This window comes from Ambystoma mexicanum, chromosome 12 (genome assembly GCF_040938575.1).
Source record: "Ambystoma mexicanum isolate Mex_15411 chromosome 12, UKY_AmexF1_1, whole genome shotgun sequence".
Classification (NCBI taxonomy): Eukaryota; Metazoa; Chordata; class Amphibia; order Caudata; family Ambystomatidae; genus Ambystoma; species Ambystoma mexicanum.
In genome coordinates, this window is record NC_090936.1 from 951,359,094 (window position 1) to 951,647,451 (window position 288,358).

At 47.1% G+C, this 288,358-nt stretch overlaps 1 protein-coding gene across 3 annotated transcripts; it reads left to right on the forward strand.

Moving 5' to 3' along the window:
* The first annotated feature begins 10,821 nt into the window (after positions 1 to 10,821).
* On the forward strand, positions 10,822 to 191,605 carry TMPO (thymopoietin). 3 transcript variants are annotated; one of them, XM_069629426.1, is made up of 10 exons: positions 10,824 to 11,218; positions 58,711 to 58,837; positions 97,915 to 98,061; positions 122,903 to 123,000; positions 128,726 to 128,830; positions 129,183 to 129,302; positions 129,402 to 129,494; positions 137,687 to 137,833; positions 141,893 to 141,987; positions 190,260 to 191,605. In XM_069629426.1, exons 1-10 carry the CDS (start codon positions 11,000 to 11,002, stop codon positions 190,522 to 190,524), a joined length of 1,416 nt encoding a protein of 471 aa, XP_069485527.1. In that variant the 5' UTR covers positions 10,824 to 10,999; the 3' UTR covers positions 190,525 to 191,605. The 3 variants fall into 3 exon arrangements, with proteins under 3 accessions (XP_069485529.1, XP_069485527.1, XP_069485528.1); XM_069629427.1 differs by lacking the exon at positions 128,726 to 128,830; XM_069629428.1 differs by lacking the exons at positions 128,726 to 128,830; positions 129,183 to 129,302; positions 129,402 to 129,494 and having other exon boundaries at positions 10,822 to 11,218.
* The last annotated feature ends 96,753 nt before the right edge of the window (positions 191,606 to 288,358 follow it).

Sequence of the window (288,358 nt, forward strand, 5' to 3'; positions counted from 1 at the left end):
TTGTTTACATTTCTTGTCACAAATGTCTCTGATATTTTATTGTTGAATGTGATATTTTCTCTTACTCCGTTCTTCATGCTTTGAGAAATGCATCTTTTCCTGTGTTTTCTATTTTAACAATTTATTTTTCAAGCTTTGTTTAATTCACTGTCCCTGTGTTTTGAATAATCTATTTACAAGCCTTATTGAATTCACTTCAATTGTTTTTGAAGTCTTTGTATACCTTGTATATTTCCTTTTTCAATTAAAAAATGGTCAATACTTGTCCAGTTGTATTTTTGGTATTTTCCTACATGTGAATCTATATATGAGCACATAGACATTGTTTGGTATAAATAAGTAAAATTAGGACATTCCTTTCTATGTCAATACTACAGTGTGGTTTACTCTTTTTTCGTTTATTGTTGCCTGACCCTAGTACGATGTGAGAGTTAGTCTGGTTACTCTCAGTCACCCACTTGCTCGGCCCAGTGTTTGTGTATAAAGGGGGTTAGGGGTTGGGACTTCGGAAAATCCTAAAAAAAATAAGATGGGGTAGATGACCAAAAAAGGGGCGGAATACTGCATCTCACCATCGGCTATCTCACCCCCACTCCCAGAAGACCACTCGCCTGGTGATACTCCTGCACTGGTCCACCCCCAGGGTCTGGATCCAAAGGCGATGGCTGTGCTCTGGCCAGCTGAGACAGCGATCCCCGAGGACTAGCGGGTGAGATACCGTCTGGTTTCTCACAACACACAGGGATTATCTGGGTGTATCCTGTCAGTTTCTTACACTGAAGATCTATGTATCAAGGTAGGTACACAAAATGTATCTGCACATTTGTTGTATTGTACAGATATCCCGGCAAATCTTCTTGGTAGAGACCTCTTGAGTAAGTTGTGAATGTCAATTGCTTTCATGGAGGAAGATATACTATTCTCAACTACAGGTTTGTATCCGGTAAGAGAGGCAGTGCATTTGCATGCATACTATTGCCACAGCACCTCTACATTAAACATGGTGTGATATTACCACAGGTTAAGCAGTACCCCATTTCTAGGTAGGCAGAGGAGGGGATTTACGAAACCATTATGGCCTTGTTAAAGCTAGTCATAATATAACCTTTTGTGTCCCCATGTAACACGGCCATCTACCCTGTGAAGAAAGTGAAGAGGTCCAGTTCGAGGATTGTCTAGGATTTGCTCCCTCTCAATAACATTGATGAGGTAGAATTTCTGGTGGTACTGGATCCTGCCACCATTCTCTGTAATATCCCTACTGGGTCAACCCACTTCACAGTGATGATTTAAAAAATCAATTTTTCTTGCCTCCCTTACACCCCGATTCTCAGTACCTCAAGGCATTTACATATCGTGGTCAGAGATTCGAGCATACAAGTTTGCCCCAAGGGTACTGTGAATCTCTGAGTATCTTTAACAGGGTGGTTCAAATGGATTTGGAGAATTATCATGTGTCCAGTGTAGTAATTCAGTACATGGATGATTTTCTAGTTTGTAGGAATTCAGAGGAGCAGTGTCGAGAAGATTCAATAACGCACCTTACACTACTTGCAGAGAAGGGATACAAAGTGGACGAACAAAAATGTCAGTACTGCCAGACAGAGGTAGTATGTTTGGGGCAACCGATATCGCCTGCAGGAAAGAAGGTAATGGTAGACAGAGCCACAGCAGTTCAGAGAAGAGGGTTTAGGAGATCTGAGGGGACCCCTGTCCAGCATGCTGTGTTGCTATCTAGACTAATCAAAGTATCAACCCTGTCCCCAGAGGCAGGCATAGTTAAATGCGCTGAATACACTAAGCGCACTAAAACACTAGCCCTCGGGAATGATGCTGCAGACAAGCCAGTGAAGGAAGCAGCATACTTATCAATTACAGATCCCCAGAAAATGTAAACCATTTCCCCACAGGTACAATTGCCAACCCCATACACTGCAGTCCTGGTGCTTCAAATAATAGAGCTGCAAGGAAAAGCCCCTAGAGAAGATCAGGAGATCTGGAAGAAGAGAGGATGTTTTCTCTTGCCCACCGATTTGCAGGAGTTGACAGGGAAGGTAGTAATGCCCGTAGAGCTGCTCTTTGTGGCACTAGAGCAGCTACATTACCCATTGAACACTTCTTGATGACAAATTGCAGCAGAGCTCCAAGAGCAATGGTTTATATCGAACCTCCATGAACGGGTAGGTAGATTCATAGGAAATTGGGTTGTTTGTAAAGAATTAAATCCTGGAAATACCATGAGGTCAGTAAGGGGGTCTTGCAATATTTTTTGGTCTAATGTATCACACTGTAATAACCAGATGCTTAATAATTCGCGATTACTTCTGTCCCTGTTAAACTCATAGACTTGATCAGCTACTATGACAGACTTATATGTACTCTTAAGCATTGGCTCTAATTGTATATATATATATATATACATACTTGTCATGATGTAACTTTGTTCAATGTTGCTCAAACAAGCATTCTGTACATTATTAAAATTGAGATCTTTATTTTTCAGCACTTAAGTATCTTATTTTTATTTTTAATTTTAATTTCTCATTTTTGAATTTTAATTTTTAATTTTGCATGTTTCATTTTTTTCACTTTAAGAATCGGTTTCACATATAACATTGGGTTATACCCCTCACAAGCTGCAGTACCGGGTGATTAGGAGTACCATTGAAGACTTAGGGCCTCATTACACAGTAGGCGGTAACCATGGCGCTATTAGCACCATGGTTGCCGCCGGTATTTTACCGTGTCCGCCTTGGTGGATGGCGGTATTACCGCCCTACTGCAAGGTGAGCGGGGGAGGTAATTCCCCATTCACCAAGGTCCTTCCCCATTCCCATTTTTGACCTCATAGGGCATAATAGGAATGGGGAAGGCGCTAATTAGGGTACCGCAAATTGCGGTACCGTAATTAGCACCAAGGTCCCTTTGCGGCACCCTACTTTAATGGCTGGTAAAACTAGCCGTTAAAGTCGGGTCCCGCAAAGGGAACTCGTAGTAAGGCGGTAAGGGTTAACGTTCGCCGGTAGCATTACCGGTGACCGTCAACCCTTACCGCCTTACGTGTAATGAGGCCCTTAGTTACCGCAGTTGATTAGCAGCCTACAGTGGATTGGTTCATATATACATTTAATGATAGTTTCATTCCTTGCACACATATATGTCCCATATTATGACACATCTAATATCCTTACATATACTAGGAGTTGTCCCTATCAACCTGCAATCACGCCCCAGTAACCAGGGGCGTGTCTATAATCAGGGGCGGGCCTTGGAAGCATTGGAAAAACAATAAATAAAACTCTCTAGCTTACATTGGAAAACCTAAGAAGCTTGGTTCTTTCGATATAAGAATTTCTGGCTACATACTACAAAGTTAACCATGAATTGTTGAGAGAAACAGTATTATACAATATACGAATATAGTGGAACCAGTATATAATTACTTATTATCTTTGACTAACCCATATTAACCTAAAACTCTGGTGAGAAGTATGGTGAGCGGCCGCTTGGTTGGGTGTGTTACACCTACCTTTTTCTTGACAGTATATTTGAAGCTCAGATGTCTCTGAGCTCTACACAGCCTGCTCCTTCTAAACTGTTAGCAATTAAAACCTTTTTGAAACTGAACTGATCTTTAACAAGAGTTGATAACAAAAGGTGGTGCCCACCTTTCCACATGTTTTTATTTGAGAAATCAGCCAGGAAAAGAGCACCACCTCAGCCCTCACTAGATCATGACGGGCGTAGGCTACATACACCTCTCCCACCTGCACGCACTGCATTCGACACACAGAGGTCCTAGGAGAGGAGTTTAGGGAGTACCTTAGGATTTAACTAAAAGTGTCAAGATTATATCTTCACAGGTTGTCTCTTCTCACCAACAGTTTACAGGAGAAAGTGTCAAGGAAACTGACAATCAGCACAAGCAACAACTGCTCCCGGGAGACCAGATTTACGCCTGGACCTTTGTACTCTGTTGGACCGAGCAGCGTTTTCATTGGCCGAACCGTGTTATTTATGCGACTCTGAGTGCTGCAAAGGTGTAGGTCAACAAGAGTGGGATTCATGTCAGTGATACAAGAAGGGATACCAGTACCCCTCCACTGGCATAGGAACAGGCTCAAAGTTAATAATGCCCTAACAATCCTCAGTTCATTCCGGTGGAAAAGGGGGGTGCGAATAGAAATCTGGGACTTGAATGTTAGGATGAGTGTTCATATGTTCTTTGCGTTTATTTTGTCATCATGTTCGAAGATCGCAATAAGTGTATATGTAAAAGGTTTAAATGTATCTCGTTTTACAGTACCTGAGGATGTATTGTTAAGATTAAGAAGAAATGTGGATGTTGATTTTTTGAACAATGGGGATGATGAAATAGATCAAACAATAGATGCACATGGTTTTGCAGCAGACAAAGGTACAGCCATATGAGGAAGGTTGGGAGAGAGAGATCAGTAGGATAATTTCTACATTTGCTGTCTCATCCCACATGCTTCTGGCGTCCCTAGGGTGTTTATCCCAAGTGAAGTAGAGGTAGCAGATGCACTATGTCTAGTGCACCTAGCATTGTGCAGGGTCTGAGAGTAGTTCAAAGTCAATCAGTTACAGCATCGGTTTTGCCTATCGATAAAGAATGTTCAGTTACAGATCGTAAGGAGCAGAAGACTGTTCGCTGTACACAAAGAGCCCAATTGAGTTTGGAAGGGCTGTCCCAAAGAGTCCAATTGAGTTTAGAAGGGCTGTTTTCCCAAAAAACAATGGGAGCAAGGGATGAAGAGTTGCAGAGCAGGAGGAATGAGGGGGTTCTCAGAAGAAGGGGTGGCACGGGTAAATCAAGAATGCGGAAATGTGTGGCAAAGTTACCTGAAGTATTTGACGTCGCTCAAGGAGCCAGAAAAACCTGTTAAGATACAGACACATAAATATTTTTCTCTGTGTTTTAAGGGCGACAGTACAGTGCTCGATTGCACAAATGGGAACTGCAGTCGCCTGCTTCCCATCACCGATCTGGTTGGAGTTACAACTGCCCTTTTGGACTTTTTTGGACATTTGGATCAAATGCCTATAGGCAGTTGGCTCAAGCCTGGCGAGGTGTGTGCAGTTTCAACACACTCCATGTGGCAATCCTCGCTATCCCGGAGGAACATTTGCTACTGGCCCGCCCAATGCCCAAAGTCACATCTCTGCCCCCTTTGTCCCCTGTGCCCCTTGCGTCCCCTTTATCATCCCATATGGACCAATCAATTACTTTAATCAACCACAGGAAGAAAGGACTATTGCGACAGACCAAGCATTTCAACTACCTTTTGGTGGCATCAGCAAATGCCTTAATGGATATCCCTGAGCAGTACCGACTGTTTAGTCACACAAAGACGTTCTTCTCCTCTCTCCTGGCACCTGGCGTCGAAACAGCAGCAAATGCCAAATGGCTCCAGGTGACCAGGTATGAACTTACTGTTTGCCAATTCATTTGAATCAGTGTTCAATGCCATCAAAGGAGAGCTGTGGGCCCTGAGGCTCATGACTCTACAAAATTGGTACAACCTCGACCTCCAAACAGCTATGGAGGGAGTGGTCTGTCAAAAGATAGGGAGCATGCGTTGTATGTTTTTCCTACCAATGATTCAGAGAATGGGACCCTGATGCAAACTATCACTTTCTTACACAAGCTCAGAGTAACCATGAAAGGTAGGCAGGAAGTACAAATGATTTGTGGTTACATTTGCTTTTCTCTTGGGTGCTGTCTTGGATGAGCCTTGGTGGCAAACATTATTCTAGCCATGTGTTGTCTTTTTTCTTATTATCTTTTGTTCCTGTCAAATCTTCCTATGTTTTTTTTCTGCCCAGGCAGGTACCGAAAGTAGCTGCCATGATGACTGTGACCCTGTCCAAAGCTAGAATCATTACCTTTTCATCTCATATGGGTACTCAGACTGAAGCAGTTCTGTCTCCTCCACCAACCTGGAATGATGGAGTGGAGCAACGGGTAGATTGTGGAAATGGTAGGGGAATGAGCTGTGTTTGTTCAGCGGAGGAAAATGCCCATATTGGAGTATGAAAGATGATTGTAGGGTTGTTTCAAAGAAGGTGATGATAATTTGTTAGTTAAAATAATAACTAAAGGGGGAAATGTTGGGGTGGTCAGGAAAGGGTGCCATGATGAAGAGGGGTTCATGTTGTGCATGCCATATTTGTGACTGGGGGCGCAGCAGACTCAGCCCGATTTTGCTATTTCATGTGTATCCAGTGTAGTTAAATATGGATGGGATATGTTACTTTTTGTTTAAGTTGATACATATTAGATTTGCATGTGTGTAGAAAGATACAATGCTAAAACGGCCAAATTAAATATAAACACGATTCCAACATGGTGTGCTATGGAGTGCCTAGAAGCAGGCAAGAAGGGGTTTCATAATGCACATTTGAGGAAGGTGCGCCAGTCCTGAAAAAACCACTGTAAAGGAAAGAATATTTATTAAACATGTATGCACACTGAGGAACATTCAAAGGGAGTTTATAAATCTGTATGTGGGCTTTTATGAAAGTATTTAGACTTTTCAGCCAGCAGTTCACACAGTGAATTACACGTGGCTGGGAACATCTAGTTCTACAGGATTGAGGACTGGGTGAGGAACAACGATTAACCAAGCAGATGGTCAGCCGTTGAACAGGACACAATGTTTATGGCTTGGTAGTTCCACAGGAGGCCAATGTAAACTCTTTATGTAAATTGAAGTTTTGCAGAGGTACCCGGCCATTTGTTTTGACCAGCAATAAACATGGGGTGAAGTAGCGCTCGAGGCTAAAGTGATCGATACAGAGGAGTTTCAATTGTATTTTCAGATGTGCTCTGCATGTTTAAATGGTAGTAATTTAGATTAGAATGTTTCAATGACGCCAGAAAGCCGGGCCGGATGAGATAGTTATCGCCAGTTCAAAGAGAACCTGTTAATTTAACCTTCCTCATGTTGCTTAAGTATCCATGTGAACCATGTGTAATTATCTTTAAGGTTAAATGGCTCAGGCCAGTTGTGACTTGTAATAAATTATGTCTGTATGTGAATGTGTAATTATGTCATGATCTCGTGACCTACCTCGGACGAATCCCAAGAAGGGTGCGCTATGAATACGATCTGTAGATTATAGTTTAGATAACAAGGGGCCAATGACAATGGAAGAGTTGGAGAGGGATGTGATTTCTTTGTATATGTTTTGTCCAATCGTATGTGGGGGTGGATTGTAATGAAATACATGGGAGTGTTTTAACTGTTGCAAAAGTTTATATAATGTGTCAATGTATGGGGTTCGGCGAGACTTGGGTTAGTTTGACTCTGCTGCATCATCTAGCTCCTCCCTGGACAATTGTACAATAAACCTGCTTTACGTACAAACATGCACTCGTTCCTTAAGTGGTGGGCCTGCATTGGGTTAAGGTGATTAGGGACCCACCCATACACGTCTCCCCCAGCATGAGGTGTTTGTGGTCACGCCACCAATAGCTTCCAGACAGTTTTCTCCTCTCGTGCAGCAGTTTCCCCATTGCCGTTCTTGCCAGCCCACAGTCGTCTCACTGTAGCGTTCCTCGCTGACTCTAAAGTTATGGGCTACGCGGCTTGTCTTTGCTCCCCCCTACAAGCCGCAATCCCATATGATAACGTTCCATACTCTCTCCTTCTCCTTCCTCCACTCATTTCAGTTAATACATGTCTATGTCTCTTCGTAAAGAGACATCCTCTTTCTAATAGATCCACTTCAACATTGCCTGCATTCACATATAAAGATGTTACATTCTTGTTCCCAGCAGGCAGTCCTACATATGCTGATATGTGGGACAATCTAATAATAATATTTATTGTGATATAGTTTACATTGAAACTTTACACATTAATACAACTTTTACATAAAAAGAGCAAAAAGAAGAACATATATGGAGTAAAAATTATCGTAAAAAAAAAGAATACATACCAATTTATCATCAAATTCCCTAAACAATCAAGCCATCATATCTTCATCTCATAGCTTTAGGAGAACAATAGTTTAAGCAAAAAAAAAGCATATAATGCCTCATAGTAGCAGCTAATCTTCAGTGCGAGCTTCCAGCATATAGTTAACATGGCAATAGTAGTTTTCCGTTATAATAGTTTTTGCTTAGATGCACGCCCGTGATAAATGTCAAAGCCAAAATAGGTTTAAACAGTAAATGTTCAGTAGATTATCTGTATGTCCTCCTGTATGGTTATATTAAGACTTTTTTCCACCTTTAGCCAAATATTATATAATGCCATCAGAAGGCTCATGCTGTTAGAATTAATGCAATGATGCCAGAATAATTCCTCTTTGATGTATTCATGATTATGTACAAAATTGCCCAAGCCGAGGTTTATGGCACTTAGCATCTGGTGGCATTCAGTCAACAAATGTCTGGCCGTCTCACACTGATTCATCTCCTTGCATAAACGGCAAAGTCGTAGTTCAGGAGCAATCCTATCTCTTCTCCCGGTGATCATTAATGTGGGTAGTTGTTCGAGCCTTAGAAGTAAGATGAAGCGTCTAAGTCTCACATCAGGGTACATATTGAGGTAGATCTGAGGTTTTTTAAAGTTGTAAAGTCTATACTGGACAAACTGATAGCTTTTCAGTTTCAGGGAGCACCGGAGACCCAAAGTGAAAGCCACAGCAGGCAGAAACACAACGCGGTTATGTTTACATGCCACGTAGTGTTTCTACCTACAGCTGATTTCCCATTTGGGGCTCTCGGGCTCCCCGTGGGGAGCCCGAGAGACCCAAATGGGAAATGCTAAATGCTGCGTTGTGTCTGCCTAAATCTGCTTTCCCATTTGGGGCTCTCGGGCTCCCCTTGGGGAGCCGAGCCCGAGAGCCCCAAATGGGAAAGCAGATTCAGGCAGAAACAACGCGGTTGTTTTCCGCAATGCCGCGTTGTTTCTGCCTGAGTCTGCTGTCCCATTTGGGGCTCTCGGGCTCCCCGTGGGGAGCCCGAGAACCCCAAATGGGAAAGCAGATTCAGGCAGAAACAACGCGGTTGTGTTGGAAAACGCTGCGCTTTTTCTTTCCGAGTTTCTCAGGCTTGTCCGAGCCGGAGGAGCCTGAGAAACTTGGAAAGAAAAACCGCAGCGTTTTCCAACACAATAACGTTGTATTTATGTTTGCGATTCAAAAGCGACCGCAAACATAAATACGTTTTTAAAGCTGCGTTTTTATTTCTAAGTTTTCCGGGCTCCTCCAGCCCGGAAAACTTAGAAAAAAAAACGCAGCTAGTGCTTATTTTTTAAAAAAAAATAAATAGCACTTACCGAGATTCAGCTGCAGCTTTCCTACTCTGGTCTCCGGTCCCGTCCTCCGCCTACAGCACTAATGAAGGGAAAGACACCCAGCGGTAGCTTTTGTTTACTACAGCTGGCTGGCTTTTCCTTCATTAGTGCCACAAAAGCAAAAGCCAGCACAGGAGGGCCTCCATTTCACAAAATGGATGCGCCCATGTGCTTGCTTTTGCGAATTTTGAGCTTGAATAGCTCAAAATTTTACATAGGAAGTTTTAAAAAAGAGAATGCTAGTATTTTTTTTTATGTTGCCTATTTATTTTTTAAATAAAATTTTTTACTAGACCATCCCTTTAATAAAACCATATAGGAGGACATAGAGATAATCTACTGAACATTTACTGTTTAAACCTATTTTGGCTTTGACATTTATCACAGGCGTGCATCTAAGCAAAAACTATTATAACGGAAAACTATTATTGCCATGTTAACTATATGCTGGAAACTCGCCCTGAAGATTAGCTGCTACTATGAGGCATTATTTTCTTTTTTTTCCCTTAAACTGTAACTATTGTTCTCCTAAAGCTATGAGATGAAGATATGATGGCTTGATCGTTTAGGGAATTTGATGATAAATTGGTATGTATTCTTTTTTTACGATAATTTTTACTCTATATATGTTCTTCTTTTTGCTCTTTTTATATAAAAGTTGTATTAATGTGTAAAGTTTCAACGTAAACTATATCACAATAAATATTATTATTAGAACAATCTACATAGTTCCTAATAGGAACAGAAGCCCTTGTCCCATAAGGGAAAGTCACTCCCAAAGAGGTCCGACTTGCCCATACACCTAGGGAGGGTATGCCAAGCCGGCTCACCTCCTTAGCCTCAAAGGGGTGGCTTCCTCTCTGGTAGAAGGAACGAATACCCTGAACTCATCACAATATTCAAATATTTCCAGAACAGACTGGTTTCGTAGCTTAGGTGGTTGAGTACTGCAAAAGGAGGAACTTTAAGTGATCAGATTGTTATTATTATTATTATCTAATTAAGTTTGGCCTATTTCTCTAACATTCAAAAACTATAATTGTCTCCAAGTCACATTCATCAAATACTTAATTGTTTGCATTCACAAAAGCAGAAAAAAAAGGTGCAACATTTTAATACCAGGCTTTCTTGAGGTGAGTTTCTAGGCCACGGCTGTATTATTGAACTTAGATACATGTTCCGAAATTACTTCATGGTTTCCTCCTTTGAACACTGTAAACTGCGTATTTAATGGTTAAAAAGATGTAGAGGCGGACTTCCAGTACAATAATAAACAGACTACGCGCTGGTAGTCAGTAGGCTGGAGTCAGACCGCTCCACCCACGCCGTCCCGCTCGATTCAAACAGGGCATTTGGAGCACTTTTGCTAGTGCGACTGATGGCTTCTGTTACAGAGCTACTATCCCAGGCCATGCTGTCTTCAAGGAGACAGCCAATGATAGTAACGCTTCGGACTCATGCCGGCCAATGGCAGCACGTATTGTTGCGAGGTGGGCTTTACTCTCTTCAGCGGTGTGTGAGCGGGCTCCATTTGTCTGCTGTGGGTAGCCCTCTGCCGCCTCCGCCCCACCCCCTGCGCTAGCTGCCGTTCCGACTCCGAGCCCTAGTACTACCACTACAGCGAGTACGCCCGGAGCTGAGGCGGGGAGGCTGAACTGCAGCGGTGCAAGATGCCCGACTTCCTGGAAAACCCCTCTGCGCTCACTAAAGACAAGCTGAAGAGCGAGCTTCTAGCGCACAACGTGCCTTTGCCTACAGGGGAGCAGCGCAAGGACGTGTATGTGCAGTTGTACCTGCAGCACTTAACAGCGCGCAACCGGGGCAAGAGCCGCGACTTCTCCAGCGACGAGGAACGCGAGGCGACGCCTGCCAGGGGACGGACTCCTAGGGTGCGTATGGGACCGCTACCGTTTTCTAGTGTGTGCTGTCGCCGCCAGTAGGTTTGGGGGACAGGGGCTGTCTTTATGAGTGCAACGTGGGCTAAGAAGTGTGTGTTGCTTCCGATCCAGCAAAGCTTATCACTTTAGCAGACCTGAAAGATGGTTGGCAGATAACGGGACTAGCTCTTTCTAGCCCAGCAGGGGCGGCTGTCTGTACTACATGTATTTCAGCAAAGGGTGGGTGTTATCCCAGCTTTAAGACGTGCCTGGGCTCGTTGTTTCACATCTGCTTTGCTGCAATACCATTTGTCTATGTTTTCGTCTCAACCTCCGTGTTAGAACCGATCTAATTTGGTGCCATTTCTTTGTTCTCTCAAAATTGAATGCACTTCCGTCCTTTGCAATAGCTCCCGTTTCCTGTGAATAATGGCCCGAGTCGCAGATTTTGTTCTTGACCATCATTTCAGATGTGAGCGAGCAAGTTTTCTCACCTCTACTGCAGTTCCCTTTATCGCCCGCTTCTATGCCCCCGTTACGCAATTTGTGTTTACTGTGTTTTTTTAAAAGGGTTGTTGGTAGCTGTGCATTTCTGCCTAGGGCCCACCGCCTTTCTTCTCATATCTTCCATCATGGTAAAATAAACGCGATCCTAAAAAATAGACTATACGCGGCTTTTAACCAGTTACAATTTGAGTATTTGTATCCAGTAAGAAACGCTTGGGTGCCTGTGATGGCCATGTTTTACATTGTATCTCTTAAAGACCTTGTGGTTTTCCCGCTCTAATTGAGCCGCTGGCTTCCGCGCCCCCTGTGGGCCGTTTCTATCCATTGCCACTCAATAGTGAGAAGAAGCCTACCTTTTCTCCACGTTCAATCGTCACACAATTTGTAATCTGGCCCTTCCCATGTTTTCGTCTTCATTTTACAGTGCTCACATACAGCACGTTTTACTTCGCTTTTATGTTTATACACGAGACAGTCATACACTGTTATGCGTATACAAGACTTTCCTGCGTTTGGAGAGAGTTATTCCCTAATTCTTACAGCACGTGTACGCGTACCCAAACCGCTTCCTCTCGTCGTACGCAAGTTTCCCCTTCTGGTCACAAAACGGCACCGCGCTCAGCAAATATATGCGTACGTTGGAGCGATTCATTTATTGGCTGTTGAGGAGCCGTATGCTACGGAGTTTATTTGGTGTAGCGCTCTGCTTTTATTTACACAAGGGCCGACAGCTGAATGAAACCCGGCTTGGAGGATCGGGGCTGTAGATGTCCTGCACCTACTGTGAGCAGGTAGTTCGGCCCCTCCCTCTGCACGTGTATGTGCAGGTTGCCTTGACTGGATCGTGGATCTGTAAAGTACTTACCACAAGAAGAACGCAGAATTCCCGTTCACTCCCCCGCCCATTTCGCCATTGAGCGAGAGGTGTTCGTTCATATAGTAACAGTTGCATCCTGTATTTCAAACCATATATCTAGCGTGTTAGTATTTTGGTTTCTAAAGCAAGAAGTCACGGAGCAGGTGACTTTACAAGAAACGAAAAGTTACAAATGGGCAGTTTTTCACATTGTCGGTTGTCCATGCATGAAAAGGGGTGTAGGTTATTGCTTTCTTGAGCATTGTAGCGTGGTACTATGTTGGTGCCACTTTAATGTGGAACTGCCATGGTAACGTTAAGTACAATTTTGAAGCTTACGTTGAGTCCGTAAGATCATGATAGCCGACGTGATTTCACCATGCATTTAATGCAGCCGGTGGAGTCCATGGTTATAGACCAGATGTTTGCAGAACACAAATATGCTGAGGGGGGTATGTGTGTATATATATATATATATATATATATATATATATATATATATATATATATATATATATATATATATATATATATATATATATATATATATTTTGCATTCCCGATTCTTTCAAAGCCTAGGCAGTCTGTTATGTGGGAGGAAACTGGCTTTCCATTACGGGGGCGTAGTAGATCTCCAGAACAGAAATACAACACAACAGATGTAGATCCCTGTAAAACTGTGAATGCATCTATATTAAAAAAACATCCAGGTATAGTGAAAGCCACATGTACATGCTTCTAGAGCTGTAACCACATATTTCAAGAAGGCTGTATACAAGTAGCTTTGCTTTAAGAATATTGTCTGTGAATTAAAATGTACAGGATCCAATGCACATAGTTATTGTTTGCATGTACATGGTTTAGAAGATAGTACCATGAAAGCCAGTCATTGGGCCTCATAAGTTTGGTGGTAGCCTTGCCGGTGGCACCAAAACTTCCCAAAAATTCCGGCGCCCGCAAATGGGCAATTACTAGGTCATTCCTGCCCTGCCGGACCCGGTAATTGCCCATTCGCAGGCGCCAGCATAACATGCTCCCCATTCACATTTGAGCCCCATAGGGCTCAATGGGGAGGTCGGATGCACCGGCACCATTCAGAATGGTGCCGGTGCATCTGACATGCTCTGCTCGCGGGTGCCAACGCGGCTGCCAGGACAGACCTGGTGGATGTAATGGCACCCTTGGGCAGAACTCATAGTTTGCCAGTCTGGGAACTACAGTACTGGCAAGCTTACCAGCACCCTAGTTCCCGGACCTGCAAACTTGTAATGACCCCCATTGTCTGTTAAGTGGCCTCTATATGGCCAATTCACTATCCCACGCATGCACATGGTAGGCTGTGCGTTATTTATATATTCGGTGAAGAAAACTTTCGTTAAGGGGCAGTTAAGCGGACTACAGTAAACCCCTTGAAATTCATTGAACGATCTTGTTGACGTGCCGATTTTAATGCAACAAACCCCCGAGATTCACAGGTGCTGGAAGCTATGCCACATTCACTGAGGCACGCATTACGTAGCACGTAAGCTCTCTGTCATCACAAGCCACATCACTGGTACAGAAGGTTACACGCGCATGAAAGAGATGCGACATTTTAGAATGCGTATTTCTGCACATAAGGTTAGACTCATTTAACTCTCTTATTAACAGGATTTGGAACTCTCTTATTAACAGGATTTGGAACTAACTGGTTACACACAATCTCTAGCGCAGGGTCATTGACCCACCGAGCTGCCTTTCAGCTGTTGACAGTGAAAGCCACATAGGGTAAGGGCACTGGCAGTTCCATGTGAGGCTTGCCTGACGTAAATGGCTTGTCGAAAGCTCTAAGCCTGTTTGGACTATCCTACACTTGTCAGGTGATTCATAATGAGACTTTGAAATGTGCTATATTTTTGGCAGTGGGACTCGTAATAGGACATGGGAGAAGCAGAAGTTTAGAAAAGCGCAAGACCGAATAGAAGGGATTGAGGTATGACAGCAATACTACCTTATCAGACTGTAGGAGGTTGGTGGGAAGAGCTCACACATTGTTCTTGCTCTGCACTTTAGCTTACTACGGAAAACTCAACACATGTTCGTGCTTTCTTAACAGCGAGGAATTCAGGTACTGTCCCGAAATATAGCAAACCTGCTAAGGAACATGGGCATGATGCTTTTTTGGCATTGTGCGATGACGTGCGTACGGTATAGAAGCTTTGTTGATACTTTGCCTGAATATGTATTAGTCCAGTTGAGGGGTACGGGTACAATCTGTGCCACTGCACTGTATCTACCTGTATCCATTATACCCGCTTGCAGTGGGTGGTCAGAAAGGGAAGAAAACAGAATGCGAGCCCTGGTATGGTATGTGTAATTTTCAAGTCCTCATTATAAAGCAGAATATTGTTAACGCCAGGCATGTGGGGGGGTGGTGAGGAGGGGAAATGAGGGCAAGTATGTCATGGGTATTTGCTCACGGTGTGGTACGAGAGTTTGCAATCCTGGACACATGCAGTTATTTTCCACTGATTGTGGCTGCTTTTCAGGGCACAAGTAAAGGACAAATTTGGATGGCAGAGGCAACCTCCTTTTTTTGGGGGGGGGGCGGGGAGGTTGGCAGACTCTGTTTTACTCTGTTGTCATGTTCCCCGTGCAGACACTTACCCACAAGACCACAGGCACTTTTTTCGTATTGGGATTTTGTTTCCAGGGAATATTTCACAAGACATTGCTGGGTTTAAAAGGTGAGCACCTTTATATTTTGCCAGCATATTTATTGGGACATTTCCTCTGTTATTTTTCTGGTGTTCATAGCTACTTTGTCTTGCACACTTTTTTCTAGGGAAGGTAATTTAAAGGGAAATATACAAATGTAGTTAAAGATAACTGTGCATATATTCATGTGCGCCAGCTTTTGGTTTTCGCTATGGGGCAAATGTACCTGGGCATGTAGTAGGTCACCCCCACCCCTGTTTTCTGTGCTGCTTCAATGTGGTAAGTTGGGGTCATGCGATGTATCGCAACTGTCTCCAAGAGGACGGCCATAAAATGAAGTGCTTGTAGCACGCTGCTTAACCAAAATGTGTGATCTGTGGCAAACTTAATCTTGTTGTGCATTGCCTTAAAACATTGTGTTCTGAAAGCCTGAAACCTTTTATACATAATACGTCTGTCAAAACCGCTCAAAGTTTGCGATTGAATGTCTTTGAGCGATCAGTGGCAAGTGTTTTAAAGTAGTGTTTTGTGCCTACCTGTCATTACCAAAGGCCATTGCTATTGGTCTGGTAATGTCAAATATACAGTGGGGACGACCGTATGCTGTGGTCACTGGGCATGTGTGAAAAAAAAATCTATGCAACAGACCCCTGAAATTCAAGGGAAAAACCTTAGTTGCAGGGACGTTAAGGTGAGAACTTAATGCAACAAAACTTTTTTTAAAAATCTGCTAAATCCACCTTAACTGTGGACCCCCTGTTGTGCAGCCTATGACCCCAATGATGGCATTACTGTTGGCATATGACCCCAATGGTTGACTAATGACATCAGACATAAGATCATTCTAGTTATTTGCCCATATTTCTACCACTCTTGCGTTTCTATATATGTGATGTTAGCCTTTTAAGAATAGTTTATAACAAAGAGTGCATTGTTTGTAACAGTAAATAGCCATTCATGCATCACATCACTACTTGTGAAGCTTTGCTATGTAGTACTTTTGTAAAAGATATCTGAATTACAATAGTACACTGCTTAGAATGTTCCTGTTTTGTGCCAAATATATCGGTATGTTAACTATAATCGATCAAAATTTGTAATTATTTTTTTTTTTTTACCGTAAGAAAAATGTGCGCACGTATCATATTTTCTAAATGACATGAAGTGACCTTGATGGAAGGACCACAGAATTTTGCAGAGTTAGTCTTATTGCACAAGCTGAGTTTGTAGCCCAAACTTAGAGCTGGTCACCAACTGGGGAGGTCCGGGACTACTTCCAAAGGCTCTTCTTGTAGGACTCCGCGCTGGCATCGAGAATGGGTGTTGCCTCCACCCCAAGGGTTGCAGCTCCTTTCGCAGGACTGCTGAAGATCGCCTACAAGACAGGGCTCTACTGGGACAGCAGCTGAAGCTGGTTGCCAGGCCACCTTCAACTGGTTTCCGGTCTCCTCGCAGGTCTTGCAGCTGGACAGGATTCTTGGCTCCTTCAGTTTCTCCCAGGATCTCTCTGGAGTGGGTGCAGGGTTTCTCTTCTTACCCTAAAAGCCAAACTCCCACTAGACGATGACTGTTCTGGCCCCCCGCCCCCACTGGCGGCAAAACTCATTCATCCCACTCAGGCACTCTGGTACAAATTGGGACAGTCGCGGCCCACTTCCTGGCAGCCTTGCAGCAAAAAAACATAGCCCTCCAGTAGCCTGCCAAAAGCCTCTGTCTTCCCCGGCAGCCTCGGTCTTCCCCGGCAATGAACGTCCTTATAAGAAGTTTCCTAACCAACAGTCCAGTAAGAAGGTTAAAACACAAGATTGGCAAAAGACAACAGTGTGTGGCATGCTGGTTATGTTTGACCACTACAGGTGGGCCCTGCTACTTTAAATTCTTCTCTTTTAAACCTAATATCTTAAAATAGAACATCCTGATATTTCAAGTCTTTGAAGCTTTGTGGTGAGAAAAAGGCCCAGATTATACCCAAGAAAAGCTCACAGGAACCCCTGTGCAGTTTATAGAGCACTATAGACAGTTACAAGATTGTGTATCGGGTGTCAAGGTGTTTGAGAACTCAGTTGAACCCTTGGGCAAAGTGTGAGCCTGCAAGTTTATACAGGTTCCGCTTGATCTTCAGTACAAAGTCTGGTCACTCACTAGTGGTCCTCTTTCCACACAATAAACAGGCCATCTATGTAGCAGATCCACAGGAAAATATATATTTTTTGTTTTTCTGTTCTTCAAAACTTTCCTCATGTAGCATTTCTTGCTTCCCTATCGGATTTGCATATCATGGGGCAATGTGGTGTTCAGCGTTCTCTGTACAAAAATGCATTGTCAAACAGGAAAGCATTAACGCTCTAGACAGGACAGAAATGTCAATGAGCAATTTTGAGTGTGTTGTACAGAGTTAGACTGGTCATGACTAACATCTGCTGGATTTTAACTTTTTTGTTATACCGCTTAGTATAAGGCTGTACCTCCTGGTAACATCGACAGAGCAGCCAGGCTTATTTTAGGCTGGAGAGCGGGCTGTAGGATGGTACAAAGAACATGTAGCATGCAAATGGCTAAACACTTGCAACCAGAGGTATTATAAATAATAAAGATGTAGTACTAATGGACCATGGTAAATCTTGGTGGGTAAACACTTTGTCATAGAATCAAACACATTAAAATATGCAACACAATGCTTGGGTACACAGACCAAGGCATAGACCTTGTTCAGAATAATTAACTGTATTCCTAGGCAGGTCAGACCTAATCGTACACATTCTGAATAGCATACACCTATTCGGGGGAGGGGGGGGGAGAGTAAAACCACACACTACTTTTAGATTACTTTACAGTAAGTCAAGGTAGTATTCTCAATAGTGAAACACAAATGTCCGGTCTTAGCATCAAGGGGACCGGAGACTGGAGGGAATGTTTTACTGCGGCAATTGAGCCCTTTTGCATCACCGTGCTGTGATGAGCACCCTCTGAAATCTCTCACCTGACCAGAGTGCAGTCCTGAGAGGGGTCTTGCATTTAGTTTTGCTGCATTTTTCATTTGAGAGTCCTTGCACCAGCGAAGACGCCAACCAGTAATCAGCTAGAATCTGTAACCCCTGCGACTCGAGGTTCCTTTGGCCTGCCAAGTCTGGGTCAGAATCGGAGTACGTGAGGGGAAGTTCGTGATTCTTACCTACCCCTAAACTCAATTATAAGTTTATGGGCTTATATTAAACTTTATTCTGACAAGACTTCTGAAAGTTGGGGATACTTCTGTTAGCTAGTTCTATTTTATCTAGTGTTGTGTGATAACTCTACCTGCCAGGAGTCATGTTTCTAGTGTTTGCATTGTATTTTTGTACATCCTGTCTAAGTGTAATCTTTGATTCCCATTGTGTGAACCCTTTACAAGCACACCACCTCTGAAAAACTTAGCCTAGACAGCCTGTCACTGCTACCTGAACTGGTTTGGCTACAGCTCCCCAGAGTTGTCAATATAGGTTGGCCTTCTACACATCTGTTCACCAGGCCAGAGTATAGAAAATTCATCTAAACAGTAAGTAATACCCCAGCCAACACAGTACCTCAGCACAGAAGAGTTTGCAGCAGGACGTCTTCGGGACCTGCAGCCAAAAAAAATGGTCTATTAATTCCATTTCATGTAGGCAGAAGAGTGGACGCTGGAAGGGATTTTGCAACCGGGAAGAACTGGGAGGGCTCAAAGCAAAAGTTTTTGTGGCTGGATGCGGTTCTGTGGTTTTGGCTCCCTAGTCAGGAGTAGACTGAATATTGCCGGTCTGATTATTGTTGATAATCTGGTCCGGCACTATGGTGAAGGGAATTCAAGGATTCGATTAATTCTCTGGAGGTCCAGTAGGATGCCCCAAGATTCAGAAGACCATGCAATGGCTTGAGGTCCCAGGGTATTGGGGTAAATACCCCAACAAGACGTGGGATAGATCAAAATGCAGGTCTTGAATCTAGTGGATCTCACCAGGATCTGTATCGAGTTCCTTTTCGGGATCCCCAGGTCGCTTGGAAGGAAGGGTAACGTCAGGCTCCAGTTACACAGCCTGGTCTTTGATCGCTTGAAATGGTGTCAGCCGGCTTTTTGTCATTTTGCTCTTCAATCTTGGTTCCAGTGGTCGACTACTTTAGTTTCTAGGATCGGAACTTTGAACAGGAACCCACGCAATCGGACAGGCATGCAACATTGAAACCTGAGGGGGTGCCAGTCCTTTTAGGACAGCCAACCTCCCATTTGGACCTGGATTCCAGCAGGCAGGCTGAAAGACGAAGGTCTCCCCCCAAAGACAAAACCTGCACAAAGGAATGTCCCTCCCTTAAGAGTAGGGGATGGACCAAGAAAGGACAAACTGGAAAATGGCAAAAAAGGCAGGCGCCCATTTTGGTAAAATGGGCCCCCCATGGGTTTCTTGAGGTGTACCGAATTAGTAAAAAGGTTCACAAAAAGGGGAGTCACTGTATCTGCCCAGCACTCCACATAAGGTGGGGTGTGCCGGTCTCACCAAAATAAAGTTCAGAGACGATAAAATGTAATTTCTATCCTTAACAGTAGTTACAAGGTTAGCTAGAAAATTTTAAGGAGGAGCCCAGAGGGCAACCCAGCAACAATAAGATATATGCCAAAAAGTTTCGAGGTGTCCATTACCAGGCAACTAGCCGTGGCCTTTGGCCGTGGCCACTGTATATTTTGCAACACTGCCAGCCTTCGCCCGTGCCCACTTCATTTAAAACGCTACCTGATTATTATTTTTTATTTATTTTTTAGCCACCTCACAGTAGCTGTAAAAAAATATTAACGGCAGCTTTAATAATTATATACTACAGATAGTCACGCTTATCTGTAGTTGGGTACCCATGAGGAGGGGGTGTGAATATTCTTCTGTGCTTTCCCCAGCACTTGCCTCACCTGTGCCTGCTTTCCCCCCACTCTCCTCAAGGCCACCTCACCTCTCCCGCGTGACGTAATTTCATTCCCACTCGCATTTCATTCCTGTAGCTACGGTTATCGGGCCAAATAACTGACGACAGAAAATAGTTTGTTCTATGAACTTGGTCCCTAGGCGTTTCCACCCCCGCCTCCCAAACTATAAATGTCCCCCCCCTCCCCCAGCCCAATGCCATCTGTTCTTGCTCCAAATGCCTTTATTCTGTTTGTTTCGGGTATAGCTGCAGTTTTCTCTGAGGAAAAAAGTTGGCAGATTTTTAATTTCTGAAAAGCCTCTAACCTACTTTTTATTTCTTAAAAGGATGAGGCGGGGGGATTCAGTTCAAAATTGTCTAATCCTCTGCTCCTGCCTCGCGGCTAGGTTTGGCGTCCATAAGTCCCATGACTGCAAAGGTGGGAGGGCTTTTCACACTCTTAATGTAAATTGCCCATTTAGTTGAATTACAATCCATCTGAATGCGAGATTAATAAAATTGGTATCAAATTCGGTAGATCAGTATGCACAAACGCACAAGATGCCTATTCCTATACAATGCAGATTGCCTTCGATAATCAATTTTTTTTCTATTTATATTTTCTATTTTTAATCTAAGATTATCAACTTTCATCTGCGTCCCTCAGATGTTTCTAAATGATTGTAGAAATACAAAAATGGGGATGATAAGTTGAAGTGCGCTCAATTTCCCATCAGTAGTCCAGTGCGGCAGAAACTATACAGGAAGTTCCCCCTTGTACTTCAACAGTCAATGAATGACATAAAATAAAGTTTGTGCAGCTGTACTGCGCACTCTGTATTCAAACGGATATATCCTTAGTAGTAACTACAGAGTTCTAGTATCCTTTAGTAAGCAAAGTCCAATTCAATGGCAAGTGTTTTATTGTGCTCAATGCCGACGCGTGTTTCGACCAATAAGGTCGTCTTCAAGGCAATAAACGTAACTGGGTAAATCCTTTGAAGTTTCTTGAATAATATGTAGATCATGGTTTGAGCTGGATTCAGTGCAATACCCTATTCACATGAAGAAAATAAACGCTGGAAAAGTTAAGGTGAAGGGCTTGGAAGTTATGGCACAATGTTTTCAAATTTCCGTTTAATGGTCTCAATACCTGAAAGAACAGTGAAGGGGATGAATCCCGTGGGCAGCGTGCGTGCAGCAGCCGTTCTTTGAAGAAACGCATGACGGCTGGGACCACAATAAAACAAACTTTTTTTTGTCAAAATGATTGTAGTTTGGCGTTTAAACAGGAACTTGTTACTTTGCTGTTTCGTTTGTAAAACGAGAAAAGCGGACATCAGCATGCAGCTAATACTTTTGGTACATTCTCCTTTCTGATATGAATGTGAAGGCAAGGTTTGTGGGCTTTTTGCATGGAGATCAGAAAATAATTGCATGACATCATCTAATGGATTTTGAGAAGCCTGTAATGATGAATGTGACTGGCCCCTTTTGAAGTTCACGAAAGCAGGGCCACCCGGCAGTGCTTTATTTGGCCAGTTGTCAGAACCATTTTCAATATAGATCTAATAGTGCTGCATGGCCTCATGTCTTGTGATGTGAATTCTTGAACTGGAATTGGGCTTTTAAAAAAGGTGAATATTCTGTCATTGCAAGTCAACAAGCTACACCCAGATAGGTTTGCGCATGTTTATTTTTTTGTGCAATATTCTTGTTGCTCAAAGTGAAGTGCATGCATGATGGAATAAAATGGAACCTTAAACGCACTTCCTGTTTCTACATTATATTTCACAAGTGCACCTGATCATTTATAATTGCATTTTTCCATGCGATAAGCATTAAAAGGAAGAAAATATTAGATATTTTATCTACACAACTCCACATTAGAGGAATATGCAGAGGTCTTTCTTTTTAAGCTTTAAGCCTGCAAAAATGAGTATTCTAGGACCCAAACTTTGTTCCTTGTGCTTGGGCCTTTGTATTTGTTTTTTTTCTTTTACATGTCTTTACCGATGAATGAGGCTTGCTATTGTGTAGCAAGTTTCAACCTGAATACAGTTCTCTGCATGTCTTCAGCACCAATAAGCCAGTCTCTAAATTTAATTAAAAGGCCTTAGCAATTCACTTTTACTTTGTTAAACAATGTTCATGGGCATGCTACTATTTGTATTTCACATTTTAGAGGTATCTTTTCCATCATGACAGCTAGCATGATGTACAAACCAACAGGGGGCATCATTTTGTGAATGGCTCCTCTCTTGCTCTTTTAGAAAGGCTTTTCTGTTTGTATGATGTTTTAATCGGGCATAATGTAATTCGGGGTATATTCCCCCCCCCCCAGTCTGGCACGGCCAATTTGTATTCACTTTCTTTTTATGAACCTGGGATGCACAATTAACTGTATTCAACCCCTTTTAGGGACAAAAAATACACAGGGTTGCACAGACTGGGGTTACACAGACTATTCATTAAAATATACATAATCAAACCATTGAAATATAAGCCAATTTTACATCCTCGCCACTTTAGGGAATCTATCACTGGTTACTACAATGATCAATCGACTGGTCAATTACAGTGTACAAATTGCATTGAACTTGGATAATGACACATCACCCTTTGTGTGTTTGTTTTATCCTGAGCGCACATTCACGATGCATTAGTGAATGAGGATTCAGAGCGACGCTTCTATTTTTTATGAAACAAAATTAAATTGGAACATCTCAGCATATTCAAATATATCAATTTTAAAAATAGACGTATTCCCCTGCCCGCTTACTTAATGGGTACATCAGTATTTCCGTTTAAAGACATGCTTCTGGCATTCCCGCATGTGAATTGGTTGCCAACGTTAAATATTTTTCTTTTTTTCTGTGTTCCCTGCAATGGTGTTTTTTCTTTTACATTCAGGATTCGAACTGCTGACAGCTATTTAGCTCCTGCTTCTAGCATAGGTGAAAGCCTGGTTTGCTGAAAACCAACACTTAGCTCTTTGGCTCCCAAGGCCAACTGGTGAATTACAAACCTGCATTTGTGACGTTAACTTTAGTGTTTGAAATTGTAAATGAAGAAGAATTGGGACACACTTAAATAACGGATCTTACATAATGGACAACACAGTTGGTGTGCATCTCATATGGAAGTCAGATTTGCAGTGCACTTTGTACTCTCTCCTTGTGCCCCAGTGTTCCTCACTGCTAGTTGATGCTGGACTCCCAGGTGCTTGTTTAGCTCCTGCTCATAGAATCTCAATTTCGAGCCCTGGCGTTTAACTGTGTAAAGTGTAGTTTATTTTTTTTTTTCAGTCATCAATTTTAAGTGGGGAGGGAAGGGGTGGCAATGTATTTCCTAGGGTCGTCAGAGCTAGTTACCGACCCACACTCTGTGATCTAAGCAGGGAATAACTCAAGCCATATTATTTTTCTAGGCATGTGCAACTTTTATTGTATGGCTCCCATTCTGTTACAGTAAATCCAGGATCTCCCAATATACATAGCATTTGTTTCTAGTTTTTCAAATCCAAAGTTTCCAGAAGCGCTTGCACTTATGCAATATAAATTCCCGGGATGCACAGTAAATTTATATAGCCCGCTTCCAGTCCTCTCCTGTAGAAAGGTTGATCTATTCCCCTGAGTATACCTCCCCATAAAAATGTTCTGTTGTGCAATTTCTTTTGGCTGTCTGACTGGTGGGCTCCATCTTGAGGACTGCTTGAATTCTCCCCTCCTCTCTCTCTAGGAACAGGTGTGCATCAGTCAACAAGGAGGTCAGCTTCACTCCACAACCTGGTTTCTCTCCTTCTGCAATGTGCTGGTCTGGTCCCCCGTCCTCCTCACCTCTCACCCCTCCCAACACCCTTCTTATGGAAGGCCTGGGGTTTAACTCCATATAAGCCTCTTTCACAGTGTCTGCTAGTAATCCAAGATCAATCCCGAGGAAAGCAAGCAATTCTCTTCGTACTGTTGTCAATTCTTCTTTTGCCTTCTTCCGGTCAGTCTATCCCAGTTATGAGTGCGTCCCCTTCAATCTCTGGGTTTGGACTTCTATAGATTAGAAACCACGCTCTTTAGAAGTGTGTATCATTTCTCTCTTGTGAATGGTTTGGCTATGTGATCAGCGTTCCAAAAATCTCACAACCATTCTTTTTATACTCATTGGGCATATTAATGAAGAGGGCACTCTCTGAGTAACTTTGAAACCCCTAGACCCACTCCTATTTAATGTGATGTCATCTAGAAGATTTTTACATTAAACAATTTTCTAAAACTTTGTTCCTCGCATGTGATTGTTACTAATACATTTGTCAGAATACGCTCTCTCCGGTGATGTGACGATCGGTGTGTGAGCCTTTTTCGTTTTTGCATTCTGTTACCTTCACATACATATTCTATTACCATCTCAAAATATCGGCATAGCCGCACCTGCCTGTGTGTCTCATTACTGGCTTGCACATTTTCTTTGCCGTGGGATCTACATCTAATTTGCATAATGAAACCACTATAAAAAATACTATCAGCGGATACTTTAATTTTTTTGAATGGAAAAACTACATTTCTACAATCTTTTAAGATCTTCAAGAAAATCAGATTCCATATAAGGTTGTTTTCTATTAAAATACTAACTTGCTCACCTTTCCTGGCCTGGCAGTGAACATATGGCATCTGGCCATTTATGACCCAGAGAGACCTTGTCGTTATGGCACCAGTGTCGGGGGCCTATTTGAAATGAGGCTGCTCCGGGACATTTTTTGACCGTTCCCTGCCCCTTGAGTGATTCCACCATCTGGCGGTCACAGATGTCAGCCTCCAGGTCACTGCAAGTGTGAATGGCATCCTGCTTGAAAGACCTAGTTGATGGGCACTTCTGACAAGTTGTGGAACAACCAAAGTAAGCCCAATATCCCTGTATTTGGTGCCTTTTTTGGTTGGCCCAATGACACATGGCATTCGTTAATGTCTTGTTTCATTGTAACATTTTTGCAATCGAGTTCCTGTCAAAGATCTACTCTTCTAGTCTCCACATGTTTTCTTTGTCCAACACTGATTCTCAGTCCTGTAAGGAAGAAAACCGGCACAATGTACACCTCAATAATTTGCCTTTTCTATAGAATACTTGCTTTTAATCCCAGATTTGACTGTTATCCATTTTATCTAGCTGGGTGTGCTTTTTATCTTGCATCCATGTTGTGCACTGCATTGTGGTCCTTTTTTTATAATTAAATCCTGCACCCCACCTATTGCTCTGCATTGTGTCTGTGCCCTCTTTTTAGGTCGCCTCTGGAGTGAGGCCCAGGACTGTGCAGTGCACCACCCTCCTCTCGTCGATCCTCTACCACTGAGATGGCTACTCGCAATCTTTCTGATCTAACTCCTACACTATCACCTACCCTCCCTCTCTCACGAAGTCTGGATGTACAGACTTTCTGGGGGCAAAGCCGGGCCTTCCCATCGCAGACACCTATGTCAGCGCATCCTTCAGAGATTCACCAATCCTTTTCTCTGTCCCCTCTCCAAACCTATGGACTTCTCACCTCTCTCCCACGTCACGTCCTCTCCCATTTAATGATGGCACCAAGTGGGAAGTCCTCTTGGCAGGCTTCTTTTCACTATTCTGGTTCAGCGTCTTCAAGCCAACCTCCTACTCTTTGACCGGATCTTGTCGTCCCTCTAACTTTTTCCTTCTCCTGCTACACCCCTCCCACCCCCCATCTGACTGGAGTACCACACCCCTGTACTCCACTTCAGAAAAGCTTCAAAGGCTGCCTCCACTTGCCGACTGAACACCCGCTCAGATAATAAACACGCTGCCGACATCTGCCTTCTTCTTGAAGACTCTGACCTTGACATTTTTGCTCTCACCGAGACATGGTTAAATGCCATCTCAGCCACTGCTTTTGATTCTCTCCTGCCTGACTGCTTCAAGATAATTTCCAAGCCTCGACCTTGCTGTGCTGGCGGAAGGGTTGCCTTAGTCTTCCCCGAGTGGGTTCCTTCCTCCATCCAGCTCTGCTCTTCCTTTGAGAGCCTGGTATGCAAGTTGGTAATCTCTGCCTCCTCCACCCTGATAATTTTGACCATTTACCGACTCCAAGCACTACCTCCCTGTTTCGCTCTGGGCTGATTTCTGTTCTTTACTTTCTACCTCCTCCAATCTGCTCCTCCGGGGTGACTTCAACATCCAATTGGACTCCCCTGCCTCAGCATCCACTCTTTTCATTGGCCTCTGCATCTCTATCCCTCCCATCTCTGAACCAATCCACTCTGCTATCCACACTGTGGATGCCCTCATCTCCTCTGAATCTCTTGTCAGACAAACTTGACTACTGTAACATCCTTCTCATAGGCACTTCTGCCAATAACATTAACAGACTACAGATTGCACAAAACACTTTCAGAGCTGCCCTCAGCATCCCCAAGAGAGCACATCTCCCAGGCAAGAAAGGACGCCCATTGGCTTCCAATCAGAGAATGCATAACATTCAAAGCCCTCGCCATCATACACAAGTGCCTCGCCAAGACCGCCCCAGCCTACCTAGTAGACAGAATACACCAGACTACAGCCCACAGACCTAAACGTGACAAATACTCCCACCTACTATAGGTCCCAGCGTTCAACAGAGCTAAAGCTGGCGGCACCAGCTTTGAAGTATTAGCCCCAATAGCCTCGAACGTACTACCTCTCCACTTAAGAAGCAAAGAATCTGTGTTCAGAAAACTGCTAAAAACAAAGTTATTTAACTAACACCTTTTACAAATGTACTTTCTACACCCTGTTCCACTGTAACCCTTGGAACTCTTTCTCTACACTGTCACAGATGCCAACTTCTTCACTATATTACCTGTCGTACTGTACTAAGTAACTTGCTGTAACAGCGCCACAATGCCTCCGGGCCACTGGGCGCTTTATAAATTCAAATAATTTTAAAATAAACTCTTCTCTCCTCCCACATGGGTCCCTTTGGCCCTCTGACTTCACCCCCAAAAGTCCTGCCAACCTCGTTCGCGAACAACCGCCCGATGAAACTAGTTCAGCTGCTGCCTTCACTTCTGCCTTTAGCCCCCTTTCCCCCCCTTACTCAGACTCTACCACTGACATTGCCCTCAGCAACTTCCACTTGCCAACACTCTTGACATTGTTAGTCATGTAAGCATAACGCCTGGTACGACTCTGGACTTGCAGCCCTGAAGTGCAGAGCGGCGGAACGGAAGTGGCAAACCTCCGGCTTACCTGACAAACTGGCCTGCCACATGCTCCAAAGGCACTAGACTAGCCATCCGTGCCAAGAAAAGGGGCCACATTCACCCATACATTTCTGGTGCATCCAACAACACGGCTGAACTTTGCAAAACTAGCCAACCCTACCGCAGTCATCTCCTCTCTTCCCAGGGTCTCTGCAATGCACTGGCCACTTGCATTGCCTCAAACTCGGGACCTCCCGAACAGCCTTGTTACTTACTCACTCACCCACCCAACCCATCCCACACAGGTATTCAGTGACATTATCAAATTCTGAAACAGAATTCATTTTGAATGAACCCTAAACATCTAAAAACTACATATGTAGTTGGGAATGGGAATAGTAGCTTATGGGGTGGGGGGCGGGAGTATTAAAAACTGGTTTGTTCTCCCCTTCCCCCCAAAACATTGAAAAAAAATTGTGGTTCGTTCGAAATTCTGTTTCATAATTTGCTGTGTAACCTCCCTTCCCCTTGTCACACCTGAAGATGTCACCAGAGTTGTCAGATCCATTTCCAAACAAGTCACCCCTTGTTCATAGAGAACCATCAAGTACAACATTAGCTCTCTTGCCCCCTCACTGATCTCTGCAACCACTCATTTGCCACAGGATCTTTCCTCTCCTCCCTTGTGCGCCCCCAACCCCATAAAAATTCTTCACCAGACCCTTCTTGCCCAGCCAACTAGCACCCTATTAACATCGCCTCCAACCATCAATCTGGATTCCGAGCATCCAGAGGCACGGAAACTGCTCCTGAACATCCGTGAAGAACTGCTTGCATCTCTGGATTCTAACTCTCCAGCTGTCCTCATCCTACTTGATATCATGTCTTTAACACAGTCAACCACTCCATCCTCCAACAAAGGCTCTACGATATCCTTCGTATCTCGGAACAGGCACTGGACTGGTTTACCTCTTTACTACCTGACCACTCTCACCAATTCATCTTGAGCACCTTCTCCTCGCCGATTTCCTTCTCTGCCTTTGGTGTCACAGAGGGCTCTATCCTCTGCCCATGTCTCTTTAACATCTACCTCGCACAACTGGCACTCCTCATCTCCTCCTCAACGCCGATGACTCGCAACTGTTTTTCAAACTCCCTGCTGACCCTCTTGCATCTTCCATCATCCCTGATTACCTATCTGCCATCCAGGCTTGGTGCACTTCCGTTGATTCTGCTTCAATGCCAGCAGAATGGAGATCCTTCCTATTGGGACCCTCTGCTCCCGTCTTCTTCCCTTCACTTTGGCCTTCCTCCATGGGCTTTACCACCCTGCTTCTCCTCCAGAAACTTTGGAGTCCTCCTTCCTCCCTCACCGTCAGGATATTGCCAAGAAGTTCCACTTTCAGCTCTTCCTTCTCAAAGGAATTCTTCCTTTTCTGACTTCCCCCAGAAGCTCGAGGTTACCCGACCCCTGGTTCTCTCCAAACTTTACAATAGCCACATCCTGAATCTTTCTTCCTTCCACTCTGTGTCCCCTCCAGCTAATTCAGCATAGGGCAGCGAGACTTATCCTTGGCTTCAAGCCTAGGGACTGCATCTCTCCTGCCTTAAAGTCTTCACTGGCTCCCGGTTGCTGCACGGTTAAAATTCAAATCCCTCTTTGTCCACAAGGCTTTCTGGGACCTGCAACTCTTACTAAATGTTCCCCGTCCAGACCTCTGCGCTCCTCTGGCACCAACTCTTTGCATGTAAAGCGTTTTGCTAAACAGATGGCAGGAGGTTGATCGGTTTCTTCAGCTGGCTCCCTTCTATGGAACAGCCTGCCCTCTACCTCTGCATCTTGAGCAGGACTTCCTTAAATTCTGCAAACTCTTCAAGACTTTACTCTTTAAAACCACACCCCCTTCTCTCCTCTGCTAATCTCAGTTGCTTTGATTAGGTACCAGGGCCCTTATTAATCGGCCACAGGTTCCGTCTATCCTCGGCACACCCTCTGTCCTGGAGGCTCGCACTTATGTTCCATGAACTTCATCTGCTGCTCACCCATGAGCACCCCAGCACTTAACCCCACTGCCCTTCCCTTCTGCACTTGCACGTTCTGAATACTCACCAGGCATAGTAGGTTTGTCAGTTCCCCCTCCACTGTAATTCTTTGTCTATTATTGTGTCTCAATCCCATGTCCCCTGCCTGTTGCCCTGGGGGCACTAAATTTACTTGCTATATACACACCTAACAAGCGAACAATAAATAATAGTCTGTTTTCTTCCATGTAACTTAAATTGCTTATTTTCTTGTCTTGACTGAACAAATACTCGTGTGGATGGGCTGCTGACATCCCGACATTTCCTTACATACATTTCTTTCAAATGCTTTGCACTGGATGCTTTCATATCTTTTTGAGAAGTAGTTGTGTCCTTTTTTTTAAAATTGTTTTAGTTTTCCCTGCATGTCAATTCATTTTAGGCCAGTCTCCTGTACCAGGGGACCTCCAGTAACAGTAATCGCAGGAATAAAAACCAATTCTAAAAAGGAGCATACACCGATCAAGAAGTAACGCAAATTTATTTGGCCCAACTGCTGGGAAGCGCGGTTCAGGCAGTCCCGTGGAATTGAACTTAATTAAATGAGCTGTCAATGCCACCCACTTTGGTTGAACATTTTATATATAATTTGCAAAATTACCCTACAACATGTTAGGTACATTTTTAAAGCAGGTAACGGGAGTTTATCGGTGGCACTAGGTCAGTCACCTATATCAAAATATAGGTTAGATGACAATAATTGGACAATACTTTTGGCCGTGGCTGAAATTACATAACACCCCTCATGACATGAACCTTCCTACCCCAATTATGTAATTATGCTGATCAAATTAATTTGCCAATGGTTGGCACTGCTCAATATACAAAATGGTTTGAGATGGCAAGGGGCGACATTCACACCGAATCTAACCAATGATTTGCCCCACTAACCTCATCGGGACACTGTACATTGTTGTACCCTCGGGACACCAAAACCTCCCACTGATTGACTCTGTTGCACGCCCCATGACCCCTACCTCAGGGCTCTGCCCCAGCTCTCTTCTCAGGCATTGCTGCCAAGTGTAGTCTGAAACTGTACCGCAACGTGGCTGCAGTTTAACTGTATTTAATTTCTATTTCTTTTCCAGTTCTCCTCGTGCACCCAGATGCCTAGCTCATTGGCCTCAGAAGTATCTCTTAGAGTGAATTTGCTGGTGATGCGTTAGCCTGGGAAACTTCAGCCATGCAACATTTCTGCACATTGCTTCATGAGCTTTCCTAACATGGGCCTACAAGAAAAGGGCATCTCTACTGTTTATATATTGCCAAAAAGACTCCCACCCCCATCATATACTCCCCAACAACATCCTGCACCCTCACCCATGCCCACACTGTCCACCATGGGACTTCACTTGCGCTGCTTTTGTCTCCCCTTATGCATGCAGCGCCGCGTGTAATGATGTCCCCACCCCTGATGGCACCCACTAAATCTCTGGAGGTCGCTGCGTTACTTGCAGTTGGTATGCGAGCCCCCCTTGGCTGCGTTGAACCTGATATATAATATGGCATCTATACACAAGTGTTTCAAGGCGCGAGACCTGGACCTTTTCAAGCCCCTGCCCCCTTCCATTGATCGGCTCTGCTTTTTTCCTTAGTTGTCCATACCCTTATTAGCCTACGCAAACTCTGAGCCTCCTAATTCTCCGGCGAGCAACCCATTGTAACTTCTGCATCAGTTGAACAGTTTACTGGCCAGGCCTTCTAGTGGTCTGTATCCAGGGATGGCATTGTGAACATTCCTGGGGGACCATATTCAGTCATATCAGTTGTGTTGTACACTGGGTGTCCTTGTTCTCATCTCCTCTGACCTAACCCTCTCTTTTCTCCTGAAGCGATCACTTTCTCCTTTCCTCCCATCTCTCCCTCTCTACTCGGCAGGCCAATCCAGCTCCAGCACTGCCACCTACCTTCTCGATCATGTGGCCCATGAAGCATGTGTCAGTTGAGGCTTTGGCTGCCATTTTCTCCTCCCCTCCCCCCCCTTCAACTCTGGCTGACTCCCATCCGGATACTGCCCTTTGCTAGCTCCACTTTGCTGTCTCAGATACTCTCTATGTTCTTGCCCCTGTCCTGAGGAGCCGCTTGCCTGCTGCCTGCTCTAAAGACAATATCTGCTCTCTGAACACACTAAGAAGAGAGCCCACATCCAAGCCCATGTTTCTGCGGCATCTAACAACTTGGCCGAACTCTTCTGAAGTTCTTTCTCTCATTTCTAGACTAGTCCGATCTATGAAAGTCTCGTCAAAACAGGTTCTTCCCTGTTCATCCAAAACCATCAAGGACCATAGTGACGCCCTCGCTCCTGACCTGGCTGCCTTCTGCAATCACTGCTTTGCCGGTAGAGCCTGCCCCTTCCCCGCTGAAATACTCTGGTGCACCATCTTCTCGAGAAACCCACAGCCGACCCCTCCTGCCTGGCTAACTTTCGTCCGATCTCCATCACACCTTTCCTGGGCATACTCCTGGAAAAGTTGCCCATCTCCCAGCCTAACCTCCACAGTGATTCTGTTGGTTGACTCCATGACCATCAGTCTGGCTTCAGAGCAGCCAGAAGCACGTAAACTGCTCTTGAACATCCGTGAAGACCTGCTCTACAACCTTGATTCTAATCTCCCCTCTGTCCTCATCCTACTCTCTCTCTCTCCTCTGCCTTTGACACGGTCAACCATGCCATCCTGCTCAACCGCCTCTGTGATAACCTGGGTATCGCTGATCAGGCCCTGTCATGGCTCGCCTCCTTCCTCTACAACCGACCCTCCCAGGTTCAACCAGAGTCCTTCCTCTCCTGTATCTCACTCTCCACTTGTAGTGTTCCGCTGGGGTCTAACCTCTATGCCTGGCCTTTCAGCCAATACCTGGCACCCCCCGCCCACCGCATTGCTGCTGTATGCTCCAACTTTCAGTGCTATGCTGTTAGGCTTGTTTTCAGGCTCCCCTCTGCCACCTCTCCTGGCGGACTGTCATCTCCGTCTATTCAGCAATGAATACAGGCACAGTTCATATTATGCATCCTAAACAGAATGTGCTGTCGAGCATTTAGGTCAGACCCGCACGCGCGTGATGACGCCATGGCCTAACGCACAAATCACGTAACAACACACAAAATGGAGTCTAGCCATCCTGAGGGATCCTAACTTCTAGGGACAGTGTTAGATCCACACTTTGGTGGACTAGATATACGAGTCATTCTCAATAATCTAACCACAGCCCTATTTTTTTTGTATATTTTTTATATATTCCTTAGACCTGGGCTGCGCTCATAGAGACCGTAAACCGGACCCATTTGCGTTGTAAGCCGGTACCAACCGCTGCCCCCACTTAAGGAGTGAATATCTGTATTTCCATGTAAGCCCCCCCCTTTTTTTACGCACTATATAGAGATTATCCATCCCTGACTTTGATCAATAACCTGGTCATATTTTGGCCCCTTTCAACAGATTGAGAAGTGGAAGCCTGGATAGCTTCTTACCGTATCTAGCGTTTTAAGTTGGAAATCCCAATCCTGAAGACTGACCCACCAGGAAATCGGCCTGTTGACAGCGCTTGATAAAGATTAAAAACACAAGGTTAGAATCTTTGATGTGCCTTCCTTTTTAGTTTAGTCATCTACATATTAATATCTTTCCTTTAGCCACTTTACCGTCACATTTAGGAGCACTTATTCACCAGTTATAATTTTTTCCAATAGCATGATAAATATGATCTTTTCATAATTAATAACATCCAAATTTCTATCACCAGAGTATTTAAATGGTTATGACAAATGTTTAGAGATGATCACTACGAATACAAAGATGATGTAAAGACAGATTTATGATACTAATGTATTGAGTATATATTGTCAAAATTGTTTAAAAAAACTGTCCTATTATTAATGTAAGTACAATTGTAATTTCTCTCTAGAAATCACTTATTTCCCCTGATGAAGAGTGTGCTATACTCGAAACGCGTTGGGCCCCTCCTGACTTCGACATCATGAATAAAAAGAAGATGGTTTCTTGTGACCTAAAATTGTTTGATTGGGAAATTTTCTTTCAAGAATATTCTGTTTCTGAAAATATAGATAATTACATTTAAGGCATGTTTTGAACATTACTAATTATTGGTCTGGTTTTCCAGACAAAAGATAGTGTGCAGGGGACGTGAGTTCCCGACTAGGGAACTTATTTGTATTGTCTCCATATCACGCAACCTAGGTGTCAAGGTTGCATCCTTCTCCCCTGCACCTTAAAGTACATCTTCAGTTACATCTAGTTTCTTCTCCACATCTATTATTACTAATACATATTTGACTGAGGGTGTGCTTGTGGTGTCTATAATTCTTCCAAACTACAAGACAGACAGCTGTCATTCATTTCCTCACTACATTTTCTTCTAACCCTACCTTCATTCTGCCCTACATTGCATTTCCCCCCCCCATGCCACAACAGACCCCTCAATTCGCATCAATGGTCTTGTATGGCACCATGAAATACTATGCCATGTATTTTATAGCGCTCTTCCCCACTTGTGTGGCCTCAATGCGCTTTTTCCTTGGTTGAACGCCCTTGGTGACCGTAGTCAATGTGGTTAGAGATTCTAGGGGAATAGCTTAGATGCGTGTGTGCATGTTTGCCATTCTAAGACTTTAAGACTTGGGTGGCTGGCAAGGCTCGACTAAGCAGCCCAGTAGGTCAGATACATGTGTGGGTGCTCTTGTGGTTAGTGATGGATTGCTGTTGTCCGAGAGGCCAGCAGTACCGGGTGGTGGTCGCTGTATGCTAGTGGCAGAGGTTTTGGTACGTCTGGTGTTTCAGTCTGGGCGGCTATGTGTGAAACTAGGCCGGATGTGCTTAGCCATAGACTTGTTCTACCGTGCATGGATGTGGTGGTGTGATACTTTCATTTGCTATGGGTTGTGAAAAGTTGTTCCCGCTACCCTGTCCATCGTCCATTCAACTAACACTTCTTGAGGGAAAAAGAGCTTGGGCATCCCTATAACACAGTGAATCCAAGAGAACCCATGTCATTGGCCCTCTTGCCCCACCTGTCTCGTATCATACCAGATGTTGCCAGACGCAGTGCCATGGCTGCCCCAATGCCATCTTCGAATAAGTCGGAATGGAAAACCTCCCATTTGCTGCATACTCCTTCTTTATTACTCCTAGTGGGGGCTGTCCGATTTAAACTAAAAACCAAAAAACACTACAACATAGCTTAGACAATGTCCTTCCTCCCATCTCCCTCAGCCCGCTCACAGGTTTTCTATACCAGCGGAAGGAAGAGAAAAATGTTAGCGGCAGTTCCCATCTGTCAGCTCTCCTCCAGTAAGAGGCGCATGCTTTCTCCTGCCAGTTACCATTTCGTGCAGAGTCGATTGGTGATCTGCGCCAGGGGAGTTGGGTATTGCTAACAAACAGATGGGAGCCAATTCTTGCCTAGTGTCGCTGACAGCTTGCAATGCACTTTTTAAGCACTCTACTGAGGCACTCAAGAAGTCTGTACTTGATGCCAAGTAAGGACGTTACTTCCTTCAAAAAGATTGTTTGCAAGGTGTCGGACCTCACCATGTCACATACCCCCACCTTGGGAATCATTTTCACACCTTTTGGCAGCCTCAAGCCGTTGGGTCATGGTACAACGATCAAGAGCTACATCGATCCCTGCTGTACATTTCTGGCCTGATGCACAATTATTTACAACTCAGTTGCAAGTTAAAAATGAACCATTGTTCGTAGGTCTCTGCAGCTACATATTCTTTAGACACATGTGCTGGATGATGCAACTGATCCAGGTCTGTTTGGAGCACCCCCTGGGGCATCACTGTTTCCCTGTAATGTTCTGTCACCACACCATGTCTGTGGGTGACGGTGAACATCCCCTCTTTTTCCATAACTCCTGTTCTTGTTGGGGTGCACCCTCCTGTAACTCAATCACTTGGGCAATGTGTTAAATGGCCCCACAAGTGTTTGGTGCCGCCTTTGCGGCAATGCCATCAAAGGCGATTGATCGTTTCCTTGTGAAATTACAGCTCTGCTGTTCGTCCAATTTGTCCGGGGGGGGGGGTGGGGGGAGGAGTACGTCTATTAGTCGGGACAATAGCTCTTCATGTTGTACAGGGGAGCCATTGCTCCTCCAGAACACCACCTTCCGCAGTGGGCCAATCCCGAATACACTCTGGAAGTGATGTAGACTGAATCTGAAAAAATGGCATGCCCCTCTGGTATATTCACAGCCATTATCGAAGTTCAGCTGCCTGTGCTGGAATAGTCTAGTGGCAACATCCTCTGAGCCCATGCCCGAAGATTCTCCTTCATAACAGGCCACCGCTGCACCCATATGTCAACAACCCGGCAAATAGTTATTCATTTCAGATATCCATTTCATGAGAATGTGCTGCTTTTAATCCCTGAAGGAGGGTCTCTCTAAATGTGTAATATTTGAAGACTCAGGCCCTGCAATAACTGCATAGGGATAAGTACTGTTGCACCTGCTTTAACGTGCCTGGCTGTGGTGTGCTGTGTATTGCTTCTGACGATTGTGGAGTAATTTTCCTGCCATCTACTAATATCTGTCCTAGGTATACTACGTCTTTTTCGCAGTACTGCAACTTCTCCTTGTACCCCTTCTCTGCCTGCAATGTCAGAAGTTAATCAATCTTTCCTGGACTGGTCTTCTGTTGGGCTGCACACCAGGAGGTCATCCATGTACTGGATGACTGTGCTACGCTTGAACGTTGCTTAGGTCCATCTGGATCACCCTGTTGAACACACTAGGTGACTTGCAATAACCTTGTAACGAGTATGTTGGAACCTTGTCATGTGATGCATGCAAGCAGTAAGAGGCTGTGAATCTGGGTGGAAAAGAATGCATTCTTCAAATCGATGACTGTGAAGCATGTCGCTTCTGTAGTTATGCTGCAGAATATGGTGGCTGGTTTCAGTACAAGTGGAAACTTCCACTACATTTTTCAGGGGGAGAAGATCCTGAATGAATCTCCATTGTCAACCGTTTGATTTCTTATCTGAATAGATGGATGTGTTGCATGAGAGATTCTGATGTTTTAATTATGCCCGGTTGCCAGGGAGCGAGGTGTGTCATAGGTCTGCTTCACGTGATAGTTGGTATTGCTTAACCCAGGGCAACATTCCCCTTCCTTCACTTTTATGCGGACCGCCCACTACTCCCTTCAGCAACCCTACGTCATGCATCCCATTGGTCCATAGTACCTATGGTACTTTCAAATCCTCCCTTAAGCAAGTGCACACTGTCTGCGTCCTCTGGGGGACCTCTCTCTCCCCCCTCTGTTAACCTGACATGGGATGCATATCTGAAATACCATCACTCCCCCACCCCCTTAGCTTTGTCCTCTGAGACCACTGTTTTGCCAAGTCTGTTGATCTTAATGTCGGGCCAATGCAGAGGACTGTGCGCCATTCTGTACCTGCTTTGTCTTTCCCGTATACAATTACCATGCCCTTGTGAATGCTGCTTCTAGATTTATTAGTTGTGTTGTGTACTGCTGGTCTGAACAAAAATGTTGTGGCCACTCAGAACATATTGTCTTTCATCCTGGGTACCCACCCTAACAATACTTATACACCATAAAGGAATACCTCAGGGTTGTGTGGTGACCTGCATGCTGTGTGCCCAAAATGCTTGCAACCTGCACCTAAAATAGGGTGCCTTGCATACTATACCCTGCCGTGAAAATGAAATTGTCATATTCAATTTACTCAGTCTCTTCCTCATATTGATGGGAGCGTCTTTTGTACAGCACGTACGTAACATTTGCTGAAATCTGTGTCGATTACTTTGTCTCTCAGGGCCAAGACACCCTCCTTCATGTAGGATTTTGTGGCTCCGGCGTCGACCAAAAATAAAATGGTTTGTCCAAGTCTTCACTGCTACATCGGGTTTCTCGTCTGGGTCTTGAGTTGCTGAAGATTGGGCACATTTGTGTCTTCTGTGTGCTGGTCTATTGTTGGGCATTTGAGCCTTGCCTAGGGAATAGAACGGGTTGCCTCCAAGTGTGTAGTGGGGTACTGTGTTCTGAGCTTACTATGTGCTGTCCCCCTGCCTGTGTATGCGTGCTTACACCTGTAAGGCATTCTGTGGCACTGTCGCCTGCTGCTGTTTGTTACCTGTGGTGTCTGGGCAACTGTGAGCCCTACAGGTTACACTGTCTGTTAAGAGTACCTGCTGTGGTGGCATTTGTGCTTTAAGTGGCTAGATGTATGGTTATATGGGCTTTACCCATGGCTGCATTGGTTGGACATTACCTGCCCCCCGTGCAAATTTGATCCCAATACTGCATCAATTTATTACATAACTGGCCCAGGGGCGTGTCAATTCCAATAAACGCATCCTACACCCTCCAACTCACTTACCACAGTAGAGTTCCTCCTTCCTTGTATACAATTTTTAGCTTCCCTCCCAATTTATGTATGTGAATAAATGATGATCAAACAACCACCTATCCACCTCAATTTTGCAAAAGCTCTTTTGTAGAGATGGAAAATCGCACAAGTGAAGGGGCTGCGGAAGAGGTCAAAAGGTTTTGATTGGAAAACCCCATCCGGTAAGGTGTGGGAAACGCATCAAATCAAGCACTGACTGAGGACCACACGCTTTGGAGGAAAGAGCAGGAAATGGTTCCCTCGTCTATACAAATAAATGTATCCAGACATGTTCTGACTAAAAATCATACATTTTCTGTGATTGGGCTTAGTTTATTCAACCCAAACTAGGCTGAATGTCGACCAATTCATGAGAAAGTTAGAAAGTGTTCTTTGAATCCATCAGAAAAAGAGCCCTCCTTGGGAGGGTTAACTTAACCATTTCCGCTGTACCTACATTGCATGCATTGACAGATTTCTGCTCCAATTCCATGCGCAGATACCTTCAAGTTAATCTGATTATGGCATTGATACCGGATGCTCAAAGGGGACTAGGGTGCAATCTCGAAGTCCAGATTGAATCCTGAGGGAGCTTGGAGGCTTTTCAAGATCTGGTGGTAGCTGATCTGAAAAGGTTACGACATACCTAGGGTATACAATTTAACTGTTAAACAGGACCAGATTTTGGCTCAGCTGCAAGATCTATCCGAGGTGGTAACTAAGCCTGCCGACAAGGGCTGCAATATCGGTCTTCTGAACTGTATAAGTAGCTGAAGCCAATAGGCAATTGCGCGATCATTCCTGTTATATAAAATGGGCTACTGGCCCTTTCTCAGTGACCTAAATGGACATATATGGGCATTTTAGCTCTAGATCCCCTCCCCCCTGCACCGGTAATTTTACCAGACGTGTACAAGGCCAATTGTCTTGTGTGGCACCTTGTTGGCGAACATGGCTGAATTTGTTAAAAGACTATCAATCTGTTAGTGTCCACATTACCTCCTTTTGTGCACGACACTGCAGACATTTTGAACAAGTTAATGAGATCCCTTTGGAAATCGAGATCTTGTTAATCACTCTGTGGTGCCTTTATATACCTCTATAGACCATAAGTTTCATTTGGAAGCATGAAAATGATTCTTGGGCACTTCATATCTGGTTTTGTTCATACAATTGGTTTACAACTCTGTGCACCATGCACGTCAATGGTAAATGTGAATAACTGCTATAAGAGTAACCTCTAAAATAAATTTGTCGGATAAAAATGCGTTGCCAGTTCCATGCACTTTGATTATAGCATTTTTTGCACAGTTTGGCATGTTACCAGAGTGATTTGTAACCATAATTTGATTCTCGTCTAGCAGTACATAAATACGTTTTCCATCAGTAGCTGACCTTGTAGCCTGCTCTCTATTCTGGGATATTCAAGGAAGTATAAGCACATCACTATCTTCATCCGGGGATTTATGATTCTTATTTTTTACTTGAGTCGCACGTGAAGAGACACATTTTCCATTGCAGCCTCTTATTTACTGCTGTTGTTTTATTTAATTATACTGAGTGTCATTGCTCGGCTTCGCCTCTAGGACTTGCTCACTCTACCTGGTATAGACTTTTAATTGTCCAATACTTGGGTCTTACAGATGTTGTCTTCTTTAATCTAAGACCTACGTCATGGCTTATCCGTCTGCCTTCCTTCGTACTTTGCAGCTATTCCTTAAAAATGGCATCCTTGATCCCAAGCCAACATAGACTCCTTTGTTTTGCACACAAAGCTGTTCTTCCAACCTCTCCTGACTCTGCAGCCCTGGTCTGTTTCTGTGGTAGCTGAATTGAATCTTAAAAGAGCCGGTGTCAACTATGGCCATCCTTGCCACGTTATATATTCCTCCATAGCAAGTTTCTATGCATCTCCTCTACCTTGCATTGCTGCGTATTTGCACTTATTAGTCAGCAAGTTACTTTGTCTTCTGCATTCATGATCTCTTATCACTTCAGTTACATTGTCTCTCTTCGGTATTTACATATTGTTTCAGTACAGCTTTGTATAGCTTTTTTATTCTTTCTACCCTCATCAGGTTTCACTGAGCACTCCATAATGTCCAAAGGTGCGGACTGACATAGTCTGTGAAAAGCAGTTTTTGGATGGATTATAACTGGTGCCATCAATGCTGCAATATAATTTTAGACTTCACTTCGAATGCTTCTGCACGGTTTGGTGCTGTTGCACCAAAAGGGGGCAACATTATAGGGTGGAGGGGAAGGTCCTATGTTTGATCGGTTTTAAATTTGGTGCTGTTTGGAATCTAGTTTTCAAAAAGATTGACCCCCAACTTTAATAGTTTTGCAAAGGTTAGTGGGATTTTGTCAAGAAGGGGCAAGGGGCGGGGTCTCAACATTTTTAGATTATCTGCAAGTTTTCAAAAAGGTCATAGACCCAACCATGAATGTTTGTTTTTGAACGCATTTTATCATGTGGGGTTTAAGTTATCACTTCTCTTCTTTTGATGGTACATTTTAGCCATTTTCAAAAAATAAAAAAGATTTGCTTGTGCAAGGAGCATTGTGTGATGCTGGAAATGCATTAGAGGGACAGGGCATCCATGGTATTGTCCTGTGCTCCCTTATGTGTTTTCTGCACAGGAGTCCATGTGGGACTCCTGGCAGTGCAGCTCTTCCTCTTTTTGGTTGTGAGCAGAGACCCTTGGGATACCCTTATGGTACCCATGGGTGGGGGAACAACCCTGTGCACCTGTGTGTGGCCCACAGAGCACAGCATTGGCTGGTGGCAGCTCCATGCTGAATTTGACAGGTGCTCTCAGTATCCTCTATTTTGGGATGCCCTACCATAGGAATCAGTGGATTCCTGATAGGAGACAAGATGGCCCCTGTGGCCTCTTGGTTTCTATTACCTTGTTTTCCCAAAGTCCCGGGAAGCCCTGACTGTCCCTTTCCCTAACTGGCTGTTGGGTGGAAGAACCATATATGGTATTGTGGGGGAAGTCCAGACTGGCTGGAGCCTTCCCAGTGACTGTATGTTGTGGGTACACCCTTTGGGTGGGACCTGGGTGAATGGACTGTGAGACCAATAAATATTCCATGTTATGGGTGTCCGGTATCTGTGTGTGACACAAAGAATGAGACAGGCCTGTCTGAAACTGACATAAATTGTAGTGTGGTGTGCTGAAAAGCTGGGTGCTTGCCCCAATCCACATTCCTTGTTATGGGTGTCTGGGTGGAAGGGAATGTCCGAATGCACTGTGAGCCCGATTGGCTGCCTGCATGAATGCCCTTCTGACTGAGCTTGGCTCAGCAGTGTGAATGAGGGACAGGTCTGTATATTTGCAGACCTCTCACTTACCAGAATTGTTTGGAAACTGAAGGTGAAACTTGAAGCTGCTTATCCTTGAAGCCCAGCTGAAGGTTTGCTGCTGGTCGTTGTCGAAGGAACCCGAATGCTGCTGTCTGTCAATGACTGATCCAAGAGAGGACCTGTTTAGAGGACACTCTCCTCAAGCTACGAGGGATCATGCAGAAGCTGATCTTCATCAAGGCACCCTGGAAGTCAGTCCCCAAAGGCTTTCAACTGGAGACTGAATCTGCCGAGAAACATTGAAGTAAAGCACCAGGACATTGAGGCCGTCAATGTTTTGTCACCGGGGTTTGGAGGCTCTCCCTGTCTGCTGGAAGCCTGTCGAGTCGTGTTGCCCAGAAGCGGGGACAGCCTGACGCTGTGTTACTCGACGACTGCAGCCGGGAAACGGTAATGTCAACTCCCATTTTATTTTATTTTTTTATTTTTTTTTTTATTTTATTGGTTTGTTACAAACCTTTAAAAAAGAGAAAGTAAGGATAAAGAAGAAGTGAAAGAGAGAAAGAAAAGCAAGAGGAGCGTTAGTAGATTCGTTCTTAATAGGTCCATGAGAGGAGCTCCAATCTTATAGTAGAGCATAAATAGATAGTAAGATTTAAAAAAGGAGTTTAAGATAAAAGAGAAATATAAATCCACGACATATGTCTTCGCAGCCCGTGCCAAGTCTTCGATTACTATTAAATCAAGCTGAAATTAAGAGAGCTTTACTGTCTTTTTCGTATCTTTCCAGTTTTTCGTTCATTTTTTCCAGAAAGAAGGTTAGTTCGAACGTTAGGCTACGTTCCGAGTCTTGATGCATCAAGGCCCACCAATCCTCAATAGACATAGTTGGTCGTGTCATAATGTGTCGTCTGAAATGAGTAAATCGCTCCTGTCGCAGTTGAGGGCAAAACAATGTGAGATGCTTTAAAGTTTCAGATTCTTCCCCACATAGGCGGCAGGAGAGCGTTGAGTCACTATCAGTTTGGCGAATTGCTAGCATTTCCCTTGTTGGAAACTGATTTAAACGAAATTTCATGTACAGAAGTCTGCGTGTGGTGTCTGGAAATTTTAGCAAGTAGGGTTGAGTAGCATTCAGTTTTCTTGCTTCTGCTGGGCAAGATTTCATGATTCTGTGAGCTCCTCGAGTGTCAACTGTGTCGATCCAATCTTGTTGCCATAATAAGGATTTTACTTTGCCAGGATTCACATGAAGTAGCTCTCTGTTAGTACTTAAATCGCTTAAGATATTGTCGCAACGTTTTAACCATTGGGTCAGGATGCAATTTGTCGGACCTGGATCTGCTTTGGTCAGAATCTGATATTGGGGTACAGTTGGAACAATGGTTATTTTTCTGAATGAAGATGTATGGGAGATAGGCTTGCTACTGAGAGCCCTTTTCCGAGCGCCTCTAAAAGGACTGAAAAAGTTCAGGGCTCCGATATCTCTCCCAATACCTGACCTCAGCTCACCCCCAAGCTGGTTTTGGCTGCCGGGCAAAAATCAAACACACAAAGCTAAAAATGTACCATCACTTAGAAAGCAGGACTCTTTCAAACAGATCATATGGATCCAATTGGGACCATTTCTGCAAGTGGTGTGCCCAACAGCAGCCTGCCTGTCTCCAGAGCCCATCATGAGCTCCTACCATATTTGCTCAAGTTAGCCAAGATGGCCTGTCATATACATCCATGAAGGTGCACTTGCCGCCAATTTCAAGGTATAACCGAAAAGAATAAATTGCCCTTTTTCGGGACTCTCATTGTCAAATATTTCATACTTCTGGAATGTTGGTCAAGGTGACAGCAGCTTAAGCCTGTAGCTCCTGGCCTCCTCCTTGAAGCCATTTACTACTAATTATGAATTCAAAGAAAGATACAAGAACCAGAAAATCCTACTTCTAAAAAGCAGAAACGACTATTGGAGATGGATGAAGATGATCCTAGCTGTCAAGACATCTATAAACTTCTGAGACAAGTGGCCCTAGACATGGTTGAGGTCAAGACCACCCTGGCTGAGCTGAACTCAAAGGTATCCCATCTGGATGGCAGGGTGGAGGATTTGGAGGAGAAATCTGTCTGTGCAGAAATGGAAGGCAGCTTCAGGGCTTACAACATTTTGAGGTCAGATGTCCAATGTGAAAAAGACAGCGTGCAGAAATGGACCTGAAACTATGTGAAAGAAATATTAGATTAATTGGAATTGAAGAAAACCAAGAGCCCAGAAACGAGAACCTACAACCACTGATTTTATGTATATTTAAGGAATGCTATGGCGTGGACTCTTTTAAAGAAGATGACTTTGATCATGTCTACCGGATTGGCAAATCATCAGGCTCTAAACTGAGACACATTTTGGTGTCTCTTGTCCTCCCTAGAAAGAAAGAATGTTTATTACATGCTGCAAGGAGCAGAGGATCTGTTATTTTCAAAGGCAAGCCAATGTATGTTTATCCAGATTTTCCTAAAGAATGTATTGCAGCCAGAAAGAATTTCAAAGGGGTGAAGGAATTGGCTAAAAGTCTCCAGGTAAAGGCCTTTGAATAGATTTAATTTATTGACTGTGATATTGCCAGAGGGGGAAAAAACACTTCTGATCCTAAGGAGTCACTTTTGTGGCTTGAAAATCTCCATGACTCGAGGGCTATTTCTGACTGATTCTACAGTACTAATTTTCTTTCATTTATGAACATATTTGTTATTTAATAGTTTGTTTGTTTCTGAAAAACATGGCGTCGGTAAACTGAACTGTTAACGTTTTTCTTTTCGTTTGAATTTGCTCTGCATTTTGTGAATAAAACCCTCGAACAAAGGACCCACGGCCTGGGCTGATCAGCTGACCGGGACTGCCATCACGTTACATTGCGTGCGTCATCTTCACGGTTGCAGCTGCTAGTTCCCATTTGTTCCATGCCGCTTTGATGGATATGCTGGCCTAGCGCTGGGACGTTCTCTCTGGAGTCGTGCTTGCGGGTGTTTCGGCGATCATCTTCTGCTTGAAAATGCCACGGACGGAACTTGGCTGGGTTCCTTTTGCTTTGCTGGATAAGCCTACCTTGCCCTGCTGACATCTCTTTACTATCGTGCTTGCAAACTACTGAAATATGTGGTTCAGTAATTGTGTGCATAATATATGTACTGCAACAAGCCCGATGTTTCACCATTGTAATGCACATTGTAAACTTTTGCGGAAATGGAGAAACTGCTTGAGTTTACAATGTATTTTCATGCTCTTGAGTTATTACGTCTCCTCAACAGAGGAATCCTTGCCTTTCTATAGTTTTAAAAGAGCAAACCTATGCGCACCTCCAACCTGACACAAGCAACCACCATCGAGGTTACAAGACCGCAACAATGAATGACCGTGGCGAGCCAGTAGAAGAGGGTTCATGACACTCGGATGAATACCCAGCCGTGTGACTGGCAACGTGATTGCTTATAGATGTGTGTACGGTGGCATAGAAGGCAGCACACACCTGGGACTTTTCCATCCCACACATGACCACATGAATCTATAATTGCATGGGGCAATATAGCGTAGCACACTTGCATGCAGGGTTGCACTTCCACCAATCACCACGCAGCATTGCCATCCCATCCCAAGTGTCCCACCCATTGGGTAGCGATGTTTGCAGTAATACATTTCATGCACATTGGTTGCCACATAGAATGACAAAATGAATTAGAGTGGATATGCGCACAAGGTATGAGACCTTACCGCTTGTACTCGCAGGAGTGTCATCTATGAACACCTCATAACACATGGCTAGTCTCAATGTAATGTATCACACTTTGGTCGAGGGTTGATGTGCAGTGGGCACAGATATGGTGCGGACTTTTGCGCTTGCACCAATTATTCTCACCCGCCTTCTGCCTGGTCCCATCCTGTATTTTGGTGGTTTGTGTGTGGATTTTTGTAACTTATAGTGCCTTAAATCTTGGTGTGGTCTAAGCTATGCCTGAGACCTTTCCGGAGTGGTTGGGGGAGGGTGGAAGATATGGGATGGATTGGGATTCTGGTACCCTATTTAAAATGCATGTTCTCATGACTCAAGTAGTACTATGCTAGAAATATGGTATTGTCTGACCTATTGACAATTGTGCTTATGTGTAATTTCATTTTGTTTTGGTGTGGCTAGTTTTACATTTGTAGAGCGCGCACACAGCCCGAAGGCATTATGGCGCTGTTACTTGTGGCATACTTAGTTAGGCAATGGTCACATACATAAGGTTACATGTCAGCTGACGGTATATGCTGAGATTGTAGTACATTGAGTTTGTTTCACAGTGTTTGTTGCACAATCATTCAAATGTCTATCTACTTCATTCTTGCAAGCGACTGAATATGCCCCTCCATTCTAATATGCTTTGAGTTAGTAACAATTTGATTACATGTTGACTATTTACATTTTTTTTTTAGAAATAGGTTAATTATATACTAGTTCAGTTATAATATTTCTAGTTAGTATTTTATCTTTCATAGCGTGCATATTGATGTGTTCAGTTGATGCTATTTGTTACACATTCTTGATGGTGGTGGTTAATCTGACGCTTATTTATGGTCAGATATGCATGTAGGAAATGCATGATCCATTTAGTTAGTGCATCAATTTGTATCTTGGTTTGTACAGTGTTACGGGGGTGTTTTTATTTTTTTTCCCTTTTTGAGAATTTAATCAAAATCATGTGGGATGTACTTGGATTGCGGTATTCAGATTATATATAATTCACACTTCTTCATATGCCGATTCAGAGGGAGGTGGGTTTTGGCTTAATGGGTGGCGGATATGACTCCAAATAATACTCGTGGTGCTTTGTGGGTTCTGTTCTTTGACTCATTATATAGCCATTTTGGGCATATGTTTGTGTCAAAAGTTTTTTAGCAGTTTTCATAAATTGCACATGGATAGATCGTATTGTGATGTAAAACTCACAGGCTGGATATACAGTGGTCGTGCGGTCTACCTTATTGGGCTTATCTGAGGTCTAGATTTATATTTGATTTATTGGTTGGGATTGTTGCATGTAAATTCATATATTTGATTGGGGGGGGTCCGGGGGTAATGGGGTTTTTGGTTCTTGTTACATAGGAACCAATGTAAGTTAGGAACCAAACTTCTGTTTCAAGGGGGGGTGGGTGGGGATTTTCAATTGCATGCAGAAGTATTGAATTGGTACTTAACACTCAATTTATTATACAAGTTTTCACTATGTCTTTAGATAAAGGAGCTCTTTTGTCTGTTTCCTCTTGGAACGTCAATGGTATTAACCCGGTTAAATGGCAAAAAGTTTTCAATTGAATGATATGCATAATGAGGTGTTTTACTTGCAAGAAACGCACTTGGTGAAGGATGAGACGAATAAATTACGGAGGCGCTGGGTAGGTGACTTCTATGCCTCGTGCTTTACCACCAAAAAGCAGGGGGTTGCCGTTTTGGTGAAGAAAAATGCTCCTATTAAATTCGTTCGGATGAGGATAGGATTATTGCCCTTCAGGTGGACATTCAAGGGGTTAAGGCGATCCTTTGTAATATTTATGCTCCTTCAGTGGATGATGGCCTTTTATTTTTTTTTTTTATTTTTTTTTGGTAAAGTCGCTCAAATCTTGCAAGATTTAGATTCTCCTAATATTATTCTGGGGGGGGGGAAATTTCAATCCAATCTGGCTCTCGATCCAGTCTTGGATCGTACTGGGTCGAGAATGGGTCAAAGGAGGGACCCTACCTTTTGTTCACTCCAGTCACTTATTGCTGAGTTTGATTTGAAGTATTGTTGGAGGTTACAGAATCCAAATTTAAGTGAATACACATTTTTGTTTTTCTGGCTCTCACAACACAACTCTCGTATTGATATGTTCCTGACTGCAGGTTCGATGACAGTGAATCTGGCAAATTGTAGAATTGGCAGTATCGCAGTAACGGACCATGCACCAGTGTTTTTAGATTTGAAATTAGGGTTTGATACTCACAGATCCTTCTGTTGGAAAATGAGTACCTTCTTTTTTGCAGGATGAGAAATTGGTGGAAACAGATTAGAAGCAGATCATTTTGTGACAGTGAACAGAACTGATGGAATGAGTATTAAGACTATTTGGGAGTCCTTCAAATGTAGTGTGAGGTCTTTTACTGGGTTTATCTAGTAGTAATAGGAAGAATGGATATGGAGAAACGCATCAAAATCTTTACAAGTGATTTGTTACGTGATCCTAGTGATTCTGATAAGAGATTGAAACTTTAAAAACTAAAGAGTTGGATGATAGGTTTACGACGAAAGCTGAGCAAGACCTATACAGATTAAAATGTTCGTATTTTGAACGGGGGGGGGGGGGAGAAGTGCGACCGCTGGCTTGCCCATAGACTTTGGCAACAACAGAGAGCTATAACCTCTATTAAGGGGAGGGATGGTCTCATAACGTTCAACCCTAGTGAGATTAATAGGACTTTCAAAGAATACTATGTGGAGTTGTATCAGTGGTTTAGGTGACACTTATATGGAAGGTTTGGAAAATTCTAACATTTCGGAGTTAGAAAAATCTCATGTGACTACTGATGAGATTAGGTTTGCAATTGGTAAACTGAATTCAGGCAAAATTCCCGGACCAGACGGATTACCTGCTGAATTTTATAAGATTTTACCAGAGTCGGCTGTGGTGCTTTTGAGGGACATGTTTAATGAATCTAAAGAAGTGGGTTTATTGCCGACCTCTAACAATCATGCAACTATCAGTTTTCTTAAAGACAAAGACAGTAGTTTGACGTCTAGCTATCGCCCGATAAGCTTGATAAATACCGACAATAAAATATTGGCGAAACTATTGGCTGTTCTAATAGGAAAATTACTTGACAAACTTGTACACACTGATCAATCTAGCTTTGTTCATGATCGTAGGACTTCTAGTAATGTTAGAAATCTATTAATGTTAATGATTCAATGGAAGACGTCGCAGTGTTCTCACTAGACGCTGAAAAAGCATTTGACCGGGTTAACTGGCAGTATCTGTTTTCTGTCTTGCGTGCTATGAACTTAGGTGAGGAATACATTTCGTGGGTTACCATGTTATATGCGTGTCCAACAGCCAATGTCAAAACTAATGGACAATTGTCGACTTCTATTCGGTTACATAGAGGTACAAGGCAAGGGTGCCCACTGTCGCCACTGTTATTTGTTCTTGCCATTGAGCCGCTGGCAATTGCCTGGAGGTATGATGCTGGGATACGAGGACTGAGCTTCCAGGGTGCTGAACAAAAGGTATGGTTGTATGCGGCCGATTTGCTGGTGGTATTGAAGGACTTGGCTACGTCATTGCCTAATCTGATGAGTTTATTGGACAAATTTCATGGTGTTGCGGGACACCAAACCAACTGGTCTAAGTTTGTTTATAGGGCACCCAAAAACCCTTTGCTAGCTGGGCACACAGAATAACGAGAATGCTTAGAACTTGGTTACAGGTTGCATATTACAGGTTGTTGGTAACATAAATTGTATACAGTAATTACATTATGTACATTCTTTACATGTAAGGGTGGAAAGGTAACAAATGATCTACATTAAATACATTATGTACATTTTACATTTAAGAGTGGAGAGGTACGTGTGTCATCCATCACAATGCTCAGGGTTGCCAGTTTCAGAGGTCGTTGCGTCGAAGCCAGGTGCGGGTATGGTGCCTGAAGCTGTTGTAGGGCTGGTCCCTTCTTAGTTCAACTGGTAGGGCGTTCCAGCACTGGGCTGCTTGCACAGGGAAGCTATTACCTCCTGGTTTTTTTGTCGCAATCTAGGGGTTTGGAGGCAGAAAGAGTTGGCTGTTCTGGTTGGTCGTGCAGTGGTTTTTCTTATTATTCTATCCTTAGAGTATTCGGCGGGGGTGGGGGGGGCTGCATTGTTCAGACATTTGAATGGTATTGTGACAATTGTGAAGGTGATCCTATTGCTGATTTTTAGCCAGTTGTATTTTCTCCGTACATTCGAGATGTGCTTTTTAGCTGGGACGTTCAGGGCCATTCTAAGCGCGTTTTTGTAGGGTTTGAAGTTTATTGATGTATTTATTTGTGCCTGCATAAAGTGCATTGCATTAATCCAGTTTGAGAGGATTAGTGCATTGGCTAGGATGATGCAGCTAGCTGGTGAGAGGAAGGCTCTGCATGCTTTAATGAGTTTACTGGTATAGGCTGTGGATGAGGCCAGGGAGTTCACTTGTTTCCTTGGGGACAAGTGGAGTCCAAATAGAAACCAAGGGTTTTCACCTCTTTGGTGACTGGGATTATATTGCCATCGATATTGAAGGAGCTGTATTTGGAATGGAGTTTTTTTAGGTTGTTGGGTGAGCCTAGAATGAGGATCTGTTCTTTTGTCATCCATGCCTGAATGAGGATGTAAATTTTGTTGACTAAAGCTGTATCCGTAGTGAAATTGCCTGAAAGGGGGGGATGAGGATCTGGGTGTTGTCTGCATAATTTGTTTAGGTGACACCCAGTCTGTCCAATTTGTCGAATAGAGGTTTGGTAAAGATCTTATACATCGTTGGCGAGACACACGAGCCCTGTGGGACTCAACATGTTGTCTGGATAGGGTCTGCAGAGTCTAAGGTGGAGAAGACTCGCATGCTTCTGTTGTCGAGAGGGTTGGATCCAGGCTATTGCTTCACTTGAGAAGTGGGTGGCTGACGCAAGGTGTTAGCAGAGTGCTGCGTGGTCCACTTGGTCAAAAGCCGCCGACAGATCAAGGAGGAGTAGCATAGCTGTGTTTCCTTTATTGTTGAGCTCGTCAATTTGGGCTTTGAGATCTATAAGGGCAGTCTCAGTGCCATGTTGCGGTCTGAAGCCCGTTTGACGAGTGCCGGTTGGTCTCCAGGTATTTTTGGAGATGGGCCACTGTGTCAATTATCTTCAGGAGGAAAGGGACAGTAGTGATGGGCCTATAGTTGGTGGGGATGGAGGGGTCTAAGGTTTGATTTTTTAAGCAGAGGGAGAACCCAGGACTCTTTTAAGCTACTTGGGATGGTGCTAGATGAGAAGGAGGAATTGATGCGTTTTAGTGACGAAGGGGGCAAGGTCTCTAGCGGCATCCTTGATGATCTGGGCCTGGCAGTAATCGCCTTTGCAATTGGATGGTTTTAGTGAGGCAATGATTTTTTTCAGTTTCATGAGTGGAAGAATTTGAAGGGTGTTAGGCTAGGTTTGGGCGTGGGCATGCTGGGAATTTCACTAAGAGGGAGCAAGGCTTTTTTTATAGCAATTTTTGATTGTATTGCTTTTACTTTATTTGCGAGGGCATTTTGGATATTGGTACACCATTGCTTGTCTTTGGGTACGTTGTCAGGTGGTGATATGGGGGATTAGAGTTCTGGCAAGATTGCGAATAAATAGTTCATTTGTATTGGAGCATGCTTTGGAAATTCGCTCATTATAGACTTCTTTTTTAGCTTGGATGATTGATTTCTTATAATTCGTAGCGCACAGTTTGAGTTTACGTTTATTTTCAGCTGTAGGGGAGTGTTGCCATACAGTTTCAAGCCTCCTTTTTTCCAGTCTGTTCTTTTAGATGGGGGGTAAACCAAATATTTATGTGGGATTGTTTACTTTTACAGTTTTTCAGTGGGGCGTCCGAGGTCTTACCTATTAAACGACATTGTGATAAACGTTTGGTGTCTGACTGGGGTTTTCGGTGGTGTGACAAAAAATTGAGATATTTGGGTATTTGGCTAACCCCTGTGCTAGAAGTTATGGTGGGAGAGAACATGATGGATGTGTGTGGATCTAGAAATGAGTGTTCAGAGATAGTCTTTGTTTATCGCTTTGGGGCAAAGTGAACACTCTGAAGATGAATGCAGCTCCAAAAATTAATTATATATTGGGCATGCTTCCAATGAAAATAAGTCGGTTCTATTGGAAGAAAATTGATGGCTTGCTGCAATCATTTCATTGGGATAAGCCACCAAGACTACAGTTATGGAAGCTTCAATTGCCCATGGAAAAAGGAGGACTTGGTGTGCTGAATTTTAAGGCTTACTTTGCCTTTTCTAGACACTTTGTCCCCTTCTTGAAGAAATCGCCGGATGGGTGGGTTGTGGCGGAGGCAAATCTATTGGGTCCACTTCCCCCTAAAGCTATCCTCACAGCCACAAATGGCATTGTAAGAAAATTCAATTGATTGTGTTCTTGAGGGAAACTTCGAAAAGTATTCATGAAATGCTGGGCTCTGAGGCTTTGAAAACTTCCCATGCTTCTATTTGGTTGAATCCGGGAATAGTTGAGAGGGGTAAATCTTTGTTTTGGCTGGAATGGTCCCTCAGTGGAATAAATTGGATTGGTGATGTAAATAAGGAAGGTAAATGGATTGAGGAGGAGGAGGAGGAGGAGGAGGAGTTATGTGCCAAATTTACCATAGCGGCTATTCCAGTGGTGATTTAAAAAGATGTATAAAAGAGATGGATGAGCAAAGTGATACTATTGTGGACCTCTTTCTAAAGGAAGGTGAACCTGGCTGCGGTTCCATTGCCAGCCAAATATATAATCGGATTGTGTCCAATTAGAGAGAGATTACAGAACTAAGAATAGAATGGGGCAGGAGGTTGGACCGTGAGATTTCTGAGATGTGGATGGGGATGTGTGCTAACATTAAACTTTGTTCGATTAACTTACAAGGCAAATAAAAATTCTCAACAGAGTCCCGGAGAGGTTTGTTGGATTCGGATGACTGCTGGAGCTGTGGAACTGGAGTGGGAAGCTTGGAACATATGATTTGGGACTGTATATGTGTCCGTGGATTGTGGCGGGATGTGTGTAACATATGCCTACGGATTTTACATCAGGATATTGCTCTAGATTTCAAAACGATGGTCTTGAGTTGTGACGAGTTACTTGTGGATCTTTCAGTCTCTCAGAATGAAATTCTATTCAGGGGGGCTTGTATGTACAAAAAATGATATTGAGGAGTTGAAGTCTCGAACAGCACCAATGATTGTGGATTGGATCGAGGAGATGAATTGTCTTGCCGATATGCAAAGAATAATCTACAGGAAACTAACTTGTATGCTAAAATTTGGGATGAGTTTCTAAAAATGTACTAGTCCCCTGTTTGTAATTATGTGCTCTTATCTGCACGCCTTATATTGTTTTAATTGTCATTAATTGTTCTTTGCTCTTTTGTCAAAATTACAAATGTATAATTAATTGTAAAAAAATATTTCATATGGGGCCTTTTCTGCAATTACCCGCCGCAAAAGAAAGTGCTTTCACAGTGGAGCCTGAATACTGTCCTACCAGCACTAATGAAATCACTTTGAGTCAATGGCTACTACGGACATAAAATATGTATCGTGGAAGAAGGCCTTCCTGGTAGCAGTCACGTCCTTCAGACGCGTGTTTGAGATGCATGCATTATCAGTCAACCCACCTTATCTACGTTTCTACACAAACAAGGTTGTGTAGAAGCCTAATCCAAGCTTCATTCGTAAGTTAGTATTGGAATTGGTAACCCGTCAATAGAAAACCGGGTGAGATTAAAGCATTCTGCTGAGTTTAACAGCTTGTTTGTAGCCTTTGAGGCCCCCAGAAGGGAATTGACCCATTTCCAAGCAAGGCATTGCACAATGGGTCACCCCTGCTATCACAACGGCACATACACAGGCTAACGGGGCCCCTGCAAGGGTCTATTGGAGTGCATTCTACCTGAGCAGTGGGTTCGTCTGCAGCATTATGGGTAGCAATTACCCTGTCGGACATCTGCCATTCTGCTACATGGGCAGCACTACACACCTTTGTGAAGCATTACTGAATTGAGGGACAAGGGGAAGCAGAGGCAAGAGAGACATCCTGCCGCTCCTGTTTCAAGAAGGTATAGCGAAGAGGAGGATGCTGTTGCTGAACCCGGTTGAGACCCCTCAGGGTGCAAAAAGGGAGAGGGGGTGGCAATTGGGTCGCAGGCCAGCCACGGGCTGTACCCCCAAGACATGGATGTTTCGTCCTCTGACTAGGAGGACCCAGAATTGGTGCACACAATCCACGGAGACGTGGAGAACGACGGCGGAAACGCAGACAGCACAGGGCCTAGTATCCTGTTCAGCCAAGGGATGTATCCCTGGACATCATTTTTGACCCTACACATGTTGATGTTGGAAATCAAGAAAAGTATACTGCAGCCTGTCACAAACTAACCCCCCCCCCCCCCCCCTGCCGAGAGATCCGGCCGGACGGACGGACACAGTCATGGCAATGACAGACATAATCACGCCGGGCAGATTGCCGCAGCCGAGGGCATCTCCACAAGATGAGATGGGGTAGTTTCATGCCATGGTCACCAGAGGTTCTGAGCTCCTCCAGCCGACAACAGAGGAGACCAAAAAGGAAGGCTTCCTATACCAGAGGTGCGACGCCAAGAGGAAAACCATCCTGGCGGTGCCCCTCCTGGACGACGTTTGGGAAAAAGGCCTGGCCCTATTGAAGAATCCCACCCCACCCCGGCAGGATAGGCTTGTGAAAAAGTACAGGGTGATGGAGTCAGCACCCAAGTGCCTACAGTCACCGGACTCTGTCGGTGGCTGTGAGGAAGAGATAGTCTAACCCCTCGCCATTGTTCTGTCCTTCCCCTTGCTGTCTGGAGGAAGTTGGATTCCATGGGGAGAAGGGTCTGCAGCATGGACCATCAAGGCGGCCAAAGATCTGGTGATCTGGCCAGGTATATACTGTGGTACAAACTGGCCCTCATGCTGCAATTCCTGCCCTCCGGGGGGGTGGGAGGTGGCTTCGGACCATGCCATCACTGTGGCCTTGGACATCGCCAACACCGGTTTCTGACAGATTGGTGGGGGGGCGGTGTCTGCCTTGGTCGAGCCTGGCTGAAGACAACCAATTTCCACCAGGAGGTCCAGACGAGGGTACGGGGATGACCTTTTTCGGGAAGGCCGTCAATGAGTCCTTGCAGGCCATCAAGACAGATGCGGAGACGGCTCGTGCCCCAAGTACACTCCACAGCACCGCTCTTCCTTCTGCTCCTCCAGAGGAAAGTCTGGCAGATCGACAAAAGGTTTTGGTGGAGGCTCCTCGTAGTATCGTCAGCCCTCCCGTTATACAGCTTTCAATGGTGGTGGGCATCGCCCCAAGGCGGAACGCAGGTTCCAAAGCCGGACTGAACTGGCCAGGATGTCTGGCCCCTACCCATGCACCCCAGTGGGAGGCCGGCTGACTGGATTCGTCAGCGTGTTGAAAAACCTCCAACAGATTGGTGCTGGATGCTCTCGCCCACGGACATACCCTGGAGTTTCAGCAAAAATTGTCTGGTTCCCTCCGGGGGCTGGGCAGGAGCAGCACATCCCTTAGCTCCTCAGGAGGTACTGGCCATTCTAAGAAAGTGGGTGATGGAGCTAGTACTAAGGCAACTCCAGGGTCTAATCCAGATACTTCTTAGTCAGAAAGAAGACCGGGGGCTAGAGGTCCATTCTAGACCTGCGGCGTCTCAACAAATATGTTAATGTTAAAGGTCATTTGTACTGCGCACTATCGCCACCGGAGTGGTCCCCTGGCGGCTCTGAAAGAGGGAGGGTTAGTGGGTGGAGGCTGGAAAAGTGCAAGATTGCAGTGATGTGCTGTTGGCAGCCTGAGCCCGGTGGTTCCGTCGGCTGGGCCTGGGTGTATGCGTCCGGTAGTCGTCGTGTGCTGATGTGCGAGTCTGTGTTTTTGTTTTGTTGTTGCAGTGTAGTGAAGTTCGTGCTGTTTGCTGCGCTAGAGGTTTGTGGTTGTGGTTGTGTTTGGTTTGGAGTTTGAGAGGTGTATGCAGAGAAGGAAGTTGTTAGTGGTATTGGTTAGTTTTGTATCTCTATCCTGGACTGAACCGGTTGGGCTCGTGTAATCTTACACAACGGGATGCTTAGGTTACACCCTGAGCCTCAGGTGGTACGTGCCCGTTTTTGCATTCGAGGCCATTTGAGGATTTAGCTGTCCCCTCCGCCCGCTCCCATAATAACCTTGCATGCTCCTCACCCCCTCCACATGACTAGCGCAGCTGCTAGTGTCCATACTTCCGATTGTGTGGTGATTGGTGGTATCTTGTCCGTTCCACAGGCCCGTGGTACCTAGTTGTGGCTGTACGGGCGGTGGGGGATGGTAAGGGTTGGCTGGAGTAGTTGCCTCCATTTCTCTGGGTCTCGTGGGTGGACCTCTGTGTCCAGCGTCAGCCCTACTGGTGCTCAGGGTACTTCTGTCGGAATCTAGGGGTTTGTCAATGTCCTTTTTTGATGAGTCGTTTGTCTTATTGTTTCGGTTTTAGTCTCTGGTGTTGAAGAGGCAGGTATTTAGTAATTTTCTGGATTTAAGGTGATCTTTGGTGTTCCTCATTACTTTTGGGATGTTGTTCCAGGTTTTCGCGGCTAAGTGGTAGAAAGCGGTGCCTCCGAGTTTCTTCTTGATGTAAGGTTTTTGTTCCAGTCGGATTTCGTTGGTTGACCTGAGCGGTCTTGTTGGCTTGTAGATTATTTTTTTTTTGTAGGAATTCTGCTCCTTGCCCGCTGATTGCCCTGTGCGTTATGCACATTTTTTGAAGATGATACGCTGTTTTACTGGGAGCCAGTGTAGTGTTTTTAGGGCCAGGGTGATGTGGTCTCTTCTGGATAGTTTGAGGAGTAGTCTGGCTGCAGTGTTTTGGATCTGTTGTAGCTTCTTCAGTAGGTATTCCGGTATACCGAGGTAGAGGCTGTTTGCATAGTCGATACTTGACATGATGAGGCCGACTATGGTGAGTGTTTTGTGTGTGAGGGAGAGGAAAGGTAGTATTTTTCTTGCCATGTGGAGGAGGAAGAAGCATTACTTGACTGTTGCGTTTATTTGCGGTTCAAAGGTTAGGGTGTTGTCCTCATGTTCCAAAAAATGTGGATGTTGAAGTTGCAGCACATGGTCTGCTGACTGGAGGAAGGAGACTTCTTGATGTCACTGGATCTGGAGGACGCCTACTTCCACATCCCCATTCACTGGAAACCTCTCCAGTTCCTATGCTTCGTAGTGCAGGGGAGACGCTACCAATTCAAGGTCCTCCCTGTTGGCCTAAAGTCGTCGCGCATGGTGTTCACAAAGAGCCTGGTACCAGTGGCGGCCCATCTAAGTCTACGAGGGATACAAGTGTACCCGCACCTCGACCACTGGCTCGCCTGGGCCATGTCGAGGGAGGTAGCCGTCAAACACTGGGAGAGCACTGTCCAGCTTCTGACAGATCTGGGGTTCTCCTTATCCAAAGTCCTGATTGACACCACAAAACGTGCTGTTCCTTGGAGCCCGGCTCAGCATGGCCTCCTGCCTAGCGTCGCCCTCAGATGAGAGGGTAGCGCCCATGCGGGGGAGTGCAGCGGCTGTTGTCACTGAAGTCCGCCACAGTGCAGACCAAGTCGCTGCTTGGCATGATGTCGTCGTGCATCTACCTTATCCAGCTCTGCAGGCTGCAAATGTGACCCCTTCAGGAGTTCGTGGACGCTCGCTGGATACAAGTGTTCGGAAGCTTGACGGATAAGATCCCGCTCAACGCAGAGTTACGTCGGGCGATGAAGTGGAGGGGCGTACACTCCATCGCCCAGGGCACAGGGTTTCAAACACTTCAGACCCCCCATACCAGGCGACAGTCACCACAGACATTTCCCTGGAGTGCTGGGGAGCCCACATCGGATGGCTGCCGGACGAGAAGGAGCTCCACATCAATATCCTGGAACTGCGGGCAGTGTTCGGGGCCCTCAAGTTATTTCTTCTGTCCCCGACGAGCAAGGCGGTGAGGAATCTCACCAACACCACCATGATGTTCTACATCAGGAAGCCGATGGGGGCACTCGATTCCCAGCGCTCTCCAAAGAGGTGGCCAACTTGTGGCACTGGGCCGTCGGCCAAGAGATGTTCCTCCTCCCTACTCACCTGGCGGGAGTCGAGTACCACCGCCGACTCCCTGAGCAGGGAGTTGCGCTCCTGCCATGAGTGGGTATTTCGGTAGGACCAGGTGGACAGCATATTCATCAAGTGGGGCCGACCCAGGCTGATCTGTTTGCGATCGCAGCCTACTATAAATGCCAGAAATTTGCCAGCAGGTTCCACCAGCCGAGGAGCATTGGGAACACGTTCTCTTTCCCATGGGAATGCCTGTTTCTGTACGCGTTCCTGCCCGTGCCTCTCCTGCTGCGAGACAAATGTGCCGATGCAGGATGATACCATGGCGTGGCCTGGGTAGATTTGGTACCCGGACATTCTCCGCTTCCAGCGTCGCTTCTGGTCAAGCTGCCAGTGGTCGCAGATATGCTCACCAGAGAAGGAGGCGCAATCCTGCATCACAAACCAGGATCGCTGAACCGGAGGGCTTGGCTCCTGTAGCATTAGTTTGGAGGATATGAGTTGCTGGTGGACTGCAGGTCCTTGCCAAGGCCAGAGCCTCGTCAACTTAGTGCTACAGTCATTAGTGGAAGCATTTTGCTAGGTAGTGCCAGTTGCAGGAGATCAACTCTGAGGGGTTCACAGCCTTGCAGATTCTTCCATACTTGTTCTCCTTGGTCAAGGTGGGGCTGGCGCACTCTATCAAGGTGCATCTGGCGGCTATCTCCTGCTACGCCAGGTCTCCAGACAGATCTTCTCTTTGGTGCCACTGTCTCGTCAAGGAGTTCCTCAAAGGACTGTTTTGATCTTTCCCTCCGGTGAAGGCTCCTGCCCCAGCGTGGGAGCTCAAAGTGGTGCTGACGAGGTACATGGGAGCTCCCTTCGAGCCTATGCGTCGGGCCCCTCTAGTTCCTCTTGTGAAAAGAGGAGGACCAAGTTGGATACCTGTAACTATTGTTCGCCAGCATGGGTCTGGTATGGATTCACATGCGACCCCCCCCCCCCTCCCTACTCCTGTGCGGCGGCTGTTGGTCATACTGACCATTTATGTGCTTTCCAAATCTGAAGATGGCTGCCAGAGGGCTTGGTGAGAGGGCAGACATTAGCTGGGGGCAGTATGACTCATTGGTTTAGAGGAAAAATGCAGTTGCTTTTTCTTTTACCGAGGATTCCCAGCCTGACGACGGAATATTCATGAGCATGTGAATCCATGCCAGACCCATGCTGGAGAACAATAGTTAAAGGTAAGTAACTTTACCCATTCTTTGTGGCATTATCTTCCTTTCTATTGGAGAAAATAAGGCTATAGGTTTGGTTTCATCGCACCCTCTGTAATCAAAGTGCTGCCTTCAGAAGTACAAAATAGCAATGTGTATAGGGTCGGTGTTCTTCACTTTGGTGCTCTGACTCGAATATAGTACACAAGCAGTTTAAGAAGATAGTTATTTCATAGCCTTTTAGGAGTAACTAAAAACACACCTGTTCACGAGACATAACTGAACCTATAACAAGCTTGGATATTATATTGTGCTGCTGATACATGCCAAGAAAGTATGTTGTGTATGTTAGGTACTGCATAAATGCCACCTGTTGCCAGTGTAATTTGTAATAACCAAAGTGGGTTTCTGTAAAATTTCTGCTTCTGTGATGGGGAAAGGAACAATAAACTGAACATGCATGCAATTTTTGACCAACTGATTTCTATTTCAGAAAGCCACAAAGAAAACTGAGAAACTGAAACCCGAAGAGAGAGACGTTTCTGATGTAACTGGGCTTAGTAATGAAGATCTGAAAGAAGAGCTTATTAAATATGGATTGAATCCTGGACCTATAATGGGTACGTGTATTAAACTACACCAAGATGATGCTATTTCATGAAAACATTTTTCGACATTTGTTATGAGCTGTGCTTAGCAATGGCAGCATCTACGAGAAGTCGTGACAATTTGTCTTCAAAATAGCAGAAATCATTGTTCTGCATAAACTGTTTGAGCACGAGGTCCAACTATAGTGGACACATTTGGCACTTGACTTTTGAAAGATTTGCTTGGTTTGCATATAAACTACTTGCAGGTTACATCTTGTATTTTGACATTGGACATAGGGTATTTGGTATTGGCTTGCTTCCTATTCCATCGGGAAGCCCCAAGTGATGAGCTTTCAGTTTCATCATAACCTTTCTCTTAAATGTTACTGGGCTCGTTTGCCTCCCTCTTAAATCCTATAGCATCTCTGCACCTATCAGTTAACGGGAAGCAAGTGTGCAGGCTCTAGTCTTGGAATGGACTGGAGCATCAGGCTTCACAAAGACACTGTGCCGCTCTGCATGAAGCAAAAAGGGAATTGTGGGGGATGTTTGAAAATGTCCTTTGCCCATAGCTTGAAGCACAGCATGCCACTAGACCCACACCTTAATGCTATGCGTTTTGTAACAATGCTTTAGTCGGTCTTGTATTATCTGCCTTTTCCTCAGATTATTTTGAAAGACTAATCAACGGGTGCATGGCCGAATGAAGTAGCTAAGGCCCCTCCTGGGTGAAGTGCTCTGGGAACCAGGTTGCCATGGCTTGCCCCACAATCTGAGGCTAGTTTATGGAATTGTTTTCAGTAGAGCCTAAATCCTGATACCAGAGCAATTGGTCGCCACAGATACGTCACTTTTACTGGGGACACTTTGGTATACCACAACCTCCACCCCAAAGGTGGTCCAGATGCCAACCTGGGGCTGTGGCAGGTTTTGTGGCAGAGAATAGTTCTGAAGCATGGCTCTGTAGAAATGTGGGTCCGGGCACTTTAATGCAAGAGAAACTAGGGCTAAAAAAAATCACGTCCACTTGCATAGGCAAAGAGATTTTATGACGGGTGGGGACAATTTCTGTTGTCCACGCCCTTCATGACGAGTACAGATATGTAGAAACATTTAATTTACTAGTTGGTACAAAGCAACGTACTTTTCAGTAAATAGCACATACATTTTCACTTTGCGTGGTTGGCTACTGGGTATAGCATTGCGCCTTGTATATTTATGATCTGCACCGTTTAACAAAGTGGATTTTTTTTATTTTGCAACATTTTTGGAGGAGTGAGAATGTTTTGGGGTGAGTAGGGTTGAGTAAGTAACGCGCCCTGTAGTGCTTTTAATATATGTTTGCAATTTTTTTTTTCATGCTTCTAAATAGAAACACATTATGCTCTTTTATGTAGATTTATTTTCTTGTAAGGATACGAGAATGAAAAGAATAGTCAACATGTAGTTCCTAATAGTAGCACTAAGGTAGTTTACAGATGCTCAGCTTCCTAATTTTCTATTCACTTCTACGACTGTAGGAATATTTATGTATGGATTTATTAGTTTAGCTGGGCCAAAGCAAACTAATATTCCTGATGTAAAATCCCTACCCACAATTACGGGTAAGGGGGGGAGAGGGGAGGGTGACGGGAATTGCTCAAAACCCAAAATATATTTAAAGAAATGACTCAAATGTTTAAATAAGTGGTTTCCTGCTTTGCAACAAGGAAATTGCTACAATTTGCGTGAAGGTCTGGGAGCGCCCCCAACGAGGACAAACGTGGCCAAATGACCTCCTCTATGGAAGATGCCCATTTGGGAGGGTCACTGTATTTTTCACAGAGTTGAAATATCCATTTATGTATCGTTCTGGTCCCACCCACTTGCAGTCCATCACCGAAATACTAGGCAATTCTCCTCTGAACTAACAGCAACCCAGACACGTGTTCGGCCTTGTTGGGCCTCCTCAGTAAGGTGATGTTGTGCCTTTCTACACACAGTGAGCAAGTGGTCCACATCTGGATTACCCTAGGTAACTGCCGGTAAAAAACAAAGTCCCTGAACATTTGCAAAGGCCCGGAAGCCCAATGTAGCCTCGCTATAATTTTAGCTACAAGAAAAATTGGTCAAAACAAATGTTACTTGCCTACATTAATCTCAATACTGGTTCTCACATAAGCATCCATTTCCATAAGCAAATCTATATATATATATATATTCAGAATACAAATGGTCCACATGAAATAAATCTAATAGCAATTTCATAAAACACCAACATTTAGTAAGATAATACATTTACCAAATGTAATTGGCCAATAGGTAGAGATCCCACATTGTCATTGGTCCAGATCCCACTTCCAAGTTCACATAAGCAAATGGTTTCTATGAATATGTTCGAGACGTCTCATTCCATTAATAGATGTGTAGTTGTTTCCATTAGTACCACAAAGCTTGCGCAATTTCAAGGCTCTGCTTGACGTCTAGGGATTCTACTATATTAAATTTGATTTGCATAAAGCTGAAGAAGTGTTGCTAGGAAATTCCAGCAACTACTGTGGGACTATTTTACGTTCAAGTTATCAAATATAATCCCTGCTTACTGATTTAGCAAACTTGTTCATTATATTCATGGATCCCTCTTTTGATATTCATGAACTTGTGCTTGTGCAGTCAATCCAAAGGCATTGCCTGCCAAACACTTGACTCGTATTAGCAGGTCAATGGTGGTATCTAGAAGACTAGACATATTGGTTGGATGTCTGGCAATTTTAGCAATTAAGGGGTCGGGAGCAGAAATGGCACACTCCAATAAAGGTTAATATGGTGCATAGTTGAAATGGAACTCTCAATCCATATGCTTTTTTCTGCATGATAATATTAAGTAGGGAGACTACCAGGGAGTGGTCAGACATCAAAGATGGTGACTTTCCAATGCTTTGACTGTCTTAATACTTTTAGTCACCCAAACTTTGCTCCGAACGTCATGGAAGGAATAATTTGGCCTTATAGGCCTTAATGATTACATTAATGGAGTAGCCCATATGTTTTAATTCAAAGCTTCTAATGGCTCCCAGCTGCCTATTAACCATCATTTTTAGTTTTTGCCAGCTGAGCCTTGCAGTTTAATTTATGGTCGGTCATGCCTAAATAAAAATAGGTTACTATTTCTACAGGCGTCTGGGTCAGATTACAGATAAATGTGTTTTCTCCTAGTCTCCTGCTGCCTGGAAAAAAAACAATAAACTTTGTTTTAAGGGTTTTCATTTGTAAACTATGTAATTCACTGTTGTAAAATGTTTAAATTGGGACTGCAATCTAATATTAAATCATCCACGTTGGGTACGAATATTAGGGCAGAGGAAAGGCTGGCGCGATATAGGTTGAACATAGTAGGGCCTTAAATACAACCCTGTGTAAGTTCAATATAGGTAGGCTGAGTTTGGTTACTTTCCCAGTCTGATTAAGTGCTACTCCATCCATAGTTGGTGTGGAGTGCAACAGTCTTCTTTAGCAGACCAGCTGGAATATTCTAGCTGTCATTTTTGCCAGAGCTCTCTTCAGTATCAAATGCAGAGCTGAAATCGATGAAGGCCACAAGGTAGTTGGTAATTTTGCCATGATGATTCCACTAAGGTTGCAAGTGCCAGTATGTACTCGTGTTAACCCCCTTTCGGAATCCAGTTTAAGTGAACTGAATACTATGGGGGTTTTAGGCCCAGGTAGCAGTATTCCGGCAAATCTTAGCTGGTGCGTCCATCATGGCTAATATTCTGTAGCTATCAGGAGTACTATGCAATCTTCTATATACTGGCACAATGATGGTCTCCAACTCTTTCGGAGCATACCACTTTTGCTGATGGCATGCAATAATCTGATTGATTTGCTTCCCTCAATGGATTCATTTTGATGTTTTTAATGCTTTTAATTATACTTGCCAAGACTTCTTAACGACCCCCTCCCCCTAAGCATGACGCCTCGGTCACCTTTGGTAGATAGCCTTTCCAGCCAGATGACTGCGACTGAGCACGGGTCACTTCTTGGTGACCTTTATGGAATGGATGGTGGTGGTTTCCATTTTTATATTGGCCATTCCTTTGTGGGCCACCAGTTCAAAGCTGTTAGTAAATGTAGTAATTTTGGAGATCACATTTTCATATTCTGCTTAGTATACACACTGTGGTACATGGCAAGTTGCTTAATAGAGTGCCTAATTATCTGGTCATCCCTAATAATAGCTCATGGCTCGTCAAAGTCAGTTGCCATTTTCTCCCCAAAATGGGAGATTAACTAATTCCTCAGATTGGCTGCTGTACGATCAGCCTTGTCTTAATTGGGAGGCCTCCAATGTATTCCATTCACACCAGGATTTAAATTCACAATCCCAGTCTGGTAGAGGTGGGGTGGTTCTTCGAAATCAAGTGGCTGTCGAGGCAGCGTGATCACATTCGTCTGATTTTCATGTCCTCCACAGGGCAGATTTTAAAGTAAAGTTATTTAGGACCTAATGAAACTATCCCCTGGGCAATATAGAACTCCGGTTCTTGGTGTAGGCATGTATCACTCAAGGTACTGGTAGTGTGGCAGAGCAGCCAGGCTTATTTTAGGAGGGAGATGGGGTAGTAGGAAGGTACAAATAAATTGTAGCTTACACTTAAAAATGCTGGTAAATAGGCAACGAACAATCGTTCAATATCTGTGCACATGGGCAAAGGGCAATCTTCAGAAAGTTGAGTGCTATCAGTTGGCGCAAACAGTGTATAACTGATACAATACTTCTGGTAAGTAAACCAGTGTGGAAAGACTTATAAAATGGCAGTATACAATTCAAGGTAAGTAAAAACTGCTTTGTAGTAAACTTTGTAGTTACTTTTTTAGAGTAGTAGACGCAATTCAAAGGTAAGTAACAACTTGGCAATTACTTTTGAGTATGGTGGTATGCAATTCAAAGATAACAACTTTGTAATTCTTTGTTTCAGAACCTTATGAGAGAAACACCAACAAAAGGCTAATTATTTCACAATGAGTGTAGGTTTTAGGAGTTCTTCCCTATTTTGTTCCGAGTCTCTTTCAGGGTCCGATTGGAGGTCCGAAAGGTAGACACCAGCTGTAAAAAGGTAGACTTCCTGTGGAAGTCTTCTGTAGCAGGTAAATAACCGTTCTTGTGGGTAAAAGGATTCAAGGACTTTGGAGAAGGCTGCTGAATGCACACCAGCGTTGGGCCTGCACGAATGTGTTTGGGCGAACTCCAGAAATGTACAAATCCCCCCCCTAGCCACACAGGAGCAGCAGAATGACTCTGGATAAGTATTGCCTCAAGTCTCCTACAGCCTCCGCCATTAAGCAGGCGGACGCCCTCAACAATGTAGCGGCTACAGGACGCTGTCACCGAATTCTTTGTCTCAAATGAAACAAAAGGACACCAGGGATTTTGCAGCAGCAGTCGAGTGGAAAAGCTCCCAGCAAAGGATTCTTTGTTGCTTCTCATGGCTCTGATTTTTGGTGCCATTTTCAGGATACCAGATGAACGGGTGTCTGATCAACTTGCCTTGTTTTCTCGGCCCAGCAATCTGCTGAGGGGACTTAAGAGTGGAGTCTGACATCTGGAAGGAGTCCACCAAAGTTTCAGGAATATTTGTTCTTCAGACTATGCACATCACTCAGATTTGAGGTCCAGGAAGGCCCCCCAGTATGGCTGAAGGACCAGGAAAGGACAGGCACGTGATTTAAGAGCGAGTATACAGCCACCATTTTGAGTTAAAGGTGACTCTTCTGTGCATTACAAGGGCTGTGAGCACAGCCTGTGGGTAATTACACCGGCAGAACATGTCCACTGCTAAGCTAAATGTTACAGGAGCAGTGAGAAAGGGGCTAATGTAACCCCTCAGCACTCCACATAAGGTGGTGTGTGCTGAGCTTACAATATACAATGTTTAAATGGTATCCCTCTACCCTTGGGGAAAATGCCTTCTTATAAGGAGAATAAAATAAAAAGGAGGCCCAAGTCGCTCGCTGGCAACACTGCATAGAAAGTGCTGTGTGCTGCAAAAGTAAATTGCAAATCATAAAAAGTTGAAAAATGTATGTAGACACAAAAATGACTCCCCTAGTCAGAGTAAAATAGTGGGTGTAAAGGTTCCCACTGACCCAGTAACAGATGGAAAACCCCCACAAGTCCAGCAAAATGTGAGGGTCTCGCATGTGAAGGAGATTTGGCATAGGGCTGAGCAGGTGAGTCGTGGCCTTGGGAGACCCTCCTGGGCCCCATTTTCGCCATCTTTAGGGCCTCATTTGCCCGTTGGCCTCTGCTTCCTTCCCGCCTCCCCCAACCTGCCCATCACCCCTGATTGGTCCTTCCACCTTCCCATGCTTCCATCAGGCGCTGCACAGGTGAGAGGCCCTGCACAAGACCCTCCTGGGTTCTTTAAAAAAAAAAAAGATTGAGAGGCCCGGTGTACCTTCTGGTACCGGCGCCCACGTGGTTTTCTCCCCGTTCCCCTTTCACTTCACATTGCTCCCCTCCCGCCTCCCAGACCACCCCTCACCTCGATTGGCTCACTCTACACTATTAAAGCCATCTCCCCAGGGCAGCCCCTGCAGCAAAAGGCCCCAAGGGCGGCTCCAACAGAGGCGGCAGACACCAACAAAACTGTGTGGCATGGGTGGGGTTTAGAGAAATTACTCTACTCCAGAAAGCCCCTGTCACTCTACCTTACCTTCCATAGCGTATACTACCATAGACTTTAATACATACATACTTAGGAAGACTTGTGACCACTGTAAATGGATTGTAAATGTAGCCTTGTGATGTATATGCTAGTGCCACGCATGTAGGGAACGGAACTTAAGCTTGCGTCGCATCTAGATAGAAATGTGAATGTCAGCATGTACCGCACCTAGATGGAATCCCATAATTGCAATGGACAGCAGTGCGAACTAACAAACCAACTAACTATACCATCCCTCTGCATACACCTCTCAAACTCAAGCCTAAAACGCAGCAATCCGCACAAACTTCACAACAATGCAACAAAACACACCGCACATAGACACAACATAACCCGGCGACTACGGACCGTAAAACACCCCAAGCCCAGCCAACGGACCCTCTGGGTTGAGGCTGCCAACAGCACATCACTGCTCTCTTGCACTTTTCCAGCTTACTCCCATTAACCCACCCCCTCTCCACCCCTTTTTCAGAGCCGCCACAGCGCCAGGGGACCACTTGGGTGGTGATAGTACAGATGTCCTTTAACATTAACATAACATTGAAAAATCTACCTAACCAATAGAGGGAGTAAACTGAGATGAGCAAATATATAATCAATTGTTGACACAATATTTTTAGTGACTAATGTATTGGCCTGGAGTGTCACGAGAACATTGGCTATTTAACATTAGCATGCCGTCGAAATGATGCATTTGGCCCAATGGTGGCCCTTTGTTGTATCCTTTTGTAGTAAGGTGCGATTGGCTAAACTTATTCCACTGATGGGTGTATCATTAAATGTCCAATCTGTGGTGATCTTTGCATTAAGATCACGCATTCAGAGGAATGGAAATGCAATTTTGTTTTGTTTAATAAAATGGAGTGGTCTTTTTTTAACATGGGAGGATCGTACATACTGATTACGAGACTAGTCTGTCTATCCTATGGATGATTCCCACTTGAGGATACCTGCTAAGACCTATTCAGAGGAAGCCTCTGTTTTGATCAGTTGATAAAAGTAACACTCAATAGTCCCCCTGCATAACTTGATTCTGGCATTGAATTCAACTAACCAAGTTTCCTGTATAGCTACCAGACTGTTAGCACACAATCCATCCTCTTTCGTGTAATTGGAGAACCCACAAGTATTCCATGATCTATAGAAATGGGTTAGGGTATACTTCAGTTATGGGTCTAGAGGGCAGCCTTAGCCAATTGCCATGGTCAACCTGTCGACCCTTCAACCTGCTGCTCAAATTGCACCGTTCTTTCACCAGTTTGCTAGAAGAGCAATTTGTAAGCAGTTTCCCTCCAAAAGCCTCAACCCCAACTTTTACTACCATGAGATGAGGGTTTATTGTGCCATAAAGAACCACTTAGTATCTTTTGCTAGAGCTTCTGGTTAGGGGGACATTAAGGTACAACCATATCCAAGTCTCCCATGTTCAATATCGCACCATGTCATAAAGTTCAGCTCCGAATCAGAGGTAAGCTCTACATTTGAGGTAGAGTGAAGCATGTCTTCAAATTGTTTTAAAGTATCTGTAATGCTGCACAAAGTAGGAATCTGGTGTAATCATTTTATTAATGCAGCTCAATTAAGAAAATGATATTGCTGTAAAACACACTACACTTTTAAGGTATTTATTTTTTTAAAGTTCTGTTTTATCATGTTCTCCACCAATACCTCAGTTTCAGCTTGCTGCGAGTGTTTGACGAGGGGCGGACCAGCCAAGATATTATTCCTAATCGTCTGAGCCCCTGCACTGGTGTGCTATTTAGGGAAGGATATTCTCAAATGCGCCAACCAGTAATAGGTTGGCGTAAGATGGGGCAAACATTGACCCCAAAGCTGTGCCTTGGAGCTTTTTATCGAAAACAATGTTGTGAGAAGTGTAGCATTGAGAGAATCATCTTGTTTTGTAGACTGATCTTGATTTGAGGAAATATCTTGTGATTAGCATCCCTTTATCATGCTGGATACTTGTGTAAAGGGACACTACATCTAAGGTGACGGTGATAATTTTGTTCCCATGGTATTTGTCATGATGCCTACCCCCGGAGCACCAGGACAGGCCCAGCACCCCCGGGAGCAGGCATCATGCCCTCGGGTAAAAGCCCAGCGGCCCCTAATAGGGGCTCTTTGGACTTTGTCCTGGCGCCATAGGCGCCAGGCTCATAAAAGAGGGTGTTTGGTGCACTTACCTGACGCAGACCATGCTGCATGAAGCCTCAAGCCAAATGAGGCTTAGGAGGGACTATTTTATCAAAGGAACTATTTTACTTGGGTGGGGCCCGTGGAAGAATACTTACCTGGAACTTCTTCCAAGGCTATTTAAACCACGCCCGGACTGCCACACGTGCTTCGCGTTGCTCTGCATCTAGCAGCTGAACGCTCACCGTGCCTGCTCCTGCATCTTGCCTCCAGCCACGCCCGCCTCGATCTTGGGATACCTGGAAGGAAGGGAAGAGAAAAGGGTGAAAACCAAGAAATTAATCTAACTTCCTACATGTGTCCGGAACCATCAAGCCAGCGATCCTGAAGATAGACATTCTTTAAAAAGCATCGCGCTACTTGTTGCAGTGCTGCGCATCACTCACCTGCCTCGTGGGCTCTTACTATCCACCGCGACCTTCTGGGCATTCCGCCACATCTCTGCACCTACAGGGGAGAAGAAGAGACAAAAGGCGAGCAGGAGGAACAAATGAGGAAAGCCTGATTTTCCGTCACAAGACTTACCTGGCCATATTTGACGGAACCACTCCTCATTTCGGGTCGGCGCCACTTCTTGGCCTGGTACCGCACCCCGGCCCCTAAGGGGAAAAAGAAAGACATTACTAGAGGGATTCAAAGACATTTAAAGGGATCATTTTATCACAAACTCACCTGAGTTTATCTCCGGCAGTATCCCTCGAAGCATCACTTCCACTCTGCACCTGAAAATAAGGACAGATCGCAGGTTAAGAAAAGCAAACAAAGAGAAGACTCTACTCTGGAACTTCTTAAACTGCATACTTACGGCATTTCGCCTTCCGAAATCAGTGGTTTAACTGGTCAAATACGCGCCCCTGCACCAGAAGCGGGATGGAGAGCTCATCCATTCAAACATTAAGGTGAGCCTTGATTGGGGATTTTGGAGGTGGTCAGAGAAGAGCAAAGGGGAGGTGGGAAGCAATCACAATACTCTGCAGACAGTTAATCCCCTTTCTCCACCTACAGAAAGATTTTTCTGTGGGCCAGACAAGCCAGATTTGGGGGTCCAGTTCAGTCGGTGTTTCGAATCCTGCGCTTCACGCTTGAAGAGGTCACAGCAATCCAGACCAGATCAGCGCCACCGAGGGAGCCAGGTGAGCGTTACAGTATTTGAGCTGTCTTACAAACAATGCTAAACCAGATGTTAGGGGCTGTAGATGGATGTATCGTGATATTTTTTTTCTGTGATAGATCCTAATCCATTGATGATGGGTCGAAAAGGCGGAAGATCCTTGTATTGGTTATGTACTTTGGGTATGAAGTAGATGGTGGCCATTATAGAGTATTTCCTGTTCAAATATAGGAGGTCTTCTTCTGACAGAAGCCTTGTTAAAACTAGTTTTTGCTTTTGTGGTTCCACTCTTTTTCCAGGTTGGGCGAGGGATTGTCGGCCAGTTCAAGTATTTTTGCTTGCTGAGGTGGTGGAATTTAATAAGGGCAGTTCAGGTCTACAAACCTTTTTCCTCATATCTCACCACTGGTATGGTGGGAGGGGGGGGGGTGCAAAACCATGGAAGGATTAGTGAAGGTAGCACACTCAGGATTATTACTGTTGGTCGGAATAGCCTTGTAGGACAAGTGTTTATAGCATTGAAATTTGCCCTTTGTATGGGTCACGGTTTTGTTGGTTGGGCAGCAGCAAATTGGCTAACTGCATAGTACAAACGGCAAATGAGGCAGTATTCCTGGTGTGGATCGCATTCCGCTTTAGGCTGGAAAAGTTGCTTATTTTGTTAGTAGTAGTTCCAATATGGCATGTAGAAGAGGATTTGGGCATTTTCAAAGAGTTGGCTCTCAGCCACATTTTTATGTTCTGTAGAAGTAATAGGCAGCGGTGCAGCAGATTCCAGTCAACGTCGCTGCAAATTCTCCCAATGCAGATGCCATGTCAAAATACAGAGCAAAAATGCTTTTCATGTGGTGATTCTAAAGTGGAGGGCACAGCGGTTCAAAGGGCTGCAAGCCCAGTAGTAACTGCAGGGTGTGCACAGAAAACCCTCTCCGAACACAGCTGGTAAAAATCCCATTAGGCAGACAGAAAACGCACAAAAAATGTATTTAATTTTAAATATACTCCTATGATTGGTTCTTACAATAACATTGCCAGCCTGTGCATTTACTGCTACAATTTGAAACTCGTCAGAATATATATTTTTTTCTCCAGTAAGAAATTCAGTATGGTATCAAAGTGAAAATGTACCACTTTTTGTTTTTGAGAATTTTTATGTATCGTATATTGAACTTGGTTCCTGTATATATGTGGGTTGTGAATCCATTACTTTGCGAAGGTCATTTAAATGTCGACACTGGTTAGCTTCCATAGGACTCCTACAGGACTGGTTTCAGAATACACTTGCAGGGATTTTGTTTTTTGCTCTGAAAACGTGTGTATAGTGTACTCGGAATGTGTAGCTTTCAACCTGTATATGCATGCACAGGTTTCAGTATTTTTGTACAGCTTTCAAAATCCGTATGTTTTCGTGCTGGAAATGTACTATTCTCCAGTAACATGGAATGCTATTTTCGGTTGCTCCAACATCTAATTTATGTTTGGACTTGCACCATCTGCACATTTCTTTGTATGTAGATTTGGACAATAGTGTCATAACTACACTATGGCCTGTCATTGTGTCTGTATAAGCCAAGTATTCCATTTAGTGATGTTTGTTAGGTAAGATTTCTCTTGGTAACTTTTCCCTCCATAGATTCTATGTTTTACAGGCTCATCCTGGTCCCCCCGATAATAGTGTTCATCCAGCTCCGCCACACCACCTCGGGCATTCCAGGCACTCGGCACTTGGACACAAATAATACACAAGAGACCTGTGGGGTAAAAAGAGCTGTAATGCAAACGCACAGCAGTGCTTAGTAGGGCTGCATTTGGCTCTGCTTCTCCCAGCCTTGGCTCATCCTTAAGTACAATGGAGTAGCTAAATCTATTCTCCACCCATTAACTGCACGTATCCTAACGAACAGGTCATTTCGCCGAACATGAAGAAAGTACATTCTGCAACTGCAGGCTGTTTGTGCGAGGCAGGTTCTGGCAGTGTCGTCACATCAGGGCTGTTCATGCCCGCCTGACGCCTCGCAGCATTCCACAGCTCATGTGCTCTGCGACATCTCTTTGCATGGATGTTCAGCTGTTAGGCCAGTCTATTATTCCAGTCCATTTGTATCCGAAGAATCTAAAGGAAACCAAAGGAAAGTTTAGAATCAGAAATGTTAACACTATTGACCCAATGTTAAAACTATGGACACCCAATCTTTTTGCTTAGTTTTTCTGCCTGTTCTGACTTTTGAGGAAGGTAAAGCCTTCAGTGCCACTTAACTGTTTTTTTTGTTGATTTAATTATGGGGAAACGGATGTGTACTTCAGACTAATCTGTACTAGGAAACTTACCCTATGTCTTTTACTTTTAACATTAAACAAAGCTTCTCACCGTGCAGTGGAGATTAACCCTTGCCTCTTATACTAGGATTTATTGTTACTTGTGTGCCTAAATACAAACTGGTGACAACAGATGTGTACCGCTTTTGCCTCATTTCTAGTGTGCATGCTTGTGGGCGAAATTGAAATTCATAGAGCAGGAGCTAGAAATGGCTCCTGGGTGCCAGGGTTTTTCTTCCGAACAGGAGTTACTCCCACGACCCAGGAGCTATTCAACTCATAAATGTTGTCTTGCCCTGATGTAAGTTTAATGGACAAAATAAATATAAAAGCAAGAACCACAGATGGATAGTAAATTGCACTTGAAATTTGAGAACATGCACATATGTCAGAATATTCACCATAGAATGCTTGGTTCACAGAATATACTCTTTATGAAATGGGCAAAGACCCATGCACACCTCTTCCCTTCATTCTATTGATGCCTGTTTCTATTGGTTCCTCACAATATGCTGTGTTGCTTTACATTCTATTCCTTTTTACTGCCGCTGTCTTCGGACCGTGCCTCTCGCTGTTGCTGCCTCTCACTTGGTCATTACCCAATTGGTCTGCCGCCACATTCATCACTTAAATTGCTTCAGCAATAGAGATGCAGTTTCAGTTGCGATCTCTTAGCAGCCATGACATTGCTTCTGCTGCTGCCTTTTCTATATCCGCTTGTTCTCATGCTCTACTGTTGCAGAGGAGGCGGGGTAGCATTATAAATGTAACTCCCTGCTTTTACTTTTGCCCTCTTGGTGGCATTTAATTGGGCTGCTTGGCAGCAATGGGCGTTGGGTGATAATTGGGAGAAAGCAGGGCTTAACAGCTTTGGAATAAGCCTTATTTTTTTATGGGAATTTGATTATCCCGACGTGTAGCCAACGTGAGAGCCCCGTCAGCCACCTCACTGGCTCCCAATCCTGAATGCAACAATATCGCTGTAATTTTCTACCCGCTGCCATGCACATTTAGACACATTCACTATGTGCCATGAGATGAGCAGCATTACAAATAACAGATGTTAATATTCCGTAACTAAATTTTGACTGAGCTAGAAGACCCTGCTTGATTTCACACATGTGCATGCAGGTTGCGCAATTATCTGTTAACCCATTTAATTGTCAGAAGCCCCCCCCCCTGCTCCACATCCAGAGTAATCGACATCCAAAGTAAACCTTGAAAAACAAAAATTGTAAAAACCTGAAAACTGGACAAACTGCTGCACCCGTTTTATTTGGCAACACTTCTTCATCATTCAGTTTTAGTTCACACAAATATTACATTTTTAGTGCATATCATCTTATTCCTATACATAAGTGCAGCACTACAGCTACCATAATAGAAAATCTAGACCTCAAAGCAGTGTTTTTCATACACCACACGAGACCACTGCGATGTATAATGCAGAGCACACGTACGGCGTGTTAATTCAACACCATTTGAACTTCATCTAATAACTGATTTCCTCCTGAAACTGAGAAAATGTAATGCATCCTTTGTTCAAATAAATGGTACATGTCTTAATTCAGTGGGGGTCCCAGTAACACATTTATTTAATGTACAGTTTTTCCTAATTCACTGACCATCTCCGCTACTGTAATGTTCTGCTGCCCTCCAGTGGTGGTTGTAGGTAATTGCAACAAAAACCCTTCTTGCAAAGCTATCCGAGGCATTTACCAGGTGGTGAATCGCCTAAACCATAATTTAGCCCTCAGCAATTTTGAACCCTGCATACTTGCCATTACCACATATGGCTACTAAATGTGGCTATTGCCCTAACATGCCCACACCATGAGCATTTTGATTGTTTGGCCATATAGTTGTTGGCCACCTTCTTGCCTTGCGAGGTCAGGAAATAGAATGTAAGGTTATGCACTAGCTTTCCGTTGTGCTAGTAAGGGGTTCGGCATGAGTGAAACCAATAGTTGTCCCTTATTGGACAATGCCTGGTTGTTTGGTATAGATATTACCATTGGTGGGCTTGTACCTGCTCCCAGGCTTGATTTTGGATAAGAGGACTCCTGCAGCCATTTATTCAGATCGGCATTGCAGCCAAGAAGCCCTCATAGAACAGTTGAATGAAGAGTTCTAGTATCCCTTCCTCCGTCTGGCTTGGTGAAGCCCTTTTGGGCAACCTGCTCTGCGAAGGCCCTGTTCGGTGCTTCAACCCCTATGCTCGTGGGACCAGCCAGTCTCAACTTGTTCACAAGGATCCAGCCATCCTGAGCCTTCAGATGTTTGCCTGCATCACCCAGTGGACTGTCCAGATCTCCAGTGGGATACCTCGATGGAACAGTCACTGTTACACATTTTTGCAACTGGATTTTTTGTGGTTGTCTGTTGTATAAGCAGCCTTCCTGCCAAATTTCAGGCTCAATGGATCCTGCCCTGGAAGGGCTTCTACAGCCGCGACTGGAAGGATGCCTGCCATTGCTGGTGTGCGGTGGTGGTTGATGGAACTCTCCTACCACCCGTCCTGTGAAGTGTCCTAAAGAGAGGTGCATTCTGTAAATCTCCATCTCCAAAGGTTGCACTCTGTGCCTGGACCCAACTGGAAGCATCCCTGTACCAGCAGCTCCTGGACACCTCTCACCGGATCCAATGACTGGGATTACAACCTAAATTCTTTGTGTGCTTCACTATGTGGGCTCCTTGTGGACCCCTGACCGCCTTAACTCTCCTGAAAATGGCATCGATTGCTCTTCATTGCTACCTATATTGGGTTTTAGTGATTCTTGCAGTTCCCCTGCTCACTAAGACTAGGGTGGCCTCCTACAATTTGTCCTCCAGGCTAAATTGTAGAAATCCATTTTAAGACTCGGGTGTTTCTTGGCACCCCTCCTCCAAGATCTACATCCAGGAAATTATTGATGCACTGATGAGGGGGGTCCCAGGATTGCCCGAAGACGACGTAAGTATCCAGCACTTTTTACTCCAATGATGCTGTATTTTTGGCGGCAACTCCATCAGATCTGGAGAAGTCATTGTCTGTTTGCCAGTCCAGATGTAAATAATTGCATCTGGATTTGAATACAGGCAAATCCTGTTTTTTAAGCCCCAACACTAAAAACATAAGCCTATGATACTTAAGGTAAATGGTTCTATGTTATTTTGCCGAATTATTTTACATCCTGGGACTTTTCATCGCCACCCTTCATCGCCAAAAACTTTTTTTTATTTTTTATTTTTTTTATGGGGGGGGCTTTGCCCTCCAAGCCCCCTTACTTAAATAATCATACCCCCAAACCGCACCAAACACCCTCCCATAAAAAAGTTAAAAAAAAGTTTTTGGCGATGAAAGGGTTTGCGATGAAAAGTCCCACGATGTAAAATCATTCGCCGAAATGCGTGTATACCAAGGTAAACAAAGTACCACTGGAGCACGTCCGACTACTTGGGGGTCAGGTTTCACAAGGCTGGTCCGCTCAGATGGACCAGTCTAATTCCACAATGGAAACATACAATGGAGCCATACTTTCTTTTTTCATAAGACATGGTGGTAGTGCTGTTTTTCCTGCTCTGGACAAGTTCCAAAAAAGTCACTTCGGGCAGCAACTTATGATTCTGAGATATGGTATACCAATTTAGAGAAATTGAATAATTGTGAACATAAGTTCCTTTAAAATGGTTTTGTTACGCTAAAGTGCTCCATCGCTGATTCACATGGAGGTTGACGCAACGCCTGTGGGTTCCCAGGTGGCTTATAATCCCATCACGTATTGGCTAAGATTATGGAGGCAAGAAGGCTTAGAAATGTACCGTGATGCCTTACTACATTTTCAGGCGTTTGAATGGTGGTAGAATCTTCAAGTGGGTGAGCTGTGTAAAGCACAGCTTAATTGCTCTGAAAGAAATGTGTGGGACGACCCCACGGGACAGCCAAGTGCGGTGGTTAGAAGCATTAATATAGGCGCAAAACGGAGCACTGGAGCACCTTGTGGCACAAGCAATGATCCTGGAAATTGGGTCCTGAATGTTTGTCAAGATTACTTGATAACCCTAAACCATACCTGGATATTTTAAATCCTGCATGAGATTATACAGGCTTCAGATTGCTTACTTGACCGATTGTTACCCTTGTTCATTCTTGGAAGGTATTGGGACCGATGTGTCCAATGTGTGGGGTGGCAGGAGAAACTTTGATGCATTTTCTGTTGATCTGTTACACAACTAAGAATCTCAGATGCAGATGTGAGACCTGTCCTAAATGGAGCTGGGATCCGGCACATGCGTGCAGCGGTGCTGTATTTGGGCCAGCCACAAAGAGTCTGTTATGTATGTGACACAGAGGGCACTAAATCAGAACTAAGGCTGTTGGGTTTGTTCTCCAAGGCTGTGAGCAATGCTCTCCTTGTTTTAACTCCATAGTGGCCTACCTAGGACAGATTTGTTGGTTTGTAAATGTTCAATGTTCAACCATCCTACTAGGCCAGGTGTCATTCAGATCGCGCAAGTGCATGGGAAGGGGGGGGGGGGAGTGCGGGGGGAAGGGACGGTGCAGTAAATGAGTAAAGTACAGCTATCGGGTGGCCAGTGAAGGTTAAGTGCAGGTATCTGGTGTCAAGTGCTGGTAGTGGGACTGTAGGTGTTAGGCAGAGTTTGTATGCAGTACCCTTTGGGACCGCTACACAACTAAACTATGACAACAGGTGTAAGCAAAACCAACCTTTGGTAGAAGTCTGAACTACAGTTTTTGGTAGCGGAGCTGAGCAGCCAGGCTTATCTCAAGAGGGAATGTGAGCTGTAAGGCTGTTACAGAGGTCTACAATCACAAGTATTCGAAAACTCTTACACTCAAGGTTTCTTGGTTAAACACTTATGGAGGCAATCTATATCGCACAAAAATATACTTCAGTACTTTACACGGTACGGGTCAGAGGCATTTAAACTATTTTGGAGGAGCAAGAAGGCATAGGTTAACGAAAAGAAGATAGTTACTCTTTAGTCAGTGCAAACAGTTTGAGTTCATCAGAGGAGCTGATTCAATGCAATAGGTTAGGCCAAAGCCAGTGGGCTAAAGTCTTGTACAGGATAAAGCATTTCTGGTAGTTAAACGGAAAAGTCGTTGCCAAAGTTCTCAAGTAGTTCGTAAAAGAAAGATTCATATGTTGGGTCACAATCTGACTAGGCCTGCAAATTGCCAAAGTTCCAAATACTTCCAGTAAGAGGTAAGTTCTCTCGGTCGATTTTTCACAGTACCTTACAATGAAGAAAAAGATGCAGCTGAAGACTTCTGTTCCTGCAGATCTCGCTGTTCCTGAGCCTCAGTCGTGGGGACAAGGACGTCGGGTGACTCCTGCACTGAATCTGGTCAAAGCTGGCAGTTGGCTAATCCTCAATTCCGGTAGCTGTAGTCCAGCACACAAACTGGTGTCCCTATCCCTTGTGATTCGGTTTCCTGTAGCACTCTGAGGAAAATGCAACCAGATCCGAGAATGATATCCAGGTGGCTTACGAGTTGATTGGTCCCATCAACTCAAAGGGAGAAGTCCTTGCAGGGCTTCTCTGTCGAGATGAACTTAGCGATTCGTACCTGCAGCAGGGCTTCGCTGGGCAAACCAACGGTCCAGGAGTTGCAGCAGCCGTCCTCTTCACGCTCTTCGGTTGTTTCGTTACAGTGGTCGACTCTGCCTTCCAAGCCAAGAGACTTGCCTTTTATTCAGTTTCCTCCCATTCATTCCAGCTTAGCTGCCACTCACCCAGCAGGATGGCTGTCCTCGCCGGACAGCCAGCCAATCACGCCAGAGTGCATTCGGGTGTCCTAGGAAACTAAGCACAGGGAGCTTCGGGCACCTCATCACTTCCCGCCCACCCCAAACACTCTGGCGCCAGAGGCAGTCTTCAGTCCTTAAGCCCGCCAAAGGCGATGAAACAAAGGGACCAAATCTGGTTTGGCGCGCAGAGCAAAACTCTAGAAGGACCTTTCCACCAAGAAATGGTGAAAAAAGACCAGGACCTGTTTAAACAAAGGGGGCTCAGAAACCATCTTGAAAAACATGGCTTCCGTGATTTACCGCTACTGGTGTTCGCGGTCGGGAAAAATCATGGTAATTCGTTGTACCACTGCCACCAGCCATTTCGTTGTAAAACCACTGCCACCAGCCATTTCGATAGGAAAGGGTAGCATGTGACTGCTACATGAGTATCTAGACACATAGGATACTATGTAACCCCTCCATCACTCCATTGTAAAATAGGGTGTGCTGGGTCTGGGAATTTAAACAGACTGATAGTCACTTTCACTTTACTTACTCTGGGAAACAGTTTATCCCAGAGAAGGTATTTAAACCTTTGGAAAGCCTGAAAAGATTCCCTGTGCCACTGCACTGAGGGTGCTGTGTGATACATGAAAAGATGATGTTTTAAACTCCATAACCAAAAGGGAAACAGAAAACAGATTTCAAAGCCCTAAAATTTAGCAAAAGAGCTGGAGGGCTGTAAGTTAGGAGAAATTGGCACATTTATGAGAACTTTTCCTAACAGTAGGGATAAAGAAAGACAGTCCCCAAGTGTGGGGATTGCCAGGAAGGCAGTGCAGGTGTGACTGGCAGGGGAGGGGACCTGGGCCCGAGACCAGAAGGTGGCCAGGTAACCAGTGAAATAATTTTACATTTTATATTTTTATAATGTTCCTTTTTGTTTTCATACCAAGTAAAGCTTTATGGACTTACTGATATACAGTGATCTCTGGGTTCTATTTTTGAAATGCTGCTTTTAATTTCCGAAGAATCAGCAGGAACCCAGTCATTCTGCAAACCAATTTTCAACATGGGCTGGTCATCCCTCTCAATGGCTTGTCTGCATGATTATCAATCATCTAGAGCAGGCTTGTCCAACCTTTTTGAATGTGGGGTCGAAGCATTAACTTTTGTCACCCGGTGGGCCGGCGAGCCAAAAGTCAACACCTCACCCAAAGCAGTATATTCAAAATCGATGGTGTGACTTTTGACACAATAGCATCACAGGCAGTGATAGCCATGCAGTCCCAAAGATGGCTTTTGGTGTCGGGGCAGTGATCAAAGGTTAGTTTCTTGTGATTTCTTCCGGTGTGTATGTGTTGATATTTTTCTGGGAGGGGGTGGAGCGGGCCCCAAGATTTTGTTTTTTAAAAAAAAATCTGGGGCTGAAATGGTGCATTTTACAGCAAGTAAAGTGGCCAAAAAGCCATAAGTTTACAATCAGTTCAAAAGGGGAACATGTACATTCCATGTCACCAACAGCAGACAAGAACATTGTAGAACACAACACATTTTAATGATCAATGTGTCCACAGTGTAAGACAGCACTGTCACTGATGTAACACATTGGCATGCTGGTTGTGCCCAAAATATGCCTCTCTAGCAACATGTCTATGCTGGTTGTTCCCAATTTAGGCCAGCATTGTCCTGTACAAAGCATGATTGATACTGCCTGAGCATGTGCAGTGTGCCCAATACATATGCCAACTTATCTCTGTAATAGACCTTAATTACTACTTTGTTAATGATTGTTTGCTGCCTGTGCAGTGTGGCCAATACATATGGCATATTATCTCTGTAATACACATTCATTACGTCTGTCGTAATGAAAAGCATAATCCCATTCAAAAGATAAAAGTATTTCTGATATTTGTTAATCTGCTTAGAATCACATGCTGTGCATAGTCTGACATCCAGTGGTCACTGCGGAGTATTGCATCTTGTTTTTCGAGAAGTCAAAAAGGGGACGTCGACATAGGCGTGTCTGTAATACTATCCCTAAAGTGATGTGTAGTGTACCCAAAATCTCTTGCGTGTCGAGGTCCCTCAGATGTTTTTTTTCTGCCCAGTATACTGGTCTCCTTATGCAGAGCTCGTTCGAGACATTGCCATTACCAATTATTCGACCCCTGGTCGATTCGTCAGTTATTGTTTAATTCATCCGCCTTCAGCCCTCTTTCGATGGCCAATCACTTCCCCGCCGAGTCAAGATCTTCGGTGGTGGTTTCGATGGCAGCACCGAAAGGATCGCCTCCGAACATGTGGTCCGGCCTCGCCGGTCTACACAGTAGCGAGAGTGGGGGTTGTTTGGACATTTCTGTTTCTTCTAGAATGCCTTTCCCCCTCCCCCTCTCCCTCCTTTCCTTCGTCGGTCGTATCACTTATTACATCCTCTGCTATGGAGAGGACTCCTTTTAGATTTTTCCCCTCGTAACGGCAAATTCCTGTGGAAGGACAAGCATAAGCGGTGTAACCGCCGCTTACCCCTCGACCACGAGGCCGGCTGTGCGGCCTGTAAACTCCTTCGCCCAAAGACCTTGAAGGAACGCGGGGTCAAAAGGTGGCCAGCCTACGGCATGTCGAGGGGGGGATAGTGATAACCCTGTAACAGAGGTTGTTGACCTCTCTATGGGGTGCTCCCGCTCCAAGCTCGGCTCCGGCCCTACTTATGGGCATGTACACCACAGCGACGCTGACGCACACTAAAAAAATCACAAAGCACACAACCCAAGGCCTCACCGCCAATGATGGAGATGCCGAAGCAACTGGCAGCCTCCGCAGACCGGAAGGGTCGCCAGCCCTCCATGCAGCCACGCCTAGCGACTGGGCCTTCTACTAAGGGCGTTAACACCAAAACGTCCGTCGAAACGGCTCGTAAGAAGGCGCCTGTCGACGGTAAGGTTCCGGCTCCACCGAAAACTATTCACGACCAACCCTCAACAGACAAACTAGTCATGGAAAGCTTAGCTAGAATAGTCTCCAAGGATACGCAGAGACGGGGGGGGGGTGTGTGAAGGAGTCACCAAAACCCGCTCACAAGGTCAGAGATGTCAAAATCTACAGAGGGTACGCCGGAACCTCTCCCCCACGTCGAAGGGAAAAGCCAGAGATACGTCCCCATTGCCGGCCCCACGAGAAGGGTTCTCAGAGGGCGAAGGGGGTATATCCTCCACGCTATGGGAGAGATCTCGACATCTAGAGGCAGAAGAGCAGCCCTTTCCGCCACTAGACAGACTAGGGAAAGATTTAAAAAATGTATGGACAGACTAGATAGGTTTGTGTCCACCTCTGAACACATTACACCCACGAGGCCAAGGGAGGTGCTCCCTGAAGACCCTAGGGCCACATTTCCAAGACTTTTCGACCCACTTGAGGAAGAAATTGATACATATGACCTCACTGAAGAGAATCCACATTTTCAGGAAGATGAAGAATTCCTAAATACTGACGATCTACAAGACCCTGTAAGGGACTTCGAGGAAGACCCAGACACAACCACAGCCCTGACAGTCACCAGGGGCGTTTACAGACCCTGATGGATCTGCCCTCTCCTCAGACCACACCGTCAGGGACCCTTCACCTGTGGATGATCAACCCACCTTCAATGCAATGCTACACAAGGCGACAGCACATTTTGAAATTGACACTGGGGAAACTACCCCAGAAGTAGATTTTGTTGAGAAAATAATTAGAGAAGCCGCCTGCTATCCAAGCCATACCCCTTCTTACCTCAGTCAAGAGACACCTCGTTCCCTCTTTACCTAAACCTGCATTGGTTAGAGGGGTCAATCCAAGAATAGAGAAGCTTTTTAGCCCCTCACATTCTGATCCCTTATATATTAGGGGTCACTCCATACCCGATTCCCTGGAAGTAACCACCACGAGGAAAAGGGTGGGGGTTCTTCGATCTACTAGCGTAGCACCTCCAGACAGAGGGTAAGAAGCTTTATGCTTTAGGAAAGAGGATTACATCCTCTGCAGCTTTTGCCACGCGGATTGCCAACAACACAACTTTGTTGGCTAGCTATGCTGATGCCCAATGGGGATTGTTGGGCAGAGGCCTACAAGAAGCCTCTGAGCCCTCGCTTGTTAACCATTGTGACAGAGGGTACTCGGGTCAACCAAAACATCAAGAACACCTTAACGGCTGCCTAAACGGCTAGCCGTTCCCTAGTCCAGGGTGTACTTCTGCGTCACGCTTGGTTCAAACTCTGGTTTCAAGCCAGAAACACAGGCGTCCCTCATCAACAAACCCCTTGAAGACTCCAACTTGTTTGGCAAGGCGGTTGATGACGCACTGGAAACAGCTAAGACGGAACACGAAACTCTGAAGACTGGACCAAATCACAAAGACCTCCTAATAAGCGAGGTTATGGCAACAGGCGCTTTTTTCGTGGCCAACGACAAAATCATCAACAATACTCCTGAGCCGGCAACTGGTCCTCCCCTCAGGGAACCAGTGGACAGTATGCTCAGAGGACAACGTCGTGGCAAGGGAAGAGGTCGGGGCTCCACTCCCAGAGGCTCCCCGGCTGCCAACACCAAGACCCGAAAGGTTGGGTCCCCTCCCATGCATGTCCGGTCGGGGCTGGTTAACATTATTCCTACAAGCATGGGAGGGAATTGCCGCAGACCTTTGGGTACTGCCAACAATAGCCCACGGTTACTGCATAGAATTCAGTCGGTCCCCAACATTCAGACCCCTAAGGGGAAGACGCCTATCACCGGAACACCTCTCCATCCTTCAGGAAGTCAAACTGCTACTGGAAAAAGGAGCAATAGAGGTTGTGCCTCTCACAGGTAAAGGAGGGTATTTATTCAGTGTACTTCCTTGTACCCAAAAAGGATCTAACCATGCGCCCTGTACTAGATCTGCACCCAACAAACAAATTCGTAAAACCTCAAATTTCGTATGGTGACTTTGCAGAAAACCTTGTGTTGGGGGGGGGGGGGGGGGGAAACTTTCGCAACCCCAGCAGTGGAAGCCACTCTAACCAGATGCATCCCTCACAGGATGGGGGGCCTCACCTATCCCATCAGACTGCACACAGAGTTTGGACTCGGAGTGTGGCGTCCAAAAACACAAACTTGCTGGAACTACTGGTGGTCTTCAAAGCACTGAAGACTTTCCAGACACCTACAAGGGAAAACAGTGCTGATCCTCAGACGGCACCACAGCCATGTACTACCTGAACAAGCAAGGGGGCACTCCCTCTCCAGGACTGTCCAAGCTGTCCCAGAACATCTGGAAGTGGGCTCTCAAACACATGTTTCTGTTATCTCAACATTTACCAGGGGAACTCTATCTTCTGGCAGACTAAGGGAATTCCCTCTGCCCGCAGAGTATGAATGGCGACTACACGAAGACATCGTCTCCAACGTTTTTGCAGAATGGGGCTCCCAGAGATCGACCTGTTTGCAACTCTGGAGAACACCCAATGCCAAGATTACGCCTCCAGGTACCCCCAGAACCGCTCCAAAGGGAACGGTCTCTGGATAACATGGTCAGGGAAATTTGTCTATGCTTTTCCTCCCAACCTCCCGTCTCAACGAGAGAGTGCACGAGATGCGCCAGGAACCAGTTACCATGATACTGGTTGGCCCCATGTGGGCCCGCCAACCCTGGTTCGCTCCTCTGATGGAGATGTCACTGTCTCCTCCAGTGAAACTACACTGCCTGTACAACATGCTGTCACAGAACAGGGGCCAAACGCTGCACCCATACCCACAGACCCTGAACTTGGCAGCCTGGCTCCTGAGGTCATAGAATTTGGTAAATTGCAGCTCCCTCAGAGATGCATGGACATTCTCAGAGAAGCGAGGAAACCGAACACTCATTACTGCTACTCTAGCAAGTGGAAACGGTTCGTCTTCTGGTGTAAGTCAAAGAGCATCAACCCTGTTGACTGCTCTCCCACACAGATTGTTCTATACCCGACTCACTTGTTGGACTCGGGTTTAGTCTTTAATTCTATTAAAGTTCACCTAGCTGCACTCTCCGCCTACACTACGTCTCAACATAAGGTGTCATGGTGGAAAGTTCCAGTTCTTAAAGCCTTCATGGAGTGAGTGAAAAGGATTCGCCCTCCTATATCTAACCCAGCTTCCTGATGGGACCTGAATGTTGTACTCACCAGGCTAATTGGCACCCCCTTGAAGCCCATGCATAAGGCAACCCTTAAGTACCTCACTCTTAAGACTGCTTTCTTGATAGCTATTCCCTCAATTAGGAGAGTGAGTGTACTACAAGCGCTCTCTATACTAGATCCCTTTGTAACAGTTCACAAAGATAAGGTGGTTCTACGCACAAACCCTAGGTTTGCACCGAAGTTCATTTCAAAATTCTGTCAACCAGTCTATAGAACTCCCAACATTCTTTCAAAACCCATCAAACTTGGGAGAAAAGAGCCAACACACACTTGATGTGTGCAGAGAAGTCATGTTTTATATGGAAAGAACTAGACCACTAAGAAAGACTAATTGGTTCTTTGTCACGGTGGTCGCAGGAAGAGAAGGAGATGCAGTTTCCAAATCCACAATATCTAGATGGATTGTCCAATGTATCACTCTGTTACTCTTACTAAGAAAGAACTGCCCTTCAAGCCTAGGGCACATTCTACTCGAGGCACTCCGGCATCCGTAGTATTCATTGCAAATGTTCCCCTTGAGTCCATTTGCAGAAGCGGCAACCTGAATTTCTGTACACACCTTTACAAAACACTATTGCCTAGACGCCCATTCTGGATCTGATTCCCAGGTGGGACAAGCAGCAGGGGCGTTGCTAAGGGGGCTATAGCCCCTGATCTTTTGGTTGTAGCCCCGGGTAGAATCTCAGGAGCTACAGCCAAAAGTCTACCTAGCCCCCAGTCCCAACAGTTCCGACATCAGTGTAGCCCGGGTCTTTTCCAGACCTAGCAACTCCCCTGACAAGCAGTACTAAGACATCTTTTCTCTACTGTTCCTTCTTACAACCCACCTCCAACTCTGGGTACTGCTCGCTAGTCTATGCACAGCATGTGATTCTAAGCAGATTAACAAACATCAGAAGAGATGCATTACTTACCGTAAAAGCATTTCTGATGATTGTATCTGCTTAGATTCACATGCGCCCACCCTTCCTCCCCGCTCGGATGGAAGGAACATAGAAGTCTTACTACTCTTTTCTGTACTCGCGCACGTTAGTCATAAGGCTCCCTCATGGCAGAAAAAAATACAGAGGGACCTCGACGCATGAGGGATTTTGGGTACACTACACGTCACTATAGGGATAGTATTACAGATGCGCCTATGTCGATGTCTCCTATTCGACTGTCGAAAAAAAAACAGATGCAATACTCCACAGTGACCACTGGATGTCGACTATGCACAGCATGTGAATCTAGGCAGATAGATTGTTTCACACACCTTAGAGGTGGCTTGAACCCTGCATGTTGTTGCTGGTGGACCCATGCTGTACCTTCGAGCTATTGGGCTCCCCTTCAAACATGCAAGATTTTTCATTATGAAATGGCTAACAAAAGTGTCATGGATGAAGGTCCCCCCAAAATATCAATGGCAAAGTATCATTGTTTCTGCTGGATCCGATTAATTTATGATAAACGAGGCCTGTAACTGCCTCTGGTACCCCTTCCAGGGGGTACCAGAGGCAGGAACAGTGCTCCGCCATGTTCCGTTTATTTATTTGATCAATGTTTGTTCGGTCTGTGGACCCGATTAATTCATTTCTGCAATGCTAGACAGACCCAGCTTTGCAGAAAGAAATTAATCTGGTCCACAGACCCGACAAACATTGAACAAATAAACCGGGGCATGGCCAGGCCTCGGTCACTGTGATGCTGGGCTGGGCTGGGCGAGGCTGAGCTGCTGGATCACACGAAGCCGGCTGCAACAGAAGTGTGAAGGTGGTGCCGCTGGCATTGTATGCCTTCACTCCACCCATAAACATTACTATTGTGATATAGTCTGCTGCGACTACCATTAAAGCGGCCAACGCCCTCACGATTGTGGCCCGCTACGACGGTTTAAGATCGCTCACCTACTGGATTTCCTCCCGGACGACCAGAGGACGGAGGCCCTAGAGATCCTACAGGAGGGAGAGGTGGCGTCGGACCACACCATAACCGTGGCCACGGACATTGCCAACACCGGCTTCCACCAAATGGGCAACAGCGTTTGCCTTCGCCGGTGCGGTTGGCTTAAGGCAACCGATTTCCGTCAAGACGTGCAGACCAGGGTCCTGGACATGCCCTTAGACGGGAACAACCTGTTCGGCAAGGCAGTGGACGAGTCGCTGCAGGCCATCAAGGCCGACACGGAGACGGCTCGTGCCTTAGGCGTTCTTCAGCAACGACTGCCGCCCTTTTGGGGCTCCAGAGGCAAGCAAAGTGCCTCCAAGGGATTCGGCGGCAGCTCGACGTACCGCCAAGTGGACCGCTCACCATCGCAGGAGGCCTACAGGGGATGCGGCAAGCAAAGGAGGTTCTCGTCGCCAAGGAAGCAGGGGCGGCAAGGCCGCCGCCAAGCAGGATTGAACCGGCCATAGCGTCGGGCCCCCACCTGAGCACCCCGGTGGGAGGTCGCCTGGCGAACTTCGTCAGCGTGTGGGAGTCCATCTCCACCAACCGTTGGGTACTGGATGCCCTGGCCCTCAGGCACCCACTGGGGTTACTAAGGAAGTGTCCCCATATTCCACTTGTGGCCAGAAAGGAAAACCACATCCCGCAACTACTCGTGGAGGTATGAGTGATGTTAAAGAAGGGAGCCATCGAGGTCGTCCCAAAGAGGGTCTGGGGCTCCGAGTATACTCGCGGTACTTCCTCGTAAGGAAAAAGACCGGCGGTTGGTGACCCATCCTGGACCTTTGTCTAAACACGTACATCAAGTCCCAGAAGTTCTGGATGGTCACCCTCCAGCACGTGCTGGGACAACTGGAGGAAGGAGACTTCCTATCGTTGCTGGACTTGGAGGAAGCCTACTTTCACATCCCCATCTTGAAAAAACATCAAAAGTTTCTGCGATTCGTGGTCCAAGGACGGCACTACCAGTTCAAGGCCCTTCCCTTCGGACTGATGTCTGCGCCCAGGGTGTTCATCAAGTGCCTAGCACCGGTGGCGGTGCGGCTGCGCCTACAGGGAATCAAGGGAACTCGCAGTCGAACACACAAGGAAGACCGTCCAACTGATCACGGATTTGTGATTTTCGATAAACTTCACAAAATCCCACCTGGTACTGTCGCAAGTCGCCCTGTTTCTGGGAGCCAAGTTCGACACAGTGGGGCGACTAGCATCTCCGTCGGAGGAAAGGACTAGGGCCATCCTAGACAAGGTGCAACGGCGGTCGTCCATGGACGTGGCCAAGGGGAGGTCCGTCAAGTCCCAGCTCGGCATGGCCTCCTACGGATGCGACCACTGCAGGAGTTCCTCGACGCCTGTTGGATGCAAGTGACGGGCAACTTCGAAGACAGGATCTCACTCAATGAGACCTTTCGACAAGCGATCCTGTGGTGGGGCACCCGCGCGCATCTGACGGCGGGTATGGACTTCCAGACCTCCGCCCATCAGGAGATGGTGACGACGGACGCCTCCCTGGAGCGATGTGGGGGGTGGGGGCTCACTCCAGAGATCTCCATGCAAGAGTCCTTTGGCTACCAGAGGAGAGGTCTCTACGTATCAACGTCCTGGACTTCGAGCCGTGTTCTGGGCACTCGGCTTGTTCCTTCCATCCCTCAAGGGCAAGGTGGTGAGGATCTTCACCGACAACATCACGACGATGTTTTACATCCGGAAGCGGGGAGGCGCCAGATCACACCCCCGCCCCCCCCCCCCCCCCCCCCCCCCCCCCCAGCCCTGTCCAAGGAGGCCCAGGACTTGTGGCACTGGGCTGTCGCCCAAGGGATGTTTCTGGTACCCTTCAACCTGGCAGGAATAAAAAACACCATTGCCGATGCACTCGGCAGGGAGCTGCACTCGTGCGACGAGTGGGAACTGCGGCAGGATCAAGTGGACCTCCTCTTCCGACGATGGGGCAATCACCAGATCGACCTGTTCATGACAGCGGCGAACACCAAGTGCCAGAAGTTCGCCAGCAGGTTTCCCCTGCGGGGAGCTTGGGCGATGCCTTCCCGTTCTCTTGGAACGGCCTGTTCCTGTATGCGTTCCCTCCGTTGCTGCTGCGACTCATCAACCAACTCAAACGGTCATGGTGCAGGATGATCCTCGTCGCACCGGCGTGGCTGAGGCAGATCTGGTTCCCGGACCTTCTGGACATGTCCGCATCCCTCCACCCCAGTCAAACTGACGATGGACGCGGATCTCTTCATTGGAGAAGGAGGTGCCATTCTCCACCACGATCCGGCGTCTCTGAACTTGCAGGCTTGGCTCCTGCAGCGCTAGAGTTTGGAGGGTACGATATCCCAGTAGACTGCAAGGAGGTGCTTGCAAAGGCCAGGGTGCCCTCTACTCAAGTGTTATGGACCCAAATGGAAGAGGTTCTCTGTCTGGTGCCGTGCACAGCGGATTACGGCACCTCAGGTGCTGCCGTACCTACTGTCGCTGGCCAAGGTGGGGCTGGCGCACGCCTCCTTCAAGATCCATCTAGCGGTGATCTCCCGCTACTCCAGGACCCCGTGGCGATCATCTCTGATCCCATTGCCTGGTGAATGAGTTCATGAAGGGACTGTTCCGGTCATTCCTGCCAGTGAAGGCTCCGGCCCCGGCGTGGGAGCTCAACCAGGTGCTGTCCAGGCTCATGGGGCCACCATTCGAGCCTTGCATTTGGTACCGTTGAAATTCCTGTCGTGGAAGACAGCGTTTCTTGTGGCAATCTCCTCCGCACGACGAGTGGGAGAGATCCAGGCCCTCTCCTGTAAACCTCCATACTTGACTTTTCACGATATGAGGGTGGTGCTGAGGACGCACCCCTCCTTCATGCCCAAGGTGCCGTCGGACTTCCATCTCAACAAGCCCTTGGTGTCGCATGTTTTCTTCCGTCACCTTCGTCGCCGGCTGAGAGGACTTTGCACTCGCTGGATGTGGCTAGAGTGCTGAAGTTCTATATGGACCGAGTTTTCGGATGACATCGCAGCTGTTTGTGAACTTTGGACCTATGAACCAACAGAAGGCCCTCTCGAAGGCTTCCATATCAAGATGGCTCTCCGACTGCATCATGCACTGTCACCGGTTGGCAAACCGACCGTTGCCCGGCTGTCCGAGCCCATTAAACCAGAGCGATCGCTGCTACCATGGCGTTCCTGTCTGGTGTGCCCCTGCTCGACATCTGCAGGGCTGCCACCTGGAGGTAGACGCACACCTTCACAAGATTCTACTGCGTCGACCGTGATTCCAGGGAGGAGTCCAGAGTCAGCCAAGCAGTGCTGCGCAACCTGTTCGCTTAAGGTGAGCCTGGTGTGGAGGTAAGAGATGCTTAATGTTGAGCCTTGCCACCTCCCGTGGTTGTGCATGTGTACTGCTACGTATTCTTATATTCATGAGCATGTGAATCCATGCCAGACCCCATGCTGGAGAAGGAACAAGTTACTTACCTGTAACTGTTCTCCAGCATGGGTCTGGCATGGATTCACATGCGAACCCTATGTCTTACCCCTCTGCAGCTTGGTCCTACTGCCACTTTACGTGCTACCAAATCTGAAGATGGCTGCCAGAAAAGGGGCTTAGGTAGAGGGCTGTCACTGGCTGGGGGCAGTAGGACCCAGAAACCAGTGATTGGTTACTAGTAGAAAGACAGTTCAGAAACGAAACTGATTTTTTTTTTTTTCTTTACTGAGGATTCCCAGCCTGACTGGGATTATTCATGAGCATGTGAATCCATTCCAGACCCATGCAGGAGAACAGTTACCTGTAAGTAACTTCTTCGTTCCTCCTCAAGGAGAAAGTGGTTGAGGCGATGGAGATTCTCCAGGAGGGTGAGGTGGCATTGGACCACGCCATCACCGTGGCCCCGGACATTGCAGACACAGGGTTCCGCCAGTTGGGAAACAGAGTTTGACTTTGTCGTCGTGGCTGGCTGAAGGCCACAAACTTTAGGCAAGAGGTTCATACTCTCGTCCTGGACATGCTGTTCAGAGACCATCTCTTTGGAAAGGCTGTCGATGGCCTGAAGATATTAAGAGATTCATAAAGATGGCCCGTGCCCTGGGCACGCTGCAACAGCAACGTCCTTTCGTTCCTTAGGGGGGAAGTCGGCCAGATCTTCGAAGTGTTTCGGCAGAGGTATGTCCTGTTACTGCTAGCCCTCCTGTGCCACATCCCAGGAAGCCTACAAGTGATGCTCCAAGGCCTTTAGATGTGGCCGCTGTCAAGGCTACCAAGGTGGCACGCCAGCCTCCAAGCAGGACTGTTACAAAAGCGTTAGGCCCCCACTCATGCACCCCGGTGGGAGGCTGGCTGGCGTCAGTGTGTGGGGAAAACCTCTGGATGCTCTCGCCTATGGACACACTTTGCTTAAACTACAAAGTGTGGGTGAAGGCCACCGGTGGCCCAGTAGGAGCAACACATCCCTCTGCTGCTGCTGGACGATTGGGCCATGTTAAAATAAAAAGGGGGGGTGCTAGAGCTGGTTCTGAAGCGACTCCGAGGCTCCAGAGTTTACTCCAGATTCTTTTTAGTAGGAAAGACCGGGTGCTGGAGGCCCATTCATTCTCGATAAGACGATTCAAGTACATAAGTCCCAAAAATTCAGGATGGTATGTTGCAACATGTGCCCTGCTAACTGGAGGAGGGAGACTTCCGGTCATCATTGGATCTAGAGGACGCTTACTTCCATGTCCCATTCATGAAAAACATTGCAAGTTCCTGCGCTTTGTCATACAGGGGAAGCACTACCAGTTCAAGGCTCTCCCCTTCGGACTGAAGTCGGCACCCAGTCTTTATAAAGTGCCTGGCTCTACTGGCGGTCCATTTGTGTCTTCAAGGAATACATGTGTACCCATGCCTCGACGACACCAAGTCAAGGGGCATCGATGTCAATCACGCAGAGGACTGTCCGGCTGCTGACGGATCTGGGGAATCCCTGTGAACTATACAGTTCAGCTTGATGCGCCTTTCATGAGGGCCAGGCTCAACATGGTTTTCTACCTGGAGGCCCTCTCAGGAGAGAGGATAGCCGACATTTTGGGTAAACTGCAGCGGCTGCTAGCACTGAAGATTGCCACGGTAAGGACCATCAAGTTGCTGCTCATCATTGTCGTTGTGAATCTACCTGATCAGGCTCTTCAGGTTGCAGATGCGACCATTCCAGGAATCCCTGGACGCCTGTTGGAGCCAGGTGTCCGGAAGCTTCAAAGACAGGATTTGAGCGATAGGGTGGTGGGGTGTGCACTCCCAACATCGCCAGAGGCATGGTTTTCCAGAGCCCCCCCCCCCCCCCTTACCAGGAGACGGTCACGACTGATGCTTCCCTGGAGGGCTGGGGAAGCCCAAAACAGACTTTTCCACTCCAGAAGCCTGTGGCTCCAAGAGAAGGAGCTCCAGATAAATGTCCTGGAGCTGTGGGCAGTTTTTTGGGCTCTAATTTCTTCTGTCCAAGGTGGCGAGGGTCTTCACAAACCATACCACCAAAATGTTTTACATCAAGAAGCAGAGGGGCACAAAGTCCCCAGCGCTCTCCAGAGGCGCAGGAGCTGCTGTACTGGGCCGTCGCCCAGTGAGTGTTGCTTGTTCCTTTTCACCTCGTGGGAGTAAAGAAGACTGTTGCCAACTCTCTCAGCAGGGAGCTGCACTCTTGCCACGAGTGGGAGCTTTAGCAGGACCAAGTGGACAGCCTCTTCCTCGGGTGGGGCAGTACCGAAATAGATCTCTTTGCGACATCGACTAACACCAAGTGCCGGAGCTTTGCCAGCAGGATCCCCCAGCCAGGGAGCATGTGGGATGCATACTTTCCCATGGGAAGGGCTGTTCCTGTACGTGTTTCCTCCGTTGCTACTACGACGAGTCATCAGTCAACTGGGACGGTGTCTGTGCAGGATGTTCCTCGTACCACTGAGGCAGATCTGATACTGGGACCTTCTCAGCATGTCAGCGACACCTCTAGTCAAGCTACCAGTGTTCTCAGACCTGCTTGCCAGGGAAGGAGGCGCAATCCTGCACCACAACCCAGGATCGCTGAACCTGAAGGCCTGGCTCCTGCAGCATTAGATTTTGGTGGGTACAAGCGGTCGTTGCCAGGGCGTCGTTGACTCTTTGGTAATAGGGGCACAAATGGAAGCATTTCGCTACTTGATGCCGGTCACAGAAGATTAACTCTGAGGGTCACGGCCCCCTAGTGCTACAGTACTTGTCGTTGGCTAATTCGGGACTGGCACATGCCTCCATCAAAGTGCATCTGGCGGCTATCTCGATCTACACCAGGTCGCCGGGACGGTCTTCTCTTTGGTATCACCGTCTACTGAAGGAGTTAAAGGACTGTTTCGAACGTTCCTACCGGTGAAGGCTTCGGCCCCACCCTGGGAACTCAACGTGGTGCTGACAAGACTCATGGGGGAGCAGGGCGGGGCCTTCAAGCCTATGCATCAAGCGCCCATCAAGTTCCTTTCTTGGAAGACTCCTTTCCTCGTGGCCATCACTTCTGCCAGGAGGGTGGGTGAGATCGGGCCCTGTCCTGAAAGCAGCCCTATTTCCTCGTCCCCAAGATGAGGGTGGTGCTGCGGACGCACCCCTCCTTCATGCCCAAGCTTCCGTCAGAATTTCATTTTAATGAACCCTTGGTGGTGCCTTTTTATTTTTTTTTTTACAAATTATTTTTTTTCAGACATCTGTCGCTGGCTGAAAGGACTTTGCACTCACTGGATGTAGCTCGAACGCTGCAGTTTTGTGTGGCTCTCACGAAGATTTTCTGGAAGACTTCTCGGCTTTTTATGAACTTTGGTCCTGTGAACATTGGGGAAGGCCTGGTCCAAGGCTTCCATCTCCAGGTGGCCTTCCGGCACCACTGCGTGGCCGTCCGAGAACCCATTCTACCTGAGAGATTGCTGGGACGACAGCGTTCCTGTCTGGTGCACCCCTGCTGGACATCTGCAGGGCTGCTACATGGAGGTCTACGCACACCTTCACGAGATTCTACCATGTCGACGGGGATTACAGAGAGTCCAAGCAGTGCTACGCTACCTGTTCGCTTGAAGGTGAGCCTGGTGAGGAAGTAAAAGTAATTTCTTCTGTTGAGCCTTGCCATCTCCCATGCTGGAGAGGGAACAAGTTACTTACCTGTAACTGTTCTACAGCATGGGTCTGGCATGGATTCACATGCAAACCCTCCTGCCTGCCCCTCTGCTGCTCTTCTTGGTCATGCTGCCACTTTATGTGCTACCAAATCTGAAGATTGCTGCCAGAGGAGGGGCTTAGGGAGATGGCATTCATTGGCTGGGGCAGTATGACCCAGAGCTCAGTGATTGGTTTATAGGAGTAAAGTTTGTAAACAAAAGTGAGTTGTGTTTCTTTTACCGAGGAATCCAGGCCTGACAACAGGGAATATTCATCATGAGCATGGGATTCCAGGCCCATGCTGGAGAACAGTTACAGGTAAGTAACTTGTTCCTTCCAGCAGTAATGGTTAAAAAAAAAAAAAAAGTTATCGCCTATGAGGGACAATAAGTATCAAATTCAAATGGACTAGAAAAGTCTGCAGGGAGGCAGGACAGCCAAAGTCAATTAAAGCAGTCTATGGAGCTGAGGTACTTCTTAGATACCAAAGTCTTGCACAAAGTTGGTTTGAAGAAAAATCATTGTAGGGTCACAAGCTTTAAGGTTAGAGCTTAAATCGACTCTAGCAATGTAGCTACTTCGAAGAGCAAAGCTAAAGACACTGAGATAAGTACCCCAAGTCAGAACAGTACCTTTGGTTAGAAGAGTGATCAAGCTGGCTTCTGTCTGGTTACATATCCTGGGCCTCAGTTGTGGGGACAAGAGGGAGGGTGTCTGGGACTCCTGCAGCAGCAATGCAGAGTTTGCCGGCAGGTACGGGCTCTTTTCGGATCAGCGCTCAGTAAACGGCACCAGCGCGGGTCTTGGATACCGGTTGTTGGGCTACCTTCACTCATTGAGTCCTGCACTCTGGTGGGACTCAAGCGCTCGTTGTCGTGCTTTTGAAGGTTCCTGGGGAGACTCATGGAGCTTCTGGCCGGATCAGACGTTGCACTCTATTACAGATTTCTCAACTGCTGGCACTTGTTCCTGCAGCAGCAAACCAGTACAGCCAGTCGCGGAAGGTAGTCCTGTGGAGTTCATCTCAGGGTTAGTTGGTCCCACTAACCCAAGGGAAGAAGTCCTCCCTTCCTGATATTCTGTTGTCGATCAGAAAAAGGAGTTTCAGCACAGCAGTAGGGCTTCAATGGGAAATTCAAAGGTCCAGGAGGATGCAGAAAGCTTTGTTCAGTTTCTTCGTCAGGTTGTTCTTCCCAGTGGTCAACTGTCTTCAGCCCCAAAACTCTCACCTTTTTAAGCAGGTTTAGCCTAGCTCACTCAAACAGCAGGGTGGCTGCCATGCAAGGCCAGCCAGCCAATCGGTACTGGTTGCCTTCAGGCATTCCTAAAGACAAACGACGGGTCTACCCTTCCAGACACACTGGAGCCAGAGGCGGGTTTCAGTACTGAAGCCAGCCAAAGGCAAAACAAAGGGCTAAAACCTGGTTTGGCATGCAAAGTAAAACCCAAGAAAGGTTCACAAACAGAAAATGGTGAAAAAAGAAGACTGGGTCTTTTTTTGACAAAATGGCTACCCATGGGTGCTATACTGCAGCTGAGGATTCAGTCTGCGGTAGAAAATCACCATGGTAGGAAAATTAAACCACTGCCACCAGCCATTTAAAGTAGTGAGTGTAACATAAAAAATGTTACATGAGTAGGTAGGATAAGGGGATACTAAGTAACCCCCCAGCACTCCACATAAGATGGTGTGTGCTGGACCTACAACAAGTAAAGGTAAGTAAAGTCAATTTCACACTACTATTCTTGGGAACAGTAGTTAACACAAGAAAAGTTATTTAAACCTTAAAGAAATCTAAAGGCTTTATCTCCGACACTGCACTGAAGGCGCTGTGTCACCATGGAAATGTAGATGCCTATGGCGTTTGTCAGACTCCAAAAACAAAGGAAACGCATCATCCAAATCAGATGAAAACCGTGAGGAAAAAGGGCTCTCCCTCCAGGATTCAAATTAAAGTCGTAAAGTCCAGCAAAAGAGCTGCGGGTCTCTAATGTGGGAGGCATTAAGCACTAAAATGAAAATTCTGTTGGGTGTTCTAAATTCGGTTATATGCTTTGGCCTGTGCCTCCACGCATAGTTGTGTTTTTTGTAAGTGTTTGACTAGTACGTACTACAATACCTAACTTGGCTTATATGTGTATTTATAATGAACCTTTATTTGTTTTATAATGCTCCTGGTTGTCTGTTTTTATTGTATCCTTGGTGTACTACACGTTCAATGTAATTTCCTACAGCCCTCTCTCCCTCCTAAGATAAATCTCACTGCTCTGGCTACACTACGTCAACTCTGAGAAAGGGGTGTGGGGGGGGTACAGCCTTCTACTTGGCGTATGTACTGCCTCAGTTGAATTGTTTTACTAAGCACTGCTTCAGACAAAAATGTCCTAACATTGTTGTAAGGAATGTGTAACGGCCAATGGGTGGTAGTGTTCCTGTGTTCGTGGTGAGGTGACAGATTTTCCTGTCGCTGGGAACAAAGTCATGCATGGTAAACCTGAATCTGGTGTACAGTAGGAAGGGCCATATTTTTCAACAGGCAGGCTTGTTTGAACCCTGCTGTTTTTTGTGTTCTGAATCAATTTGCAATCTGTGTGGATTTCCAGTCTGCAAGATTCACCCCTACAGCCATCTCAATTTATGGTCAGTCAAGTCTGAATACGGTATGTTTAGTTTTGGAGCTGAATTTCTTGGTGGTTCTCAGTTTGAGTTAAGTGCTGGAAATGTGGGCACGGTAAACCTTGTGTTGTATGTTTTTGATGAATGATGCTATTTGTTAACGTTGCAGTGGCTCTGCGTTTTTGCGGATGTGGTGGCTGGTGATCGTTCACAATGAAACTCCTTGTAGAGGTGACTATTGTGAGTAGGAGGGGGGGTTGTTAACTGTGTGGTAATGCATTTAAGTTGGTATCCTATGCACAAAGCGATGGAGGTTTTATCAGTGAGGTGAATCGGCAGATGTAGGCTTTCGTCCGACTTCTATGCAGTACTCTTGGAATCCGTGGATGGTGGCAGTCCCTGTGCAAAATCATATGGAGAGCGTGTTTTGCCAATCCTGACAGATTACCCTTGCACCCCACCCTTTATGAACTAATGTCTAATGGACTAATTCCTCCAATGGATTCCTCCTCTATATCTAGTTCCCAACGCCAGCTGCTCTTTGAAAACGTTTCCACTACCAGCGGGAGAAGTTTGCTCCTGTTTCGCTCAACGCCACCCACACTGGACTTTGTAGGGGTGCTGCACCAGCGACCTGTTAAACATTTTTATTTTCCCTGCTTGCTAAAAGACTGTCTCAAATTTGCTGTGATGCTGAATCTGGCAAGGTCTTCAGCGGTCCAACCCTGCATGATTTGTGGGCGCAGAATGTCTCAGACCTGCACTGCATATGCCTTTACTGCCTTGGCCACAACTTGCAGGACTGTGTGGTGCCATTCCATGCACTGAAAGGTGCTCTGTGAATGCGAAGCGGTTCACTTTTTTCCAAGAGGAAAGCAAACCCACTCATGGTAGCCTAGTGCGGCACCATGGAGTGGTCCCCTGTCCGGAAGGACAAAAAGAAAAAAGCACAGCAAGAAGTCTATGCCACCCAGTGGTTCTTCTAGACATCACTCGTCTTAGTCCTTGAAGAGGAGCCAATACTCCAAGGAAGCCCACCAAATCCTCTTCAGTGGAATGGGAGGCTTTCAATTTGAACATGCTCAACCTCTTCCCCAAGGCCCCAGCAGCTGTGTCTTTGGACGCCATGGTGCTTGCAGGAGTCGTTGGGTGTTCCTCCCATGAAGAGCATATCTCAAATTTTGAGAACAGTTGACTAAGAAGGTTATGTCCCTTTTGGTCTGGAGCCCCTCCTCCCCCAGGGAGGTGAGAGTTTACGGGGAGCAGGGCGACTTGGTTGACCTGGCGGCCCGCTTTCAGGAAGCAAATGGCCTGGACACACTGTGAGAGGTCGACATGCCTGCTGCTACAACTGGCAAACCACAGGATGCTTTTCTGCACCTGATTGTAAACATAGTCAATGCCTTTGGGCTTTTGGCCCCCTTGAGGCCTAAGGTGCAGTATTGTGACATTCTGAACCTGGGTCCTAAGGAGACTTTGCTGCCTTTCAATTGGGCATTAGATGGGCCTGTGCGTCAGCTAGGTGCCAACTGGCGTTGGTCCTCCCAGTGATCCGTGACCTGAAGACAAAGCACAGATGTCCCCTTATGCCTTTCTGCCTGCGCTTCTCCGGAGAGATTGGTGGTGCAGGCCGCTAAGGCGAGCTGCAAGTCATTACTTTTCCACCGCTGTTGCCAGATGAGGAGAGCAGCTTGGTTGTGTGGGTCAGGAAGATTTTCAGCTCCTCACTCGGAGGTCTCTGGTGCGTCAACTCTTGTGCTTTGGCCAAATTCTTATTCGTCTCTGGTTCTTTTGGAGGTGGCTGAGCACATCCCAGAAGGGGAAATGTGGGATGATATTCAGTCCATTGTTACAGATGGCAACGAGGCTTCCCGTCAGATATTGCAGTCTGTCTGGACACTGCAGACTGTTGCTAAGACGATGAGTGGGATTGTGCTTCTGGACGTCCAACAAAGACGTTGCACTGCAAATGGGTCGGACGTCTCCTGGTATTTGCGTTCTGCAGCTCTGGAGATGCACAGCACCTCAGGAGATGGATCGATTTGTAGTTGGTCCCAGGGCTGGTTGGTGCCACTAGCCAAAGGGAAGGAGTCGTCCTCTTCGGAGCTCCTCCGTCGGAAAACCGGGTCATGCTAGCAGTGGCTGCGTCGTGGTTAATGTAAGGGTCTGCAGGCGTCCGTGGTAGTTTTTCAGCTTTGGATCTTCCATTGCAGTGGTGGTCTTGCCTTTCATCTCAGGAACCTCCCCCTTTTATTCAAGTTTCCCACTCACTCCTCTGTCCAATCAGGGGAACTGGTTCCATTCAGGCACTCTGGCAGACAAAGGGGCGGGGGGCAGGGAAGTGTAAAACTCCCCCCCCCCCCCCCCCCCCACTTCAGCCTTCGCAGACACACACTGGATCCTAGGCAGGAACACTCAATGGTTCCTGCCAAACTGACACACTGGCCTCCCCCTCCGAAAATGGTGAAGGGATAAAAAGGACAACCACAATAGAAATGGCAAAAAAAGAAAGGAGCCACCATTTTAGAACATAGGTGACCTATTGTGCATACCCGAGCCTGTGAATACAGTCTGCGGTAGAAAAAGGCACAATAGTTGGTAGAACACTTCCACTGCCACCAGCTATAACTATAGGGTTGTGTGACTGGTCACAGGACCACAGGAGTGAGATATTAAATATCCCCTTAGCACTCCAAATAGGGTTGTGTGCGCTATCTCTCGTAGGATAAAGTTTTAGGAGGAACTCAAATAGTTAAAGATAGTGAAAGAATCTCAAAGGAGAAACCAAAGGGTTCCCAGCAACACTGCACATAAGGTGCTGTGTGCTGCAAATGTTAGGAAAGTAGATTCCAGCGAACCGTTCAAAAAGTCAGCAAATAAGAATGAATATGTGGGGGGGGGGGGCAGGTGGTGGGAGGCTTCCCTCATTCAGGATAGAATGAAAAAGGTCCAGAAGTCTGGGGTATTGTTAGGAAAGGGATGAAGCAATGGAAGATGGGAAATCCGGGGACGGAATGTTCATCCCAAAGAACAAAAGTAATGTGTTCGCCTGGAGGTGCAGAGAACAAATGAGAGGAAAAACTGTTCATTTGAGGTTTTAATTGGATCACTACTCTTTGTAAACATTTGCTGTCTTTTTTTTTTCTTTTTTTTTTTTTTCTTCTCCAGGATCAACAAGGAAAGTGTACGAGAAGAGACTGCTTAAACTGAAAGAACAGGGCTTGGAAGTACTACGTCCATCAGCTGTTTCTTCAACAGCAGAAGAAACTAAACAGAACGGGAATACAGATTCGGATCAGTACAGTGATGATGATGGTGAGTTGTGCAATAATTTCGCAGTCAACTATTTTTTTTTTTTGCTTTTCAGTTAGTGCTGTATGCTTATTTTTCATTGTACTTGATTATGATTTTCTGTCTCGCATGGCTGGACAGACTGTTATCTGATATAGCCACTGTAGGGGTGCAGAAATAAGGCTCAGACACAATGGTGGCATTTATTTGGATATAGACTTAAAGGGTTGGAAAAAGGCCTCTATCCAAGCTAAGAGGGGGTGGGGGTTCCCTACCTCAAATGAAACTAGGCAGTCCAAAACTACAAAGGATTCACTGTCTTGTCTCAAAACCTACTTCTGTCCCAAACACTAATAATATATAGCAACTGTGCAAGGTTGATCTCTTTAAGGAAAGTGTTCTTTGTGTTTTCAACCAACAGAAAAGTTCTGTCTCTGTTAATAAAAAGTGAGTGTTAGGCAAGATTGTATGTAGTAACCCTGTGGGAGACTACAACAGCCTTGTCCTCTTGGCAATAGGTAATCCAACCTTTGGTATAGGCCTGTACTACACAAGTTGTTAGTGTGACTGAGCTTCCAGGCCCATCTTAAGAGGGGTCAATGTGAGCTGTAGGGTTGTAACCTAGAGATTCACAGTGACCGGTATCAAATAACACTTGCTCAAGGTTTCTTGACAAAATAATTATTCGATTTTTCTGTTTTTAGAATAAGGCTTCTTTAGAAGGCAGCAATATGCAACACTTAAAATGCATTTCAAACAACACACTCCTTCAGTTCAATAAAGTGGATACCCTTTTGGGATGGCAAAGATTTTCCTACACCCTGAGGTGACTTGAATAGCTAGGACACTGGACATTAATATATCAATTTTCACACTTAAACTGAAGTTATGGCGAAAAGGAAAAGGTTAGGAAACAAAGGTTAACAAGTTTCTCAAACAGGTAAGCACTTTTCAATCCCCCAATGCAATATAGGTTAACCCTACAAGTAAGGTCTGGATGACTTTGGAGGGATAGTTGAACACAGAGGGTCAGAAGAGTCTTCACACAGCCAGCACTTCCAATGCCAATTGAGCAAAGTCTATGGGAGCTGAGGCACCTCTTGAGGATTCGTACCAAAGTGTTGCACAATGTTAGAGTTGTTGTAAAAGAAATCAATGTTGGGCCACAAGCTGGGAGTCCTGTGAAGGGCAAAGCTGCAAGCGTCTCTGCAAAAGGCAGCAGATGCAAGTCTCAACTGACAGCAAGCAAGCTACACATAAGAGGCAAGTACCCCTTCTCCAGCATGGGGTCTGGCATGGATTCAGATGTTCATGAATATTCCCCATCGTCAGGCTGGCAATCCTCGGTAAAGAAAAAATCAGTTTGTTTCACCTATGAACTGTCGTTCTCCTAACAATCATTCACTGTTCTTTGGGTCATACTGCCCCCAGCCAATGACGTCCCTCTACCTAAGCCCCTCCTCGGGCAGCCATCTTCAGATTTTTACCACACGTTCGAGTGGTGGGAGTCCTTGTGACTAGCTCTCAGGCTTTATACTGCGTTTTGCACTTTTTCTCCAGAGTTAATATTTTTCGGTCTGTCGAGCCTCTAGCTCCATCAATCATCATCCGATTAACAGGGACCAGTTTTCGGATTTTCCAGCGCCCCTCAAAGGCTGAATTTCATCGAGTGAGGATTCCAGAAGATTCTTCTAGGCCTACTTTGCGTGGACATGGGTGAGAAGGAACACTCGACGCCACTGTTCGGGATGTGGCCTACGGAACATCTACTTGGACGATGGGCACTCCCTGTGCCTTGATTGCCTACATACGGACCAACGCATGTGGAGGAAGACTGTGCGTTTTGCAAGGAGATGGCTGGGGAAGCAGCATGCCTCCCCCAGCCACAAGAAGAAAACTGAGCGGTCTTTGAGGGGGCTCCGGTGATGGGGGTCCAACATAAGGCTAATCACCGCAAGTCTACGGACACCAGTAGCGGGCTCCCCGGGGGCCAGGGCGAGCTCAGTGTCCATCCCCTTCAGTCACAAGCCAATGCTCCGGTTCGGCGAAGAAGAGTAAGTTGGACCACCCGGGTAAGCTTCTGGAGAAGTCCCGGATGGGCCAGCTGGAGAAGGCCAAGGGGGAGTGGGGTGCGGACACCGCCACCTCCGGTGAAGGCCCCGAGCTCGACCAAGGTCGTGCAGGCCCAGATTCACCCAGCGAAGCCTTCCATTTGAAGGCATGGTGCAGTCTCCAAGCCTAGAGTTTCCCTGCCTGCCAGGAGGGAATCTTTTCAATGCGATGCCCATAATCTCCCTGAAACAGTCTCACCTGGCCGCAGAGAAGGTGGGGGGGGGGTGGAACGGTAGTCCTGCAGGGCACGGACATCTCCTCTGAGGAGCTTTCTACTCTCTAGACCATTTTTGACAAGAACTTTGTCGAAGCCAAGTCCTACGTGAAAGATCCCGACGAGGGAGACGTCGAGAGTGACAACGAGGCCGATGAGGTGGAGCAAGCCGTGGAAGAGTTGGCAGAACCCTCCATCGCTCTCCCACTTCCGCCACCTCTACCCCCAGCGGATATTCTCCAGGCACTCCACACCTTGTGTTCGGAGATTCAGACGAGGATTCCCCTTCCGCCGATGGAAGATCCTGCGGCGCTAGAAGATCCCGGGGCCATCAGGCACGCCCCCTACCAAGAAGAGTTCACCCTCCCACCTTGTCGCCCCCTCCCCTCTGCCGAGGGAGGATACGGACAGTGACTACGGGCACTGACGATGGCAGTGTAGGAGACCTCCTAGCTCTGCTGCCCAGAGCCTCACCACCCGACGAGATTGGCTCGTTCCATGCCATGATCTCTAGGGCCTATGACCTGTTTCAGCTGACCCCGGAGGAAAAGAGGGTTTCCTGTACCAACGCTGCAAGGCAAGACTGCTGTTGATCCCTCTGTTGGACGACATTTGGGACGAGGGGCTGTCCCTTATGAAGAACCCGTCCTCGGCCCCGGCGAAGAGGGACCTGAACAAAAGTACTAGTGTTTGAGGTCCCAGCCTTCCCCGGATGCGGTAGTCTTGGCGGTGGCGAGGAAGAAATCTTCTGGCTCTTCCGTGGCAACTACCTACTGAACCTACTGTCGGGCCCCCACCTGCGCAACCGGGTTCGAGGACGGCTGGCGAACTTGGTCAGCATGTGGAAATCCATCTCCACCGACAGTTGGGTGCTCGAAGGCCCACGGACACTCCCTGGCCAGGCAGGAAAACCACATTCCTCAGCTTCTGCTGGAGGTGCAGGCCATGCTGAAGGGCATGATGGAGCTCGTTCCAAAGAGGCTCCGAGTGTACTTCAGTACTTCCGCGTCAAGAAGACTGGTGTTGGGAGGCCCATCCTTGACCTCCGCCGTCTGAACAAGTATATCAGATCCCAGAAGCTTTGGATGGTCACATTCAGCACGTGCTACGACAGCTGGAAGAAGGGGATTTTCTATAGTCTCTGGACTTGGAGGATGCCTACTTTCACAAGGGACACCACAAGTTTCTGTGCTTTGTGGTTCAAGGGCAACATTACCAGTTCAAGGCCCTTCCCTTCGGATTGAAGTCTGTGCCAAGGGTTTTCACTAAGTGCCTGGCGCCAGTGGGGCACGGCTGCATCTACGACGGAATCCACATTTACCCCTATATGTACGACTGGGTCATCTAAGCGAAATCGAGGGAGATCGCTGTGGCACACACAGCGAAGACCGTCCAGCTGCTGACTGAGCTGGGGTTTTTGGTGAACTATGCAAAGTCTTGCTTGGTGCCACCGCAAGAAGCACTGTTTCTGGGGGTCTCTGCTCAAGTGTCATGCCTGGCGTCTCGTCGTAGGAGCGGATTGCGGCCATATTGGGCAATGTGCAATGGCTGGTCACCCTGAAGATTGAAAGGGTGAGGTCCATCAAGTCCCTTCTCGGCATGTCGTGCACATACCTCATTCACCTGTGCAGGCTGCGGATGCGCCCACTGCAAGAGTTCCTCGGTGCCAGTTGCATTCAGGTATCGGGACGGTTCAAAGACAAGATCCCTCTCAATGAGTTTCTGTTGGGATATGGTGGTGGGGAGGCCACGCGCTTGTCGGCGGGCGCGGCTTTCCGGACACCTGCCGCCTTCCAGACAACACCTCATCAGGAGATCATCATTGTTAGGGAGAATTCTCATTTATGACTAATATCCCTCACCTAGTGAGTCCCCCAGCAAGTTTGCTGGACTTCTCGAGTATTTTTCCACTGAGTGTGAGCTTTTCCCCCCACTCTTACCTGTGTTTTGCTAGGTTGCTACCTGTTTCTTTGTGATTGTGTGCTCTGGAGTACACCACTTCAGTAGCCCCCTTCTTTGTGCGTCACCCAGCACCTTCTGTGCAGTGGCACAGGGTTGTCGTTCAGACTCCCCCCGACTCCATTTCTGAGGCGACTACCGTCCCCCAGAAAAGGGTAAAGTTACCATTAACTTTATTAGTCAATCTACCACAGATCCAGTACACCCCATCTTCCTTGGAGTACTGGAAAGGGTTAATTTGTATCCCTTTTTTTTGTACCTCCTAGGGCATTGTTTCTCTCAACATTTAGACTTGGCTGGTGGCAGTGGTATCTACCCTAACTTTTCTACCGCGATTAGATAAACGTGGTACTGTTCTTGGCTATTATATTAGCCTCGAACATAAACCCGCTTGACCAAATTGTCTGTCTTTTGGCTCCGGTTGGATTTATTCGCCATTTCTTTTTGTTAAAGTCCTTGTGTTTTGCTTTACGCGGCAAACTAGGTTTGGCTTCTTTGTTCACCGTCTTTTGGCGGGCTTCTGCTCCTAAGCCCTCCACCAGGTGCCTGGGTGTCTAGGTGGGCTGAATGTGAAGGAGGGGTGTAGTCACCCCCTGCACAGGGTATCCTAGGAAACCCAAGTCGCACTTTGCCATGATTGGCTGAGGTGGTTGTCCAGGCTGGACAACCCCCCTGCTGGGTGATTGACAGCCAGGCTGTGTGAATGGGAGTGTTGCGCATAAAAGGCAGGTCTCTTGGGCTAGAAGTCAGCGAGTCGCCACTGGAACTACAAGGAACCGAAGAGAAGTGCAGAGAACGACGGCTGTTGCAACTACCCCGTCCCGGTGAAGCCCTGCTGCAGTCCTGAGCTATCTTCCCTTCAACGACTAGAAGATCCAGTCCGGAGTCTTCTTCCCTTGAGCTTGGTGGGGATAACCAGCTCATCTTCCACAGCCAGAGGATCCTCTTACTTGGTCGAAATCGCTGCACGCTGCTGTAGTGGTCCGGATAGCCACCTGAAGAGCCTCGCCTGTTTTTAAGGAGCACACCTTTTATTCCTCGTCGCTGCTGCTGGCCTCATCCCTGTGGTGCAGACCCCCTTCAGACGTCGTCCTTCACAACGAAGCTCCAGGAACCGTGGGTCTGCAGGAAACGCGCAGGAAAAACTGCCAGGGCAGCAGCTGCACCATTGGAATAAGGTAATGTGTTCTGCTTGAGGAAACTGGGTGAACCCCTTTTCTTCAACTCCAAGGATTGCCCTTGTCTTCCCTTAACTTTTGCTTCTGAACATTGACAATATCGAAGTACTTTTGGCTACGTTGAATTGGGAACTATCTGACTGTGATCTTCGGCAACAGGCCCCCGGTGTCACTTGACCGTAACTCCTGTCTGAGTGTTTCTCATTTCTGTCTGCCTAACCAAAATATTGCCTGATTTTTGCCTCCAATCCCTCTGGGTATTCCAGGTGCTAAGTGTGTTTTTGCCCAGTAGCATTTCATGTCACGGATACGCGTTTATTTAGTAGACCGAACTGTCAAAAAGTGATCACAATAGTATTTGCAGTAACGTGTTTTGTTCGTAACACCGGTTCATTCAAACACAGGATACTTGCCTTGAGATTTATTGTACAAAGTGAATTGGTTAGTTATAGTATATTTAACGTGTGGTTTTTGTTTAAGTTTAATAGTGTTGTGTTAATAACGAATGGTTTAAAAATAAATGTACTTATATTTTTCTACCTGAAACCTTGAGTCAGTATTTGCTTGAGTCACAGTAATTGTGGTCCCTTTGTGTAATCTCTGCTACTGCTCATATACTCTTGAGATAAGCATGGCTGCTCCGCCACTGCTACCACTCTGACATAGCAGTACAGGCTTGTACCAAAGGTAAAACCTGTATTGCCACCTGTGGTCTTAATTGTGTGTAGTGGTCCCTAAGGGCACTGCACGGGGTTCTGCCTAACAGTCATGACGGGCGCCTTCCTGGAGGGTTTGGGCGCGCACACCAAGTCTCCATGCAAGAGGCATGTGGCTACCAAAGGAGAAGTCGTTGCATATCAACGTACTGTAAGCTGCGGGCAATGTTTTGGGCCCTTGAGTCTTCTGTCCCTCAAGGGCAAGGTGATGCACGGACAAAACCACCACGATGTTTTACATCCGGAAGCAGGGGGGGGGGCGGCGCGCGCGCGCGCAACAGGTCCCCAGCGCTCTCCAGAGAGGCGCCGGATCTATGGCACTAGGCCGTTGCCCAGGGGATGTTCCTAGTCCTGTTTCATCTGGCAGGAGTGGAGAAGACAGTCGCCGACTCTCACCAGGGAGCTGCGCTTTTGACATGAGTGGGAACTTCGGCAGGACCAAGTGGATCACCTGTTCCGCAGATGGGGCAATCCCCAGATCGATCTGTTGGCAACAAACACAAAGTGCCGGAGGTTCGGCAGCAGGTTTTCCCAGCCGGGGAGCATGGGGCATACATTCTCATTACCCTGGGACGACCTGTTCCTGTATGCGTTCCCTCTGTTGCTTCTTCGACTAGTCGATCAACTCTAGACAGTCCCAGTGCAGGATGATCCTTGTCGCACCGGCATGGCTGAGACAGATATGCTGCCCATACCTTCTGGACTTTTCTGCGTCCCCTCCAGTCAAGCTTCCAGCAGCCGCAGATCTTCTCGCCAGAGGAGACTCGATCCTGCACCACGATCCTGGGTCGCTGAACTTGCAGGCCTGGCTCCTGCAGCTCTAAAGTTTGGAGGATCTGATATCCTGGACGACTGGAAGGAGGTGCTTGCCAAAGCCAGGGCTTTGTCTACACTGAAATGCTAGGGACATAAGTGGAAGAGGTTTGCCGTCTGACGTGCAATGAAGATGACCCTCTACGGATTGCGGCTCTGCAGGTGCTGCCGTGTTTGCTGTTGGCCAAAGCAGGGCTGGCTTCATCTGGCAGCTATCTCCCACTACACCAGAACTCCGGGATGGTCGTTATGGTCACACTACCTGGTCAAGGAGTTCATCAAAGGACTTTTCCGTTTGTTCCCGCCAGTGAAGGCTCTGGCCTTGGCGTGGGAGCACAATGTGGTGCTGACTAGGTTCATGGGTCCTCCATTCGAGCCTCTGCATTCTGCGCCACTGAAATTTTTGTGGTGGACAACGGCCTTTCTTGTGGCCATCACCTCCACACGACGAGTGGGGGAGATCCTGGCCCTCTCTTGTAAACCACCTTACTTGACATTCCACGAAACGAGGGTGGTGCTATGGACGCACCCCTCCTTCATGCCCAAGGTGCCATCGGACTTTCATCTAAACGAGCCCTTGGTGTTAACTGTTTTTCCTGACACCTTCTATGACTGAGAGGACTTTGCACTCGCTGGATGTGGCTAGAGTGCTGAGGTTCTCCGTGGACTGCACAAAGAGTTTTTGGAAGACGTTGCAGCTTTTTGTGAACTTTGGCACTGTGAACCATGAAGGCCCTCTCCAAGGCTTCCATTTCCAGGTGGCTCTCTAGCTGCATCACCCGTTGTCACTGGTTGGCGAAACGACCATTGTGTGGCCGTCCGAGAGCCCACTCGACCAGAGCGGTCGCTGCAACTACGGCGCTCCTTTTTGGTGTGCCCCTGCTGGACATCTGCAGGGCTGCTACGTGGAGGTCGACACGCATTTCACGAAATTCTACTGCGTCGACCGGGATTCCAGGGAGGAGTCAGAGTTGGCCAAGCAGTGCGGCGCAACCTGTTCACTTGAAGCTGAGCCTGGTGGGGAGGTAAGAGATGCTTAATGTTCAGCCTTGCCACCTCTCGTGGTTGTGCATGTTTACTGCTATGTATTCTTTATTCATGATCATGTGATTCCATGCCAGATCCCATGCTGGAGAAGGAAGAAGTTACTTACCTGTAACTGTTCTCCAGCATGGGCTGGCTTGGATTCACATGCAAACCCTCCCGCCTACCCCTCTGCGGCTCTTCTCTTGGTCCTCTGCCACTTTACTAGCTACCAAATCTGAAGATGGCTGCCAGAGGAGGGGTTTAGGTAGAGGGCAGTCATTGGCTGGGGGCAGTATGTCCCAGAGACAAGTTGTGATAAAGACTGTTCAGAAGTTTTTTAATTTTTTTAAATTTTTTTTAAATTTGTTTTCTTTACCGAGGATTTCCAGCCTGATGGGGGAATATTCATGAGCATGTGAATCCATGACAGACAAGCTGGAGAACAACAGTTGCAGGTAAGTAACGTGTTCCTTAGTTCACAGTACCTGGAGTCTGAAGAAAAAATTCCAGCTGGCTTCTGTTCCTGTTGTAGTTCCTGCAGATCCTGTTCTTGGGCCTCAATCGTGGGGACAAGAGGGAGGATGTCTGGGGACTGCACTACGGTTCGAAGGTCACCAACAGCAATGGGTGAAGTTCATATCAGCTACACTTTGCGGTTTCAGCTTCTCATGAATTGGGCCACTGCGGTTCTTTGACACCTTGTGGACTGTCCTTGCTTCTGGGTTCCAGCACTCTGTTGCGACTCAGGATTGGTCAGCCCTGCTTCGACGTAGTACGGAGGATCTTCCTGGAGCTCGGGGTCTGGTTTAAAGGCAATGCACTCGATTGTGGTGTTCCTGTCCCCTGGCACTCTGTTCCTGCAGCAGCAATGAAGTACAGCCAGTAGAGCGGGGTTCCAGTCGAGTTCGTCTTGGGGCTGATTGGTCCCACCAACCCAAGGGGAGAAGTCGTCCTTGCAGGGCTTCTCTAGTCGATTAGAAAATCAGAGCTTCAGCAATGCAGCAGGGCTTCACCGGGCAAACAAACGGTCCATGAGGTTACAGCAAGCTTCTTTGGCTTATTTGTCCAGTGGTTGACTCTGCCTTCCTTGCAAAAGACCTCACCTTTTTATAACTTTCTCCCATTCATTCGCAGCCTAGCTGTCACTCGCACAGCAGGTTGGCTGTCCTCCAAGGACAGCCTGCCAGCCATTAACTTTGGGTGCAATCCTGTAACCAAGGAGACTAAGTGCGCAGTTTCGAGAACCTCCCTTGCGTCCTGCCCTGCCAGACATGCTGGAGCCAGAGGTGGGCTTCAGACAAAAAATGTCTAAAAAAGACAGCAGCCATTTTGACAAAATGGGCACCCATGGATGCTATACTGCAGCTGCAAACGCAGCACGCGGTAAAAACGCACAGTGGTAGGAAAAAATAAACCACTGCCACCAGCCATTAATTGTAGAAAGGGTAACACGTGAAAAGGTAGACTAAGGGATACGAAGTAACCCCTCCAGCACTCTAAGCGAGTGTGCTGGGTCTACAAAGGGAAACAAAATAAGTAGTCAATTTCCCTTTATTACTTTGTAAACAGTAGTTCTCCAAGTTAGGTATTTAAACCTTGGCAGAAATCCAAAGGACTTCTCTGTGCCACTGCATTGAAGGTGCTGTGTGTCGCAAGGTAAAATGATGCCTATGGAGTTTGTCAGACTCCAAAAGAAGCACAGGGTTAAAATCAAATAAACAAACATAAGATAGTGGGGGGAAAAAGGTCTCGCTAAATCCAAAAGTCCAGCAAAAGAGCTGGGGGGGGGGGGGGTCTCTAAGGTAGAAGGGAATTGACACAGAATTCTGCCTAACAGTGATGCAAAATGTTCAGGAATACAAGATTCCAGTGATGGGGTTGTGCTCCTTTCCCCTAAACTTATCTTATGCCCATTCGTTTAGGGCTTTTGATCCCAGTTATCCCGTTTTGGGCCATTCACAAGGGTTTGCGCCTTGTGTTTCCTGATTCTTTATCCTACCAATCTTGCACAATTCGCAAATCAAGTGTAGGATCACAGGTCTCGGGTTCTTGACCCTCTTCTTTCCAGTCGCATATGGGTGCAGGTCCCAGACTCGCAGAATGGCTTGGTTCACTCTCCTGCCAAGCCAGTATCTTCTTCTGGACTAGCTTTCTCTCACAGGGTCCCAGACCCTTTTAATCTTCGCCACTTTAAACTTTGGTTTCTCATAAGGATGCAGGCCTAGACTTGCACTGTTGCGTTGAACTCTCTTGGATCACTCGCCTTACAAGTATACAACTCTTCTAGCTTTGCTTCAGTGTTCCCAATGCTTTTCATCCAGCTTTCGGGTTCACCCTGTTGCTTTCCCAGACCTGTAGCACCTTCCGGGCAACCTGCATACCGGTTTGTTTCTTTCTCGTAGGTTCTGACACTGTCTGGCCAGCTGCTTCCCTTCTCAAGGCTCTGGTAGCACTCGGGTATCCGGTGTGGTTTGCAGCAGTCTTACTCTTCCCTGCTGTGTTCTTCTCCCTCGCCCCTCTCTTGCCAGATTGTTGTACTGCTTTGCAATCACTTCAGATGCTAAACCGTTCATGCTGCTTCTCTAGAGTGATCCTTGGGCTCCCGGTCATCTTCATAGTACCATTTTCAAAACTATATGCATGATACTTTGTACTTTTTGGTCTTTCAGTCTTGTCATGGAGCTTGGGTTGACTGACAATGCAACAAAACGCATTATATTTATCTAGCCAGGAGGAAGGAGGGTTTAGGGTTGGAGAAGGGGTTGAGTGTTAGGGAGAATTCTCATTTCATGGCTAATTTCCCTTACCTAGTGAGTCCCTCAGCAGCTTTGCTGGATCTCTGGAGTTGTTTCTTTTCACTTGGTAAGAGTGTGAGCTTTTCCCCCACTCTTACTTGTATTTTGCTATGTGTGTTGACCTGTTTTTGTGATTGTGGGCTCTGGAGTATACCACTTCAGTAGCCCCCATCTTTGTGTGTGTCACAGCACCTTCTGTGCAGTGGCACAGGGTTGTCGTTCAGACTCCCCCCGACTCCATTTCTGAGGCGACTACCGTCCCCCAGAAAAGGGTAAAGTTACCATTAACTTTACTTAGTCAATCTACCACAGATCCAGTACACCCCATCTTCCATGGAGTACTGGAAAGGGTTAATTCATATCCCTTTATCTGTACCTCCCAGAGCATTGTTTCGCTCTTAACATTTAGACATGGCTGGTGGCAGTGGTATCTACCCTAATTTTCTACCGCGGTTGTTTTATATAACCGTGGTAATATTGTAGGCTATTGTGTTATCCTCGAACTTAAACCCGCTTGACCAAATACTTTTTCTTTTGGCTCGGTGCGGTTTATTCTCCATTTCTTTTTTGTTAACCTTGTTTTACATTGCGCGGCAGCAGGCTTCTACCTAGAAGCCCTCCTCTTGGTGCCTTGGTGTCTAGGTGGGCTGAATGTGAGGGAGGGGTGTAGTCACCCCCTGCACAGGGTATCCTAGGAAACCCAAGTCGCACTTTTTCATGATTGGCTGAGGTGGTTGTCCGGGCTGGACAACCCCCCCCTGCTGTGATTGACAGCCAGGCTGTGTGAATGGGGGTTTTTGCGCATAAAAGGCAGGTCTCTTGGGCTGGAAGTCAGTCGCCACTGGAACTACAGGGAACCGACGAGAAGCGGAGGAAAGGTCCCCGTACCGGTGAAGCCCTGCTGCAGTCCTGAGCTATCTACCCTTCAACTACTTAGAGGAGATCGAGTCCGGAGTCGTCTTCCCTTGAGCCTAGTGGGGATAACATGCTCCTCTTCTTCAGCCAGAGGTCGCCTTCGTGGTCGAATCTCTGCACACTGCTGTAGTGGTCCGGTTAGCCACCTGAAGAACCTCTCCTGTTTTTAAGGAGCGCACCTTTTATTCATTGTCAGTTTCCGGCCTCATCCCTTTGTGGTGCGGACCCCCTCATCGTCCTTCGTGCTGAAGCTGCAGGAAAGTGGGGGTCTGCAGGCTTCCAACAGGAACAACTGCTGTGGCACCAGCTTTGTTCTTTGAGAAAGATACTGTGTCCTGTTTTAGGAATTTTTGGTGAAATCCCTATTTCGCTACTTTTAAGGCTTGTCCTCTTCCCTCCTTCTTATAACTTTTGCTTCCGAACAAAGTATTCTTGGCAACGTTGAATCTTGAACTGTCCGACTGTGTGATCCTCGACAACAGGCACCCGGTGTCACTTGACTTTGGCTCTGGCCCCTTGACTCTTGAACTCCTGTCTGTGTGTTCTTCGATTCTGTTTGCCTAACCAACATATTGCCTGTGATTTTTGCCCCAACTCTCTGGTTATTTCGGGTGCTAAGTGTGTTTTTACCCCGGTAGCATTTCTTGCTGCGGATATGCGTTTATCTAGTAGACCGAACTGTCGAAGTGATCGCAATTGTATTTTCGGTAACGTGTTCTGTTTCATATCACCAGTCCATTCAAACACAGGGTACTTACCTCGCAAAATACTGTGCAAAGTGAATTGGTTAGATGTAGTATATTTTACGTGTGGTTTTTGAATTAATAGAAGTGTTGTGTTAATAACAAATGGTTTAAAAATAAATGTACTTATATTTTTTACCTGAAACCTTGAGTCAGTGTTTGCTTGAGTCACAGTAATTGTGGTCCCTTTGTGTAATCTCTACTACTGCTCATATACTCTTGAGATAAGCCTGGCTGCTCCGCTACTGCTACCACTATAACCTAGTAGTACAGGCTTGTACCAAAGGTAGAACTTGTATTGCCACCTGTAATTGTGTGTAGTGGTCCCTAAGGGCACTGCACAGAATTCTGCCTAACAAGTGTATTGAAGTGGGGTAGGGGGTCCTACTGCTGATGGTCGTCCCCAATCCAAAGAGGGATTCCTTCTCAATGTGATCCTCCCTCAGTGCAGACTTTTGTACTGTGGGCGCACCACCCCCCCCCCATGGGAAAGACCCCGCCCCCAGGGAAGAAGAGACACAACCTCCTTGGATTCATCACGCGACGTTTGTCTTGCAGTGGAAAGCTTTGCTAGTCCCTTAACAGGGGAGATGCTTAGGGGCACATAGTGCACCACATTATACCTAACCGACATTGAAATATGGATTTGAGCATAAGCTAAAATCTCCTGGCTCTGGCATCCCCCAACAAGCAGAGTATTTCTGGGAGTAGGTATGTAGTGCCACAAACCTAGTTTCTGCCCGAGGTGTCCGCTAGGTTGTCTGACCCATTCTGCATAACTTTCTAGAGCTCTGAAAGTTCTGGTCTACACAGTCCCAGCAGTGTGTTTCCTGGAGAATCCAAAGTAGCTCCTGTTTGCGTTCCTTTTTAACAAAGCTCTTCTAGGCTACACGCTGGTGCTAAGTAGCTTCCATGAAATTGGATCACTCTATAGTGGAACAGTTTAGCCTATTGTGGTTGGATGTTTGTGACCCCCAGTTAATCCGATGGAAATGTTTAATAAAAGGACATGTCTTCATGTCTTTTCATGGATTAGCAAATTAATGTATTAGACTTGTCTTGATTGAGCATCCTGGCATTAACCTGACCTATGTAACCCACGTTACCCTATAAATAAGCTTTATGCGTTTTGGACAATTTACACCACAATGCCGAAAGACACAAGGCCATCCGGTACACTATTTACACTTAATCTTAAACATTGTATTTCATCGGCTTATGGTATTGGTCCCTTCATGTTCATGGGTTTTCACCTGACCAATTTCGGGTAAAACATGGTGGTGATGCAGTTTGTTAGCATCCTTGGTTAAGGTGCATATGCCTCAGCTCCTATTTTGGTTTCAGTGTGTTAAGCGGCTTCACTTCAACACTACAGCTAAGTCAATGCCTAGTTTGGGATGCTGAGGGAAACCCTGATTGATATATTTTTAGGTCCAGTTCATGTACTCTGGATGACAACCCTTATATAACACCCCTCTCTTAGAATACCACTGAGCCAAGAAGTAGGTCTGTTTTGCAAATTTAAAAGGTTTATTTGAGAAATATAACTATATATCTATCACACTTTTATAATAAATTAATATTGGATATCACACTTAAAATATGACAGTGATCAACAATGGATAATGTTCTACTGGTAAACTGATTTGGTTACTTAGAAGTAGTATAGAGGTTGAGGTAGCTGAAATGCTTTATGGTTTCAAGGAAATGTAAGGTGGAATAAAATGCAGTACAGCAAATAAACTTGATATGATTTCAACCAACAACAATGTAATCACTTTTTCTCTGGCAATTCACCCCCACTATGCAATGTAAGAAATGGAAGGAGATGGAAAGAGGAGCTCACAGTACTCAGGAATGCAATCAAATGCAATACGAAATTCAGGTCCCCCCCCAGCAAGCTTAGAGGAAACAGGTAGAATTGAAACACAGGCCCAAAATGCTTTTAAATGTGATGGCAACGGATGGGAAAATGTGCTAACTGATTTTAATTCCCTCTAGAGATTCAGGGTGAGTGAGAGATGCTTGTTGGTATTAGTTCAGGCTCACTTTAGAAATGCTCTGAGTTATTACCAGGTTGCAAACGGATTTTAACAAAGGAAAGAATGGAGCTGCTATTTTGACAAGTGGAGAAATTGAGCCAAAATCGCAAATCGCGGTAAATTTTGCGAGTGCAAAGTCATTTCTAGGCTTGTTGGAAAGCTTAGATTCTAAGCTTTCAGAGGAAAGTTGAATCTCGTTCCTAGGACAAACGGTTCCGGAGATGGACTATTTTGTGATGGTAGTTTTTCGGATTTAAAGTAAACTCAAAATGACAGGTGACAGCTTGCAGCTGCAGAATTGACAGGTGACAGTTGTGCAGCTTTAAAAATGACAGATGACACGATTTCTAGGAGGCTGTTCTAATTAGGTTAAAATAGTTTGGATTAGATTATTTTAACTAAGAGATTGGGTTCTGCACAGTTCTGGCGGATACTCACTCCTAATTTTGAAATTAATGGGCCTAGTCACGGATCTGGTCAACACGTCCAGCGGCGGTTCTCTGCTCGGTGGGTCAATCAGGCACTGGTTCTGCTCACAGCGATCCGGATCTCTGGTTCTGCTCACAGCGGTCTGGTCTGCGGTTCCGGCAAAATTTCTTGTCAAAGAATTCAAACAGCTCGCCCGGCTGTTGAATAGTTTGGTTAGGTTTGCTGGATTCTGAAGGCCTGCTGAGAATACTTTTGCTTGCAGTGGGCCTTCTTGGTTCAAAGTTCTGTAGTCTCTGTTTAGCTTGGAAGTCTAAGTGTTCGATCTCTGGATGTGAAGTCGTCGGTCAGCACGCTCCGCAGCAAATGGAATTGAATGTCTCTACCTGTCCCAGCAGTCTCTTTTTATGTGTTTTGGAAGTGGGTGTATGCGTGGCATAACTGAGCCTGCCCCTCTCTACTTGTCATTGGCCCAATTCGCCCCTATCCCATGATTGGGGGAAGGAAATGGATTGTCATCATGATGAGGTCTGTTTATGGGCCAGAGGATCCTCCCCTGGTCAATTTGCCCACAAATCTATATTTGATTCAAATACATATTTCCCAGATACACAATTTGTTGAAATTACATGTACACATTATACATTCCTTATGGTCCATGCTTGTCCGCCTTTGATCTTCCTGGGGGCTTGCATTCAAAAATGACATTTTGCGCTTTTTGTCTGGTTTACCAATATCGGACATTTACCAAAAATTACACACGTGCGCAAGGAGTATGGACATTAATTGATGAAGTGTCAGATTTTTAACATGCAGACATTTGGAGTAAGACCCTATTTTCTGCTAGCAACCCCCATCATACACCACAGGGTCCTAACGCCTCTTAAAACGTGCACAGAAAAATCAGAAGAATAATGATATTACTTATATAATTCTCACAAGTCCGTACTATGAATCATCCATCTTTTTTTCAAATTATGCTCTGGCCCAGATGGGTGTGGTTTAGGTTCCAAAGCACATGGTGGGGGGGGGGAGCTTCTGTCTGCCCCCGCCTCCAACTCGGGTGGCTCCCAGAGGCACTTTTCCTCCCACTTCTCCCAAGAGGAAGCCAATTTACGGCCCCCCAATATAACATAACATTTGCCTGAGTCCAGGACAAGGCTTTGTTCAACCTCCTGCAGGTGCCCCTCCCCTAATCTAATCAGAGGTGTCCCTCCTTTTGGTGGGGAAGCAGGATGCAGCTAGGCCTGGGAAGAGTGGCTGAGCAGGTTTCTCCTGTCGGGGGTAGTTGTCAGGCAGAATTCAGCTAAATGTCACTTTAGTTCCCAGTTTAAATCAAACTTACAATTTTTACATATACATTTCAGAATATAGTTTTACATTGTGTCCACCTCTTAGCAAGTCTTTCCTTGGCCTGGTTTGGGTTCCTCTGTTCAGTTTTACACAAAAGTCTGGTGGTTTTAAAACGCCGGTTTTCTGATAGTGGTGAGTACCGGTATTGCATCCATTTTTGGGATCTGTCTTGAATTGCTGCATTTCAATAGTGGTCTTTAGCTTGATAGTATAGGACCCTTGCTTAACATTGTTTTGGTGGCATCCTTACAGTAGAGTGGTGATGTGGAACCCCCCACAAGAAGGTTGTATCTTTGGAGTGGTCTTGTGCCAACTGCGCAGTTATCCTGGATTCTGGCGCGAATGTGGGTGGCGATAGCTCATCCCCAAATCCACCAAGTCTATTGATTCAGCATGATATGATATGGCATTTGTAACGCGCCTATACACAAGTGTGTCAAAACCCTTGACCGTGTGAGCTGGCATTGCGTGGGCTACCTTGCTCCAGTAACTTGCAGACACGGGCCATTCAGTTATTGACTGCACAGTCCAGTAGAACTGCAACAAGTTCTACTTGGTGCCAATACAATTGGGATCCTCTAACTAGAGTCTTTCTGGATTTACAGAAACCTAATAAACACTAGGGACGTCAGGGTGACCTTATGGCAAAGCATTAAAAAAATGCCATGTTTTCTTTTTCAAGGAAGTGCCCTTCAGACTAACTCTGATCCCGCTGCATCACCCTTCTATTCCCTCATATTTGGCATTGTCATTTTTTTTCTTATTTTCCTGCGTTAGTTAGTCTGGGAATCTGCGTCCTTCTGCACACGCCAAGCCCCCTTTTTGCGTCTGTCTGGATTATCACAGCCTCCATTGTTGCATTTTCATTTTCTTTTATACGTGTGGAGCAGGGCCATAAACTGCTTGCCTTTTTTAATATTCCCTTGAAACTACAATCCACGCATAGCACAATTATCTTTGCTCTTTTAACCCATTTTGTTCTCTTAGCAAATTCAGTCGATGTTGAACATCTTTTTCTTGATTTTCATGTAGTACAAACTGATGTCTTTAAATCTGGGGTTGTGGAGTGTAGAACTGATCTGGAGGGCACTGCATTAATCGCCATAGGTTCCTTCTATTGCAACACCATAATCTGCAAAGTTAACCCGTCAGTGGGATGGAAGAAATATGGTTGTACACAGCCCTACAGATGAGGGGCTTTATCAGCCACTTTTACTCCCTACATATGGGCAAATACTCCCAAAAAATGGAGAGTAAAAGTACTCGCAACATAAAATAGGAAATTGACGGTGTAACTTGAGCCCATACTTTCACCCCCACAGCTCAATGGATATGTTTGCCCCAGTAGGTTATGGGCAGAGGGTGCAGCGATTACTGCCCCCACTAAACTGACCAACCCAATTCCGCTTAATAATCTTGCATTTAGGTGCCAGGTAGCTCTGGTATCGGGTAATCAAATTGCAGCAAAAATATAGCCGTTAAAAATAATTGCGGCGAATATGCTGTGGTTTGATCTGGCAAAGGTGTACCCCATTATACAATTTAAGGGGTTGCGGGGGTGTCACCTGCTCCCCTTAAATGGTACAATGGGTCTGGGGGTTGCAGGGGTATCTCCTGCATCCTTTACATGATTGTGGCGGCAAAACCACAGTATTTTTGCCGCAATATTTTGCAAGACCAACCATCTTCAAATTTAACCTGACCGTGCCAGATAACCAGTCAACATTTAGCCTGGTTGTACCAGATAGACGGTTTGGGCCTGATGGCCATGATTGAACTATCCAAGAAAGTTGAATCTTGGGGTGTCTCTCAAACTACTGTGCTCTGAAACTGTTTGGACAGTTTTTCTGAAGTCCAAGGACTTGGTAAAACCATTCAACTGAGGCAGTATAAGACTCCACTCTTAGTACGAGGTGGAGTTCATGGTAGCGTAGACCGAGCAGCCAGGCTTATTTTAGGAGGGAGAGAGGGCTGTACAATCCGTACAAATGAAATTGTAATACAAATGGTCCAAAGAAACACAAACACCATGTATGTAAAAATAAATGATTTACTTAAATACAGGTAGGCCCAGAAAAATCTAGGGGTGATTAAGTACTTCTCCAGCATGGGGTCTGGCATGGATTTACATGCTCATGAATATTCCCAGTCAGGCTGGCAATCCTTGTTAAAAAAAAAATTGGTTTGTTTGATTTATGAACTGTCTTTCTCCTGACAACCAATCACTGAGCTCTGCCCCAGCCAATGACTGCCCTCTACCGAAGCCCCTCCTCAAGCAGCAATCTTCAGCTTTTTACAGCATTTTCAAGTGTTGGGAGTCCTTGTGCTTAGCTGTCAAGCTTTTTTACTGCATTTTTCACTATTTGGAATGGTTTTATTTTTCAGTCAATTGAGCCTTGTGCTCCATCCATCATCCTTCCGATTAACTTGGACCTGTTTTTCGGATTTCTTCAGCGCCCCTCAAGGGTGTATTTCGTCTAGTTCCTTCGTGGGAGCGTCCCAAAGATTCTTCAAGTCCTAAACTGCGTGGATCATGTCGGAGGAGGATTACTCTTCCCTTTTCAAGCTTTCCTCCGACTGCAGTTTGTGGAATGTTTACATGGACGATAAAAATTCTCAGTGCCTGTACTGCCTGTACCCAACGCATAAGGAGGAATATTGTGCATTTTGCCATAAATTCTCGAAACGCACGTTGAAGGATCGGTGTACATGGATGGAGGAGTGGCTGCAGGCCAAGGCCTCTGCACCGGGTGGTTCCCAGGAGCATGCCTCTCCCATATCCATGAAAAATTAGCAGGCTTCTGTCCTTTTGAGTGCGCCCCTCCCATGGGGGTCCAACAAAAGGACAAGCGCCACGAGTCCGCTACAGTCGGGAGCGCAGTTGCAGCAGGCTCATCGGCGGCCAAGGCGCGTTCGATAATCGGTCTCCAGTTGACACTCCGAGGAAGTCTGATCACCTGGGCAAGCTGAAGGTGGTCCCAGAGAAGGCCAGATTGAGCATGGCGTCCGGCCTGCCCTCGGCGGAAAAGGCCAAAGGGAACCAGTCCTCCAACCTGACCCCTAAGGAGAAGGCCAAGCAGGACAAGATGTCTGGGGCTACCACGAAGGCCAAGCAGGACAAGGGGTCTTGCCTGTACATGAAAGCACGGGTGCACCAGACAAAGGCTGCTCCTTCCATCGAGGTGGTGGTAGCGTTCCAATCAAAGGCCGCAGGGGTGAACCCGCAGTCCTTCTGAAGGCCAGAGTGTCCCTCCCTCCCAGGAGGAAGGCTGCATTCCAGCCCATTGAGAAGACCCTGGGGAAGATGCTGGTCATCTCCCCGAGACGTCCCCTCTGGACGGAAAGGAGGGGGGGGGGCATTGAAGACCTCCAGGGCACAGATATCTCCCCTACGACAAGGGCGCAGACGACTGGGATACCGGCGAGGAAGGCAATGGAGGGCCTCATGATGACTAGGGCCCTATCCCTGCTCCTACGCCCCAGCTTCCTGTCCCTACACTGCAGCTGCCACCTAGAGATCTTTCGATGGACATTCTCTCCACCCTTCATACACTTGTATCTGAGATACAGAAGAGAATGCTGGCCGCTCTCCCAGTGGTGCTGTTGCCTACCACCCCGCTGACTGGGGAACCGCCATCCAAGAAGGGGAAGGGGGAAGAGGCACCATCTGCCTCCTTGCCACCCATCGCCTCCTTCTCCACTACCCCCCCATAGGTGAGACTGGGTCAGACACAGCGACGACTGGCACGGACAACAGTGAATTGGGGCAACCTCCTGTTGCCTCTGCCCAGATCCTCCCCACCGGACGAGATAGGATCATTCCATGTGATTATCTCCAGAGCATCGGAGCTCTTCCAGCTCGTGCCACAGGAGAAGGAAGGCATCTTATTCAAGCGCTGCAAGGCAAGAGTAAAACCATTGTTTCAGTTCCACTCTTGGATGACATTTGGGATGAAGAACTGGTGCTCAGGAAGAACCCTTCTACGGCCCCAGCATAGAGGGACCGCTTGGAGAAGTACAGGGTGCCGGACTCTGCGCTTAAGTGCTTGCAAGCCCAGCCATCGCCTGACTGTGGTTTCTGCAGTGGCCAAGAAAAACTCATCAGGCTCTGTCTTCAGCAGCGTCTACCCCTCCTGACAACAAGGGGAAGAAGTTGGCTTCGATCTACTCTGCAGCAATGACTATCAAGGTCGCAAACTCCCTCATGAGCTGTGGTTTAAGCTTGCACCTCTGCTGGACTTCTCCCCGATAAGAGGTCAGAGGCATTGGAGATTCTACAAGAGGGCGAGGTGGCTTTGGACCACGCTACCACGGTGGCCACTGACATCACGGACGCGAGTTTCCCCCAGATGGGCAATGGCGTTTGCCTTAGCCACAGTGGCTGGCTCAAAGCTGCAAACTTTCTACAGGCGGCCCAGACAAGGGTTTTGGACCGACTATCTTATCGGGAGGGTTGTGGATGAGTCTCTACAGGCCATCAAGGTGGACATGGAGACGGCCCTGGGCATGCTACAGCGACAGAGGTCCTTTCGGTCCTCAGGAGGAAAGTTTCCCCGATCTTTCAAGGGATACGGCAGGGGCTCCTCTGCCTACCGCCAACACTCCCGCTCCTAGGCCCAAGAGACCAACAGGGGCTGCTCCAAGGCCTTCAGAGGACACCATCGCGGCCAGTCTACCAAGCAAGAATGAACTGGCTGTGACGTCGGGCCCCCACCCATGCACCCCGGTGGGAGGCCGCCTAGCAAACTTAGTCATCGTGTGGAAGACCATCTCCACCGACCGTTGGGTGCTGGACGCTCTTGCGCATACACACACCCTGGAGTTCCAATAGAAGTGTCCCCATATACCACCAGTGACCCGGCAGGAAAACCACATCCCTCAGCTTCTGCTGGAGGTGCGGGCCATGCTAAAAAAGGGTGTGGTGGAGTTCGTCCCAAAGAGGTTTTGGGGCTCGAGTGTACTCTCGTTACTTCCTTGTCAAGAAGACCGGTGGTTGGAGGCCCATCCTAGACCTCCGCCGTCTGAACAAGTACATAAAGTCTCAAGTTTCGGATGGTGACTTCAGCACGTGCTAGGACAGCTAGAAGAGGGGGATTTTCTATCTTTTCTGGACTTAGAAGATGCCTATTTTCACATCCCTGTACAGAAGGGCCACCGCGGGTTCCTGCGCCTCGTGGTGCAAGGGCAACATTACCAGTTCAAGGCCCTTTTGAAGTCGGCGCCAAGAGTTTTCACCAAGTGCCTGGCGCCGGCACAGCTGCATCTACGAGTGATCCACGTGTACCCTTACCTGGACAACTGGCTCATCCAGGCAAGCTCAAAGGACATCGCCGTCAAACACATGGCGAGGACCGTCCAACTCCTGATGGATCTGGGGTTCTTGGAGAACTGTGCAAAGTTCGGCTTGACTCCATCACAGGACGTGCGGTTTCTGGGATCCCGACTAGTGTTGTTCCCGGCGTCCCCTTCGGAGGAAAGGATAGCAGCCAATTTGGGCAAAGTGCAATGGCTGTTGGCCCTAAAGGTCGCCACAGTGAGATCCATAAAGTTTCTGCTCGGCATGTCGTCCTGCATTTACCTCAACAGACTACGCAGGCAGCGGATGCCTCCACTACAGGAGTTCCTCGACGGACATTGGACACAAGTATTGGGAAATTTCCAGCACAAGATCAAGCTCGACGAGAGCTTCTGTCGAGCGATATAATGGTGGGGAGTCCGCTCACATCTGTCCAAACGTGCAGATTTCCAGATCCCACCGTACCAGGAGACTGTCACGACGGATGCCTCATTGGAAGGTTGGAGTGCTCGCACCGGAAGACTTCACACAAGATGCCTGTGGCTACCGGAGAAGGCGTTACTCATCGACGTGTTGGAACTGTGGGCAGTGTTTTGGGCCCTCAAGTCATTCCGTCCCTCAAGAGCAAGGTGGTACGGGTCTTCAGACAACACCACCATGATGTTCTGCATCGGGAAGCTGGGGGCACCAGATCCACCCCCCCCCCCCGGCGCTCCAACGAGGCGCAGAACCTATGGCACTGGGCCGTAGCCCAGGACATGTGCCTCATCCTGTTTCACTTGGCAGGAGTGAAGAACAGTCGCTGACTCTCAGCAGGGAGCTGCGCTCTTGCCATGATTGGGAACTTCGGCAGGACCAAGTGGATTCCCTGTTCTGCAGATGGGGCAATCCCCAGCTTGATCTGTTTGTGACTGCGATGAACATAAAGTGCCGGAGGTTCACCAGCAGGTTTTCCCAGCCAGGGAGCATGGGTGGGGGGGAGCGGGGGGGTCGAATGCATTCTTTCCCCTGGGACGGCCTGTTTCTGTATACGTTCCCTCTGTTGCTTCTTCGTCTAGTCAATCCACTCAGGCTGTCCCGGTGCAGGATGATACTCGTTGCACCGGCTTGGCTGAGACTGATATGGTACCCGGACCTTCTGGACATGTCAACGTCACCTCCAGTCAAGCTTTTGGCAGTCGCAGATCTTCTCGCCAGGGAAGGAGGTGTGATTCTGCACCACGACCCAGATTTGCTGAACCTGAAAGCCTGACTCCTGCGGCACTAGAGTTTGGGGGCTAAAATCTCCCAGCGATTGTAAGGAGGTGCTTGCCAAGGCCAGAGCTTTATCTACTTTCAACTGCTACGGGCACAAGTGAAAGGGGTTCATCATTTGGTGCTGTACTCAGAAGATCGCCCCTCTGCTACGTGGGTGCTTCCGTATTTGTTGTTGTTGGCCAAGGCAGGATTGGCCCATGCTTCCATCAAAGTTCATCTGCCGGTTTTCTCCCGCTACATAAGATCTCCTGGACGATCATCCCTATGGTCTCCTCGATTGGTCAAGGAGTTCATCAAAGGACTTTTTCGCTCGTTGCTTCCGGTGAAAGCCCCGGTGTGGGAGCTCAATGTGGTGCTTATTAGGCTCATGGGTCTTCCCTTCGAGCCGATGCATTCGGCGCCACTGAAATCTGTCGTGGAAAACAGCTTTTCTTATGGCCATCACCTCCGCACAACGAGCGGGAGAGATCAGGCCCTCTCTTGAAAACCACCTTATTTGACATTACACAACACGAGGGCAGTGCTACGGACACGCCCCCCCCCCCCCCCCCCTTCATGCCCAAGGTGGCGTCGAACTTTCAGCTCAACGAGCCCTTGGTGTTACCTGAGTTCTTCCCGACGTCTTTGTCGCCAGCTGAGAGGACTTTGCACTTGCTGGATGTGGCTAGAGCGCTGAAGTTCTGTGGACTGCACAAAGTTTCCGTAAGACGTCACAACTTTTTTGTGAACTCTGGCCCTGTGAACCATGGGAAGGTCCTCCAAGGCTTCCATTTCCAGGTGACTCTCCGGCTGCATCACCCATTGTCACCGGTTGGCAAGCAGACTGTTGCCTGGCCGTCCGATAGCCAGTTCGACAGAGCGATCGCTGCAACTACGGCATTCCTGTCTGGTGTGCCCCTGCTTGACATCTGCAGGGCTGCTACGTGGAGGTCGACTCACACCTTCACGAAGGTCTACTGCGTCGACACGGATTCCAGGGAGGAGTCTAGACAGAGCCAGGCAGTGCTGCGCAACCTGTTCGCTTCACGGTGATCCTGGTGAGGAGGTAAGAGATGCTGAATGGTGAGCCTTGCCACCTCCCGTGTTTGCATATGTGTACTGCTATGTCTTTTTTTTTCATTGGCATGTGAATCCATGCCAGACCCCATGCTGAAGAAGGAACAAGTTACTTCAATAACTGTTGTTCTCCAGCATAGGTCTGGCATGGATTCACATGCGAACCCTCCCGCCTACCCCTCTGTGGCTCTTCTACTGCCACTTTACATGCTACCAAATCTGATGATGGTTGCCAGAGGGGCTTAGGTAGAGGGCAGTCATTGGCTGGGGGCAGTGTGACCCAGAGACCAGTGATTGGTTGTTGGGAGAAAGACAGTTCAGAAATGAAACTAGTTTTTTCTTTGCCGAGGATTCCCAGCCTGACTGGGAATATTCATGAGCATGTGAATCAATGCCAGACCGATGCTGGAGAACAGTTACAGGTAAGTAACTTGTTCCTTATTGCAGTGTTCTCAAATTGATTCTTTACACCACCCCACATTCTGAGTCTATACACCACCCCACATTCTGAGTCTAGACCTTACTACTCAGTCACTTGATAGTTTGGCAACACTTTCCATTTTTACTGAAATAGTGGTGGTGTCTTGGAATCTGCCCACAGGGTTGATTATGAAAATCCATCTTGACCATATGGAAGAAACGTATGGTCTTAAAGGGCAAATCTATAGTGTACTGTTTTAGTTCACCAATAAGCTAACCTAGTTAATTTGTAATGTAATTAGCTGTAGATATTATAATGTACAGCCCATTTTTTGACTGGATTAAATGTCTGCCATGTGACAAAGGTGTTTTGTGAACATGGTTTCTTTGGATACTTTTGTTAGTAATTTGACTTACCTTTAGAAAATACCCACATTCTTTCAATTGAATCAATCCTTAACCAAGTCTGAGTGGATTGCCTATGGGGGGTGATATGACCAATGGTATAGTGTAAGGTGACCATGCACTGCTTCTTCCTTTTCAGACCCTGAGATCATACTGAAACTTGAGAAGAGGGAGCCATTGAAGGGAAGTCTAAAAGCCCAAGCAAACCTCAGACAAATGAGAGTTGAACAAAATCAGGTATTTAAAACTGTATGCACAAATGTTATAAGCAAATTGACAATTAACTTGTGCCTATTCTGTTGCCTATATCTCACGCTTCCTGGTTAACAGGTTGAAAGGATAGGGGGGAGTCGTAAGGTAATCTCGGATAAACTGGGCAGGTTTGTCTACCAGGTGCCCATTCCCGGGCCACCTGCACACCGCACTAGTCGACCTTTATGCTGTAACCAGCGCTCCAGATAAGATTTTGAAGTGGAGTATATTCTTACCGGTTTTTGTTGTGAGTAAAATGTTCTTTTATAGGAGTATAAAGTCCCATTCCCAGTGGGAGTATTTTTCTTAAGCATGTAAAAACGTTTGCACTATAAAACAAATGTATTTTCTTTGCACGTAGTTTTTCATAAACCTTAATACATTTTTCAACTTTAAATCAGGCAGTGATAAGAGGTTTGTCCATGTGGCACTACATGTACTGCTACTCCAAACCTATCCCCTCTGCTTTACCTGTGTTGATTTCTTTTTTTTTTGGTTAGGAGTACTTTAACTCACCATTTCTTTTTGGGAATATTTGCCAATACACCATATTTAGGATTGACTGTAACTATCATATTATGCAAAATATACTTTGTAGTACGCCATGGAGCACAGTGAAACAGTCTCCTAATGTATAGCACCTACTGCCATAGCTCATTGCGTGGAAGCGCTTTTGCATGTCTGCTTGTCCATATGCAACATGGACCACATTCATGGATAACCTCCAAGGGATTTCAGATTCTTAGACTTGAACAAAAAATACTTTGACATGAAATGTGAAGGTGGAATATATTTCCTAATAAAGGTGATACCAGGTATTTTGTCTGCTTTCTTTGGATGGAATTGTGAATGATGGCATATCCCACCCTTGGATATAATTGCGAATGGTAGCATGCGCCACACTTGGATGTAATGGTGAAAATAGCTTATGCCACACTTGGATTAAATTGTAAATAATAGCAGTACCTCATCTAGACAGAATTACAATTGGCAGCATATCCCTCAATTAGTTGGTACTGTAAAGGATGGCACGTGCCACACTTGGATGGAATTGTAAATGACAGCATATGCCTCATCTAGATAGAATTATGATTGTAGCACATCCCTCGCTTAGTTGGAACTGTAAATGATAGCATATCCCACACTTAGATGAAATTGTGAATGATAGCATAGGATTGGTAGCATGTCCATCACTTGGAATTGTAAATGATAGCATGTGCCTCATCTAGATAGAATTATGATTGTAGCATATCCCGCACGTAGACCTGTGAATGAGATCATGTCTCACACTTTTTTGCCCGATGTACGCCCCCTGTCCTGCTCTAGTGCTTGATCGCAGGCGTTTTACTGATAACTACCATATCACACTTCTATGCTTACTCTCCCCTATACACCATCTTTCAACTAGAACACAGCTGTACTATGGCACATTCGGTCTAGCTGTTCTCATAACATGACCCCACAATCTCCACATCCTAATAAAACACAGCTAGCTGAGCACACTCCGGCTAGCTTAAGCGTCTCCTCCGGCCTAACGCAGCCAGACTGGGTGTCCACCCTCCAGACTGAACACATCCAACTGATTTCCTCAGCACCACACCTACTGCTAAGAAGAGGCTATCGTGCAACTACCACACCAGCTGCACACATCCAGTACACCCACACACCATACCACACTCTCTATTTACTACACTGCGGTTCCCGAGGGCTTTCAACCTACCAGTGCTTTGAGATCATACCAATGATGCATAAGGCGCTATATAAATGCCAAGTAACATAGCATAACCAGTAACTAACATAAGACTAAGGCAATTTTCTGAAGCAAACGGCATTTGAGCCAATTTGCATTCCTACAATGCCTTGCTGGTGTACTTTCAGCGATTGGTTACTAGGTGGCGGCGTGGAATGAGACTTAGCTTAAATGAAATGTTGCCCTATACTCCTGGAGCTTGTGAATCTGCCTAGATTCACATGCTTTGCCTATGCTGCCTAGTGGCTAGTGCAGAGTTAATCTTTTGTTTAAATTCACAAATGGATGCTGACAAGGGCGTACCTGTAACGCTCCACGTGTACAGGAGGTACCCATGATCCTTCATGTGTCAACTTCCTCAGATTGTCACCGAGATGGACGCAGAGTTCCCAGGAGGGAGCACCTGCAGATCAGTGGAGTAGGCGTCTGTGTTTGGACAACCAACACAGCAGCACAATGCCAAAAACCATTTCTGGATGCCAAATCAAACGCACAATGGTAGTAAAAGGTAAATCACTGCCACCAGCCATTGTAGAAACGGGCACATAAAAATGTTACCTGAGAAACTAGACAAAGGGGATACTAAGTAACCCCTCCAGCACCCTATTGTAAGTGTGTGTTGGGTCTAGAAAGTTACAAAATGTAAGTAAAGTCAATTTCACTTTACTGCTCTTGGCAACAGTTTCACCGAGAAGATATTTAAACCTTTAAAATCCAAGAGACTTCCCTGTATTTCACAATGCAATGATGATGCGACTGGAGTTTGTTAGACTCCAAGTCATAAACGCAGAGTCCAAATCATCAAAAAATACATGAGTGGGGGTGGAAAAAGGCTCTCGCACTCTCCAGGTTAAACATCAAAAGCCCTAGAGTCCAGCAAAAGTGCTGGGGCGGGTCTCTAAGGTAGAGAGGAATTGATATATACAGCACTATCCAAATTTGGATGGCTAAGCATGGTTTATGTTTAAACAATGAGAAAACCGAATTACTCCTCCTTGGCTCGCCAACTAAATTGAATAAACTAGGATCCCTCTTCAAATCCTTCATTATCGACGGTAACACCATTAAAGTAGATAATGTAAAAACGTTGGGAATTTACTTTGATCCAGCAATATCACTCACAAGACAAACTAATGCCTTAGCGTCATCCACAGAATACACTTGCAAGCTTATTACAGCTTGCCAACCTTACATGACTACTACAAACTGTATCTCAGTAGCAAGAGAATCAGTCTTATCCAAGCTTGACTATTGTAATGCGCTCTACTTGGGAACATCCCAACAAAATATCAACTAAATGCAAGTCATGCAAAACAATGCTGTTTGATCGGCATGCAATATCCTGAGAAAACAGCACATAACTGCTATCGGACAGAATATCAAATGGCTCAATATTAAACTAAGAATAGACCTCAAATCACTCTCACTCATAAGTGCCTTAACCAGGCACCCATATACCTCTGCGACACCTTTTCACACCACTCACCTTTGCAACCTAGTAGAATAGCGCAAACAGTGTTGTCATCCCACGGTTCAACCAACCAGTCGATGGAGCCAGCTTCCCAGTCCTTGCTGCAAAAAAATGGAATGCGCTACCCATCTCCGTAAGAGAAGAACCTTCCTTTTCGCTATTCCGAAACAAGGTCAAGGTCTGTCTTCTGGAGCATGACCTTAATCTACCCACTGCATAAAAACATCCCAATACACTTTAGCATGCTTCCGTATTGCTGTGTATGTCTTCTAATTGTATAATATCTTCACGAATATCAACATTTATATTGCTTATGTATATATGTGTGTATGTGTATACGGTCACGTAACCTACCTGTCTGTATCATTCCCCTCACCTATTGTTACTCCTTATAACCCGCATTATCTTTTCTGTACAGTCTTGATTGTGTAACATAAGTTATCAGTGCCCATTTGCCTCAGGGCTTGGCTGCACTTTACAAATAAAATGCATATAAAATACAAATGCAAAGCCACATGTACAATTCTGAAATAAATGGCTTTTTAAATCCCAAGCAATGCATTTTACATGTAAAGCTTTTTATCTCCATGCATAGCATCTTATTGTTTTGTTCATTTGTAACTATTTCTTAGGCATGTTTCTTTTTCCACCACAATGATGAATAATAATAATTTAGCATTTATATAGCGCTACGAACCCTCAGGTATCTGAGCGCTGCTTATTACCCACGGTGTGTGGTGCTCATTTATCGACCTCGGAAGGATGAAAGGCTGGGTTTGGCCCTGCAGGGATTCGAACCTGCGTTAGCAAGCTCTGCACAGATGTCAAAACGAGCGCTCTACTCACTGTGCCACTTGACCGGCTAATGATGAGGCTGGTCTGATCATTCTCAGTGATGCACAGCAGGCATCTCCATTTATCCAGTAAAGTCAGTGTCCACTTTAAAGCAAAGTAGACCTTTCCATTTCAGATCTACGTGAAATTTCCGAGGCAGAATAACCAGCGACAAATGTTTGCATGGGAAATGTACGCAAATTATTTATTACTACAAAATGTTTGTGCATTTCCGATGCCAACATCCATTTCAAAACCCTAGAAACTCACACCACCACCACCACACCCCCAACATACCACCACCCACACCCCACTTACCTTTCAAGACGCCCTGTGTCCCTGCAGTGCCGGTTCCCTATCACTTCTGTGATGGGGAACCGGCACCGCAGGCTTGCGGTTTTTATTTAGTTTATTTTTCTATTCACCAACCCACCAAAACACATACCACAAAAAGTTGAAACTTTTGGTAGTTCCAACTTTTGGTGGTATGTTTTAGGGCTTTTTGTAAGGTCGGTGCATTTTTTCCAGACATTCGCCCTAACCCTTATTTCACATAATGTCACTTTGCATGGTTGAAATAGTTTTTTTCTTTATTTCAAATAAAATGTTGCTTGGTTTGCTTTTAATATCTGGCACAGCCTTATCACATGGAATTCAATGTAACATTCTGCTGTTTTATTTTTCTCAATCAGAATGTGCATTATCCCATTATACATAGTCGGCCTTAGCAGAAACGCATATCTTTTGGCATCCATTGTGCGCCTTTAGCAGTATTAAAGTGCTAGGGTGCACTTTGCTTCACCTGGGTGCCTTTCCATTTTGACAATGTTCAGTGAGGTCCACTTTAAGCATTCACTAGGCTTCAGCTATGTATTATGGGTTTGGGCTGGCCTGTGTGTTCAATGGGTTTCTTTCATCGACCAGCTTAAATGTTGCATGCGTTTTTCATTTTGGGGTTGAAATTATTTTTTTGTTTACAATTGCTCCAGATTTTAAATTGTATGCATCTGAAAAAAAATGTAATTCTGATGGCAGGTAATGGGGTGGTATATTTTCATAGGGGACAATTGTACTAGAAACAATTGACCTGTTTTTTTGTTGCTTTTGTACTAAAATGCTAGTAATTCCTGTTTTTGCTAATATATAGGCTGTATGGTTGAGCAATTGTCTCAGCTCAGAATGTGACCTGCAGTCATGTTCGACATATGGCAGGGCTTTTTCATCCCTTCATCCTTTGGAGGTTGATTTTTCCATTAAAATGCGTAACCATGTAGTCATCCACTTGGCAGCTATAGCATAACATTGAGCACTACATAAAAAGATTTCATTGATATGGACAAAGTTTCTTCATTTAATATGGCTGTCAGTTCTATTACAAGTTCTACACCGTTTTCATGTCTTAACCTAATCGTCTCATTCCATTCCGGACTATTCTCCCTGATTCCAGGTCAGATTTTTAAGCAGTCCATTTTTAGACTTGAGAAATAAAAAAAGTGGTTCACATTTTTGGTCCATGCTTTTAAAAGGGGTACTTCTGTCGGATGGCTTGCATAATTATTGGTGGTAATTGTGTAGTATTGCAGGATCAAAATATGGACTGTGGCATGAACGGAATGGCCCAGTTAAAATACACTGGTGATTTCTTTTGTGTTTAGACAGCTGAAGATGTGGCTGAAATACCGGAGGAAAGTCTGAAACGGATTAACAGGCCTCCACTAAAGGCGTTTTCACGGGGAGAAAACGAATTGGACAAAAATACTGTAAACTTATTGCATGCTACTTTATTCCCCAGCTACAGCCTCCTTTTCTATTTTCACTCGAAGCGTTGATTGAAAATGTGGCTTTATTTTGTGCAAGTTTGGGAGCGGGGAGTTTTTTGCTTTTATCTGACTTTTCAACTATGCACGTTTGCTGGTGTTCACACAAAGCAGCTTAACGGGCTTCCATAACATTTTGTAAATTCTGGCTTGGTGTTGCTTGCCATTAAATGCGCTCGCTTGGGAGCACAGTTTTTACAAGCTAATGGGCTGTAAGAGCGTTTATCCCATTGTGTTGAAGTTTTACATTTTTGGCATTTTGTTCACCAAGTTTTCAAATTGTTTGCTTAAATAGACATTTTCTGAAGCTACAGTCACTGAAACTAGTTGGACAAGTGGATCTACAAAAATTGGACCGCTGCAGACCATTGCTAGGGAGACTCCACCTGTATCCAGAAGAACACCAAGAAAAAGGGTGACATAAGGCTTGATTAACTTTAGATTTGTCTAATTGTTGAAGGGCGTTAGCTATTATATATTTATATATATTTTCTTTTTATTTAAAAAATGACAGGTGGGAGCAACAGAAACTACTTTTGATGAAGCAGCCCTTTCAGGCACTATCCCCATAGCTGAAACACTAATGGCTTCAAGCAACCAGACATTTGTAAATATACTTAATTTATGATGTTTTCTTATGTTTTTGTGAAATTGCTCTGTGAAGGTTATTGAATTGTCAAAGTAGCGCAGTCTTTTGTTCCCATCCAGTGCTGCAATGTTCTCAAAGATTGAGGTAACTTGAATGTAGTGTAAACTGAAGTGAGATGTGCCCGTTAACTTTTTCACCCAGCTGGAATATGGCACTTGCTACAAAGCATACATTCAAGATTTGGTAAAGAACATTGCTTTGTTGGTTCAGCTGTTTGTCCTTGGCACCTAGGCTTTCAAGCCTTCTGTGGTTGACCATAATAGCCTATTCAGGTAGTCTGGTGTGCTCTAGGTTTTGACAATTGCCAGATCAGTCTATAGTCCTTCCATGCTATAGAATCTAGGTTGGTGAACAGGGGCCATGAGGTGCATCCTCCCCAGAACTCGAAGTCAAGTCTATTATGAATCCACAAAACACCCGGTATGTCTAGTCTGTTCTTGAAGTTTTCAATTTTATTTGTGGTTTACCGTAGATTACTTGCCTCACACTTCATGGGACCCCTAAACTTGTGTTGCCATGCTGTTATACAAACCTAGGTACTGCTTAGTGACCTATTCTGGTTTGAATGCCCTTGCTGTGGTTTAAATGCCCTTGCTGATGCTTACCTGTAGTATCATTTTGTTTTTTGAAGTTGAAGAGAACTGGTCTGAAAATTGACATTTTTAAATATAGCTCTACAAGGATATTGTCCCATCCTTTTAATATTCAAATATTCGCATAATTGCTTTGGTGCCTGTGGCACACATTTGAGCTGGAAGGAACTACTGTATTCCTGAATTACCATTTCCAATCTCTTCACCTTTGAGCTATTGCTTTGCTATGTCTTGCTACTTGCTACGAGTACCAATTCCATCTGTTCAGCCCCCACCCTCACCATGCACAGCTCTTACTATCCCTTCATTTCGCTTATACATTTTTCTTCATTCTCCTCAAAACCATTTTGACTCTTCCCATCTCTTATCTTTTCTTTGACGCTGTTTGTAAAGATTTCTTTACAGCACCTTTCCTTCCATTTTCATGGACTGCCAACTTCTTGCTTTATATTTTTGAATCTGACCCACTCTTTTGCAGTGAAGCCTTAAGCTTCACTACACTGGCTTTTTCTCATTTGTCATGGGGTAACGGACATGTCCTTCAGGCTGTCAGTAACTGGAAATATTGTTTCCCTTCATCTTGTTACTTGACACTTTTGGTGACATTTTATCATCGTATAATGCAGTACACTTTTTGGTTACCCTGGGTGTGCTGGTGGCAACAGTTAATTGCTTTTGTTTTTTTTACGTTAGCCTTTGTGTTAGTCAAGGTTTGAATGCAGTACCCTCTGGGAACACTACAAACAACTATGACTACAGGTATGGACAACCCAACCTTTGGTGTAAGCTTATACTACAGTTTTGGTAGCGTGTTGAGCAGCCAGGCTTATCTCGAGAGGGGAAATGTGAGCTGTAGTGGAGTTACACAAAGACTCAGTTACAGGTATTCAAATGCACTCAAGGTTTCTTGCATAATCAATTTATCGTTCAGTTATAAAGCCTTCTTCAGAGGGGATCAAAAGAATAGTAACACAAATATACTTCAGTACTGGACACGTTGAGTTTCTGAATCAGACAAGGCCCTTTTGGGATGGCCCACAGAGACAACCTGCACCCACAAGTCACTTCAGTTACGAGCGTGCAGGGGACATTAATACCTTACTGTTTGCATTCAGAATACTCTTCAAAAGTTGATAAAAGGCAAAGGTTATTAGAAAATGAGACCACAAATATTCTCTCAAGTGGCACATTCAATTCAATAGGCTAAGCCAAAGTCAATGGGCAAAAGTCTTGAATAGGATAAATCACTTCTGGTTTGCCCAAGTTCTTAGGTGTCTTTGAAGAAAAGAAGAATCAAATGTAGGGCCACATGCTGATTATACTTGTGGCAGTTACAAGCACTTCTACAGTAAGAGGTAAGTTCTTAGACTTGTTTTACAGTACCTTGGTAAAGAAGAAAAGATACAGCTGATGTCTTCTGTTCCTGTGCAGCTCTGCAGATCTCACTGTTCCTGACCCTCAGTCGTGGGGACAAGACGGAGGATGTCGGGGGACTCCTGCACTGTCAAAACTGGCAATCTGAAAACTTTACTTTCAGTGGCTAGTTCGCGTTTCAGCTCCTTGTGGTACAGTAAATGGCAATAAGCACGGTTCCTGGCTGTCGAGGTGGACTGTCCTCACGTCTGGGGTCCCGCACTCTGCTAGGGGGGGGTCAGGCTCAGTCAGCCCTGCTTCATGGGAGTCCGGAGGATTTTCCAAAAGCTTTGGGCCGGCTTAAAAGTAACACACACAATCTGGTGTCCCTCTCCATGGCTATGCGGTTCCTGCAGCAACTGAGGAATTTCAACCAGCTCCGAGATGGGTGTCCGGGTGGCTTACTTTGGAGTTGATTGGTCCCACCAACTCAAAGGGAGAAGTCGTCCTTGCAGGGCTTTTCTGTCTATGCAAACTTGGCAAGTAGTTACTGCAGCAGGGCTTCACCGGGCAAACCTACGGTCCAGGAGTTACAGCAAGCGTACTCTTGAAGCTCTTCTTCGGTTCCTTCGTCCAGTGGTCAACTCTGCCTTCCAAGCTAAAAGACTTGCCTTTTATTCAGCTCTCTTCTATTCATTCAAGCTTAGCTGTCACTCCACCAGCAGGGTGGCTGTCCTTGCCGGACAGTCAGCCAATCGCACAAGAGTGCATTTGGGTCTCCTAGGAGACTAAGCACAGGGAGTTTCACTTCCTGCCTACCCCAGACACTCTGGCGCCAGAGGCGGGTTTCTCTCAGACCCTGCCAAAGGCAAAATGAATAGAGACCAAACTTGGTTTGGCGCGCAGAGAAACTCTATAGAAGGACGTTTCCACAAAGACCTGGCGAAAAAAGACCGGGCACCATTTTAGCAAAGATGGCTGGACGCCATTTTGAAAAAGATGGCTCCTGCGGTTACTTTAGCGGAGCCGCGAACGGTTACAGTAAATGTAAACCAAGGTAGATCAAAACGAAACCACTGCCACCAGCCAGTCAATTGAAGAAAGGGTAACATAAAATATTTTACATGAGCATTTAGACACGAGGGATACGAAGTAACCCCTCCAGCACTCTATTGAAAGATGGGGTGTGCTGGGTCTCACAAGTACAATGCGAAGTAAAGTCAATTTCACTTTACTGCTCTGGGAAACAGTTGATCCCAGAGAAGGTATTTAAACCTTGGGAAATCTGGAAGACTTCCCTGTAGCACTGCACTGAAGGTGTTTTGTGACACAATTGTAAAAGATGTTGCCTATGGAGTTGGTTCTACTCCATAACCAAAAGACAGTGTATAAAATCACGTTAAAATACATGGAGTGGTGGGGGCAAAAGGGTCTCACTCTCTCCAAAAAAAATAAAGTCCTCAAAATCCAGTAAAGTTGCTGGGGGTCTCTAAGGTGGAGGGAATTAGCACATTTTTGAGAATTCTCCCCAACACTTACCGCATTTGGCTACCGACTGTGGCTAGTGTCCAAACCTGGCTGTCCCACATGGTTTTTCATTTGTCCATTGGCCATCTTGTCACTAAGGTTTCTTCCTGGTCTTTGAGGCCTGGAACATGCTTGTATGGACTTGGAGTGCCCGGGAAAGCAGAGGCTTTTTGCAGGCTACTGTAGGGCCATGTGTGTTTGCGGTCAGGACTGTCTGGCCCCAATCCACAAACTGGTTTCAGTGTGTCTGAACAGTATTGATGTGGTCCTGATTGGCTAGTGGGGGTTTGGACTCTTATCTGTCTTTTTGGATTAGAGTACCCCTGCAGCCACTACAGAGAGATCCTGGAAGGAGCCAAGTATCCTGTCCAGCTGCAAGACCATGGAGACTGTGGACCCATTGGAAGGAGGCCCTGCAACCAACTTCTACTGCTGTCCTGGAAGAGCCCTGTCTTGTTGATCTCCAGCAGTCCTGCATGGGTGCTGTGACCCTTGGAGTGGAGGGAGCATCCATTCTCGACGTCCGCTTGGAGTGCTGTGAAGAGCCTTTTGAAGTGCCCCTGGATCACCCAGTGGCTGACCAGCTGAGAGTTTGGTCTGTGCTGCAGACGTTGCGGTTCCGAGTTGAGGCCTTGAAATTTGGGGATCGCCAGCTTTTGCTACAAGACTGAACTTTGCCAAATGTTGTGGTTCTAACATAAAGTGGACCTGAGAGGAGGCAATGTCTGACCATGTCAAGTGGTTCCTCTTGCGTTGCTGTGCATTGGTGGCAGTTGTCCAAAAGGGCTTTCCTGTGTCCAATCTTGTGCTGAGGGGCCCTGCATAGAGTTCTCATGCATTCTCCAACATCAAGATCATGCACCAGCATTTGTTGCTGAAAGGAGAAGTGCTTGAACCTGTAAGCCCTGGGCATCAAGGGCTGAAGACAACGGCAGGAGAATCGACATTGGACCCTCCAGAAGACCTGCCAAGTCCAAAGAAGAATCGGAGTACAGGGTCGAGTTGGAATGATACTTACCCAAACTCCTATCTCCCCTTTTTAAATGTTTGGTAACTGTTTAAGAACAGTTTGGCTTTGCAATATGCTTGTTCATGCAAGCACGCCGATTGCTGGGAACACTTTTGTTGGAGAATAACTTCATTTACTACTTGGAACTCTTCATTGAAACCCTACACATTTTCTCCTTGTCTCATAAAACTGTGTGACCTTTGGTGACAGTATGGGCACAAAGCCTCATACATCTTAGGGATTGGCTTCTAAAGTTACTGTTTCTTCTCTGTGGACCTGTAGTGATGCATACTAATACTTGCCTGCCTTTTCAGGGGTTTATGTATTTTGCCCTACTCCAATGATTTATTAAATGCAAGTGGTGATTTTTCGTAGTGTTATATGGCCATAAGTACTTTTATAACTGATTGTCTAGTATCTTCCCTGACTTTTCACTGTATGCTCATTGAGGACTCTTTACAAGCTCACCACCTCTTGACTTAGCCTAGACCACTCGTCCACATAATTTTTTTGGTGACAGCTCCCAGTTGTCACTGTTATAGAAGGTTGGCCTTCTATATATTTGTTCACTAGGCCAAGTATAGAAAATCAGGCCTAACAAACGCCACCCCCTTCACGCTCACCTAATCAATTCACAAAATCGCTCTTTTGAATGCAGAATGTCTGTAGCCAGACTTCTTTTAACTCAACTTCCTGCTTTCCCATGCATCTCCTGGACCTTATTACCGTTACAGAAACCTGGATTTCTCGCTCACTCTGCGACCCTTGATGGCTTTTATGACCCTGTTTACACCTTCACCCACTCATGGTAGGGGTTGTGGTGTAGGACTGTTTGCATCTTCCAAACTTCCTATCTCTCCTATTCTCATACCCCCTTCTATTTCTCCCTCTTCCTGATACACTATCTCCACAATTACTGCTCCCGATGGTATTCATATTTGATCTATTGCTGCCTGTCCCTGCTGGTCAGTTTATTGACCACGTTGCCCAACTAATTGGCTCCCTTCCTCCCCATCCTCTCCTTATTGTCAGTTGTGACATAAACCTCCCCTCGCTCTCGGCTCCTCTTTCCATTGGCTTTAGCTCTCTTCTACAATTCTTCCTCTGATCATTACATCATCTTTGCATTCATCTTCACACCTACTTCCACCCCTTTCTCCAACTATCAGTACCAGGCGCAGGCTTCCCTCCTAATTCCTGCTCTACCTCTGACCTACACCACTCTCTCCACTGCAAAATGTACTGTTCTATCCCTTGTCCTCTCACTTCCCTCTTAATACATTCACTCCTAAACCCTCCCTTTCGCATCCTTGGATTACACCTACCAGCCGCAACATGAAAATGAGGAAAAAACTTTGCACTTGGAATAGATCAAAACACTCCCTGAATCTCCAACTCTACCAGACTGTTCTTCGAAACTACTCCCGTATACTCGACTCGTACGTGACTGATCTTTCATTTCATCCTAAATGCCGCCAAAAACTCCACTCAATTCTCACCGCCTTAAAGCCTCCCATCTCCTTTACCCTTTCTGTTAATGATCTAGCTCTCTTCTTTGCTTAAATGTCTAACATTCAAAATACCTTTGCAAATGACCTTCTACCCCCAACACCTAATCAATTTTCTCCAGCACCTCTACCTTCCTCTCCTACGACAGTATCTTCCTTTGCCTTGACTAACCCTGATAAGATTCTGGGACTTCTCAGGGCTAATACTTCATGTGCCACATCAACCCTCTAACTAGACAACTCGTAGCTCCCAGTGTTGATCCATATCTTACTTCCCTCGTCAACGTCTCTTGACAGTGCAGCTTTTCCATATTCCTACAAATCTGCTACTGTGCCCATCCTTCCTGGCCTAGAGCCTAACTGTCCTGAAAATATTCATCTCGTCTCTTCTACCTCCATATTCCAAAATTCTAGAGCATAGTTTTCAAATAGACTCCTGACCTCTGCACAGTTGGCTCCCCTCAATGTCAGTAACTACATCTCTTCGACTTGTCGTGCTAACCGATCATCTATTCTTATTCTTCTCAACCTCTCTGCTGCCTTTGATACCATCAACCAATCTGACCTCCAAACTTTCTTAGGCATCGATGGCCAAGACCCTCGCTTGGTTTGCCTTATACCTCCCCCCAAACACTTCGGATGTTGCCTTACCTCTCCACCCCTCACTATTGGTGTTCCCAAGGGTCAGTCCTGGGTCCAATTCTCTTCAGTCTATACGTCTGCTCTTGGCAATTTTATCTTTTCCTATGGCTTATCCCATCAACTCTTTGCTAATAAGCTCTGAGCTTCTTTTACCTCCTTATCTGATGAGATGGTCAAAAATGCCTAACTGTCCACCATCAAATACTGGAGAGTATCTCGCTCACTCATACTCGACTCCACTACGACCTGAAGTTCTCCACCTCCCAACTTAACAGATGCTCTTCCTCTCCCCTCTTCTATTCTCTCCTGACCACCTTCCCTACTCTGCTTCTGCTCACAATGTTGGTGTCTTTGTGAGCCATCTCACTACTTCTGGCTCTTCTCCAAATCTGCCACTATGGCCAGACTTATTCCCCAACATCAGAAAAATACCTTCCCATCAACAATACTAAGCACTTTGTGCCGGATTCATGGAACATTTTCCTATGGGATTGTGCCATTATAAAACACTTCCATGAATCGGGCCCTAATCTCTTAAGTACTCTCTCGAATGGACTACTGTGCAAGTCTTTATGCTTTCCCAACTATGCTCTCTCACCTCTCGACAAAGCCTTCAACTTTGCTGTCTGTACACTCTTCAGCCTGCCACACTTGACTGCCACCTCCTGAGCCCGTCATTTATGCTGATTATCGAAACCAAGGGCAAAGTATAAACGTACTCTCTTCAAAACTATATACACATGCTTGTACCACCATATCGGCCCACCCCCACTCCCCTATTCTCCCTTTTGCTCCCTAAAATCGTGATTGGGTCACCTTCTTGCCACCTCTCATGCCCCTTGTGCTCACTTTAGTATTCCCTCTCTTCCACTCTGCGCTCCCTTACTTTGGAATGCTCTCTCCCTCTCTTCAGTACTCCTGCTCTCTCAATTTAAATCCACTCTCATCCTTTTTGAAGAACCACTTGCATAGCATTCTACGCCACCACATCTCCCTGTTCTTCGCTCCCCCTCCCTCTGTCAACCACACTGCACTTCTGCCTCACCCCTTTATCTTAAACGTGGCACTTCCTCCACTCTAGATCTTATATCGTGATCTACTGTCCTTGTCCCTGGTTAATATTGCTATCCTCATGCATCATCTGGTCTTATATCCACATCTCACATTTAGGGGCACTGGTCCTCTGCTCTGTAAATCAATGTTGTATTTTCCCTGTAATTCTCAGTTATTAAACCTATGCAGCTTTTAAAGGAATCTCCTTTTGTAGATTGCACCTGTCCATTACATTTAAATGCTTGAATTGTTTTTTTTTTCTTGATATGCAACTGGAATAAAACAAATTGATTAAAGCTTCTGGAATGCAGCATTTGGGTCAAAATAAAGTTACCAATGCATGATTGATTAGGGGACTAGTTTGCAAAGTAATTTATACTGACATTGATTATCTTCAATTCCTAAGGTCCTACCTGTTTTTTTTTTTGGAGAGATTTATTGGATTTTTCTGTTTCTGTTACTTAGGCTCATTCTGAATATGAAAAGTTTGAGTCTCGGCAAGTGGGCAATAAGGTGACTGGGAATTACAAGCATTCAGCTTCTTTGCCATCATCCAGTGAGTTCTCGGAATTACCCAGCAGGACCCCGAAGAAAACCCTGATCAATGAAGAAGTAAATATTTTCAATCTATGAAATTGTCCTTTATTTGTATACTAGTGTTGTGCAGTCAAGACTGGTCAAGTGAAAGTTTGCATACTAAAAAGGCATGGCCACTCGCCCCCAAACCCCATTCTTCACGACCACACAGCACACCATTTCTTACTCCAAGATTTAATCATTAGCCAATGGTTGGTGCAACATTTGAGCCCTGCCTATGTAATCTATGTATATTGTCTTATGATACCATTTGTGTGGCTTGGCTTTAATGGAACAGTAATCCTCCAAATGGTTGATTAGATTAAAGCTGCTGTTCGCTTGAAGTGTGCATGTGTATTTTATTGCGTTCAAATACAGATCTGAAGTAGAGCAGTATTATGGGCTACATAAGCAATAGATTGGCTAGTAATTTAAGAATGGGACAAAAGTGGTCTGTTGGCCCATATGTAGAAGGAATCGCAAGCAGTCCTAGGCCCGGAACATACCCTGTCCGGCTTAACTTCCTTTTTCAACACCTGCCTCTCCTCAGCTACCTTCCCCTCCGCATTCAAGCATGCCACCATCATACCTATTCTGAAGAAACCTTCTGCTGATCCCCTTCTCACCTCTAACTTTCGCCCAATCTCTCTTCTCCCTTTCCTCTCTAAACTACTTGAACGCCTCGCCTATTCCCAGCTCTCAGCCTTTGTCACTAATCTCTCCTACCCCCCCTCCCAATCTGGTTTCCGACCTAAACCCTCCTGAAACTGCCCTCCCTTTTATCCTGAACTCCCTCCTCTCTGCTCGTTCCTCTAAGCAATCCTCTGTCCTTATTCTCCTCGACCTCTCTGCTGCCTTCGACACTATTGATCACCCCCTACTTCTCAACACTCCTTCCTTTGTTTTCAAAGGCTCTGTTCTTAACTGGCTCTCATCTCATCTCTCCTCCCGCTCTTTCACTGTCTCCTGGGGCGGCTGCACCTTGCCTCCCCTTGGAGTACGGCGTTCCCCAAGGCTCGGTTTGCAGCCCTTTCCTATTCTCCCTCTACACCTCGATCGTTGCCCCTGTTATCTCCTCATTTGGTATTTCTCAACATTTCTATGCTGATGACACCCAACTCTTCCTTTCTTTGTCTTCCTTCTCCTCTGACCTCCACCTCTCGTCCTGTCTCACTGCCATTAAAAACTGGATGTCGTCCCACTTCCTTTCGCTCAATACTGATCAGACTGAAGTCTTATTCTTACCCTCCAATACTCTTCCCCCTCCCTCTCCTCCACCTTTCATTCACTTCCCCACCTCTATCTCCACCCACGCTCGCAATCTAGGCATTCACTGTGACTCTTCCCTTTCCTTCTCACACCATATTTCTCTTACCTCTCGCTCCTGTTGCTACCACCTCCTCAATATTCGCAAAGTCTGCTCTTCTCTCACCTTCCAAGCTACTAAACTTTTAATCTCCTCCATCTTCTCTCGCCTCTTCTATTGCTCCTCTCTACTCTTTGGACTACCTGCTTCTCATCTTGCTCCCCTCAAATCTATCTACCACTCAGCCGTCCGTACCCTCTGTCTTCTTGCCCCGCATGACTCCATTTCTTCTTCATTCTCCTTTCTTGGCTGGCTTCCCTTTCACTCCCAACTTAAATTTCATTTCCTCTGCCTAGTCTTTAAATCCCTCCACGATCTGGCTCCCCCTCATCGCTCCTCTTTCTCTACTCCTGCCTGCTCCCTTCGTTCAGCTGATCACTTCCTTCTCACCGTCCCTCCGCCCCTCCGCCCCATGTGCCTCCAACCGCTTCCGCTCCTTTCAGCTCCTAGCCCCCCTCCACTGGAACACCTTACCTCTCTCCGCTCTATACCTACCTTTTCCTCCTTCCACACTTCCCTGAAATCTCTCCTTCTCATTCCCCACCATGAATCCTACCCCACCTCCCTTTCTCTCCCCTTCCCTTGAATCTTCCCTATGATCCTTACTGCCCTCCCCCTTATCCTCCCTCTTTTTCGCCCTTATACTCCTTCCACTTCCTCCTCCTTCCCATCCTCACCCCTTCCCTATTCCCCCCACAGATTAATTGCTCTACTTACTGTTTTTATTGGTTCGATTCATGATTGTTGCTTCTACTGTTAGAATGTTCTATGTATTCTGTTATAATGTAAAACACTTTGGATGAAAGCGCTATATAAACAATAAAAATATAAAATACCCCCACCATCCTTCCAGTTTCTAAAAACACTGAGTAACCATTATTTTTGTTTGTTTAAACCCACCTGCCAGTTGAGTAAAAATACCTTGGTCCCCTCAACAATGCTGCGCTATTGCATAAAATGTCACACCCAATGCTTGCCCCTCCTGCTTTAATGTGGGCAGCTGCTCGCAAGGTAGGTTCACTCCATAGAGCATGGGTGCACAACATACGGCCCGCGGGCCAGTTGCAGCCCGCCATGCTGTTTTGTCCGGTCCGTGAGGCACAAAGACTTTCCTAATGGAGGGTGGCCCGCAAGCAGCATCGGCTGCCCTCCATTCGGAAAGTCTTTGTCTTCCGGGCCGGACAAAACACTGGCCCTCATTGGCTCAGCACACATGCACCACGTCGCTCCTATGAGCCACGTAGTGCGTGTGCGCTGCACCAATGGAGGGCCAGCACTATGGCTGGCGTGGTCCATAAGGCTTGATGCCGGAAGGCATTTCAGCCTTGGACCACGCCAGCCGTAGTACGATTCCAGTTTACCTGCCTTACAGCACGTCTCCGGTAAGTGGTCTGTTTGTGTTTGTGTCGGGTCTGTTTTGCTGTAAGTTAGTGTGTATGTTGAGATGCGGGGGTGGAGGGGGTTGTCGGATGTGTATGAATGTTTGGATTTTAATGTTTTTTGTGTAGATGCGGGGGTGTCGGATGTGTATGAATGTTTGTATTTGAATGTTTTTTGTGTGTATGTTGAGATGCAGGGGTGGGGGGGTGTCGGATGTGTATGAATGTTTGGGTCTGTATGGGTGCATGTTTGTGTGTGTGCTGAGTTGGGGGGTACAACTGTCAGTGTTTGCTTCGGTGTTGAGGGTGCCTTGGGGCATAGTGTTTGGTTGGGGGTGAGGGTGCCATGGGGCATAGTGTTTGGTTGGGGGTGAGGGGGCCATGGGGCATAGTGTTTGGTTGGGGGTGAGGGGGCCATGGGGCATAGTGTTTTGTTGGGGGTGAGGGGGCCATGGGGCATAGTGTTTGGTTGGGGGTTGAGGGAGCCATGGGGCATAGTGTTGCACTCCAAGAGTGAACCCAATAATAAAGCTAAAACGGGCACAGTTAGGAGATGTACATCCTTTGCTTTTTGAGGAAACCTGACTCAACGAAGGCCATACTCCTCTTGGGCAACCCAAACAGCAAACTATAGCAGTCCAAAATAACGGAATGTCCAATCTAGGGTCAATAAAATATAAATTAATGTATTAAACAGACGAGATACAATGACTAAATAGAAATAAATTATAACCATGGAAAATGTGTAGTACAAAATGTAAGTTTGAAATGCAAATAAAAATCGTTACCCCTCAATAACATATTCTTTTTCTATGTGTTTAACACAAATTAGGGGTTTAAAAAGCCTCCTGCCACGCCCCGCCCACATTTACTTTTCGGCCCACTATAGCCCTCATGTAAGGTACTTTCGGCCCTCTGTCAAAATCAGTTGTGCACCCTGCCATAGATAATAAAATTAAAAAAATAGACCCCACCCCTTTCAATTAGCAGATTGAGTTTAATTGTTAAAACAATTTGGAATGGCCTTAAGGTTGCCATGTTTGTTGTCTGTAGTCTGATACTCTGTATATAGCACAAGCGTGCAAATTGTGTATTTGTGAAATGATTTGATTTCTTCATGTAGAAGGAAACCAAGTACTGGTTTCAGGAAGATATTCCAATAAAGAGCCAATTGAAAGTTATTACGCTTCCAACACCAGTTAAAACACACAGGAAAGCTCATTTTCTAATGTATTCTGCACTGGGTGACTGCATTTTTCTTTCATAATAAGCACAGGGATGTATGCTTTTTTGTACTTTAGTCCATTGACATTAAGACATACTTTTGATTTTTCTTTTTTTACCCAACAGGTTTTGGAGAAAATCTCAACCGAAGAAAGAAGGTCCAATAAAGATATTCTAAAGGAAATGTTCCCTTATGAATCATCCACCCCAACTGGGATTAGGTATGTTAAAAATCTCTCCTGTGGATGGTGTTAGCTGGAGACATCTCCAACTTCTATTTATATCTACCAAGACAATTCAAGCAAGTGCCAAGACATTGGTTTACTCAGGTGTCTCTCCTTTTGGTCGTTTGTATTCCTGGCCTATTCGAGAGTACTGTTCTAATGGATTGCTTAACTCTGACCTAGTGGTTAGATGTTTAGGAGGCAACCCTTGTTGGATGAACAGGGGACTCCTCCTTGCACTGGGACGAAGGGACCACATCTCGCCTGCTTTCTGCACCCTTCACTGACTCTCTATTGGTCGAAGGGCCACTTTCAAAACCCTTTGCATCACCCACCGAGCAGTTCACAAGACCGGCCTAACATACCTACAAGAAAAGATTATGCTTGCCTCCCAACACGCATCCTAAGATCTAGCATGGCCCTCCTATTAGTGATTCCTCCCTCCAACTCAGCCAGGAGTGGAGGGTCAGCGTCTACCCTGGCACCAACACAATGAAACTCTCTGCCTCCCCACATTCGACACAACAAGGACCACATGCCTTACGTAAAGTATTAAAAACCTGGCGTTTTCCCTAATCATTGAAAGCGACCGCGTAGGACTGTCAAAACATTCCACCATTGACCAGAACTTTTATTTCGGCAGTACCTAGAAAAACAACTGCTGCCCTCAGAACCTGGCCAATAATTACACCATCACAGAATGGGAACAGTCCGGACAGTGAGAATAGCTCAGTGGCAATATGCTCGCCTTGGAAACAAGACGACACAAAGCAACACAGGTTCGATTCCCGGGTCCACTCTTAGAACTGGATATTTAAGTGCATTATAAATATGCAACTAAGACAACAAAACAAAAAAATTATGTAACGGCGCCTCAATGCCCCCGGGCTGTGTGAGCACTTTAAAAATGCAAATAAATAAAAATAAAAGCCAACTGAAGCGACAAACAGGCTCCAGGACATGCCACTACTGATCCTCTGCATCGTTGCCAGACGACTTCGCCCTGACTTGCTAATCTCATCCAGACCTGACATACCCAAGCTTTAAGACCAAAGATGACTGTCTGTATATATCATGGGGACCATAGCTCGGCACCATAACCAAGCCTAATCACCATCTTACCACAAGCAAGCACTCCAACTCCCATCCCCCCCTCCCCACTACTGCAGGCCCTAAAGCCCTATGTTTCAAACATAGCCTTATCATGTCACCCTCACCTGATATACAAAGCATTACATGCTACCAACTATCCTCCTGACGCTGAATACATCTATGCCGTACTGCCCATTCTGCTCTCTGGCACCCCCACCTTGCTGCGATATGACTTCACATCTATAAACTCAATCATGCAAAAGAGTCACCCACCTGCCATACACCATGACAAGGGACCCCGAATATGGGCCTTTAGATGCCTAAAACGAAGTCACAAATTCCAAGGACCCGCCAACTGAGCGAACATAACCTACCCGCTCCCACCAGAGAGTCCGACTCGAAGATCCTCTGCCACAAACGTCATGAACAATCATGGCATGCATGTTAGCCTTCGAGAGTAATCTGAGTCGGAGGCCTCGTACCAGTAAGCACTATCACTCATACTTATATGTTCACTCAACTTTACACCAACAATCGAACGCAGCTATGCCCCTTGATCGATTTCGGCCTAGCTCCAAACATACTCTTACGTCCCGCCCCTTTCCTCCATACTGCATGGGTGTCCCTCGAAAGGGACAGGAGACGGAACCTTTTTTACCACAAAAAACCTGCTCCCACTCCTTTAAATTTAGAGGCGCGTGGGGTGCAGCCCTGGCAGCATGCACTGCCCTTAGTCTGCCCTCCGGCGCCACACCTCGGTCCCCTTTTCCATGTCGACTGGAACGGGCCAAATTCACCAGCACTCCTGGGTTTGGTTTCAGCCATGTAATTCTATGTCGCAGATACTCTTTTTTTGTCTTTTTATCATTCAGGTACTCTGTGCTTAGGCGTCGCGCTCCTCCCCGGCACAACGGGGTTCTGCGGGTGTCCATCCTGCGATAGGCTCTTCCCGACTAAAGACCCCTATGCCCTCTTCCTACGGTACCTTGGCGCTGACCACGACTGGCAAGCTTGTACTCTAGGTCTCCGAAGAACAGACTGGCCAGGTGGAGGGAGCTCTTCCACCTGAAGGACTTGGTCTATCATCAATCTAAGCCCACATTAGGGCCATTCTCTACCAGTGCACCCCGCAAGAGAGATTCCTTCCCAAGGACTCGCCCGCATGGGATGGAGTGCCTTTGTCCTGGTACCAGCACAAGTACCAAGGCTGAATCGGCTACCTGCTGCCAGGCCGAGAGGTCAGTAGATCCTCCCGGTGACAGTGCTGAGGAACCGGAAGGTTTTTACCGGGTCTTCACCTGAGGTGCTACACCCTAGTACCGGCACCTTTACGCAGTTCTACCGGAAGATCCACAGAGGGTGAACGTTTACCAGGCCTCTGCTTGAACAGGGTAGGCCCCGTGATCCACACCAAGAGTCCTGGACGGGGTGGGACCCAGTGAGCCGAGCAAAACGATGCAGGCACGTGGAAGGCAGCTCGACAAAATAGAAAATCGACATCCAGCAGACGCCCCTCCAGGGAAGGCAGGTGGAGGACCGTGTGTCTGACTGGTATCAATCGGGTTTTCGGCCTACAGTGTACCCTTCCTTTGCGCAAGGCAGGTTCCCGCTGCATCCATGTAGGCAGGAAACGCACCAACCCGCTACCCAGAAGTTCTTAAAGTTCCTCTGGATCATGAAGTCTCCTCAGATGGGGGTCATCCTCGAGGATGCCATCAGGGACTTGCTGCCTCCAATGGCTCCGGCGCTGCAGGCCCCAGTACAGGCCGCTCCAGTCCCTGTTCAGCCTCAGCAGCCCGCTCCAGCCCCCCCCCCCCCCCCAACTGATTGGTCAGGTGGTTCCATACCAGCCCGCTGTGCAGTCTCTGGATTCAGTCTCCACACCTTAGCCTGCAGCTCCTAGCACCCGCCAACCTGGACCCCCCCCCCCCCCCCCCCCCCCCCCCCCTGGACCCACAGGTGGACACAGATGAGGAGGACCCTGACACACCATCTTCAGCCAAGGCTTTCCACGAATGTCTGGCAGGGCTGGTAGAGTACTTGGGCCTTCCTCAACCCAAGGTCGAGCAACCAGCAGAGGGGGTTCTTGCAGAAGTCCTCGCGCTACGTCCCGTGGCCAGAGCAGGGATCCCAATGCAGGAGGACGCTTTTACCTTGGCCAAAAAGGGTTGGCTGAAGCCCCACTCGGCACAGCTGGTAAATAAACACCTGGACGCCAAGTACAGGTAGATGGAGTGGGGATACACTCTTGCTATCGGCCCATCCTCAGCCACACTCCTCGGTGATTGCTGCAGCATCTCTCTACTCCAAGCCTCAGCCGCCTCCTCTGAGTTGCTGCTGGGCAAGGAGAAGATCTTAAAGGCGTACGGGAAGAAGCTGTATTCCAATGCGTCCTTGCACCTGCATCAAGTAAACGCGGATTCCATGCTGGCAGATGTTAACCAGAGGCCCTGGTGGGAAATTGCGGGTTTCCTCCCAGAGCTTCTGGCGCAGAGCCAATCGCGATTCAAGGCGGGATTGGTGGAGGCCAAGATGGTGGCGCAGGACATCATGGAGTCCTCCGTGGCCCACATTGACACCTCTGGCCGTGCTATCTGTTTTGCCATGGACATGAGAACGGCCTGGCTCTGTATTATGAAATTCAACCAGGATGTCCAGTGACGCATATTAGATCTTCCGTTGGAAGGGGGTAACCTCTTCCACTCCACAACGGACGATGAGCTGGATAAAAGGAAAAACGGCTCTCAACAGCCAAGTCTTTATGGTTCATAGTCATTTTTTCGAAAAATAAATGTTGAAAAAAAAGTCGAATTTCTTTTTCAATAGGTTTTTTTTTTAAATGGGGGCGGGGGGTTCCCCCAACCCCCTTTTTTTCTATTTTTTTATTTTAGCCCTTTTTTATTCCCAGACCCCAAAATAAATATATAATTTTTAAAAAAAGAATTCAACTTTTTTTTTTTCGACATGTGTTCAAAAAAATGACTGCACACCAGTCTTTATCCATCCTTACAAAGACCAAGGCCAAACTGTACACCCAGTCACAGCAGCGCTTTGAGAAGGGGCATACGTACGGAGGGATCTGCTGCTTCCAAGAACAGAGGTCCAGGCAGCCTGACCGTTCGCCGCCCCAGCATCGGCGCAAACAAAAAGGGGGTGGGGGTAAGGGCTTTTTCAGGTCGTCCTCCAGTCTGAGGGGAAGGAAGGCATGACTCATCCTTCGACTCCACGTGTCTCCAGTGGGGGGCAGGCTTGCTCTTCACACACTTTTCTTGTGCCAGAATTTCACGGACCCCAGGATCCTCTATGTAGTCTCCACTGGGTACTGCCGCTCCTCCCTTCTCTCCTCCACTTCCACAGTTTGGGAAGCAACTCTTTTGGTGGCAATCCGGTTGCTCTTCGAGAGCCAGGCAATGGAGGAAGTCGGTCTCTCAGCGAGGCTTGGGCTTTTACTCCAGGATTTTTGCCATTCCAAAGAACCAGGCGTACTGGAGTTGTGCTTGACCTTTCCACCCTCAACCTCTCCCTACCTCTGCTATCAAAGCTGGCGTAACCATCTTGAATTTTTGTAGAGACATTGTGCAGGGGAGACTGGATGTACTCCCCTGGATCTGAAGGACGCGCACCTACACGTCCTGATCTGGCAGCCGCATCGTTCCTTTCTACCATTCAGTATCATGGGCTGTCATTTCCAATATAAGGTGCTTCATTTCGGCCTCAACTCGGCCCCCAGTGTGTTTACCAGGCTGAACTCTGTGGCGGCACTCCTCCGGCCGCAGGGCCACCACATCTACCCGTACCTCGACGACTGGCTCGTCAGGGCTACATCTCCGGAAGCCTACTCCCCACGCTCTTATGAACACACTGCACAAGCTGGTTGTTTCACTCAACCTCAAGAAGTCGCAGCTGCAGCCCATGCAGAGTCTGACCACCTTGAGCCTCATTTGGGACACATGCTCCAAGAATGTTTCTGACTTGACCATCTGACTTATGGCCCTGTTTGAACAAAGGAAGGAAAAAGAGGATCCAAACTGGAACCCTCCCGTCCCCTGCACACCTTAATGATGCGTCTGAACGACGCCTTAATCACAATATCAATGAGTTTACAGTCTAAGAATATATTTCTACGAATTTCAATGGAAAAGGACAAAGTTAAATTCTAATTGAATGATGACATCCATTCTTTGAATGTGCTAAACAAGTGACGCTTTATTCCAAGCATGGAAAACACAGAGGATTCAGTTCTTTGAACGGTGGCTGACACGTTTTAAGTAATTTCTCCTCTTCATGAGCCTGTAGTCTTGTGCAAGAGCTGAATTTCAAAAAAATATGGAGAAAGGAACAATCAGGATTGCGTTGTTCCCAATTAATTACCACAGTCTGTCTAATATTTAGTATCATACAGTCAAGTTATCCAGTGAGGGTACATACGTCTTATTCTCTTGTTCTTTCAGTTAAAGAATCCAAAAACCCAAACATCGGGATCATGAAAACAAATCTTTACATTTTCCAAATATAAATTATATCCAGAGCCAATAGTGAAATGTAAATTGATGTGAGGAAAGCTCCTCATACCTGGTTGGATGCTTCTGAATACAGCGTGGGTAAAAGCTTCAGCGTGTGCAGAAGTAAAGTGTAGGACGAAAGTTCTGATGCGCTTTCAGTATAAGGCAAATGCCCCACAAGCTGGAAATGAATGATACCGGTGCGCTATTATATATCCTGTATTCAATAGAATGACAATCTGAGTATGTAATCACAAAGTAAACACTCACCCCGTCAATATAAAAAAGTAGCAACGGAGCGTAGCGGTGCTAGTAAGAGAGTGCCGTGGATGGCATGTCTTCACCAGCGGAAAGCGGGTCAGCTACTTGCGGTCGAGTCTGCAAGTAATTAAAATCTCTAGTGAGTGCTACGTGCGTATCTCGCTGGGGTATACAGGTAGGTTGGTGGATGGAGGTAAGTGATAGTGAGAGATTCAAGGTATTGTGGATGCACTTACCGAATCTGGCACGGTGTGGTCGGCAATTAATCCCAGTGCAGTACGTCTCATGAAACTCAAATGTAGTTCGTCTCGTGAGTCTCGGTTCCGAATGCGCTACATCCCCGTGGTGATAGCTGCTAGGAGGTGGACGCTTCCCGACTGGTGTAAGACCCTCGAGCGTGTCTGCGGTCCGTGGAGCGTCGTAATGAATGACGGACTCCATGTGTTGTGAAACGTCAACCGGCGACGTCAGTTGTTGTGTATAGCGCGGCGGCCATATTAGAATGTAGGTGCCGTGTGGATATTCTGGTACGTGGAGTAATGCATGTAAACATAGCAGGAAACACTGGAGTACCCTCCACAATGATCAGACACTCAAGGAACTATTCCCTAAAGCACCCATGATCGCTTTTAGACGTGGTAAGAATCTCAGAGATAAACTAGTTAGAGCAGAAACGCCACCAAAGGACAAGCAAATGGTCCTACAGACCAAGAAAATGGGCACTTTCCCTTGCCTTTGTTGCTCACACTGGAACAATGTAACCAAAGGCAACAACATTATTCACCCATGCACAGGCAAAAAAATCAAATTACGTCACTATGCTACTTGCATGTCCACCGGAGTGATTTATGCAATTAAATGCCCATGTGGCAAGCTATACGTAGGCCAGACAACGAGATCAGTCAAAGAAAGGCTCACAGAGCATAAATCCAACATTAGGTGTCAAAACATGAAATCGCCACTCTCGAGACACTTCAAGGAAAATAACCACACAGTGGCCCAAATTAAATTTCAAGTTCTTGAAGTAGTCAAAAAACCCTATAGAGGCGGGGGCTATCAATCTATACTCTCTTGTAGAGAAAAATACTGGATTCACACATTGAATACACTGCTCCCCAAGGGCCTGAATGATGAATTCTCATTGAAATGTTTTGTTTGAATAGGACTCTCCAATTGATCGCCTTCTCTCTGTGACAATCAGGCAGCTGATTCTTCTTATGCCAATGGACTCTAAGAACTTGTTTATTCACTGCACCTCAGCATGTATATTATGTATCTTCACATACAGGGACTCCTTATCTGTGAAGCATTTAACTGTTGATACAACATACAGATAGTAGATTACCTGTCTAGAAATGCATGACTTGTCATTCACAATTGTTCCAACCATTAAGGGATCCGATATACCAGACAACACACCCATGTATCCTTGTTTTTGAACATCCACAGCCACCCAACCAGTACACCACCATCCTTAAATATCTTCACCCCTAAGAAAGGCAGCCTATAGCCGTCCTATGTTTACATGCATTACTCCACGTACCAGAATATCCACACGGCACCTACATTCTAATATGGCCGCCGCACTATACACAACAACTGACGTCGCCGGTTGACGTTTCACAACACATGGATTCCGTCATTCATTTTGACACTCCACGGACCGCAGACACGCTCGAGACACGCTCTAGGGTCTTACACCAGTCGGGAAGCGTTCACCTCCTAGCAACTATCACCACGGGGATGTAGCGCATTCGGAACTGAGACTCGCGAGACGAACTACATTGAGTTTCATGAGATGTACTGCACTGGGATTAATTGCCGACCACACCGTGCCAGATTCGGTAAGTGCATCCACAATACCTTGAATCTCTCACGATCACTTGCCTCCATCCACCAACCTACCTGTATACCCCAGCGAGATACGCACGTAGTAGCACTCACTAGAGATTTTAATTACTTGCAGACTCGACCGCAAGTAGCTGACCCGCTTTCCACTGGTGAAGACATGCCATCCACGGCACTCTTACTAGCACTGCTACGCTCCGTTGCTACTTTTTTATATTGACGGGGTGAGTGTTTACTTTGTGATTACATACTCCGATTGTCATTCTATTGAAGACAGGATATATAATAGCGCACCGGTATCATTCATTTCCAGCTTGTGGGGCATTTGCCTTATACTGAAAGCGCATCAGAACTTTCGTCCTACACTTTACTTCTGCACACGCTGAAGCTTCTACCCACGCTGTATTCAGAAGCATCCAACCAGGTATGAGGAGCTTTCCTCAATTTACATTTCACTTTTGGTACTGGTTGCAAGTGGCTCTAGATATAAATTATTTGGAAAATGTAAAGATTTGTTTTCATGATCCCGATGTTTGGGTTTTTGGATTCTTTAACTGAAAGAACAAGAGAATAAGACATATGTACCCTCACTGGATAACTTGACTGTATGATACTAAATATTAGACACTGTGGCAATTAATTGGCAACAACGCAATCCTGATCCTTTCTCCATATTTTTTTTGACATTCAGCTCTTGCACAAGACTACAGGCTCATGAAGAAGAGAAATTACTTCTCGAAACGTGTCAGCCACCGTTCAAAGAACTGAATCCTCTGTCTCCTATGCTTGGAATAAAGCGTCACTTGTTTAGCACATTCAAAGAATGGATGTCATCATTCAATTAGAATTTAACTTTGTACTTTTCCATTGAAATTCGTAGAAATATATTCTTAGACTGTAAACTCATTGATATTGTGATTAAGGCGTCGTTCAGACGCATCATTACGGTGTGCAGGGGACGGGAGCGTTCCAGTTTGGATCCTCTTTTTCCTTCCTTTGTTTATCTAGGTAGCCCTGTGCCTGGGCCACTTTTCCTCCCCCGCACCCTTAAGTTAGCCACATTTGGCCTTAAAATATCACTTACTTTTGATATCTAAATTAGTGGTGTGCATCTTCAACCCCCTCTCCCTTATGGCCCTGTTTGGACCAGGAACAGGGCCATAAGTCAGATGGTCAACGTTCCTCTGTCGCTTCACCTGGACCTCACATGATGGTCCAGGGACTGCAACCTGCGGGCAGGCACGCCTTTCCAGCAACCTACACCACAGGTCACCATCACCACGGACTCCCCTCTCGAGAGTTGGGGCCACCCTGGACAACTACGGCGTCCATGGTACCTGGGCCCGGCAGGAGTACCACATCATTTGGCTGGAATTGAGGGCCATCTGGCTGGCACACAGAGCCTTCCTTCCGGTTATCGAGAGAAAGGTGATCCTCATTCGGACAATTCGACCAGCGTGTTCTACGTCAACCAGCAGGGATGTACCAGACCTCCGCCCCCGCCCCCCCGTGCAGGCTGGCAGTCGGTATGTGGGAGTGGGCCCTGGAGATCTGCCTCAGGGCGGTCCACCAGCCGGGGAATCCAATCTGTAGGCAGACTGGATCGGCAGACTGGGAGCGGACAACTACAAGTGGCAGTTGGAACGACCTAGTGCTGCAGGAGATCTTTGGCAAATGGGGTCACCCTCAGGTGGACCTCTTTGCCTCCTGGGGCAACAAGACGTTCCAACTGTTCGCCTCCTGGCAGGGTCAGGGCCCATGCTCCCTGGGTGATGTCTTTCAGATCAGATGGGACGGAATGACTGCATACGCCTTTCCGCCCACTCCCCTAATTCACAGGGTGATCTGCAAGATCAAGGAGTCTCGCCTCCTCAGCATCATCCTAATAGCTGCATGCTGGCCAGCCAGGCTATGGTTTTCGGAGCTGCTCAGCCTCTCGCAGAGGCCTTCCATTCACCTGCCGACTGGCCCAGCACATCATCTGGCGCAGCAGGTAGGCAGGCTCATCCACCCCGCACCAGAGAAATTATCCCTCGCAGCATGGTTCCTGAACAGGTCACGCTAGGACATCAGCTTCTCAGGCTAATCTAGAAATCCTACAGGGCGCCAGGAGCAAATCTACCAGTTTATGGCCTTTTGAACGCATACAAATGGATCGAAAAGCAAATCCATCGATGGAAATGGATCGAATGCAAATCCATTGAAATGCTATCTTTAACATGTGTGTGTGTGTGTGTGTGTGTGTGTGTATATATATGTGTATGTATATATATGTGTATGTATATTACACAAGTATCAATGGATATGTACTTTTAAATGTTAAAGATAGCATTTGGATGCATTTATTTTTCACCTTAAAACGTTACATGGAGCTGTCCTTTGTTCAAATCTTTAAAATATTTCGGCACAGGCCAGCTTCATTTTTTTTTTGTTGTTTTTTGGGGGGGGGGGGGGTTCCCACCCCAGGCACCCCACCTAGCCCTTGCCCTTAAATTTAAAAAATCCATTGAATATCCAACAAATTTTATTAAATGAAGTATTTTCAATGAGAAAAATTCGATGGAAATGAATTAGGTTAATCAATTTTCAATGGAAAGTCTAGATACCAATCTACCAGGGCCCAGTATAAAAGCAATTGGACCAGGTTCTGTCACTGGGCAGACTCTAAGGGCTCAGACCCTCTGACATGGTCCCTGGATGATGTGCTCTCCTTTTTGGCACATCTCGCCGATTCAGGCATGCAGGTGGACACTTGCCGCACCTACCTGGTAGCAATTGGGGCATACAGTAACTCGGAGGAGGAGTTTTTCCTCTTCCAACCCAATTGTCAAGAGAAATTTGACAGGTCTTGCCAGGCTCTACTAGCCCATCAAGAGGCCGCACTCTGCGTGGGACCTCAACATAGACTTGGGTGCCCTGGCACACAAACCATTCGAACCAATGGTGTCCGCAGACGTCGGGCTGGTCACCATTAAGACTGCCTTGTTAGTCAGCCTCAGCTCGACTTGCAGAATCGGCGAAATCCAGGCGCTATAAGCCTCAGAGCCATAGACTACGTTTCACAAGGACAAGTTAGTCCTATGGACGCACCCAGCATTCCTACCTAAAGTGCTACATTCCATCTGAACATGCCCTGAAATTCTACCTTAACAGGACCAAGGGTTTCCGCAAGTCCGGGACTCCTCTTCGAGGATCAAGACTGGGGTATCAGCCCTCCATAGCCTGTTGGATGGTCTCGGCCATCAAAGAAGCCAACGAGGGACAGTGCAAGCCACTGACTGCTAACATGCACGCCCACGCGGTCAGTCAAGGCAATGGCCATTGCTTTCCAGCAGCATTTCCCCTGGCAAGTCATAAGCAGGGCGGCCAATGGGCGATCCCTTCGGCTTTCTGCAAGCATTGCTGTTTGGTTACCGGCTCTAAACCAGATGCTGCTTTTGAACAGGCGGTTCTTAGGAACCTGTTTGCTTAAGGAGGGTCTTCTCTCCACGCTGGGGCTACACTCAGTTGTAATCGCCCATGCAGTATGGAGGAAAGGGGACGGGACGCAAGAGTATTACTCACCGTAGTGACTAACGTCCTTAGTCACCTTTCCTCCATACATCCCACTAACCCCTCCCCCCCCCCTAATAAAGCTGGTGTCATTAGGCAATGTTAAATCTATTGTCGACACATCTATGGGGACTGTGGTGTGGCGGCGGAGTCAGGGCAGCACCCCCGCGCGCCTCTAAATTTAAAGGGGGAGGTTTTTTCTGGTGAAAAGGGTTGTCTCCCGTCCCTCGCGAGGGACGTCCATGCAGTATGGAGGAAAGGGGACTAAGAGTAAGTTGGTCACTACGGTGAGTAACTTGTAATTAAACTTCCTACACAGGCCATTGGCTGCCAGAATGCAGACTCGGTGACCACCTCCTTGCTGCTCACATTCCACGGAACTCACAATCACTGCACCAATTCTTATATTAGAAGGTGGCTACCAGCGCACCAACCACCCAGGCTAACACTGTACCCAAGCACTATGGACTACATCAGCTTGCGCCACTTACCTGCACTGCGGACCCCAAGGGCGTTCAACCCACAAGCGCTTTGGGATCATACCAATGGTTTCTGATGCTTGTTGATCTTCTTAGAATCATATGCTGTGCATATGGTCTGACATCCAGTGTTAACCGCGGAGTATTGAATCTTGTCATTCGAGAATCGCAAGGGGATGTCAACATGGGCGTTCCTGTAACACTGTCCCTACGTGACGTGTAGTGTACCCAAGATCCCTCATGCGTCGGTCCCTCAAATTATTTTTTCCACCCCGCATACTGATCGCCTTATGCGGAGCTAGTCAGACATTGATTATTGTCCCTTTGACCTACAACAATAGTTGTTAAAATACTTTAGATCACCCTTCCGTCCCTTATTTCGACGGCTGTTGCAGATCTCCGCTGAAAACCATCAAAACTTTGACGGATGGTGATCCAGTCGGCGCTGCCGACCACGTGGCCGGGCCTTCCTTCCTACTTTACAGTAGGGAGAGTGGGGTCTGGGTGGACATTTCTGTACAATCTGAGCATACCTTTCCTTCCTCTATCTTTTGGTCTTCCATCACTATACCCATCCTCAGCTATGGCGAGGACTCCATTTAGGTTTTGCCCCATTTGCGAAGGCAAATTTCTTTGGAGAGATGAGCATAAATGGTGTAACCGTTGCTTGCCCCTCGATCACAACGAAGTAGATTGCACAGCTTGTAAACTCCTCCGTCCTAAGACATTAAAGGAGCACAAAGTCAAGGGTTGGCCAGGCTACAGGATGTCGAAGGCAGAGTTTTCTCCCACTACCGCAGCCACCAAATGTGATGACAGCAATAGTGATGAACAGACCTCCGACCCGGAGGTCGTTGACCTATCGACGGAGCGTTCCCACTCTGCATCATCTGTCCCTGGCCCCGCCAGGCACGGCTCAGGCACTGCTATAGGGAAATGTACACCCCAGCGACAGACAAACATTTACATAGCACTAAGCATACAACCACAAGTAAATCTTTGGTCAAGTCGAAGACTTCAGCGCCAACGGGTACACCGGAAGTTCCGGCGGCACCCGCCAACCGTCAGGATTGGCAGCCCTCCCCACAGCCGCATATGTGCCTACCGACCGGGCAAAAAGAACAAAGCTTTCTATCTCTAATATCCCGGGTTCCGTCGAGACGCATAACAAGAAGGCATCCGGCGACAACAGGGTTCTGGCTCCGACGAAGGCTTTCCCCGAAGACGAGGCCCTGGCTCCGAAAAATTCTCCTTCACAATCGCAGGCCGAGGCTATGCACCTACTCCTCCCCCCCCACACACACCTCCCCTGTCTGCGGAGGATGTCGCTGACAGCTTAGTGAGAATTATTTATGCCGATTCACAAACAGCATTCTAGAGATTTTTCAAGGCCTAAGGAAGAGGCCAAGGATCTGTTGAGATCCAAGGATAGCCTAAAGGGAGTACCGTAACCCTCCCTAAACCGAAGAAAGGCACAGGGACGCCCCACCTAGGTCATTCCCCCTGGAAGAGTTTTCAGAGGGCAGGGATGGGATGTCTTCGACATTGGGACAAAAATCTTGACGTTGTACGACAGAAGAACGTTTTCCAGACCCTTTTCCACCATTCTAGGTCTTCTGTATGGACTAGAGAGAAGATTGAAAATTGTATGGAGAGACTGGACAGGTTTGTTACCCATTCAGAGCAACCCACGGCCAGAAGACCACGAGAGGAGAGCCCTTTCGACCCTGTGCCAAAATTCCCAAGTCTCTTTGACCCCTCTCAGGAAGAGGATATATACACCTATGACCTCACTGAGGAGACTCCTGCAGGCACTCAGGATGAAGATTAATTCAACAATCCTGAGGACATGCATGATCCCATAGAGTTGGGGGGGGGGGGGGGGTGGACCAGATATGGGTGACCCTCAGCCATGGCAATCTCCAGATCCTGATGCCCTTTGTTTAGATTCCCCCCCCCCCCAGAACACTCCCACTAGAACGACCCTCGCCAATGGATGATCAATTGACGTTTAACATCACGTTGCGCAAAGCAGCTGAACACTTTAAAATCACCACAGATGACGCTGCCTTTGTGGAGGTCCTCCTCAAAGAGAAGCTACTGGCCAGCCAGGCTATTCCTCTCAATTCAATTAAAAAAACGTCTGGCTCCCTCCTTATTAACACCTGCTCTTACAAGAGGTGTGAATCCGAGGATAGAAAAGCATTCGTCCTTCTCCCTCAGACCCCCTTTATATCAGAGGTCACACCAACCCAGACTCTCTGGTGGTGACCACTACAAGAAAAATAGCAAGGGTCCCTCTGTCAACCGGCGAGGCACTCCCTGATAAAGAAGGTAAAAGACTTTACGCCTTTGGGAAGAGGGTTGCGGCTGTAACAGCTTTTTCAACATGTATTGCCAACAATACCACCTTATTGGCCAGCTACACGGACACTCAGTGGCCCTTGCTACAAGAAGGCCTACAGGAGGTTTACCGAACCACTACGAACTAGTCTCCTGGCCACAGTGACAGAAGGCAGAAAAGCGAACCAAAGCATAACACTTTGGATTCCGCCGAAGCTGGATGATCTCTGGCGCAGGGCACACTCCTGAAGAGACATGCGTGGCTAAGGAACTGAGTTGAAGTGAGAGACGCACATGTCACTTATAAATAAACCCTTGGAAGAATCCAACCGGTTTGGGAAAGTGGTCAACGAGGCCCTTGAGACTGTAAAAAAGGAGCATGGCACCCTGAAAACACTAGACCAAATTACACAAAGACCCTCTACAAGAAGAGGATCTGGGGCCAGACTGCTTTTTCGTGGCCAACGCTTCCCTCAACAACAGTACACCTCGGGAAACAATTGGTCCTCTCCACAGGGAACCAGCGGATACACCACCCCGTATCCCCAGAGGGGTCAGCGTCGTGGGAAAGGATGGGGCTGGCACTCTACCCCCCAGAGGCTCCCCGGACTCGGGTTCAAAATGACCCAAAGATTCTGGTCCCCTCATGCCTCCCCGGTCAGGGCCCAGTTAACATTGTTCCTTCAGGCATGGGAGGGGATAACTACAGACCAGTGGGTGCTAAAGACCGTGGCCCAATGGTTCTGGATAGAGTTCAACTGGTCCCCAACATTCAGACCTCCACGAGCAAGAAGACTGACGCCAGACCATCTTTGCATCCTTCTTCAGGAAGTCGAGACACTACAAGAAAAGGGAGCCATGGAAATCGTACCTCTGTCGCAGGTAAAAGAAGGCATGTATTCAGTGTACTTCCTTGTACCCAAAAACGATCTAACCAGGTGCCCTGTATTAGATCTGCACCCAGTGAACACATTTGTAAAGCCACAAAAGTTCTGCATGGTCTCTCTGCAGGAAGTAATTCCCCTGCTATCAACACTGGACATGAAAGATGCATACTTTCATATTTCAATGTTTCCAGCGCACAGAAAATACCTCCGATTTATGATACAAGATGAGCATTATCAGTTCAAGGTACTACCCTTCGGCATAGCATCTGCACCAAGGATATTTACAAAAGTACTAGCAGTGGCAGCAGCAGCACATCTGCACAGGCAATCCATCCCGGTCTATCCTTACCTCGACGACTGGCTCATAACGGGGACTCTTACGAAACCTGTTTGCCAAATACCCAAAAGACGATGGATCTTTTATTCAGTCTGGGATTCTCGATCAACGAGAAAAAATTCAGCCTAGACCCCAGTCAGGTCAAGCAGTTCCTAGGGGCTCTAATTCAAACAAAGGACGGCCTCGGCTTCCCCTCCAACGAGAGGTTCCAAAACATGCTGTTTCAAATACCTCAGTATATAGCCAGTCGAGAGGTGACGGTACGCAAGGCTATGCAACTGTTAGGAATGATGGCGTCATGTATTTACTTGGTTCCTCATGTGCGCTTGCGCCCAATGCAGGAGAGGCTCAACAGCCAGTGGCGTCAGGCCAGCGGACGATGGGACGATCTAGTGGTTGTCTCGCCAGCCCTCGTCCTCTCGCTGCAGTGGTGGTCGAGGGACAACCTTTTGAAGGAGACATCCTTCACCACCCCCGCAGTGGAAGCCACTCTAACTACAGATGCATGTCTCACAGGGTGGGGAGCTCACCTGCTTCAACAAACAGCGCACAATGAGTTTGGTCGTCAGACATAGCATCCAACCACATAAACCTGTTGGAACGTTGGCAGTGTTCAAAGCACTAAAAGCTTTCCAGACACAACTGCAGGGAAGGACAGTCCTGATCCTCAGACAGCACCACAGCCATGTACTATCTGAACAAACAAGGGGGCACTCGCTCTCCATGGCTGTCCAACTGTCACAGAACATTTGGAAGTGGGCTCTCAAACGCAACATGTTCCTGTTATCACATGTTCCAGGGGAACTCTATCTTCTAGCAGACGTATTTGGCAGATATTTCCCGTTGACCATGGAGTACGAATGGCGATTACATGAAGACATTGTCTCCAACGTTTTCGCAGAATGGGGCTTCCCAGAGATCGATTTGTTTGCAACTCTGGAGAACACTCCATGCCAAGATTACACCTCCAGGTACCCCCAGAACCATTCCAAGGGGAACAGACTCTAGATAACATGGTCAGGGAAATGTGTTTACTCCATCCCACCCCCCCTGCCCCCCCCAACATCCCTTTCGCAACAAGATGGACCAGGAACCAGTCACAATGATACTGGTGGCTCACCAACCCATGTCCCCATCTCCTCCAGTGAAACTGCCTTGCCCGTACAACATGTTGTCGCAAAGCAAAGGGGAGACGCTTCAACCATGCCCGCAGACATGGAACTTAGCAGCCTGGCTCCTGAGGACATAGTTTGGGCACCTGCTGCTCCCTCAGAGATGTATGGGCGTACTCCGAGGCAAGAAAAACCAAACATTCGCTATTGCTATTCCAGTTAGTGGAAACGGTTTGTCATCTGGTGCAACTCAAAGAGCATTAACCCGATTAACTGCTCTCCCACACACATTGTTTTGTACCCAACTCATTTACTTGACTCAGGCCTGGTCTTTAACTCTAAAAGTTCACTAAGCTGTGCTTTCAGCCTACACTACATCACAAGAGTGTCGTGGTGGAAGATACCAGTTATTAAGGCTTTCATAGGAGGAGATGGGACCTAAATGTGGTGACTAGATTTATGGAGCCTCCCTTTGAGCCCATGCAAAAAGCGAGTCTTAGATCTCACTGCTTTTTAATAGCAATTACCTCCATTAGGGGAGAGTCAGTGAACTACAAACTACAAACCCAGGTTTGCGCCTAAATTCATTTCTAAGTTCCATGTGAGCCAATCTATAGAACTACCAACCTTCTTTGAAAACCCTTCAAGCATGGGAGAAAGAAGCCTGCACACACTTGATGTACGCAGAGCAGTCATGTTCTACATGGAAATAACTCAACCACTAAGACTAATCAGTTTTTCGTTTCAGTGGCAGCAGGAAGAGGAGATGCGGTCTCCAAATCCACTATCTCTATGTGGATTGTCAAATGCATCACACTCTGCTACTCTTGCTAAGAGAACTGCCCTTCAAGCCTAGAGCACGTTCTGCTCGAGGCACTGGGGCTTCCATAGCATTAATTGCAAATGTTCCCCTTGAGTCCATTTGCAAAGCGGCAACCTGGAGTTCTGTGCACACCTTTACAAAACACTAGGCGGAGTGGAAGTGGGAAGAAAGTGGTTTGTTGGGGGACGGAGAAGGATAAGGTACTGTCCTTGCGCTTTGGCCCTTTTGTGAAGAAATACGATTTACTAATCCTGCATTCACCTAGTCACCACAGCCAACTTTGTGACTTTGAAATAACTGTGAAATAACTTACTAAAACAGACCTACTTATCTGCGAGTGACTGTTTACAAACCTATATTGGAAGCCCCCCCTGTTGATCCGAAGATTTCCTTGCAGGTGAAAAAAATAAGGGGGTGGGGGGGCTGCACTGTGAAAAATGGAAGCCGCTGGAGTCCGCACTGCTGTCGTTTTGATTTAACATAGTAGTGAACGTGATCGAAGGTCGGATATTGTGGCAGAGCAATCCAGGTGCATATGTCAGCGGGAGACTGCAGAGCGGCGTCTCTTTGATCCTGCTCATTAGGTCCTGTCCTTCCGAATGGCGGTGTACTGAACGGCTAATCATAGTGGGAGACTGCAGAGACTTTTCTCTTTGATCCCTCTGTGAATTTCTGCCTTTGAAAACTTACGAGCGGTTGTGTTCTGTGTAATCCATATAGTGGGAAACTGCGGAGCCTTCTTGATCCCGCTCCATAGCTCTTTCTGTGCGAACTCTCCATTGTGTAACTGTTACTCACATTTGCTTCTTGAGATTTATTTATTTATTTGAATTTCTGTTGCAAGTCAAAAAAAGGAAAAAAAAGAGGGAAAATATTCTTGCCCAGTTGCCAGCAATCAGGCAGCAGACTAAACCCGGAGCTGGGACTGCGGACTGGGGGATAATTGTGCGAGGTGCAGCCTGCGGGCCACTCCTCTTAAGTGGTGTTCTTACTAGTAATGTAAACACCCTGCGCATTTAAAGTGGTCTACAGAGTAGTTCGGCTGTGTGTGTGTGTGGAGAAGTGTGAATTAGTAATTGCGAATCGCTATACACCTGCTGGCAATTGCTGATGTATACTAATATATATTACTTTTTCAGCTGCCACTTTACTGCGTGCGCACTTGTGAGTATAAAGTAAATTCTATTGCACTGTGGGGAAATATAATGTACTGTTTTCGCCCACATCATTAACAGTACTGCTATATATATCTATTCATGGAATCCACTTTGAGGAACGGTAAACTAATTTGTGATTCCCCAAAGAAGATGCCTGTAAATAAAATGCCTCGTAAAAATGAGGAATCCAGGCAATCCTTGGGGACAGGACAAAAGTATTTACTCTCGGTATCAGTCCAAGAAGATGAATGTGCTGTTCCTGAACAAAATTTACCTTTGGTCCTTCCCATTCCCCAAATTACTGTTCCAGAGACAGTGAAAGAGTCCTTTCCATTAACACCCTTCACTTTAAAGGCTGCAAATGACTCTGCAGTGAAATTTAAGGCAACAGCCTTGGGGATTGTTAATGATGATGTAAACTCTGAAGGTCCATATATTTCATTTGCACCCCTCTCAGATGCATCTATGCTTGCCCCAGGGGTAATTGCGGCACTTGAATGATGAATTAGTCTCTCACTTGGTCCCTCCACCCCGGCCGCCTCTGCGAGTGCATTTCGCGAGCAGGTGCATTTCCATCTGGCACCACGTCCTTTACCACCTTTGTCCAACGCACATGCCAACTGCAGCAAGCCTATTGCTTTCTTTGGTGCCAATAAGCTTGCCAGTTCTCCTGTAAGGGAATTATTTCCTCGCAAAAATGTACTTCTACAACCCGCAGAAAATGCCCATCCACCTTCCAAGCACACTCTTGAAGATACTCCACCAAACCCGACTATATCTTATTCCCCTGTGTCCTCCATACTTCGAGGGCCACTCCATGCATGCTAAGGAACACGGGCTTCACACATTCCCTGTACTCTCCAGGATTTTAAACGTCTTGGACAAAGGGCATGGATTTACCCATCACTTGCTAAAAGATATGCGGGAGAAATTGATCCTTAATACTGAGAAATTGGCCAAAATTGATGGGTATATTCTGGCTCAAGAAGCCTGTCAAAACTTTCACACAACTTGTCATGAGCGTGCTGCAACTATCATAAATAAAACCTTGTCCGCCGCCTCTCCTTTCTTGGTTGTACACTCACAGGGAACGCAAACAAGGGATGACATTTTGCTAGCAAAAGGAATTCCCACCTCTCTTGCTTCAGTATTGTCCTCAAACGCCTGTGTTGATTAAGTTACGACTGTGTCACCTCCCATTGATCTGGTTTCTGTTGCCAAATTGCAGCATGAAAGATTGTTACAGGTGGAACAAATTCTATTTAATGCTAAACTAGTTCCTCCCACCTTTTTCCAAAATGAATCTGGAGAATACCCCTTAAAAACAGTCACCTGACAGTCTTTACCCTCTTATTGATCTTGGAGAAAACAGACAGGATCTGCCCCAACTGCTGAACATCTTGTACTAGCATCCACAGCCTCAAAGATATCATACTTCAAGAAGGACTAAAAAAGCATTTCAGAAGGCTAGTAAAAGAAAACATAGAGCAAAAAAATAACACCAACTCGTCTAACAGCTCACATATGTCTCAGGCTTTATCTGTTGGCTCAGAGCAAGAGGTTGCCAAAGCTACTGAGGAACAACTCTTAAATCTGAGCCAACTAAACGAAGAAAGTAAAAAAGCACATCAAATCACTACAGAAAAAGGTGAAATATGCAAGCCTGGTGTGCCTTCGATCTCTTCTGATATGTCTCATTCCGAACATTCAAATATGAATACATACTTTCCAATTGCACAAAATAAAAAACCCTGTTAATTTGCTCCTGGTGCACCTTCGATTCCACACAGTGTAGGGCCTATTCCCCCTGCGCCTCTTGTTCAGGCTTTGATTCATTCTCCACCTTTGCTTGCAACTACCAAGGAAGCGTCCAGACAAGCAACATCCATGCTTAATGCACCTTCTTTACAACAGAGTAACAATGCACTTGCTTGTGGTGATATCCTAGGTCGCAATCCTCCAAAAGGCCCTCGGGTATTACTTGCTCAAGACCAGGATTCGGAAAAAGACTTGAGGTTGGAAGTACCTATTTTGCCCACTTTTCCTCTGGTAATACATAATGAAACCTTCCATTTCTAGAAATTCCCCCAGAAATGCAATGTACAATTGGCTGGATTAGCAATGCACAGGTAAAGGGTACCTCCCGGGTTAATCGCACCGTCCTAATGAATACTCTGTACAAAATTCCCTCTCTTCGTATTCTTGTAACGCAAGATGTAGAATTGATCAAACTTGCAAATATCAAGAATAACCGCATGCTCTGTCAAGTCCAAATTCCAATCATTGCAAAACTACTGTGGGAGTTCAAATCAGATTTGGTATTTTTGGGGCTTGAATTACATGCATTCCTTTTCAATAGAAAAAGCGATGGACTTTCTTGAGTTCATTCCACCTGTAATAGTTTCCCGTCAAAAGGAAACTGTGCCCTCCTCTGTCACTCAGAACGACAACTGCGAAATCTTGGCACAATTAGCCTCCTTGACAACTGCCTTAAATGGATTATTAGGTGTATTACCTCTCTCAAAAGCGGCATCCTCAAATTCCTCATTGCAGTCCTCATAATGTAATGAATTAATAATTGGGTCATGGAACTGTTGCGTTTGAAAAATTTGAAATCATGGTTTCTCATAAGGGGCTTCCAGCCACTACCATCAATCTTATTCATTCAGGAAACCATGTCCACCAAAGACTTTGAATTTGATGGCTTTACCTCTTTCTACAATCCAGCCACCAAGAATAATCAAGGTCGGCCCTCAAGTGGGACAGCCATAATGCTCAATAATAACCTGCGGTTTACTGTAAACCATAATTTTAACACATCACTTTTTATTATGATCGACCTTACCATTTCTAGCCACAAACTAAAAAATGTTATTCTTATCTCACTCTACTGGAACCCTGCTGCTCTGTCTATTGATTCCGCCATTAACACCTTCATTGAACTTACCGTAAATAACCCTCAAGCGGAAATTCTTTTAGGAGGGGACTTAACTTTTTATATGCCACCACTGCTTTAGATCCATTCTCTACCATGTCCAGTCACCTCAGGCACGCCTCTGCCTACGGCAGAAAATGGTCCCAATTTTTTTTTATTTTTTTTTTCCTGATTGGGACTGATTTGGAATCTTTCCATCATCGTTGCAAAATTATTTTACGTGGATGAGAGGTGTCTCTAAATCAACTATTGATTACACTGTGATCTTGAAAAATGTATCGGGCTTACTCTGCCCCATTGTCGCTTCCTGTTACTATTGGTTGATTACGCCATGATATTCACTACTATTGCAACTGCAGTAGAAAATTTCCAGAATGTACCGAGACTTTAGCACTAGTCGAAATTGACAGAACTCTACTTTCGATTCACTGGAATGCTTCTACATGCCGACGCCTAACATTCTTAGTGAATCGCGATCTTTGGCCGGATTGTGATCAACGTCATAACCCTTCTGAAAAAATTCTTAAATGGAATCTGAACATGATCCAAGTACATCTTAAATCACTGACTCCACACTCAAACCTATTTTGCCTACAAGTGTTGTACATCCTTCCTTTTCTGTCCAGCTTGCCACAAAAAAAATGTAGAATTAAGGCATCCAAAGAGAGGTGATTTTCACCTTGGCAGTGTGGAATGTTGTGTTGCAAAAAAACAAATTCAAAAACGAAACTAAAAATTTGCTTTCAAACCTTGCTTGTGATAAATCAAAAAATGGTTAGCTACATCTGTACTTACAACATTAGACATTTTGCGAATTCTACGTTCCGTAAATGGGATTGTCCGCGACTCTTCAGATTCGTCTATCGATGGTACCACCTAGGCTAAATTTTATGAAGCTAAATACTCTCTTCCGTCTAGGTTCTCTGTTTGACACTTCAAACTTATTGCTCATGATTCCATCTAACTGCCCTTGGACTACCATAGTGTGCTTGCTATCAACTAACTTAAGTCATCGAAATGCGCAGGCCCTGATGGTCTACCTCCATGTGTGGTAAAAGATGATCCTCAATTTTGGGCAATTATTTTCTTAAGGAGCTTCCAAATTGTCTTTAAAACCAAGTAATTCCCAGACTCATGGGTCACTTCTATTATCATTCCTCTTCACAAAAAGGGCCCTCTGAATGATCCCTTGAACTTTCGCCCTATTGTGCTCATTGGCGTTGCAGCTGAAGTGTTGGGCTGCTGTTACTGGGTGAGGTCAAAACTTTTATAACAAATTCCATCCTTAACAAAGCACAAAACGGGTTCCGAAAATCCATGGGTACCCAACTCAATGCAACAATATTAGCTCACGCTGCTGCTCAATCTTCCACTCATGGGCCCATCTTTATTGCCTCATTAGACCTTTCTTCTGCCTTTGAATGTGTTATCAGAGGCAGACTTTGGCTAAAGATGTTGGAATATAAATTTCCCCCTTAGTTGGTTGCACTTATTTCCCTAGTTCATCATAACACCAACTTTAAAGTAAGAATCTCCAATGAAGGTTTTCTGACGGAAGCAATCCCAACCTCCATCGGAGACAAACAGGGTTGCAACCTGGCAGCAGTACTTTTTAATCTCTATCTGTCTGACATTGGGAACATCTGGAATCCTAATAAATCCTTTTCAGTACGAATAGGCGACTTACATCTATCATGGCTAGTGTATGCCGATGATGTCCTCCTAGATCGAACGCACGCAGGGCTTCAGAACAAACTGGAATGTTTTTCAAAATACTGTACTATAAACAATTTCCAATATCATAATTTTATCTTCAAACAAGAAAAAAAAGTGAAAATTTTGATGGACGATTGATTTAGCTGAAATCCATCTAGTCAGTCATTTAACCTATTTAGGCTATAATCTTACACATAATACATCATGGTTATTTTGGCAGAAAGAGCTTGCCGATAAAGTAACTCCTTTGATTGGACAAATGAAAATAATTCTTTGAAAATTTTGCAAATTTTCATTGATCCCCCTCTTTGAATATTTGAAAAAGGTGGAAGCCATATTATATGGACTGGACCTTTGTCTTGTAGATCTCGATGTTTTCTTAAATAAATTGCAAGCAAGGATTTGGAAGTCTACACTAGGTCTCCCAAATTATCTACCTAATGCCATTTTAAGACATAAACTGCGTTTAAATTCATTAGCATCACGTTACAATTGAAGACTTTTAAATACCTATATAAAAATGTTTTCCACCTGTGAATTCCATCTATGAAGATTTTTCAGTGATGCTAAAAATATCTCGACCAAAATCCATTGACCTTTTCCAAAAACGGATCTTCAAGGTGCTATCTCAGATTAATATCTTTCCTGATGATTTACAATGGAAATGGCATCTTGCTAGAAACATTTTCCTAAATGATTGGGCTGTTACATCAGACCAAATTTCAAAGTATTTTTCTGAATATGCCAGCTTCAGACTTGAGCAATATCCTCGCTTGCAATATCTATCGCTTTTACCCTGTCCAATTTCTCGCACACTGTATATGCGTTTTCATCTTGATCTACTCCATACCAAATCCAGAACTAAATCCTGGTCAATACAATCAAACTCATTTGACAATCTTACTTGTCGATTCTGCAAAAATGAACAGGTTGAAGAAACTTTAAAACATCTGTTTCTGTTCTGTAAGCACTTTGAAGTAGAGCGACTTAATATTTTGAAAGCCTTCCACCATGCAAACACGTTTACAGGAAGGAATCCTGTGTGGGGAAGCTGTAATTCAATCCTTCTGGCAACTGTACGCCTTCTCAAAATCATCGAATCTGCTCGCACTGTGTAAAGTTCCAAGAAAGGCTATAAAATCTAAACCTGTCACTAATTAAAAAAGAAATATAAGATTGTATCAGGTTCATGTTGGGGAAACAAAAAAAATACATTTTTGCGTTCTAATTAGAAATGTCATGTCGATTTTTACTTATGTTGTATGTCCACATATTTTATATAGACAAGCAATTAAGTTTTTTCGTTTTGCTATTTTTAATCTAACTTTATATAAGCTACTTTTGCTTTTTTCTATGATTATACTTTGATGTTGATGTTATTTAACTAATGAATGTAAGAAAAAGGTTTTTCTTTATCTTTTACATATGTGATAATATTTTGATGTGACATCATGTAATGATTGTAAGAAAAAAACATTTTGTAAAGGTGCGTAAGCACTAAAAACTAAATATTTTTTTTAAAAAAAAAACACTGTTGCCTAGACACTCTCACTAGGTCTGATTCTCAAATGGGAAAGGCAGTACTAAGACATCTTTTCACTACTGTTCCTTCTCACAACCTACCTCCAACTCCGGGATCTGCTCGCTAGTCTATGCACAGCATGTGATTCTAAGATTAGCAAGCATCAGAAGACATGCATTACTTACTGTAAAAGCATTTCTGATGATTGTATCTGCTTAGATTCACATGCGCCCTCTGCTCGGGGTGGAAGGAACATAGACGTTTTACTACTTTCTCTTTATGTACTCACTCACTATAGCCTTGGGCTCCCTCATGGCAGAAAAAATACAATCGGAGGGACTTCGGCGTGTGAGGAATTTTGGGTACACTACACGTCACGCTATGGATAGTGTTACAGACACTCCTATGCCGACGTCCTCTTTCGGTCCCCGACAGCAAGATGCAATACTCTGCGGTTACCACTGTATGTCGGACCATATGCACAGCATGTGAAACTAAGCAGATAATCATCAGAAATGCTATTACCATAAGTAATGCATGTTTTCTGGTGCTTGCATCTGTTTAGATTCGCATGCGAGTAGAAGGCGCATAGGTTTTCTGGGTTATCACGGTTTCTGCTTTACAACATCTGTACTATCGCTATACTTCATGCAACCTCATGTCAAACAATCTGAGGGACCTCGGCGTGTGAACTACCATGGGTACAGTACATGACGCACTACGGATAGTAGTACTAGAGCCTGTCAAGTGGCACAGCGAGTAGAGCGCTCGCTTTGACATCCGTGCAGAGCCTGTTAACGCAGGTTCGAATCCCGGCTGGGCCAAACTCAGCCTTTCATCCTTCCGAGGTCGATAAATGAGCACCACACACCGTGGGTAATAATAAGCAGCGCTCAGATACCTGAGGGTTCGTAGCGCTATATAAATGCCTAATTATTATTTTATTATTACTAATTTCGCCCTGTTGACGTCCGATTGAGTTTCAAAAGCAAATCTTGTAATACTGACTTTCATTGGATGGCGGGCTATGCAGAGCATGTGAAAATAAGCAGGTACAACACCAGAAATAAGATTACGGTGAGTAATGTATGTATATTTCTGATGCTTGTGTAATCTGCTTAGATCACATGCTATGAATAGGCCGACATATAGTGGAAGCTGCAGTATTCGGTTTTCGAAACTCGAAAATGGGCGTCGAAATAGGGCATGCCAGTAATACTATCCCTATTGTGACGCCCCCTGTACCCATAATCCCTCATGCGTGTGGGTTCCTCAGACTGTTTTTCCGCCATCGTGAGCAGTCGCTAAATATAAGCGAGTCCATTTTCGGCATACGCCGTTGAACTTTATTAAGTTACTGTGTCGATCTGCCCTTTTGCCGATGCCGTGATTCGACGTGGTAAAGATTGAAGAAGACTTTGAAGCTGGCCGTCGGACTAAGACTTTGATGGCGCCACCCGGCCCTGGCAGGCCCGGCCTTGGCAGGCCCTTTCGGCCTTGGCAGGCCCTTTCGGCCTTACAGTAGGGAGAGTGGGGGGTGGACAAACATGTATATTCCCACCCTTTACCATAGTCGCCCAGCTCCCTACATATGTTATGGAGCTTACTCCTTTTAAGTTCTGAGTTCTGCCCTTCTTGAAATGGGAAATTCATGTGGGTCGACAAGCATAGGGTCTGTAACCTATGCTTTAATAGAGACCACAACGATGTGCATTGTCGGGCGTGTAAACTACTCCGACCGAAAACCCTCAAGGACGGGCGAACAAAACGTTGGGCCAATCACGCCATGCAGGCCGAGGCCTACATAGATGTCAAAGAGGCATCCAACAACGGCAGCGACGCTGTCCCTTTGGACGCCGTGGGTGACGGGAAGCCCCACCGTCCCCAGTGCAAGCCCCCAACCCTATTAGACAGGCCAGCGGTCCTGTTACGGGAGGACACCTGGCTGCAAGGGCTCCACACTTCCCCCCACAAACACACACCACACGGCGATGCGAGTAAGGTCGCACACCAAGAGTCGACGGTGAAGGGCAGATCCTCTGATCCTTTGTCCTCTGGGTGCTCCAAGCAGCCGCCCCATGACAAGCCCATCAAAACCAAAGTCACCCGACTCCATACTCTCTGCCCCCCCCCACCCCCCCCATCCAGCCATGCAACGGCGAAAGCCGCCGCGCAAGCCATCCCCACGGTCGAAGTTCAACCTACATCTGGGGACAAGTCCAGGGAGTCCTCCTTAAACCCCTCTTTGACCCCGAGCTCCAAAAAAAACATCTAAGAGCAGGGACCATAAGGGGCATGATGAATCCAGTTCCTCTAGAGAAAGGGGCTCACTTGGCACGGAGAAGATTAAAAAACCTGACCAATATAAAAGTTTCTGTTAATCTGCTTAGAATCGCATGCTGTGCATAGTCCGACATCCAGTGGTCACTGCGGAGTATTGCATTTTGTTTTTCGTAGTTGAAAAGGGGACGTCGACAAGGCGTGTCTGACACTATCCCTGTAGTGACGTGCGGTGTACCCACAATCCCTCACACGTCGAGGTCCCTCCGATTGTTTTTTTCCGTCCAGATATTGATCGCCTTTACGCAGAGCTCCTCGAGTCATTGCAAATTAATTTACTCGACCTTTGGTCGTTACTTATTAATATCTATTACGTAGATCCCTCCCTCGACGTAGCTGCGAAGCTGTTTCTCCGCCGATTAAGAACTTCGACGGCGGGGACGAGACGGAGGAGATCCTTTGGCGCTGCCGAACACGTGGCCTGGCCTCACCGGCCAAAAGACAGTAGGGAGAGTGGGGTTGTGGGACATTTCTTGTTTCTCTCTGAGAATGCCTTTCCTTTCCCCCCCTCCCTTTCCCTCGGGGTTGTTATAACAGTGAAATATTTCCTCAGCTATGGAGAGGACATCCTTTAGGTTTTGCCCGCGTTGCAAGGGCAAGTTCTCCTGGAAAGACTATCATAAACGGTGTAACCGTTGCTTGACCCTCGAGGAAGACGGCTACGCGGCTTGTCAGCTCCTTAAGCCGAAGACTTTAAAGGACTGCAGGGTCAAAAGGTGGGTGGCCTACGCCATGTCGAGGTCCGATTCCTCACCCGCCGCCACCGAAAGTGACGAGGAATGTGATAACTCGACATACTTTTCGGAAGTCGTAGACATCTCAAAGGAGCCCTCGCGCTCCTCGTCTGTCCCCGGCCCAGACAAGCTCAGCTCACGCCCTGCTTATGGGGATGAACACCCCAGCGACACTGACGCACACAACACACTCCCATAAACACTTAATCCACGGCTCTTTGTCGAAGACTAAGAAACCATCAGTGCCAACGGAGACGCAGGTTCCACCGGCGTCGTCCTCAGACCGTAAGAGTCTTAAGCCCCCCCTCGCAGACGCGACCAGCGACTGGGCTTCCCCCAGATAAGGGCGCTACCCCCAAACCGCCAGAAGAAGCGCTCTGTCAGAGCGCCCGTCGCCATAGAACATGCGACGCCCATAACATCAATACTAGAGCCCTCCACAGACAGATTCGTTGTCGAGAGCCTGGCGGACAGCGAAAGATGCCCCGAATACCGCTCAGAAGACTAGAGAAATGCCGAAAAGGCCAGAAGGAAGGCAGGAACTGCCCCCTTCATCTAAAGGGACTCCTAGCCTGCCAGAATACTTTTCAGACGGCGACGGAAACCTTTCTTCAACGTTTATGGGAGAGGTCAAAGCGTTTTCAGGCCGAAAACCCTTTTTCTCCCCCCAGCCCCCCGCCTCAGGCCGCTCAGGGGTACCTCATGAGACCCTGGAGAGACTCGAATTCTGTATGGAGAGGATGGATAGGTTTATGGAGACTCATAACCTACCACCACCCAAAAGGGCAAGAGAGGGACCTCAGGTGGACCCCAGGGCTAAATTCCCTAGGCTGTTTAATCCCTCCCAAGTGGATGTAGATTTATATGACCTCACTGAAGAGGACCCCCACTTTCAGGAGGACGAATTTTTAGGCAACGAAGAGGAACAAAACCTAGAGGAGGAGGGTTTTGAAGATAATCCAGATATAGGTGGGGGGGGGGGGGGCTTCGGAGAACAACCAGAGGAAGGTGCTTCACAGCCCTGGCAGTCCCCATCAGCGTTTTCGGACCCTGATGCACTAAACCTGTCCCCTCCCGAGGACTCACCTAATAGGAACACGTCACCTTTAGACGATCAACCTACATTTAATGCACTACTAAGCAAGGCAGCAGCGCGTTTCGAAATGGACACTGGGGAGATTTCTCCTGACATTGACTTTGTGGAGAAGGTAATCGAGGAGAAACCCCCTGTCAGCCAAACCATTCCCCTCCTCGCCTCAGTAAGGAGACGAATTATCTCTTCACTATCTACACCCGCGTTGGTCAGAGGGGTCAACCCGAGGATAGAAAAACTATTCAGTCCCTCTCCTTCAGACCCGTTGTACGTCAGGGGCCACTCTGTTCCAGACTCCCTAGTGGTGACAAATACAAGGAAAAGAGCAGGGGTCCCGCTGTCTACCAGCGAAGCACTACCAGATAAAGAGGGTAAAAAATTGTATGCCCTAGGGAAGAGGATCACAGCCTCTGCTCCTTGCTAGCAAGTTACGCAGGTGCACAATGTAGAAAGCTACGTAAAGACGCCGAGGAGGTACCAGAACCCCTACGTACATGGCTTCAGGCCACGATTGCTGAAGGGACCCTAGTCAACCAATGCATCGTGAAAAACACTCTGGATGCTGCAGAAACGGCTGGCCGTTCCCTAGTCCAAGGAATACTCCTCAAACGCCATGTCTGGCTGCGTAATTCGGGGTTTAAACCTGAAACGCAAGCATCTCTAATCAAGCCTATAGAAGATGCCAACCTCTTTGGAAAGGTGTTTGATGAGGCACTAGAAACTGCAAAGAAAGAGTTTGACACTATCAAAACCCTAGACCAGATTTCTAGGCCTCCTAACAAACGTGGCTATGGCAATAGGCGCTTTTTTGAGGCCAACGCCAGCAGCAAAATCAGCAGCAGCAATACTCTGCAAACTGGTCCTCTAACCAAGGCACCAGTGGGCAATACAACCAGAGAGGACAACGCTGTGACAAAGGGAGAGGTCGGGGTTCCAGCCCTAGAGGTTCCCAAGCCACCAAATGACTCAAAGATTCAGGTCCCCTTCCATGCATCGCCGGTCGGGGCCGGTTAATGTCCTTTCTTCCAGCATGGGAGGGAATAACATCAGACCGCTGGGTACTATCAATCATAGCCCGCGGCTACTGTATAGAATTCAACAGTTCCCCAACGTACAGACCTCCAAGGGGACGAAGCATGACACCAGAGCACCTCGCCATCCTGCTGCAAAAAGTGGACCAGCTGCTGGAAAAAGGAGCTATAGAGGTCGTGCCTCTATCTCAGGTAACAGAAGGTATTTATTCAGTGTACTTCCTTGTACCCAAAAAGGACTTAACCATGCGCCCTGTATTAGATCTGCGCCAACAAATTTGTCAAACCTCAAAAGTTTCGTATGGTGACCTTACAGGAAGTGATCCCCCTGCTATCACAAGGAGATTACATGACAACACTGGACATGAAAGATGCATACTTTCATATTTTAATGTTGCCAGCGCACAGAAAATACCTCAGGTTCATGATGGAGGGCAAACACTACCAGTTCAGAGTGCTACCCTTCGGGATAGCATCAGCACCGAGGGTATTCACGAAAGTACTGGCAGTGGCAGCGGCCCACCTGCGCAGGTTGTCCATCCCAGTATACCCTTACTTCGACGATTGGCTCCTAACGGGGGATTCTTACGAAACATGCTTCTCAAATACCCAAAAGACTGTAGACCTTTTGTTCCAACTGGGCTTCTCCATGGAAAAGTAGTCCAGCCTAGACCCCAGCCAAGTCAAATAATTCCTAGGGGCTCTAATTCGAACAAAGGACGGCCTCGTCTTCCCCTTCAACGAGAGGGTCCAAAACATGCTGTTTCAGATCCCTCAATATGTGGCAGGTCGAGAGGTGACGGTACGCGAAGCAATTACGCTTGCTAGGAATGATGCGTCATGTATTTATTTGGTACCCGACGCGCGCCTGTGCCAATGCAAGAGTGGCTCAACAGCCAGTGGTGTCAGGCCAGCGGACAATGGGACGATCTAGTGGTGGTCTCGCAGGCATTGGTTCTCGCGCCATGGTGGTGGTCGAAGGAAAACCTGGTAATAGGAAAACCATTTGCCACCCCCGCAGTGGAAGCCACACTAACCACAGACGCATCCCTCACAGTATAGGGGGCTCACCTATCCCATCAGACTGCTCACGGAGTTTGGACTCCGAGCGTTGCATCCAAACACAAAAACTTACTGGAGCTCCTGGCTGTGTTCAAGGCACTAAAAGCCTTCCAGGCACACCTACAAGGGAAGACAGTGATGGTCCTCACGGACAGCACCACAGCCATGTACTACCTCAACAAACAAGGGGGCACTCAATCTCCAGGGCTGTCCAAGCTGTCCCAGAACATCTGGAAGTGGGCTCTCAGACACATGTACCAGGGGAACTCAATCTGCTAGCAGACGAACTCCGCAGAGACTTCCCTCTGCCCTTAGAGTACGAATGGCGTTTACACGATGTTTTCACACAATGGGGATTCCCAGAAATAGACCTGTTCGCAACTCTGGAGAACTCACAATGCCAAGATTACGCCTCCAGGTACCCCCAGAACCAATCCAAGTGGAACGGTCTATCGATTCCATGGTCGGGGAATTATTTTTATGCTTCAATACCCCCCCACCCCCCCCAGACTACACTTCTCAACAAGATTGTTCACAAGATGCACCAGGAACAAGTTACCATGATATTAGTGGCCCCTATGTGGGCCTGGCAGCCATGGTTCGCTCACCTGATGGAGATGTCTCTATCTCCTCCAGTGAAACTCCCCTGCCCGTACAACATGCTGTCACAGGACAAGGGCAGGACACTGCATCCATGCCCTCAGACCATGAACTTAGCAGCCTGGCTCCTGAGATCATAGAATTTGGACATTTATAACTCCCGCAGAGATGCATGGACATCCTCAGGGAGGCTAGAAAGCCCAGCACTCGTCACTGTTCTAGCAAATGGAAGAGATTTGTCATCTGGTGTAGAGGAAGAAACATCAACCCTGTTGACTGCTCTCCCACACAAATTGTTCTGTACCTGACCCATTTACTGGACTCGGGTCTAGTATTCAATTCTATTAAAGTCCACCTAGCGGCACTTTCTGCATACACCACTTCCCAACTTAAAGTGTCATGGTGGAAAGTCTCAGTTATTAAAGCCTTTATGGAGGGGGTAAAGAGAATACACCCTCCGATGGCAAACCCAGCTCCCGGCTGGGACCTAAATATGGTACTTACCAGGCTCATGGCTCGCCCTTTGAACCCATGCACAAAGCAACTCTTAAACACCTCACTCTTAAGACTGCCTTCCTAATAGCTATCGCCTCCATTAGGAGAGTAAGTGAACTACAGGCTCTTCTGTTCTAGACCCCTTTGTAACGGTTCACAAAGATAAGGTGGTTCTACGCACACACCCGAGGTTTGCACCGAAATTCATCTCAATTCCATGTCAACCAGTCAATGGAACTGCCAACGTTCTTTCAAAACCCTTCAAATTTGGGAGAAAAAAACCTGCATACACTTGATATGCGCAGAGCTGTCATGTTTTATATGGAAAGAACTAGACCACTGAGAAAGACTAATCAGTTCTTTGTCTCGGTGGCAGGAGGAAGAGCAGGAGAATGCAGTCTCACAGTCCACTATATCTAGATGGATTGTTCAATGCATCACTCTGTTTCTCTCTTGCTAAGAGAGAACTACCCTTCAAGCCAAGAGCACACTCTACTCGAGGCACTGGGGCATCCATAGCATTCATTGCAAAGGTTCCCCTTCAGTTCATTTGTAAAGCGGCAACCTGGAGTTCTGTACACACCTTTACAAAACACTACTGTATAGATGCCCACTCTAGATCTGATTTCCAGGTGGGACAAGCAGTATTAAGACATCTTTTCTCTACTGTTCCTTCTCACAACCCACCTCCAACTCCGGGTACTGCTCGCTAGTCTATGCACAGCATGTGATTCTAAGCAGATTAACAAACATCATAAGACAATGCATTACTTACCGTAAAAGCATTTCTGATGGTTATATCTGCTTGGATTCACATGCGCCCACCCTTCCACCCCACTCGGATGGAAGGAACATAGACATCTTTTTATATCTCTTTTCTGTACTCACTCACGTCTAGAAGGCTCCCTCAGGGCAGAAAAAATACAAAGAGAGGGACCTCGACGCATGAGGGCATGTGGGTACACCGCACGTCACTATAGGGATAGTGTTACAGACACGCCTTTTTCGACGTCCCCTTTTCGACTACGAAAAACAAAATGCAATACTACGCAGTGACCACTGGATGTCGAACTATGCACAGCATGTGAATCTAAGCAGATACAACCATCAGAAATGCTTTTACGGTAAGTAATGCATTGTCATGCCCTTTCAGGAAAATCTTGAAGAGGAACATACCCCCACTCCTGTCTTCACCTACCCAGGGATAATACCCAGCTCGGCCAAATGGTCTGCAGACGACATTGAGTCATGAGTCGCATGACTTGCCTAGCAAATTTCTTTGAAAAACATCCTAAAATTCTGCAGAACTTGAACACCACGCCTCCCACTACACAGGCGTCTAGTTCCAACATAACACCTACAGCCTCTCAGTCCCAGGCATTGGGTGTACTCTATAAAAAGAGATCTTTCCCCACTTACCAGACTCCCCTGTTGATACCCAGCCATTATTTAATGATATACTAATAAAGGCTGCAGAGCATTTCGGCATCGAAAGACTAGGTCCAACAGGACAAAGATTTTGCTGAGATTGTTAGCCAATAAAAAACCGGCAACCCAGTTCATCCCCCTGCTCGGTCCAAAGAAGGATCCAACCTTCCCTAGAACAACCTAACGATACCAGCACAGTAAACCCTAGGATCGAGAAGCTCTTCAGACCTGCACCTTCCGACCCCCTATATATAAGGGGACATCTTCGACCTGACTCTCTGGTTGTTGCCACCACCCGCAAAAGAGCTGGTACCCCTTTGTCCTCCTCCGAAGCCCCTCTGGACAAGGAGAGCAAACAATTATATGCCATGGGCAGGAAGATGGCGTCTGCTGCAGCATACAAGGCGCGTATAGCAAACAACTTCACCTTGCTATCCAGCTATGACTGCACAAAGCAGGATGAGGTAAAGGCACTAGCAGAGTTGGCGCCAGAGCCACTGAAAGCAAAACTCTCCCTTCTGGCTGCAGAAGGAAGAGCTACAGCAGGTGTCCTCTTAAAGAATAACTTTGACGCAGCTGACAACGCTGGACGCGTTATTGCAGAAGCCACCATTTTAAAACGACATGCCTGGCTTAGACAATCAGGGTTTAAACTTGAGACTCATGCTATCCTACTGAATATGCCTTTCGAGCAAAACGTATTATTTGGGAAAGCAGTTGAAGACCCCCTCAAGTCTGCCAAGGATGAAAAGGAGACCCTCAAATCACTTAGTCAACTGACTAATGGACAACCACAAAGAGGTGGTAGTAATTTACGTCGCTTTTGGGGGCAAAGCGCACAGAGGAACAGGATACAACCAAAACCAAGGTTCCTCTTGGAATACAAATCAACAAGCCACCCAGGGGGTCAGCGCAGGGCCCGCGGAAGAGGGAGAGATTCCCCCACCAGAGGTTGAGGGACACCCTCTAAGCAATGACGCCCCGCTACGGGTCCTCTCTCATGCCTCCCCAGTCGGCAGACGAATTACACCCACACATGGGAGGCTATAACATCGGACAAATGGGTGTTGTCAACGGTGAATGGGGTTTATTATATACAGCTTCAAGGAAGACCGCCAAACCTCCCCCCATGCCAAAAGAAACCATTGCAGGAACAACTTATCCTGCTAGAAGAGGTGAAAGCTCTACTCAAGAACACCATCGAGCTTGTGCCACACAGAGGTAAACAAGGGTATTTAGTCAACATACTTCCTTGTTCCAAAGAAAGATCTGACCATGCGCCTGGTACTAGACCAGCACCCTGCAAACACATTTGTAAAACCACAAAAAATGTGCATGGCAATGCTAAAAGAAGTAATCCTTCTATTAAAAAGGGGAGATTACATGGCAACATTGGACATGAAAGATGCCTATTTTCATATCTCAATGTTCCCAGCGCATAGAAGATTATTGCGATTGTTAGGCAGAAACCTGTGCAGTTCTCTTGGGGAACACTGCAAAAGATTTAAGACTACAGGTGTTGGCAGTAAACCCACTTGGTAGCAGCCTGTACCACCCAGGTTTACCTGGTAGCTGTGGCTGAGCAGTCAGACTTCCCTCAAGAGAGTTTGGCAGTATGCAAAGTATACACAATAGGCACTCAGATACAATAATACAAGCAAACACTGACCAGAGCTTTGGTATCAAAGTATATAATTATTAAAAACGCACGGTTTGAAACACTCCAGCACTCTTGTAAAATATTCTAAACACAGTTACTATTGTAATATATACACCCCTTTTTCCTTATCAGATAAGTCACAGTAAAACACCACTTATTTTCATACAGAGGTGAGCGCTTAACTAGATGGCACTCCAATAAGTTTGTGAGAAAGGGAGGGAAAAAGCCAGAATATGGCAAGGTACACCACTCTAAGATTCAGGAACACTGTTAGCTAGGCAGAAGAGCAAAAGTCACTGGTGAGCCAAAGGCTGGGCCCACTCTTAGAGAGCAGAGCAGAGCATAAATGCGCCCAAGATCAGTTACACTAGGCTTAGAAAGTCTTGCAGAAGGTTCAAAAAGAGTTTAGAGAGGCTTAGGAAAGTTTAGCCAGGGTGTCCCAGGCTAACCCAGGTTCGAAAGCCGGGGACTAAATCTACCCCGTACAGTCGGTAGCAAGGGAAGCCAGGCGGGACACGGTACCTTAAGTGGGAAGGATCCTCCAGCGGTGGCAGTTGTTCCTGGCAGTGGGTGCAAGTTGCGTCGTCGTCCAGGGGAAGAGAAGATCGCGACTTGGAGGAAAGATGAAGGTCGTTGCACTACCAGGGAAGAAACCAGCCGCGGAGTTTTGTGGTTAAAGGTGGTACCTTTGTTTCGCGGTCGTGGTAAAACGTTGTATCCCGGTTGCCGGGGTGCTTGGCACAGGCAAGGCAGCCACAAGGTACATCGGGAAGGCGAAAAGGCGGTGAAACTGGTTATCCCCACCAGTCAAAGGAAGAAGACTCTCCGGCGGGAGATCTCCTCTGTCGTTGGGAAAAGTGGTGAGGCGGTCCAGCAGGGCTCCACCGGTGGTGGTGTCGTGGCAGGTCGGCTCAGCTTCTCCCTCGTCGGATTCTTGGGTCCTGTGGCGACTTCTGAAGTTCCAGTCCCCAAAGCTCTGCTTTTATGCAGAAAACCCCCATTCACTCAGCCTAGCTGTCACTCAAACATGCGGCTCACCACTTGGGCCAATCCGGGCGGAGCGCGACTTGAGTTGCCTAGGCAACTCAGTCCAGGGTGCCTAAATTCCCCTCCACCCCTCCTAAGTACCCCAGGCAGAGTGGCACCACTTTGAAGGGCTTCTGTGGAGAAGCCCGCCAAAAAGTGGAACAAAGGGCTCGAAGAGAACACAAACGCCATTTTAGAATCAAGTTTTGGCAAAAAATACCAACCGGAGAATTAATATTTAAATAAACCGGCGGTATGTTCGAGGCTACCGTAAATAATTAAATAAAGGTAGTAGCCTAAAACAATGGGAAATCCCATAGGAAAATATTAGCGGTTGAATATAAAAAGTAGTATCCACTGCCACCAGCCAAAACTCGATCAGGAGACGTGCCCCCTCGACTAACAGACCCCAGGGCAATTGAATTCCCCCAGCCAGTACGTCCACAATATGATGGTTTGTACTGGTTCTGTTCAGAATTTAAGACTAGTAAAGTCAATGGTGACTTTACATGCCCTGGGAGACAGTAGTCAGTCCCAGGGTATGGAGTCTATACTGGGGGGTCACTATGACACCCCTGTGTCAATGCACTGATACCAAACACATCAAAACAGTTCCTCGGAGCTGTAATAGATACAAAGACAAGCTTAGCCTACCCATCCATGGAAAGAGTGCATAATATGCTTCGGCAAATACCCCAGTATCAAGCCGGTCTCCACATAAGCGTATGCATAGCAATGCGCCTGCTGGGTATGATGGCATCATGCTTTTACCTAGCCCCCCACGCGTGCCTGCGACCAATGCAGGAATTGTTGGCAAAACAATGGTCTCCGGCAAGTGCTCAGTGGGACGATCTAGTGGCTGGTTCAGAATTTACATTGGTCAAGGGAAAATCTGCTCAAGGGCAAGCCCTTCCACGAACCGGAAGCACAAGCGGTCATCACAATGGACGCGTCACTTTCCGGGTGGGGGGCCCACTACCTTCACCACACGACCTGTGGTCACAAGTGACTGCACAGAAGCGCATAAATGTTGTGGAGTTATTGGCAGTCCTCAAAGCCCTACAAGCCTTTGAGGAACATCTGAATAACCCGTCGGTACAAGGCCTAACAGACAGCACAACTGCGATGCTCTGTCAACATGCAAGGAGGTACACACTCGCCAAACTGGCACAGAAATGATGGAAGTGGGCACTCGGACGAGGGATGACCCTGTCCTCCCAACATGTTCCAGGGATACTAAACACTAGCAGACTCTCTCAGCAGAGACCCTCTAGCAGAAGAGCATGAGTGGAAACTACACAGACGTCGTAGACGACATCTTCTCTTTGGGGTTACCCCTCTCTAGACTTGTTCGCTACAAGAGAAAACAAGCAATGCCCAGACTTCGTGTCAGGTTTCCCCAGCCACTCCAAGGGGAACGCCCTATTGATGAACTGGTCGGGGATATTTGCTTTTCCCCAGCCACTCCAAGGGGAACGCCCTATTGATGAACTGGTCGGGGATATTTGCTTACGTCCCCCCCCCCCCCCCCCCCCCACTCCATTAATAAACAGGATAGTGAGCAAAATACACAGGGAACAAATGGCACTCATCCTAGTTGCTCCTATGTGGGCGAGACAACTGTGGTATCCACATTTGCGCAAGCTGGCGATGTGCGATTCCAATCAAGCTCCTGTACCAGGTCAACCTGTTGACTCAACACGGAGGAGTAACGTTACACCCACAACCACTCTTTGAACTTGGCATCATGGCTCCTGAAGTCAGAGTTTGGACACCTTAGGCTTCCACAACGGTGCATGGACATACTAAAGGAAGCACGGAAACCAAACACTGGGCACTGCTATTTCAACAAATGGAAAAGATTTGTCATTTGGTGCCAATCTAAACAGATCAACCCCATAGAGTGTATGCCTTTACACATTCTTACTTACATGCTCCACCTGTTGGATTCAGGGTTGGTCTTTGATTCTCTTAAAATCCACCTAGCAGCTTTATCAGCATACACCACCTCTCAAAGTAAAATCTCATGGTGGAAAGTGCCAGTCATCAAAGCTATCATGGGAGGAGTGAAATGAATACATCCGCCAGTCTCTAACCCACCCTGCCTGGTTGGGATGTAAACATGGTGCTAGCAAAACTCATGGATCCCCACCCCCGCCCCCCCCCCCCCCCTTCGAGCCTTTGCAACAAGCTACACTTGGAGACATTACTTACAAGACTGCCGTCTTAGTGGCGATCACTTCTATAAGAAGAGTCCGCAAGATCCAAGCCTTGTATTTGTATTTTATTTATTTGTATAGCGCAAACCAGGCCCGGAGGCTACCAGGCGCATATCTTAAACAGTGGTTACATAGTATTACAACATTTCAGGTAACATTCAAAGTAATCAAACACATTGGTAGTTTGTACAGAAATACATAGGTCGTCAGGTTTTCAGAGTGCAGCTTGGTCATCGGATGTGACTAGCCAGCGTTTGGCTTTGTGTTTGAATAGATTCAGGGAAGGAAGGTTTCTGATAGTAAGGGGGACAGAGTTCCACAATTTGGCTGCCAGAACTGGGAAGCTAGACCCACTGGCTGTTTGTAGCTTGTATCAAGGGATCAGTAGGCTCTGGTTGAGGGTAGATCTTGGAGATCGAGATGGGGTATACTGCGCGAACCGTGAGGAAAGGTAGATGGGGGGGGGGGACAGGTTATTCATGCATTTGTAGGTCAGGGCAAGCGATTTTAGTGAGATCCTTTGGGTGACTGACAACCAATGAAGGTTCTTCCTGGTTTCCGAGATGTGGGCTGATCTAGGGATATTGAAGACTGCTCTGATGGCGTTATTTTGTATGATCTGGAGTTTGTCTAGGTTGCCTTGATTGGTGCCTTGGTATAGTGCATTGCAGTAGTCCAGTTTGGAGATGACCAAAGTCCTAGCAAGGATTGTACAGTTATGAGTGGAGAGAAAAGGGTGGCATGCTGGGATCAACTTGCAGGTGGAAGCAGCGGCGGCAGCAACTGCATTATTTTGTCTGTGGAGGGAGAGGGTGGAGTCAAGGTAGATTTCGAGAGTTTTAGTTTCTTTGGAAACTTTTATGGAGTTTCCGTTGATATTAAAGGAGCTGAACATCATGGGGTTCAGCTTGTTAAGTCTTTGCTGTGTGCCTAGGATGAGGAGCTCTGTCTTGTCGTCATTGAGACAGCTCATGTTGAGCCATCCAGGTTTGGATGACAAGGTATGTCATTTAAGGATTTCGAGTCTACCGTGTAATCGCCTGTGATGGGGATGAGTATCTGAGTGTCATCAGCATAGTTAGTGTAGGTGACACCCATATAGTCCAGCACATCAAACAGGGGTTGGTTACCAGTCAATTGGTCGACACCATTTGGTCGAATGCCAAATGGTCGGTTTTTTTTTTTTTTTTTTTTTTTAACCCCTTTTTTTTGGGGGGGGGGGGTCCCCCAACCCTCTTTTTTTTCTTTTTTTTTTCTTTCCCCACACGAAAACCCACAAAAAATATATAAATTAAAAAAAAAAAATTCGACCAAATTGCAGTCGACCAATTGACAGGACACCACAGGGGTTAAGTAAAACATTGTAGAGGGTAGGGGATACGCACGATCCTTGGGGGACCCCGCAAGGGACTGGCGCAGGGTCGGCAGAGGAGGTTGGGGAGAATACCCTCATCTGTCTGTTATCCAGGAAGGATTGAATCCAGTTAGTGGCCTTGTCGGAGAAGTGGGCTGCCGTTTTCAGGTGGTGACAGAGGATTTGGTGGTTGACCAAATCGAAGGCAGCAGATAAGTCTAATAGTAATAGCAGGGCTAGTTTACCTTTGTCTTTGAAGTCCTCAATTTGGGGTTTGAGATCTAGGAGGGCTGTCTCCGTACCGTGCTTGGGTCTGAAGCCGGATTGTCTCGTGCCTAGTAGATTGTTCGTTTCCAGGTAGTTCTGTATCTGAAGATACGCTGCTCTATCAAAGATTTTTAGCAAAAAAGGGACCGTCGTGATGGGCCTGTAGTTGGTTGGGACCTCCGGATCTAAGGTAGGTTTTTTAGGAGGGGGATGACCCATGCATCCTTCAAGAAGTTAGGGACCACTCCTGATTGAAAAGAGGCATTGATAAAAGTGGTAATAAAAGGAGCGAGGTCATGAGCTGATTCCTTAATGATCGGGGCTGGACATGCGTCCCCCTGGCAGTTGGAGGGTTTTAAGTTGCAGATGAATTTTTCAACCTCCAGAACGGTGAGCGGTGTGAAGCTGAATGGCACCGGGGAGTCTGGGGTGGTTATTTTAGGTGACAGGGTATTGCTAAATATAGGAGTGTGGAGGGAGATTTGTTTGGTGTTGATTTTGGATTGCAAAGTGGTTATTTTGTTGAGAAGTGCGTTTTGTATATTATTGCACCAAGTGCCGTCTTTGGTGCACACGTCGGGGACAGGGGAGGGGATTCTAATTCTTTGAGAATTTTAAATAATTCTCTTGTGTTGGATTCTCCTTGGGATATGCGTGAATTATCTCTTTTTTGGCTTGAAGGATGGCTTTCTTATAGTTGAGGGAGGCTTTATTAGCTGAGGTAGGATGACTTTTCCAAAGGGCTTCGGCCTTGCGCTTTTCTTTGCGCAGAGCGTTAAGCTGCGGGGTGAACCAAGAGTTCAGGTGGGACTGTTTGGCTTTGCGAATTTTTAGTGGGGCTATGCTCTCAATGGCTTTGATCAGGGTGTTGAAGGCGTCTACTAAGACAGTGGGGTCCTTGTGCTGCACAGCAAAAGTGTTCAAACAAGGGAGGATGAGAGGAAGACCAAGGATGAGTCGGTGCAAGACCCCCCAACCCCCCTTCTTTGTCATACATAAGGATAAATTGGTTTTACGGACTCACCCTAGATTTTCACCTAAATTTATTTATATTTTTCACGGAAACCAGTCGATCGAGCTCCTGGCCTTCTTTCAAAGACCCACCAGCTCAGCTGAGGTCAAACTCCACACAATAGATGTAAGGAGAGCGGTTCTACTATGTAGATAAAACCAAACCGCTTAGGCAGACGGATCAACTGCCTCCATGGCTACAGGCAGACAAGGAGAGTACGTGAGAGCAATCTCCATATGGATAGTCAAATGTATAGTTATGCTATGACACTGCCTTTTACACCTAGAGCCCACTCCACAAGGGGCACTGGGGCTACGTTAGCCTTTCTTGCAAAGTACCATTAGACAACATTTGCAAAGCAGCTACTTGGAGCTCAGTTCACACCTTCACTCAGCACTACTGCATTGACACACATTCCAAGACAGATACACAGGTGGGACAAGCGGTTCTAAAAAATCTATTTGCTTCTACTCCGCACAACCCACCAACTTCTCATAACACTGCTTGCTAATCTATGCATAGCATGTTATCTAAGCAGATTACACAAGCATCAGAAGGAATACATTACTCACCGTAATCATATTTCTGGTGCTTGTATCTGCTTATATTCACATGCACCCACCCTTCCTCCCCTGAGAGAAGATGCTTAGATGTTTACTTGAGCTTTCCATGTATGTATCTGTTTAGGAACTCTGTACTCGCACTACTCCTCATGCTACCTCATGTGAAAAAAATACAATCTGAGGAACACACACGTGAGGGATTATGGGTACAGGGGACGTCACAGTAGGGATAGTATTACTGGCGCGCCCCATTTCTACACCCATTTCTGAGTTTAAAAAAACAACTGTAATGCTCTGCAGCTTCCACTAGATGTCGACCTATGCAAAGCATGTGAATCTAAGTAGATACAAGCACCAGAAATACGATTACCGTGAGTAATGTAGTGTGTGTGTGTATATGTATGTATATATATATGTATATATATATATATATCTATCTATCTCTGAGGCTTATGGAATCAGCTTGGATCACATGCTATGCATAGGCCAACATCTAGTGGAAGTTGCAGAGTATTCGTTTGTTTTTCGAAACTCTAAAAGGGGCGTCGAACTAGGTCGTGCCAGTAATACTATCCCTAGTGTGACGGCCACTGTACCCATGATCCCTCACGTGTGTAGGACCCTCGGATTTATTTCCGCCATACTTATCGGAAGCATATCGTGGAGTTCCCTTGGCTTTAGCCATTTATCAATATTACAAAATGTCCCCGTTTTCTCCAACCCTACGCCTAAGATAAACGTCGGTGAATCGAGACTGAGGAAATCAGCCGTCGAGACTACACAACGGACTTTGGGCCTCGGAAGGCCTCTGGCCTCGGCCGGGCCTCAGAAGGCCTCTGGCCTCGGCCCTGTGCAAGTAGGGAGAGTGAGGGGTGGTCACACACACACACACACTAGTTTCCTACATATACCCGCCCACTGCCAATTAGTAACATATGGAGAGTACTCACTTAAAATTCTGCCCAAAGTGTAACCGTATGTTTCCCTGGGTAGACAAACACAATACGTGTAACTTGTCTCCCACAAGACCATCTCGAGACTAAATGTAGAGCTTGTACGCTCTAAGGACCGCTCGACGAAGCGTTCGGCCTACTAAGCCAGGCAGCTAGAGGCCATGGACACTGTGGGTCACCTTATCGGACGGCAAGGGCACGGGTGACTTCAGGCACCCAGGCGCAAGCCCCCGACCTCGGAGGACTGACTGGTGGTTCAGTTATGGGGACAATACCCAGCGGCAAGAGCGCAACACACCTCTTCCACCAAACACATTAGCCCCAGCCGAGATTCGACACGCATGTCGAGCGATCTGCCAAAGAAGGCATTGAGAGAGCAGTCCGCTGATTCAGTGTCCTCTGGGCGTTCCAGGTCACGTTTGCCTCACGACACACAACTCTCCACGGTTGCAAAAGATGCCACATTACCAAAAGTCATTGAGGCCCGGTCGTCGGAAGTCGAATCTGACCTCTTCCCCCAAGTAGCACGTTCGACGTCTGCTTCTGAGATTAAACGCCCCTCTTCCAAGACTCCCGAATCTCGACGCCAGGCGTCGAAACATTCAGAAAAACCTAAAGGTTCAGGAAAACCTTCCTCTAGTCATGGGAGGGGACAAAAATAACATTAAAAAAAACTCAGAACATCAGGTTCAGAAGGCATAACAAAGAAAAATCCAAGGTCCCTAACCCTGTCACCAAGGAAAAGATTGTTCCTCCCACTCCTCAGGATAAGGGCATGGATGAGGAACCACATCAAGAGAGGGTTATCCCCAGTTCCAAGCAATGGAACTCAGAGGACATTGATAGGGTAATGAGGAGGATGTCCTTTTTTGTGAACTTCTACAAGCTATCCCCATATTAAAATCAATCCAGCGCAGAATTGATCCTTCTCTGGTAACCCCTAATCTTACTGGGGCAGTTAATGCATGAGTAGAAAAATTATTTCGGGCCTCTCCCTCCGATCCCTTATACATAAGGGGTCAGTTAAAACCTGACTCATTGGTAGTAACAACCACCAGAAATAGGGCGGGTACACCACTAGCTTCTACAGAAGCACCCCCTGACAAAGAGAGCCAGAAAATATATGCTCTGGAGAGGAAGGTGGCATCCACGTCAGCATATTGGGCATGTATTGCCAACACCACCACCACCACTCTAACAAGCTACAATTGCCACCAATAGGAACAAGTAGCTGCTCTAATAGCCTCTGCACCTGAACCGCTAAAGGGCCAATTAGCCCAAATTGCATCAGACGGAAGATCTGCTATTAATCTCCCTGCATTATCTGCTGCATCGAAGTTTGCCTTAAGGATGCATCCAGACAGAAGTCACAGTAATAAAACGCCATGCTTGGCTAAGGCAATCCGGGTTCAAGCCCTTGACCCAAGCCACCCTCATAGACATGCTGGTAGAGCCGAATGTCCTATTTGGGAAAGCAATGTAGGAGGCACTAAAGACTGCTAAGGATGAATATAAGACCTTAAGATCCCTCGGCCAACTGACAAATAAGCCCTCGGGTCAAAGGGGGAATGATAATTTTGTCCCTTTCGCAGCCAAAGCTCCCAGAGGGGTTCCAACTACTATCAAAATCAAGGAACCGCATGGGACAGCAATCAATCCCAGGCTACTCGGGGTTTCACCCGAGGTCAGCGCAGGGGCTGCACTAGGGGTAGAGGCAGCCCCAGTAGAGGTGGTACGCCACCCAATAAACAGTGATGTTCCGCTCCGGGTCCCTTCCCATGCATCCCCAGTAGGGAGGTGCATTTCCACCTTCACCCACGCATGGGAAGGGATCACTTTGGACAGATGGGTGCTATCCAGTGTCCGCAGGATACTGTATAGAGCTACTAGAACGCCCCCGCAACCATCCTCCAAGACAGAAAGTACACTCCTTGGAGATCGCCATTTTTTTTGCAAAGGACGCAATAAAACTCGTCCTGGGCAACCAGGTAAACAAGGGTATTTATTCAACCTACCTCCTTGTGCCAAAAAAGATCGAACGAAGCGCCCAGTATTAGACTTTCGCCTTACAAACAAGTATGTCAAGCCACAAAAATTCTGCATGACTACACTCCAAGAGGTAATCCATCTGTTAAAGGATTACATGGCAACATTGGATATGCAAGATGCCTATTTTTATATTTCCATGTTCCCAGCGCACAGAATATTCTTGCATTTCAAGATAGACGACCAGCACTACCAGTTCAAGGTGCTGCCCTTCGGAATGGCCTCGGCTCCAAGGGTATTCACCAAGGTACTGACGTGGTGGTGCACCTATGCAGGGAGGCAATCCTGGTGTACCCTTACCTAGATGACTGGCTCATCACAGGGGAAACTCCCGTAATTTGCAGATTGAACATTCAAAGAACAATCAACTAACTCTTCCAATTGGGCTTCTGAATCGACGAGAAAAAATCCAGCCTGGTGCCAAGCACCTCAAAACAGTTCCTGGGAGCTGTCCTAAACACCCAAGATGGGTTGGCCTTTCCATAAGAGGAAAGAATTTGAAATCTGTTGTTGCAAATTTCTCGATCAGGCTGGTTGCCAAATAAGGGTACACAAAGCGATGTTTGCTAGGCATGATGGCATCTTGCATTTACCTGGTTCCCCACGCGCTCCTGCGACCCATGCAGGAATGGTTGGCGTAACAAGTGGTCTGTAGCAAGTGGTCAGTGGGACGATCTAGTGGTCGTTTTGCCAACACTAGTACAAAGTCTTCGTTGGTGGACAAGAGAATTTTACAAAGAGGAACCCTTTTACGATCCAGAGATACAAGACGTGTCGCAATAGATGCCTCCCTGGCAAGGTGGGGAGCTCACTACCTTCACCACACAGCTCAGGGTCTCTGGTCTCGCACAGTGGCTGTGAACCATATCAATCTGCTAGAACTTCTGGCAGGCTTCGGGCATTCAAACCCCTCATCAAATCTGTCAGTGCAAATCCTAACAGACAGCACGACAGCGATGTTTTACTTAACAAGGGGGCACTCGTTTGCCAAATCTGTCAGCTTACCCAGAAAATTTGGAAATGGGCACTCAAACGGAAGATTTACCTGTCATCCCAACATGTTCCAGGGGATCTCAATTCACTAGCGGACGCTCTGCGCAGAGATCCCCTCCCAGAGGAACACGAATGGCGACTACACAAAGTCATAGAAGATCTCTTCTCTGTGGGGTTTCCCCAATATAGACCTTTTTGCCACAGGCGAAAACAGACAATGCCCAGGCTTCGCATCCAGGTTCCCCCAGCCAGGCTCCAAGGGGAGTGCTCTATGGATGAATCAGTCAGGGATGTTTGCCTATGCTTTTCCACCAACCCCTCTGATGAGGAAGGTGGTCAAAAAGATACACAGGGAATCGATGATGCTCATCCTAGTTGCTCGTATGTGGGTGAGACAACCATGGTTTGCACACCAACGCAAACTGGCGGTGTGCGACCCCATCAGACTCCCGTGCTGGTACAACCTACTCTCCCAGCTCAAAGGACAAACAGTGCATCCTCAACCCAACTCTATGAACTTGCCAGCATGGCTCCTGAAGTCAGAGTTCAGCCATCTCAATTTACCCCAGAGAAGTATGGATATCTTGAGTCAAGAAAACCTAACACAAGGCACTGTTACTGTGATAAGTGGAAAATATTTGTTATTTGGTACCAGAATAAACTAATCAACCCAATTGATTGTACTCCTTCCAATATTGTCACCTATATGCTTCACCTACTGGATGCAGGGTTAGTATTTAATTCACTCAAGGTACACCTGGCGGCGCTGTCAGCCTACACCACCTCCTATAAGGTGTCCTGGTGGGAAGTGCCAGTTGTTAAGGCATTTATGAAAGGGGTAAAGAGACTCCACCCTCCAATTTCTAAACCACCACCAGGTTGGGACCTTAATGTGGTGCTTGCTAAACTCATGGGACCTCCCTCTGAACCCACGCATAAAGCTAGTCTCAAAACACCTGACTGCCTTCTTAATAGCCATTATATCCATAAGAAGGGTCAGTGAAATTCAAGCTCTGTTAGTGTAGGATCCTTTCTTTACTGTTCATAAGGATAAACTGGTTTTAAGCACTCACCCTAGGTTTTCACCTAAGTTCATTTCGAAATTCCATGTTAACCAGTCCATTGAGCTACTAGCCTTCTTCCAAGAACCCAAAAGCTCTGCTGAGGTGAAACTCCACACTAGATGTGAGGAGAGCGGTCCTCTACTACGTAGACGAGACCAGACTGCTAAGAAAAACGGATCAATTGTTTGTCTCCATAGCTCTAGGCAGAGAAGGAGATTGCGTCTCTAAAGGTGCCATCTCTAAAGGGATAGTCGGATGTATCCTTTACGCCAAGGGCCCACTCTACAAGAGGGACTGGGGCCACTCTGGCTTTCATTGCAAATGTATACCCCTTGACACCATTTGCAATGCAGCTACATGGAGCTCTATTCACACATTTACTCAGCACTACTGCATTGACACTCATTCCAAGACCGATACTCAAGTGGGACAAGTGGTTCTAAGACATTTGTTCGCTCAAGGCCCTACACACATCCCATCTCCTAACACTGCTCGCTAATCTATGCACATCATGTGATCAAGCAGATTCCACAAGCCTCATAAGGGATACATTACTCACCGTAATCGTATTTCTGATGCTTGTATCTGCTTGGATTCACATGCGCCCGCCCTTCCTCCCTTCTAGAGAAAGTACATAGATGCTTGTAGTCTTATCTGCTTGGATACTCTGTACTCGCGCTACTCCTCATGCTACCTCATGTCAGAAAAAAAATACAATCTGAGGGTCCTACACGCGTGAGGGATCATGGGTACAGTGGACGTTACACTAGGGATAGTATTACTGGCACACCCTAGTTCAACGCCCCTTTTCGAGTTTCGAAAAACAAACTAATACTCTGCAGCTTCCACTAGATGTCGGCCTATGCACAGCATGTGAATCTAAGCAGATACAAGCATTCTTTTTACATGCTACAAGTTATTTTCCGTTTACCTTCCTACAGCCATCTATCCCTACTAAGATCAGCCTGTCTGCTCTGCTATTGCTACTTACCTTGAGTGGTACAGACTTGTACTAGAAGTTTGCGCTCTGTATTGCCAAGTAGAGAATCATATTAAGTCCTTTGGGTGGACTCTAGAAAACTCCCTCACACTGTACATGGCATAATATAAGAGTAGGTTATGTAAAGTTGACATTGAAATGGACTTTTGCCCAATTCTGTAGTCCTAGCAAATTTTCTGCGGGAAAAGCTATATTGGGATAAAATGAGACTAATCTAAAATAGTGGATGTTTAGCTCTGTGTGCATTGAGTACAAAATTGAATTTTTCCTTGTCATGGGAAGATCAAAGTCTGTGCATTTGACTATTTTTCTTTTAATGCAGTGATATCGGAAATGAAAATCGGTTGCACGAAGTTGTGGGTTATTTTGGGCTCCTAGGTGCTTTTAAGGTTGATTTGAGCAATGCATTTCCTAATCTGATTATCTTTATTTTTCTTCTTCAAAGAAATACTTACCTTTCCATACCTAACCACTAACTAAGTGGCAGGATTGTTCACAGGATGTCAAAGTTTGTGGAATCTCAAACTATTCTAAATTATTTCATTCTGAAACCAGTGTTCTAAGTGGCCAAGTGGAAACTTTTCCTGTAAATCCAAGTTAACAATGCCAAATGTGATACTGTGACACAGCTAGTCTGAAATATTTTCAAAGTACTTCTACTTTAGAGCAATGCAAGGATTACAGTAAACTGCTACGATCTTGCTTGTGCGTCATGGAAGTCATTGGGTTCACTAATTGATGTTTATAAAAATATTCTTTTCAGTGTGAGCTGCCGCAGACCTATAAAAGGAGCCGCTGGCCGACCTGTTCAACTTTCGGAATATAAAATGGAGGAAAGTTTTTCTTCAAATTATGCTCCAAAATATTCTACTGTAGCAGATGCTAAGGCTCCAACAACCAAGAAAGGACGCTCCCTTCCTGTTTGGATAAAAATTCTTCTTTTTGTCCTTGTAGCAGTCTTCCTGTTCTTGGTCTATCAAGCTATGGAAACAAACGAGGGAAATCCCTTCGCCAAATACCTTCATTAGATTGCACAGAATAAGTCTTCTATTTTTGTATAAATATTGGAAAAGAACTTCCCAATCATCAACTGAACTGAGTTTAAATATGCATTCATAACGGAGTTCGTTTGAACATGAAGATGGTGCAAATGGACTCAACTGAAATTCGGAACTGGGATTGTAGTCTTTGTGCCATACAAAGAATCTTTTTAAATGGATATCTTGGAATCCTTTTTTAGTCTTTTTTTTAAAGGTGGACATCTTAATGCTAATTATGGAAATCTTATTTTTTTCACAACCATCCATTGTTGCGGGCAAAACTATAATGTGAAGCTGTGCTGTTGTCTGCCTAAAAACAGACAAGTTCTTAAATTCACAACTGACTTTATGTGAAGCATCAGGACTGGAAAAGGAGGTGGCTTAATAAAATGGTGAATGCTACCTTTTGCAATCATTCAAGTGTATGTTGCCAGCCGAAAACAGCAATATTTTATGTAGACTTTTTTTAGTAAATCTGTAACTGTTTTATTATATCAAGTTCTTAGTATTGACTAAGCAGAACTCTTAGGCGCTTCATAATCATGCTATCTAACATACACCTGTCTCCTATTTATTAGCATTGTGTGAATAAAATTGCATAAAGCATTTACTGGTATGACATAATTATCATATTTTTAGATTTTCATAATTGTACAGCAGTGCACATTCTTTCTTGTACATTGAATCGCATATTGAACTGCATAGATGTGCAATATGTTTCTGTTGGTTTAAGCCTTTTCCATATTGGATCTCCAACTTTAAAACTGTGGCTATTTGGGCTTCTAGCATCCTGGAAAGTCACTTTTCTGGGAGGTTTAGTCCACTTTTCTGTACTTTGGTTGTATTTTAAGATTATATGCAACATTTTACTGGTTTATAGGTCCCATGATTTTTGAGTCTGTAGTGAAAGCTGAAGTTGTACAAATGGGCAACATCTGTGATACTTAATGTGTCTTTTTTCCAATCTCTACCCCTGGCCAGATTTATATGCAGAGCTCACTGAAAGGCTTGTTTTGATGAATGCAGTGATTTTGAGTGACAACTATTAAACACGTGTCTGGAAGATCCACCTTGATAGTTTCAAGTTACTTTAATTCTATTTCAGCATTAAAATATAACCTGGCCTGCTCCCAGTTTGGATGCTCTTCTGTGGCTCCAACCACCTTTAAAAAAAAATGCAAGACCTGTATTTGTTGAACAGTCACCAACTCTTGCACAATCACTTTAGCTTCCCGTCCACAAACCTGCTAGGTAGTGGCATTGGTGGAAGGTGTATATGTCCTTTTTGTTTTTAATCCATTCAGCATAACTGGATTGGGTATCTCCATAAATGCCCACTCAACCAAAGAACACAGTGCTTGAGTTGGTTTAGCACAAGGAATAACGGAAGTGTTATGTAAATTGTAGTTTGTTGCTCCTTTTGTCCACCCCCCTGCCCCAAGCAAATATCTATTCACTGCCCCGAGTTGTCTTGGCTCACTTAGATTTACTAACTTGAATGTCATTTTGTCACATTTCTCTGACGCCACCCTCCTACCATCCAGGCCTCCAGATCAGTCTCTCCACGGCCCCTCTACACTCAATATAAGTGAACTAGCAAACATTTTAGTTCACTGGTCTGCAGCTGAGCGTACGGTGAGGGTCACTTTGACCCCCCCCCCCCATTTTGTCATCCAGTGCTGACTCAGTCTATTTTTTGATGGAGGCCGTTTGTATTGTATATAGGGCTACCCAGTAAGTCCTGGTGGTTTGCAGAAATTCACTGATCCATTGCCACAGATTCAGCTCTGCAATACTCGCTAATGCATCTACGTCAGATGGTGGTTAGCAGGCCTAGGTGGTAAGTAGGTTAATCAATTCTAACAGATTACACAAAAGTAAATGCAGCACAATTCCATAACTTTAAAACCCAAAATAAACAAGACACCTCATGAAGTCATACCAAATATGTAAAAATACAGACTAAACTGTAGTAGTCTTCAAATATGTATGTTAAAACCATGTGCTCTAAATGATTCCATACATTTAAACCAAAATCCAGCGAGTTTACAGATTGCAAATAATGTCGAGGTAATGCAGTTCATCTAATTCACTCCTGAGATGTAGCAATATATTGCTCGGCAGATGTTTGTATAATGGGCAAAGCGGACTAAAAAGAGTTAATTTCAGGAACATTACTGCAAAAAGGGCAATTTGTTATATCCTGGGTTCCATTTTGTAGTTAAAGAAGGTAGTGGATTATAGTCGGCGGATAATTTAAATAACTTTCTCATATAGGAATCTGATCAATTTTAAGATCGGGCTCCACTCCAAAACCAGTTTAATGACTTTGAGATATTAAGCCACAGGTGTATCTGTAAGGTTCCCTAATAAAGACTGGCTACTTTATCAGATTTTACCACCACACGTTTACGCGTAATTCCATTACACAGGTGTGGAGACCTTATGATCCGCTTGATCTAGGGTATCGATTCCTTTGTCCAGCACTTGTGGGGATTTACTTTTTTTTAAAAATGTGTTCATGGTTCAATTACAAAAGATCTAAACTTTACAAAGTTTCACAGAAATAAAAATACACCTTTCTTTTATAATTACATTTCATTTGGGGATTTACTTTATAGCCAGCTTATTGCACATCAAGAGACTTCAGTTGGTTTAAGCGACAAAATATAATGGGCACCAACCCAGTTCCAGATTGATCTAGGTGGTGGAGTTGAAGTAAAACGCAATTCTTTCAGCTCTAGAATGGTTGAGGTTGTAGTTTCCCTCCAAATAGGGCAGCAGATTTTGCCTTTGCCTTGTATTTCTGCATGTAAGACTAACCCTGCCACCAAATGAATTGCAAATGTGCAGCTGGCTCCTGTTTTATGAATCCTAGTACTTTGATTGCACTCCATGTAGTATGCCATTTCCCACAGGCAGTCGAGATTATTAGTGCCCCCATTAAACCTAAAGGGAACTTAATCCTGTGACCATTGCTGCAGCTTTGGATGCATGTAGTTGCAGGTGATGGTGTTTACAAAATTGAAAGGAGACTTAATTGCATGTTTATACCAATTGGAGTTTTGGACATTGGCATGCATTAGATTCGTTTTTTCTTCATCTCCTACAGCAATCCTGTCATGGACTGAACTTTGGATAGATTCAGCCAGTTGGTTAATAAAGTAATAGAACACGGAGGGGTGTGTTTGGGGGGGGGAGGCATTATCAGTAGGGTAATGACCCTGGGGCGATATAAACCATAACGAAGTGAGGGCTTTAACGTTGCCCTGGGTGCATTACGTGACCAGCAATGCCCTTCTCCCTCCCCCATTGCCACTCCAGGGGTTCTTCTGCTATTGGTATCCCGGCATGTTTGTACAGGGGTACTAATAGTAATTTTACTCAAGTTGACAAACTGTGTTACGACAGTTTTTCTGATGGCCAATGATAGGCAAGATTGTATGCAGTACCCGTTGGTGCACTAAAACAACCCTAACCTCCTGGCAATAGGAACCCAACCTTTGGTATAAGTCTGTACTACACAGTTTGGAAGGGTGTTGAGCAGCCAGGCTTATCTCAAGAGGGGTCAGTGTGAGCTGTGGGGTAGTTGCACAGAGATTCAGTGACAAGTATTCAAATAAACTCTTGCACACAAGGTTTGTAGATTAAACAATTATTTGTTTGAGTAAGCCTTCTTCCGAAGGGGCAATATAATAGTAACACACACTTCTGATGCTTGTTAATCTGCTTAGAATCACAGGCTGTGCATATAGTCTGACATCCAGTGGTCACTGAAGAGTATTGCATCTTGTCTTTCGGGAATCGAAAGGGGGCGTCGACATGGGCATGCCTGTAACACGATCCGTGGCGTGTAGTGTACCCAAAATCCCTCACGTGTCGAGGTCCCTCAGATTGTTTTTCCATCCAGCATACTGGTCACTGTGGGTTACAAATGTCCCTTCAGCAGTAAGAGGAAAAAACACCCTTTAGGGTGGAGGCAGCACAAAATGTCTGTATTAGTGGATGTGCAGCCGGAAAAACGGGAGAACCTGAACAAAAACTATGCGTTTCGTGGTATTGATCACATAGGCTATATATATGGCTTGTGTCATCTGCTTAGATCACATGCTGTGCATAGGCCGACATCTAGTGGAAGCTGCGAGTATTACAGTTGTTTTCGAAACTCAAAGGGATGTTGACAGGACGTGCCAGTAATACTATCCCATGTGATGTCCACTGTACCCATGATACCTCATGCGTGTAGGACCCTGATTGTTTTTTTTCCACCATACTAGTTGGACGCGTGTGTCTAGTTCCATTAGATGTAAAGCCTTGATCTACTTTCAATTACTTTAGATTTCTTCCTTTGTCCACCAAAGAACAACGCCAGTGAGGATCGGAGAGACTTCCGTTGGAGACTGCCGCGACGGACCCTTGCCTTGGAAAGCCCCGCCGGGTCTTGGCCTGGTCAGTAGGGAGAGTGGGGGGGGTCATATATAGATTATATTCCCCTTTTCCTACATATTATTCACCCTGCTGCCATAATTTGACCATATGGAGAGTACTCCATTAAATTCTGCCCCAAATGTAAAAAAAATTCCCTTGGGCAGATAAACATTTAACTTGTAATCTGTGTCTCCCTCGAGTCCATATGGAGGCACCTTGTCGGGCCTGTAGGCTCTTCAAGCCTACAACCCTAAAGGACCGCTCCAGGAAGCGCTGGGCCCACTACGATAGGCAGCTCGACGCCATGGACGTAGAGGGCGCTTTCAGCGATGGCAGGAACACTGCTGAATCGGCCGGCAGGGGCGACCGGGCAGCTTTGGCTACCCAGGCGCAGGCCGGTGGCCATGTTTTGGGGAACACACCAACGGCAAAAGGGCAACACGTACACCCACCACCAAACACATTAGCCCCAGCCGAGACTCCATGTGTGTCGAGTGATCAACGACGGTCGACAGCTGGGGAGCGGTTCACCGAATCACTGTCCTTTGGGCATTCCCGCTCGCAGTCGCCTCACAACAGGGCCCAGCCGTAATCAGACGGAAAATGTGTCGCCCATCAAACTACCGTTGAGACCCAGTCATTTGTTTGTTCACTTTTATTGCGCACCAGACCCGTAAGTAACAGGGCGCAGTAAGAAAATGCAAAGCTTACATAGTTACAAGAGCTACAATAAAGGCTTACATAGTATCCGTAGTTATAAAATATACACGATATCCAATGAAGACTTATGTGGTTACAAAAATATGCAATGTACAGGTTACAGAGAGGCACAAAGTTTAAATGAGAATATAAAGGCGAGTGAGACTCAATTGATCAAGGTATGAAATAGACCTAAAGGTAGGAGACATGGGGTCGGTGGAGATGAGGTATTTGACATTTTTTCGGAAAAGTGGGGAAGGTTGGTCTACTCTTAGATCTGGTGGCAGTAGGTTCCAAGATTTAGCAGCCTTCACTGGGAAGCTATTACCACCAACAGTGGTGAGTCTGTATCTAGGGATGGCCAAGCAATTAGCATTGCCAGCTCTAGTAGGTCTGAGAGAGGTTCTTCTATGAAGTTTATCTGTGAGGTAGCTAGGAGCAGCGTTATTTAGAGCTTTGTGAGTCAGTGATAGCGTCTTTAGCTGCATTTTGTTACCAGTAGATAGCCATTTATGATGGTGTCTAATGGAGGAGATATGGGTTCTTATGTTTATGCCAAGTGCTGCTCTCAAGGCATTATTTTGTAATGTTTGGAGCCGCTTGATGGTATTTTTATTAGCCCCACTGTATAGGGCATTACATTAGTCAGTTCTGGATAGTATTAAGGCTCTGGCCAGGACCAAGCAGCTGTCATTAGAGAGGAATGGCTTGCCAGCTCTGATCAGCTTGCAGGTGTAGGCTTTGGTGGAGGCCAGGGATTTTACCTGTTTATCAAAGGATAGGGTGGAGTCCAGGTAGAAGCCAAGGGTTTTTACTTCCTTGGAGACTTTGATGGTATTTCCAGTTTTTTGATGTTGGCATGTGTTCCCATGATTATCAACTCGGTCTTATCATCGTTCAGGCATAGGCCATGAGTGGCCATCCATGCCTGGATGATAAAATATACCCTGTTCACCAACTCTGTGTCCTTGATATGATACCCAGAAAGCAGGAGGAGAATCTGTGTATCATCTGCGTAATTGGTGTAGATGATACCCAGATGGTCCAAATCATCGAACAGGGGTTTGGTGAAGATGTTGTATAGAGTTGTGGAGACGCAAGAACCCTGTGGAACACCGCACAGGATAGGGGTAGGGTCTGCAGCTGCCGAAGGAGAGAAAACTCTCATGGTTCTCTCGCTCAGGAATGATTCAATCCATCTGATAGCCTCAGGGGAGAAGTGAGCAGCAGAATCTAGGTGTCTACAGAGGATCTTATGGTCTACAAGATCAAATGCAGCTGAGAGATCAAGTAGGAGCAAAAGTACTGACTTCCCTTTGTCTCTCAGCTCATCAATTTGGGATTTTAAATCGATAAGGGCAGTTTCTGTTCCGTATAGAGGACGGAAACCAGATTGTCTGTCTCCTAGGAGTTTGTGCCGTTCTAAGTGTTTCTGAATTTGGTTATAGGCAGCTTTGTCCAATATTTTGAGTAAAAATGGTACAGTGGTAATGGGGCGGTAGTTGGTGGGGATGAGGGGATCTAATGTCTTTTTTTTTTTTTAGGAGAGGGAGCACCCAAGACTATTTTAGGTTGGCGGGGATGGAGCCTGCAGTAAAGGAGGCATTAATCAATTTAGCAATGAACGGAGATAGTTCCCTGGCAGCATCTTTTATTAGTTGCGCAGGGCAGATGTCGCCATTACAATTAGAGGGCTTCAATGAAAGGATGATTTTTTCTACTTCCAGAGTAGACATTTTGGTGAAATGGAAGATATTATCCCGTGCCTTCGGTGGGTCGCTAGGCAGAGGGTTTTTAGGTGAATGCTGTAGATTCAGCGTTTCTTTTTTGTGCTGGATTTTGTTTTGGAGCATGTTAATTTTGTTTGTTAAAGCCTGTTGGATGTCTGTACACCAGGATTTATCCTTAGTACAGATATTGGGTGTGGCTATAGGTGACTCTAATTCTTTTAGTATACAGAAGAGTTCCTTCATGCTAGAGTTGGATTTGGCGATGTGCTCGTCATAAGAATTTTGTTTAGCCAGGCAGACTTCATTCTTATAGTGTGAAGAGAGCAAGGTTAATTTGGCTTTATCGGTGGAGGGGCAGAGTCTCCAGTTGGTTTCGCTTTTTCTTTTCAAAAGGCGTAGGTCTCTAAGTTGTGGCGTGAACCATTTATTTAAGTGGGCTTTGGGTTTACTAGATCTAAGTTTAAGAGGGGCAATTTTGTCCAATGTAGTGAGCATGATATTGTTGAATTCATGGACTAGGATGCTAGGATCTAGATTTTCTGGTAAAGCATTTAGAGTGGGAAGGATCGCAGGGATTACTTTATCAGCTGTAATACTCTTTTTATTTCTTGTACGACATGGTGGCGCTAGTAGAGGGGCAGTGGGAGTGGGTCTGGTCGTAGATAAGTGAAAGGACACCAGTGAGTGGTCTGTCAGGAAAGAGGAGTGATGGATGAGATAGTAACTGCACAGTTATAATCCGCTATCCAATCCAATGTTCTCCCCTTCAAATGGGTGGGTTTATTGACTTTTTGAGACAAACCTAATGCCTTGATTGAGTTAGCTATGTATGTAGCATTTTTGTCCATCAGGTCATTAAAGCCTATGTTGAGATCCCCTAATAGGAGTAATTGAGAGGTTGGTTTGAGGTTATTAGAAAGTATATTATGCAGGACCTCCTCGAAAGTGCCAAGAGGACCCGGCGGTCTGTATATTAGATGGATGGTGAGTGATTGAGAATTATTTATCTGGAATTTAGCAGATAGAATTTCACAGGATTGTGACAATTGGGTAGGGGCTAGTCTGAGGGATAGGCACATTCTGGAGATGATAGCGATACCGCCTCCTCGTGCACCATCTGTCTTGTCTGGCTATTGTGTAGCCATCTGGGATGGCTAGCATAAGCGATGGTCCTGCTGCGTTATGTAGCCATGCCTCGGTAATCACAAGGAAATCAAGATTGCCTTCTGTGATTAGATCAGCAATGTCAAGGGCATGGGTGATGAGCGATCTTGCGTTGAGAAGTGCTCCTTTAAGGGAGGGGGCCTCAGTAACAGTTTTGACCTGGACAGGTTTAGCTGTGATATCGCTTGATTTCCGTTTAGGATTATTGGTTTGGTGGGCATTAGTATTGGCGATAGAATGTGAAGGTGATAAATTAGAATTAATAGGTTTCAAAGTATGCTGAAGGTTAGTCTTCAGGGTGGTGGGAGGTAGGGATCTTCTTAGTGGTTTGTGTAGTTTTGTTAATCTGGCGCGGAGTCTAAGGTTTCTATTAGACGTGGCACAATGTCGGGAAGCAAAGGATGCTGGCCCTGGGGCAATATGGAATGCGGGTTGTGAGGGCGTAGCATAGTGTATAGCTGTATTTGTCAGTTTGAGCGGGCTAGGAACTAGTATGGGTGCTAGAGGGAGCTCAGTGAAGCACGCTAGGATTCTAGTATTAGTATATAATATGGCAGCCATAGTGCAAAACAGAATAGTTAGAATTAACATCTTACTCAGTTAAGCGGCAGGGATATGGCAGTGCTAGTAGAGGCACCTTTTCCGGGTACCAGTTGGTCAACACGAATAAGGCAGTACTTGTGAGGCAACTAGGCGCCTGGGCTAAAAACACAATTAGGCAGCAAGAATAAACAAAGTAGGTCAATGCAGGGAAGGCACCTGGGCCAGAACACAATTAGGCAGCAAGAACAAACAAAGTAGGTCAATGCAGGTAAGGCACCTGGCCAGAACACAATTGGGCAGCAAGAATAAACAAAGTAGGTCAATGCAGGGAAGGCACCTGGGCCAGAACACAATTAGGCAGCAAGAATAAACAAAGTACGTCAATGTAGGTGAGGCACCTGGGCCAGCTCACCGCCAAGCAGCACGAGTGTGGCAGTGGCAATAGGCAACTGGGTGAGATATCTATTCACAATTGGCAGTTTATGCAACACAGATTCTACCGTGCAGGTATGGCATCTGAGCATCTAGGCCAGATTGCAAGTGGGCAGCGGTGGTGGACAAAATGTTAATACAAGTGAGGCATGTAGGCAGGGTAACAGTTAGCTAATTAGCCATTTAGACCACCCTGATAAGGTAATGCAAGTAGGGCAGCAGGGTAAGTTACCAAGTATGGAGTAGGGTCAATACCTATGTGGTGGCACGAAGTGTAGACAACCAATGAGCAGCAGTTCAAATGACACAAATATGAGGGGTTTCACAAAAGAAGCAAGTGTATCATAGAACACATGCACATGATTGTGGCATAGTACAGTGCAGCAATAATGATAAAACATACAGTGCAGCAGTAATGAAAACACATCAAGGTGAATACGTGGCTGTGGGAGGAGGTGAAGACGAGAGTAATGGGAGATGGGAGTACAGGTCGCTGAGCATGGTTAAGAAGCCAATATAGTTCGAGCGTGCACCTGTGACACAGCAGGCTAGTGAAAGTAGGATAGCACTGAGTCGGTAGGTGGCGTGTACACGTGGGCAAGAGGAGTAGTTCAGCGACAGGTGTTCAAGCAGAGCAGACAATGGTCCGATAGCCACGAGGGCTGTAAAGTTACCTTAATACCAAGGTGCAGGGGTTCATGCAGAGGCAGACGGCTGGTGACAGGCTGAGGACAAGTGCTGCGTGTCCCAACCCACTTCCGAGACTAGATGCTCTGTGTGTAATCCCACATCCAAAATTCAACAATCTGCGTCTGATCCCACCACCGAAAGTCGACGTGCTGCGTCTGACCAGGCGGAAGGCCCCAAAACGTCTTGAAAGACCACTTCTGACCATGGAGTGGGTAAATGCCATAACACAAATCCTCTAAAGATCCCCACACTCCTAAAGATGAGCAGGGGGGAAGACAAGGCTGCAAAAAGATCTAAAGAACCTCGGCCTGCCCCTAAAACCAAGGTTACACCCAGCAGATGTGGATATGGGCCTAACCCCTCACTGTTATCATACCAAGCTCCAAAGAATGGAGCTCTGTGGACATAGAGTAATGAAAAGGATGACCTTTATGGGCAACTTTTATGGGAAGTATCCATGTTATTTTCAAAGTTTTATGAGCACCCCCACCTCGGCTCCATCTGGTTCCAAAGCCACACCTGTGCCTCCTCAACCCCCATCATAACAGGTCTCGCACAGAGACCCCTTTCAGGGCTTAGTCTTAGAACCCTTTGTTGTGGAGCCTTATGACCTCGCTTCCTATCATGAAGACCCTGACCCTCAATTCGATGAGGACCAGGATGCAGGCCTTATTACGGGGATGAGGAACAGGAGGCTGAAGATGAGGCTGACACTTACACCTTAGACTCACCAATTCCTAAGGACTCCAATAAATGATTCTCCAGTCGATACAAACCCCTCCCTAATGAGGTGTTGGCCAAGGCGGCTGAACACTTCCAAATCGATACTCAGGAAGTTCAGGAGGACAAGGATTTTGCAGAGCAAATACTGGGGGACAAGAGGGCAGTAACTCAGTCCATCCCGCTACTAAAATCTATTCAGCATAGGATTCAGCCTTCTCTGCAAACCCCTAACCTCACACGTGCAGTAAATCCGTGTGTCGAAGTTATTTTGTGCTGCTCCCTTTATATATTGGTGGACAACTAAAACCAGACTCCCTAGTTTTCACCACCACGAGCAAAAAAAGAGCAGGCACTCCACTTGCATCCTCAGTGGCTCCCCCGGATAAAGAAAGCAAAAGGACTTATGGCCTAGGTAGAAAAGTTGCCTCCTCTATGGCTTATCAGGCTAGGATAGCCAACAGTGCCACCCTCTTGGTGAGCTATAATTGCCACAAGTGGGAGGAAGTTTCTGCTTTACTCTCCTTGGCAGCAGAACCTTTAAAAACCCAGTTAGCACAAGTGGCAGCTGAGGGGAGGGCAGTGTCTGGCTGCCACCTTAAGACTAACTTCGACGAGGCTGCTGATGCCTGTAGAATAATCGCTGAGGGTACGATCATTAAAAGGCATACATGGCTGAGACAATCGGGATTTAAGCCTGAAACTCTGGCAACACTTGTAGACATGCCGGTCGAGCCTAACTTATTATTCGGCAAAGCTGTTGAAGATGCCCTAAAAACGGCAAAAGAGGAGTATGAAACTTTAAAATCCCTTGGTTAACTCACTAACCAAACCCTCTGGACAGAGGGGAAGCTGTCATTTTCGCCATTTTCGGGGCCAAAATTCAGAGGGTCTAGCTATAGCCTCATTGTGGGGGAACCACCATCAGTCTTCCCAGGATTACCCGAGAGGGCAGCGCAGGGGTCGTGGACCGGGAAGAGGCAGCCCTGCTAGATGTGGTACACCACCTTCCAAACAGTGACGGGGCTTCAGGTCCCCTCCCATGCATCCAAAGTAGGGGGGCACACTACCAACTTCACCCACGCATGGGAGGGAATCTCCTCGGACAGATGTGTGCTGTCTACAGTATCCTGTGGCTACTGCATCAAATTACTCGAGCGCCCCCACAACCATCCTCCACGGCAAAAATTACACTCTCGGGAACACCAGCGCATCCTCCTCGAGGAGATTGCCACTCTGCTGTTAAAGGACGCCATAGAGGTCATCCCGGCCAACTGGGTAAACGGGGGTATTTAGGGTATTTATTCAACCTACTTCCTTGTGCCAAAGAAAGATCTCGGTGCGCCCAGTATTAGATTTGCGCCCTGCAAACAAGTATGTCAAGCCACAAAAATTCTGCATGACTACGCTACAAGAGGTAATCTCCCCCCCCCCCCCCCCCCCTAATAAAAAGGGGATTACATGGCAACACTGGATATGAATGATGCCTATTTTCATATTTCAATGTTCCCAGCGCACAGAAGATTCTTGGACTTCAAGATGACGAACCAGCACTACCAATTCAAGGTGCTGCCCTTCGGTATAGCCTTGGCTCATAGGGTATTCACCAAGGTACTGGCGGTGATGGCAGCGCACCTGCGCACGGATGCAATCCCAGTGTACACTTACCTGAACGACTGGCTAATTACAGGGGAGTCACCCCTAATTTTCAGGCAAAACATCAAAAGAACAATCAACCTCTTTCAATTGGGCTTCTCCATCAACGAGAAAGTCAAGCCTGGTGCCAAGCACCTTGAAACAGTTCATAGGAGCTGTCCTAAATACTCAAGAGGGGTTGGCCTTTCCGTCAGAAGAATTCGAAATTTGTTGCTGCAAATTCCTCTATCGAGCTGGTCCCCAAATAAGGGTGCGCAAAGCAATGCGTTTGCTAGGCATGATGGCGTCTTGCGTTTACCTGGTTCCCCACCCATGCAGGAGTAGTTGGCGAAACAGTGGTCTCGGGCATGTGGTCAGTGGGGCGATCTAGTGGTCGTTTCAGTGGTGGATGAGGGAGAATCTAACGAGAGGGAAACCCTTCTACGACCCAGAGGTTCAGGCCGTCGTCCCAAGAATCCTTAACAGGGTTGGAGCTCACTACCTTCCCCACACAGCTCAGGGTCTCTGTTCTCGCAAGGTTGCTCAGAACCACATCAATCTGCTAAAACTTCTAGCAGTATTCAGAGCGCTTCGGCATTCGAACCCCTCTTATCGAACCAGTTGGTGCAGGTCCTTAAAGACATCACAACTGTGATGTTTTATATGGACAAACGGGGGCACTCGTTCTCAATTTTCCCAACAAATTTGAAAATGGGCACTCAGAAGATCTACCTGTCATCCCCAATATGTTCTGGGGAACTCCACTCACTAGCACACTCTCTGAGCAGAGAGCCCCTTCCAGAGGAACACGAATGGCGACTACACGAAGATGTCGTAGAACACCTCTTCTCTCAGTGGGGTTTCCCCACAATAGACCTATTCGCCACAAGCAAACAGTCAATGCCCAGACTTCGTGTCCAGATTCCCCCAGCCAGGCTCCAAGGGGAACGCCCTATGGATGAACTGGTCAGGGATATTTGCCTATGCTTTTCCACCAACCCCTCTCATGAGGAAGGTGGTGAACAAGATGCACAAGGAATTCATGACGCTTATCCTAGTTGCCCCTATCTGGGCAAGACGACCATGGTATCCACATCTGTGCAAACTGGTGATGTGCGATCTCATCAAACTCCCATGCCAGTACAACCTACTCACCCAGCACGAGGGACTAACAGTGCACCCGCAGCCAAACTCAATAAACTTGGCAGCATGGCTCCTGAGGTCAGAGTTCGGACATATCAACCTGCCAAAGAGATGCATGGATATCTTGAAAGAATCAAGAAAACCAAACGCCAAACACTAGGTACTGTTATTTTGACAAACGGAGAAGATTCGTAATTTGACAGACTAAACAAGTTAACCCTATAGAATGTACTGCATCCCACATTCTAACTTATGCTCCATTTGCTAGATGCAGGGTTAGTATTTAACTCCTTAAAGGTCGACCTGGTGGCTTTGTCAGCCTACACGACCTCATAAGGTCTCATGGTGGAAAGTACCAGTCATCAAAGCTTTTATGGAAGGAGTCGAGAGACTCCACCCTCAAATTTCTAACCCGCCACCAGGGTGGGACCTCAATGTGGTACTCGCTAAGCTCATGGGACCCCCTTTCGAGCCTATGCACAAATCTAGTCTCAAACACCTGACATATAAAACTGCCTTCTTAGTGGCTATCACTTCCATAAGAAGGGTCACTGAAATCCAAGCATTGTCAGTGCAGGATCCTTTCTTTCTTGTACACAAAGACAAGCTGGTTTTATGAACTTGCCCTAGGTTCTCGCCTAAATTCATCTCCAAACGTCATGTAAACCAGTCAATTGAGCTACTGGCTTACTTCCAGGAACCCAACAGCTCAGCTGAGGTAAAACTCCACACACTAGATGTGAGGAGAGCGGTCCTCTACTACGTAGACAAGACCAGACTGCTAAGAAAAACAGATCAATTGTTTGTCTCCATAGCACCAGGCAGTGAAGGTGACCGCATTTCTAAGAATGCCATCTCTAGGTGGCTAGTCAGATGTATCCAATTGTGCTATTCCCCATCAGATAAAACGCTGCCTTTTACGCCCAGGGCTCACTCCACAAGAGGTACTGGACCCACTCTGGCTTTCATTGCAGATGTCCCCTTAGTATTTGCAAGGCAGCTACATGGAGCTCTGTACATACTTTCACTCAGCACTACTGCATTGACGCCCATTCCAAGACAGATACACAAGTGGGACAAGCGTTGCAAAGACATTTATTGGCTCATGAACCTTCTCACATCACACCTTCTTCCACTGCTTGCTAATCTATGCACAGTATGTGATCTAAGCAGATTCCACAAGCCTCAGAAGGGATACATTACTCAACGTAATCGTATTTCTGATGCTTGTATCTGCTTAGATTCACATGCAACCCACCCTCCCTCCTCTCAGAGAGAAGGCGCATGGATGCTTATGAGCTTGTCTGATATGATCTGCTTGGATACAACTATACTCGCACTACACCATGTCAGAAAAATACAATCTGAGGGACCTACATGCATGAAGCATCATGGGTACAGTGGACATCATACTAGGGATAGTATTACTGGCACGCCCTGTCAACGTCACTTTTTTTGAGTTTCAAAAACAACTGTAATACTCTGCTGCTTCCACTGGATGTCGATCTATGCACAGAATGTGAATCTATGCAGATAAAGCATCAGAAATACAATTACGTTGAGTAATGTATTATATATAATTCTCCCTACCGTCCCTTGCATGATGGCTGTTTCCAGGTCTCTGCCGAAGATGGTTCCACGGATCTTTGGACAGTGTTGCAGTCGGCGCTGCTGACCACGTGGCCGTGCCTTTTGGTCGGCCTACTGTTGGAGAGAATTCTCATTAATGTGTTAATTCCCTTCACCTTAGAGATCCCAGCAACCTTGCTGGATTTTTAGGACTTGACTTTTTTTTTTACCTGGAAAGAGTGTGCACCTTTTTTCCCACTCATGTATTTTGATGTGTTTTTCACTTGTGTTGTTTGATTATGGAGTTTTAGATAACTCCATAGGCATCATCTTTTCATGTGTGTTACACAGCGCCCTCAGCGCAGTGACACAGGGATGTCTTTTTGACTTCCCAAAGGTTTAAATACCTTCTCTGGGACAAACTACTGTTTCCCAGAGAATGTAAAGTGAAATTGACTTTACTAGTCTTTCCAAATTCCTAGCCCCAGCACACACCATCTTACAATGAAGTGCTGGAGGGGTTGAATAGTATCCCCTGTGTCTAAATACTCATGTAGCTGTCAAAGGCTACCCTTTCCTATTGAAAAGGCTGCTATGGCAGTGACTTTACAACGAACTACCATGATTTTTCCTGACCGCGAACACCAGTAGACAAAAATCACTGGAGCCATGTTTTTCAAGATGGCGCCTTAAGCCCATTTTTAAACTGGTCCTGGTCTTCTTTTATCACGGTTTCTTTTTGGAAGTCCTTCTAGTGTTTGTGTCTGCACGCCAAACCAGGTTTGGTCCTTTTTGTTTGTGCCTTTGGCGGGCTTCAGGACTGAAGACCGCCTCTGGCGTCTGAGTGTCTGGTGTGGGCAGGAAGGGAGGGAGACCCAAATGCACTCTGGTGTGATTGGCTGGCTGGCTGGCTGGCTGCCCGGCAAGGACAGCCACCCTGCTGGGTGAGTGACAGCTAGGCTGGAATGAAAGAGAGAAAACTGTTTAAAAGGCAAGTCTCTTGGACTGGAAAGCAGTCAACCACTGGAACAAAAGAACCGAAGGAGAGCTGGAAGAGGATGGCTGCTGCAACTCCTGGACCATTGGTTTGCCTGGTGAAGCCCTGCTGCAGGTCCGAATTGCCAAGTTCATCACGACAGAGAAGCCCCTTCAAGAACGACTTCTTCCTTTTGTGTTGGTTGGACCAATCAACTTGTAAGCCACCTGGATACCATTCTCAAGGCTGGTTAGGATTAACCAGGGAGAGGGATACCAGCTTGTGTGCTTGAAACTACAGCTACTAAAGTGACTCCATGTTTGCTTTTTCGATGATCCCGTGCAGTGCAGGAGTCCCCCATGTCCTCACTCTTGTCCCCACGACTGAGGCTCAGGTACAGTGAGATCTGCAGCACCTGCCAGGAACCAACGTCTTCAGCTGCATTTTGTTCTTCATATTAAGGTACTGTGCCAACCCGATTGAGAGAATGCCACTCTTGTGGTGACCGTTCGTGAAACTTTCCCAATTTACAGACCTAATCAGCTTGTGACCGGACATGATTCTTTTTCGTCTAAACTACTTCTGAAAACTTCTGCAAAGACTTTACCGTTTGATACCAGAACTGCTCTTTCCTATCCAGAACACTAGCCCATTGACTTTGGCCTGGCCTATTGACTTCAAACTCCTCTGGTGAACTGAAACTATTTGCACTGTCTAACAAGTATATGTGATCTATTCTACCTACTTTGGCCTTTGTGCTCACTTCTAAGTAACTGAACTGCCATTTGGCTCCTATTACAGGGGAGCTCAGACTGTCTCAAAATCTTAGTTTTGTATGGAAGTATATTGGTAAATTTGTCTTCTGCTAGTGAAATGTTTTCTAAATGATTGTGTAATAAATTATAAGTGTTTTACCAAGAAACCTTGAGTTGAAGTGTTTACTTGAACCACTGTGATTGAAAGTCCTCTTTGTAACCACTTGTACTGCTCACATTCACTCTTAAGCCTGGCTGCTCAGTTCGCTACCAAAAACTGTGTGGTACAGACTTATACCAACGTTTGGTTTGGCTAACACCTGTATTCCTAATTGTGTGTAGTGGTCACAGAGGGTACTGCATGCAATTCTGCATAACGCCTACACAGTAGGGCGAGTGGAGTCGGGGTGGACATTTCCCTTTCTGGGAATGCCTTTCCCCGCTTTGTTCCCTGGATCTCTTAGTCACTTTCTATTTCCTCAGCTATGCAGAGGACTCAATTTAGGTTTTGTCCTTCTTGTAAGGCCAAATTCCTTTGGAAGGATAAAAACCGTAAATATAATCGGTGTCTGCCCCTTAATCACGACTAGGCGGTTTGTGCGGCTTGCAAGCTCCTGTGGCCGAAAACTTTGAAGGGGCGCAGTGTTAAGCGGTGGGTGGCCTACGGAATGTCGCAGGCAGAGTCTAGCTCTCCCGCTGTGACAATGGGCTGAATGATGAACAAGCCTCCGATTCGGAGGCGATTGACCTCTCGGCGGAGCACTCTTGCTCCGCGTCATCTGTCCACAGGCCCCGCTTAGCAAGACTCAGGTCCTCCTATGGAGAATGTACACCCCAGCAAAGACTTGCATGTGTTGCACACAAAATAACCCCAGGGTTGTCTTCGACAAAACAGTCGAACGATGCATAGCACCAACGAGCACACCGATAACTTTGACCCTGCCTACTGTCCGGATCGGCCGTCTTCCCTGCAACCGCAGAAGCGTCTTACGACTGGGCACTCTAAATCTAAGGCCGCTGCCCCCAAAATTCAGAAATCCGTTGAGATGCATCGCAAGAAAGCATCTATGGCCGAAAAGGCCCCCATTCCGCCAAAGTAGTCACGCAACCAGAGGCCTGAACTTCCCGATGTGGAGGTGATTACTGAAAGCATTGCCAGGATCATTTTGGTGGATTCTCAGAAGCAACGGTCCAAGGGTTCATCAAAACCCAAGGACCAGCACAAGGATTTGTCGGAATCCAAGGATAGGCTGAAGGACCTACCAGAACCTACGGAAAGGCTTACAGACAAAGGGACACGCGTCAACTGGCGGAACCCCGAAAATAATTTTTGGAAGCTCCTGAAGGGATTTCTTTGACGTTAAAGAAGAAATCTTGATGCTTGCAAACAGAAGATCTACTGGAAGAGCCCTTTCCAACCCTGGACCGCTCTGGTTCATCTGTTTGGACTAGAGAAAAATTTGAAGGATTCATGGACAGACTAGAGTTTTGTTGAACTAAGTCCACACCCAAGAGATCTAGAAAATCCCCTTCTCCCTGTGGCTAAGCTGCAGAACTGCTTTGACCCTACTCAAGATGAAGAGGAATATACTTATGACCTCACTGAAGAAGAGACTCAAGATGAAGATCCTTTTGTTGACACTGAGGAGGTTCATTTGGATCCCACTGAGGGTTGGGGAGTAGACTCGGACCCCGTTGATCCTGGCCCTTGGCAGTCTCCTACTCCAACACTGGAACCTGATGCCTTGTGCTTGGACTCCCCTCTAACCACCCCCCACGCGACAGGGCTCCCCTTTTGACAATTAAATGGCTTTCAATGCCATATTGAGGAAAGCAGCGGAACGCTTCAACATTGCTACTCAGGAAGTCGTTCCAGAAGCTGATATTGTGGAGGACATTTTAAAAGAAAAACATGCCAGCCAAGCCATTCTCTACTAAATTCAATCAAGAAGCAATTGGCCCCTTCTTTATTAACGCCCGCATTTACTAGCGCAGTGAATCTGAGGGTAGAAACACTTTTTCGATCCACCCCCTCTACATCATGGGTCATTCTACTCCAGACTCGCTGGTTGTGACCACTACCAGGAAAAGAACAGGGGTTCCCCTATCTACTGGGGAGGCACCCCCTGACAAGGAGTGTAAGACTTTACGCTCAGGGAAAAACGATCACTGCAGCGGCTTACTCCACTCACATTGCAAACAATACAACTTTGTTGGCCAGCTATGCGGATGCGCAATGGGCCAAGCTAAAGGAGGGCATTCAAGAAGTCCCTGAACCGCTGCAGGCCTGTCTGCTCTCAACAGTGGTAGAAGGCGGACAAGTTAACCAATGTATGCTAAAAAATACTTTGGAAGCAGCAGAGACGGCTCGAAGGTCTTTGGCTCAGAGTACCCCCCTGAAAAAACACACATGGCTAAGGAACTCTGGTTTCAAGCCAGAAACACAAGCTTCACTTATAAATAAACCAGTGGAGGAAGCTAATTTATTTGGAAAGGCAGCAGATGAGGCCCTCAAAACTGCAAAGAAGGAGCATGACACCATTAAGACTCTGGATCAGATCACCCAGAGACCTTCACAAAGAAGGGAGAGTGGGACTAGACGTTCCTTTCATGGCCGTTTCCCTCAAAACCAGTATGGTGTGGGATATTTTTACCCATTCCGATATGCCCACTGCACCCCTTTACCAATGTGGAAAGAAACGGCCAAAAATGGATGCACTAACCCCTGTGCGCGCCAAAATCTGCAAAACTGCGCATGGGTCACAATCACAAAAGGCTGCACACCCCTGCCACACAGTCAAAGTGGAGGGGAAAACGGAACTCGCTGCAGGAGAATGCCAGTGGGTGATACATTTAACATGAAGCAAGGCCACAGAATTGGGCTAAAAACTGGAAATGCCTTTTAAAAATGCAGCTTTGCAACCCACAAAGTGCTGTTTTGGCGCTAGATCCAATCATTTTTCAGTGATTCATTGAGAGTAAAAATTACAGATCATCCAGTGTGGCCAGAGAAGCCGGGCCTCATTGACTGACAGCAGCTAAGAAATGTATCTTATGAAAAAGGCAGCACAGCAACATTGTTTTCAGTTCCACAGGAAAATGGCAACATGTAACAAATTCAGCTGTGCAGAGAGAACTCCAAGCAAAGGCTGGATACGTAGATCCGGATTGCAGACAAATTCCAGCACTCAAGGACAGAATAATGCCGAGTTAAATGTGTGTTTGCTGCATAAAAAATGGATGTGAAGGACTCAGTTTAGAGGTGTTTTTCCCTGAAGAAAGTGCAAAATCGCCTGCTTTAAAAGTATGTTTTTGTGGAAAGGCCTAAGTCTTTAAATGTCAAATCTACCTGTAAACTGTGTTCAAGTTGTATGTTGTAATGAAAGCTGTAGGTAATTGAACGTCCAAACCCAGTCTTGAGTTAAATATTTAATTCTCCAGCATTGGATCTTTCATGGAGTCACATGCGTAGAATATTCCCCGTCGTCAGACTGGAACCCCTCGGTACACATATATAGCCTTTTCCTATAGGAAAACTTCTGACACTTTTGTGTCCTATCTACGTCCTTTTAGGACCTGCCTACGCATGCTCCGTAGGCTGTCCCAATATAAGAGGCCCGCCCCCGCGGCTCCCCTTCAGATTTCAACCGTCTCCAAAGTAGTGGGATCTCCTCGCGTTGTCTTACTATTTTGTACAAGGTTGTATACCTGGAGTTGGAGTTAGAAAAAATGTCCTCCATGTCAGGAAAAGCGCTGTTCCGTCCACGCACGACGTGCGGCTTGAAAAAAGTTTACGAGGGGGACGGACATATGGATTGTATATATTGCCTCCACCCTCATCATTCGGCTGATAACTGCGACATGTGCAAAGGGTTTTCTCAAAAAACCCTCAAAGACCGGAGTCGACGGCTGGTGGCATGGCTGAATGATGGAGTGGGGGGCATACCCCCCTTCGGAGGTAGGCTCCACACAATCGGCGAAAACATCACACCGCGCTACCTTGTCGGAACCACCGGTGAAGAAATCTCGACCGATGGAAAAAGAGTCATCTGGGAGTCACTCAGCTAGAGACTCCTCGTCAAAGAAATCATCTTCATCGAAAAAGCATGAAAAGGAAAGGAAATCCTCCTCGGGCGATCATAGATCGACCACGAGTCGAGTAAAAGAAGGCCAAGTGTGGAAAAGGCGGGACCGCCTAAACCACCTGCTAAGTCATCGTCGTCGACGGCGGTCCAGTCATCGGCCTCCACCCTGCCACTAACGCAGGTGGCGTCCACCGTCCCACCGACAACGGCGGCGATGATGGCCTCGTCGACGGGGGTTCTCCTGGAGGCCTGAAGTTTTTGATCCGATCCCCCTGGATACTTTACTGCAAGAACAGGCTGTGTCGCTGTCCTCGGAGGATGAGAACGAGAGAATAGCTGGCCCAGCAGACCTAGGGCTACGAGTGGCTGACAAGTCGTCGACGAGGGGATCCGGTATACCGGCATCTGCCCCTCTTCTCAATCCTCAATCTGTTTTGTCGTTGGAAATTCTGTCCATGCTTCAATCCTTGCTACAGTCGTTGGACCAGAGACTACCTCAGGCAAACCTGCCACAGTCACCCGTCGACGAGCCGGGCCCGTCCCGTCCACCGACGCACGCCAATCTCAGCACTGGCACAAGAGGAAGGTGAGCTGCCAGATTCGGAGTCTGACAAGGGAGCCAGGTCGGATAACTCATCTTCCCCCTCCAGGGATCCTACCTGGGAGTCAGAGGTGGAGTTGGAAACCCCTAGAAGCCCAGCTCTCCCGTCCCCTCCAGACGACATTGCATCATTCCATTCTATGATGGAGAAGGCGTGCAAAGAATTTGGTTTGTCCCAGGAAGAACAGAAAAAGGACTGTTTTTTGTTCGACCACATGGGTAAGAGGAGGTCTGTATTCTCAATACCAATACTAGACCACGTGTGGAAGGAGGGGTTGCAGACAATGCGTCACCCTTTTTCAGAGCCGGCAGTGAAAGGATGCCTCGAGAAAAAGTTTAAGGCTCCAGAGTCTACCCCCAAGTGTTTATCCCCCCAACCAACGCCAGACTCGGTGGTGTCGGTGGCAGCGGCGAGGAAGGCGAAAGCCCAGCACAAGTGCACGACTCCGCCTGAAAACGAAGCGAGACGCCAGGATGCCTTTGGCAAAAAAGTGCTATCCGTGGGAGCAACCACAGTAAAGGCCGCAAACTCTCTGGCGATTGTAGCCAGCTACGACAGGGAGATGTGGCACAGGCTAGCTCCGTTGCTTGATCATCTTCCGGAAGAGCATAGGAAGGCAGCAATGTTACTTGTCTGAGAGGGTGAGGAAGCCTCAAATCACACAAACATTGCGGTGGACCTCGCTGAGTCAGGCTTCAAGCAAGTCAATAATGGGGTCGAATTACGACGACAGTCATGGCTTAAGTGTACCTACTTCAGGCCAGAGGTACAATACAAAGTTTTAGATATGCCCTTTAAGGGAGACCTGCTTTTCGGTGAGAAGGTGGACGAAGCCCTAAAGGGAATGAAAGAGGACTCGGACACGGCACGTTCATTGGGTGCCCTCCAGAGTGGCCGAAGCTACAAGTCTTTTCGTCCCTTTAGAGGGGCTTCAGGTAATTCCAGATTCTCTGCGTCTGGAGACAGATCCTTTGGCAGATCGGCTTACCCCTCCCAAGGATACAGACGTGCTTCCCAAACGGCAAACCGACGCCGTAACTTCCAGACGTCCAGGAAAAGACCATCATATCCGTCGTCGTCGAGAGACAAGCAAAATAAAGATCAGCAGTGACATACAACACACCGTTCTGGGGGGGAAGAGTGTCAGCATATGTCGACGAATGGGAACGAATAACGACGGATCAATGGGTGCTGGACACTATAAGAAACGGACACTCTCTACAATTCAAACACAGCCCTCCGCACATTCCACCTGCGTTCACCGCTCATTCCCATCTGAGGATGCTGCAACAAGAGGTAACACTCATGTTAGCAAAGGGCGTGATAGAATTAGTTCCAACATCACAGAGGGGTCAAGGAGTCTACTCAAGATATTTCATCGTAAAAAAGCCGAACGGCAAATGGCGTCCCATTTTAGACTTACGCGATCTCAACAAGTCTTTAAAGAGCCTAAAATTCAAGATGCTCACTCTGCAGGAAGTGATCCGCGCCGTTCAAGTTGGGGATTTTCTAGCGTCCCTGGATTTACAGGACGCGTACTTCCATATTCCAATGTGTCGGAAACAAAGGAAATTCCTGAGATTTGTAATAGGGCGGACTCACTACCAGTTCACGGTTCTTCCCTTTGGGCTCAAGACCTCCCCCAAACGTTCACGAAATGCCTGGCTCCAGTAGAGGCCTGGCTAAGGAAGCAAGGCCACCATGTATACCCATACCTCGACGACTGGCTGGTAAGGGGATCCTCCCCAGCGTCGACCAACACAAGTTTACAAGCCACCATGCAGCTTCTACAACAGCTGAGATTCGCCATAAACTTCTAAAAATCCTCTCTGCGGCCATCGAGAACGCTGGTATTCCTGGGGGCACAGTTCGAGACCCAGTTGGGGCTAGTGAAACCTTCTCTCGACAGAACCTCAAGACTCAATCAGCAAGCGAGCCGACTATGGCGAAACACCAGGCTCTCAGTGAGAAAAAACGTTTCGGTCCTAGGGGCCATGGCATCCTGCATCCATCTGGTGGAAAACTGTCGCCTATTCATGAGGCCAGTCCAGGAATTCCTCGTGGACCGATGGACGCAGGCTCAAGGATCGTGGTCAGACAAGATAACCATCGACGACGACAAGCTGCTTCGGACCCTTCAGTGGTGACAAAGTTTCCACTATCTGAACAACGGTGTACCCCTACAGGAACCGGAGTTTCAGCGAACCATAGTCACGGATGCGTCCCTAACCGGATGGGGAGCTCACATGGGTGCTCTCCAAACGCAAGGTCGCTGGTCTCCAACGGAGTCACTCCTACACATAAAAGTGTTAGAGCTCAGAGCAGTACGATGGGCCTTGAAGGCATTCCTACCACACATCAAGGGTTCGCGAGTACGAGTACTGACCGACAATACAACGGCCATGTTTTATCTGAGGAAACAAGGAGGGACGCGATCAAGAACTCTTTCAATAGAAGCCCAGAAAACATGGGATTGGGCATTAAAGCACGAAATTTCCATCGTGGCTCACCACCTCCCAGGAGTGAGGAACTCCCAAGCAGACTCCCTCAGCAGAAGCATGGCCCAGATACACAAGTGGGAAATGGACACAGTTCACCTCATGAAAGTGTTCGAGAAATGGGGTCACCCCCATCTGGACACCTTCGCAACCAAAGACAACAAGAAATGCGAGCAATTCGCAAGCAGATGGCCTCAAGAGGGTTCCATGGGGGAGGCATTCTCCTTCCCATGGACGGACATGTTCCTTTATGCTTTTCCCCCGTTCCCCCTCATACGGAGGACAATACAGTGGATACGCAGATACAATTGCCGGGTAATTCTAGTGGCACCATACTGGCTAAGACATCTGTGGTTCTCCGACCTGCTTCACCTGTCGCTGGAACATCCCGTAGCGTTTTCCGAGAGTGCCGAACCTACTATCCCGGGACAAAGGCACGGTGTGGCATCACGACCCGGACAGTCTCAACCTTACAGTCTCAACCTTACAGCCTGGCTCCTGACTTTTCGGAGTTCGGCGCTTTAGACGTTTCGGAGGATTGTCAAAAAATTCTGCAGGCGGCTCGAGCCCCTTTTACAAACAAATCTTACTCCTATAAGTGGCGGAGGTTCTGTGAATGGTGTAGAGGACAACAAGGCCTACAACCGTTGTCGGTGACGACGGAACAAGTTCTACCTTACCTGCTCCTCTTGGCGGAGAGGGGGTTATCCTTCACATCGATAAAGGTGCACCTGGCGGCCATCTCAAAGTTCACGAGGAAGAGGCAGTCGTCTCCTCTATTTAGCGACAGACTTGTGAAACACTTCATGAGGGGTTTATTTCCCCCGGTAAAACGTTTCCCCCCCCAACTTGGAGTCTCAACACAGTGTTGGCAGGCTTATTGAAACCGCCTTTTGAGCCTATGGCCACGTCCGACATAAAATTAATTTCGTGGAAGTTGGCATTCTTGATTGCTATCACATCAGTTAGGAGAATCTCGGAACTGCAAGCGCTGGTCGTAGACCCGCTATACCTAAGATTCTTTAAGGACAAAGTAGTCCTGGCAACTAATCCTACGTTCGTCCCTAAAGTTCCGACAGTGTATCACAAACACTCATCCATTGTTCTCCCTACTTTCTTCGCCACACCATCATCGACAGCAGAAAAAGCTCTTCATACCCTGGATGTTAAGAGGGCTCTGAAATTTTACCTACATCGTACACAGGTACTCAGGTCTACTCAACAACTGTTCATCGCATATGGTCCGTCGACGAGAGGAAAAGCAATCTCTAAACAGGGATTGGCTCGATGGATCTCATCGACGATTGCGTTTTGTCACTCCAAGGCCGGAAGGCCACTGCAAGGACATCCTAGAGCCCATTCTACAAGATCAATGTCCTCCTCAGCAGCTTTATGGGCAGGAATTCCGCTGACGGACATATGCCAAGCTGCGACATGGTCAGTGCCCCACACGTTTACCCGCCACTACTGCCTTGCCAGGCAGCAGGCGGACGAGGTGCAGATGGGAAGAGCTGTCCTGCGCCATCTGTTTCAGTAAGGTAAGCTCCACGCTGTGGAGAATCTGTTTTATACCTTTTTGATGACGGTATACTTTCTGTGGGTAAGGTTATATGAGTTAACTTATTCCTACTGTACATATGCATTGTGTAGTATGGTGAGGGTATATTACATTACATTGTCACCGCCGTCTCAAGTGTTACTGTTATACAATCTATTCTAAGCATGTGAATCCATGAAAGATCCAATGCTGGAGAAGGGAATAGTTTCTTACCTGTAACTCCATTTCTCCAGCATTGGTATCTTTCATGGATTCACATGCGCCCGCCAACCTCCCCGGAATGCAATGTATTTGATCGATAAGTTTAACCCTTCCTACTTTGGAGGGGCTGAAATCTGAAGGGGAGCCGCGGGGGCGGGCCTCTTATACTGGAACGGCCTACGGAGCATGCGTAGGCGGGTCCTTAAAGGACATAGATAGGACACAAAAGTGTCGGAAGTTTTCCTATAGGAAAAGGCTATATATGTGTATTGAGGGGTCCCAGTCTGACGACGGGGAATATTCTAAGCATGTGAATCCATGAAAGATACCAATGCTGGAGAAATGGAGTTACAGGTAAGAAACTATTCCCTTCTGAGCTGACAGCTTCAGCCTGGGAATGGGTAACACCTTGCTGCTACAGGAAGGCTTAATTGCTGCGTGAGGTTCTTGCATACTTGAACAAAGACCTCATCAGACTTTCGTCTGTGGCTCAAGCAACGACAATGGCAGTCTTGAGCACTCACCTCCACAGGGGAGGGGCAGAAAATTTCCTCTGGACCCCCACTCTGATCAAAGGAATTTGACAGCTGTTGCTAATTGAAATAAGAAAAAAAACCTTTAACTTTGCAACATAAAGGAGCACAATCTAAAAATTGGTAGTTGTAATCAAATTGTATGCTCTTTCTGTGAAGACGTGAGTGAACCCTGTAATACCATAAGAAACCAAAGTTACACTAAAAGAATAATTGTGGCAAAACTATTAATGCTGCAAGTCTAATATTGTATACCCATGTTCTAGTGGTGATTGTGCAGATATGTACTGAATTAGGAATTGTTAGGCCAAATCATTATGATTAAAATTGACAAAATTCCACAGAATGACAAAGCCAGCTCTCACTGCGATGGGAGTTGTATGTAAGGATAACTCACAAAATATGTAATGTATGTGTCCGATTATAAAGTTGTGTATTTGTGGAAAAGTTTGTTGTGGTCCAAATCACTGTGGGAGTTCCAAGTCGCATCATAAAATATGACTGCTCTTTCTGGCTTCCAACCAGAAAAAGGCAAGTGCGTTTGACCACTCGCAGCCTTGGGGGGGGGGGGGGTGGATTGTAATTCTGCCCCTACCATAAACTGAGTGATGTCACTTGGCAAGATAAATATGGGAACCTCACAACACACAGACACTGATTCCTGACTACATCCTGATTTCCACGCGGTGTTTTGTTCCAGACTTCTTCATCTTGTCCTGATCCAGAATACTTGGCAAAACCAAGACCCAGCATTTGCTGAACTCTTCTTCAGCTAGGCCCAAATACTGAACCATCCCAAACTTCAGGAAAGAATAATTCTGATCCTGTCTGGCTTGCTACCATTCATGCTTGCCTACTGAACTCGCCATCCCACTAATCTACCCTGTCCAGTGACCAGAAGGGCCAATCCAAATCCAGTCTGAGGTGCCAGTCCAATTGACCAGAACCGCCCAGCTGACCATCCTGCCAGAGGTGCCCTGCTGCCGGTAGACCCAATCCGGATGACCTGAACCCTGACGGTCCAATCTTAATTTACAGTGGACTGTATAAGTATCAACAGGAATCATAGTAACCCATAGTATATTTGCCTTGTCCTATCCCAATCTCAACCCATCCTCTCTTTTACTTAAGAACTTATAATAGTGTCACACCAGTCTGAAACCTTGCTTTGATTTCTTGTGCTGGTGATAATTTCTGTAAAATCCTTTAGTCTTGTAAAATCCCAAACTTTTAATCATCCCACGGGTAATCTGACTGAGTCCTCCAAGGCGGACACAGAGGTGCTGGGGTTGGTTTGTGTGGACCACTCTGGGGCTTACTGTGTTTCAAACTTGTGACCAGCCTGAATACCCTAGTTTAGGGCATAATTGTCATTGTAGGAACTGATTTCTATTTTAATTTTCACGTCTTTATTTTCAAAAACACCTCATTCGAACTTGCGTTACTTCTTCAATTTTATAGGTAGAGACTTAATTTCAACTCACTTAAACCTAAGACCTGTAGCTACATCCACAACTAAAAACTGCATTGTGGAACAGTATATTTGACCCGTTTTTATTAAAAATCGCATAGTGAAAATTAGGTGCAAATTCACATTTTAGCAAAAGTTTTACAGTTGTCTCTTCCCATTCAAAGTGTTTCTTAACTCCCATTCTGATCTAAAGTGTGTACTGTTGCTCATATTTTAGCTCACGTTGCTTAGAATCTGTTTAGTACTGCTCCCATAGGAATTTATATCAATTTAAGGATTTTTGCACACTTTTCATTGTTTTTCTAAGCCATTTTCAACTGTCATTTTAAAAGTGTAAAAGTTCCCAACACGCTTTTCTCTCTTGTTTGGGGAGGGAAGATTACATTCAAACACTGTAGTCTGTTGTTCATTCCTGAATGCTTACGTACATCTATGTAGAATTGCTCATGTGTGAATTAAGAACTTTGCAGGGGAAAATATTAACCTAAGCGCTATCTTTTCACAAACCAAAACTCTCTTCCCTGAGTTTGATCTTCTGTGCTGCTCAAAAGTGAATACAATTGGCTTACTTTCTGAATTGTTTTATCACCACATTGGTGATTGCTGCTCCATATATATTAAAACTTATATTTGAGTTGCATTTTAAATAATATTTACCTTTACTAACCAGCCTGATTCCTGGTTCAGTGTGACCTGGGGGGTATTTTGAGATGGGTGTGATATGAGTGGTATATCACTCAGAATATTGAACCTATAGAGACAATAAATCAGTATTTCATCTGTGCCTTATATGCTAGGCGAGACCTGGGTGTGTGCCTGATTGAAATCAAAACAATGGCTCAGGAAATAACTGGGCCCCTCCCCAGAACCAGTGGCTACACCACCCCCGTATCCCACAAGGTGGCAACAACGTAGTAAAGGAAAGGGCTGGATTTCTAACCCTAGAGGCTCCCTGGCCTCAGGCCAGAAATGACCTGCAGTTCCAGGTCCCCTCCCATGCATCTCTTCAAGCATGGGAGGGAATAACTACAGACCAGTGGGTACTAAGGACCGGTGCCCACTGGTACTTTATAGAATTCTGCCGGACCCCCCCAGTTCAGACCGCCACGAGCAAGAATCCTGATGCCAGAACATCTGCACATCCTGCTACAAGAAGTCAAAACCCTGCAGGAAAAGGGCGCCATAGAGGTCGTACCTCCTGCTACAGGTAAACAAGGGTATTTATTCAGTGTACTTCCTTGTACCAAAAAAGGATCTCCCCATGCACCCTGTGAACAGATTTGTCAAGCCCCAAATGTTTCGCATGGTCACTCTACAGTAATTCCCCTGCTCACACAGGGTGATTACATGGCACCATTGGACATGAAAGATGCATACTTTCGTATTTCAATGTTGCCGGCGCAAAATAAGACAAGCACTATCAGTTCAAAGTACTACCCTTCAGCATAGCCTCTGCACCAAGGGTATTTACAGAAGTACTGGCAGTGGCAGCAGCACACCTGCGCACGCAATCCATTCCAGTTTATCCTTACCTCGACGACTGGCTCATAACAGGGGACTCCTATGAGACATGTCTGTCAAATACCCAAAGAACTATAGATCGTTTATTCAGTCTGAGAATTTCCATCAACGAGAAGAAATCCAGCCTAGACCCCAGTCAGGTCAAGCAATTCCTAAGGGCTCTAATTCGCACAAAGGACAGCCTCGTCTTCCCCCTGCAACGAGAGGGCCCAAAACATGCTGTTTCCAATCCCTCAATATGTAGCCAGTCGAAAGGTAACGGCACGCAAAGCTATGCGACTGTTAGGAATGATGTGGTTGTCTCACTGGTCTAGGATGAATTGACCGTAAAAAAATGGTTGCAAAGACCAAAAGTTCTAAAAATGCTACCATCAAAAGTTTGATCCTTTTGATGGTAGCATTGTAAAAAAAAAAAAAAAACGGGGGCTGTGGGGGTGTCCTCTGCATCGCCCTGCTCACTATACTTCATATAGTGAGCAGGGGTTGCGGGGGACACCCCTGCAGCCTTTCGTTTATAAAAAAAAAAAAAAGAAAAGGACATTGCAGCGCTGGTTCCTGATCACGGAAGTGAAAGGGAACTGCCGCTGCAGGAACCAGCATGAAGATTAAGGTAAGTGGGGTTTGTTTATTTTGGGGGGTGTGGGTGTGCTGAGGGTGGGGGGGAGTTATTGGTGTGTTGTGGGTGTGAGAATGTATGTGTGTGCGCATGAGAAAGGTGCGAACGATTTGCACACGTACTTTCAGCGGCTACGGTGGTGGTCGAGGGAGAACCTCTTGAAGGGGAAAACCTTCATCATCCCTGCAATAGAGGCCACTCTAACTACAGGCGCATCTCTCACAGGGAAGGGAGCTCATCTGCTTCATCAGACAGCGCACAGAGTTTGGTCAGACATAGTATCCAACCACATAAACCTGTTGGAACTGTTAGCAGTTTTCAAAGCATTAAAAGCTTTTCAGACACAACTGCAGGGAAAGACAGTACTGATCCTCACGGACAGCACGTCAGCAATGTACTGAACAAGCAAGAGGGGACTCGCTCTCCAGGGCTGGCCAAAGTGTCCCAGAACATTTGGAAGTGGGCTCTCAAACACATGTTCCTGTTGTCACAACATGTTCCAGGGGAACTCTATCTTCTAGCAGATGTACTCAGCAGATATTTCCTGTTGCCCATGGAGTACGAATGGCGATGACACGAAGACAGTCTCCAACGTGTTCGCAGAATGGGGCTTCCCAGAGATCGGCTTGTTCTCCACTCTGGAGAATGCCCAATGCCAAGATTACACCTCCATATACCCCCAGAACTGTTCCAAGGGGAACAGACTCTGGATAACATGGTCAGGGAAATTTGTTTACACCCCGACTCCCCTACTCAACAAGAGAGTGCACAAGATGCACCAGGAACCAGTCACAATGATATTGGTAGCCCCCATGTGGGCCTGCCAACCCTGGTTTGCTCATCTGATGGAGATGTCCCTATCTCCTCCAATGAAACTGCCTTGCCCGTACAACCGCTTGTCGCAAGACAAAGGATAGACGCTTCACCCATGCCTGCAAACACTGAACTTAACGGTCTGGCTCCAGAGGTCATAGAGTTCGGGCACCCGCAGCTCCCTCAAAGATGTATGGACGTACTCAGAGATGCAAGGAAACCTAACGCACAATATTGCTATTCGAGTAAGTGGAAGCAGTTTGTCATTTGGCGAAACTCTAAGAGCAACAACACGGTTGACTGCTCTCCTACACATAGTTTTGTACCGGACTCATTTACTAGACTCGGGCCTGGACTTTAACTCTCAAAGTTCACTTAGCTGCTCTTTCAGCCTACACTACATCACAACAAAAGGTGTTGTGGTGGAAGATACCAGTTATTAAGGCTTTCAAGGAGGAAGTAAAGCGGATTCACCCTCCCATTTCTAACCCAGCTCGCGGATGGGACCTAAACGTGGTGTTGACTAGACGTATGGGGTCTCCTTTCGAGCCCATGCATAAAGCAAGTCTCAAAGACCTCGCCTACAAAACGACTTTTTTTTAATAGCCGTTACTTCCATTAGGAGAGTCAGTCAACTACAAGTGTTCTCAGTTCTAGTCCCCTCTGTTACAGTCCACAGAGTGAAGTTGATTCTGCGCACTCACCCGCTGTTTGCGCCTAAATTCATTTCAATGTTCCATGTGAGGCAATCCATAGAACTACCAAAGTACTTTCTGAACCCCTCAAACATGGGTGAAAGAAGCATGCACACACTGGATGTACGTAGAGCAGTCCTGTTTTACATGTAAAGTACTTGTCCACTAAGAAAAACAAATCGGTTTTTCTTTTCAGTGGCAGCAGGTAGAGGAGGCCATGTCTCCAAATCTACTATCTCTAAGTGGATTGTCAAATGCATCACACTCTATTACACTCTTGCTAAGAGAGAACTGCCTTTCAAGCCTAGAGCGCATTCTACTCGAGGCACGGGGGCTTCCATAGCATTCATTGCAAATGTTCCCCTAGAGTCCATTTGCAAAGCAGCAACCTGGAGTTCTGTACACACCTTTACAAAACACTATTGCTTAGATACTCATTCTAGGTCTGATTCTCAAGTGGGACAAGCAGTACTAAGACATCTTTTCACTACTGTTCCTTCTCACATCCCACCTCCAACTCCGGGTACTACTCGCTAGTCTATGCACAGCATGTGATTCTAAGCAGATTAACAAGCATCAGAAGACATGCATTACTTACCATAAAAGCATTTCTGATGATTGTATCTGCTTGGATTCACATGCGCCCACCCTTCCTCCCCGCTCGGATGGAAGGAACATAGACATCTTACTACTTTCTCTCTTTTCTGTACTCACGATAGTCATATTCTCCCTCATGGCAGAAGGAATACAATCGGAGGGACCTCGATGCGTGAGTGGTTTTGGATACCCTACACGTCACGGATTGTGTTACAGGCACGCCCATGTCGACGTAGCCTTTTGCTTCTCGAAAGACGAGATGCAATACTCCGCGGTGACCACTGATGTCGGACTATATGCACAGCATGTGAATCTAAGCAGATACAATCATCAGAAATGCTTTTACGGTAAGTAATGCATGTCATTCACTCCAAAATAAACTTAGTTTCTCTAAATCAGCAAATGCCCATTTGGGATGCTGCACACTTACTACACCCTCAGGTGACTTTAATAGCTAGGACACTGTGGACATTAATATATCACTGTTGCATTTAGAGCAATACTTAGGAGTATGTCAAAGAAAAAGGTTTTTAGAACCAAACAAGAGATCTCAGAAATATTCTGAAGCAGGTAAGTACTTTTGGTAACCCCCAATGCAAAGTGAGTGAACCCCTTCCTCGAAGGAAGACCGAAACGCTGTCGGAGGGAAGAAGAGTCAATCAGCGAGCCAGGCCAAAGTCAACTGGACAGAAGTCTTGGTGAGCTGAAGCAATTCTTGCAGGTAGATAGTCTTGCACAATGTTTTAGAAGTCTTTGTAGAAAGAAGAAATGAAAGCAGGGCCACAAGCTGATGAGGCTTGTGAGGTAAAGAAGCTGTTAGCAACTCTACAAAAGCAACCACAAGATCTTAACTGAGAATAAGTGAGGTTACACAAGAGGCAAGTTCTCTTAGACTTTATAGTACCTTTTTGTTTTTGCTAGAAAGTCAAATCTTGCGGTTTTTGCTTTTTGCTAGAAAGTCAAATTTATTGTTTATGCAAAATTCTCTGTATTCTGAATGTATACTTTTGCTTCTCTGTAGCTTGCCAACCCAGTGACCTCACTAATCTTTTGTCCCACACCTACCTGCCTTAGCTCCCCACCCCCCCCCTGTTTCTCTATCCTCTCCTAGCTTCCACCCCATGGTGCTTTCTGTTTCTCCTATCTTTTCCAACTGCTTCTCCATTGACTATACTTCCATTCTCACTAAGTCTGGTAGGAAGAAGTTCAAAAAGGATATCTTGGCCTCTAACCCTGGTCTTCCTATCGCTGACACCTATTCCAATACTTCCTCCAGATAGACCCTCACCGACTTCCTCTTTGTCGTTCCTTCGCCAGCTCTATGGACTCTTCATATGATCTGCACTCTGTCCTATTTCTTCCTCTCCCATTGATGGTGGCACTTGCTGGGAAGTTCTCATGGCTTCCTTCGACTCCTATAAAATCATCATTGTCTACCTTAATGGCACTGTCATGGTCCAAGGCCCTCAGGCCAATCTCCTCCTCTTTGATAAGTGCTTCTCTCGCCTCATCGCTTTCCTGTCATCTCCTGCTGTCACCTCCTCTCCCCCCCGCCACCCCCTTGGCTACCTTGCCCACTCTCTCCTCCTCCTCTGCTCCTCCCAAGGCTCTTTCTCCTCCGCCGGGCATACCTCTGATCTGTACCCCTCCCTGTAAGGTCTTTAAGGCTGACAACCTTCATATTGCCACTCTCAACTCTTACTCTGCTGTCAAACACTACTCTGACATATGCCACCTCCTTGAAGAACTTTACCTTGATGTCCTTCATCTTACTGAGACATGGTTCAGGGCCAGCTCTGTCACAAGCTTTGACACTCTCCTCCCTGATGGCTACAAGATCCTCTCTGCCCCCAGATCCTCCCGGTCTGGTGAGGGATAGCCCTAATCTTCCATGAGTGGATTCCTGCCTCTAGCATTCCCACTCAGACCTACTCCTCTTTTGAATGCCTTGTCTGTAGTGTCATGACCGCAGCCTCCAAGGAGTCAGGTTTAGCCCAACTGCCTCGGAAGCTGGGTCACAACTTCATTTCCAGGCACCTATCGGCTCCCATAGGGGCCTTATGGACCTTGTCCTGGCGCCAGTGGCGCCAGGCTCATAAGGGGACCCAGTCCCGGCACAGGACGTGCCGGGCTCATGATGTAAGGAATGGTGCTTGGGTGGACCTACCTGCTGCAGACCATGCTGCTCACTCACCTGCAGGATGAAATCCTCATCCATCCATGGCTGGAACTACTTTACCTTCTGGGTGTGGCCAGCACCACTCCCTGGGACTGGATACTGGAACTATTCTGGAAGCTGGGACTTCTTACCTGGGCGAGGCTGCTGTGGAAGGAGACACCTAAGCACTCCAGTAGGCTATTTAAACCACGCCCGATCAGAGCAACGTGCTTCGCGTTATTCTGCAATAGCAGCAGGACGCTCACTGTGTCAGCTCCATAGAATCTGCAACTTCTGCATCTAGGGAAGAGAAATCCGTAATCTTACCTTCTGAAATACCATCTTCGTCTTCTGCAGCATCTGAGAAGGGAAAAGAACACCAGGTTAGCACGAGATAAAAACCAGCGCAGCACTTACCCAGTCCATCGGTGCATCTCAAGCCATGGGCTGCAGCTTTCCATTTTTCGGCACCCTGTGGAAGCAAGGACATTGGTTAGTAAACCTCCGTGAAACTTTCCTTTCCTGCGCTGCATTCTTCTCGCCTCCGCCGACGCTGCTACTCGCATCTGCAAAACAAAAGGACATCATTAAGAAATACAAAACTCCATCTATACGCACGTGTTTTGGGCAGCTCTCATCTTTCTCACTCCTCGGCGCATTCCTCGACATCTATTTTTCTACCCAGCTGCTTCTGCAACCTGAAAAAGGAAAAGAGACATTAAGAAGTGCTTTTAACTTCGAATTGACATTTTCTACTTACTTGCCTGCAATACCTTCGCCATTACATCGCTCTCCGGACCTCCATATTCAAGCAACCGCCGTTCGTGCTGCTAACGACGGCCTAGCTCCAAATCTTCATCCTCTGCGACCAAGAGGCTGGACAATTAACCAGTGAAGTAACTGGCTTCGGCGCCCCTGCACAGACGCAGGATGGAGAGCTCCGCTTTCACCTACATAAGGTGAGCACATTTAGCCTACGAACTACTTGGGGAGTACCAGGAAGGGGAGTCAGCTTGCCCAGTCAGGCTTATATATCCTTATTAACCCCTTACTCTCATAATTGCAGACACCTCACCCTTCAGATCAAGATCTCAGTGAGGAGAGGGCCTTTCCAGGGTGGCATTCGAGGCCTGCGCGTGACCCTAGAAGACTCCGAGAACCCCCAGCCCAGACCTGCGCCTCCGAGGGATTCAGGTGAGCGTTACATGTAGGCTCTCTCCTACCCATTATCGTACTGTGGCTACCATCTACCGGCCTCCTGGTCAAATCACCTAATTTCTCTGAGTGGGCAGACCTCTCCTCCTCCCTCCTGGCATCTACCACTCAACAACTCCTCCTCTGTTACCTCAATATCCATTTAGACTCTCCTTGTTCCTCCTCTGTACTCTTCCATGACCTCCGACTCACTCTCCCTGTCCATCCACCCCTCTGACCCGACTCACTCTGCAGGGCACACACTCAATGTCTTGATCTCCTCTGACCTCCCCTCTCATATCCTGACACAGTCCTGTGTCTGCTGTACTCTTCAATTTCTGATTATCTTGATGCTCTTGCCCCTGTCATGAGGATCTGTTTGAAGTCCAAAGCCTTGCGCAATTCCTGGTATGACTCTGACCTAGCTACTCTTAAAATGTAAGTGTAGGGCAGCTGAGAGGAAATGGAGGGCTTCTTGTTCATCCTCTGGCAAACTGGCCCGTCGCCTGCTCCAAAGGCAATCCTGACTCTGTCCTCACCAAGAAGAGATTCCACATTCAAGGTTGGGTCTCTGCAGCATCTAACAAATCGGCCGAACTCTTTAAAAGCTGCAAGGAGCTGGCCAACCCTGCTGCAGTCTCTACCCCTCCTCTTGCCTCCCAGGCTCTTTGCAATGCCCTTGCCTCTCACTTTATCTCAGAAACACAGGACATCCTGTCCACCCTCTCAACCCCTACCCCTCCTCTCCACGTCTGTGCTTGCTGACCCTCCTTCAGCCACTCCCCCCACACCCCCTTCTCGTCCTTTCCTCCCCTGATGAGGTTGCTAGATAAGTCTGATCTATGAAAGCCTTGTCAAAACAGGTTCATCATTGTTCCTCTAAAACCATCAAGGACCACATGGACACCCTTGCTCTGGGCCTTGCTGATTTTTGCAACCACTCCTTTGCCTCAGGATCCTTCCCCTCCCCTCTGAAGCACTCCCTTGTGCATAGTCTTCTCAAACCCACAGCTGATCCTTCTTGTCCGGCTAACTATCGCTCAATTTCCATTACTCCCTTTCTGGGCAAACTCCTGGAACAGTTGGCCATCTCTCAGCCAACAGAATTGGAATGAAGGTTAAGCGGTCTCCATGGCCACCAGTCTGGCTTCAGAGCTGCCAGAAGCATGGAAACTAGTCTCCTGAACATCAGTGAAGATCTGCTCTCCAACCTTGATGCTAACATTCCCTCTGTCCTCATCCTGCTCAATGTCTCTTCTGCCTTCGACACGGTCAACCATACGATCATGCTCAACCGTCTCAGTGATAACCTGGATATCACTGATCACGCTCTGGCCTGGCTGACCTCTTTCCTCTCTGATCGACCCTCACAGGTCCAACTTAGGTCCTTCCTGACATCTATCTTCGTCTCCACCTGTGGTGTTCCCCAGGGGTCCAACCTCTTGCCCTGGCTTTTCAACCAATATCTGGCAACTCATTGCCATTTTCTGCTCAAATTTCCAGTGCTACGCTGATGACGCAACTCATTTTCAGGCTGCCCTCGGCCACCTCCTCGCCCATCTCTGATTGCCTAACTTCCATTCAAGATTGGTGTGCCGCCAATGATCTTTGTCTGAATGCCAGCAAGACGGAGATCCTCCTCATCGGCACACCTTCACCATCCTTTCACCTCACTCTCTGGCCGACCTCCCTTGGCCCTCCTCCTACCCCCACCTGCGAGGCTAAGAACCGTGGGGGTCATCTTTGACTCCACACTTTCCTTCTCAGCCTACATCTGTCTCTAAAAAGTCAGACTTCCTACTGCACCTCCTCAGAGGTACTCTGCCTTTCCTCTCCTTCCCCCAGAAGCTCATGGTCTCCCAATCTCTGGTTCTTTCTAGGTTGGACTATTGTAACAGCCTCTTTCTAAATCTACCTGCCTCTACTCTCCGTCCTCTGCAACTAATCCAGAACAGGACTGCTAGACTTGTCCTTGTCCTCAAGCCCTGGGATCGTATCTCTCCAGCTCTGAAATCTCTCCATTGGCTCCCAGTGAATGCAAGGATTACATTCAAAAGCCTCTGTATTGTCCACAAGGTTTTCTGGGGCCTGGGTCCAAAATACCTTCAGCTATCCCTCTGCAAATACCTCCCCTCTCGAGCTCTACGCTCCTCTAACTACCTCCGGGTCAGTCGTTTTTCAAAGAAACAAGCTGGGGGTAGATATAGGTCTTCAGATGGGGCCTCCCTCTGGAAAACAGCCTCCCTGCCACTCTAATACTTGAGGAGAACTATCTCTGGTTCCAGAAGCACCTCAATACCTTCCTCTTTGCTTCGGTCATCGCTCCCCCTCTCCCCTGCTGATCTGTTCTCTCTTGGCCTCTTGGCACTGGCCACCCTCTGTCCTTTGGGGCCAGGTACCTGCTAACCCTGTCTCTCTCCTGCACTGCCTCCGGGCCACCCCTTGCACTGGGGTCTGTATCTGCACCCATACAGTCCCCCACCCCCTTTTTCTTCCTGCACTTATCAGACCTACCCTGTCTGCTGCCTTAAACCCAGCACTTACTGGCTGCACTACCATTGTTTGTTGCATTTATTATTATTTATCCCTTTCTCCTTTGCTCTGCACTTTTCATTTCTCCCCCCTTCCATGCACTTTTCCCTTCCCCCTCTACCATGCACTTGCGTGTTCTCAACGTTGCTGGGCCTAGTAAGATTGTTATTTTGTTCTCCCCTGTTTGCGTCCCTTGCCTTGTTGCGCTCTGAAACATTTGTGTACGAGCGTGATGGAAATAAAATATCAATACCTTTTGGTTAGAAGAATAACGGTTTCTGCTGGCTTCTATTCCTGTGCAGCTCTGCCTCAGTCGTGCAGACAAGAGGGAGGACATCCGGAGGACTCTTGCACTGCAACGGGACGGTCGACGACAGAAAAGGACCAACTTCTATTCAGTGGCACTTCACAGTTTCTGCGCCTCACGTCTCAGCAAATAGCAACACTGTGTACTCTGGCTGTCGAGATGGGCTTTCCTTGCATCTGCAGTCTAGCACTCTATTGAGGTGGCTCAGGCTCGGTTAGTCCTGCTTCTCCAGCATGGGGTCAGGCATGGATTCACATGCTCATGAATATTCCCCGTCGTCAGGCTGGGAATACTCGGTAAAGAAAAAATCAGTTTCACTTCTGAACTGTCTTTCTCCCAACAAGCAATCACTGGTCTCTTGCTATAGCTCTCGAGCTTTTACTGCATTTTGCGATTTGTTTCTAAGAGTTTTACTCTATTTTTCAGTCAATCGAGCCTCAGGCTACACTGATTTACCTTCCAATTAATGGGGGCCTGTTTTTGGATTCTTCAGTGCCCCTCGAGGGTGCATTTTCGTCAAGTTTCTTCTTGGAGGATTCCAGAAACTTCTTCGAGGCCTACACTGCGTGGATATGGCAGAAGAGAAAGACTGGGCACCTCTCCAGGGTTTGCCCTGGATTCAACCTACGGAACGTGTTTTCGGGCGCTGCACATTCCCTGTGCCTCTACTGCCTGCATTTGGACCAGACGCAAGCGCCGCGCATGTGGGCCGACCGATGCAAGCGCCTCACCGAGCGGCTGCAGGCCAAGGTCCCTGCTCTGGGTGAGTCCCGGCAGCATGCCCCCCGGCCCAAAAGAAGAAAGCGGAGCGGTCTTCTAAGACCTTTGAGGGTGCCTCTCCCACAGGGGCCCAACATAAGGCTAAGCACAGCGAGTCCACTGCCTCCGGGAGCACTGTTGGGACGGGCTCCTCGGTGGCCATGGCGAGTTCAGTGTCTCCAGCACCTTCATCCACGAGCCAGCGCTCAAGTTCTTCAAAGAAGATGAAGTCTGACCATCCGGGCAAGCTTTTGGAGAAGACCCAAGCCGGACAGATGAAGGCCAAGAGGGAGTGGGGTCACGACCCACCCCTGAAGGTGAAGGCCCAGGTGCATCAGACAAAAAGGCCCACACTTCCATTGGAGTAGTGACCGCGTCCCTCGGGAAGGCCACTGGGGTGGATTCGCAGGGCATGACCCCTAAGGTGTGGGTATCCCTGCCTGCTAGGAGGGAGTCCTCTTTCCAGCCCATCAAGAAGACCCTGAAGAAGTTGATACCCATCATTTCACTGAAACTATCTCCCCTGGTCGCAGAGAAGGGGGTGGGGGCACGGTAGTCCTCCAGGGCACGGACATTTCCTCAGAGGATGAGCTCACCAGCCTCCTGGTCCTCCCGGAGGGGAGATGCATTAAGAGCGGGCCCTACGGGGGTATCCTGATGAGGGTGACGATGAGGAGCAACAGGGCAGTGACGATGGAATGGATCAGCCTAAGCCGCAATCGCCCCGGCCTCTGTTGCCTCCACCCCAGCAGCCACCTGGAGATATCTCAGTGGACATTCTGGTGGCCCTGCATACCCTCTGCTTGGAAATCCAAACGAGGATGCCTCTTGCGCCGGCGGTCCCACCTACGGTGCCCAGGCCATCGGAGGAACCACCACCCAAGAGGAGAGTTCACCCCCCTCTCCCCAGTCACCCCTCACCTCCCTCTCCCCAGTCACCCCTCGCTTCCCTCTCACCCACCGAGGGATGACATGGAACTGGACACAGCGATGAAGGGCACGGACGACGGTGGCCTGGATGATCTCCCGTCTCTGCTGGCCAGATCCTCGCCACCCGACGAGATTAGTCATTCCATGTCATGATCTCCTGGGCCTCAGAGCTGTTCCAGCTCGTCCCGGAGGAGAAGAAGAAAGGGTTTCCTTTACCAGCGCTGGGAGCCGAAGAGGAAGACCGTACTTTCGATCCTGTTATTGGATGACATTTGGGACGAGGGTTTGTTCCTCATGAAGAACCCTTCTTCGGGTCCGGCAAAGAGCGATCACTACAAGAAGTAGTACAGAGTGCCAGACTCTGCGCCCAAGATTTTTGTGGTCCCAGCCGTCTCCAGACTGTCGTTTTGGCAGTGGCCAAGAAGTTGTCTTCGGGCTCATCCTTGTCGGCGCCTCCTCTCACCCTGGATGGTGAGGGGAAGAAGTTGGATGGCATGGGGCGAAGAGTGATCTTGTCGGTGACGACCATCAAGGCCGCCAATGCCCTTGCCCTTGTAGAGCATTATGACGGGGAACTTTGGTTCAAGATGGCCCCGTCCTGGACTTCCTTCCCAACGACAAGCGGGCTGAGGTGTTGAAGATCCTACAGGAAGGTGAGGTGGCTTCGGACCACGCCATTACAGTTGCCATGGACATTGCTGACACAGGATTCCGCCAGATGGGCAACAGTGTTTGCCTTCGTCGGTGAGGCTGGCTGAGGGCCACGAATTTCCGCCAGGATGTTCAGTCAAAGGTGTTGGACATGCCCTTCGACAGGGACAATTTGTTTGGAAATACTGTGGACGAGTCTCTACAGGCCATCAAAGCAGACAACGAGATGGCCCGTGCCCTGGGCACGCTTCAGCAAAGGTGGCCGTCCATTCGCACTTCTGGAGGGAAATCCCAAAGTACCTCTAAAGGATTCGGGGGAGGTGTCTCGTCCTACCATCAGCCCCCCCACCCCCCGCTCATCGGCCCAGGAGACCTACAAGGGCTGTGCCAAGTCTGGAGGCAGACATCGTTGTCGTCGCCAAGGCCCCCAAGGTGGCGCTTCGACATCGAAACAAGACTGAACCGGCCATGGAGCCGAACCCCCAACTGGGCACCCCAGTGTGAGGCCGGCTGGCGAACTTCATCAGTGTGTGGAAGACCATCTCCACCGACTGTTGGGTGTTGGACGCTCTCGCCCACGGACACACCCTAGAGTTCCAATAGAAGTGTCCAAGGATACCACCAGTGGCCCGTCAGGAAAACCACATCCCTCTGCTGCTGCTGGAGGTACTGGCCATGTTAAGAAAGGGGGCGATCAAGCTCATCCTGAAGAAGCTGTGCAGTGTACTCTCGTTACTTCCTCGTCAGAAAGAAGACTGGTGGTTAGAGACCCATCCTGGACCTCCACCGTCTGAACAAGTGCATCAAGTCCCAAAGGTTTCAGATGGTGACCCTTCAGCATGTGCTAGGACAGCTTGGAGAGGGGGATTTTCTGTCATCGCTGGACTTGGAAGATGCCTACTTTCACATCCCCGTGGGACACCGCAAGTACCTACACTTCGTGGTTCAAGGACAACATTACCAGTTCAACCCGAAGGGGAGGGCCTTGAAGTCAGCGCCATGAGTTTTCACCAAGTGCCTGGCCCCGGTGGCGGCGGAGCTACGTCTACAAGGGATCCACGTGTACCCGTACCTGGATGACTGGCTCATCCAGGCGAACTCAAGGGACATCACCGTCGACCACACAAGGACAGTCCAACTCCTGTCGGAACTGGGGGTCTCGATAAACTTTGACTCCATCGCTGGACGCACTGTTTCTGGGAGCCTGACTCAACACAGTGTTGTGCCTGGCGTCTCCGATAGAAGAAAGGATCGTGGCCATCTTGGGCAAGGTACAATGGCTGTTGGCCCTTAAGGTCACATGGGTAAGATCCATCAAGTCCCTACTCAGCATGATGTTGTCATGCACTCGCCTCATTTGGCTGTGCAGGCTGCGGATGCGTCTGCTGCTGGAGTTCCTCGATGCCCACTGGATACAAGTGGAGGGGAGCTTTGAGGACAAGACCACACTCAACAAGAGTTTCTGTTGAGCGATGTGGTGGGGAGGGCGTGCACATCTGTCCGCAGGTGCAGATTTTCAGATCCCTCCTCATCGGGAGACGGTCACGATGGGCACCCCCCTGGAAGGATGGGGAGCGCATTCTGCAAGAGGCCTGTGGCTATCGGAGGAGAAGTCGTTGCACATCAACATGTTGGAGCTGCGGGCAGTGTTTTGGGCCCTCAAGTCCTTCCGTCCCTCTAGGGCAAAGTGGTACAGGTCTACACGGACAACACCACCACAATGTTATACATCTGGAAGCAGGGGGAACCAGATCCCAGCGCTCTCCAGAGAGGCGCAGGACCTTTGGCACTGGGCTGTAGCCCAGGGGATGTTCCTCATCCCGTTACATCTAGCAGGAGTGAAGAACACCATCGCTGACACCCAGCAGGGAACTGCGCTCTTGCCATGGGTGGCAGCTTCGGCAAGGACCAAGTTGATCACCTGTTACGCAGATGGGGCAATCCCCACATTGATCTGTTTGCGATGGTGATGAACACCAAGTGCCGGAGGTTCACCAGCAGGTTTCCCCACCCAGGGAGCATGGGGACGCAGTCTTTCCCCTGGGACAGCCTGTTCCTTTATGCGTTCCCTCCGTTGTCATTGCTTCTTCGACTAGTCAATCAATTCAGACAGTGCCGGTGCCGGATGATCCTCGTTGCACAGATATGGTACCCGGACCTTCTGGACTTGTCAGTGTCCCCTCCAGTCAAGCTTCCGGTGGACAAAAATCTTCTCGCCAGGGAAAGAGGTGTGATTCTGCACCATGACCCAGGATCGCTGAACCTGAAGGCCTGGTTGCTGCAGCACTAGAGTTTGCAGGCTACAATCTAGCGGATTGTAAGGAGGTGCTCGCTAAGGCCAGAGCTTCATCTGCTCTCAAATGCTACGGGCACAAGTGGAAGAGGTTCGCTGTTTGGTGCCGTACTCCAAAGATCGATCCTCTACGAGTCACTGCTCTGCAGGTGCTTCCGTATTTGTTGTCGTTGGCCAAGGCATGACTGGCCCATGCTTCCATCAAGGTTCTTCGGGTGGCTATCTCCCGCTACACCAGATCTCGTGGACGATCATCCTTCTGGTCGCATTGTTTGGTCAAGGAGTTTGTGAAAGGACTATTTGCTCGTTCACATCAGTGAAGACTCTGGCCCGGCGTGGGAGCTCAATGTTGTGCTGACTAGACTCATGGGTCCACCGTTCAAGCCTATGCATTCGGCGCCACTGACATTTTTGTCGTGGAAGACAGCGTTTCTAGTGGCCATCCACTCTGCACGACAAGTGGGAGAGATCCAGGCCCTCTCGTAAACCACCTTACTTGACATTCCATGAGACGAGGGTAGTGCTACCCTTATGCCCAGGGTGCTGTCGGACTTTCATCTAAACAAGCCCTTTGTGTTACCTGTATTCTTCCCGACGCCTTTGTTGTCGCCGCCTGAGAGGACTTGGCACTCACTGGGTGTGGCTGGAGCGCTGAAGTGCTATGTGGACTGCACAAAGTTTTCTGAAGACGTTGCAAGTTTTTGTGACCTTTGGCCCTGTGAACCATGGAATGGCCCTCTCCAAGGCTTCCATTTCCAGGTGGCTCTCCGGCTGCATCACCCATTGTTACCGGTTGGCAAACCGACCATTGGCTGGCCGTCCGAGAGCCCTTTCCACCAGAGCGATCGCTACTACTACTGCGTTCCTGTCTGGTGTACCCCTGCTGGACTTCTGCAGGACTGCTACATGGAGGTCGATGCACACCTTCACGAGAGTCTACTGTGTCAACAGGGATTCCAGGGAGTAGTCCAGAGTCGGCCAAGCAGTGCTGCGCAACCTGTTTGCTTGAAGGTGAGCCTGGTGAGGAGGTAAGAGATGCTTAATGTTGAGCCTTGCCACCTCCCGTGGTTGTGCATGTGTGCATTGCTATGTACTCTTTATTCATGAGCATGTGAATCCATGCCAGATCCCATGCTGGAGAACAAACAAGTTATATACCTTTAACTGTCATTCTCCAGCATGCGTCTGGCATGGATTCACATTCAAACCCTCCCGCCTACATCTCTGCGGTTCATTTCTTGGTTTTTATTGCCACTTTACATGCTACCAAATCTGAAGATGGCTGCCAGAGGAGGGGCTTAGGTAGAGGGCAGTCATTGGCTGCGGGCAGTATGACCCAGAGACCAGTGATTGGCTGTTTGGAGAAAGGCAGTTCAGAAGTGAAACTGAAACTGATGCTTTTCTTTACCGAGTATTCCCAGCCTGATGGGGAATATTCATGAGCATGTGAATCCATGCCAGACCCATGCTGGAGAATAGTTACAGGTAGGTAACTTGTTCCTTCCTGGGAGTCCGGAGGATCTTCCTGGAGCTCTTGGCCAACTTAAAAGCAATGCACATGAACTAGTGTTACTCTCCCTGGCTCGTCGGTTCCAGCAGCAACTGCAGTGGAAATCCAACCTGCTTCAAGAGGATGTCCAGGTGGCTTACTTTGGAGTTGATTGGTCCCACCAACTCAAGGGGGAGAAGTCGCCCTTGCAGGGCTTCTCTAGTGGAGATGAATTCAGAGCTTCAGCACAGCAGCAGGGCTTCACTGGGCAAACCAACGTTCCATGAGTTGCAGCAGGCTTTGTATTCTTTTGTCCAGTGGTCGACTTTGCCTTCCAAGCCAAAAAGCCTTGCCGTTTATGCAGGTTTCTCCGATTCATTCCAGCCTAGCTGAAAGCCACCCAGCAGGGCGAATCAACTATCAGTGCATTCTTGTCTCCTATGAGACTGAGCAATGGTAGTTTCGGGCACCACCCTCGCTTCCTGCCCCTGCTAGACACCCTGGAACCAGAGGCGGGCTTCACTCGTGAAACCCGTCAAAGACAAAACAAACAAAGGGACCAAACCTGGTTTGGTGCGCAGAGTAAATCTCATGAAGGACCTTCCCACAAAGAAATGGTGAAAAAGAAGGGCCATTTTGACAAAAATTGCACCCTTGGGTGCTTTACAGCAGCTACGAATGCAGCCCGCGGTAAACGCACACCACGGTAGTTAAAACTTAAACACAGCCACCAACCATTCATCAAGGAAAGGGTAACCTAAAAATGTTACATGAGAAACTAGACAAAGGAGATACTAAGTAACCCCTCCAGCCCCTATTGTAAGATAGTGTGCTTGGTCTAGAAAGTTACAAATGTAAGTGAAGTCAATTTCACTTTACTTCTCTTGGAAACAGTAGTTTATCTAAGAGAAGGTATTAAAACCTTGGGGAAATCTGAAAGACTTTCCTGTGCCACTGCACTGAAGGTGCTGTGTGTCACAATGTAAAAGATGATGCCTATGGAGTTTGTCAGACTCCATAACCAAAAGAAACTGTTCAAATCACATTAAAAATACATGAGAGAGTGGGGAAAAAGGTTCTCACTCTCTCCAGGTTAAACATTCAAGTCCTCAAAATCCAGCAAAGGTGCTGGGGTTCTCTTTGTAAAGATGAATTAGCATATTTCTGAGAATTCTCCTTAACAGCCAACTAAGGGTTTAGTAAAACAATTCGACTGAGACCTTACAAGACTCCACTCTTACTATAAGGCTGTACCACCTGAGTTCAGGGTAGTGTAGACAGAGCAGCTAGGCTTATCTTAGAAGGGAGAGAGGGCTGTAGAATCGGTACAATAAAATTGTAATACACATTTTCCAAAGAAACACTGTGTAATGCAAAAATAAATGGCTTATTTAAATACAAGTAGGTCCAGATAAATCTTGGGGGAAATGAGTACTATCTCAGATCATATAAACACATTATAGAAAAACACAACACCTATGCTTGAAGGTACAGACCAAAGTGTATACCCTTATTTGGAACACTTAAAAATAGTTCTAGGGAAGTCAAAATCAATAGTTACTTTTAGATTACTTTCAGTAATACCAGGGTAGTAGACACCATCAGTTGTACAATGATGCTCAGCAAGAAATCACATAGTAATATCAACTGGACATTGTACTTTTCCGATCTAGTGAAACACAGATTCACATAACTCTGATTCAGGATAAGTTATTCTAGAGGAGTTAGACCTTGAGATGTAATATTCAATTTCAGTAGCCCAAGGTAAGTAAAACCTATACACTTTTTAGGGGAGCTATCAGCAACTCAAAGGCAGGTATAAACATAATGTTTTTGTCTGTCTAAAACAGATTGGGGAAGGCAAACCCCGGTGTTACACTTTATGGATGACTCTGTTATTCTGTGTAGGTGAAACCTAATGCAGACTTATTCTGGACAGGCTAACAGCATGTCTGGGGAAGCAAGACCCAGTTGGGGGGACACTCATACATTTATCGTGACCGGAATAGTGAAGTGAAACCAACAGCATTACTTTTTGGGAAGGGGCATAACCAAATCACAGGTAGTTATATAACCTTGCATCAACTTTCTGTTAGAATGGCGAAAGAGTTTCTAAGGAAAGAAAGAGGTTACATATACCTTTCAGAATGGCAAAACATTTGTAAATTAAGTAATCATTTTTGTAACTGTTCACTCTGTTACCAATCAACTTATTTTGCAAGTAACTTTTAACCCCTTCTCTTTTCTAGACAAAAGGCCCAATCCTTAGAAGGCTTTCCCTTATTCTTGGCTCATCTGTGTTCTCAATGGCAGAAGGTGGGGGGGAATACTAGGGTCTAGTGTCCAACAGGCAGGTCGTGCTAGGTTCTTAAGTAGCAAAAGTCAGAGTTCCTAAGGAAGAATGTTAGAACAAGTAAGTACTTTACATTAGAGTTAGTTGAGGGGCCAGGGGCTTCAGAAAAGACACCCTAGGAGGATTTCAGCAGGAGCCTGGGTGCACTGGACACGAGGACTCCCCATCACATAAACACCCCAAAACTACACCAGAATCACAAGAGACTTAAGGTAAGTAAATATCCAAGCTAGCACAGTACCTCAGCACAGAAGATGATTTTGCAGCAGGAGGACTTCAGGATCTGCAGCCAAAAACCTGGTCATCCCAAAAGATGGGACCCTGGAAGGACTTTTGCAGGAAGGATCATGGGGAAGGGCTCTAGGCAAGTTTTTCCTCGAGGCTGGATGTGGCTCTGTGGATTTGGCACCTTTTCAGGAGCACAGAAGACAGAATTACGCTGGTCGGGTTCTCGTTTGCAAGGTCCAGCACTCTGGTGAGGGGTCTTTCTGGACTGTAAGCATTCCTCTGGAGATCCAGCAGGATTCCCACAAAGTTTCAGCGAGATTCGGAATCAGAAGACAGTCAACCGCCCAATGGTTCAAGGTCCCAGGGTATTGGGGTATTGTAGCCCTGCAAGGTTGCAGCATGGTGTGGGATGGCTCAAAATGCAGGTCTTCTTGGCTCAAGGGGAACTAACCAGGCTCTGGGTCAGGGTCGTCATTTCTGGAGTCGATTGGAAGGAAGAGCTACAGCAGGCTCCGATTTCACAGCAGGCTCTCCAGTTACTGTAAAAGTTTCAACCCGCATCTTCCTCTTCGGTTTTTGTTGCAGTGGTCGACTACCTCTTCAGCTTCCAGGTTCAGACTTTCATGCAGGAACCCTGCCAATCAAACAGCTTTGCAACATTTGGGGGAGTTTGGGGGGGGGGGTTGGCAATCCTTTGCGGACATCCAGCCTCCCAGTTTGAGCTGTATTCTCGCACTCGAGCTAGAAGAAAAAGGGCTGCTGAGTTTTAGACTCCTCCCTCGCTTCCTGCCTTCAGGCACTCTGTCGCCTGGGTGGGCACTCCTGCTGAAGATGAAAATCACACAAAGGAATGGCAAGGAACACTAACATGGCGTAAAAACAAGACGGGCCATTTTAGTAAAATGAGCGCTCATGGTGCCTTTACAGGGGCTGTGCACCGATTTAAGAAAAGTTCACTGCCACCATCCATTAAAGGTAAGTTAAAAGTTACTTTTAAAACGTGAAAGGGGATAATCCGTGGGCCTCATTACGAGTCTGGCGGTAACCGTGCCTGAAATTACAGCAGGTTACCGCCAGACTCCTATTACCATTCCGCTTCCATGATTCCTGCAATTACCGGGGCATTACGACCCCGGTGACCCGGGAATTCCGGAGGTGGAATTAGGTAAATCCCCGTTCCCATTGAGTCCAATAGGACTCAATGGGGAAGTGGAAACACTGGCTCCATCTCGTGATGGTGCCGGTGTTTCCACGTCCGCCTGCAGGCGGGTGGTGTTAAACCCGGCAGGTCAGACCTGGTGGGAATGACACCTCCCGCCTGCAGAACACGAGATCACCCGGTCCAGAAACAACGGTGGCGGCGTGTTTACTGCCACCGTTATTTCCAGACCGGGTGACTCGTAATGAGGCCCAGTATCTCCCCAGCAATCCGCATAAGGTGGGATGGGGCACTGGTCTCACCTAATAAAATGTAAAAGGGATCCAGAGATCCTTTCAACCCTTGGGAACTGTAGTTATCACACAGTTAGCCAGAGAAAGTTAAAGGGGTCTAGGCACTTATTGCAAAAGAGGATAACTTTTAAAAGACACTATGGAAAGTCTTAAAAATGACACCCATAAAAAAGCAAAATATTCTGAGTGTATAAAAAGTTTCCAACTGAGAGGTATAAGGAAAAATATTCCACCAGTAAAAGCAAAAATGTCTGGGGTAGACAGAGGTCAGGAGGATTTATCATTGCTATGAAAATCTTACCGAACACCTAGCAGTTCTACGTGACACTCAGCAAGAAATCACTTGCTAAACCAACTGGACAATATACTTTTTGTGAATACTGGAACACTAGTAAAAACCTGTATCTTTTGGGATAACCCACAGTTCTAATAGGTGAGTAAAACCTAAGGATGTAATATTCTATTACAGGTGCTTTTGAGGTCAGTAAAACATAGATTGAGATAAGCAATAACTCGTAACCTATTTTAGGATGGCAAACGGCTACCTCAAGGTAAGTAAAACATGCACACTTTTTAAAGGAGCTATCAGCAACTTAAAGGCAGGTATGAACCGCAGACTGTTTTTGTATGTCCAAAACAGCCCTGGGAAAGCAAAACCTGGTGTTGGGCTTTATGAACGACTCAGCTTTTCTAGGTAGGTTAAACCTAATGCAGACCTATTCTGGACAGGCTAACAGCAAGTCAGGGGAAGCAAGACCCACTTGGGAAAGTTATACAATGAAAGAAATAGATAGTGAAGCCAACAGCATTACTTTTGTGAAAGAGGCACACCCAATTTTCAGGCGAGTCAAATAACTGTACATCTACATTCTATTAGAATGGCAAAACCGTTTCTAAGGAAAGAAAGATGTTACATATACTTTTCAGAATGGCAGAACATTACTAAGGTAATTAAAATAACCTCACTTCTCCAGCATGGGGTCACATGCTCATGAATATTCCCTATCCGGCTGGGAATCCTCAGTAAAAGAAAAAAGTTTCACTTAAAAACTGTATTTCTCCTTTAAACCAATCACCGTCCTCTGGGTCATACTACACCCATCCAATGATGGTCCTCTCCCTAAGCCCCTGCTCTGGCAGCCTTCTTCAGATTTTTACCTAAGGTTTCAGTGTTGGGAGTCCTTGAGTTTGCTCTGAGATCAAGGTTCTATTGTTCTGAAAGAGCCCATTTGCTCTCATCCATCTGCCAACAGCAAGTACCCCTTGGTGAATTTCAGCGCCCCTCAAGGGCGAAGATGGTCCAAGTTTCCAGAAGGCCATCGGGCCTACTTCGCGCACTCTGACCAGGATGGAAGAGAAGGAAGTTCCCTCTGCAAGCCTTGCACCAAGTGCGGGCTACGGAACGTGTTTGTTGAAGACAAGCACCTGCAATGCCTCTACTGCCTGCATCCAGATCACAAGGAAGGAGAATGCGAGATATGCCTCTGTCTTCTCCAGGAAGATGGTGAAGGATGGGCACAGTAAACCGGCACTGAGGCTGAACGCCAAGGCCTCCACCCTGTGCTCAGAGCAGGGTCATGCCTCAGCCAGGAACAGCCTTTGGAGTCCTTTGAGGGTGCCTCATCTCTGGGGGCCCAAGAAAAGGCCAAGAACCGCAGGTCCTATGGTGGACAGGGCATAATCGACAATGCCCTCAACCTCCATTGCCAGCCAGCAATTGAGCTCCTCCTCAAAGGAAATCATCCAACCTGGCTAGACTGCAGGAGAAGCCAAAGAAGCCATGGACGGAGGAGAAGGCCGAACTTCCTGAGAAGGCGCAATCAGGATAAGAATTAATTGATGATAAAATTGGTGGCGGATGCTCTCGTGAAGGTGACCCCCACAGGGCAGAAAGTATCCCTGCCCCCAAGGTGTGAAACTGTTTCTGGCCCCTTAGGGTGAAAGAAAAGGGGGTGGCAAGGAGGCCCACTATCAGGCCTTGGCCCAAACCATGGAAATTTCGTCCACAAACGACGACCTGGAGTCCTTATGGTCCATGAGGACATTGAAGAGGAGGAGGGGATGACAAGGGCGCAGGGCCTAGTGTTGTGATCACACCTGCTCAGCCAAGGGATGTGTCACTGAACATCCTGTTGACCCTCCATACCTTGGTGCTGGAGATCTGGAAGAGGAATCCACAGGGCCTGGTTCCAATGGTGTTCCAGGCCCCCAATCAGCCGCCGGTGAAGAAGAGGAAGCATCATCCGATGACCCAATTTCAGTCTCCACATCTGCGTCGGGCACCCTCTCCTCAGCAGACACAGGGACAGATACAGCCATGACGACGTTGGGGTCGTTCCATTCCATGATCGCCAGAGCCTCTGAGCTATTCCAGCTTGTGCCTGAAGAAACCAAGAAGGAGGGTTTCTTGCACTAGAGCAGTGGTCTTCAAACTTTTTTGGCCTGGCCCCCCCTGAGCAAAACTTGGGCTGCCCGGGCTCCCCCCCCCCCCAAAGTGCCAGAGGGACAGTATGTAGAAATCGCTATGAAATTTTGCGTGCTGTCACCGCACCCTACTCCCAGTACAGACCCTGGGCTCTCCCCACCCTACTCCCACCACTATCCCAGTGCTGCCGCCCATCCTGCTCCCACCACAGTCCCATAACACACGCATACACACATCCATACACATTTAAATAAAAAATAAATCACCATAAATGTACCTTCTGCAGGGGCCTGCGCGTGGTTGCTAAAATGCCCCGCTCCAGGTTGCTCTGCCTGTATGTGCGAGGAGGCGCAGGAGCACCCCCTCGCACATACATACATGCAGTGCCCCAGCCAGCATTTCCAATGAGCTATGCAAGGCTGGCGAAGCAAAACACCCCCAGCGTTGCATGGCTCAGTGATCATGTGCGGCTGGGAAAATAAACTGTCAAAGGCAAACAGTGTTTCCCTTTGACAGTTCAGCCAGCCCAGGAGCACTCCCTCAGCTGGAAAAAGAAACTGAGGGAGTGCACAGTGTTTCACTGGGCTGGCTCCTCGGCTCCTCCATAATGGATGAGGTGGCCAGTGGGTGGACGCCCCCTCACCCATTATGGATGACCCAGTAGGCTTGTACTGGCCTATAGGGCAATAGGGCAATGACCGTACCAAAAATGCAAAATGCTAGTGTAGGCCAGTCAAAATGGGCCATTATTTGGCCAATGTGGGCCAGTTTGATGAGTTACTTCACTATGCAGCTAGTAGTTTTGACCATTGTTGCTGAATAAATATTCTTTAAATATCACAATTTGTTTACATTTGCAACTGCTGGCCATGGTTTCATTGGTGCCTAAGACCGTTTTATGGTCCAGTCTGACCATGTGAGCTGCCCCTTCCCATTTTCTCCAATCTAAAAAAAATAAAAAAGTTTTTTTTTTTTTACATTTGATGCTGGGCTCGGCTAACCCGTCCTCATCATCTTCAGGGAGAAGATGGACACCATAGGATGGAAGGTGATTTACACTGCGGTGTCCACCATCAAGGCAGCCAATGCACTGGCAATCCTAGCCAGGTACGACAGAGCTGTGGTACAAGCTGGGTCTGATTTTTGAAGTTCCTCCCTGACAAGAGGATAGAGGCAATCGCTCTCTTCCAGGAAGGGGGTTGGGGGAGTAGTGTCGGATCACGCCATCACAGTGGTGCTGGACATTGCTTACGCAGGGTTCCAGCAGATGGGCAACGGTGTCGTCCTTCGTCGCTGAGGCTGCTAGAAGGCCACAAATTTCTGCCTGGAGGTCCAAGCAAACGTACTGGAGATGCTTTTTGATGGATCTAAACTTTTCGGGAAGGTTGAGTCCCTACAGGCCCACAAGGTGGAGATGGCCCATTCCCTGAGCCCACTTCAGCAGCACTGCTCTTCTCTTTTCTCCTTCACAGGAATGTCGAGCAGGTCTTCAAAAGGTTTCTCCTCATCATACCGTCAACCTTCCAGATCCATGACTCAGGAAGATTACAGAGGTCGTTCCCAGGCCTATGGTGGTGAAGGACAGTGAAGAAACCTGAAACAACCAGGATGTTGGGGGAGGGAGCCCCCAGCCGTGCACCCCGGTGGGAGGCTGGTTGACTAGGTTAGTCAGCAAGTGGGAAAAGATTACCACCGACAGGTGGATGCTGGACGCTCTTGTCTAAGGACATACCTTGGAGTTTCAAGTGTCTGTGGATCCCTCCTGTGGCCCATCAGGAGCAGCAAATCCCTCCGCTCTTGGAGGAGGTGCAGGCCATGCTGCGAAAAGAGGCGATAGCGCTGGTTACCCAGTGACTCCAGAGTCTATTCTAGAAATGTTCTTGGTCAGAAAGAAGACCGGGGGCTGGAGGCCCATTCTAGACCTGCGATGTCTGAACAAATACCTCCAGTCCCAAAAATTCAGGATGGTCATTTTGCAGCATGTGCTTGGCCAACTGAAAAGATGAGACTTTTTGACATCACTGGACCTGGAGGACGCCTACTTCCACGTCCCCAGTGTTCGGTAAGAATTGATGCAGTCACACTGAGTGAGACTACACAACACATAAATGCTTGGTGTTGGGTGACCCACCTTTTGGTATCGGTCTGTACTACACAAGTTGGTAGTGTGACTGAGCAGCCAGGTATATCTCAAGAGGTGTAAATGTGAGCTGTAGATCTGTACCAATGAAATCTGTAAATACAAGTAGCCAATTAATACTTGCACTTACGGTTTCAGTTACAGTTATTTAATTAAAGACAGTCCTGGTTACCTTGCAATTCTCTGTATTCAGTGAATCTTATGCATAAAAAGATGCTCAGGCTAGGTGCAGTGTCTGTCAATACAGTTTTTTTTACTTTTAAGTAGTGTAGACACATGGTCTAGTGCTGGTCAGCCGACACGTGTTTTGACCCAATGGGGTCCTTATTGTGATGCTGGAAATGCAGGAGCAGGGGCAGGGACAGGGCCTCTGAATCCTTGTCCTTTATTGCTTAATCATGTATGTTCTGACTTGATTTCTGCGCATGAGTTCACGTGGGACTCCTGGCGGTGCGGCTCTTCCTGTATTTGGTTTGGTGAACAGACCCTTGGGATACCCTTATGACACCCATGGGTGGGAGTACGACCATGTACTCCTAGTGTATGTTTCTGGGCACCTGTGAGTGGCCCACAGAGCAGGGTGTGGGCTGGTGGCTGCTCCGTGATGAATTGACATGTGCCCTGTGCATCCTCCATTTTGGGATGCCCAGGCCCTGTCATTGGAATCAGTGGATTCCTGATGGAGACAAGATGGCCCCCATGGCCTCTTGCCATCCATCGACTGTTACCTTAGTTTTCCCAAAGTCCCAGTAACCCCTGACTCTGTTCCTTCCAGCTGACTGGCTGTTGGGTGGAAGTTCGATATATGGTAGTGTGGGGGAAGTGCCGACCATACTGGCTGGAGCCTTCCCAATGACCGTACGTTGTGGGTACACCCGTAGGGTGGGACATGGGTGAAAGGAGTGTGTGACGAATATGCATTCTGTGTTATGGGTGTCTAGTATCTGGTTTTTGACACAATGACTGAGACAGCCCTGTCCAAAACTGGTATGAATGCATTGTGTAGTGCTGAATGGCAGATTACTTGTCCGAATCCACATTCTGTGTTGTGAGTGAGTGGATGGAGAAGAATGGCTTGAATGCACTATGCGCCTAATTGGCTGACTGACTGCCTCAATGCCCTTCTGAGTGATTGGTTGCCTGAGTGTGACCCAGCAGAATGTATGGGAGATCGACTAGTTTATCTGGGGGCCTCTCACTGCTAGAAATCATTCAAAAGCTGAAGTTGATACTTGATGCTTACTCTCGAAGCCGAGCAGGAAGAAGAAGGTGAACCGCTGTTCCCTTCCGTGTAATCTGAAAGCTGCTGTGTCTTCCAGAACTGATCCAAGAGAGGACCTGGTAAGGAGACCTCTTCCCGAACTACGAGGGACCATCGTGCACCAGCTGATCTTTGCCAAAGCTCCCTGGTAGACAGACCTACGAAAGGCTGCCGACCGGAGAAGGGGACCGCCGAGGAGAAAGAAGAAAACCACCGGACAGCCGTCCACCATCGACCACCGCTGTCACCAACTGGCGCTCCCGTTTGCCTAAGAACATTTGATCCTAGGACTCCCTTGTTCATCATCGACGATTGCTTTCGTCCTGCCGGAGAAAGTCAAGGCTGCCGATGACCGAGGAGAATCTGCCGGTGGTTTTCCTGCCACCCGAAGACCTCAGACGCCGACGAAGCTACTGAAGCCAGCCGTGGTCACGTCCCGTTCGACGACGACTCGATGCCCTTGCTAGGCCAAAGTTCTTCACTAACTCTTTGAGGCAACGAACCATTGTCGTCGAGGTGCAACGCACGCCTCCCCTGTTTCAGGATGTTTTCGATCACTAGTCTATGAGCACTGCAAGGACCGAAGCTGCTGCCTCAAAGACAACGTTCACCCTTTCTTCATCTCAGAGGTTCGACGACATGTGGCTCCCGCTTGAAAGGGAGCGCATTCAAGAAGGGCCTGTCGATTCCCCGACGAAGGACTCTATAATGCAAGTTACATTTGGGTTGCAGAACTATAGAAGAAGGTAAGACTAATAGACAAAACATGGACTGGACTTGAGGTGAAAAAGGAGTTCAGCACAGCAGCATGGCTTCACTGGGTAATTCAAAGGTCCAGGAGGATGCAGCAAGCTTCGTTCACGGTTTCTTCATCTGGTGTTTCTCCCAGTGGTCGACATTGCCTCTAGTCCCAAAACCCTCGCCTTTTTAAGGAGTTTTCTTCCATTCATGCTCAGCCTATGCTGTCAATCGCACAGCAGGGTGGCTGTCCTCAAAGGACAGCCAGCCAATCTGGACTAGTTGCATTCCTAGAGACAAAGGACAGGAGTTTTGGGTCCCTCCCTCAAATCCTGTCCTCCCAGAGGATGGTTCAGGGCTGAAGCCTGCCAAAGGCAGGACAAACAATGGGCTCAAATGTGTCTCAACGCAAAGAGTAAAACCTGAGAAAGGCCCCCCAAACATAAAATTGCAAAAAAGAAGATGGGGGTGGGGGCATTTTGATGAAATGGTCACCCATGGGTGCTGCACTGCAGCTGAGGATTCGGCCTGCGGTAGAAAAGCACAATGGTAGGAGAAAGTAAACCACTGCCACCAGCCATTTAAGGTAGTGAGGGTTACATAAAAATGTTTACATGAGAGAGTGAGATAAGGGGCTACTAGGTACCCCTCCTAACCCTAAACCCCCTCCCCAGCACTCCACATAAGATGGTGTGTGTTCTGGACATGCAAAGTGAAAAGGTAAGTAAAGTCAATTTCACTTTACTATTATTGGGAACTGTAGTTCACACAAGAAAAGGTATTTAAACCTTGTGAGAAATCTAAAAGGATTTTTCTGTGATCCTGCACTGAAGGTGCTGTGTGTCACCAGACAAAAAGCAGATGCCTATGGAGTGTGTCAGACTCCAGAAACAGTGAAAACACAAAATCCAAATCCGGTACAACCACATGAGCGTGTGAGAAATTCCCCCTGGCGCTTGTCTCCCACCCCCTCAGATTAAGGGACAGTTGGATTTAATCCACTCTTGGATGAATCGCTCATTCCATTCGGTCAGCATTTTGGTGATTACACCCTGACCTGTGTTCTATGGTAAAATCAAATACTTGGAAGCTGATTGACCAATTTTGGATTCTCCCCCTCCCACCCCCCCTCCTTCCCTCCCTTTCCTCCCTCCCCAGCCGGTCAAGTGGCACAGCGAGTAGAGCGCTCGCTTGGACATCCGTGCAGAGCTTGCTAACGCAGGTTCGAATCTTGGCAGGGCCAAACTCAGCCTTTCATTCTTCCGAGGTCGATAAATGAGCACCACACACCGTGGTTAATAAGCACTGCTTAGATACCTCACGGTTCTTAGCGCTATATGAATGGGAAAATATTATTTTATTATTAACATACTCCGTTGCACTATCTTCTATAGCAAATAGTTTCACGCCCTAATAAATAAAATGAAGTCCAGGTCAGTTGAGAGAGTAGGGTATCATAGGGTGCTTGGGTGCACTCAATATGAGAGCAGCTGCATCCTAACATTAGCTAATGTGAGATGCTAGGCTGATTTTTCATGGGATATAGCTGCATTCTAGCAGGATGGTGAGGCGTTCATGGAGTATTGTCCGTATGTGAGCAGCTAGGCCGAATTGATCGAGTGGTGAAGCTGTGCTCTATTGTGTGTTGATGTAGAGAGTGAGCATAGTGATAGGAGAGGTGAGTGTCTGGAGTCGAGGTTTTATTCTTATAAGCCTACTGTTCCAGATTTCATTTACGCGTTTTGCGATTGCTGCGTTCAGTTACCTTATTAGTCCTTAAACATTTGCTTTCAGTGGTGTTATTGCTCGGTATCGCCTTGACTATAGGTTGTAAGGTCTCAGTGGCCTTAGAAGGTCATGAAGGCGATTATGGAAAGAGACAGGTTTTTTGTGATTTGTGGAAGCCATGTAGTCATGGGTGTGTTGAATGTGTGAGGGGGAGGGAGGTCCACAGAGTTGGGGCCAAGGTTGAGAAGGCGGATCCTCCCATCCTGGTAGAATTGGAGGTTGGAATCACTAGTAGGAGGGCAGTGCTTGATCTTAGTGTGCGTGATGGCAGGTAGGGTTTTATCTTTTCTTTTAGGTACGTTGGGCCGGTCTTGTGCACTGCTCGGTGGGTAATGCATAGGGTTTTGAAGGTGGCCCCTCGTCTGACAGGGAAGCCAGTGGAGGGTGCGGAAAGCGTGGGAGATGTGGTTTATGACCCAGGGCGAGAAGGAGCTTGGTGGTGGGGTTTTGGGCTCTTTGGAGTTTAAGTTGGTATGCTGGTGCTCCCAGGTATAAGGAGCTGGCATAGTCCAGTCTTGATCTAACAATAAATATAACAGCAGCAAGAGTGTTGGGATATGTGAGGTAAGGAAAATGCGTCTAAGGCGTTTGAGGTGGTAGTGGCAGGATTTCTATACATTATTGATCTGACAGGAGAGGGTTAGACCTGAGTCCATAGTGCAGCCAAGGTTTTTGACTATTTTGGAAGGGGTGGGCCATGGGAGTGGTTGTGGGAGAAGGGCAGTATTGCCGCACACCATGATTTCAGTTTTATCAGGGTTCGAAAGGTGGTGGTTTGTCATCCATCGGTCAATATCACTGGGGCTTGCTTCAAGGTCGGGATGTGGATTGGTGCTTGTTTTGGGAATTCTAAGGATAATGCGGGTATGGTCGGCATAGTTGTAACAGGAGAGGTTGAGTGAGTGGATGATTCCTGGTAGAGTCGTCATCGAGGTTGAAAAGGAAATCAGAGTGGCAGGCGCCTTGGGGGTACTCTGGTGTTCACGGCGCGAGCAGTTGAGACAAAAGGGGAGAGGAAGGCGATTTGTTTCCTGTTGCTGAGGAAGGAGATAATCCATTTGATTGCCAATCCACGGATTCCTAGGGAGTGGAGGCGATCAAGGATGATTGAATGGTTAACAGTGTCAAAGGCTGTTGATAGATCAAGGGGAATCAGTGCTGCACAGCCCTTGGAGTCTGCCGCAACCTTATTATTTTTATTTATTTGAATTTGTAAAGTGTGCTACAGACAAGGGCATCAAGGCGCTGTTGCAAGAATATGTCTTAGTTACAGAATTTAGGCTTAGCTTGTGGTTACAGTGAGCGGAGGCCTAGCTTGGTACAGTACAGTCACGCTTATACAAGAAGTTTCTTACAGATAACTTTCAAATTGTGCAGTTATATAAAGTTTTGACAGCTTTCCTAAATGCTGTGTACAAGTCAATATTTCTTATGTGCGGACAGAGGGAGTTCCAGTTGGATGCTGCAATGACCGGAAAGCTGGCTCCTCCTGCCCACACCCTGAGGGTCTTTGGGATGGTGATCCTATTTAAGAAGGCCGTTCTGGTGGGTCTGTCTGAGGAGGGTTTGGCAATCCCTTGTGAGAGGTAAAGAGGAGTGGTGTCATGCAGACATTTGTGGGTGAGTGCGACGGTTTTGAACATGATGCGTTCCCTAATGGGGAGCCAGTAGACAAGTATTCAGGTTGCTGAAATGTGGTCACGTTTGTAAATGCCAGTAGCTACTTTAAGTGCATTGTTTTGGACCGTCTGAGGTTTTCTGATGTTTTTGGAGAAAGTGCCAGCCAGAAGAGCATTGCAATAGTCCAGCCGAGACCCAATTATTGCTCTGGATATGGTAAGGCAATTCTGTTTTCTTAGGAATGGTCTAGCTCCTGTGATCAGTTTAGAATGGTAGGCCGTGGCAGATGAGATGGCGTTAACCTATCTGTTCATTGAGAGTGTTAAGAATTTCAATCAGGCAACACACCCTGGTCCCAGCCTAGTATGCAGGCACAACTGAAATGCTTATTTCTTTATATATAGATTCAATATTTGAGAGATACACCACTCAGATCACACCCCCTTTTCAAATACCCTCGGTCACGAGGGACCAGGAACCAGGCTGGTGGATAAAGGTAACATTCATTTATTTATTTAAAAATTCAAAAGAAATCATACACGTTTTAATAAATGGGGCAGCAATCACCATGTGATGATAATACCAATAGGAATGTAGGCGATGCACTTAATTCAACCCTTGAGTAACACAGATAGAAAACACCAGGGAATAGAAACACTTTTAGATTTTCGGAAAGATAGCACTCAAGTTAGGATTTCCCACTGCAATGTTCCCTCAACCCACAAATAATCACTCCTGAATGGATATAAGGAAGCAGCACACAGTTAGGAATATGAATCTGGAAACGGAATTCAAAACTAATTTCCCTCCTCAAATGAGAGTGAAAAACAGATTTGAAACCCGTGCAATGTTAAAATGACACTCGGGATTGGCTGAATCAAACAATATATATAAAAATCTTGAAAGAAAAACAATTCTTTACTGGAGCAACACTAGAAAGATACAAGCAATGGACTGAGCAAAAGCATACAATTCAAAATTGAACAGAAGATTTACAACAGTTTATAATCAAAATGACACATGGGAACTTTTGCAAGTATTTTGATTCCCGCCTGGAATTAACCAAACGGTTTTTGATAAAAATGGGTGATTTGGAGTGCGTTTCTTTTGTTGTGGTGTAGCTATAGATCTTAAGTACAATCTGGAAGTGAAATTAAGGGGCCGATTCATGGAACAAACGTGCGCCGAAAATCCCAGCGCAAGCAGGCGCAAGGAGGCGCAAGCGTGAGAAAGCAAGCGCACGCGTGCGATTCAAGGAAGGCGCTGCGCTACTTTCCCACTGGTTGTGCGCCAAATCCGTGCATGGCGCACGCGTCTCCAAACAGCGTGCGCTAAGCGCACAGCGAAAGCGCACATAGCGCGGCGCACACATCAAAAGTAGGCGGAACAGGGGGCATGACACGCGTATTGGGGAATAACGCGTGAAAAAGAAGGCGTAACTGGGGAAGTGTTAGGGAGAATTCGCTGTTTAGGCTGAATTTCCTAACCTAGTGAGTCCCCCAGCAGCTTTGCTGGATTTCTGGAGTTTGTTTTTTTCTCCTGCCAAGAGTGAGACTCTTTTTCTCCCACTCTTGGACATGATTTATGGTGTTCCTTTGAATGTTAATGTGTTTCATGGGCTATGGGGTCTTTTACTCCATAGGGTCTCATATGTTTTTTTTATGTGTGTTACTCAGCACCCTCCGTGCAGTAACACCGGGGTGTCATAGTGACCCCCCACCATAGACTCCATACCCTGGGACTGACTACTGTCTGCCAGGGCATGTAAAGTCACCATTGGCTTTACTAGTCCCAAATTACTAACAGAACCAGTACAAACCATCCTATTGTGGACGTACTGGTAGGGGCAATTCGATTGCCCCTGGGTCTGTTATTCGAGGGGGCACTGTCCCGTCCCCCCTCTGCGAGTTTTGGCTGGTGGCAGTGGATACTACTTTTCATATTCAACCGCAAAAATATCTCTATGGGATTTTCCCATTGTTCGAGGCTAATACTTTTTTAACATAGCCTCTAACATACCGCCGGTTTATTTATTTAATAATAATTCACCGGTTGGTATTTTCTGCCAGAGCTCAGTTTTAAAATGGCATTAGTGTTCGCCTCTGTAACTCCAAACCAAAGGTCGAGCCCTTTGTCCCACTTTTGGCGGGCTTCTACACAGAAGCCCTCCAAAGTGGTGCCACTCTGTCTGGGTACCACAAGGGGTGTGGGAGGGGGTTTAGGCACCCTGGACTGAGTTACCTTGGTAACTCAAGTCGCACTCTTGTGTGATTGGCCCAAGTGGTGAGCCGGCCAGCTCACCACTTAGCATGTTTGATTGACAGCTAGGCTGAGGGAATGGGGGTGTGCTGCATAAAAGCAGGGCTTTTGGGACTGGAACTTCAGAAGTCGCCACAGGACCTGAAAATCCAATGAGGGAGAAGCTGAGCCGACCTGCTACGACGACACCACCGGTGGAGCCCTGCTGAACCGACTCGCCACTTCCCAACGACAGAGGAGATCTCCCTGCTGGAGAGTCTTCTTCCCCTGACTGGTGGGCACAACCAGTTCACCTTCTTTTCTCGCATCCTGGGACATCTTGTGGTTGAATTGCCCGAGCCAAGCCCCCCGGCAACCGGATAGCCACTTACCACTGGACCGCAAATAAAAGGACCGCTCCTTTTAATTGAGAACTCTGCGGCTGGTTTCTTCCCTGGCAGTGCAACAGACTCCTGCTTTCCTCCCCGACGAGATCCTCTCTTCCTCCGGACGAAGCACCGACTTGCACCCGCTGCCAGGAACAACTGCCCCTGCTGGAGCGTTCTCACCATTTTAAGGTACCATGTCCGCCAGGCCTCCCTTTCTAAAGATTGCTACAAGGTAACAATAACCCCTTAACCTTCTGGACTGGGTTGGCCGCCTTGACCATCTAACTAGTCTCTTTCTGTTGATCCAACTCCTTTTGAAACTATTGCGAGACTTTTGGGCACTCTGAACTGTGTGACCTTGGCCACATTTCGACCGGAGCCTCTTAAAGTGGGTCCGGCCTTGGTAACTTTGACTTTACAGTTTTAACATGCCTTCATCTCCTACTGTGTTCTTCCAAAAGTGTTGGGATCTGTTTCTATCTTTGCTCTGCCTTTCTCTCCCTTTTAAACTGATTGATTAGAGTGCCATCTTTGTTATGCGCTCATCGCTGTCTGAAAATAAGTGTTGCTTTACTTAAGACTTGTCTAACTAATCGTTGAAGGGAGTGTATATCTTTTAGTGACCGTTTTTTGAACTGCTTGATATTAGTGCCAGGGTGTTTAACTAGATGTGTTTTTAAATAAATAATGATATCTCTTTTACACCAAGCTCTGGTCAGTGTTTGCTTGTTCTACTGTGTTCTTTTGACCTATTGTATGTATACTGCCTAACTCTTCTTGAGAGAAGTCTGACTGCTCAGCCACAGCTACCAGGTAAATCTGGATGGTACAGACTGCTACCAATTGGGTTTACTTCCAACCACCTGTAGTCTTAAATCTTTTGCAGTGGTCCCAGAGGGAACTGCACAGGTTTCTGCCGAACGGGAAGTACTGCAGGGAACTACATGGAACGCCCACACGCATGCGAACAACCCGTATTCATGGATTTGAATACGGGAAACCCGCGCACGGCAAAAGACGCGCACAGGCATCAACGCGTCCGCCACACAAAGGCAGGCGGAAGTGTCCCCGCGCAAATTATAAAAGTGCGCGCAAACAACAAACAAGTATATACAGCTACGATGAATGCCCCATTTGTCACAGCACTGATCGTGAGACACCGCAGGAGGAGGAGAATAGCCAGGGCACGCATTTTTCACCACGGACAAGCCTTTTTGGGATGCCTGATGATCAGGTCTATGGCAGCTATAGGTTTCCACCCCGTATCATTCTAGACCTGGTCAGGGAGTGAGAAAATGCCCTAACATCCCCCACCCTCTGCTCCCAAGCATTGAGCCCCTTGGAGAAGGTGCTCAATGTCCTGCATTTTTTGCCACTGGGTCTTTTCAGCGGACTACTGCCATAGTGGGAGGGGGTGGGGGGTCTCACAGGCCACGCAGTCACGCTGCCTACACCAGGTCTTGGCAATCATGACTGCACGCCCCTCAGTCCGCAGGCACATATACATGGCCAGAACACCCGCAGAAAGGCAGGCCATTGTCCAGGACTTTTACAGGGTGGCACACTTCCCCAAAGTGCTTGGTGCCATAGATTGCACCCATGTGGCCCTAAAGTCCACCTAGGGCCACTGAGCACATCTACCGAAACCGCAAGCACTGGCATTCCATCAATGTACAGGTGGTATGCGATGCAAAGGGACTCATCACCTCTGTCTATGCAAACTACCCTGGCTCCACTCATGACAGTTTCATATACAGAATGTCCGCCCTGAGCCGGGCCCTGGAAGCTGGCCAGCATGGCGACACATGGCTCCTAGGTGAGTACAAATATATATATATATATATATATATATATACGCACACACACACACACACCCCCCCTCCCCTCCCCCCCCTGCAATATTCACAATCAATATTGGATGTACAGGGGACAGTGCCTACCCTCTGAGCAACCACATGATGACGTCAATCCGGAACCACACCACCCCAAGTAAGATACAACGCGGCCCATATTGCAACCAGGGCCATAGTGGAGTGCACATTCGGAGTGCTCAAGTCACGCTTCCGCTCCCTTGACCGCTCTGGCGGGCAGCTACTCTATGCACCCCTAGTAATGTGCAGGATCATTGTGGCAGCATGTGTCCTGCACAATGTTGCAACTTGGCAGGGTGGACATGGTGGTGCCCCCACATCCCCCAACCACAGGCGCTGCCCATGGGAGGGGATAGGGCACGTGGCGAGGAAGCACGGACCCAGCCTGTGGACAGATTTTTCACCTAAAAACCCCACCCTGCAGAGTCCACACATGCCTGGCACATACCAGGTGACAATCGATGATGACAAAGAGACAGTCAACTGTCACAACCTTACCACCCTGAGATTGTTGCCATGGAATTGCCACATGGTGTGCATCCCTAGCTACTTAAACGCAAGCAATCCTGTGTGACCAAAAGGCACACATGCAAGGTGTGAATCACACAGACCTTCCAAAGAGGCCATGACTATCACTGGTATGTCACTCAAACCCTCCAAAACCACAACATGGCACGGCAAGCAATAGCCATACACCAACACAGTAACAATAAGGTACACATTGCCATGTGAAAAATGTAAATTGGCATCAGACAATGATGCCTGACATGGAATCAGATGAAATGACTGACCAACAACCTCCCACCCAAAATATGTCATACCCAAATGCATTCCAAAAGTTGTAGTTGAAACATAACAATGAATGCCTGACTACATGCACAATGTGCATTGCAAAATCAACACTGCAGCTACTGTGTGCTGTGTCCACCTCCTGCAACACACTGCTCAGCGCACAGCACAGTGAACAGCCATTGTGTGTGATGCACACCCTGAGCATGACATCTAAGTGACAAACTACATAAAAAAACAAATTAGGCATGTACAGGATCCACAAATGGTCAGAGAACATGTGCTGCAGGGACACAGTGGGCACCAGAAGGCAAACCGAGTGTACACGGAAGAGTGGTTGTACATGTAGTGGATCATAGTGCGAGCGTGTGGGTCAGTAGGGACATGCACTCAACATATGCATGTGAAATGAAGTGACCATCAGTGTCGTCTACACATCACATGAGAACATTCACCATGTGTATACCCCAGCATGTCAAACCACAACTATCCCCTCACACCTGAAAGGTAAACACAACACATGAACAGGCATTGATCAGCAGAATACATCATGTACATAGGAAAGCACAATTACAATTTCAGGGTGCCCATCACACTGCAGGGCAAGGCAACTATCAACAACAAAACACCCTCCCTCCCTCCCGCACAAATCACCACGACCCACTGAACAACTGCATCTGGGTCATTCATTGTACATCCTTGAATTCCACCTGGCCACAGGATCACCCTTCCCCTTTGTCACCATCTCCCACCTTGTGTGTAAAAAGTTGGCAGCACCCTCAGAGTCCACCTAGATTTGCAAAAGCACAAAATCCAAGAGAACTCAAAGCAGGACAACAAAGAAGCCCAGCAAATACCCTGCAGGCAGTAAAACAAACCAGAACAGCCTCCAGTAGATGACTTCAAGTAGCAGTACGCCACAAAGGCCAAGTACGACCACAATGATGTCAACAACCAAGGTAGCACAGTAAAACAATGTCACTACAGGATCTGAACCATGTGTGGTACAAAACATAGAATGAGGCAACACGAACGGATGTCTACTGTCACAGCTCCCGTGTACAGACGCAGGAGTGGCACAAAACAACCACCCCCACTGTGGTCTGGGTGCCTGCAAGGTCTAACTCACACAGGCATCTGAGACCCTGGAGGGGAAGGAGGGTCAGGGATATGCAGTCGGCACAGGCATTGGCATACTGGATAACGGGAATGAGGGGCAGGAGAGTAGGATTGACACGGGAAAGTAGGGAATGCACCAAAATGTAGTACACACATTAACACATACACAAATCGACAAAACTTGTTCACATGCACATAGCAGCAAATTACTCAAATGGAAGTCAAAGAGAAACTTATCTCTGCGGAGAGTGCTGGCCTCCTGTCTGCGCACTCTCTGGTCCGGTAACAGGAGCAGTTCAATTTTGCAAAGAGAGCCACAGTTAATAATCTGTGCGTGCCCAAAACACAAAAACACACTACCAAATATGCCCCAAAGTAACAAAATACACTACAAACAGACAAACTTGAGTGGATGCTTCATACCCATACGTAACATTACCCCTCTGATGGTTCATACACAGTCAATGCAGTAAGTCAGGCACCGGTGGGTGTGCCGCAAATGGAACACCAATGTGTCACGATTCACACAACATGCAATGTTCCCTGTGTAGGCAGACGCACGCATATAGCAAGGTCTGACTTCAGAATGAGTCCTGTACCACCATGACCAAAATAAAGTAGCCAGTGCATGTTTCAAATTCTACATGGAAATGAAATGCACTGCACCCAAGTCTGTCCCTTGCTGTCTGTCCCTGTGAGCTGCTTCATTCCATGTCTCGGAATGCTACATGGCTAATACAAGTACCTCAATGGACCGGAGGGTATGTGGCACTGCCCCTGCAGGTGCCCCAGACAACTTTCACATCAAATAGCCATCAGTCCCTTAACACATCTGAGCTGTATTGTGCGCTTCTACACCAATATTTGTGCAAGTTCACCGTCAGTGCTGCTACTAAGCATGCATGTTCAACTGGCCAGGTGGAAGGTTTGCTGTGTTGTGACCCCCCTGTGCTGCTCACCTTGCCTGGAGTCCCTTGAAACCCGTCATCGATTTTCGGATGTATGATCGCAATCCCTGTGCCTCTGCCTGCGCACACATGAGCATGTCGGCAGCACCAAATGTGTCCTGATTCCAGACGTCCAATGGCCCATGTCTGCTGGTAAAGGTGGTCTTGAGGCTCATCTCCCTGCAGAAAGTGCATGAAACACATGATTAATGCTTAATATTCATCTGTGCGTGTCTCTTCAGGCATTACATGACTGGACCATGTCAGAGACGTACATCAGAAATCACACCATCAGTCCGTCTTTCACAGCAACAGTGTGGAACACACTATCTACGGCATGATTTGCAACAAGCACATGTTCATTAAAGATGAGACACATACTACACAATGCATAGCAATGAATGTACACATGAATCATTAAACACCCCATCTAGCAAAAGAACAACAGTGGACAATTACACCCCAATCATCCCCACTAGGGGTGTTAACACAAGTTCCACAGCAGCAGACATGCCACAGATATGACAGTCCATTGCCCTTGTGTAATAGGCGGTTACACCGAACCATCCTTGCAAGCCCATGGATAAGGGAAGTAGGAGTGGCATATGTGAGTCAAGGACCCCAATCAGCAAACACATACACAAGACAAGCTTGAAGGGCCCAGCTGCAACAGACAGTGGATGCTTTCAAAAGCCACAAAGCACCACACCGTCACATGAAAGCACAATAGACTAGCAATTTTAAACTATATGAACTAATTACACTAACTATGAAAAACCTACTTTACCTATTTAAACTAACTATCAAACAGAAACTTAACTAACTAAAGTAAAAGAAAAATCAAAAATGGCCACATACGACCCGGGGGGGGAGGCACCCAGGAGGGGGGAGGTACAGGGTGCTGCTCAACACCCATATGCGATGATGCTGAGGAAAAAAAAAACTCCATGGGTTCAAGGCCTGCACAGCCTGACCTATGTGGGAGATAGATTGTCGTCCGAGTCTGGCTCTTCCTGGAAAGGAGGATGTGGCACAGGAGCATGACCATGCCTAGCCGCAGCTTGCCCCTCGTCGGCAGCAGGTCTGCCGGATGGTTGAGCCTGGTTCTGTGTGGTGATGACATGTAGATCTGCATGCAGATCCTCCCGTGATACATGTGCTTCCTCTTGCAAGGTAGCACATGTAACACACAGTTCCTCCTGCAAAGCCTGGCTTGACAACTGCTGCACCTCCCGGCAAGCATGTAGCTCAGCCGAGATGGTATGCTCAAGCTGTGCAATGCTCTCCTCTGCCCGCTCCCTCTGGGACATCAGAAGGACACCCAGAGTGGATCTGAGGGAAGCATGCTCCTCTCTCAGGGCCTTCATGTGTGCCTCTGCGTGAGCAGCAATTGCTTGATGCAGAGATGACATTTCAGCCTGGCGTGCCCTGTCTGAGGCCGCCATGCCCAGCCTGAGCGAGCGGGCCCTGGACCGTGCCGCCTGCTGCTGGAGAAGCACCTGCCTAGCAGGGGGGAGCACAGATTGGGCCACACGCTGCATGCTCTCAGCGATGTTCTCCATTGCTGCCCCCTGCCGTTCAGAATGGGCAGTCATGTCTTGCTCAGTATACTGTGGTTGCGCGTGGCGACCACGCTGCTGGGCTTGACCCCTGCGGGACCCAAGGACCGTGTGTCCTCGTTGTGTTGGCACCGCCCACGGCTGCACGACTACATGCCCCCGTCGACGTGATGTCCCAGGCACATCAGTGACTGGTGTGGAAGGTGACCCTGCATCCCGATCCACCACGGGCGGAGGTACCAAGACTGACTGACCCCTCAGTGCAGGTGTCACGGACAGAGGAGTGTCCACATCAGAATCACTCACCCCTGACATATGGACCTGATGCTCATCCAACTCGACATGGTCGTCAAAGTTTTCTTCAGGGCTGGACTCATAGGCAGCCAGAGACAAGATGGACTGTAGTACTTGGGGGGTTTCGTGGCCTACCACCCCACGACCCCCACTTGTGCCGGGTTGTTGTAGTGAGAAAAACCCTGTGCCTGGCATGACAATGCCATCCTCCGGCTCCATTGCGTCATCATCTGAAAAATAGAGAGAAAAAAGGTCACTACACATGTTAGAAGCACACAACACACACACACACCGACAACAAACACATCAGGCAGACATGTGACACACAAAATAGAACCTGGCATGCATGCTGGGTCAACTTGAATTTGCTTCTGTGATTAGACCTGTTGAAAGGTGGCAGTTTGCACTGAAGTGGGACTATGCAGTGCAGCGAATATGTATGTTACTCACTACCTACATGTACAAGGACTCCATGGTGTGTGTCAGAAAATGTGAAGGCAGTGCAAGGTCAACTTCAGGCATCACGTGCAATGTGCATTCAATGGGTAGCATATCTACAAGCAAAGCACCCCTCCACCCAAGTGCAAAAGCAGGGATGCCTAGCATGGTCTCAAAAGGCTGAGCATAGACCTGTGTATTGACAGACAGTGTTGACTAGCATCAACAGCTTCATGTGAGTCAAGTGACAACACTGCAAATGATGATGGGACAGTAAGCAGGACATATGATGAAACCTCTGGAGTCCACCCACGTGTGAAGAAGACACTACATTAGTTGGACAGAGTCATTGGCCTTTAAACAGGCTGAGGCCTGTGACCCTCACAGATTGTCAGACCCTAAACATGTGTGCAACGCAGTACTGAGCCACAGTTGACATGGGAAGGCAGATGAAATGCCATGCAATTTAGGTCATCCTGGACTTGTATTACAGTCATCATCCAGTCATGGACACATATGGGCATGCGTGGAGTGCACATGGAGCATGAATGGGCACTCATGTCCCTGCGGGGCATGTGACCTCTGCACAGTCCAAGTGAGACACCCTGCATCAAGTACTAAGGTTGTACCACAATGGATATGTCTGGCAGATTGGCCGCTGGATGTTAGCATGTACACAGGAGTCATGAACAGGGAAGTACCCAACGGCAATATTGTAGCAGACCGGTGCTAAGGTGGAATTGGGGTGCAGAGCAGGGGGTTGAGGAGCAAGGGAGCATGCCTACATTGGGTACCCCCTTGCAGGCAGAATACACATGCACGTCAGTCATGCTATGCATAGTTCCTGGGCTGAGAGGAAGCTCACCCCACGCTACATGCAGAAGTGCCAGTGAGCTGGAACATGGACCAGAGGGGCAAACTGGTAACCAGCATGTGAGTAGGATGCAAAAGTGGTGATGTGGACAGTCCCCGTCTGCTCCACATGTCCACCATCCAGCAGAGTAGACATGCATCAGGGAAGCATTGCATTACTCACACATCATAACCATGTACACGTGACATGTAGTGGCAGTCATGCACATCACATCACACAAGTAAAACACACACCTCCTCCACAAACACGCATCAACACTCACTGGACTGTGCATCAAAGTCTGGCATCTCTCCCACTGCTTCGACCGATTCTGATGGTATGAACTCTGCAACGAGTGACTCATGCAGAGTGAGGTCTTCCTCCTCCGGTGCAGGCCCACCGCCAGTCACCAGAGTCAAGTTGTAATTTGAGGCACGCTTAGCCTTAGCGCTGCGTTTGAGGTCATTCCAATGCTTTTTGCACTCTTGCGCCATGCGTACCTCATGGCCGAATGCACTCACATGTTCCGCAACTTGCTTCCAATGGGTATCACGGTGGGCAGCCATAGTCTGACAATTGGCACCCACTAACATGTCACGGCTGTGGTCCCGCACGTAGTCCACGAGGTAGTCCAGTTCCTGGTTGCAGAAAGGCTTCTTCCTCGACGTACAGGAGGTCATGGCTGTGTGTGGGGTCCCAGCCTGTGCTGCAGGTGCAACCTTCCTCCTCTTGGATAGTGGCGCAGACCCTGGCTGGCTGATGCCGCCCTGATCAGCATGGGCAGTGGGACTGGTGGATTGAGCCAAGGGAGTGGCAGGTGGAGGGACGATCAAAGGCCTGACTTGCGTCAGTGGCAGCTGGGTGCCCTCTAATGGGCCCTGTGCAGCAACATCCGCTGTGGCAGGGTCATTGACCGCGACTGTCCTGGTTGGCAGACTCACAACCGGGGTGTTGTTGGGTGCATCTGCCCCTGCACTTGCCAACACCCGGCTGTTCGGGGCAGCAGATGACATTACTGCCCTGCGTGCCCCTACGGTTTCCCTCCGGGCCTGTTGGAAATCTTCCAAGGGCTCTTCAATTGCCAACGCAGCATGCGCTGGCAGATGCTGAGTCTTGGTGGTGGTGTCCACAGCTGCACCTGCAGCTACCACTACCCTTGGGCCCGTGGCAGTCGATGAAACGGACTGCCGGGTCACACGGGCGCCAGTGCCAGATGCAGAAGCTGCATCTCCCAGAACCACAGGGGGTGGTGGCATGACTGCACCGACACATGGCATAACATTGTGCTCAAGTGGCGCACCCCTGCCTCTTCCCCCTCTGCGGCCACCCTGGACACCCTGGTGTCCCCGTACTCCCTGGTCACCCCGGCCACGTCCCTTACCACGCCCGCCATGAGGAGTACGCCCAGCTGAGGCTCCCCTCACCTTTGGGGGCCTCCCAACCATGGCACAGATGGAGTAGTGCCAATGGGAGGTGTACACCACGATTGACCTGGGCAATTGGGGTGAAGGGGGTGGGATGCAAGATGTTAATAGCCCCCCTGCACCTGCAAGGCTGTATGTGACCCCGGTGATGTAGTGACGGGTCACGCTACGCTGAAGGCACCCCAAAACTGCAGTAAAACCGTGCACGCAACCCTGCAGCCTACGTGCGTGGAATCAACCTCCCGCAATACGTGGTGGCACCCAGTAACACGAAAAACGCGTACACGTGGGACACGCAGGCTACTATGACCTCGAAAACGGGTGCGATACACAGTGGCACCCGCAGTGGGAAAAATCGCATGCGCGAATCACCGTCTGACTACTGCGATGCAGAATAAAATGCGTAGCCAATACCCCTGCCAAAAGAAGAGATACGTCCTCGATCGCTGTGAAGCTGTGATGGCGCGGAGAACAACACGAAGCAGCTATACACGTTGGTCTCCACGAAAGGCACATACAGCGAACTGCTGGCCCCGCTCACCTTTAACCTGTGCTGAGGGAAAGGCGCGCGCGTCATGTCACTTACGCGCGTAGGCCCTTTCCTCGGATTACACGCATTCACACGCGGGTGTGCAGTTTTTTCACGCACGCAGAACCACTATGCCCACGTCATGAGGGAAATTCCCTCCAATTACATGCTGACGTGCAATTTTTTCACATGCCAAATCAAGCTGGCCACGCTGAAACACACGGAAGACCATGCTCATGCCCAGAAGGATGAATTACTGCCCCCCAGAGCCCCGAGCACACAATCTCTGCTGCTGCCTGACTGCCTGCTGCCCACATGCCCTGCCATTTGCTGCCTGCACGTCAGCCAGGGGTGCAGTTGCTGTGACCACCCCTGCTGGAACTGAAGACTCCCGACTGGGATTCCATCGCTCCACAGCCCAGCCCCAGGACCCAGTTGCCCACCCACTCCTGCCTCTGGGGTTGCCATGTCCAGCAGAACACCATCGGGCAGCACTGGCAACCCCCAGCCAGAGAGGCGGAGGGCCACCAGCTTCAGTGCCAGGGAAGTTGGTGTCCTGGTGGAGCAAGTCCTGGGGCAGTATGATGCCCTCTTTGGAAGTTTGCGCGCCGACAATGAAGGACGGACCAGGATCTGGATGGACATCGTGACTGCCATCAACGCGGAGGGGGTGGCAGTCCGCGACTTTCAACATGTCAAGAAGCGCTAGGAGGACTTCAGGTCCAGGACCCTCAACAAGGCCTGGCGCCTCGCAAAGGCAGCGGATGCCGAGGGGCGCCGAGGCCAGCTGTCGGACCACCAAATGAGGGTCCTGGAACACATATGCCCGGCGCTCTACGTCCAAATCGTTGAGAGGCAGACCCGTCTGGAGTCGAGCGGTAAGTGTACATGCAGAGTGATTGGACTCTGTGCGTGTGGTGGTGTGCCAGTAGTGTGCAGGTTGCACATGTGTTTTTGTAGGGATGTGTATGAACATGGGCGTGAGGCTGCCACATGTGTGTCCTCTCATGTGTGAGACACATTGATGGTGTATGTGTTGGTAAGCATGCTGGACAAATGCAGGTGTGGGAGCACATGTTTGAATTTCTGTGTATGTACATTGGCATGGTTGTGGCATGGATGGTGGTTCCTAATGCATGTATCTGCACTGTGTACATGTGCATGTGTATGTACTTGAAAAGTGTGCAACTGTGATGCAACATGAATGCATGGACACTGATATGTAGAAGGCTGAATGGCAGATCTGACATGTATGGCGATCTCATCACTGCAACAGTTGGAGGAGATGTAGACATGCATGTAAGTGTGGTGGCGTGTGTGCATGTCTACTGCACTCCCTGTGTTTCATATGATGTCTGGCTCACCTTTGGATGCTCATGCTGTTGTATGTGTATGGATGGTGCTGGCTGTTGTGATATGGCTGTGGAATTGCTCATGTGTGTGAGTTGAAATGACATCTGTGTTGGGGATTGTGATGCCATGTCTGAGGTTTGACACTGCCACTCATGTGCAACTGTCGTGTGTATCAGTCCATTGTACAGTGCCCTGATGTCTGTGTCCCATCTCTCCCTGTCTGCAGCATCAACTGATGAAGAGGGCGGAGAGGGTGCTGTGGAGCACAGCAGCAGGGATCGCTCTGCCAGCCGGAGACGCAAGGCCCGGCTCCCCTCCCAGGTTGTCATCTCGTCAGGGAGTGAGGAGTCCGGTGCTACGTCCCAGGCCGCAGCTGCCGAGGGTAGGTCCAAGAGGCGGAGGTCGGATTTGGACTCCTCGGCAGCAGAAGGGGCAGCTGAGACCCCACCGGGTCCGACGGAGGAAGATGGCACGGAGTAATCCAGGTTGGTGGGGGGTTTGGTGGAGGAGGAGACCGTGCAAGGGACAGACACGGGGTCTGGAGGTGGGGATTCCACTGGTGCTAGTGGTGCAGTGCAGGGGCAGGGACAGGAGACAGCACAGGCCACCACGGAGGTGCCTGTGTGTAATCATGTCCCCGATCCTGTGACAGCATCATCCAGCACCAGCAGGGATGCCTACGTCCAGACCCGTTTTCAGGGAGGGGATCCGCTTACAACAACTGGCCTTCCTCTCCCTGCAGACGTGGCTATCCGGGACCGGGTTGAGCCTGTCCTGAGTGGGATGGCGTTGCGTCAACGGGGCATGCGAGATGACCTGCAGTGTTTTCGTGAGGACACTGCACGTCATCTCGAATGCCTCGTTGACCTGCTGGGACAGCTCACCAGGGCAGGATTCCTCCGTTTGCTGGACCTTGTTCCGACCCCCTCCTCACCTGAACCCCCTATGCGCCAGTCGTCCTCCATGCCATCTTCCCACCCATGTATCACCTGGGTACCTCTGGAGCTGCCTCTGACCCTGCGGCCAGGCTGGTGGAGGACACATCCCTGCCACAGTCGGGAGTCGGACGTCCAGCAGGAGGGGCCACATCAACAAATGCACCCCAGCCGGAGGAGGATGTGCAGGCAGCAAGAGCCAGGGCACAGGCAGAGGCACTGCAGCAGCTGCAACAAGGTGGGAGCCATGATGGCTCGGGGCATTCAACATCGGAGGGCAGGCATCAGCCAGAGGACAGGAGGACCCAGGACTGGAAGTGTCTTCCTTGTGGCAGCGGTTAGGCCATGCTATAGATGTAGAGCGGCAGCAGGCGGAAAGGCACGGCTCACCATGGTCAGGGCGGAGTTCTCCATGCTTCGGGCGTTGAGGCGGGCAGAGTACCTCGAGGCAACTCGCAGGGAGTTGGAACAGGCCATGAGTGCCTTCCTGTGGCCCGGGACACCACAGAGTGAGCCGCAGGACTTGCCCGCCGCCATTGTATATAGTTAGATAGTGTTAGGTTTCCTTTCCTTTTCTTTTTTATTTTGGTTGCGCTTGGACAATGCACCACGTTTTTGTATATAGTTTTTTATTAGGTAGTATTTTTGGTAGGTTTCATTTTATCAGTTGGGCTCATGGACCCTGGATTGTTCATTTGTACATAGTTCGCCATTGGATTTTTCACATTTTTTTTATTTTCACCATGGAGCAATGGATTTCACTTTCTTTTTTCCCTTGGATTTGCTTTGTTGGACTGTGACTTTGGACACCATTTCTTTTGGATTTCTTTGGATTATGATTTCTTGTTTTTCTTCTTTTACGGACATGCAGCATTTCTTTAATTATTCCCATTGTTTTTTTAAAAATTACATTCATGTTGTGTTTAATACATTTTTTTCTTCATACTTCGATGTGTGGTATTATCTCATTGGTTTCATGCATGTCATGATATGGGTTTTCACATTCACTTGCACCCATTGTGTGTGTGTGACGGACATGTGTTCATTTACATACTTGCCTTTGGGGTTGTATCATGTAATTGCCTTTTCTATGTGGGTGGATGCAATACTTGGTTGGGTCTTTGGGCTGGGGAGGCTGGCCATAAGGGCCATGATTGAGGATCGTCATGACGTGGGGGCAGGGGGACATGAGTGGGACATGAGTGGGGGCCTGCTGGCAGGTGCCCCGCACTGCTGGGGGGTGGGGATGCAGGAGGACATGAGTGGGACATGAGTGGGGGCCTGCTGGCAGGTGCCCTGCACTGCTGGGGGTGCAGGGGGACATGAGTGGGGGCCTGCTGGCAGGTGCCCCGCACTGCTGGGGGGTGGGGGTGCAGGGGGACATGAGTGGGACATGAGTGGGGGCCTGCTGGCAGGTGCCCCACACTGCTGGGTGGTGGGGGTGCAGGGGGACAGGGGGACATGAGTGGGGGCCTGCTGGCAGGTGCCCCGCACTGCTGGGGGGTGGGGATGCAGGGGGACATGAGTGCGGGCCTGCTGGCAGGTGCCCCGCACTGCTGGGGGGTGGGGGTGCAGGGGGGACATGAGTGGGGGCCTGCTGGCAGGTGCCCCGCACTGCTGGGGGGTGGGGATGCAGGAGGACATGAGTGGGACATGAGTGGGGGCCTGCTGGCAGGTGCCCTGCACTGCTGGGGGTGCAGGGGGACATGAGTGGGGGCCTGCTGGCAGGTGCCCCGCACTGCTGGGGGGTGGGGGTGCAGGGGGACATGAGTGGGACATGAGTGGGGGCCTGCTGGCAGGTGCCCTGCACTGCTGGGTGGTGGGGGTGCAGGGGGACAGGGGGACATGAGTGGGGGCCTGCTGGCAGGTGCCCCGCACTGCTGGGGGGTGGGGATGCAGGGGGACATGAGTGCGGGCCTGCTGGCATGTGCCCCGCACTGCTGGGGGGTGGGGGTGCAGGGGGGACATGAGTGGGGGCCTGCTGGCAGGTGCCCCGCACTGCTGGGGGGTGCAGGGGGACATGAGTGGGGGCCTGCTGGCAGGTGCCCCACACTGCAGGGGGGTGGGGGTGCAGGGGTGCAGGGGGACATGAGTGGGGGCCTGCTGGCAGGTGCCCTGCACTGCTGGCGGGTGGGTGTGCAGGGGGACATGAGTGGGGGCCTGCTGGCAGGTGCCCCGCACTGCTGGTGGGTGGGGGTACAGGGGGACATGAGTGGGACATGAGTGGGGACCTGCTGGCAGGTGGCCCGCACTGCTGGGTGGTGGGGGTGCAGGGAACATGAGTTGGTGATCAGTAGTGGAAGCTGGCTTGGCTGGGGGACATGCCCATGGTGGATGGGCTGCCTGCGGGACATGACCAGGGGTGCAGGGTAGTCCCCTGGGGTGTGGGCTGCCTGCAGGGGCTGTGGAGGGTGTAGAGGGAACACCTGGAAGGACCCACACTGCCAATTCACGTGCAGGACTCCCTGCGCACCCCCGAAATACACGTACCCTGCTCATATCGCGTGTGAAACTTCCCGCGTACCCCAGTAATACACGTACCCCACTCGCACAGGCCCTATCGCATGTGAAACTTCCCGCGAACCCCAGTAATACACGTACCCCACTCGCACAGGCCCTTTCGCGTGTGAAACTTCCCGCGAACCCCAGTAATACACGTACCCCACTCGCACAGGGCCAATTGCGTGTGAAACTTCCTGCGAACCCCAGTAATACACGTACCCCACTCGCACAGGGCCAATCGCGTGTGTAACTTCCAGTGAACCCCAGTAATACACGTTCCCCGCTTGCTGTACTGGTACAGGGTTTGCGCAGCCTTTTGGGCTGGGTTGGGGATTTTGATGGCTTTTCCCTGTGAGAGGGGCGTTCTTGGGGGCGTAACTGGCGCTGCTGCAGGGTCGCTGTGCCACTGTGCACCACGGCTGGTTTTGGTAGCCAAAATCCATGAATACGCTGTGCGCGGAAATGGATTTTAGCGCATGCGGCTGGCGCTGACAATTGCACACGTACACTGTGCGCCAGCTGCGTGCGCCACTTGTGCGCTAAATTCTATGAATTACCCCCTTAGTCTCTAGCTATTAAACTGAGGGGGATAGGCAAGATAGAATGAGGTGCGTTTTTGGAAAAAGCAGGTAGTCAAAAACAGAAAAGCGGCTTTAAAATGGATTGCAAACTTGACTTAAACTGGTTTTAATGACTAAGGAAAAAAGAATGTCACCAGTGAATCTTCACAGTTACGCGGCCATTGTAACCCTTCACGTGGTGTACCCCGTTTCCTGTATGGAAAATTAGTTTATTTAATCAAAATCTCTAATGGCTTATGTTCTAGCAAACAAAAATGAAGAGAAAATCGGCGCTAACCCTAGGAATCAAAGAGAGGGTTTCACATATAATGCTGACAATTTTAACCATATATCTGGTTCAGAATATGATGGTATAGAGATGGGATAGGGACCAAAGACAAGATAAGTAGACTATGGATTTCTGTGGGGTAGGGATGATACTTACAGTCCACTTTAGTTTAGGATATTGGAACATCAAGGGTTATGGTCACTACACGACAAGGCGCTTGGCAAGACAGCTGGACAGTTCTGGTCACCGGATGGCACTGGATTGGCACCTTTGGTCACTGGATACTACAGATCAGCTGGATGGCAGGTTTGCATGCATTGAGTGAGCAGCAAGCCAGGTTAATTCAGGATGCTTCCCAAAACACCACAGCGTTTCCCTTGGCTATTGGGATTATTTAACAATTGAAGCCTTGCTGAAGCAGGATCAGCAATGCTTGGCCTTGTGGTTGGGATCTGGAGTCTAGATGGATAAATGCAAGATGAAGACAGGAACAGACAGGAACAGGACGCTGGCATAAGAAATCAGGAATCAGTGTCTTTCTTTGTGTTGTCAGGGGCTCTTATTTCTAATGGGGAAGGCTTAACTACACACACCTCTAACAACATTATTGGACAAGGGTGGGAGTCTCCGCCTAGCTCTCCACTGGTTGGATTCAGAAAACTTATGTCAGGGTTATGGGGTGATTTTTACAGTGTCCAGAAACCTCCCATAGTTATTAGAACTAAAATCTAATTTTGCCACAAACACACATTTATACATTGGCAACCTCTTAGCAAATCAGATACACAGGTTACATATTTTGTACATCACATTTCAGCCCAAACATCCATTCCGTGAGGCCTGGTTTCGCACCTCTATCAGTTTTTTGCGCTTTTCAATTGGATTTATATCACTACAACTTTATACAGAGGTGGGGATTGTCATTAGGGATGTATATACAAAATTGTACATTTGCAATGTGGATGCTTTTCTTGTCATCCAACATACATCACCATTTCTGTCCACAAGGTGCCAACATATTCTGGCAAGTTTTAAAATAGAATTAGATTTGAAATTGCAAACATTTTACATTTTAGTAATACTTGCTGCAGAGATAAAAAAGTTTCCTTATGAAATAGTCTTTAGAAACAAATGGGAGTCACTGAATCATTTTTTTCTTTTCCGCTGACACCAACTGGCAGTTCCTTCCAAGCAGGATGGGGGGGTTCCTCAGCCTGATTGAAGTTGTTTTTGTCTCTCACACCTCCAGCTTCCTTTCCTGGGAACATCATTGTCCTGGATCCCAGCAGAGATGAAAGTCTGTTCCACCCTATAATTATCAGGGCGTTGCCAGGATCTGCTGAGAGAGATAGACTTCCCTTTTGGCAGAAACCCGTTTTTCAACTTTGCAGCTCCAGCCACCATGGTTTTAAAATCCTTCACTTTTTGATCTTAAATCCAGAATTAAACAACCCTGTTGCATAAAATAACACATGTTACAAACCCCTTCATATTGCTACAGACTGTGAAGCTTTTATTTACCAGTGTACTGTTTAAAAACACAGGCATTTGTTTTACTTTATTTTGCAAAAGCTTATTTCTTTTTACACATGTTGAAAAGCTGACATTTCTTTCTTTAATTCGGTTTGGCAGTTTCATTAGATTTCCACAATGTCTTTGCAGCTAAAGTCATTTTGTTGTAAACATGAGTTTTATCTGAACACTGATATATGAAACTGACCAGGCTCAGATATAGTTCCTTTGAAGACAACTGGTGTTTGCTACATTTTTAAGAAAATTAATGCACGTTCCTGTGTGAGTGAAAGTAAAGTTTCTTGTCAATTTCTTTCAAATCTACTTTGACAGGACCTGTCATTCAGGAATTATGCCGGTTTTTCTGAGGCACAATGAATTATCCTGGGCCTGGCAGGGCCTTTTCCTTCACAGTGGTTTCAGAATGAATGAATGGATGGATTAAGCGTCAAAGCAGCATTTTTAAAGGGTGAAAAAGGTTTCATTTTGAAGGGGAATATTGGTTTTTCAGCAAAGCAATACTGCCTTTGGACTTAATTCCAGTTATATGTTGCAGAGCACACTGGCACGCTCCTGCAGTGTGTCACCTGTTTCACCCTGCATGAAGTGTGTGTGGCAGGATGATGCAGCCATCTTTTTGGTTGTTGCAAAAATGCAGTTTTGAGGTACTGGCGCGCACAGGAGCCAGCACAGCCATTTTTCTGTTTCTTGCGCAAATGCAGCTTAGTGATGTGGTAAAGCACAGCAGAGTGGGTCAATATATCCCACAAGAGGTTCGACTCTAGATAGACCACCAAGGTTTTCACTGCATGTTAGACCATGATGGGAGTGTTATCTACTGAGAATGAGTTGTACTCTAAGTCAAGTTTCTTGAGAGTTCCTGGTGAGCCTACGAGTAAGATCTCAGTTTTTTCACCGTTGAGTCACAACCAATTTTCCGCCATCCAGGTTTAAATTTCTGAGTAGATGGAATTAAAGAGTTTTGCTGTTGGCTTTGTAGTCGCCCGGAAGGGGGATGCGGATCTGCGTGTCATCAGCATAGTTAGTATATATGGTGTCACGCGTGCCCAGGAAGTTAAAAAAGAGGCCTCATGAGTAAGTTGCATAGGGTAGATGAGATGCAGGATCCTTGAGGGACCCCACACTTAATGAAATTAAGGTCAGGCCATGCTTGATCAGAAAAAACTTTCATCACTCTTTCTTGGAGAAATGATATGACTCAAGATGTAGCTTTAGGTGAGAAATTGGCAGCAGAGGAGAGGTGGTGTCAGAGAGTATCATGGTTCACCAGGTCAAATGCTGCGGATAGGTCTAGGAGCAGGAGGAGAGCTGATTTTCCTGCATCCCTGAGGCCATCAATCTGTTTTTTTAAGTCCAGTAGTGTGGTTTTGGTCCCATGGCTAGGCCTGAAGCCAGACTGCCTGAGACCCAGCAAGTTATTTGACTCGAGGAATGTATGTACCTGCAGGTAAGCTGCTTTGTCCAGAATGTCTAGTAAAAAGGGGACAGTAGTGATAGATCAGGAATTTGCTGGGATGGTTGGGTCAAGTGCCGTTTTTTTAAGAGCAGTCGTACCCAGGCTTCTATAAGGCAGGCAGGGACATGGCCAGATGTGAAAGAGGCATTGATAAAGGCTGTGATGAAAGGTGTCAGGGTGGTTGCGCTCTCTTTAATCACCTGGGCTGGGCAGGTGCCTCCTTTAAAATTAGAAGTTTTGATAGATTTGAGGAGTGCTGCCATTTCTAGTTCGCTCATTTTCTTAAAGGAGAAGAGTAATGTCACTGGAAGATTTACAATGGACGGTTGAGATATATGATATTTATAATGCGCTTAATACCCAGAGGTTTCTAAGCGTGGACCTGGAGGTTGAACGTGTGTTGCTCTGTGTCGTCTTGTTTCCAAGGCGTGTACGTTGCCCCTGAGCTATCCTCCCGAGACAGATATGTTTTCCCAGGGATTGTTGGTGATGAATGATTTTATTTTGAAGGGAATTCAGCTTGTCCATCAGGGCTTCCTTGACACTGTTACTCCATTCCTTGTCTTTATAGAGGATAGGTGGGGTGGGTGCTGGTGATTCCAGTTCTCTAAAGATGGCAATATCTCTTTAGATCCAGACTTGGCATTTTTGTATTCTTTTGATAAAGTTTTGAACGTTAGTTTAGTGGAGGCATTAGGTTTGGCTAGCCAGGATGAGAGTGTGATTTATTTTCCTGGCCCATAGTTCAAGGAGTTCAGGGGACAACCAAGCATTGGTATATTTGTTGCGTTTGGCCTTCCTGAGGGTGAGTGGAGCTATGGCATCTACTGCTTGGGAGATGGTAGAGATGTAGTTGGCAGCCAAAGTATCCGGGTTATTTGAGAAGGGTGGCTGAAGTGCCAGCACAAGTAGTGGTAGGCAATCAAATCAAGGTTGTAACCTTTTATGTGGGTAGGACTAGTGACTGCTTGTTTAAAACCTAAAGTGGAGAGAGCTTTTTTGAGGGTCGCGTTGTGCGAGTCGGAAGGATCATTCAGGATTAAGTTATGATCTCCCAGGAGGATTGATTTGGTAGTTTTTGTAAGGTGGTCTGAAATGCATGTAGGAGGTATTCCTGAAAGTCCATAACGGGTCCAGGAGGATGGTACAGAATGTGGAGGGTGATGGTGCAGCTGGGTGATGGGCTGACTTTCAGAACAGATAGTCGCTGTTAAACCCTAGTTCACCTTGGACCTTTCTGATTGCAATTGACTATTTGGCAATGAGGGCTACCCCACCACTTTTTAAAATGGGGTGCTCTTGCCTAAAGATGGTGTAACCCTCGGGGAGGCCTAAGGCTAGGGCTGGTCATGAAGCTTCATGGAGCCAGGTCTCAGTGATGACTAGAAGATTTAAGTTTCCATTTGTGATGAGGTCGTGAATGTCCAGTGCATGAGCTGGAAATGCCCGAGCGTTAATTAGAGTACAACTAAGTGATTTGGGGAGGGTTGGTGCAGATAGTTTTGCATGAGCAGCATTTTGACTCAGTGGCACATTGAAGGTGTCCACAGGCAAAACAATGGGAGCAACAGTAGCTGGCAACAATGGGGCAGTCAGGTCATTATGACTAGGTGTCACACTGTGGGTAACAGCATCGTGGCAGCAAAGGGGCGGACAGATCATTATCTCTCAGTGGCACACTGTATCAACAAGGAGTGTCACAGTGGTGGCGGTGACAATAAGTGGCGGCATTGGTTCAGATATGACATTAGAAATCATTGGCATAATCGGAGCATCAACAGGTGGTAAGGTAGTGGCAACATTATGACTCAATGGCACACTGTATGCATCAATAACAGGTAGCACAGTGTTGTTAACACCAGGTGGCCCCAAAGGGGCAGACAAATCATTATCTCTCAGTGGAACATTGTGCGCATCAACAATGGGTATCATAGTGGCGGTAACATTATGTGGCGGCAAAGGTTCAGATATGACATTAGAAATCAGTGGCATATTCGAAGCATAAACAGGTACATTGTGTGGCAGCAGAGGGGCAAACAATACATTATGAATCAATGGGCCATAGATGGCATCTGCCAGTGGTACAGTGATGGTAACAATGGGTGGTGGCATTGGTTCAGACATGACATTGTGAATCAGTGGCATGTTGGGGGCTTCAATAGGTGGTAATGTGTGGCAACACTATGCGGCCACCATTGGGTAAACCAGTCTGTTTGAGTACGTTCCACAATGCGCACTATGTCAGGTCGCAGGCCAGATGCATTTATATCAGGAGTGGCAGGGCTAGTTCTGGTCAGCCTAGCTATTTGCATGTGCCTGGTGACGCGAGTTAGCTGAAGGGAGGCAGATGGTGGATCGTGCTGGGATGCGCTGAGCACTATGTGCACCGGAGATCCTAGTGCCGAGGTGACAATTCCTGAAGTGAGTAGGCAGGGCATAGGAGAGTTGCGGGAAGCAGGGTGTGTGCGCTCTGAGACGGGTCAATCTAAGGGCAACTAGGTCCTCTGGAGCAACAAAGGGAGAGGTTGCGACTCGGGAATATCCCTCTTAACACAATGAAGATCACCCCAGATCTAAATCGAGTGGTTTCTGTTCCATGGCATGGCCTGAAGCCTGATTGCGTGGAGTTTGTTGGATTCTACGAAGCAGTTGAGCTCTGATTACATAGTCTGGTCAATGAGTTTTGCGAGAAACCTGGTGTTGGAGATCGGCCTGTAATTCTTGGGGCCAAGGGGGGTCCAGAGATGCCTTTTCTATTTTAGAAGTAGTTTGACGTGTGCTATTTTAAAGGCTTCTGGAAAGGTGCCAGAGGTGAGTTTAGTATGGATCTTGCATGTTCTCCTGTGCAGGTAGAGGAGAATATTTCTTTCAGAAGAGGGGTGGGGCAGGGGTTGAGGGGGGGGATCTGGAGGGTCTGCTGCTTGATAGTAGTTCTAGGAACTCATCTCTTGAGATGGGTGTAACGCTCACCTGATTCTCGCAGAGGCGCCGGTCTTGACTGGGCGACTACCGTATCTTCAAAGGTGATGTGTAGCACCCGGTTGGCTCTTTGGGCTGGACCTCTGTGCACTGTATGCCTGACGTGTAGAGTAAGATGTCTGCAGATAGAAAATATGGGGTTAATGAACTGGGGTTATTGGGGTGTCCCTATCTCTTTCCTCTTCTCCTCTCCTGTAGACCCCCAAAGGTTAACGCTCTCACCTTAGGTAAGTGAATGCCGAGCTCTCCATCTGCCTCGGGGCAGGGTGCTGTAACCAGTTTCTTCACTGGATAGGTAGCGCAGGCCTCTTGACTTCAGGGGACTGCTGTCCGTTGTTTACTGCACAAACGGTAAGTTTCGAGTCATTCAAATGTCTTTAAAGTCTTTAGTAATGATATCTCTTGTTTTGCAGGGTTCCGGCGATGGCGGATGACGGGCTGAAGTGAGTTGAAGATGGAGCCCGTGTGATGAATAGAAGCGCCTGGAAGCACGTAAGTAAGCGCTTGTTGCCTGCTTCACTATGCGCTCTAACTGTCTTTTTATTTTGCAGGTACGAGTTCGGAGCGGCTGCAGGGTGCCGGAATACCCACTGGATTAGATGTGGAAAGGAGTAATGGCACGTGAGTATTAAAGTTCCCCAATGTCTTTAAACGCACCTTGTTTTGTCTTTCAGATGCGGGATGCAGCGCCGAAGGCCTCCGGAGCGTGCGAAGAGTTGGTAAACTTTTGTCTTTCAGATGCCGGAATGCAGTGTGAAGACCTCCGGAGCGCACGAAGAGTAGGTAAGCCTTTGCCTTTCAGATGCCGGAATGCTAACCTGTTCTTTCTTGTCTTTATAGGTGTTGCTGAAGACTGGATTCAGGATGGTAAGCCTTTGCCTTTCAGATGCCGGAATGCTAACCTGTTCTTTCTTGTCTTTATAGGTGTTGCTGAAGACTGGATTCAGGATGGTAAGCCTTTTTCCTTAGGCCCAGGACCGGATGCAGAAGACACGATGAGCGTTCTGCTGCAGAGGTTGCAGAATAACGCAAAGCAAGATTCATCCACCGGGTGTGGTTTAAATAGCCTCCTGTAGTGCTTAGGTGTCTCCTTCCACAGCCACGCCTAAGTAAGAAAAGAGTTCCTGGTAAGAAAAGAGTTCCTGCCTTCCAGAAGAGTTCCAGTGTTCTGAATCTAGGGAGTGGCTCCAGCCCCACCCAACAGGAAAAGTAGTTCCAAACAGAAGAGGATCAGAGGCTCAACTGGCAGGCAAGTAAGCAGCATGGTCTGCTGAAGGTAAGTCCACCCAAGCATTATGAGCCCGGCGCTTCCAGCGCTGGGACTGGGCATATTTATGAGCCTGGTGCCACTGGCGCCAGGACTGGGTCCAAAAGGTCCCAATTGGGACTGGTTGGCACTCGGAACCTGGGTTATGGATCTGCTTCCAAGGGAGTTGGGAAAACCCTGACCTTTTGGAAGCAGAGATCATGACAATGGGTTTGAAGGATTTGAAGGTTGGCATGGTGGGCGTCGGGGCAAGGGTATCATGGGGAGTTAGTTGAAGGGCAGGGGGTGAAGGAGGATAATTTGGTGTTAAGGGTTGCCATCCTGTCAAGAGCAGTGTTGTAGAAATGTAGCAAGAGGGAGTCGCAGAGTGCTTGTGTGGGAGTGGTTTGGGCAGAGGTGCAAGTAGGTTTCATGAATTCGGAGTCAAAGGATTCAATAGATGAGGGACTGTCACAGGACAGCGCTGCTGGGGGGCGGATGAGAAGGGCTTTGGCTAGGTCAGGGAGTTCTTTGACTTTGTATCAGCATTTGTGATCAAAGGTGGAGGCCAGGGGAGCTGTGGGCGTAGGGATTGGTGTATGGATAGAGAAGGGGATGGCAGAGTTGTCTGTCCAGATAATCGGATTGGGACTGATATAGGGACGAGGTCATGGGAGCTGAAGATTGCATCAAGGGTGTTCCCACCTGAGAGAGTTGGACCAGTGGTATGTTGGGAGAGGTTGAGTGCATCAAGACTGTCGACCAGAGGTTGGGTCATGGGTTGTTGGGTATATTGAACCAGATATTGAAATCTCCCAATAGTGTAAGCATTGGGTGATTTACCTGGATGATGGCTATTGAGTCACAGAGATTGTTGGCAAAATGTCTGACGTATCCGGGGGGTCTGTAGATGAGTAGGAACGTGTGGGTGAGTGTTGATGGTAGCGAGAGTTTTACTAGAAGGGATTCACAGGAAGCGTTGCATGTCTGGGTTTCGATGGGTGAGACAGAGAAATTAGGTTTGTAGAGGATTGCCACTTTGCCACCTCTGGAAGGACTTTTTGTGGGCAATAAGCGAGTAGCCGGGGAAGGCCTTGTGCGCAAATGGTGCAAAATCATCTGAAAACTAGGTTTTGGTGATACAAATGAGGTCAGGATTGTCAGAGGATAGTAGGTCAAAGATGCTGTGCCTGTTTTCTGCTACGGAGCGGCTATTGGAAAGGATGCATGTGACTTCATGAGGAGATGAGGTTTTCGTGATGCTTATCGCTGGGGGTGCTCAGTGGATATGGGTTCCCAGTCAGATGGGGTGGGGGGGTGTGGTAGGATCAGATGGGTGGATGAGACAACTGAGGGGAAGTAGGAGGGGAGGTCTGGATGCATTTTGAGGGTTGGGTGAGAAGGATAGGTCGATTGGGGGGTGGGAAGAGCAGGTGGGTGGTGGTTGGTATGAGAGATGTGGTGGGGAGAATCAGGGGGGAGGGAGGTGAGTGGAGCACTTGTGGAGTTGCGGTTTGGGCGAGATGCTTGAGGTTCCAATCTGGAGGGTGCTGGGGGTTTAGGTGTACTGGGTGAGAAGTGGAGGGCAAGGGGTAAAGGCGGGAGAGGGGGGGTCTGAAGGTACAGATGGAAAGGGATGGGAATTTGGACCGATGGAGTAGTGGTGAGGTATGGCGCGTCTTGAGGGTTTTGGTGCTAGAGGAATGAGAAAGGGTAGGAGGATCGGAGGGGAGAAGAGAATGAAGTGGCTGTTCTAGAGAAGGCCAAATGTGCTACTTTCAAAGAAGGGAAAGGGTATGAAGGGGTGGGGGTGTTTCAGGGTGGCATGGGAGGTAGCGTGAGAGGGTGAGGAGTTCCTCAGTGTGCACAAGGATGGCGTGGTCGTGGCAGAGAATTTGTGAAGTTTGGAGTGCCAGAGAGCACCTCTGGCTTGTGAGTCTGATATTGCGCTGGGTGTTTGGATGGGGATTGAGGGGTTGTTCTCAATAGATGCTAGGGGGAGGATGTATGTTGATGTGTTCGTGTGGGTTTTGGTGTGAGGGATGCTCGTTTGATGTGGGGGGTGTTTGACACGCCATAGTGCTCCTCTGATCATAGAGTTAGAGGTGGAATGATGGTTAGAGTGGGGGGGAAGGGGGTGAGAGTGTATCATTGTTTGAGGGCAAGAGTCGTGGGTGGCAAACTGATATGGGGTATAGTGGGGGTTCATAAAGTTAGGTGCTAGAGTGGAGTTTATGCACCGGGCGGGGTGATTTATGGTGGGTGGGTGTGTTGTAGAAAGGCCGTGGTTGAGGAGGGATCGGAGAGGTGGTCTTTTTTTATGTGGTATCTCCATCCCGGTGGGGAGGTCAAGGGCAGCGCATAGAGTATGATACACCTGGGTACAGGGAAGCCCTGGATATAGTAGATGACAACTGCAGTGACCTTAGAAGAGTTACCAGTCCCTAGATTTGGACACCTGGATGGAGGGTGGAAGGGCCTGACAGGGGACATCAGTAAATGCAGGTGCTTGACAAAGGGCTTTCTGCAGTCATTCAAAGGCCTTAGTGCACTCCTCATTCCATCTGACCTCCTTAGGCTATTTGGGTGAGGAGATTACATTTAAGGGAGAAGTTATGGTCCTATAGCTCTCTAAGAAATTCCTGTAATACCCAGTGAGACCTAGGAGGGCTCTCACTTTAGTATCAGTAGTAGGGTGGCCCAGTTTGTACAGCTTGTACTTTGCTAGGCAATGGCCTAATTTCACCTCCTACCTCATGCCCAAGATAGAACACTTGACTCTGACCAAAGTGACATTTACTAACCTTTATGGTCAGATGGACCTGTTCCAGAGCCTGCAAAATATTTCCTAGGTGGTGAGGATGCTCTTCCCAAGTGGGACTGAACACTGCAATGTCATACAAGTATGCCATGCAGAAGTCATCTAACCCATTCAGACCTTGATTCACCATCCTCTGAAATGAAGCAGGTGCATTCTTACCTTCCAAGGGCATAACATTAAACTGGTATAAGCCTCCTTGGGTGGAGAATGTGGTATTCTCCTTGGCTGGTATGTCAATGCTATTTGCCAATAGCCTGAGGTCAAGTCGGAACTTGGCTGAAACAATTTTGTCCACCAGTTCATCTGTCCTGGATAAAGGATGGGCATCAGTCGTCGTGACTGCATTAAGAGCCCTATACTCCACGCAGAATCTCAATTCTTTGGTTCCTGTCTAGTACAACTGGACTAGCCCATGGACTTGTAGATGGCTTAATAACCCCCGGGTCAAGCATCTTCTTGGCCTCATCCTTTATATAAGTTCTTACATGATCTGACATTCTGTAACCTCTGCTTTTTACAGGGAGACTGTCACCAGTGAGAATATCATGCTGGCCTCAAGGGGTCAACCCTGGTGTCAGTGAAAACAGGAAGGCAAACCGATTCAACAGAGCCTTGCGCTCCGCCTGTTGTTTCAGAGTCAAATCTGTAGAGTTTCACTCCTTCAATTGTGTCATCTGAAGGTTGTCCCAAGAGGAGATCAGGGAGAGGCTCACTCTTCAACTCCTCTTGATCAGAGACTATGAGCAAAGCTCCTAGTTCTGTTCTGGAAGCATAAGCCTTTAGGTGGTTAGTTTGATATACCCTAGGGGCCACCTTTGGGTTTCCCAAATCCACTAAATAGTTGACCTCTCCAAGCTTGCCTTCAATTCAATCTTGAAGGGTCCACTCCACTTGTCCTGTTAGGTGTTAAGCCCTCTGCCGTGTAGGTACCATAACCAATACAAGCTGGGCTGGAGTAAACGCCATCATGTTGGCCTTCTGGACGTACCAATGGTTGACCAGAGCCTGACCTGCTTTCAGGTTTTCGAAAGCTTCTGTCATCAGTGCCATCCACATCCTAAGGCCCAGCACATACTCAGTGACTCTCACTGGCTGTAGGGAAGGAACACTCTCCAACCCTTCCTTGATCATGGCAAAGGGCCTCTGACTGGATGACTGTGAAGAAGTTCAAAGGGGCTAAACCCAACCCCTGCTTGAGAGACTTCTTTTTTATAAGCAAAGAGAAGGCATGGCAGTAGAAGATCCCACTTTCTTCTAAAGCGCCTATTATGCTCTTCATAGTACGGTTAAACTTTGCCACCAACCCATTGGTTTGGGGATGGTAGGCTGTTGAGAACCTGTAAATCATGCCACAGTTTCTCCCCCCCACATGGTCTGCGTGTAATGGGACATCAAATGTGATCCCCTGTCAGAGAAGACTTCCTTAGGGAAACCTACGCTGGTAAAGATACCAAGAGGGCCTTTGCCACTGCCTGAGCAGTAACAGTTCTCATAGATATGGCCTCAGGATACCTGGTAGCATGGTCTCCCACAACCAATATAAATCAGTTCCCTGAGGAAGTTGCAGGGTCTAGGGGACCAACAATGTCAATCCCCACCCTCTCAAAGTGGACTCCTACCACAGGGAGGGGCACTAAAGGTGCCACATTCTTGGGTCCACTTTTGCTAGAGGTTTGACAAGTGTGGAAGCTCCTACAGAATTTCTCTACATCAGCCCTCATCTTGGGCCAGTAGAAGTACAGATATAGCCTTTCTTTGGTCCAATTGAAACTCAAGTGAGCAGCCACTGATCACATGGGCTAACTGTAGGAACGTTTGTCTCACCTCCTGGGGCACTACTAGTCTCCTGTAGTCCCATGGGGTAGACTCAGTAGGTTCACTGTAGAGGAGGCCATCCTCTCAGTAAATCCTATGATTTCCTGGCTCTTGCCTTTCCAGCTGGGAAGCTGTCTACTGACGCAGAACTTCTAGAGCGGGACACTTTGTCCTCTGCTGAAGTCTACCCTAGAGGGTCCACTTTCTGCAAGTAAAGTCTGCAGCTCAGGATGGTCTCTAGGATCCAGAGCTCCAATGCAGGTCCAAAATAAAATGCTGTGTACACATAGGGGGGCAGAGCCAGCAGAGTGCTCATGGCGGCAAAGTGCTGCTCCACCCCCCTACTCCATGCCGTTGAAGGTGCTTTCTTTTAAAAGAAATGCATTTAAAGTAATCCAGCGCAGGGCATGGGTTTGGGGTGGCTGACTCTGGCTGGATCCTGAGATCCGGCTACACATCTGGTGCCAGATCTTGGATCTGGCGAGAGCCAGCCCAATCACCAATGCTGGGCACAGGTGATAAGACAAGGGGAGCAGAGCAAGTGGCCGACGTGAGGAAGGAGGGCAAGATGTCTCCTAGCAGGCATCCCCTTCCTCTCCTTTCGCCACTTTTGTTGCAATTACAGCGTTGTGGGGAAGAACAAAAGACCAAAGGACAATAGCGCCAGCCAGAGAAATCTAAGTGGCTGGCACTGCCCCACTTCAAAGGGAGTAAGTGCGCTATGCATGGAAGAGGAGGAGCCAACACACATAGGTGGTAAGTTTGCCCGGCCCGTGCTGAATAGTACAATGTCTGGGCTTTGACCAGGGTGCCCAATGGGCCTGCCAGAGACCTATGCCATATGCTTCAATTGTCAATTACTTGGACGATTTCTTATTCATTGGACCAAAAGGCTCAGACACTTGCAGGCAGGCTCTGGTCAACTCTGAAAGATTAACAGAAGAGTGGGCACAACATTAGTGTAGAAAGAGATAGGCACAGTAAATGAACTCCAGTCGCTAGCAGGCAAACTTGACTTCGCAGTCGGAATAATACCGCAAGGAAATAAAACAAAAGGGATAAAAAAGGAACATTTGCATATATGACTGGGTAAAAACATTTGGCCACATGGGAAGAGTTCTTAAAGAATTTCAATGGCTCTGTGATATAAGGCGCATGCCATTAAACCAGGAAAAAAGAGAGTCATATTCACAGACTCAGCAGGCAGCCAAGGTTTGGGGGGGGGGACTGAGCGCAGCACCCAGGCCTAAGGCATGGCACAACAACGGTTGGACCAGAAACATTCCATTACTGGAACTCTTTCCCATATGGATTGCCATTTGCCTATTGGACAGGGAGCTAAGCAACAAAGAGCTGTCCGTTTTGGCAGTGGTCAACATAATTAGCAAGAAAACCAAATCATGCCAATTGCTGTTAAATGTCGTAAGGGTGATGACATAAATTGCACTAAAATACAATATAGAGGTAAAAGCAAAGCACATTGCAGGTGAGAATGATGTCGCAGATGCTTTGTCTCGACTACAGTGAGAAACATTCAAATGCCTCAGCCTGGATGCAGACCAACAGTGCTAGAGGAGGCTTGGAGAGTTCTGACAAGCTGAAATATTAGCAGAACAGACCGCTCTGAACGGCGGGGGCAATGAAAAAAACCACACAACAACACAATGCTCCTCTGCAATTGGTGTCACACAGGGTAGTTCTTCAGATGGCAGATCCGAAGCCTCCAAAAGCGCGTTAACGGAATTGGCTAACAACGCCCTAGCCTCAAGAACATCCAATCAATACAGTAAGTGCTTGTGGACAGTTAAAGAAATAGTAAAGGTGCAAAACACAAAAGATAAATGAAACGACATTAGTAAGTTTGTGGAATGAGAAGTCTGTCAGAACAAAAATAAATCTTGGGCAAAGGCGCACCTCTCAGCTGTAGCATATTTTATGAAGCTGGCAGGGGGTATGGACTCAACACACATCACATTGCTAAAATACACCCTTAAAGGATAGGCTAGGTTGGAGGGTCCCAACAAAGATAGGAGACGACCCCTGGATTTTAAGAAGTTACTGGTCTACTGATATCATTACATGACATATGCACCTGCACATATGAAGCACATTTATTTAGGGCTGCTTTTGCCCTTGCATACTTTGGGGCACTCAGGGTTAGCCAACTGATAGTTAGCAGCACAACAGCTGAGGATGGGGTAGCCATGGAGGATGTCCACATGGGGAAGGAAAGAATGACAATACTACTAAGGAAATCTAAAATAGACCAGGAAGGAAAAGGAAGAATGATTTGTTTATATTTTATAGATGACAAAAATAATTGTCTAATATGCATCACTAAGAGTTTCTTCCATACCCACCCATCACTAGAGGGCTGGGGGTGGTGACAGTTCCTAATTCACAGTAATGGCAATGACCTCAGCCGCTTCCAATTCTAGGCAGTCATGAAGAAGTCAAACACCATGGCAGGCTGGAACCCCACAGAATATGGCACCCACTCATTTTGAATAGAGACGTCAACATCAATTTGGAAGGGAGATCTTGGCCTGCAGGAAGTGTAGCCCTTAGGGGGCTGGGCATCAGTTTGTTATAAAAGATACATAAGGTTAGATTTGATCGAATTCCTCTCTCTCTCCTTCTCACCTCACAGACCTTGCCAAGAAGGCCCACTTTCAGCTCTAGCTCCTCAGAGGCATTCTCTCTTTCCTTGCCTTCCTGCAGAAACTCAATGTCTCAAGAGCTCCGGTTCTCTAGAGGCTGCACTACTGCAACAGCCTCTTTCTGAATCTGCCTCTCTCTTCCCTCTGCCCTCTCCACCTAATCCAGACTAGTACTGCAAGACTTATCCTTGGCCACATGCCCAGCGACTGCATCTCTAGAGCCCTAAAATCTCTCCAGGGGCCTCTTTTGGTTGCATGAATCAAATTCAAGACCCTCTGCATCATCCACAAGGCTTCCTGGGGCATGGGACCATGCTATATCCTTCTTCCCCTTCCTGCTAGAGTCCTTCAGTCCTCTAGCTCAAACTCTCTGCAGGTCAAACGATTCTCTAAGCAGAGAGTGGGGAGTAGATCTCTTTCCTCAGCAGGAGCCTCCCTCTGTAATGGCCTCCCTGCCCCTATCAGACTTGAACAGTATCTCCTAAAGTTGCAGAAACTCCTCAAGACTTTCCTCTTCCTCCTCCTCCCCTCTCCCCCTCCCCTACTAACTGTCCCCCCGTTGCAATGACTCGCTGTCTGGTCCCTTCTGTGTTCTATTGGGGCCTGGCCAACACCCCCCCCCCACCAGTCTTCCTCAGCACCCCACTGCTAGCACTTGCCTTTGGGTACCTCTCACCGACTAGACTACCGAGGCTGGTCCATCCCTGCTCCTCGCACTTTTACCCTTACCCCTGCCTCCCTGTGCACTGCCCTCCATTGGCTCCTCTAGCACGTATCCTGCCTCAACCCTGGGGCCTCTTCTCCCCCATGCACATTAATTGCTGCGCTTGCAAGATCTGAATGTCACAAGGCCTAGTAGAACCGTTTCTTGTTGTCTTATCCTCCCCTGTTCCCCCCTCCCCTTTTGCTTATGGCACCTGGAAACACGTGTTGATGTATAGGTGCCATACAAATCTCCAATAAATAATACACCACATTCCTTTGAAAGATGATGACAGCCCTTTCAGGCCAGCCTGGATCGTAGAGCATTTCTTTGTGTCACGGACCGGAAGATGGATTGAGGACACGAGGCAAGGCCTATCTTTCAAAAGGACAATCACCGCTTGGTGAGGCACCGCTGTCATGCAGTGGGAAGAAATCCACAGTAAGTTAGCTGATTTGGTTGGCTTCAAAGACCACCAAAAAATACTCAGTAATTTACATAGGGGGCAACGATTTAGTGAAACTAGGGCGGAAGCAAATAGTTTATATCATATGCACATCGTTAACATTCATATTTGTTAGGTAGAATTATATGCAGTACCCTTTGGGAACACCACACATAATTAAGACTACAAGTGACAGTACAAATTCACCTTTGGTACAAGCCTGTACTACACAGTAAAGTGGTAGCGATGACTGAGCAGCCTGATTTATCTCAAGAGCAAGTGAGCAGTATCAAATAGTTACACAGAGGACAGCAATTACTACGATTCAAACAAACACTGACTCAAGGTTTCCAAGTAAAAGAATATACATTTATTTACTTATCAGTTATATAACATGTCACTAAAGTAAAGCAGTTTAAAAATCACACTCTTGAGGTTGGCCACCAGGGGGCACACGGATGCTCTCCTCTTTCGAGTGAGCTCTGCGCCTCGGGTCTGGAAATATAGGGCGAGCCGCCACTTTCCGACCCCCCAGGCTGATATTCTACAGCATGATGTCGGAAGGGCCCTCCTCCATTTGAGCGAAATCTGGGGCAAAATCGGATAAAGCAACACGGAGAAACTTGTCCCCCCAACAGCAGCCCTGCAGCCGCGTTACAAATGCCCCTTTACTGGTGACCGGAGGCCCATGGTTTCCTCCCGCGGAGCATCGAGCCCGGAGGTGAATGAGAGGGCCCCGCTCCACGAACAAGGTGATCATGGGATAATTGGCAGACAGGAAGGACACTGTGGACCTGACAGCCGAAAACATACGCTCAGGACTCAGGAGCGAATGGGTGAGTGCGGCATATACATATGGAGCAGAAGCACCCCGCACCTCTATTGACATTCGGCGCAGCCCCCCCGAGGGACCCCGAGGCCTGTATACCCCGGAGCAGGTAGCTCAGAGGTGAGGCAGCGCTCCGTCATATCTGAAAACAACATACCTGTCCAGAAGAGAGGCCAAGGCCCGAGCGTTGCCGCGTAGGAGGCCCCAACACTCAACTTCTACGGATACTCCCGGAACACGGTCTCCCGCGGGACAAAGAACTAACACGATAGTGCAAACCCTCCGTAGAAGAAGCACTGGAGGAGCAAAGTAGGCCTCTATAAACAGGTCAATAGAGTGCCGCACACCCCCCCCCCCCCGAGGCTCTCTACATTTCGGTGGTCGGGACCACATCCCCCAATCTTCCCTCACTGAACTATATTGGCCCAGGCACCGCCTCACCACATCGGTGCCCCGCGACAAGCTGGGGGAACAAATTTGGCAGAATAACTCAAGGGAGGACTGGGCCATCTAGTCTAGCCTGCAACTCCTAGATACCTTTCAACCACTCCCTAAAACAAGCGGGGGACACCCCGACCTGAGACCAAGACACCCTGCACACAAGGAGCTTAGGGGCATCAAGAGAGTAGCAGAACACCCGTGTTTAGAGGCTAGATACTAGAGCCAACATTACTGGAACACCACACAGTTTCTTCTCTAATCAGAAGATCACGCAGGCCGCAAAGACCATTCCCAACGAAGACAGCATAGCAAATCTGCTACACGGGAGCGGAAGGAGCAGCTTGGACGAAAAAACAAATAGAAACCCGAAAGCGCACGACCTGGCTGGGGTATAGTGGGGAATTAGCCTGAATATATGCACGCAAAAGAAAAACTGGCTACTTTCGCCTACGCTCCCCCTGCTCATAACGCTGTTGATCCCAAAATGGCAACTGAAGAAACAGCGCACAGCGAGACGGCAGCCACAAAAGGCGACATAGCAGCCCTGTTAACTGAAATAAAGAATATGGGGGCCAACATAGGTGGAAAAATTGATAAGGTTAATCAACGCATGGACAAGATTGAGGACAGGTTGGATGGGGTAGAAAATAATAAAGCCTCGATAGATACCCTGGAAACACAGTTGGAACACAGAATAACAGACCTTGAACTGAGGGAGGAAGAGTATAGGCTGAAAATGGACGATTTGGAAAATCGAGAAAGACGCACCAACCTGTGCTTCTTTGGTATCATGGAACAGGAGGGTGAAACAGAAGAGGACTTGAAGAAAACTCTTCATGACATCATTAAGCTCCTGGCGGCTGACGATGCAATTGACGAACCTAAGACCGAAAGGATCCACAGAGCAGAAGGTCCGCCAGGAGGTCCAAGATAGGTCCTCGCCCGCTTCCACCGATATCAGGACAAGGCCAGGATTCTCGAAAAGGCGAGGCACGGAGGCGTGATCACTCTTAGTGAAGCACAAATAACTATATACCAGGACCTATCCTTCATGACGCTAGCTCTTAGGAGGATGTGTGGCCCCCTGATGAAATGGTTGGAGGAACGAGACATTCGATACAGGTGGGGATACCCCTTCTCCCTTTCTTTTGAACATAACGGCACGAAGATCAGACTACAATCAGAGAGAGAAATAAAGGCATGTATATTTCCGAACTTGTGGAGACACGCGAGCAAAGGGACAATGGAGATGCACCAATGAGGGAAGGAAGGGAATGGCGAATTCAAGGCCCAAAGAGACAGAGAGTGAAGGGATCGAGAAAATACAGAAGAGGCAATATTTCCCCAGAGGGGGACAAGTCAACCTGATCAGAAACAATGACTTAGTGCTAAATTGGCGACTCGAATATTGATTATTTTTTGGTCCTGCATGGGAATTCACCTTTGACTGTTGAAAGATGGGGTTTGAACGGGGGGAAGAAATGGGGGCTCAATGTTATGTTGATGTTATTATAGCAATAGGACCGTGAGGTAATGGTCTCTGCTGATGGTTCTCTGCTGGATAGTGTCTCCAACTGGATCCGATCGAACGCCGCCACTTGAGGGGAGGGAGGGGGGAATGGACACAAGACAAGGTAGGGGTAAAGACCAAAACAAAATCCTTGATGAGAGCTGATGGGAGTATTGTACTGAGGCTTGCTGAAGAGATAGAATATAGGGGGTTGTAGCTTAATATTTTAAATATCCTGATGGCGTATAAAGATGGCCACCGCTGAACTAGGCACACGGGGCCCCTTAAGGGTGGGGACGCTTAATGTTAAAGGGCTAAACTCGTCAAACAAGAGGTACTAATATTGAGGGAATTTCAGAGAGTCAAAATCGCCATCCTCCTCCTACAAGAGACCAAATACATGAAAGGAGAGGAGAGATTGATCCTGGGAAAACACATCGGCATGGAATTTTGGGTCTCAGGAGCGCTGCATAGAGGAGGAGTGGAAATCCTCATTAGAAAGGGAATCGAGTTTCAGGCCACCAAAACTTGGTCCGACACAGAGGGGCGAGCCCTACTAGTAGTTGGATCTATTGGAAATGTTGAGGTGATGATAGCCACAATTTATTCTCCAAATGTGGGTCAACTTAGATTCCTTTCTAGAACCATCCCCAAAATAATGCTGGAAGCCACTGGGCATATTGTTCTTAGTGGAGACTTTAATCTATGGGCAAACCACGACCTAGATTGGAAAGCGGGCAACACAGCCTCTGATGATGGAATAAGAGGGGACCATAACGATTATGCAAAAATGATGCAGGTATATGTGTTGGTTGATGTATGGAGGGAGATGCACCCGGATGTAAGAGGCTATACTTTCCATTTAACCCCGCACAACACTTTCACCCAAATTGATTATATTTACCTGTCACAAGAGTTACATAACGTCGCAACACACACAGAGATCGCTCCAATAACATGGTCAGATAATGAGATGGTCACGGTCGACATACAATGGGAACATTTACCGGTCAGAGGTGGGAAATGGAGATGCAATGAGGCCTTATGGAAAGACTCGGGCTTTAAAACCGAATTAGAAACAGAGATTGAAGAATACTTCAAATGTAACACCACCAGGGACGTCTCAAAACAGGGGGTATGGGAGGCGGCCAAAGAAACCTGGAGGGGTGTCCTTATACAGGAGGGGGCCCGGAAGAAAAGAGAAAGAACTTAATCGAAGTTAGACTTAAGGGGGAAATGTGTCACTTAGATAAGGAAGCCAGGAAGCCAGATACTATAGACCCCGACAAGATTCAAGAGGCGAAAAAGAAACGTGAGGAACTCTGCCACTTAGAGCATAGCCAGGTAGTGCGTTATCTGCATCTCTTAAAACAAACATTTTACGAAAAAGGTGACAAAGCCAACGCATTACTAGCAGCTAGACTTAGAATGCAACGAGCAGAGCGCAGGGTGATAGAAATAACCGATGACAGGCCCGACCAGGGGTCAAGTAAACCCTCCATCCCCGAAGTGATCGCTAATTTTTACGAATTGTTATATACCCCGGAGACAGATCCAGACCCAAGTGAGATAGACAATTACCTCACTGACATCAACCTCCCCAAAGTGGCGGTCATGGACTCGGCCCATCTAGAGTCCCCCATAACAGAAGAAGAAATACAGAATGCGATTAAAAGATTGACATTGGGCAAATCCCCAGGGGAAGACGGATACACAGCTGGCTTCTATAAAACATTTAGTGCCTACCTCACACCATTCCTGGTCGAATTATTCAATGAAATCCTTGAAACAGGAATAGCTCCTGACTCCTTTGTTTGAGCGCTCATAATGGTCATCCCCAAAGAAGGAAGAGACCCCAAACAATGCGGGTAGTATCGCCCTATATCTCTACTCAATGTCGACGCCAAAATCTACACAAGGGTATTGGCAGCTAGACTTGAGACCCACATGCCCCACCTCATCCACTTTGACCAAGTGGGATTCATAATCGGGAGAAAAGGGGCAGATACAATGCGAAAGACCCTACATCTGGTTGCAGCCTCGCAACATATGAATAACGAGCCTGCCCTACTCTCTATTGACACTGAAAAAGCTTTTGACAGGGTGGAATGGGATTTCCTGGCAGAAGTCCTCCACACAGTAGGGATAGGATGGAAATTTAGAAGGGGGATTCGAGCAGTATACACAGCACACAAGGCCTCTGTATCTGTTAACAGGGAATACTCAAGATGGTTTGAACAAAAGCGCGGCACCCGGCAGGGATGCCCCCTCTCAGCCATCCTCTTTGCTCTCTCGGTAGAGCCTCTGGCCCAAAAAATGAGAGCAGACACCCAGGGTGAGGGAGTGCGACTAGGGCAGGCGGAGTATAAGGTCACACTGTACGCCGATGACATGCTCCTCCATGTGAAAAACCCAAACACATACATCCCGAGGGCCCTGTGCCTCCTAGAGGCCGTATATCAGGGTTCAAGGTTAATAAAACTAAATCGGTACTCTTCCCCTTGAAGGATCTGCAGAAACGAACAACGATAGATACTCCCTGCTAGGGTCTCACGATAGATCATAATAGGTTAAAGTACTTAGGAATACAAGTCACAAGAAAATTAGAAGATCTCTACGAAGCCAATTTCCCAATTCTCCTCCAAAATGTCCATGCTGATCTTGCCCGGTGGGACAAACTGACCATATCCTGGCTAGGACACCTCAATGCAATAAAAATGACCTGTCTCCTGCGGTTTCTATACCTCTTTCAAATGCTCCCCATCAGGATGCCACAACACTTCTTCGTGGAAGTCAAGAAGGCAATTGTAAAGTTCCTATGGCAAGGGAAAAAAAATAGAATTGCATATAATAACCTGACACTACCCAAAGACAGAAGCGGGGTCTCCCAGACATTAAAAAATATTATGAAGTGGCCCAATTACGAGTTCTCATTCCTCACCTCTGTAACCAAAAAGAGCCCCAGTGGATCTCGATGGATAACCACTACCTATCCCCAGCGACGGTTTCTGAGTGGCTGTGGGCCCCTAGGAGAAGAGTACTGAAGAGGTCAAAAGCACACCCGATGTTAGAAACCATATGGGAAATATGGCGAGATGGCACGGAGGTCAAGAACACATGGCCATCACCACTGAGCCACCTGTGGTCCCCCGGCATTAATGATCATATTCCCAACGTAGACAGATTTCAATCCTGGTATGAAGCGGGCTTAGAAAGGGTGGGACAGCTCCTGAGAAAATACTCATTTATTACGCTCCCAGAACTAGAGGAAGCCTGGGGAATAGGCGCACTGTCCGCATTCCA

Excerpts from the sequence above, each read along its gene's own strand:
- TMPO (XM_069629426.1), top strand. The coding sequence starts at position 11,000 with ATGCCCGACTTCCTGGAAAACCCCTCTGCGCTCACTAAAGACAAGCTG. Across the intron at positions 123,001-128,725 it reads TGAGAGTTGAACAAAATCAG|ACAGCTGAAGATGTGGCTGA; the intron begins GTATTTAAAACT and ends TTTTGTGTTTAG. Across the intron at positions 129,303-129,401 it reads GAAGAACACCAAGAAAAAGG|GTGGGAGCAACAGAAACTAC; the intron begins GTGACATAAGGC and ends AAAAAATGACAG.